Source organism: Vidua macroura, chromosome Z (genome assembly GCF_024509145.1).
Source record: "Vidua macroura isolate BioBank_ID:100142 chromosome Z, ASM2450914v1, whole genome shotgun sequence".
NCBI lineage: Eukaryota > Metazoa > Chordata > Aves > Passeriformes > Viduidae > Vidua > Vidua macroura.
Window position 1 is genome coordinate 1,767,652 of NC_071611.1, and position 285,749 is coordinate 2,053,400.

The following is a 285,749-nucleotide window of genomic DNA, read 5'->3' on the forward strand; positions in this document are numbered from 1 at the left end:
TGCCACTCTGCTCCATGTATTGGCTTTCCCTTTATCCCCATGCTAGGGTTTGTCCATCTGGAATCATCAAACAGCGTGGGACATGACAAGCCGGGCCATGGGAACCTCTGAGGTTTAACAAGCCCAAGAGCTGAAGCAGCACTTGAGGCGAGGTGACCCGTGGGATCAATCCAGGCTGGCGATAAAAAGCAGCTCTGGGAGAAGGACTTGAGGATGCTGGTGGTGAGGGCCTGGCACAGGCTTCCCAGAGAAATTGCGACTGCCCCATCCCTGAAGTGTCCAGGGCCAGAACGGACGAGGCTTGGAGCAAGCTGGTCCAGTGGAAGGTGCTCCTGCCCATGTCAGGAGGTGGGAGTGGACGATCTCTCGGGCCCATTCCCACCCGGGCCATTCCCCGTCTCTGCGATCCCAGCCCCGCACCCTGAGGGCAGCGGGCGGCGCTCTGACCCGGGAGGGGAGGGGGCGGAGCCTCCGCCGCGCTCCCCTCAGGCGGTCCCGCCCCCCGCGCGCTCCCATTGGCTGATCCTCCCCGCCGCGCGCTCCCATTGGCCGCGCCGCCCGCCCGTCCGCCGCGGTTTGTTTGGTCGCGTGGACCTGTCAAACCCGGCGGGGGTGGGGGGGGCGGGGGTGGGGGGACCGGAGAGGGGAGGCGGGAGGGTTGAGACAGAGAGCGAGAAGGGAGGGGCGCCCCCCCCCCCCCCCGGCGGTCCCACGTGGCAGCGCCCGGCGCCCCGACGGGGCGGGCGGGAACCCCCGCGGCCCCCCCCCCCCCCCCGCCGCCCGCGGCCCGTGTGGCCCCCCCGGCGCGGGGCCAGCGACATCCGGGCCCTTGGCTCGCCGCCGCCGCCGCCGAGCCGCCCGCAGCCGCGGGCCAGCGCCGCCGGACGGGGCGGGCGGTGCCGCGGTCCCCGGCGCGGTGCCGCGTCCGCCGCCACCCGCCGCCGCTGCCCGCTCGAGGTGCGCCGAGCTGCCCCGCCCCCCAGCCCCGTCCCGTGCGGTCCCCGTCCCGCGGCGGGGGCGATGCTCGCCCCGCTGCGCTGCCCGCGGATCCCTCCCTGCTGATTCGTTTTGGACGGTAAGTTATTTATTTATTTATTTATTTATTTATTTATTTATTTATTTATTTATTTATTTATTTTCTGTTTTGTTTGCTCTTTAAAAATAACGCTCTGTTTCCTCCCTGCCGGAATTGCCGGGCGGGAGCCGCTGCCTTCGCGGTGAACCGAGGGGGTCCCTCCATCCCCAACCCCCCCCCCCCACCCGCCCCCCCCCCTTCATCTGCCCTCCCCTCCCGTCCCTCCCTCCGTCCCTCCCGGTGCCAGGGGACCGTGCCCGGTCCTCCCGCTGGGTCCCCGAGCTGCGGCAGCATCACGCAGAGGCTGTCACCCGGCGCTCCTGGCTCCCAGGTCGGACATTCCCCCGTTCTTCTTCTCCAATTTTTATTGACTAATTGTTATTATTTTAAACACCCCCCCCCCCCCCCCCCGATTAATCGCTACTCGTAATTTTTATCATTATCCCCTGGATCGTGGCAAAACTTTCGCCCGACTTGCTGCTGCTGCCTGCGGGGGCTCGCGGTGCAGCCGGTGCGGTCCCACTCCGCGAAGCGCTCCCTGACGTTCAGGATCAACTTACAGGATCGGCTTTTCCTTGCAGTGAAGGACGGGATGCGCGGGGTGATCCCGTCCCGTCCCGTCCTACCTCATCCCATCCTTTCTCCTCTGCCCCTCGCAGGGACCTGACGGCTCGGGATCCCCTCCCGCTGCTGGGAAGCCCTCTGTGGGTTTTTAGCCCGGCTTTTACCCAGCTGCTGCCCGTGCCTGTGAGAACTGGGAGGCGGCTGTGGCTCCTGTCCAGGGTGACACCTCGGGCGAGGCGCTGTCCCCGCTGATGCTGGAGAGCCTCACGCCGTGTCACCGTGCCTCTTAGGTTTGCCTGGCGCAGGATCATCCCCCGGACAGCCCCGCATCCCGGCGGCAGCACCGAGACTCGGCGATGCGGTACGTCTGCTGCTGCGGGCAGCAGCGGCGCTTCCCGGAGCGCGGGGGTGTGGGGGGAGGCTGTCCGTGTGCCCCGGGCTGTGGGGCTCAGGGACAGGTGGGCCTGGAGGGGAGCGTCCCTGGGATGGGCACAGTCCGGGTGTGGGGAGTGTGGGGTGAGCATCCCGGGGATGGGCATGGTGTGGGGCGAGCATCTCTGGGATATGCTAAACCCAGATTCGGGGAGTGTGGGGTGATCATTTCTGGGATACGCTCAGTGCGGGGTGTTCATCCTTGGGATGTGCCCGGTGTGGGGCGGCCGTCCGTGGGATATGCTCAGTCCCGGTGTGGGGAGTGTGATAATTTCTGGGATGTGCTCAGCGTGGGGTGATGATCCCTGGGATATGCTCAGTGTGGGGTGATGATCCCTGGGATGTGCTCAGGGTGGGGTGGGGAGTGTGGGGTGATGATCCCTGGGATGTGCTCAGCGTGGGGTGAGTGTGGGGTGATGGTCCCTGGGCTGTCCCTGGTGTGCTGCGAGCGTCCCTGGGATGTGCTCAGTCCCGTCAGGCGTGGAGCGAGCATCCCAGCTGGCGTGGGTGCTTTTCCAGCTCCCTTGCCGTGGCGGCAGCCGTGTGGCATCCACAGATGTCCCCGCTGTCCCCTGGCTGCACGCGGTTGTGCAGCGGGAGAGGGAGCTCACACCCAGCGGGCTGAACGGGAGGGGGACAGGGTCCCTGCACGGGGTCCTGGGAGCCCCCCTGCCTGCTGAGGGAGGGGAACCCCCTTCCTCCGAGCCCCCCTTTCCGCCAGCCCTCGCCGCAGCTCCGGCGCTGAATTTCCTCCGAGCCCTCCTGCCCATATTGTGCTATTGATTGCTGAGCTGAACTTCCTCCCGAAATCATTAAAGCTTAAAAAATTGATGGCACAATAGAGCCCTTTATTAGCCACATAACTTTTCTTGCTTTCTTCCTTTCTTCTTAGGGCTGAGGTTTTTTTTTTTTTTTTTTAATCAACACAAAAGGGCAGAGCCTGAGCTCAGATTTGTGTCCTGTGTCCCTGTGAGAGCTGGGCAGCGTGCCCTCCTCCACCCCAGCTACCCATCAGCACGGCCGTGCCAGGCTATTTATTAGGAAAAATGGCAAAGATGGAATCGATGCGTGCAGGTCTTTTTTTCTTTTCTCCTTTAATCCCAGCCTCCTCTCTTTGCAGCCTACAGATAGGTCTATTTATTTGTGCTCTTGTAAATGAAAATATTTGAATGGGGACTGTAATATTTTATTCCCTGTCATGTCTATCCTTCGGTCTAATGACGGCTGAGTTCTTGCTTGGTATTAACTTACCATTTTAGTAACAGTTGAGTTTTCCTGAAGGAAATCCCTCTGGGCTGGCCATTACTGTGTCATTGTATAACACAGCAGAAAGATGGATTACCTGGATGGATCTCCTCCAGCGTGACTTCACCAAGTGACAGGCTTCAGCTAATTTATCCCCGCTCCCGTTGCAATTGTTGGGATGGGGTTTATAGCTTCTAGGAAATATTTGCAGAGTCTCCGGGCGTACAATTGTAAATACAGGCACTGATTTGCCAGGTGGGACTGCTGGCAGCATCCTGCTTCACTGTGAAGCCTCAGCTCCTGGAGTCAAGTTAACCCCTATGAGTTCTCCTTTTGTGGGGAAATACAAAGTTTTTACTTTTTCTGGTTATTCAGAGAGGTTTTAAGATGTGCTTGGGTGCATCTGAGTAGAGGCAAGAGAAAAAGGCAGGAAAAAAAAGTACATTTCTATGTGTAAGCGTGTTCAGGTGTAAAATAAATCTCACGATTTCGAAGCCAATATAGCATTTTGTTGAAGGATCCCTCAGCAGTCCTGTGCTGGAGCGGGGATTGAAAGTCATGTAGAGGGGACACTGCCTGGCTGCGTGGCCTTGGGCCAGTCATTTATCTTCTCTGCTGCAGTGTCAGTATCTCAGGAGCATGGCTGCCTGTGCTGGCCCATTTTCTGCTAGCCCTGTCTCAGTGCTGCACACTGTCCCTCTCCTCCTCACCACAGCTTTCATGAGGCACCCTGTTACTTTTAATGCACTGCATCAGGCTGGAGACCCCTGAATGCGAAGTAAACCCCCCCAAAATGCTTCCCTGCTAGGACAGGAGCAATGGGTGTATCCCTCTGTGCTGCCTGCTTGCCAGAAAGAAATCAGATTTGTTCTGGGTAATGCCATCCACTCTGTGTGCCCCTAGTTTGTCATCCCTGCAGTATACGGCATGCTGCTGCCGAAAATGATGGAGCTGTCGAACAAGAATAGCTCAGAGGGGTTTGTATTTGCAGATGACACCGAGCTGAGTGTGGTTGACGTGCCTGAGTGATGGAATGCCATCCAGAGGGACCTGGACAAGCTTGAGAAGTGGGCCCAAGGGAGCTTCATGAGCAGGGCCATCTTCAACTACACCTGGTTACTCCAAGGCCCATCTATCCTGTCCTTGAACACTTCCAGGGATCCAGGGGCAGCCACAGCTGCTCTGGGCAACCTCCCCACCCTCCCAGCCAGCAATTCCCAGTTCCCAATCTCCCACCTGTGCCTGCCCTCTGGCAGTGGAAGCCATTGCCTGTGTGCTGTCCCTGCATGCCTTGTCCCCAGCCCCTGTGCAGCTCTCCTGGAGCCCCTTGAGGCCCTGGCAGGGGCTCTGAGCTCTCCCTGGAGCCTTCTCTTGTGCAGCTGAACAGCCCCAGCTGTGCCAGGCTGGCTCCAGAGCAGAGGGGCTCCAGCCCTGGCAGCAGCTCCGGGGCCTCCTATGGACTGGCTCCAGCAGCTCTACATCCTTCATATGCTGAGGATTCCCAAGCTTGACTCCAGGAGGGGTCTCACCAGAGAGGGGAAGATGCAATTAAAATTTGCAAAAATGAAAAAAAAATTGAAAAAAAAATTGAAAAAAAAATTGAAAAGGTCTGAGAGTTCCTAGAATGGGGCTTTGCAGTTATCAAAATCAGGTGCCTGAAGACAAATTTTGGATCTAAGTCTGTGTGAAACCCTTCCCCTTCCTGGCTTGCCCAGGGCATCCCTGTAGTCCCAGCCTCGGTCCCATTGCAGTGGCACATTCTCCTCAGCAGTGAGGACTTTCTGTTCTCCTCTCTTCTCTTCTCTTGCCATGCTCCAGAAGCTTATACAATTTTTTTGGCGCTTTTCCCTGAAGTCATTATTCTGGGTAACATGGCTTGTTTGTTTATGCTTTTTGGTTTTAATCATACTTCTTTTTTTTTTTTTATATAATTTATTTATTGTGTCTGAAAAGCTTCAGGGCTTCCTTTCTACTCCCCCACTCCCAGATGGTTGCCTATTAAAAAAACCAAGGAAATATTAGAATAAAAAAGGAAATAGTTTGGTTCTGTTATGAATGAAGTTTGGCTTTTCCAGAGCGGGTATGGGAGAGAAAAAGAAGGGCAGAGAAGGAAGTATTGGGTGTGTTTGGAGGGAAAAGTGTGTCCTGCCCTGTATTTTCAGCTCAGCTGAGTCTGTGCCACTCATTTTACAGCACTCCTATGAAAAGGGATCCGGGTCTTGCTCTGCCTTTTATCTCACCACAACCAGCTCAAAGAAACAACAGTCACTCTTCTCATTAATCTGTTTCATTTATTTACTGAGACATTAGTTTCTCCATTACTGTCACTGCAAGATGCCTTGCTTATTTACGTAACCTGGTTGGTTGAAAAGTCTTTGCGTGGGTTTTTTTTGGAGGAACAAGGAGCAGGCGGGTGGGGCATGGTGGTCCTTGCCAGGCTGCTGCCTCCTTCTCCAGCAGCTCTCCAGCACCAAAGGGTGATGCTCCAAGAGCAGGGCTCAGAAGAAAGAGCTGAAAGGGCGGGGTGGCACTGCCTGTCCAGGTGGCAAGGGCAGCCAGGAGCCACCTCTGCTGCTGTTGCAGTCTGTGGTACAATTCCTAGGGAGCAGCACTGGGATGTTGGCAGACGTTCATGCCTTGGAGGTCCTGCCCACCCTGGTGACACTTTCTCAGGTGTGGCAGCAGCTTGGTGGATGTCCACATGCAGGTGCTTCATGGGATGAACATCTGGCACGGACACAGGAGGTGGCACAGTGGCTGGCATGAGCTAGCCTACATCCCCAGGGGTGCTGGTGGACCACGTCAGCCTGCTTCTGGACATTGTGCTGGCTTCATCAGGGCCACACCTTGCCAGGCCAGAGCTGGGGTATTGCAAATGCAGCTGCTGCACTGCTCCCCAGCAGCAGGGCTTGCACGCTGCCTCGGGGTGCTTTTGGAGCAAAGGAGAGCTGTGGGCTGATAGCATCTCATCCTGCTGGTCCATACAAACCAGCACTGGGGCATGTGTTTATTGCTCCTGTAGGAAGGCAGGTCTCCAGCGCAGCTGGGGAGGCTGTCACAGCTAGGACAAGCCACAGGGACAAGATGAGATGGCCTCGAGTTCCATCAGGGCAGTTTAGATTCCATATTAGTGAAAATTTCTCCATGGAAAGTATTGGCAAATGTTGACATGGTCTGCCCAGGGCAGTGGTGGAGTCCCCATCCCTGGAGGGATTTACAAGCCATGTGGATGTGGCACCTGGAGACAATGGGTTAGAGGGCGTGCCAGTGCTGGGGAAACAGAAGGACTCAATTTTAGAGAGCTTTTCCAGTCTTAAAAAAGGAATTCTGTGGTTCTTTGATCTGGGACTGGCTTTGCAGAGGCCTGAGCTGCTGGCTTGTAGTTCCTCGTGGTCTAGGTGTTTTGGTGGCACACACCTCCATTTGAAAGAGGACATGGTGGCCCCGTGTTATGCCACAGATGGGGCCTATATGCCTCTTCTGGTTGAACACTTAGACAGGTGCTCTGTGCCTCAGAGTTCCGTTTGCTTTGCTGGGGTTTCCCTTGGGATATGAGGACATTCTCTGCCTTTACAACCACCAACACCAGGCAGGATGCTTCCTGTTCTCCTGTCTGATCTGTAGAGCTGCTGTTGTCTCTTGCTGCTGCTGTCAGGCTGCATATTGATGGTACAGCCTCAGTCATGGTTGGCACCTGAATGAATTACAGCAATACAAATAAATAAGAGAAGAAATAGTATTTGCGAGAGCAATGGGTTGAAGAGCTAACATTTATGCAGCGCCATTCATCAGAAATGACACACAAATGCTCTGTAAACTCTCACATGCACATAAAATGCTGCACTCAGGCTTCAGGGTAGTGTCAGCTGTTTAATAACAAAGCTGCACCATGGTTCAGGACCCTAAATGCAAAATTCTTCTGCTTGTAGCTGCAGGGAAATTTTGGGTCCACAGATAGCGTGAACCCTATCAGAAACTATTGGATACCCTGATGGACATAATGTGGACATTTTATTTATGTCTTTCAGTGGGCAAAATCAGCAGCTCTGTGGTTTGTCTGAAAGCTGTTGCCTTTGCCAGCCAAGAGAAATGGTCTCCTTTGGGTTCTGGGGTGCATGATGCTCTAGAAGTTTTTAGAATGGTTTGGGCTGGAAGGGACCTTAAAGGTCATCCAATCCCATCTCCTGCCATGGGCAAGGACACCTTCCACTGTCCCAGGCTGCTCCAAGCCCTGTCCCCCCTGGCCTTGGACACTTTCAGGGATCCAGGGGCAGCCACAGCTGCTCTGGGCACCCTGTGCCAGGGCCTGCCCACCCTCCCAGCCAGCAATTCCCAGTTCCCAATCTCCCATCTGTGCCTGCCCTCTGGCACTGGAAGCCATTGCCTGTGTGCTGTCCCTGCATGCCTTGTCCCCAGTCCCTGTGCAGCTCTCCTGGAGCCTCTTGAGGCCCTGGCAGGGGCTCTGAGCTCTCCCTGGAGCCTTCTCTTGTGCAGCTGAACAGCCCCAGCTGTGCCAGGCTGGCTCCAGAGCAGAGGGGCTCCAGCCCTGGCAGCAGCTCCGGGGCCTCCTCTGGGCTGGCTCCAGCAGCTCCACGTCCTTCCTATGTTGGGGACCCCAGTGCTGGGGACAGCTCTGCAGGTGGGGAATTACCTGAGCAGAGTAGAAAGGGTAGAATTTTCCCCCTTGACCTGCCAGTCAAGACCTAAGTAGCCTTATGAGTTACTGATTTTGAGAAAAAAACTGAAGAAAACTGCAAAGTGAAGCCTTTCAACCTGCTGTTGCTGCTTTTTGCAGACCTTCTCTCTAGTGGGCACAATATCTACCAGTCTGCAAGGTGGCCTTTGTGCTGTGGGACCTCTTGGACTCTGTTCCTGGTGGCAGGAGCCTTTCCAGTGCTGTGGGAGCCCTCTCAGTGCATTGTGTTTAAGAGCACACATCAGAGGAGGAGGTTGGGAGGAAGGAGAAAAGTTTACTTCTTACCACACCCCCACTTTTTTTTTTCCCATTTTAATAAAGAAATCCTATTTTTACATATTTATCTGCTCCAGCCTTCTCCTTTCTCCAGGCTTTGTCTAGTGTGAGACCTGAAAATTTGCATGCTTGATCAACTCTGATGTCAGTAACCAAATCAGCATTAGCAAATGTAGGGACCTCAAGCTAACTGGCAAGAGATGAACTCCATGACTGCCACGGAGATGAGCCCTTCTGTAGAGCCTGTTGTGCCTTGGCACAGGGGCACGAGTCAGAAGCCACTGGCAAGTTTGAAATATGGATCCCTTTGGGGCCTTTGTTTTTAGGTTGCCTTGCTCTGTGGTGAGCCTGTGATCAAAGGGAAGCCGAGAAAAGGGTGGGCAGGAGCATGGTGACCTCCGCCAGCTCAGCAGGCTGAAGTCCAGAAGATGTGAGAGAACATACTCGGGGTATTCACTGTCGCTTCTGAGCATCTTGGTTATGAATTGAACAGGGGAGAAGAGAAGCGTGATTGCTGGTAGTCAGTGGGGCTTCTCAGCAGGGATTTGTGGCCAGTGCTGTTACTGGTCAGCCTGGCCTTTGTGAACTGTCCTCTTCTTTGGATGTTTCCACTTTGGAGTTTCTTTCTGGAGCTGGAATTCCATGCTAAGGACCTTGATCTCCTCTCCAACCAAAAGGCACCAGGTACTGTGATCATTTGGGCTGTCCTGTGCAGGGCCTGGACTGGGGCTTTGATGGTCCTTGTCTGTCAGGTCAGGGTTTTTATTCTGTTCTTCTATGATTGGTGCAGAGCTGGTGCTGGCTGGTGCCCTGGATTATTTAAGTTAATATCTGATATGCAGTTGTTTGTTTTCCCCACAAGAAGATAAACACTTCTTGGTCAGCCTGATCAGAAGCACAGAGTTGCCATGCGAATTGTAAGCAGGACACAGGCAGCAGGGTTTCCTTCAACTGTTTCAAACTTTATTAGGCTGTAAAATGAGTCCTTGCATAACATGTAATTAATACTGCAGTGCGCTAATTTCCCGTGTTCAGGTTTTAAGGTTAAAGTGACCCAGGATAGACAGGCTTCACTAAACAAACACGGACATGTAAATTAATGGTATCAGGTTAGAAATGACCCATTTTAGGATTCCTCTTCAAAATATGAAAAAGAGTCTTAACTTAAATTTTTGTGATGCTGATGCAACTTGAGTATCTCATGTAAGTAGATTTGTCTCTACATGTATGTACGGACTCCTGTAGCACAGTCTGTGTTATGTTTTGATCCCTTTTTTAATGTCTTCTATAGAATGGTTTGGGTTGGCAGGATTCTCAAAGCTCATCCAGGACACCTTCCACTATCCCAGGTTGCTCCAAGCCCTGTCCAGCCTGGTCTTGGAAATTTCCAGGAATAGGGCAGCCACAGCTTCTCTGGGAAACCTATGCCAGGGCCTCTCCACCCTCACAGGGAAGGATTTCTTTGTAACATCTAATCTAAATTTAAAACTCTGACTTTAAAACTTATCACTACGTGCCCATGTGAAAAGTCCCTTTCCATCTTTTTTGTAAGCTCCCTTTAAATATTGAAAGGAACATATCTGTGGGTCTTCAGGAGGAACAGAGAAGCAGATCATTTTACCTCATCTAAAATAGTCTAAAAATGGGGTGCTATGTGTAGCAGAGCTGAAAGTAGTGATTTTTTTTTTTTTTTTGGGTCACCTCGATTGGGAGCCCGGTATGCTTGAAAACTATAAAATAAAAAGTTCTCCAAATTTTCCACAAGTGCAATTCCCCCGTGTTATTTTCACATGTTGCAACAATTTGTACTTTAAAGGCACCATTTTAGTAAAGCTTAATATTGCCTCTCCTGCGTTTTAGACTTGCATAGTTGTGCAAGAGATAATTGCCTGTTTGGGAGACAAAAAAGCTAATTTTGCCTCAGGCCCTGTACTTTTTCATAACAAAGTTGGTCCTTGTTGGGAAGCAGCTTGCAAGTGGTGAGAGTCTGGATGAGTCTGGAGGGGCACAAATGGGTGGATGAAGTGCAGGTGTGGTTTAAATAAAAAAAAAAACCCAACCCACAAACCATTTTTTTCTGCCACACTGAATACTGCTGAACACCTTTTCCCCTCACCTTCTGCCTCATCTGATGCTGCCCCATGAGCTCGTGGGGATGGGGACATCCTTGGGGGTTTTGGCAGCCACCCTGGTGGGTTCGGCGTGGGCTGTGCACCCTTGGTGTATTTGCAGTTGTGTGTTTCCATCTCTTTTGCTCTGACGCTATTTTTATTGGTATCAGGGGGTGTTTTTAAGTGGTTTCCAATATGCAGACGTTCAGACAGTGTGCCCTGAGGCTGGTGGCTCCTTTCAGTGCTTCCCCAGGGCTCCCCACACTGCACTGGCCCCAGGGCTGGTGGTGCCAGGGGGGTGGCTGGGCTGACTAAGAAATGTCTGGTGACTCATGTCCTGGGGACACCCAGGTGACTGAGATGACCCAGAGGGGTAAATCTTCCTCCCTATTGCCATCCTTCATGCTGAGGGTTGTCCTCTCCTGCTCCCCCATCTCCGGTGTCTCCATCACTCTGATCTTGTGCTGTGGGTCTTCCTCTGAGTCCATCGCCGGGATGATCCTTTCCCCACCTTCCCATGGGCTCTCTTCCTCCCTCCCCAGAGGCAGAGCTCACTGTCCATCCCCATCCAGGTCAGGTCCTTCATCAGCTGAGCAAGGGGAGGCTCTGCTGCAGGCATGGCAGGTTGGCTGGCCAGCCACAGCTATAGGTTATCAATAGTAATTAATTAAGAATGTAACAAGGTCGTGTATCTGCATGGAGCAGCTTTTCTCTGTGGATGAGGGACGGGTGCTGATGAGGAGATTGTGATAGGTGGCTGCTGCATGGTTGGGCTTGGGAAGGGGCTGTGCTGGTGCTGCCACTGTTTTCCATGGTCAGGTTTTTCTCTTCCTCGGAGCTGGAGGTGCTCGAGATGAGTCTTCATGGAGGGTAAAGAGAATCTTCCTCAGCCCAGACTGAGCACTGCAGAACCCCATGGGTGAGGTTTGCAGCCCTTCTTGTTCAAGATTGAATCCATGTAGCAGTGGCAGATCTTCAGTCTTTTCTTAGGGTGTTCCTCAGCAAGGTGACCTCGTGCTGGCTGGTGTGATGTCAGCTGAGACACCTGCACCATTTCTGACCCTCTTCTGGCTCTAGTTTTTGTTTGCAAAAGGGCTGTTGCTCACTGGGGCTCACTCAGACCTGACACTGAAATCCAGGAGCCATGTGCTTTCTCCCTGTCCATCCTTCTCTTTGCTGGTGGCAGTGATGGGATTGCACATAAACCCTACAAGAATGAATTTAATGGGGAAAAGCCAGACTATTTCCATCAACCACCTCACTGTCCAGCTTTGCAAGGCCCACTGTCCTCCACCTGATATTAAACTAATTATGGGGGTGAAGGGCTGGTTTGTTTTTTATTGTTTTGACTTTAAAGCTTGGAAATTGTTAGTTGAAAGAGGAATAAAAGGGGAAGCACTGAGTTTTTACTTAAAGAGGAAGAAACTCTGGCATGCAGAAGAAGAGAAATATGACCTGGATATGCCTGCTGCAATAGCTAATTTTGGGGTCTTTTTGTTGTTTACAGCTTCTAGCACTGAGGGCCCCAGCCAGCTGTGGTATGGACAGAAAATTTTATAGCTCATGTAGTCAAAATACGTCCTGGTGTCTCTAAGAATGAGAGCTGGGCTGAAGGGCTGCTGTGATGATTTGTACCAGCTGAAGGTGGAGGTAACCTCATGGACAGGGACTCCTTCCACTGTCCCAGGGTGCTCCAAGCCCCATCCAGCCTGGCGTGGGACATTTCCAGGGATCCAGGGGCAGCCACAGCTGCTCTGGGCACCCTGTGCCAGGGCCTGCCCACCCTCACAGGGAGGAATTTCTTCCTAGTATTGACCTTTTGATGTGCTCATGCGATGCAGGAGGATAATTTGTGTCTGTGGACAGTTGTATAGTTTGGGTTCCTCTGGGGTTTTTGTTTTTAATGAGATGCACCATCAGTATGGGTGTGTACAATAAGATTTTTGTCCCTTTCGAGGTGGGCTTCTTAGTTTTTCTGAAAATGGATTTGTGCCTTGCTTGTTTTCATTATGCTTGAAGTGAAGAGTGAGAGGTGGCCCAGATACAGAGAGAGTTTTGGCTGAGTAATAAAGTGTCAGTTGTGATCCTTTTACAAGGGGAGACACAATAGGTGAGTTATCGAAACACTGGGAAAAGGAGAAGAGATTGGAAAAAAACATGTGATATGGTGGGGTGAAGCTTCAGAAGTTGTTTGGGCATTTGGGAGACAATTCATGGGCTGCAGGTGAAGGATCTGACCTGGGACAAGCCTCAGTTTTGTGGAACGAGGAGACAAGCCCTTGGGGACAGGATTTTCCCAGTGATGGATGCTGGGGAAATCCCACAGCTCTTGTGAAGGAGGGACCACTGATATGGGAGCAGGAGAGGTGAGAGTGGAGGGGCTGGAAAGCACCCAAGTTTTGAGCTTAATCTTGGAAAAACGAGGCAAAAACGTTTTTAAGTCTTTATTTTTCCAGAGGGTGCAGCCAGAGCCACAGCCCTTTGGGAAACAGGGTTTGGGGAGGCCACCAGCGTGGGCACCTTGGCTGGTGTGTGCTGGGTGTCACCTTGCACACAGGCAGGGCTGGGGGACACTGCCTGTCCCCCCCTGCCCATGGCATTTCCCTGGCAGCTCCGGTGGGATCAGCGGAGCGGGGTGTTCCTGCACCTGGGCTCTGCTGCCCAGCCAGACCCAGCAATGGGTGGCCTTGTGGCCATGATTCCTAATTAAAAAGCAGGGAGAAACCCGAGGAGCATGAAAGTATAAGCCCGATGCTAAAGCAGACCAGATGCTGCTCAGATCACGATGCCCCACGGTCCACTGGAGCAAGGATGGGGAGGCCTGTCACCTGTAGCCTGCTTGGGGGTGGCAGGGGGGCGAGGGGAGGGAGAGCACAAGGCAGAATAATCCCTTTTTGGTTTTTCTTTTTCCTCTGGAGTGTTTTGGTCTCGCCCCTGGACAAAAGCAGGATAGTGTGGTGTGTCATTTCCTCCCCCGACAGCCATTCAGCCTGGCACCATGTGGGCTCTGCCACCCCCTCCCCTGCCCCGGGCACAGATTGCTCCTTGTTCCAGTTGTCTGTACCACCCAGGGCTTCCTTTCCAAGTTTTCTCACACCCTTTTATAGCTGTGCAGAAGAAAGCTTTAAAGCCACACAAAGGAGGAACCAAGCAGGCAGGAGGGATATCTTTAAAAACCAGACGTGTTTCTCCGCAGAGCCATGGTGGTGGAGAAAAGCTGGGTGAGCTCTGGCGATGCCCAGCACGAAGAACAGGTTCAGCCCTTGTCTCACAGCCAGGGGGGCAGCTGGCCACGTGTGCTCTGTATCCCTGACTCTTCAAATGTGAAGTCAGCTCTTCACACCCCAGGTTTTTTTTTTTGTTTTCAGGTCCCAGTGAAGGTGCAGTGACAGGCTGGGAGGACCAGGTCCTGAGCAGGGTGAATCTGAGCTGGGGAGCACTGGATGCCCTTGCTGAAGACCTGGTTGGGTGCAGTGGCCCTGATGCTCTTGGTGAAAGCATCAGCTACAGCTGTGTCTTGTACGTTTTGGGGATGAGGGAGAAGACCAGCTTCCCTGTTCCTCATGCACGGAAAGAGCATGAGGCTGTTCTGCTTTCTGTTTCTCATGTTTCTCTTGATCAGCAGCTCACTTCACCGAGGACCTGCCCCAGAGGCAGGACCTTTCACCCTGACCAGTTTGCTTAGGTGGCAGTCAAACAAATGACCTGAAGGCAAGCAGCAATTCATTACAGCCCTCATTTAGCATGCAATAAAATGTGCCGTATACCTTGTCTTCTGATCAATAAGTTGTATATTATACACGAGTCAATGTGTTTACATCACAAGGAGGCTTCTCGCTGCCTCCTTTCTGCTGGGCTCTCTTGGCCTGGGATGATGGATCGACGCTGGGATGATGGGGAGGGATATTGTTAAACAGTAATTGGTTACTGAATTATTTAGCTGCACAATCCCTGTAGCAGCAACACCGCCATTCAGCGCTTAACTTGCAACTGTCTCAGCTGAGGAACAAATACAAGGCCCTGCAAGTGCAATGGAGCCGAGGCAGAATAATTCTGTAAGACTGTGCTTTAAAGAAGAGGTTTTCAGTTATTTTGACAATGGTAGTCCTATGCAGTGGGAAGTGTATGCTAATTGCTTACAGGCTGCAGCCTTTTCGTTTGTAAGCTGGATTCTGCTGCTTTGATAAGGAAAAAGTGATGTTGATCCATTGCAGTTCCCCAAATTAAAGGTGAGCATTTCCGTGTGCCCTCTGACTCCAGTGGTGTTAGCTGGAGGTGCAGCTGATGTTGTATCTCTTGGGTTCCTGTCCTGGGTCGCTGCAAGAAATGGGCTGATTCACAAAACAGCCTGATTTGGCGGGCAGAAAACCCAACCCAAATCAAATGCTGTTCTTCTCAAAACCTTATTGCAGGGCTGTGCATCTGGTTGAACACCACCAGCCCATTCCACGCCTGGTTCCAGGTCAGTAGTGATGCTTTCCTTGCACTAACCTGCATCAGAGCCTTACCACACATGGTTTCCTCCTGAATTTTCAGGTTGGCAATTGCTGGAAGTCCTCTACCTCTGAGATGCAGTGAGAAAATCTTCCAGCAGATTCTGCTCCAGCACAAATCCTGCTCTTGGTTTGTGTTTCCCTGCATATTGCAGGCAGCGGAGCCAGGAAGGAGGCACTGCACACTGACACCTCTTTGTACCAAGTCCCCTGTGAGTGCAGCCCTTCACTTGAAGCTGTTCCAGTTCCTCCCCTGCCAGGCAGTTCCTTTTGTCCCTTTGGTGTCTGTGTGTGTAGGAGTGGGTAAGAACGATCTGGTGAGTCTTCAGGATTTGGTTGGAACTGGCCTGAGATCTGGTGGCTTAAACTTATTTCTTCCTTGTAGGTGCTGCACATGTTCTCAATGTGGATGGCAAGACCCTGACTTGATGCTCTTTTTTAATTAAAGCCCAAAGCTTTTATTTTGCTCCTGTGGGTGGATGACAACCTGGGAGGGGTGGGGGGGAAGGAGGTTCAAGCTGTTTGCAGGGGGTTGTTCTCAAGCTGGTTGTCCCAGCAGCACCTGGTGTTTGCCCTGGGATGGGCCTCACTGCTTTGTTTGCCATGGGATGGCCCTCACTGCTTTTTGTTTGAATTAATTTAGCACTGAGGAATAGGAGGCTCCCGTGATTTAGGAGTGAGGAATGTCATCCACAGCACACTCCAGAGCAGAAGAGGGTCTCCCTGAACATCACCAGAGACCTGCAGCTAAAACTTTTCCATCCATCACGTAGGCAAGGCCACTGTTGACTTTTCCAAGCACAATTTGGTTATTGCTGTTCATTTTACTAACTTGCTCCAGTGCCTGGCATATCCAGCACTGGGGCAGGGCTCTGCTTTGCTGCACAGGGCATAAATATTCTGCTCAAAAATCCCAAATGCCCTTGTCCAGTCCCACAGCAGGAGGCTTGATGCTCGCCAGCCCAGCTTTGTTTTTCCTCCCCTTCTTGCAATTCTTGTAGCGCCGCGTAACCAAGAGCAGGATCCAGCCCTGTGATTCAGACCTTCCCAAAGACACATCTCGGGGAAGATTAATCTCCCTAATGGAAGCTGGGCTAGCGACAGCTTCGACTTTCAAACCCTGGTCCCAAATAAACCAGGGAGATTCGGGAAGCTTGTAACTTTCTGAGCAAGTGATGTATAAAGCTAAATAGTTACAATTAACTTCAAAGCATGAAATGGTCCAAGCAAAGACAGTTCAAGCCAAAAAAAAAAAAAAAAAAAAAACCAACCAGGAAATATTCCTTCCTAGATTTGTGTTAAAGATGAGTTGACTTTTGTGTCAAATAAGCTGTGCCTTTAATATAAAGAAGATTTTTAAAAAATTCTGAATTGTAATGGGTAACTGATAATGAAGTTCTCTCTTTCCTTGGAGTAGTGTGGTTCTGTCACTGGAGGGAGCTGCCTGAAGCTGGTATGTTAGGAAACAGGGTTATTTTTGTGTAAATCAGTGTGAGGTCACTTAATTAAACACAGCCAGGGCCTTGTGGGTCTCTGAGGACCGCACTGGAGTGGTGGCCAAAGCAGAGGGGGTGGCAGGGCTGGTGCAGAGGATGGGGACAGAGCCTTTGGCACAATCCCTCTAGACCTGTACGTGATCTGCCTTGTAGCTGGTGGAATCGAGCATGGATGGATGGATGGAGAGCATGGGAAGACCACAGGGAGCTTTAAACTTTGCCCACCTCCCCGTGTGGGTTTTTTTTGGGGTGCTGCCTGGACCCTGTGCGTGCACCCCCAGCCTGAAAGATCTGGCTGGTGCTTCCCAGGCACCCTCCAGCAGCCCTGGCTGTGCAGCCCCACTGTCTCCTTCCTGCACGGAAATGCCGGGTGAGTTTCTTCCGAAACAAACTCCACGTTGGCAAGGCAGCCCCGTCTCTGTTTCATGCATCCTTGCCTTCACTGTGGGGCTGGAGCTTGCATCCCAGGAAAATAATACATGTCCAGGAGGCCAAGACAAACACTGTCTGCCTGCTTTTTTTACGACCTCCTGTTGCTCCTCCCAGCCGTCACCACTATTCCCTTAATAAGGGACTTTTTGATCTCCAGAGGGAACTTCCTCACTTCTCAGGGTTAAAACCAAGGTGGTTGGCAAAGGGAAGCCCTGGAGAAACAGGGGACTCCTGCTCCCTGCAGCCCTTTGCATGGCAGTGTTTTGATTTAGAACCTCATTCTGGTTCAGAACTGGGGATGATCAGGTTTTTAACTGCCAGAGGGCAGAGTTAAGATGGAATATTGGGAAGAAATTAGTCTTTGGGTGGTGAGGCTCTGGCACAGGTTTCCCATAGCAGCTGTGGTTCCCCTTGGATCCCTGGAAGTGCCCGAGGCCAGGAGGGGCTTGGAGCAACCTGGACTAGTGGAAGGTGTCCCTGCTGATGGTTGAAGTGGTGTGTAAGGTCCCTTCCAACCCAAACCAAGCTGTGGTCCTGTGGAAAGGACTGTTAGGTTTTAGTGGAAATGCAGACAGTACATTTTGATGAGAGGTGAGATCCTCTAGCTGCCAGCCATCTCCCCCAGGACTATGCCAGCAGCAAGTCTCATGCTGGTGACTTCAAGCACAGACGGTGGCCCCAAAACCCCCAGGGCCCTGTGAAAACCGTACCAGGAACATTGGGTAAATGCAAATGATTCAGCCCAAATCTCGGGACTGCAGCATCAACATTCTACTTGAAGCCCCAGCTTCTGGTATCAGATGATGGAGTGGGCTGTCTACTGTGGTCACTGGACTGAAGGGGAGAGCAGGATGAACTTCTGTCTTTGTGGTTTGGAGTAGAAGCTCAGAATCTTGTCTGCCATTCAGACTTAGAGGCAAAGAAGTAATTTGTTTAAGCCATGGGAATTTTTTTCGTTTGGAAACTGCCAGGGGGGTTTTGAACCTCCAGGGCTTGCAGTTCCAAGTGTGACAATTAAAAGTTTGGGGGTATTTAGTGAACTCTGCATAGCTGTTTTTCCTCTTTCATAGCTCCATCATACCTTCTAATTAATTCCCTTTAATTGCTTTTAATTTCCTTTCCTCCTTATTTCTCCTTCCATATAACTAGTGCTGTCATCCTTTTAGTTTGCCTTTCATGTTAGAGACTCTCTATTTGATTTCGTTTCATCCACATTGTGTCTTGCAGCTATTTCATTCCTGGAAAGCTCCAGCTCCAGAGATAAAATCTAAGTGGATTCAGAGTACCTGAAAGGATCGCATGCTTCATGGCTTTCCCTTCAGTAATATGGGAGATAAACAGGATGCAATAAAGGATCCATCCCTCCTTGGAAAAGGGCCATTTCCCGTCACCTGTATTTTTGTGGTACCGTCATGCCAGGGATGCTCTTAGTCACTGGTGACAAGATAAAGAGCCTGCTGGTCCCTGGTGCTGGCGGGTGTCTGAGGCTGGAACGGGCCCCTGGGATGACACACTGTCTCTTGATTTAGCATCCCTGCTCTACCCAGCAGCATTCCCACTGCTGGGACATGGCCTGGCAGCCTGCTGGCAGCCCTGGTCCCTGCCCGGATGGAGGGGACACAGGGAGGGTGGCAGTGCGCTGTTTTTGGCCAGATAAGGTCAAGTTATTAAAATCTTGACATTTATCTTTGAGAACTTTTGGTTTTAATGTGCACCGAGGGTGCTGTGTGTTCTGGCTGAGGTGCTTTCCAGCCCAGTCAAAAATAAAAAATAAAAGCGAGCAAAACCTCCTTTTTATGCTCAGAAGAGTCCTGAGGGGTTGGATGTATAGGTGACTATCAGAAGAGCTCCATGTAATTTGGTCAATATTCACCATCTGAAGAGCTCCATGGAAGCTGGTCAATATTCACCTTTTGAAGAGCTGGCTGCGGGGTGGGAATTGTAGATCAAAGTTTTTCTTGAATGGGAACCAAATTGCTTTGTCTAATCTAGCAGTTTTTTTGCTGCTGCTTCTCCATTCATAATGGTATTTTAACATGGTCTGCCTTGATGTTTTTCACCCAACAGAGCTAAGTGGGGGCTTCCTCTCTTTCTTTTCCTTGGAAAAAATGACCAGCAGCATCTAGTTCTGTCTGGAGCTGGCCCAGTTGCCTGCTTTATGTTGTAATGCTGGTAAAACCCTGGAGGAGTTAACACTGGGATCATGAGGAATGTGGCTGGAACTGTCAGCTGGGGACTTTGGTGGTGGGGAAAGTTCCAGTACTCTGGCTGGGGAGCAGAAGGTAGCATGGAGCACCAAGAGCTGTCCTGCTGTGAGCTGGGGGCATGCACCTCTGCTAGGCTGGGGTTGTGGGGCAGTTCTTTAGAGCCTGGTGAAGAAACTTTGGGCTAACCAGGCTGCTGGAAGGAAGGAAACAGCTGAATTTGTGTGGAAATTGGTAGTAGAGGAAGCTGTGGGAGGAACGTGATCCCAGGACTTTGAGGTGCCAAGAAGAGCAGAGCTATAGACAAACAACTTCTGCCACCAAAAAGACTGACTCACGCTGCCTTGGAAGTTTGTAATGGATTATTGGTGTTATTTTACTGGCAGTGGGAATGGTAGTAGAAGCAGTTGAGCCTTGGAGGGTCCCCAGGCAGCCCTCCCTGAGTCAGTAGCCTGTTATGGTGAGTGTCTGTCATGGTGAATGGGTGCAGCAGAAGGCGTGGGAGATATTCAGGGCTGGTCAGTGAGCTGTAGGGTCTGTTTTTTCAGATTCTAGCAGCCTGAACTCCCCTTTTAGGAGGATACAGGACTTATGAGGTTTTAGTGAAGTATCCCTTTCTGATAGGGGAGGACTCCCACATCTCTCTGTCCTGGTGGGACCAAGCTGTGGGCAGGAGCTGGTGGCCTCCAGGTTAGCCCTGGGGCTGTCCCCGCTGTCTGGGAGCCTGGGACTGAAGTGGCTCTGGGCCAGGCAGTCACCAGGATGTACTATTTTGCAATAAACTGATCTGAGCACTTTGTGCCTTTGCATTTGAGTGTGAATCATCCTGGTGAGAACTGAGAGTGAGCAATCTCTGGAGCTGGCAGGTTGTTGGCAGCCCCAGGCCGGGTGGTAGTTATGGGGGAGCCTCCTTGTCCCCATCCTGTCTGGGCATGTCCTTGTGGCTGAATCTGGGGACAGCAGCTGCATGCAGACTTGGCCTCTGGTCCTGAGAGCAGCATCTTCTTGGATCCTTGGTGGAATTAGGGAATAATTGAATAGTTAGGGTTGGAAGATCATCATCTCCAACCTACTGCAATGAGGAGAGATGTCTAGAAAAAGATCAGGTTGCTCAGAGCCCCACCCAGCCTGACTTTGAACACTTCTAGGGATGGAGCAGCCGCAACTTCTCTGGGCAACTTGTGCCAGGGTCTCACCATCCTCAGTGTAAAAATTCCATCCTTCTACCTAGTCAAAACCTACCTTCTCTAAATTTAAAATCATCATTGCGATAGGCCCTGCTACAACATTTGTCCCTATCTTTCTTAGAAACCTCTTTTAGCTACTGGCAGGTGCTCTAAAGGGTCTCCCTTCTCCAGGTGAACACCCCCAGCTCTCCCAGCCTGGCTCCAGAGCAGAGGGGCTCCAGCCCTTGGAGCATCTCTGTGGCTTCCTCCAGTAGGTCCAAGCAGCAGGAGTTAGAAATCCTTCTCCAGGGTGTGATGAGGAGATGCATGTCTCCTCTTTGGCATAAAAAGCCACCGCAAAAAAAGTTTTGGGGAGCCAGCCTTGGGCTACTGCCCCACCCTGGGAGCTTGGCAGACCCTGCATCCCCCCGAGCCAGACAGGATGCTTTATTTCCTCGGCAGCCGGGCTCCCGGCCGAGCATCCCTCGGCACTGTGCTCCCGACTCTTCCCGCTCCCATCTTAATAACCGTAAAGATCGGGGTTGCCAAGGTCTTCCCGTTGCTATAGTGAGATTAGATAGGGCAAAGTGCTGCATTCCCTCTGCTGAGGGGAGAAATCACTCCCATCCCTTCCCTGGGCTTCACCAGCCGGGTTTTTTTTCCCTCCGCCAGCAGCTACTAATTGCACCTGAAAGACACGCCATGTATTTCACTGCAATTAATACTTCATAGCTTAAAAAAAAAAAAAAAAAAAAAAAGGAAATTAAAAAAAATAAAAATTTAATTATTGAGGCATTTTCTCCTGGAACCAACTTAAAGAGACTCTCCGGCTGGAATGAGTTTACAGTGCTAAACTGTGAAGTTAAAATATTTATCTTCATAAACACGTCACTTGAGCCGTGTTACTCCTCGCAGGGTCATTAGCAAGAGGCACGTTAGTCCAATCAGGAGGTGCCTGGGAGACAGAGATTTGCCTTTTGCTTCTGGGCGGGGTTAGGAGATGATTTATTAAACGAATTTGAGAGCTGTGAGTCTGGCCAGACCTCTGAGTCAAACCGCTGTAGGAAAAAAAAAAAAAAAAAAATCCCACCAGCTGGAGTTTTGCAGGCAGAAGATGGGGTGCAGTCATTTCGGTGCTGTTGGTTTGCTGATGTGGAGGTGTTCTACGCAAAAACTCCCGAGGACGTACAGCAGCTGATCCAGGGAGCCGTCATATTGCAGGAGGTAGTTTGCATTTTAATTTTCTTAGGTTTAATTCTAGTTTCCTCAGGTTTTATTTTCACTTTCTCAGTTTTTGTTTTAATTTCCTTGGTGCACCTGCGGGGCTTGGGGTGGGTTTATGTAAGAATTCAGGTGATATTTCCTTGAGTGCAAGAGCACACAGCTTAGGGCATGGCATGTTGTCACGCCCCTCCACCTCCTCTTTTGGGTTTAGAATGTTGATTTTGAGGCCATAAAGTTTAACCCCTATGACCCAGTACCAGACATGCCCTGGAGAGTGATGCCTGTGATCTGCTCAGTGTGTGGGGAGAAGACGGAAGGTTTAGGTAATAGTGTGTTTTTTGGACTTGAGGTTGCATTTTGTGCATGTTGGGTGCTGGCATGCCAGGATGTGGAGTGGGGTGAAGGACATGGGTCTTTTGGATGTGTGGTGCACTTCTCAAAACTAATTTGTTTTCTGGGGAGACAGAGGTGTTTGTGTCTGTAAACCTCCCAGCTCCTGAGAGTGGGGAGGAACATGCAAGGGAAGAGCTCGTGGTGGCCCCATATCCTGGGAGAGGGTCCTTGGCTGGTGACAGTGGCAGAGCCTGGTAAAGATTACTCAAGCTGTAGATCTGTCACTGGGTTTTCCTCCTCTGAAATCCCCTTCTACTCCTTGGGTCCCCATCAATTTATGTATACAAATTGCCCACACGGGCAACGTCACAGGGCCTGACCAAGATTGTTTTAGGGTCTTGCACCCCAGTTGATGCACGGAGCTCACCCCTTGCTAAAGCTTGGGTAGGGGGGAGAGGAGTTGAAGAAGTGTGTGATACCTGCCAGGTAGCACAAGTTCAGAATGGAGAAAGGCAAGGAGCAAGATGGTGTTGGTGGTGTGGGAAGGCTCTTGTGTCCCATCCTCTGAACAGAGGGATGTAGCCTGAGCACGGGCAGAGATACATCAGTCTTCCGTCCCAGCAGCAAACCTCGATTTTGAGTAAAATTTTTGGAAACAGATCTCCTGAGCAGCACTTGGAGCTGTCTTCACAAAGAGGACTGTTGCTAGAGACCCTGTTTTCTGTAGGAAACCAGTTCTTGCAGACATTTTCCAGTAGGTCCCAGTTTGTGCCATCTGCCCTCCTCTCTCCCACTCGCTGTCTGCCAGCCTTCCCTGGATGTGCTGAGTCTCACAGCCTGAGGTGTCTGTCAGGTGGGCTTTTCCTTTCTTTGCTGGCAGACTTGCAGTAGGAAACTTCACTTGATGTTGACTGTCTGATCTACTCTGCTTCAGCAACCTCAAATCTTGATTCTTTCCTTGCTCCCACCGCTGGTCTTGGCTTGAGGTCAGACTGGGAAGCACCCAGTGCTCTCCAGGTGCTCTGTTCACATGGTTTTTTTTGGTAGGTCTGTAATGATTTCACTTGATCCTCTTCCAGCAGTGATGGCATGGGGTGTGCTCAGCACTAGTCACTTAAAAGAGGTGTATTTAATGGTTACACCCTGCTGGTAAATGAAGAGCTGATAATTCTGTGATCGGGGAGAGCCCTCCTGCCAGACAAATGCAGATCTTTTGGCTGCAGCAGGACCTAACCACCATTTCTAGGGAGTTCTATTGGCTGCCCTTTTTCAGCAGAAGGTTCCTGCTGCTTGCAGCTGCCACAACGAGCATCCTTGGCTTACAGGAACCTTTTGAAGGAGCTTCTGCTTCACCATGGTGGGGCCGAGTGTGGCATTGTAGCTGGTGTCCCAGGCAGGTGGACCTGGATGATTTCTGGGCTCAGTCCTGTGCCTTTTTGATATAAAACAATGGAGGGAGTCCCTGGTATGTGCTCCCAGTTTGGCTTCTGTGCCAGTGGAGTTGTGACTCTGCATGGGGAAGGGACCTGGTAGAACCTTGGCCCTGGAATGAAACCCACCTCTGGGTGTCCAGGAAGTCTCTTTCTGGAAAGCCACATAAGCTAAAGGGCATGGTTCTCCTTGGTGGAGTGAGTTTATTACAGTTTTGGGGAGAAGAGTGTTTTGGGATCGTGTAGAACTTGCTATAAGATGCCCTAGGTGTTCTCCAGGATGTCTAAAACTTACTGGGATTTTTAGGGAAGAACCAAGAGTATAGGAAATGAGGGATCAGAGAGCTGGGGAAGAATACATAAGGGAAAATAAAGGGAAAAGCAGAATAAAACCAGCTTCCCTTCATGTGGGGATACGGATGGGGATGTCATCCCAAAGCTGTGGTGAGGGATGGAACTTGATGTCTAGGGGTGTGTACTGGATGCTGGATGGCAGGAAGGTGTCTGGGCTGATGATAATGAAGTCAGTGGTGGATTGGTAGGGGGAATGGGAAGGAAAGTAGCATCAACAGGCTGTAAGGGAGCAATTCCATAGAGTGTTGTGAAACTACCAGGGACTTATGAGTGCGGGGCATGTCATGCCTGGAAAAGTGAGTGGTGCTTACAGCTGATAAACTATTCAGCTGGCTTTTCCCATACTCAGTGAGAGAGGGGGTGATGTGTTTGAGCAGTATGCTCAGCCCTCATCCAGGCTGAGAAGCAGCAGATACCCACGAGCAGGTAGGTACCAGCTACAGTGAAATCATCTGTGTGGGAATATGGGGAAAAAGCTGGGAGCAGAGAGGGAGGTGAGCCTTTTGGCTGTCACAGGGCACTTGGAGCTGTTCTGTGGGTTTTGGGGTGTCCAGTTCTCCGGCACTGTGGCTGGTGCTGCCAGCTGTGGTGCTCATCTCCTGCTCCCTGAGCCGTGCCAGAGGACATGCATTATGCATGGCCACTCAAACTCTCACCCTGTTGCTTCTGATTACAGGGAAATTACGGGTTACTGGGCCAGACTGTGCAGCCGGTGACGTCTGTGGGGCTTTGATGCCCCGAGCAGAATTCGGTCAATGATGCATTGCTAAGTGCAGGTGCTCGGCAGCAGCCTGACCTCAGCCCTGGAGCTCTTCGTTATCCCAAGCCTGGATTTCACAGGGAATTTGAAAGCTCTGAGACTTGCTCCAAATAGTTTGTATGGTTTTTAAATTTTTATTTTATTTTTTTACAGTCTTGCAAAGCTTTGGCAAAGAATCTGTTCCGGGTGCTGTTTCCCGTGACTCAGAGGGTAAATAGCAGTTGCTGTGCTCACCTGGTTTGCTTGCTAAAAATGAACCTGGAGCAGTTCAGGGGCTTGTTTCCTTCTTGTTTCCTTCTATTTCAGGCGAGTTCATCTCTGATTATGGGCTGTCAAACCTCAGAAATTCCTAGCCGCCTGTCCACTCTCTAATTTTTTATTTTATTTTAAATGAAACAGAAAAGGAACATAGCCCTCTTCCAGTGGAAAGTCATAAATACTCCTAGGAGCAGGTGGATTTTTTGCCCCTGTTGTGCAGCAGATGAGGGTGCACGCCTGGGTAGAGGTGCAAGCATGGGGAGCAGCCCAATTTTTTGGCAGTTGACACTAAGTACCAAGAAGCTTTATCATGAGCACATCAAAATATTTACATCCAGCTCCACAAATTTCCCTTGGGCCATTTGTTGTGACATGTTATACTGGGAATGTTATGAAGAGGAGGGCTGTCTTTCTCTGCTACTTTTAAGACCGACCAAACTGTAATTATAGTCATTATTTCAAGGCTGTTTCCCATTTTGTGGCAGGCAGAAGGACAGGGCTGAGTGATGAAGGCGTTGGAGTTGGTGTGGATTTACATCCTGTCAGGCCTGTGCTTGGTGTTGGAGGAGATGGGGAGGTGCTGGTGTGACCCTGGGAGGAGGTGGCTGCCCAGTCTGTGCTCTCACAATCACTAAGGCACACACAAGCACCACTGCACACACTTTTATATTCATGTTGGACCACTGCCCCGTGTGGTGTGGGACCACCATGTGTCCCTCTGCCACATGCTGGAGCTTGCTGAAATCACCTTGGCTTGCAGGGGGCTGGGGTAAGGTGGAGCATCTCTGCCATGGGAGAAAAGCTGGGAGAGCTGGGAGTGTTCAGCCTCTCTCCAGGGAGACTTTAGAGCCCCTTCCAGTTCCTGAAGGGTCTACGTGGAAGATGGAGACAGAGTCCTTAGCAGGGGCTGTTGCAAGAGGACAAGAGATAACAGTTTTAAACTAAAAGGGAGTTTGTTTAAAGTGGGTAAAATGGTGAAGGCTCTTAAAATGAGGCTGGTGAAACACTGGAACAGGTTGCCCAGAAAAGTAATGCATGTAACATCCCTGGAAGCATTCAAGGCCAGATTGAATGGGGCTCTGAGCAACAAGGTCTCGTTGAAGATGTCATGGCATTGAATTAGATGACCTTTAAGTGTCCCTTCCAACTCTAACCTGTCTATGATTCCTCCTGGATCCTGCCATCAGTCAGCTCTGACTTGCAGCTGGGAATGCTGCTGATGTCCACAATTGCTGCAGAACAGGTAACTACAGAGAGGTTGACTTGTGGGCGGAAGAAAGCTGAGGACAAATGGCAAAAAGCTGATGTTGAGGGAGGGCTGTAATTCATCCAAGGAGGTGAGAGCTCCCTGGGGGGACACTGGGGTGTTTCCCTCCTTTGGCCACTACCTGCCTGTGTGACCACAACAGGTTTTGTGTTTCCATTGCCTTGCTTGTGGAGCATCTCTCTCCTTTTCCAGGGCAGGGATTGTTTTTGATGTTGCAAGTGAGGCAGTAGTAGCTGGCCTAACATGATAATACGCCCTCCTGGCAAGGTCTGTGGACCTCTCTGTAATATGGTCAGGGAATTGTAAGGATACAACATTCAGGCAATGCCCAAAGCCAGTAGCTGTGGTTCTTCTAATGTCTCTGTCCTTAAGGAGGTGGAGGATGTTAAGATCTGCAGTGAAATGATCCTAACTTACACTAATTACCCAGACTTTTAGATAGCTGCCTCATAAAACTTGCACAAAATGCCAAATTCAAAATAACAAATAGCTTGGATTTTCCGCTTTATTTTCAAATACAAGGAGCCCCAAGGTTTGTTACTTTGATTCTTGAAAATTTTATAGAAGTCAGCGATGGATTGGCATGGCTGGGACAATCACCTGGAAGGGAAGAGGTAAATGAAGGAGTTTTTGGGCAGTTAAAAGGAAATGGGGAGCCTTGGACAGCTGGTCATCCAGTTAACCTAACTAGAGCCAAGGAGTGTCCATTTTCATGAAAAGGGTGGTCAGACATTGGAAGGGGCTGCCCAGGGAGGTGTTGGACTCCCCATCCCTGGAGGATGTCTGGAGTGCCTGGATATGGCACTCACTGCTCTGCTGACAAGATGGGTGTCAGGCACAGGTTGGACTTGATGCTCTGTGAGCTCTTTTCCAACCTGAATTCTTCTGGGATTCTGTGATCCCGCTGGGATGTGGTATCACCACTGTGTACAGTGTGGGAGGTGGGAATGGCTCCAGAAGGAGAAGACTTGGGCTATGGAATTGGCAGCCAAGGCAGGAGCACACAGCTCAGTCCATTCTGACAGGAGGCTGGAGCTGAATGTTGTGCTGGGGCTCAGTTCTGCTGATGAGCAAAGGGCAAGCCTTAGGTCCAGCTGCTCCATGGATGGGTTGGTGCTTCGGGACAGAACAGGCTTGGGTTAATGCAAAGTAATTCAGAATTGGGAAGGAGAGTGCTTTTATTCTCCCTTTAAAATCTTCTTCGGGTTCTTCACAATTAATTTCTGCTCAGGCTCCATGCATGACCTTGACCAAGCCACTCTAGGCTGAGTTACATGAAACTGATTTTGGTGGCTACCTAAATAAAGAGCTGGAATCTCTTGTTTACCTGGTCCTCAGCTGTGAAGCCCAGAAGTTAATTCCATGTGGGAGACTCAAGCACACAGGCTTGAGCATTCTTTCATGCTAATTGAATTCCTGAGCTCTTATTTCTACCTGGGGAAGGAAGAGACAATACTTTTCTCCCAAGCTCTGGGAGGCGTATTGAACACATGGGAATATGGGGCTGCAAGGGCATTGAACTTTTCAGAAAAAATAGAGGGGAATTGGCCAAGATACTCCTTGTGATTGAGATTTGTAAAACCAGCTGATGCCCATGATCATGGACTGCCGAGGGTGGATCTTCCAGGTCTCTGCTGCTCCAGCTCTTTTCTCGTCTGTGGGTGGAGGTGGCTGGAATTTCAGGCCACAAATCCCCAGGAGACTATCTGAGCAAGTTTATTTTGCTGTAGTTTTTTGCTTCTAGTCAAAGGGCCTCCTCCCTTCCCCTTCAAACCCTTCCTTTGCCCTGTATTTCCTCCTCTGAAATCCTGTTTCCTTCTTCCCACCAGGATTCCCTCCCTACCAAGAAAATCCAAGCTGCTTATTTTAATGTTTGAGATAGATACAACACACGATTGGAGGTCTGTGCACCTTCATTTCAAAATGACTGCAGTGCCTCTGGTTTTTCCAAAGAGCTACTGCCTGCAGTTACTGGCCTGGAGGAGGCTGGCATCTTTGGAGAAAGGTTTTTTGAAGGAGGTGGCTCTGTGCTGGGATTCAGAGAGTGATGAAATGCATGCTGGTGATTCCCTTCTGAGGGCTTTCCAAGCCCTTATTCCCACCTCCACATACCCAGGGAGCAGTCTGGAGGAGTACCAGCTCTCGTTTCTCCGCATTTTGCTCTCATTTAGAAGGGTGCAGCTCTGGTCGGTGCTGCTGAGAGCGTTGCCCCTGCGTGGTAAGTCAGGAGGAGTAACTCAGGGATTTTAATCACTTATTCCAAGTGTAATTCCCAGGCTGTTCTGAGTCACGTCAGGAGCTGCAGAACAAGGCACCCCCATCCCTGACGCTGGCAGACGATGACATCGGTGAGGAAGAGCACTCCCATGCCCTGGCTCTGCACACACAGCCTGGGAAAAACGAGGGCCCTGTCGGGTAGGAAAAAGAAACGCAAGGGGTAAAACGCAAGGCAGAGGCTGATTTGCCACAGCGACAGTAAGTGTGGCTCTTGAAAGTTGTCTCGGGGTCGTGTTGCAGGTCCAAGGTGTGGTGGAGAGCACACACATGAGCACGGCAAGACACGTGGCAGTCAGGGGAGGTGGTGCATCTCAGGAGGAGGCCGTGGTTCAGGAGGTGCCTTCTCCCTGCAGCACAGGGTGCTTAAGCAGTGCAAGGATGTGGCTGTTGGAGGAGGAGGAAGAGGGATGCAGTGGTGCCTCCCGAGGCTGCCTGGAGAAGTGGTGGATGCCCCATCCTTGGAAATATTCAAGACCAATTCAGGCAGGACTCTGAGCCTGATGTAGCTGAAGATGTCCCTGCGCATGGCAGGGATGCTGGACTAGACTTTTAAAGATCCCTTCCAACCTGAAATTCTAGGATTCTGTGATTCCCAGGAGCTCTGTGTTTCCCATAAAGCTGATTTGGGTGAAAGCCAGAGAAATATCAAGCTAGGACTGTTTGCCCAGATATGCTCAGTGAGGAGAAGCAGTCTCCTAGGAGAAGGATGAGGTTTTTGGGAAGGAAACATCCCATCTCCCTCAGCCCAGCAGGCTGGGAGAGATTGGGTTTAACATCTCATTATTGCAGTTGCACTCAGGAGATGAGGCAGTTTTACTTGATTTTGATATTAAAGACATTCTTTAAAGAAGTGTCAGCCCATAGACTGCCACTTTTATAGTTAAAAAAATGTAGCTGCTTGCCTGGGGTGTATTTGAGAACAGCAAGGAAGAGGCTGTATTAGATTAATAAGTGAAGGTTTAATTAATTGTCATTATTTGCATAATAGTGTCCTCTAATTAATAGGTAATGGGTATCCTCTGAATTAATGCACAAGTGGGATCTCCAGTGATCCCATCAGAGAAGGGGTTTTATTGCTGGGAAATGCAGTTTTGCTTAGTCTTTTTAGTAAATTTAGTAACTGTGAGAGCCAAAGGGTGTCTGTGACAGTGTATGCTGTGCCTGGAGTGGTGGGGTCTTTTAGGGACAGCACACATCTTCCCTAAATGCATCAGGCCTGGAATGCAACCAGGGTTTTGCTCAAGTCTTTTGCTGGCCTCCTGCAAGCAGAAGCCAGAAAAGAAGCTGGTTTTGTGTTTTATTCTGTCTTCAGTAGCTTGGAAAGTGGTTCCTTGTATTGTGGCCATGGTTTTCCTCTCTTTTTTGTTCTTAAAAATCCCTCATGCTGTCATTTTGGTGTCCCTTCTTCAGCTGGTGGGTCCTTTTCTGCTGGTCTACAGGCTTATGAATGGTTGCTGTCACAGATATGTGCTGGAGGGGATCTTTCTCTCCATTTCTATTCCTCCCTTATTTTTTATGCTTTGATTATGACAGTGTTTGTGGTAAGTGGAATGGGATGACGTGGAATGACTTAAGATAGAGATCTTGGTGTAAAGGAAAGCCTGGTGTTCAGTTTGGGGATGGAAAGGAGATAGAAGATGGGGGGCCAGCCTTTTCTGTGTAGGTAAGTCCTGGCAGTAGATGGGATTCCAGGCTGAGAGAATGCAGGATGCTATCAGCATCCTGGAGAGTTCACCATGTGAGAGGAGACAGGCAGAGGGATGCAGATGTTTGAGAGCACTGGGGAAGCAAGGGGGAAGAGATCCAGCATAGCTGTTTCTTCATTTTCCTATCAAACCACCCTAGACCTGTTCCACCTCAATTTTAAAGTATATTTTGTCCCTTGTCAGCCTAGCAATTAAAGCAGTCTTCCCTGCATCCTAATATGCACTTAGACATTGGCATGGGCTTCCCACAGGAGCTGTGGCTGCTCCTGGATCCCTGGAAGTGTCCAAATCCAGGTTGGATGGGGCTTGGAGCGCCCTGGGACAGTGGAAGGTGTCCCTGCCCATGGCAGGGAGTGGAGTGGATGAGCTTTAAGGTCCTTGCAACCCAAACCATTCTGTGATGTTATTTCCTGCAGTGACAATCCTGCTGCTTTCAGAGAGATGGGTGTGGACATGGATTTGTCTCTGTTGGAATTTGCACCTGCTCATACCAGCAGAGAGCTGAGACCTTAGTGCTGATTTAATTTTCTTTCAGTTAATCCACCCCCTATCCTCAAAAGAAAACTTCAGTTGTGTACCCAGGGAGTTTTTCCTCTCGTTTTCCACTGAACTCTTGTGAGATGCCGTGATCTTTGAGTGATGGTTATAGGCTCTGTCAGAGGAGAAGCATCATGCTGACAGACAGCAGGTATTTTGGAAATAAATGACAAAAAAAAAAAACAAAAACCAAAAAAGACCAGGTTGTGGAAGTAAAGAACGTGTATTTTTGTTGCTTCTGTGGCTGCGAACAATCTCTCCTTACCAAAGGCATCTCTTCAAGAGAGGAAGCACAATTTGGCTAAAATTGCTTGAATGAGGTCATAAAATTATACTCCATGAATGGTCCTGTTATTCACAAAGGACAGTTGTTTGGATGGAAATTGCTGAAGACCTTTCACTGGTACAGTGGGGAAAAGAGAGAGATTTCATGAGCCTCCCACAATTTAGCTGCTGAGGGGATTAATACTGCTGTAACAGCCAAAATACTCTGTTAGAGACCATTTGTCCTCTACTGCACTCCAGGGGCTGTTGCTCCTTGCATGTGATCTTGAGCAGAGCACATCAGATACTGCTTGCGAGAAAGTACATTTGTGTCATTCCTTAAATGTCAAAACGTGTATCCAGCACCCCCTTTTCCAAAGCCTGGAGCTCTTCCTTGCCATTGCTCCTTTAGCTGAGCCACTGCTCACGCATGGGGTGTTTCTGGATGTGGGAGAAATCCCCTCATGCAGTAGGATGCAGGTGGATACTCCACTCACCTGGAATGACAGAGAACTTCTACACGAGCAAAAATAGTTACTGAAATTATCTGCTGTGCCAATCAGCAAGGCCAGGGCTTCTTCTTTGCAGAAGAGAGTCAAGGAACCTTTAGTGCATCTTGCTTGGAAGACTGTATGTGTACCTTAGTGCAGTGTACTAACACAGTCCAGTACTGACACACCTGGAGTGCTTAAGAGGATTTCCTTCGTGCACTTGGTTTTCAGCTGGAGGATTCAAGTTGGTGAAAAGCCCAGATCTCAATTCATACCAAAGGTTTTTTTTTTTAGTTTAGGAGTCCAGAGGAAAGGAGCAGCCTCCTTAGGAATATTAAACTGACAGAGGACAGGTTCACATTAGATATTGGGAAGGAATTATTGACTGTGAGGGTGGGGAGGCCTTGGCACAGGGTTCCCAGAGAAGCTGTGGCTGTCCCTGGATCCCTGGAAGCATCCAAGGCCAGGGTGGACAAGGCTTGGAGCAACCTGGGGTAGTGGAAGGTGTCCCTGACCATGGCATGGGATAGAACTGGATGAGCTTTGAGGTCCCTTCTGACACAAATCATTTTAGGATTCCCAGAAGCCCTGTATTTCTCATAAGATTGCTTTTTAATTTTTTTTTTTAATTTTTTTTTTTTGTAGTTCAGCAGATGAAGAGCCACCTTCATCTAATAAGGGATGTTGGCTGAGCTTCAGGGCATGGATTAAATACAGCAGTGTGTGGGGAATGGAGAAAAGGCTGAATGTGAAGAGTTCTGTCCCTAACCTCAAAAAAAAGCAGGAGGTAAAGGGATCCAGAGAAAGGACAACAGGAGAGAAAAGCAAAATATAGATATTTCTGTTTTCTTTTTTGCCTTTTTTCTTTTTCTCTATTGCATTAGTTCTTTTTTCTGCAGGTGTCTTACAAAAGCAGTGTTTTGTCATCTTCTGTATTTCATACCTCCTGTGTCCGTGCCAGGATACCTGCTTTTATATGGTGGACAATGGGAGTGCAGCTGGCACTGAGCTGAAGCCTGAGCTGTTCTGCACCTCATGTGGATTTGAGTTCAAATAAATAGTTTGACTCACTCAAGGAGTGAATCAGAAGAAGGAACTCAAGCCTCTAGCCTACAAGCACCGTGCTGTGCAAGGAAGGTGTATAAACATGTACATTTTTCTTAAGTGTGCAGTTCAATGTGAAGCTTGTGCTGGAGCAGAGTCGGCATTTCAGACCCACCACAGCCTTCCTCAGGAGAGTGCAAGGATATTTTGGTTTAGACCTGATATTATAGACATCCAGGAGAGTGGAAGTTTGTTGACTGTCCCGTTCTCAGATCTGTCTTTGGTGCTAAGTGCTTTCAGTATGAGTAAACTGCAGTGTTAAAAAGTAAAAACAGGGGAGAGCATCCCCACAGCTGATTCTGTGTTCTGATTTCTTGCTTTTGGAAAAAGTTGGTGCCTTGCTGGTGGTGGCTGGGGGCAGGTTCTCCTGGCCTAGACTGGCTTTGTTCCCTCAGTCACCCAGCGAGGTCACACCAGCACAGTGATGGATTTAGGCCTAGTGGTGCAAGTTTCTCTCAGCCATTGCCTATCCAAGCTGGATTGGAACCACTGAGTGTGACCAGGGGGAGTGGTTCTAGTTTTAGACTAAAAGAGGAGAGGTTTAGAGTAGGTATTGGGAAGGAATTCTTGGCTGTGAGGATGCTGAGGCCCTGGTACAGGTTTCCCATAGAAGCTGTGGCTGCTCCATCCCTGGAAGGATTCAAAGCCAGCTGGGTGAGGCCTGGAGCAACCTGACCTACTGGATATCTTTCCTATGGTGGCTGGCATGGGAATGAAATGATCTTTAAAGACCCTTTCAGCCCAAACCCTTCTGTGATTCTGTGTAACATCTTCTGGAAACACAGCTGTAGGACAGCTCCACCAGGTTGGACAGCCCAGGTTCCTGCTCTGGGGTCCCTGCTGGGTCCCACCAGCTTTCCTCTTGGAAAGCCAGAAGGGGTGTGACCACTCTGGTGTCCCCAGAAGTCTTCTCCAAGGCCTCAGGCTGATGGATGTGCTTATCTGCATGAGTATTACTCATCTGAGGAGGGGCTGTGAGACGATACCCTTGGTTGTCATTGCTGGCTGGTTTTGTCAAGCCTCCAAAGCCTTGCAAATCACTCAAGGCATGACATGGTCGTCTGTGCATGAGAGGTGAGATCTACTCTGAAATTGTTTTTATTATGTGTTGGTGATAGCAGATAAATAATGTTCCCTCTGGCTTGCGCATGAGGGGATGGTTTTCTCCTGTGCCTTCAAACGAGGTGATTAATAACAACCATTAATCCCCATGAATGACAGCAGTATATTAGGAGCAAAACACATGTTAAAATAATTTGAGAGGCTGTTGTTGGGTCATAGGCTAACTCATTCTCTTCATATATAATATTTTCATAAGGTGTAAATATTTCTAGGCTTGAGATGTTGGCTGGAGATCAAGTTTTGGGTATCAGCGTCACTGTCTGGACCAAAACTGAACCAAACTTCCAGTGGAATTTAATTGAAGTAGATTTAGACTGGATATTAGGAAGAAATTTCATAATGTGAGTGTGGTGAAGCCCTGGCACAGGTTGCCCAGAGCAGCTGTGGCTGCGTCTGGATCCCTGGCAGTGCCCAAGGCCAGGTTGGAAGAGCTTGGAGCAACCTGGGACAGTGGAAGGTGCCCCTGCCCATGGCAGGGGATGGGATGGGATGAGCTTTAAGGCTTATTACAATCTAAACCATTCTGGGATTCTGTGAATTCAAAAGTTGGATTTCAGAAAGCCTGGACTATTCATAAGCTTAAATTGAATTTGGCAACTGGATATGTTGAAAATCCCCAGGGGGAGCTAATTTATTTTTAATGTCCAGGCATTTCAAGTGAAATGTCAGAATGAAATGTGTCATTTTGGAAATGCCAAAACATTTTCTTTTTGACAGCTTCTCAATGAAGCTTTTTAACTTTTTGTTTAGGAGTTACAGTTAACAGTTAGAAGGAGGAAAGATTAAACAAGTCTTGGTAGTTTTCATTCAACCAAAACGTGGAGGGGTGGCAAGCTTTTATTTTTTTTCTGTGTCGCCGAACCTCTTTCACTTCCCCCCAGATCTGTTTCTCATTACTCAAGATAGTCTTCTCATACTTTTAATACAATTAGGATATGTCATTAGATTTTAAAAAATAATAATTATTCACCTCTTCCAGCTCCGGAAATGCCCTGGTTTGGAATTTGTGAAAATTGACTGAGGCAAAACTCGTGCAGGAATAAACCCATTACGTGTGGTGATCCTAAATTCAGAATTTCATGGCAAAGCTGTAGGGTTGCCCATGGTGCCGAGGGCAGCATCCCAGCCCTCGCTGGCCATCCTGGGCTCCACAGTTAAAGCAGGTGAGGCCCTGATGAATCCACTGGCAGGAGTTTCTCAGGCATCATCCCAGGGCTGGAGGAGGTGGTGAGGCACCTTGGGGAGGTGGCACCACAGCTTAGGGAGCATTGTTCTGACTGCACCCACCAAGCACAGCGAAGTGGTGGATTCCCCATCCGTGGAAGTGTCCAAGGCCAGGTTGGATGGGGCTTGGAGCAGCCTCATCAGCAGATAGTGGAAGGTGTCCCTGCCCATGGCAGGGGGTGGCACTGCGTGGTCCCTTCCGACCCAAACTGTGCTATGATTGTACTGTCCAGGGCTGCTGCGCTGCCCATTCTCTCTCAGCGCCATCTTCCCACCCTCCTAAAAGCAAAGTCGGTGATTTTTTCAGGTCAATGCCCCTTTTTATTTTGGAGGGTAAGCTCAACAGACATCTATCTCGGTGATGCAGGATGTTTTCCTCTGTGGGGCTCGTTACCACGCGTCTGGAGGTGGAGTGACATCATTCTCACGCTGGGGTCTGCAGTGAGCCATTGATCTTGATGTACCCTCTTTGCAGGCAGTAATGTGTGTTCTTTCCTTAGCATTTTGGGCAGGAGATGCATCACGCTGCCTGCTGGAGCCCAGGGAGGAGCATCATCAAAATGAAGGATGCCAGAGGCTTAATTGGTCTTTGAGGATCAGCCCCCAGCTCGTTTTTGTCTTCAGCTCCTTTCCACTGTAGTCGTTCCCCTGGGTCTGAAGAATTGGTATGAAAAAAGAGTTTCCCATCGCAGTGAGTCTCAACTAATTTTATTATGTGTTCTGGAGGAAACTGTGCAATATTCAGTAGGCAGGAAACAGATAAAACTGGTGGGGGGGGGGGGGGGGGGGGGAAAGAAACCACAGGGTTATTCAGAAATCAGTCTGAAAAAGCTGCTGGTTTTTCAGACCAGAGCATGAAATCCTTTGCACCTTGCTCCCCTATTTGAACCATCCCTCAGCAGTCTGGGGGCTGTAATTCTCTGCTGTGTTACCATTTGCTCCCACGAGGCAGAGAGCAGCCCTGTCCTGCCCAAACACTGGCAGGCTTTTTGCAAGGGCAGCACCACCAAACAGAGGAGCTGAGGACACTGGAGGTCAGGGCTGGAGACGCTGACTTCCTTTACCCTAATTAACAGGCTAAGATTCCAAATGCAGCCCAAAAGCAAGTGTGTGGTGGTGGGGGAGGCAGAGAGAGTTGGGACGTGTGGAGGGGTGAGTGATCCCTCTGGAATTGCTGGAGAATTCCCGTGCCCACTGGCGACTGGGAGCTGTCAACGCCGCGGCGGGCGAGGTAGAGGTCTCAAACCTCTGGAGAAACATTTTGCACAGTGTGGATCCAGTAGCTCTCATCCACATCCGAGGTTTGGGAAGAGCTGTGTGCAGGGGGATGGCAGCAGCCTCGTAGCTTTTGTTTCTTTAATTGCTAACAGCAAGGCACTGCTGTTCTCTGGAGGAGAGGGGAGACGCTCGGGTTTACATTTCTCTTCTCCCGTTACTTTTACCTGGCTTGCTTCAGTCTCTGCTGCTGAGCTGTGAAGGATTTTCATGCTGTTAAAATAAAATTAGCCAGCACCAAAGCAAGGGATTTTTTTTTTTCAAAGCTTATTTAACTGCAAGACAGCAATGGGGAAATGTCACCAAACATTTGTTTGGTTCTGCCGTCAGGTTGGTGTAGCAGGGCTTTCAGATGGTTGCCCATATGTGGGGAAAACACATTTTCTGTTACTCATACTGCAAGCAGCTGTGTCTGGAAAAGGCAACCTGCAGCTCTCTTTGCTACAGGGTGCAAGGCAAAATTCATTTTCTGTGGCAGTGGCAAACTTTGGATGGGCTCTAGAAGTGTTTTGGGTAGCTGATGGTGTAAAAATATTCCTGCTCTGCATGATGGCTGTTGTTTTGCTTTAGCTGCTGTGGCCCTAATGCTAAAACAAGGCTGAATTGTCACCCTTGGGCTATTTTGTGCAGGTCCCTCCTGCACCAGGGTTTGCAGCTGATTGTTGGTGGACATGTCCCCACTTTGCACAGTGGGGAGAGACATCAGAGAACCCTAGAATTATTTAGATTGGAAGGGATCCAGAGCTTAAAGCCCATCTTGTCCCATCTCCTGCCATGGGCAGGGACACCTTCCACTGTCCCAGGCTGCTCCAAGCCCCATCCAACTTGGCCCTGGACACTGCCAGGGATCCAGGGGCAGCCACAGCTGCTCTGGGCACCCTGTGCCAGGGCCTGCCCACCCTCCCAGCCAGCAATTCCCAGTTCCCAATCTCCCACCTGTGCCTGCCCTCTGGCAGTGGAAGCCATTGCCTGTGTGCTGTCCCTGCATGCCTTGTCCCCAGTCCCTGTGCAGCTCTCCTGGAGCCCCTTGAGGCCCTGGCAGGGGCTCTGAGCTCTCCCTGGAGCCTTCTCTTGTGCAGCTGAACAGCCCCAGCTGTGCCAGGCTGGCTCCAGAGCAGAGGGGCTCCAGCCCTGGCAGCAGCTCCGGGGCCTCCTCTGGGCTGGCTCCAGCAGGTCCATGTCTTTCCAGTGCTGAGGAGCCCAGAGCTGCATGTGGGACTCCAGATGGGGTCGTGCCAGAGCAGAGGGACAAGTCCTCTCCCTTGACCTGGCAATATCTCTTCAGATATCCTCTGGTGTAGTGGGTTGACCCTAGCTGGATTTCAGGCACCCATCAAAGCAGCTCTCTCACTCCCCTCCACAGCTGGATTGGGCAGAGAAAATATTGTGAAGAATTCATGAGTTGAGATAAGACCCGTGAGAAATCCCTCACCAAATACCATAGTGGGCAAAACAGATTCAGCTTGGGAATATTACTCAAATTGATTAACAACAAAATCAGAGCAGGATAATGAGAAGTAAAAACAGACCTTAAAACACTTTCCTTCCACCCCTCCCTCCTCCCACCGTAGCACAAGGAGATAGGGAATGAGGGTTATGGTCAGCTCATCACATGATGGTCCTGCTGCTGCTCTGGGAGAGGAGTTGGAGTCCTTCCCTGCCCCATCATGTGCTCCCCTCTCCACAGGCTTCCCACAGGCTCACAGCCTCTCTCTCTCAGGCATCCCCCTTGCTCTGGCATGGGCTCCTCCAGGGGCTGCAGGTGCATCTCTGCATCCCCATGCCCTCCATGGGCTGCAGGGGAATCTCAGCTCTGGCACCTGGAGCAGCTCCTGCCCCTCCTTCTCTACTGCTCTTTGTGTCTGCAGAGTTGTTCCTCTCACTTGTTCTCACCCTGCTCTTCTGTGGCCACAATTAAAACTGGGCAGCAACATCTTTCTTCTTAAATCTCTTATCACAGAGGCATCAACATCAATCCTGATGGGCTTGGCCTTGGGGTCTGTCCTGGAGCTGGCTCTGCTGGACATGGGGGAAGCTCCTGGCAGCTTCTTGCAGAAACCACCCCTGCAACTACCAGAGCCTGGCCAGGCAAACCAAATAAATCTGGTTAAGAGCATTTTCCACCCACACACCCATAGGCAGGTGTGAAGCCCTCATGGATCCTGATATCTCCCATCCATCAACTTGTGCACTGAGCAGTGTCTTCAGGATGGTCACGGCTTGCTCTTGCAACCTGTGCCACAGTTACCCTTCTCCAAACCCAGCAGGATCTGTGCCAAAGGAGAACATGCTTGTCTGGCTGAAGGAAAAAAAAAAATAGCCAACCCATCCTAGGGCCTGTTTAGGGTGCCTGTGATTTATTTTTTTTCTTTACACAGTGCAAATGGTGAGTGCCTGTGTGGCAATACAAAGCAGGAAGAGAAATGCTGCTTAGTGCTGATTATGTCTTCATGTGGGCACAGCAAGGGTTCACTCATAGGTCTGGGGAGAATGGTGTTTTTGTGATTCTGCAAATGGCTGCACTCAAAGGTGGTAATTTGAATTTCTCTAGTCCTTAATATATATATCACATATATGTTTTATATATATATAGATAGATTAGCCTACAGAGATCCAGTGGTGAGGCTTTGTCTCACCCACCCCCCATCCCTTGTTAGCAGGATGCTTCTGCTATCTTTTGAGATGAAAGGTGCCCCAGAAATGTAAACCACCGATGAACTGTGCTCCTTTTAATGTAAAATAGTAATAATAAATACTGTCCTGCTGTTCCCCTCATCCCTTGTCATCACAAAGCACTCCATAAATTGCACTCCAGCCTCTTGCATTCCAGCTGTTGCTCGTACCGAGACACAGCCGTGCGTGGGAATAAAAGAAATACTACCTTTGGGGTCACTGCTGATGTTACCCACAGGTTAATGCGAGTGGTTTGTATTTCCCTTCACTCCCCCTTAATCCAGTCTCTGATCCATGTTGATCTGGAGGCTGAGTTCAGCCTGCAGCAGTTTGTGCCTTTATCTCAGTTGAGTCCTAATACCAGCTGGCACGCTGGCTGTCTTGCATCCCTCTGGCCTGGGCAGAGTCAGTGACCTGCTCTCTGCTCACCAGGCAGTAGATTGAGGCTCAGTGGAATCCTGGGTGTTCACCTGTCCTAAAAACGGGACAGGGTTGTGTTTTTGACGGCCTTGCTTTGCTGCCTTTCCCCATGGATTTAAAACTGCCGCGTGGCACGATGCGATGCTCAGGTTTCCCTTTGGCAGGCACTGCTCCTCTCCTCCTGGGCTTGGGTCTTTGCTCATGGAGGAGAGTCTCAGTCATTCCTGTATCATGTTTTCCTTCTGTCAGCCGCACCTCCTTCCCATCCAGCATCCACTCAAAGGGTGAGTGTTTTGGAAGGAGGGGTGAGTGTGCCTGAGCTCTGCAATGTCTCCACGGGGAGCTCCTGGCTCCTCAGAACATCCTCCAGCTCCCCAATTGTCCTTCCTTCCTCATCCTCATGCTTTTGGCCCGGGAGAGAACATCAGCCAGGAAGTCAGATGCTGTCCCGGCCCACGCACAACAGTTGAAATTCCCCAAGTGAAATTCATTTTTTAATTTCATTAGACATCCAAAACTCTTTCCTAGCACTGAGCTAAATTTATATTTTGGAATAATAAAATGGTTTTGTTTCTGAAGGCCATCTAGTCTGCTTGTAATGGGCAGGAACCTATTCCATTAGACGACGATGGTCAGAGCCCCATCCCACCAGGACTTGAATGTTTCAGCCACCTTCTTTGGGGTCTTCTTTGTCCTCCAAAACTGGAAGGCTAAAGATTTAGTCGATGCTCAGCTGCAAACTGGCCTCCACACTCATTTGCTAGGGCTCAGGCATATCCAAATCACCCAAATTCAGTCCGGGCTCCCGTGATCTGGCCACAGCCTGGGGGACGATAACCTCCATCATAAAGGTCCAATCCAGCAGCCTGGGTTATTTTAAAGTAGGTAAGTGGAAGAGCCCACTGAGATAAATGCTCAGGTAATCACACAGGTCCAAACTGTGAAACCACCTTATGTCATCAAAGCAATTTGAAAATCAATTTGATGTCTGGCAGGGAGGCAGACATGTCGGGTCCCTTCGGCGTTCATTAGCATTCAGGTGGCAGCGCTCTGCCAAAGCTGCTTTTTCTGAGAAAGCTATTGAAAAAAAATTAAAGGAGAGGGAAAAATTAAAATTAGGCATTAACCATAATTTCCTCTCATTAAAGGTAACAACAGCCCCAGCACCAATCTGGAATGGGGCTGGTTGATGGGTTTTCAAGATGGGGAAACAGAGTGCACACCACAGAAGTGAAGTGATGATCAAATAAGAAAGCAAATGAGGCTCCCCCCTCGTTTTTAACAAAGGCAGGAGCGGGGCCAGTGGCAGAGTGGTTTAACTGAGCAGTTAGAAAATTGGAGGTCAAAGCCTGACATGGCTATTGATGAATTGAGGGTGTTGGAAGAAGAGTAGCAGACATCACGAGTGGGCTGTAGAGACTGAAACATGAAGCAAGATTAAAAGAAGTTAAGTACCTGGAGGTGGTGTGGCTGTGCAGCAGTGAGGTGAACCATAATTACAGTCACCACATGCTGCAGACTGGAGAGAGACCAAGGGAGAGAGGATCAGAGTGGGGTAAGGCAGAGGAAGGGGGGGAAGATTCAGGGTTGAATCTCTTTGTTCCAGATGTGTTTGGGCAGGTTGTGTGGTGCAACACCTGCTGGTCACCTCTTTTTTGCCATCTCCTCCTGACTTTATTCTAGTTCATACCCTGATGCTTCCCATGCAGCCTCAGGTCATTAATGAAAGGCTGGATTGTGCTCTGCTGGCTGAAGATGAGACTGGGGCAACCTCCTGTGGACATGGGGTTCAGTGCTTGAAGGAGCAAATCCTTTGAAGCTCTGGCCTGGTGATTTGTACCATGTTGGACATAGTGGCCAGGGTGCTGGGATGGAGTTGACTTAGGGCTGGCAGCAGCTCTCAGGAAGGGGTTCCTGCCTGGTATTGTCAGGTGTCAGGCTCCTATTGCAGCTTTTCCTGCAGTGGTGTCACTTAGTTGCTCTCACTTGATGAGGTCTCTTATTTTCATGCAGACTTTATGAGCTTCATATATTCCTATCATCATGCCTCCCTTTGAAACTAGAGTGGAGATGATGCCCTGGGCAGGTGATGTACTGAAAATTGTAGGTGCAGAGACTTGCATGCATTTTTTTTATTAAGCTTTCTGGTTTACAAAGGCAAGCTCTAAATGAATCCCTAACGACTGTGACTGCAAAATTATCTCCATGAATCCAAGCGTAGCAGCACCTCCCCGAGTCTGCAGGTAGCCTGAGACAGTAAAATAATGGGTGAGCACTTCTGCCTCTTACCAGATGCTTCGGGGAGCTCAGCTTGGTGACTTCGCCTTGATTGGACTCGACTAACTTTTCCCCTGGTGATTATTTTGGTGCCTTAAGTGACCAAGGGAATGGACTAAAGGGTGGCATGGGGGTTGTTATCTTTAAGGTTCCCTCCAACCCAGACAATCCTCTGATTCTATGGTTCTAAATCTCTCAAAGCCTCCTAGCACCATACTTTTCCATGTTTGCACTGATTGCATGATCAATGAATTGATTGAAGCCATGTTTGCATGTAACATTTTTCATCTGGCTTCTCAAGGAAACAAATCTGAGACCTGGCTCTTCCTCTGTCCCATCAGTCATTCTTGAACCATGAAGTGGGTAAGGGTCAGGTTTGTTGGAGGACTAGGAATAATTAGAAGTGCCTAAATTTCTTCAGAACAAATATCTTGCCAGAGACCCTAATGACCTGAGTGAGGAAACATCTGCAGTGATACGAGACACACCAGTGATGGTAGAGCCACGCCATGCGGTTGCCACCCAGCTGCAGATGGGGTGGAAGCTTTTAAACAAATTAATCCTGAGGGTGCCTGCGATCTCTGTGCAGCCAGACACTCCTGGGATAAATCCTGGACCTAATTCCGAGCTGTCTGGCATCTCATGTAGTCATCCAGCTTCCTCAGAGCAGGGACAGGGAGCAGCCCCTCTGGTGTTTCACTGCGAGGCACTGAGGGACTGGACCTTTTGCATGTGTCTGAGCCGGGCAGACGCGAGTCTTGGATCCAATTAAAAAACACAGCAACTTGTGAGTTCGTTAGACATGACTAAGGGCTGCTTGGGTTAATGGAAAAGTTGAGCGGAGCTTAATTGTTCCTGCATAAAGAGCACATGGAGGAGCTGTGGAGGCGGTCAGAGGGGACGTGTGTAAGGTGTAGCTTCGGTGCTTGTAGGGTGGGAGGGAGTAGATAAGCCAGCATCCCTTTAGGAAAAATATAAAACTAGGACTCAGAAGCTCTTATTGTGAGGGCTGTTGGTGCCAGAGCAGCTGCAGCAGAGAGCTGGCCTGGGGTGCTGTGGTTAAAATCTTTTTTTTTTTTTTTTTTTTTTTTTTTTTTAACGCTTTTTCTTTATATGGGGGGACTTTGTGCCAAATGAGATGCCATGTGCTGGTGACAATCTTGCTGTGTGCCGTGTGGCTGGCACGGAGCCCATGTGTAAGTGCTGAGGGGTGGGAGTTTGTCTGTGTGCCTGCAGACCCCTGTCAGCTGCTGGACACGTGGGCTGAGCCACAGGTCCCCGGGGCTGCCATGGAAGTTGGGCAGTGACACGGAGAGGGTCAAGAACTTCCTCCCTGCAGCAGTTTCCCAGTGTCTTCTCCAGCCATTCTAGAATCCTACAATAGTTTCTGTTGGGAAGGTTCATAAGGATTACTTAGTTCCATGCCCCTGCCATGGATAGGGATACCTACCACTAGACCAGGTTGCAGTGACAGAGCCCAGGGGTAGAAGGTGAATGGTTGGCAGCCTTCAAAACTCTCAACAAAGCCTCCTCCCTCCTCCCCAACCACTCCATCCCATGGAAAGGTATGTTTGTGCCTCCCACCTTACTAATACTTAAACCCCAGGTCTCCATGACCAGCCCCACCTCTTTGCTTGCACATCACTTGCTGATTTGTTTTACAGCTATTTGGGAAGGTGAGAGAATAGGCAAAGAAGAGAGAAGGGGTTGGGAAAGGCATCACAGTTGTTGGAGTTTGTGGTCAGATCCCTGTTGTTGCCCCAAGGGGAGACAGGGACACCAGGCTGAGTGTGGGGAGCACCCACATCCCTCCATCACAGCAGTGAGGAGTCAGGGAGAGTTTAGTAAGTGTTGCATCAGCACAGAAAAACGTACCTGATGCAGAAACATCATGACGTGAAATAAAAATTAAATACGTCTTTTCTTTTTCTTTCTCCCTCTTTTACGCCTTGGTAGCACACACTGAAGCTGTCTGGGTGGATCTGGTCTCTGCACTCGGGTCATTTTATGACTGTTCTTGCTGTTTTCATGGGAGTCAAGTGATTTATGTGCATCTTTGCAGATCTGGGCCTTTAGCTAATATCGAAGTGCACACCCACGCATGCCACTATGGCAACATCTAATAACCCCAGTGTAGAAAAATATTTCCTTTTCATTGTAGCAGTTAAGCTGGAATTTCTGAGAGGACTGATGGCATGAAGTGCCGAACTCCCACCCAGGTAAATAAGAGTTGAGCATGTTATTCTTTCCAGTTCCCTTTTTGACGAACTCCTTGGAGCGTGTCTCTGCTGATGGTAGATTGTGTGGGGAGAGGAGGCAGCTGGAGCCTGGGTGGCTTCCTCACAGCCATTCTTGATGGTACTTTGGAGCATTTAGGCACCACCCCAGAGCTCATGTGCTGGGAAAAGCCATCTTGCCAGTGCTTTGCAGAGCAAGGTGTGCTGGATGAGGAGGATTCTGAGATCTGTCTCCAGCTTTCCTCAATAACTGACTCACCTCAGTGTGACTGCAGGACATGAACTCTGTTTTGGCAGCTCTGGCTCCTAACCCTGCTGCCTTCAAGGGCTACATCTTCCCTAGAAGAGATTTGCACTGTGGTGATGATGGTGAGATCCCTTCTGGCCCTAGGCTGGGCTCCTGGTCCTCAGCAATCACATGCCAAACGCTCAGTGTGCTCCAACACAATGTGCTAGTTTGGTACCAGGATTTAGGATCCAGCAGAAGCATTTGGCACCAGAATGTTGCCTCTCCCTGGGTCACGCTGAGGGATGTTATGTGTGGGTACCTGGGGGAGATACCTGAAGGTGTTTTGAAGCTGGGGATAGAGAGGGGAGGAATTAAATAAAAATAAGAGAATGTTTGTCCCCGCCATAGCCAGCAAAGTGGGATTAATGAAATTCTGCAGAGGGCAGAGAGAGGGCAAGGACACAGTCAGCAAAAATGGATCTGGATGGCCGTAACATAAATAGGGAGGGGGTGGAGGAAGCTGGAGGCACTGCAGAATTAGCTGGACACTGACTATATTTGAAGCCCCTGCTGGCCTCAAAGGCCTTCATTCAGTACCCACTTTGTTTCAACGAGTAGAAAGACGAAAGAGCATCTGTCATGCAAATTGTATGGTAGGACAGATGCCCAGTGTGAGGTCCTGCACTGGCAACCAGTGGTTCAAAACAAACAAACAAAAAATGTCCTTTTGAGTCAAGAGATCTGCTGTTGGGTTGTCTCCAAATGCCTGTACATTGACAGGGTGAGGTTTTTTCCTCAGGGTGCCCCTTCAGAGCTGGGCTGTGCAGCGAGAAAAGCTGCTCTGCTGTGTGCATCATGAGTTAATTACCAACTTCTAATCGCATCTGGTGTGGCTGTCTCACAGGCCATGTCCTGTTGTCACTGTGACATGGTGAAACCTGGTGAAAAATCTCATTGCTCTGGGTTTTCCAGAGCAGCTGTGGCTGCCCCTTTCCTGGAAGTGTCCAGGGCTAGGTTGGACGGGGCTTGGAGCAACCTGAGACAGTGGAAGATGTCCCTGCCCATGGCAGGGGGTTGGACTGGATCATCCTTAAGGTCCCTCCCATCCCAAACCATTCCATGATCATCTGTTAAGGAACTCATGCAAACAGTTCTGCAGTGCTTTGGAGAAGAGTCATGGAACAGTTTGGATTGGAGGAAATCTTCACGACCATCTGGTTTCAATCCCCCTGACATGGGCAGGGACATCTTTAACAACATCAGGTTGCTCAGATGCCCATCCAACCTGGCTTTGAGTGTTTCCAGGGTGGGATGTGAACCATTTCTCTGGGCAGCTTGTTCCTGAGGATGGGTTGGGCAGCAGAATTCCAAAGGCTGATCTGACACCGTTAAGTCCATGATGATGCTCCTTCTTTGCCACTGGATAAACGTCAGCTCCTGTTACAGAGTGCACGAGAAGAAAAGATCCCAGATGGCCTCTCGGTTTGAAATGTCAGATGTATAGGAAAAATGGCTTTTCACTCCTACCTACTGATCTCATGCAGGGATTGATGCATTTGGGGGTAAAGCCACAAAATAAAGGCAGAGCCTTTATTCAGGGCACCTCCCTGTCCCCCAGTGAGAGGGGTGGGAAGGATGGCAGTTCCTGCTCACAAGAGGGCCTGAGGAGAAATATTTTCCAAATTTTCTTAAGATACATGGTAAAAACAGACTTTGGGGTCAATGCTGCTGAAGTGAGAGCGCTGCTGGAAGTGGAAGCAGGATTTCATGGTAGAGCGTGGGATTGGTGGATGCTTTCATGTTGTAGTCCAAGGCAGGGTAGACCCACTGGTGGCTCCCATTTGGAGCATGTGAATCCTCATGGAGGGGCTTGTGGGTTGTCCTCCTCTCAGAGGTTAGGATTGCTGAGGGGAACAACCCTTCTGGTGGAGTAAAGAGAAAATGAGGAGATGAGTCTCCAAACAAGTTCTGTAGGCACTTGCTTGGAAAGCAAAAGATTGATTCCTCCTCTTGAGGGTTTTCAGATGCTCCTCTGTGTTTAGCTTTGCTGGACGGTTTAAAGGAAAATGCTGAGGAGGATGAAATTTCCTATCCAGTCCTCTCAGTTAATTCCCTGAAGCTCGAGGAAGGCTCCCTGGAAGGTCAGTGCCAGCTCCTGCAGTAGCGTGATGGACTCATTTCCCTTTCCCCCACCGCGTCCCCGCAGACAGCCCCGTCTCCAGGCCCTGCTGTCACGGTGCAGCTGTGCGAGTGGCAGAGTGCAGATGCTCATTTTTTTTTTTTTTTTTTTTACGAGCTGGCCGAGCCTTCTGCCGTCCCCCAGCTTTGGCAGAGGAGGCTGCAGCTCCACGCACGGCATCTGCTGGAGCGCCCGGGGGGCTGGCAGGGTATGAAAGGGAGCTGCGGGGCCAAGCGGGAGGCACTGGGGTGGCTCGGGATGGATGTGGCCTCGGGAGGGGTTGGGAGCAGATCCCGTTTTTTTTTTCCCTTCTTCCCCCGTGTCTGTTTGTGTTGGATGTCCCGGCAAATTGTGCCCTCTGCAGATGGGCTTTGACCTTGGCTGCCACCCAGGCTTGCTCTGCCGGGGCAGGTAGAGATGGGATGGATTCACAGCCTTTGAGACCGCCACTCTGCCCGTGGAGCATTTTCTAAATATGAGGTCTGATTTATGCCTGGTAACTACCTTTTTCCACTGTAAGGAAAAAAAAAAAAAAAATTGGTAATTTATTTTCCCAGGGTTGTGGGAAACTGCACTTACTTGAGCTTGAGGTAACTTCAGCTGAGCTTGTTGCAATCTCTGATCCATCCCAAGGCTCCTGAGTTCAGAAAATAAAAATAAAACAGTGATTACAATCCCAATGTGCCCCATGAAAGACAGAATGGGGCAAATAGCAGGAGTTCGGGGAGTTTTTTATCTTGTACATGAATGTGCTTGATGAAAAATAAATGCACTACAACTTTAAGGCTTTGCCTGCAGCTAAATATAAGGGTGTGCTGGCTCCACCCTGCTGCTCTGTTAGGGATACAGGCATTTATTTTTCTGGGGTGGGTTTTTTGCTTCATTTTTTCCCTCCTATTTTTTTTTTTTTTTTGGGTGAATCTCCACCATGAAATAACCAACAGTTTAAGCGAGTGGTCCTGGAGCGTGCAGGAGAGGTACCTCCTAACATTCTCCCCATGGAAAGTTAAAGGATTGGGACTTGACCAAATTTCAACTTTCATGTAAGTGCTGTGCGCTGTTGTCCGATGGGGAGATGAGGATGGCAGGGACGAAGTCTTAAGACAGCAATCTACTGTTTTAACCTGACTTTCCCGAGTTCCCAGCCTGCTTGGTGTTAAGCCAGCAGCCAGGCTAGCCTGGGGAAGCTGAGCTTTGCGGCTTGGGGATGTTCAGCCCTGAGGGGATGATTATTCTTTTCCTAATTTTTTTTTTTTTTTTAATTTTAGGTGAAAACTCTGTTGCTGTTGTTAAGACTCAGAGAGGTGGTGGCAGGCTGTGTTTTCAGTCAGCATTTACTCCGTCTAAACTTATTTTTTTCCGACTTTCTCTTTTTGAAAGAGAAGCCAGTTTCATCTCCCATTTTCTATAATCATCTGCTTATTTTATTAGCTTTTTCCAAAAGGCTGTATTTCCCCCGATGCCCGGCCACCTGTTTTCTATGAGCTGCTGAAGGTCTGAGCTCTTGCTCCGCGTGTGCCGAGCAGATTTCTTTCAACAAGCCAAAAGAAACGACACAGCTATAGACTAAAAAGGGCAAAAAACCCCACATGCTGTGCTATTTTGGTAGTAGCAAATTATGCGTCCTACAAATTACCATTGGTTATGAACATTGTCCGTCTGTCTGGATGACAATGTCCTGCTTTCAGACCACTGCTAATACATTTAGAATTAGGATAATACTCATTGAACTCCAAAGCGGCTCCTCTTTTCTTAGCCCTGATTTATTCCTACCAGCAAATGTCACATGCAAGTGGAAGTTTTATGGCTGGATAATTCACAGCCTGTTGGGCATCTTATTAGGAAGGGCTCAGACTTTTAAAAAAAGTGACTTGAGGTTGTTCTTTTAGTGTTGGGAAAGTCGATTCTCTATATTGTCTTGCTTGCTGACTTTATTTTTTAATTTGTTTTCTTTTCTTAACCTCACCCTTTTTTGTTTACTTTTTGTTCTCCCTTTCTCTTTGCCTCTCTGTTTCTCGTCCCTTTTTCTTTTCCTCCCTTTCTTTTCCCCAATTTTCTTTCCCCCTTTTCTTGTCTCCTCTTTTCTTTCACACATTTTCTTTTTCCCCTTTCCCTCTTTTCTTTCCCCTTTCCTTCCCACTTTTTGTTTCCCTTCCTTCCTCTTTTTTTTTTTCTTTTTTCTTTTTTCTTTTTTCTTTTTTCTTTTTTCTTTTTTCTTTTTTCTTTTTTCTTTTTTCTTTTTTCTTTTTTCTTTTTTCTTTTTTCTTTTTTCTTTTTTCTTTTTTTCTTTTTTCTTTTTTTCTTTTTCTTTCTTTCTTTTTTTCTTTCTTTCTTTCTTTCTTTCTTTCTTTCTTTCTTTCTTTCTTTCTTTCTTTCTCTTCTCTTCTCTTCTCTTCTCTTCTCTTCTCTTCTCTTCTCTTCTCTTCTCTTCTCTTCTCTTCTCTTCTCTTCTCTTCTCTTCTCTTCTCTTCTCTTCTCTTCTTTTTTTTTCTTTCTTTTTCCTCTTTCTTTCCTCTCTTTCTCTCTCTCTTTCTCTCCTTCTCTCCCTCTTTCTTCCCATCCTTCTCTTTCCCTCTCTTTCTCTCTCTTTCTCTCCTGTTTTTTTTTTCAATTTTCCCTTTGATTTGCTTCCTATTTTTTTATTTATCTTATTTTCTCTATTCTTTCCCTTTCATTCTTTCCAGTGAAGCACCTGTTGAACTGAGGGCTTGCTCACCTTTCCATCTGAGCTTCATGAGCATCAGCTCTGAGCTATGACTCCAAATCCACAGTGAGGACTGTGGTACTGTAAAAAATAGATGTAACACTGTAAGAAATAGATGAGGATTCCAAATAAGAATTTCCCCACTACAGCATCAGAAGCACATTTACCTTTTGATATGCCTTTCACAGGGGGTTCATGCCCACGTCTTGACCTGTGTCTGGTCTTTTTGGGCAGTGTAGAGTGAATACCCTAAGCATATATTTCCAGATGGGACATTACATGGGGGTTCATGGGCAGGGATGGGAGCAGGGTGAAGCTCAGTGATGGGGTGTCTGTGTCTGCTGGGTGAATCCCAGCACAGGAAACCCAGCAGGCAGCTTTGTCCTCTCCTGCAAGTCCTCCCTGGACCAGAGTGTCCCCTGCAGCCACGCCAAGGGCGGGTTATGCCCTTTCCAGCTGCGAGGCTTGAGAACAGATGGCGTCTTGTTCCACTTTCACACCACCCCTGGCTTCCTTTCCAATTTTCCTGAGTCACCTTTTTCACAAAAGGGATTGAAAGGAAGAGGCTGGCACGTCCATGGGAGCAGGTAGCTTTTTCCCTCCCGTGCTGCCTGGCACATTGCTGTTGGAGAGTGTCTGGTCGGTGTTTCTGCAGCGTCTCTCTGCCATAACGCGTCTGTGCTTCTCCTCTCCGGTGTTTTCCGTGCCGGTTTTCTGTGCCAAGCAGGAGACAGGAGGTGAGCTGCTTTACTGACTGTCTGGGCGGGGGGAAAACAGTGCTGTGGCCTCATTTTGTGTCAGATGGATTCAGGCATTGCTCCACAATGAATTCAAAGACTACTTCCTTCCTTCTCTTCCTCCCCCTTCTTCTTCCTCTCCTTCTCTTCATCCTCCTCTGCTTCCTCTCCTTTGGTGCTTCCTTTCCTTCTCCTCCTTTTTTTCCTTCTCACCTGCTGCCTTCTGCCTTCTCCACCCCGTCCTTCCTCTCCACCTTTTCCTTCTTTCCCCTCCTTTCTTCCCCTCTTTCCTTCCTTTCCTTCCTCTCCTTCTCCTGCCTTTCTCTCGTTCTTTTCTCTCCTTCCTCCTACTCCACCTCTGTCACAACCACTACCACGTGCTGGTGCTGCTGCAGGATCCAGATGCTGCACAAACCCAGAGCAACATTCCCAGCTCTGACTGGCATGTCCACAGCCCTTATCCCATGCCAGACCTCTTTCTCCCTTGCACTGCAGTGGCAGCTTTTGCAGAAAGGAGACCCCAGAGCATCCCAGCAGAGGGTTGGTGGTGTGGGACCCCCCAAGTGCGCTTTTGAAGGCTCCTCCCTTCAGGTTCCAGGGGTGTTTGTTGCCAGGATCAGTCCCACTGTCACCCTTCAGTTGCTGCTGGGGTGTCTCAGGGCTTTGGGTGGCCAAACAGGACAGCAGCCTTGTGTCTCCTGGTTTACACCCATGGGTACAAGAAAGGTGTGAAACCCCATAATTGTGAAGGTGCTTTCAGAGGGCTCCTTGCACAGGGACCCATTTTCAATAGGGTGAAAACTATCCACCGTAAGGTGAGTGCAGGGCTGGCTGGGCTGTATCCTCAGATGTTCAGGAGCTGCTTTGGGTGGTGTTTCAGGTCATAAAACCCAAGTTCTGTGCCTGGAAAGACAGGTTGCTGCCACAGCATAAATAAATATATAGAGCCTGGACAGGCAGCAAATTCACCATGTGCAATGTGTGTGTCTATCCACCCCTCTTGTGCTTTCCTGTCCAAACTGAGAGTGGCTTGGGCATTGAGGGAAAGTCCTGCGGGGAGTGGCTGAAGGAGCTGGGGGGCTCAGCCTGGAGAAAAGGAGGCTCAGGGGGACCTTGTGGCTCTGTACAGCTCCTGACAGGAGGAGACAGCTTGACGGGGGGGGGGAGTGTGGTTGGGCTTTCCTCCCAGGGAACAGGGACAGGAGGAGAGGACATAGGCTGCACCAGGGAATGTTCAGGTTGGACATGAGGAATTTTTTCACACAAAGGGTGATTAAGAAATTGGAATGGGCTTCCCAGGGAAATGTTGGAGTCCCCATCCCTGGAGGTGTCCAAGGAAGGCCTGGACATGGCACTGAGTGCTCTGGGCTGGTGACAATGTGGGGATCAGGCACAACTTGGACTTGATGATGTTGGAGCTCTTTCTCAACCAAGATGATTCTGTGATTCTCTGATTGCTGCCCTCTCGAGAGGGAGGGAGGTGATGTGTATAGGTGGCAAGGTACCTGTTACTTAAAATGAGCCCCCCATGGGTCCCACGGAGCTGGGACTGGCATGAGTTGACACTAAAGCTTTGTCAGAGCCTTTGTCATTCCATCTGCGTCAAACCCCTGGAGCAGGAGTGAATCTCCTGTCCTCCAGGTGATTTTGGAGGAACTGTGTAATGATTGTTGGAATGTGGATGTCCAGATCCCTCCTTACAGGTCCCTGAACTAGTGGCAGTGGGTAGGAATTAAAGGCTGTTCCTGTTGAAGGATTGATGAGCTGTGGCTGATGCTGCTCTTTTATACACCTTTTCCATCCCCTAATGGGTAGGGTGCAGTGGCCACTGGCAAACTGAGCAAAAGCTCTGCAGAGCACCTGGAAAGGGCTGTGTCTGTGTGTGTATGGGCTGCAGAGGGGAAATGCACACCCACCTGGGGGTTAGCAGTGCTTAGAAATGGAGGTTCTCCTTTGGAAGCCTGTGTGAGCACCATTTCCCGGGAGCTGCCTAATTTAAATCATCTTTGCTCTGTTTTGTCCTATCCATTATTTTCAGCTGTCAACATTAAGTGCCACAAAGACCCTGTAATAGGCTTCTTTCTGCTTCCCTCTAATAATCCCAGAAACAGTCACTGGGCCCTTTGTCTGGGGCTCTGTGATGACTCTCAGTGTTCAATTTACTGGAGAGGAACCACTTTGTGGAACAGTAGGACAATCAGTGAGGCAGTGGCTCAAGTGCTGCCATCCTCCCTTTGAAGAGGCAGGAGAGGAGCGAGATGGAATTGTGTTTTGCCCATCATGGTTAATGACTTCTAAGAAAAGCTTCAGTGGCAGCTCAACAAAAGCGATCCTGGCTTACAAAAATAGATGCATTTAATTTGCCCCAGAATTTATTGGGGTTTAGAGTGATCCTTGGAGCTGAGTGAGAACAGTGAGACCTGGTGTTCAGGTCTGGGTTAGGACTCGGAGTCTGTGTCCAGCAGGAGGGACCAAGCCTTGTGTGTCAAGGCCAGGATGAAATCCAGCAGAGATGAGTGTTGCCAGATTTTCTTGGCTTTTTTAAGGCATTGGTAGGATCCGGTGAAAGATCTTTACACTGATACCAGGTCCACTAAAGAGGAGGTGAAAGGTGAGACAGCAGGGTCCTGTCAATGCTGTGGATCCCTCTTTGGCAGTCCTGAACTACACAGACATTTCTTACATGTCCTCAGGGATGCCTGGTTTGGGCTGGGGATGAACCAGGACGCTTCTTGAGGGCTCTTTCAGTATTTGGGTGCTGCAGACTTTATGTCTTCCGTGGGGCTGTGTAAGTAAGTAAGGCAGCCCGTGCCTAACTCAGAATAGATTGAGGAAACTTTACCCTGGTTTCTTATTCCTCATCTTTTACTGAAGTGGAGGAACAGCAAATGCCTCCATTGCATGAAATGTCTCAAAACATCCAGCATTCCATGTGATTCCATATGGATTTTGTGCTAAGTTTTCCTTATCTTACTTGTGCTGCTGACCTCAGCTGTGCCCATCTCCTGCCCCTTCTGCCATCAGTTCTTGCTCCAGGTCTGCCCTCCCAGTCTGATGCCAGTCTGCTTCAAAAATTCCCCTTGTCAAGGGATCAGCTCAAGGCAGCTAAAAGTACCCGAATTACAGCTAAAAGCACCCTAACAGTGCTGCACTGGGCATTAAAAGGCTGTTTGTCTTCACTGGTCAAGAATGGCTCAGCAAAACCTTCTGTAGAGATTTTAGGGAGAGTAAAGGTGTGAAGATGGAGCTTGGTGTGATTTTGAGGAGCTCCTCCATGCACTACCTGTCATACTTTTCTCGTTCAGCCCTCTTGGTCCTGGATGTGAAAGGTACCAAGATGGAGGGAGTCAGGGATGACTCAGAAAACAGGTGAAGAAGACTAATAATTCAGCTTTTCTATAAGTGCATAAACAAGCTATTATGGTGGGAGCGTAAATAATGAGGAGGAAAAGAACTTTCCAAGTAAGTGTTGCAAGGAGAAGTAACTTTGATTTTTAAATTCGAGCTGTGCATGCAGAGGCACAGGATGGTTGCTTCTGAGTCTATTTATCCTGAAACTTAATTCTTACAGGGACCACTGTCAAGGCTTTTTTTTTTTTTTTTTTTTTTTTTTTTTGCATTGGTTTTATGTTGACTGGTGCTACATTTAATCTGCCACCACTCTGCTCAGACCCTTTGCCTGCTGCTTGGCTTTCTTGAGTCCTGCTGGAGTGTCTGATGGGTTTTTATGGCCTCAAAGCCTTATTCCACTCCGTGCTAAGACAGCAGCCTTAGGAATGAAAAACGAGTTTAAAAATGCTATTAAAGAAAAGCTGTTGGTGTAACATGATTTTTGCTCAGTCCCATATGGCTTGGGGGTCCTAGGCTCATTAAAAAAACCCACTTAAAGTGTGCTCTGCCTCACAAATGTCCCACAAATATCCCCTTGATGTTAGCATGGCCCACGGCTACACCTGGGTGCTTTCCATGAAGTCCCAGGTCTGCAGTTGGCTGGAAAGCTAAAAATCTAAGGAGAACTGTCATGACAAAATCCAGGCTTGTTTTAGCCCATTTAGTTGTGGAAAGAAAAGTTGCAAACTGGACCTCTGAGCAATCCCAAGGGAAAAGAAAAACAATGTGTTAGAAGAAGGGAAAAAAAAAAAAAAAAAGACAGAGCTGGAAGTGTTGAAGGCAGTTTCATGGGTTTGGGATGGTGTGAGCACTCAGCTCTGGCAGTAAAGCTGAAGCTGTGGTTGAGGAGAGAACTCACCCTTGGGCTCTTCCTTGGAGTCAAGGAAGGTGGATTGTTTTCCAGCGATGAAATTTCCTATTGAAAAATTGAATGCTTCCCTCTCTCCCTTGTGAATGGGACGCCTGGGAAGTGAAGCACGCTGCTTCCAATTACCAGCACAGCCAGCCCAGGTGCTGCAGTCAGTCAGGAATTTATACCTTTTCCTACGTTCTAGAAAAGATAAAAACTTTTTTTATTACTATTATTTTTTATTTTTCCTTTTTCAATGTACATAATGAATTGAAAGCAGGAGCCCAGCCAGACTGCTTTTGATTTGTTTCCATATTAATGTTTTATGTCTGAATATGTGCCTGGTCACTCAAATTAGTCAAACTTGCTACTGCAGCTGAGCCCAAAAAAATGGTCCTAATCAATGCAGGCTCATTGATAGGGCTGGAGCACCTCTCCTGTGCAGATAGTCTGGGAGAGCTGGAATTGTTCAGCCTGGAGAAGAGAAGGCTCTGGACAGACCTTACTGTGGCCTTTCAGTACTTAAAGGGGGCTTGCAAGAAAAAAAAAAAAAAAAAGATTTTTTAGAGCCTGTTGTGATAGAACAAAGGGTGATGGTTTTAAACTGAAGAAGGGGAGATTCAGAACAGATATAAGGAAGAAATTTTTTTGCTGTGGGGATGGTGAGGCACTGGCACAGGTTGCCCAGAGGAGTGGTGGGTGCCCCATCCCTGTAAGTGTCTGAGATTAGGCTGGACGAGGCTTGGAGCAACCTGGGATGGTGGAAGATGTCTGGAATCCCTTCTCCCCAGACCTTTCCTTGCCTGCATGGGCAGGGTGGATGGCCTGATTTACAGGCAGTGCTGGCTGGAACTGGTGTGAGCTGTGACTGCAGATGGGCCCGTAGGCTCCAGCTTTGCATGATGCCTTCTGCAGATACCTGGCAGAGCACAAAGACCTTGTTAAGGCAGCCAGTTTGACTACAAGTGCACACCCCTTCCAGAGCACAATTGGCTAAGTGGTGCTCCAGGACCAGGCTATTGCACCCCCACGTTCCAGTTGATATTTAAAATAAGAGCATACATCTCTGGTATTGTTTCCATCCAGGGTTGCCTACAGCTCTTCAGGCAGGATCCCCACTTTCCTGCAGGGTTACACAAAGCCTCGACAGAGGCAAAACTTGCCCTGCAGTCTGAGACAAGGGGCAGCAGGCAGATCGTGGAATCACAGAATCCTTTGCAATGGAAAAGGCCTCTAAGATCATTGAGTCCAACCATTCCCCCAGCTCTGCCAAGGCCATCACTGACCCGTATCTTGAAACGGTTTTTAAATCCCTCCAGGGATGGGGATTCCACCACTGCCATGAGCAGCCTGTGTCAGGGTTGGGAAACACTTTTCATTAAGAAATTTTCCCCAGTACCATTTAAACCCGCCCTAGTGCAATTTGAGGCCTTTCCCTCATCCTGACCCTTGTTCTCTGGGAGCTGGGCCCAACCCTACCATGGCTGCACCCTCCTGTCAGGGAGTTGTGGGGAGAGAGAAGGTCTGTCTCCTCTCAGACATCTTTTCTCCAGGAGTAATTAGTTGGAGGAAAATGAAAAAATACACAAAGCAGCTTACAGTGTATGGAAATGTTGCATATACATGTGTGTGATTGCAGAAGATTCCCGTTGTACGGTTGTGTTACTGGGTCATTAGGAGTGAGCTGGAGTGGGAACACCTGGGGGGCCAGAGTTAAGGGTGATTATTCAGCCCAGCCCTGGCTTTTCTTCACTTTGGAGAGCTGCACAGCATAGTTTCATTCTGGATTTATATACACCTAATTGGCATGTAGTTTGATATGCAAATAAAACCATATAAATATCAAGAGCAAGACTAAAAGCTGTGCTTTCCACTGTCATGCTACAATCCTTGCTTTTCTGGTCAGTCAAATCTATTCGATTGCTCCTTTCATCATCTTGTGTTTTGAAGGCATGATATCTCTTTCAAAGAACATCTGTCAGACGTATATTAATTAGTTAATTTTTCTGCATGGAATGTAAACACGAGGGTGGAGAACCCAAAGCCCTGAGGATCCAATGAGGTGTGTGGCCAAGTAATTATTTTGGGGTAATGCAGAGAATGTGGCCTGTGCTTAGTCTATAAAGGCAAGAAACAGGTTTCCTACCAGATATAGTCAGTTTATGCTAAAGAATGAAGTGAAGTTTTCTTGATGTGGGCACTAGAGCCTGTGTCATAGACACACCATAGAGTTGGCATTTCCAAACTGAGCTTTCTAAGCCAAAGATGCTACTGGCAGTGGTGCTGAAGTATGTTTAAATTCAGTTTTTAATTAAGAATATTAAGTTTAAGTAGTTCAAGAATGGAAGAAAGCATGGAGAGAGCAAATATTTTTATGTTGAAGGAATATTTAAGGTGTAAATTTGTTAGTTGGTAGCACCAAGTTTCACTCCTGACTTGGGGCTGCCTGGATGCTTCTCATGTGGCTCACACTGAGAGCCAGATTTATTGGGATTTTTGTGTTTTGATCTTGGTTGAATGTCTTTTGCTGTGAGTCATCAATCAGATGTATCTTGTGTGATAACAAGAAATAGGTTTTTGTGTGAGGGGGCTGTGACGTGGTGTACATGCACAGCAGTTGGGCTGGGGAAGAGCTTGGTGTGCACTTTTGGGACCAAATCCAGTGCTGGCAGTAGTACAGAGGGGTGAATTGAAGCAGGGCCATGCACCACAGGCAGGTGCAGTACAGGAATTCCCAGAGGGTTCCCCAATCCCAGAGCACATCACTGGCACTGCAGCATGTCTTGCCATTTGGGACATTCAGAAATCCTGCTAAGGCAGGGTCCTCTCTGTCAAATCCCTCCTTGGCCCCTCCGGCTCTCTGGGCTGAGGTGTCCCCAGGCTCACTGGTGGTCACTGAGCTGAGTTCCCATTTCTGACCTCATGTTGGACAGCTGCCCCTCTATCCTTGACAACAAGGCTCCTCCCTTTGGCAAGAAACAAAATGCAGTGTCCTCTTAGCAGAATGCATTTGGGATTTCTGCAGGTTCCACCAAAGCAGTGTTCAACTTCTACCATCTGTCTTTACCACTTCTGCCTTTTTTTTTTTTTTTTTTTTTTTTTTTTTTTTTTTTTAATTTTTTTTATTTGCTTCCTGGCAACCCTACTTATGTTTTCCTTTTGGAGTAAGGTTAGGGAATATCCCTTAGCCCTTCTTTTTGTTCATCCCAATTTTTTTTGTTTTTTTTTTTTCTAGTTTCCATCCTTTTCCTTCAGAGCTGAACTCCACTGATTCATGAGTTTTTTGCAGGAGCAGAGAAGCCTGAAGGCTGCAAGCTGGTCTGGTTTCTAGGTGCTGTGTTTTTTTCGCAGGTCCCTTGGGGTGGGAGGAGGCCTGGAAGTTGACTACTTTTATGTTTTGTTTTGGTTTGGTTTGGCTTTTTTTCTTTTTGTTTGTATGTTTTTTTGTTTTTTGGTTGGTGGATGTTTCATGGGCTGCATGCAACACTGGGGAGCTGCTGGAGCCAGCCCAGAGGAGGCCCCGGAGCTGCTGCCAGGGCTGGAGCCCCTCTGCTCTGGAGCCAGCCTGGCAGAGCTGGGGCTGTTCAGCTGCACAAGAGAAGGCTCCAGGGAGAGCTCAGAGCCCCTGCCAGGGCCTCAAGGGGCTCCAGGAGAGCTGCACAGGGACTGGGGACAAGGCATGCAGGGACAGCACACAGGCAATGGCTTCCAGTGCCAGAGGGCAGGGACAGGTGGGATATTGGGAACTGGGAATTGCTGGCTGGGAGGGTGGGCAGGCCCTGGCACAGGGTGCCCAGAGCAGCTGTGGCTGCCCCTGGATCCCTGGAAGTGTCCAAGGCCAGGTTGGATGGGGCTTGGAGCACCCTGGGACAGTGGAAGGTGTCTCTGCCTGTGGCCCTTCCAACCCACACCATTCTGTGATTCTGTGAGCTGTGTAATTATGCAGTAGAGTGCAGATCAGTACTGAGGGCTTTTTTTTTTTTTTTTAAACAAGCATTGTTTTGCCATACCTGTCCAGCCAGATAATCACAAAAATGCCTCAAGGAGAAAGAGAGATGGCATTCACCATCAGCTGGGCATCTGTAAATTGCCATGTATCATGAGGTTGTTGGTGAAGCCACGACACTGGCAAAGCTAGGCAGAGGATTTTTTGCTGGGGCTCGTGGTTTCCTTGCCTTGCTAGATAAAATAAAACCTGCCAAAGCAGTGGCAGTGAGCTCCCATCTATCTGTTCTCATACTCCCAGCCGCTTCTGCCTGAATTATTCATGCTCCGTAAGTGATCTGCAAACAGCTCCTGTGATCTCCCTGTGATCTGTGGGTATGCCAGACTCACCCCTGCTTAGGTCAGGGCATTTTCTTGTTTCCTTCCCCGCGGCAGGGAGTCTGTGGGAATCTCCAGATTCCTCACCGCCTCTTTCTGATTAACCCAGACGTGTATTTATTATTTACGTGGCAGGATTTGTTCAGCTGTCCCAGGCACACGGTATTATCAGTGGATAAGCAGGAAGACTCACTGCAAACATCTGTAGTTGTTGCTTGACAAATCCTGTTTGTATAAATAATATTAAGGAGCTGCAGAGGCTGTTGTAGAGTAAATACCCTCGTGACTGAAGGCAGCACTGCCAGCGTTTCACCTGCATGTGCATCTCAATAGAGATTCACTGGGCTGTTTTACACACACACGTATATACATATAAAATACTTCAGTTTATTTTTTTTAGTTTAAAGGTCCCTTCCAAACCAAATTATTCTGCGATTCCAATGTATATATGTTTTACGTATTTGCTTTTTTTCCACAAGCTCTTCCCCTGTATTTATTTCAGCTTTTAGTTTTTTTCCTACTGATTTGGACATGGAAATAGGTTGGCAAAACCAGTGAGAAGGGCAGTTTATGGGCAGGTTGTTGGCAGGTATTTTGCGTGCTCTGCTGTCCATATAATTTATGAAATGGGCTGTAGGCCACCACACCCACCCCAGATCCATCTTGGATCTACGTCTCCTGTATCATCTACTTCAACCACTCTTTATTTTGGGATGAGGACCGGGATGCTTCTGGAAGCCACTGCCAGTGGAGCTGCAGCTAATGCTCTGAGCAAGGGACGTGGAACCCCCTGGTCCCCTTCTCCAGCTGAGGGAGTAATTTGGGATGAAAAGAGCTCCATTTAGGCTACCTGCTTTTTTTTGCTAACCCATAGGAGGACCTGTGCCTCGCTTAGGATATCCCTCACCTACGACATAACCGGGATACAGTGAGTTTGTTAAAATGTCCTGTCTCTCTGCATTCTGGAAAGAGGATTTTCTATTAAACCTTAGGGAAATTACTGGCCTTGTTAACTAGTGTGGAAGTAATGAACCACAGCAGGGTGACTCGGGAGATTTGGGCCCTCGCTTTGTAAGACTGCATTGTTTCTTCAAATGAGAGAAATAATTTAAGCAAACAAACGAACAAAGAATTTCTGGAAATTAAAGTACGGTACAAATGGGATGATTTGCTCATCCTCTCTTTAATAGGAGCAGAGCAGTGAACAATTGTGTGGTCGACCTCAGAAATCTATCCATGGTAACTAGTCACAGGAGAGAAAAATAGACAGCCTGCCACCAACTTGGTATTAAAGTTCTATTTTCCCTTTTTTCCACGGTTGCGGGCCAGTCAGGGACTTTCCATGAGCAATCAGCACAGCAGAAATCCCCTTCTGCTCCCTAGCAGCCATCCCTGCTCAACAATCAAAGGTGCTTTTTGTACTGGTTTTGGCTTAAGTGGGGTTTGGTCCCAGTTTTCAGTGGGATCAGGCTGGGGCAGACCCTTCCTGCCAAATGCATCCTGCTGAAACAGGGCTGTTATAGAATCACAGAATGGTTTGGGCTGAAAGGCACCTCTCAACCATCCAATCCCACCTCCTGCCAACACCTTCCACCTGACTGGGTTGTTCCAACCTGGCCTTGCCCCTTCTACCCCAAATCCGAGACGTGTTCGTCATGGGGTCTGGTGAAGGAGCCTTGCCTTTGGTTTTGTCACCTGTACCACGTGCTGGGTGTTAAATTCCTGCTGGGGTTTGAGGTGTGTGCAAGCCCTGCATGACCCCAGTGGCTTTGGGCAGGTCCTGAAAGAGCCCAGAGGAAGGACAGAAAGATGCTGCCAGGCTGGAGTTCAAAAATAAATACAGCAGAAATACTGGGCCTTCAGGCTCGATGGTCTGTTCCTCAAAAGACAATTTTGGAAGGGATCGCTGAGCTTTTGTTCTTCCATTAGGCAGCTGAGGAGAGAGCATTGTTTTCCTCCCCTCATCCGTTCCCCTTGTAGGGGAAGAAGGAGGACTTGGCCACCCTGAGCCGAGCATCCCAGGGGACCTCCCAAAACAAAGGGCTGCGTGGAGGAGGATTCCGTCATCCTGTCCCCGTCATCCCCTTCCCTCCCTTCACCCTGCCCTTGGCACGGCCGTACCCGCCCGCGTCTGGGGAGCACGGGGAGGGGAATGTTCCTCGTCTTCTTCCCTGGAAACACAGCTAACTTCTCTTACCTCCACGTTTACTGTAGCCTTGGTGAGGCAACCCCAAGGGGTTGTCCTCTACCAGGAAGGTGTGTGAGCCCTGGGATGGTGTGGCAATGTGGCATATCCAGGTGCGGTGGCTTGGGTAACACATTCCTGAGGAATGTCGTGTGGGTGTTCCTGGATGTGGATTGAAGCTCTGTGGACACGTCCCAGTGTAATTTCTCTCCTGTGTGCTGCAGGCATCCATCCTGATCTGCAGAGAAGGCCTGTGGGTTGGAGAGCATCTCCTCAGCCATGCTCTGCATGACCCTTGAGTTAATTCCCCACACAGGAAAATGTGGCTGGCCTGGTTTTGGGTTTATTTTTTTTAAATTATAGGTTGTGTAGGTTTATTTACAAATAACTGGACTAACACCAACCTATCTTGTTTTGCCCAGGCTCCAAGACTGACCTTGCTGAGAGCCCCTGAGATACTGAACTCTATGAGCGGAGACCACTTGACTGCACTCAACACCTTTCAGGATCAGGCTCTAGGTAATTATTCTAATTCTTTGCCTGGATGATGGGGGAAAATTGCTGTTCTGGGCTATACAGACCATCTGAAATGACCTTTCTAGTCGTTCGTCCTATGAACTTGTGGATTTTTTTTTTTTTCCTGCTGAAGTTTGTCACTCTAGATCAATGGCTGGGCACTAAATAAAACGACTGATCCCTCAAACATAAAGCAAAATAACAGCCTTGCTTCCAGAGGGTGAATCATAGAATGGTTTGTGTTGAAGGAACCCTAAAGACCATCTAATCCAAGCCCCTTGTAATGGGACATATTCAACTAGACCAGGTTCCTCACAGTCCCATCCAACTTAACTTGAATATTTCCAGGGCTGAGGCATCCTGGAGTTGCTGGATCACCACTCTGGTAATGGTCACCAGCTCTTATGCTTGGGAAGTTCTCCTGAAGTTAACTTGCAGAGAGCTGTAAAAACAAGCAGTCAATATCAAAAAAAGATATTCACTACCATCAAAAGCAGTCAAAGGCTTAAAATATGAATATTTGTTGGCAAGGATGCTTGTTCAGATCAGGCTTTTAAGAATTGCTCAAAACCTACAGCTGCAGGAGCCTTCTTTTTAGAATAAACTCAGCATCTTATTTGTCTGGGTTTACAGTAGCTTCATTCTCTCCTCCAGACCTGACCTCACTATTGTGCCTTTGAGGAACTTTAAATCCTTGCTCCAAGGTGGATAGATGGAAATCAAAGAGCCTGGGGCCTGGCATTGTCCTGCTCTGCATCTTCATGGAGATGAATATGGTAGTTTGCCTGGGGAGCGTGGGCAGAATTAGACCCAAGATTTGTGCTTTTATCCCAGCAAGGCCAGCTCAAACACAGAGCACGAGCTGGAGGGGTGAGGATCTCAGAGTTGGGTTTTAAGGGGAGTAAAGAAGGAAGCAGGATGCTGTGGATATTACTCTGAAGCACTAAAGATGAAGGATTTCCTGTAGGATTGACTTCCTCAGTGAGATGACATTGCATACAAAATTCTCCACGCTGATAGAAGTATCAGTCAATAGAGGGTTATAATTTTTAACCTGATTTGCTGAGTTTTTCCCCAAGTCAATAAAAACCAGCTCCACACTGATTTCAGTAGAGGCTAAAGCCCAGCTCTCAGATCAGAGTGGCATGAGGGCAGAGGGTCTTGCTGCCCACTCTCCATGCAGGAACAGAGGGCTTTTTTCCATCCCTTGCAGCTCTGTGTGGTGACATTTTGAGGACTCAGGCAGGAGGACGTTGACTGGGTTGTTTCCTGTTTTGACAATCTCCATTTCAAACCCTCTGTAACGCAGCCTTGTGCAGGGAATTCAAACACCACATCCCATGTCCTCCTCTCTTTAATATTGCATTGGAGAGCTAAGCTCATGTTTCCAGTGGGGAGGGAGAATGCACAGGTCATGAAACAGGCTCAGAAAGTGAAAGAGAGGAAAATGAAGAAAGAAGGAAGAAGAAGGAAGGAATACATTCACCATCAGGGCTGCAGTGGGATGTTTTTCTGTGTTCACGCAGAATTTGTGGGAACGGGGTGCTACCTCAGTGCCAAAAGTCTTGTGCTTTGTGTTTCAGCTGCCGCTGTCAAAGCTTGGAGAATAACTAAAACAAAAAGGTCACAGGTCAAGTGGATGTTTTCCAATTGACAGGACCTCGGTATAAATCCTGGGGAAGGAAATAACCCAACAAACATCCACCAGCCCTGTGTCTCTGTCCCCTGCTCAGGTGCTGGCTGCTGGTGGCAGGTCCTACTGGGACATGCCACAGGCAGGCAGCTGCTGCCTCAGCATCCTGAAACGGTCCTCAGGCAGCATCCCCTCCCCAGTAAATTTTTGTGCAAGAGTTGGTTTCAGATTTGACCTAGGTCAGCAATTAGGAGGGTCAAGAGATTGCTTCAGGTGAGCATGGAAGGTGAGAAAACACCAGCCTGTGGGCTGGAGGCTCATCCTAAGACCCTGCAACACATCTTCCGCTGAGGACTGGTGTTTGCTGCTTTAAATTCAGCAGTTTTGGGTAGGCAAGGCTTCGGGGAAGAATCAAGGCAAATGTGTCTCTGCCACCACTGCACATTGCCCCTTGCAAAGCTCCCCCCTGAGGTTTTGGTGTGGCCAATTGCTCTTCCCTGAGTTGTAGCTTGAAAATAGGGACAGATAAAGGCAAAGTGTTCTGGGAGCCATGCCAAGCCACGGCACCGAGTTGTTAAGAGATCTATATCTCAATAACAGATTTTTTTTTGGTCTTTATCAGCTTTTAAGAGAAAATACGGTGTTTGCAAGAGCAGATTGGGATCATCCTAAGGAATGGAGCTCTCCTTTTAAAATTGTATTGCTTTTATTACTATTATTTTAATAATAATAATAATAATAATAATAATAATAATAATAATAATAATATTTCTGCAGTGAAGCCATATATGAGAATGTTATTTGTGTAGGAACTGGAAATGAACCTGAAATGATCAGCGTATTTTTTAAAGGCACTTTACAAGTCATTTGGCATTGGAAAAGGTGCAACTATCCATCAAAGCAGGGCTTGGGGATAAAATAATTAGAAATCACACAACCATAGCAAAGGAAGATTAGTGCTAAAATTAGAAGCCATAAAGTTGTTTTTAGATTAGGCTGGAATCTGGGCAGGCTGCTTTATTGTAGCCTGTTACTTTAAAAAATGTAAGGTGAGAGGTGTGAATTGTCTGCATTTGGCCATGTCCCAGTGGAAATGCTGTTGTAAATGTTAGGTGGGGTGATCTGTGAGGTGAATTTCAGGGAAATCCTTAGGGGATAGAAGCACAGTCCCATGTGAAAGGTGACCCAGCTGCTAAAGGAGCTGGGTTCAGTGCTGAGCTCTTCTCCACAAGGGTTTACCCAGAAGTTTGGTTTGCTCCTAGTTTTGTTTCAGGGTTGTAGTGGCCAAATACCCACATTGCATCCAGAAAAGGTGGTGGGATGGCTGGAATTGGGAATTTAGATTGGAATTTCCACCCACAGGTGGGGTGGGCATGAGTTGGAGCTGCTGTGGTCCCCAGACCTTGAGCTGTGCCCTTGGGTCCAGACAATGACATCAGGTGGGCACAACTCATGGAGCTTCATCACTTTGTTTTTCTCCTCAGGCATGAATAGGAACGAATTATCTATCAGAGACAAACAGAAAATTGGTCAGAGGACAGACCAGGAGAGCTTGGGGTGCTCATTCTGCACAAGAGAAGGCTCCAGGGAAGGCTCAGAGCCCCTGCCAGGGCCTCAAGGGGCTCCAGGAGAGCTGCAGAGGGACTGGGGACAAGGCATGTAGGGACAGGACAAAAGGGAATAGTTTTACAGCAGAAGGAGAGATCCAGACTAGATAGAAGGAAGAAATTTTTTGTGAAAAAAAGGGTGAGGCCCTGGTACAGGCTGCCCAGAGAAGTGGATGCTCCATATATAAATCCCTCCAGGAAAAAGGGTCTTGGTACTAAAGCCCTTCTGGTATAGCTGGAAAGGTGTAACATGAGCAAGAGGTTGGAGGACAAGGTCAGGCACATCCAGGTGTTTTCACCGAGGAAGATGTCCAGTAGAGATCCCTTCACCCAGAGAAAGGAGACTTCTTCAGGGCTGATGCCTTTAGATTTGGAGTGGAGTTTTGGAATGGAAACCCGAACTTTATGGGATGTGCTGCCTAAATACGGACACAATTAGGTGTACCTCTTCCCCTGGTCCCAGCAGAGGTACCAAATGAAAGGGTCTCAGGTTCCCTGCTGGCTGGGAAGCACCAGCCCTGTTGTGACCACCCACAGCATCTTTCCTGCACGTGCATTTCCCAGTGCCTGCAGGGGAAAAGTGGAGTTGAGCAGACTGCCTGCTCCCCCCAGCACGCTCCCTGCTGTGCCTCCAGCTCAGTGAAAGCAGGACAACTCCTCATCCACTCTTTGTAGCCCAAGAACAGAGCCTTGGAAAAGTCCAGCAGCGGGAACTTTACTAATTCCAACTAATGACTCCGAAATACTGACTGAGGGGAACAATTGCACATCATCAAAAGTCGCAGACAAAAGAAATGCACTGCATTGTAATAGCAAACGAAGCTGAATCTGATCTGATGGAGCACCTTTCATATTCCAAGCGTTTCAAAGCCCTTGGCAGAGTAATGAGCTGCATGCTGACAGCAGGGCCACTGGACTGGGCTTTATGTGACCAACAATAGCCAGCACAGTTGTTGGCAGAGGACTGCTCGTGGTGGGAGAGGGGATGGATGGTGGCTGGCATGTTGGGGCTGTCCTGTGCTTTCCTGGGTTTTTTAGTGCTGTTGGATCTCTGGCTAGCGTTTGGATGGGCGCTGGAGGTGACGAGGCAAGATATGTTGGTCTTTCTTAAAGGTGGCTTAGAAGAAAGATGTAGACAGAGTTTTTAGTAGGGCCTACAGCGAGAGGACAAGGGTTGATGGTTTTAAATTAAAAGCAGAGAGATTCAGACTTGATATGATGAAGAAAGTCATTATGATGAGGGTGGTGACGCCCTGGCACAGGGTGCTCAGAGCAGCTGTGGCTGCCCCTGGATCCCTGGAAGTGTCCAAGGCCAGGCTGGATGGGGCTTGGAGCAACTTGGGATAGTGGAAGGCATCCCTGGCCCTGCCAAGGGGTTGGAACTGAGTGTTAAGGTCCCCTCAATCCAAACCATTTCAGGATTCTTATTTAAGAGGGGTGGAGAAACACGTTCTGACACACATGAGGATCCCTTGGCGCAGCTGAGAATAGACCTCGGCCTCCCAGGTCAGCATCCGGCCCTCTAATCTTGCGGTCCCCATGACAGTTTCATGAAGGCCCACGTACAACTTCAGGTCTTTAATTTTAGCCAAGCCAGAATAGCATTGGTGCAGCTGTGGGAACAGATATCCTAGTCCTCAAACTATTTCTGTGGCAGGGTAGTTTCTTGCCAGTTGTGAGGAGAGGAAAAGGTTAATTGCATATTTTTTTCCTTTTTTCTTTCCTTTTTTTTTTTTTTTTTTTTTCCAAAAAGGAAATAAATGTACCTACCCCACCCTAAGGGGACAGCACAAATCTGTCAGCCCTTGTTGGGTGGGGGCAGGCAGCTGGGATGTGTTAAGGAAGTCACCCTGGGGAGGGAGAGGGTTTGTGGCATGGGTGGGGGGCCTTGGCTGCCTGCCCTGAGCTGCAGGCAGAGAGGGGGCTATGGTCCTGAGCTGCATTAGACAAGGCTCTAATGCTGTCTGCAGAGCCCTAGAATCACATAATTCTTTGTGTTGAAGGGCCCTTAAAGACCATCCAGTCCCACCCCCTGCCATGGGCAAGGACACCTTCCACTGTCCCAGGCTGCTCCAAGCCCCGTCCAACCTGGCCTTGGGCACTTCCAGGGATCCAGGGGCAGCCACAGCTGCTCTGGGCACCCTGTGCCAGGGCCTGCCCACCCTCCCAGCCAGCAATTCCCAGTTCCCAATATCCCATCAGTGCCTGCCCTCTGGCAGTGGAAGCCATTGCCTGTGTGCTGTCCCTGCATGCCTTGTCCCCAGTCCCTGTGCAGCTCTCCTGGAGCCCCTTGAGGCCCTGGCAGGGGCTCTGAGCTCTCCCTGGAGCCATGGGACTTCTAAGGAGTTAATCTCACCCAGGGTTGCAATAGAAGATCTGTGCCTAAGCCTGGTTTGGAGTTAGAAAATATGCTGAGGGGTGAAGGAGATCTCAGACCTTGTCCTGTGTGACCCAGGTCCTTCACTAACTCCTTCCTTCAGCTCCCTGCTAGACAAGACAACCAGATTCCAGCAGCTTCACGGCTTTCCTGGAGGAGCATGTGGGTTGGTACTGGGTTTGCTGCATCACCCCCATCCCAGCAGACAAGGGAGGGTGGGAAGCTAAGCTGCTTTGGAAGCCTGGATCCTCCTCACTCCATCTGTGTTTCTGTGCACTCCAACTGGGTCGGGCTGATGCCATGGGCAAGACTTCCTCTTGCAGACAGCAGTCTTGCATGCTGTCATCCTGCAGCAGGGGCTTGATGGTGTGCAGATGGATTTGCTTTCCTGTTTCCCTTCCTGTCAGCCTCGTGCTGAGCCTGGCCAGCCCTGCTTCCCAAGCAGGAATATCTCAAGAGGCCGGCTCACCATCTCCATCGTGACCCAACCTCGTGTAGGTGTTCTGTTTCCACTTCTGAGTCAATGCCCAAAGGAATATATAAAGAACCAACATTTTAAGTTTCTCAGGGAGCTGATTGCAATAAAAAAATACACAGAGCCTATCCAAACCTTTCTTTTTGTGGTTTTATACAGGCAGGGCTGTGGTGAGCAACCTGTGCTCATCGTCTTCTGAGCAGAGTAGGAGGAAAATCAGCTCTGGGGGCTCAGAGGAGACTGTGCTCAGAGGAGGAGCAAGGGGAGGTGGAGTTGATGTTGATCCTGGTGGCGTGTTTGAGGTGGATCCTTCCATTTCTCCAGAGGGATGCTTTGCCTATGGTTCTCACTTCAGCTGAATGTTGTGGTAGGGACAGGAGGGAAGAGGTTGGGAAGGGAAATGTTGAATTTATAATTCCGAGCTGGCACTGTTTGATCCAGGAGAGCATCAATGGAGCCTGGGTGCTGCTTCCCAGAGGATGGTTGGATCTGCTGAGGCTGTGCATCCCCCGTGGGGCTGTGGGGCAATGCTGTGCTCAAAGGTGAGCCACAGCCCTGGGGCAGAGGGGACTCTCACTGCCCTCTTTGGCACAGCTCCAGGGCAAGGGGCTCATCTGGATTCTGCCAAATAGGTTTTCCTTGCCTCCTGTCTGGGAGTCACCATGTGTCTGAGCTTTTAATATCACTTCACTCTCCCTCCCTACATCCCATGCCCCTGTCCCAGATGTATTTGTTTAAGTGGCTTTAATTAACTTACATTTTCCTGTGCGTGACAGCTCCTTGAGGCTTTGGTAGCTGTTTTCTGTCCTTCCACAGTTGTCACTGACATGTAGCACTTTCCCTGCAGACCAGCTTTCAAGCCTACCGTGTTTTTCCCTTTCTCTGCGGAATTATTTTAGCATACTGAGGGAAATGGTTTCCATGTGAGCATAGTTGCACACTCTCAGTTGATTATTAGGTGTGATTGTTCTGATCCCTGCTGGTATCTACGTGGATTTTGAGCAAGGAAGCCAGAGTGGCGTAGGATGATGGCTCAGGTCAGATAGATTTATCTTCACGAGTGACAAGACTGATAACTCTGGAGTGGCATGGCTACAGGTGTTATCATTTGGGTGTCTCCTCAAGAGTGAAGGTTAATGTCTTGCCACTACTGATCCATCACAGTGTTATCTGCAGGATTTGCAGGTCTTCTCATGCCTTTCCAGCAGCAGCAGGTCCAGTTTTCTGGAGCTCTCAGCTGTTTACTTGCTCCCTGCTTCCAGCAGCCAGAGGGATCACGTCTTGCTCTCATGGATTTGTTTGAACTCAAAGTCAGGGATAATTCCTGCTTGTCACTGCCCAGTTTTATGCTTCCCCAGTGGGATGGACTGGGGCAAGCCCAGGGGTTCAGTGCTCTGCCAAGGGAAGGCATCACAGGATGGATTAGGGTTGGAAGGGACCTCAGAGCTGATCTCGTTCCACCCCCTGCCATGGGCAGGGACACCTCCCACTATCCCAGGTTGTTTAAAGGCATCAGGCAGATGAAGGCAAGACAAGCCTTGATCCTGCCTTCCTGAGGATCACCCAGGAAATCTGACCAGGAGGATGGAAAAGAGCAAGGAAGGACTCAGATCTGAAGTAAAATCTCCTGGGTGAAAAGGAAAAAAAAAGGAAAGAGCAATAAATCCAGCAAATTAAAATGAAAAGGCAGCTAACATGAGTGACAATTGTACAGCATCAGATAATGCTGCATCCTGAATTCCAGTGGGATAGGAAATATGAAGCAAAAATCACTCAGGTGCTTCTAGATAGCGATAAGGAAAGCAATTCCCATTTACCGGTAGAAATAAAATAAGAGGTCGTGATAAACCCTCCATGACTAGACTGGATTAGGGCTCTGGCTGTGAAAATTCATTACAGGCATGCAAAAGAACGTGTATGGTGCCAGCTAAACTGACTACAAACACCATTTATTTGGAGAAGAGACGATTCAGTCAGAATAAATAGATTTCTTTCAAAGGGAAGGGAGGGTGATCTGACACAAATCTATATTCCTGCCTTGTCATTTATTATGCAAATAAGCCTCACACCTCTCTAAGAAATGAGGGATGAGTTTATCTTGGAGTTTTATGTTGGAAGAATAATCTTAAACTGCTCCAAGGACTCCAGGGCCAGGCTGGGGTTTCTTGCACACAGTGGCAGGAGATGCTGATGTCAGGAGGCATTCTGATGGCAGTGAGGGTCATACAGCTTGGTCAGATGTTTCCAGAGTTCCCATAAATAAATCCATTCCTTCACATTTTTTCCTACTGCTTGTGGTGCTTTACTTAGAATTATCTTATTTTATTTTTTATTTTTATTTTTGCTTTGTTCTGTTCTATTCTATTCTATTCTATTCTATTCTATTCTATTCTATTCTATTCTATTCTAGAGTCATAGAATCACAGAATGGTTTGGAATGGGAGAGACCTTAAAGATCTTCTAATTCCACCCCCCTGCCATGGGCAGGACATCTTCTACTATCCCAGGTTGCTCCAAACCCCATCCAGCCTGGCCTTGGACACTTCCAGGGATGGGGCAGTCACAGCTTATGTGGGAAATACCTTTTCTTGTATTTTCTATTATTTTATTCTACTTTATTTGCCCCTTCTCTGTAGGAATGACTATATATGGGGGTCATGTGCAGATGGGAGCTTGTGGCTTTTTTTTTTTTTTTTTGGGCATGAGCTCCTATTAAAGCTGCATCACTCTGCTGGGCTCAGTGGAGCAGGACACGTTTGAGGTTCAGACTCTGAGGTGGTTGTAGGTGGCAGCAGAAGCACTTAGCCTGATGTGCAGGGACCGAAACGTGACCTAACACCTCCTGTTCTAGCAATTACATCTCTCAGGATGCTAATTTTAGAAAGAGAATTGAGCTGGCAGGGGCCACAAACAGTGGATGAAGCCCTGATGTTCCGTTCAGTGGAGAGAGGGCTGAAGCCAGTGTTAAAAGAACGAAAAGCAACAACAAAAATGAAACAGAGAAGTATCTCTAGAAGGTTTATTTTTTTTCCCCTGATGAGGACGTTGTAATTTTTGTAGTTTTGTTTTGGAAAAACTCCTGATGAATCGTGTGGTCCTGAATTATATATGTGTGAACAAAGCTCTGGGGGGGAATCCTGACTCACAAATCCACCAAGCTCCCATCTCCGAGATGGACTCTGAGCGTGACTCAGGACACCTGGGTCTTCTCTCTAAGGCAGCATGGAAGTCAGGGAGGTGCTTGGGGAGTAGAGGGATCTAGGTGAGACACTGTGCAGTTGTAGGACACCCAGAGAACCTGGGTTGTAGCAAAAACACTCTTGAAGGACTTCCCTAAATGCTTGATCCCAGATCCTTCTCCATCACAGCCAGTCAAGGTATTTGCATGGACTTCTGTTTCTGGTGATCTTAGGAGAAGATAGATGGGAAATAGATGGCTTATGACGGGAGTAAAGGGACAGGGATGAGCAGGAAGGACTGAGCACACAGCTTCTGCTGCAGGCAAGGAGGAGGACAGTGCACGTTGGTGTCTTACTTCTCCAGGGATATTTTACACTTGAGTTTTGCCCTCAGCATTTCTCTGTTGCTGGGCTGGCCGGGCTCTTGCAGCACTGTGGAGAGATTCTGCTAATGGGATCTGACCTGATGGCTTTGCATGTTTTAAGTAAATTAAACACAGCTGCTAGGAAAATCCAGTAACAGCACCACGGCTCCGTTGTCTGCATTGTAATTACAGTGGCAACCACTGGGAAGTTCTACTTTCTGGTTTATTTTAAAATAACTTCTGAGCCACCCTTTGATCAACTACTTCATCCCCAAGTCCTGCCCATCCTCCCCCAAGGTTTAACCCTTGCTGAATCTTTAAGCATCTGTCTGATCGCACTTTCGGTCAGCCACAAAGGCAAGCAGCTGATTGCAAAAACTACATTTCTCCCCAAATATATCCTGTAATTTAGAGCTGAGGGAGAATTTTAAGCCAGAGCTTACAGGGTGCATACAGACTGCAGACACTGAGTGGAGTTTTATGGCTCCTGGGGAAGGGCAACTTGAAATATGCATATTTTTATTATGCTTTAGCCAAAATCCTTTGTGCCCCTGCAGAGAAATGGGTTTTCTGTCATAGTGACAACAGCGAAAGGACTTAGATTTATGTAGGAAGCAAAATTAGGAGCTTAATTAGTTTTTCCCTTGTCAACCCTTGAGTACAACCCATGCCTGCAAAATCAAGTGGTCAGCTTATGGCACGGGCATAGCTGCATGCTTCTTCCCCGCATTAAAAACTCACACCATCTTCTCCATAGGAGCTGCATGGGCTTAAATTTCTGAAGGACACCCAGGATTAGGGAAATGGCTCGGGGTATTCCATCAGAGCCTGCAAGAGGGCATAAACCAGCTATGTTTTAAGCATGTCCCATTGCAAGGAGGTTGGCTCAGCATCACGGGGTGCCGGTGCCACCTCGACGGCAGCGTGTTCAGGGCACCAGAGCTGCTGCACCTGAGGTCATGTTGTATTTGATTATATAATCATAGTTTGGTTTGGGTTGGAAGGGACCTTTAGAGGCCATCTGGCTCCATCCCGCTGCCATGGGCAGGGACATCTTCCTGGATGCAACCCCAGGTTGCTCCAAACCCTGTCCATCCTGGCTTTGGACACTTCTAGGGATGGGGCAGCCACAGCTGCTCTGGGCACCCTGGGCCAGGGCCTCAGCACCTTCATCATAAATTGTGGTTCTGGCTACTCTTCATCCTTCTGGATATGGGATGAGCTGTCTCACAGAGATCTGAGGGTGCATTTTCCAGCTTGTTCTCCGACCTGATTCCTTCTCTTTGCATCCAGGCTACCCAGGACAGGCAGATCCCAGATGTGGTGCCCTGCTCTGCTCTCCCATCTGCTGCCAGCAGCATGTTGATGTGTGTCTGCCTTGGAGAGCAAAGCGGGTGCCTGTGCATGTGATTTGGGTGAGTGTGATTGAGGTTGTAAAGTTTATGAGATGCTGCATTTTATGGTAAATTTTAAATTGACACTGCAATCAGGAGCATTAGGGTCTGTAAAGGAAAGTCGGTGTGATGTGTTGCAGAGCACAAGGTGGTAATTTCCTCTCTTATATTGATCCTATCAACAGCAAAGAATGAAACAGCTGCTTCTTGGAGGATTGTTTTTTTAATGCGTTCATTTTATGTAATTTGTAGAGTATTATTTATTATGAGGGGTTTTCCCCCCTTTGCTGCCTTTCCCTCTCCCCCTATTTCTAGAAGGGTGTGGCGCTGTCTTACCTACCTGTCTCACCTGTAGATTTCAAAAGCCCTTTCCAGCCGCAGCCGATGCTGTTGTTTCCATTTTCACACAGGAAGGGGAAAAAACTGAGCATTGGAGATTGGAAAGGATGTCAGCCCAAAGATGCAGCCAGGTCACTCCTTCTGAGCACAATCCACACACTCAGTTCTTTCTGAGCTGGGAGGGATGATCTGTCTCAGGGCAGGTTTTTTTTTTTTTGCTGGAAGAAACAGTCCCTGGCAGTAAAAAAAAAAAAAAAAAACAGCAGTAATCATCTCAAACACTCTCCTAGGCAATGAAATGTCCATGTGTGCCAGGGCATGCTAGAAATGCCTTTTCAGAGTATGTTTTCCATGTGGGATTTTCTGCAGGGGTGTGGGTGACTTGGCTCCCATGATTCTAGAGGGCATCTCCAGGGCACTGCCCTCTTTGAGGCAACACAGGCTTTCAGTGAAGCTCAGGAGTCTGAGGAAGTCAAAGACTCCTTAGAGCATACAAAGGGAATGGTCAGAGGCCTCTGGGAGGAATTTGAGTCTCACCTGGTTATGAAAAAAGATGTGAGATGAGCTCTTCCCCAGGCTTAGACCCATTACAGCTGAATCACAGCAAAGTTTTTTTTTTTAATGATGTTTGGTTTTCACATATGCCAAGAAGATTTAAAAAGAACTGATTGCAAAAGTCATGGGCATTTAAAAGTAACATTTAATGGGGATTTCTTCAAGATGCTGTAATACAGCCTACTGTAGGAGCATCTGCTTTCCAGATTAACAGAGGGTTTGCAAACAGCACTTGGGAAGCAACCTCCAAGTTTATTTCAAAACTGCAGAACAGATTTGGTGAATGATTTATGACATGGATTTGCATATCAGCTGCTCTTTCTCCTTTCTTTGTCAAATTTACTTGTTCCATTCCTATTATGCACAAGCACTGGAACCGTCCTGGAAGTGTGGATGTGCCAGGATTGTGCTGCTCATCACAGCACGGACCCGAGAGTGCAGAGCTGCAGGGCATCCCCATCCCATGCACATGGGTTTTATTTTGGAGCTGTTGAAACTTAGATCAGGAGCTGGAGGTAGGCTGCAGTGGCAGACAAAAATACTAACTTGGTGCCCAATCTCCTTTCAGGGTCATTGGATGTTTGGCCAGTGGAGTCTGGAGGGTGTTTCACACCCCAAAAGAGATACTGAAGTTTCACACCCCAAAAGAGATACTGAAGTTTGAGTAACTTAGTGGCTCATCAAACACCCAAAATGGTGCCAACTGCATCCCCATGGGCTGCAGGAAGAGCTGGGGCAGCCACCACACATGTAATCACAATTCAGCTGCTGGCCATAGGTGTCCATTATTACCCTAGGACACATTGCTTAGTCTCCATCTGTCAGTCAGGAGGGATGCAGGTCCAGGGTTTTGCCTGGCAAAGCCAGGCATGGATCTGGGATAGCTCAGGGAGTCCAGTGTAGCAATGAGAACCTGCATTAAGGCAACTAAAGCCAGGATCTGTGTGAGCACCTCCCTGAAATGCCTTAGGTGGGGCTGAATCCTACCTGGTGTGCCAAGGACTGGTGTAGGTTTATCAGGCTGCCCCTGGGAGTCACCTCCAGGCCTGGACACTGGGGAGGGCATTGCCCATGGTCTGTGCTGGTTCTCAGTCCAGGGCAATCCTGTGCTTCAGGTGACCTAAATTCCTACTGCTGGCTGGCTGGTCAGGGCTGGAGCATGGATGGCAGCCTTGGAAGTCCACCGGAAATATATCAGTGCTTGTTCTGTTGAGGACAGGGCTGTTCCCTGGAGAAATCTCTGGTGTCCTCAGCATGGACGTGGACCTGTTGGAATGTCCAGAGATGCTGCAGAGGCTGGAGCCCCTCTGCTCTGGAGCCAGCCTGGCAGAGCTGGGGCTGTTCAGCTGCACAAGAGAAGGCTCCAGGGAGAGCTCAGAGCCCCTGCCAGGGCCTAAAGAAGGCTTAGAAGAAAGATGAGGACAAACTTAACTGGGTATGTTGCAGTAGGACAAGGGGTGATGGTTTTAAGCTTTGATGGTTTTAAGGGGAATCAATTTAGATCAGCTGTTAGGAAGAAGTTTTTTACAGTGAGTGTAGTAAAATACTGGCACAGGCTGTCCCGAGAAACTGTGGATGTCCCAGTCCTGGAAACATTCAAGGTCAGGCTGGACAGGGTTCTGAACCACCTGGTTTAGTTGGAGATGTCCCTGCTCATGGCAGAGGGGTTGAACTAGATGGCCTGTGAAGGTCCCTTCCAAACCAAACTGCCCTGTGATTCTGTGATTAAAGGCTATTTCTTCACGTGGGCTTGACCTCAAGGGCAGGACAAGCATTCCACATCACCAGTTTATTTGGGAATCATCTTTCCCAGCCCAGCAGCTCAAGCCCAGCCAGGTGGTGGGGATGTCAGTGTGATGAAGAGGGGCAGAAGCTCCACTGCTGGCAACACGTGGTGAGAGGAGCAGCCCTGTGAGTGAGCTGATGTGGCAGGTCAGTGATGTGTTCAGGGAGGGTAATTAGAAATCCGAATGTCATCTGCAGGAGGGCGTGTTCGAGTCATTCTGCAAACCACCCCAAGAAGCTAAAAGGGACTTTGTGGCTGAAGGGGAAGCCACAGGCAAGCCTGGTTGATTTGTAGCTTCTCATTGCACGTGTGTTTTGGGAATGGGAGACTGCAGCCTGGGCTGCCCTCAGCAATGCCCATCCTATTTTGGAAACTGCTGCAAGAGCACCAGGGCATCTTCTGGTTCAGGGGGTTGATCATGAGTGTGTTTATTCACAGCCACTCTTCTTGGAGGTTTGATGAAACTGTGATTCAGGTGCAGCCTTTTATTGGCCCAGGAGCTCCCATTTATTGCCTCATGAGAATTTTTCTGTGCCTCAAACAATGATTTGTTTTGGGTGGAATCACAGAATCGCAAAATCATTTAGGTTGGAAAAATCCTCCAAGACTGTTGAGTCCAACCATGCCCCCAGCTCTGCCAAGGCCGCCACTGACCCATGTCCTCAGGTGCCACGTGCACGTGAGTTTTAAATCCCTCCAGGGATGAGGACTCCACCACTGCCCTGGGCAACCTGTGCCATGGCTGGACAGCCCATTCTTTGAAGAAATCTCTCCTCATATCCCATCTCAACCTGCCCTGGCTCACTTTGAGGCCGTTCCCTCTTGTCCTACTGCTTGTGAGAAGACACCAACCCCATCTGCCTACAGCAAGGTGTCGAATTGCAGGCTGAGCTCCCCTTGCTCTGGGGAGCAGCTGCAGTGAAGGACCTGTGGAGAGAAGGAGGCTTTAGGCAGAAGTTAGAGCTGAAACCCAACACTTCCCATGGGAAGCGTGGTGCCAGGCCCTGCCCTGGTGCCGGGGGGAGGTTGTGTGTCAACCCAAGCAGGGCTCATGAGCTCTGCCATGAAGCCAGGATCCATTGCAGGATTCTTGCAGCCTACCCTGTAAATTTTGCCCTAGACAAAGATGATGGTGCTGGCCCAGTGTCGTCATGTTGACAGTGGCCTGCATTAAGCTCTTCGCCCGTTGTTGATCATTTTTGGTTGTTGAGTGGCAAACAAGCCATTAGCCCAGCACAGTGGTGGCTCCTTGTGAGTTAATGAACTGAACAGGGCCCTGGCTAAGGAAGGAGGTCGTGCTGGAGGGTCCCAGCAGCTGGATGCTCTTGAAAGCACATGGACTCACTGGCTGCAGGGAAGTCCCATTCTCGGGGCTGATCGTGGCCCTGGGGCCGGTCTGCAGCCACTTCATGCTGCACCACTCACATGTGCTCCATGCATTGCCTCCTGCCTGGATGTCCTCAAGACTGCCTAAATGTCCTCAGGCTGGTGGTTGTAGACACGTGAGAAGGAGAATTAGAGGCCATCACAAAGGTTGCCATACATGGTTTTGCTCTGTTCCTTGAGTGTATGTGCAGAGGAGTAATTTACCAGTGTCACAGATTGGGTAGGGTGATCAGAGCCTGTTGGCTTCTCCATCCTGACATCCAGGTGTCAGCCCGACTTGGAAAATACTGTTGACACTTTCCCATGAAAATAATGAGAATGAGAATCTCATAAAGGCTGAATCAAGATCATTGGCTCTTACTAAAAGCTGGGAGAGGAATCCCATTTGCTTTCTTGTGTCATGAGTGATGGGAAATAGTGCTGGTGGACCCTGCACTTGCAAACCCATTCAAGGGCTGCCTGGAGAAGAAAAGGAGATGATTCAGTCAGAAATCTCTTGGAGAACCGGGAAAGAGAAGGCAGTGTCTCCATCTCCAGCTGCCCCACGATAACAAATGTGTCCTTGCCCAGTGGAGAGACTGCACACAGTGAGATCCTTGCTTTGCACACCACTAAGCCTTGGCAGAGAGATCCTCTTTCATTTGCAGCTTCCATGAGTAGGAGGGAACCTCTTGACCCTGGCCAGGACTCAGGTACAAACCCAGGTTCAAGGACAGGTGTGAGCTGGTGGTATTTTCCCATTTTAGGGAAAATACCCCAGATTACGGCTTCTTTGGCATGCAAACAGTGCATTTCCATCTGACTGCTGAGCCACAGGAGCATTTTCCAGCTGAGCACTACTGCATCATATGTTCCCAGTGTTGTAATAGCCACAATGGTCTTCCTCTTAGTCCTCACCCAGGAGAAGGCCTGGGCCAGTCCCCCAGATTGTCCTAGGGGTCCTTGTTGATATGGTGGCTACCTGCTGGTGGGGGTCTCACACCTTGAGATTGTTCTGAAGTGGAGTTAAGCACCCCAGAACATCCTTCTGCTGATCTCCTTCATCAGCCCTGAGTCCAGCCAAGCTGCTGGGCCTCCCGCATGGAGGTGTCAGTTTCTGGAAATGCAAACCCCCTGCCTCCATCATTTGGAAGTGCGAATGGTGGCCAGGAGCTTCAGTAGAGCTCCATTACTCCAAGAAGTTTTCCCAAGCTAAGAGGGGCAGGGAACTTTTATTGGCAGAGTTGGGAGTATGCTCTTCATACACCTTCCATCTCTGTATCCTAGCAGTTGTGGAATGTGGATTTGTTGTGGATTTGCACTGCAGATTCTACTGAGCTGCTACTGATGACTGAACTGTGGATGTAGGAATAAGGTGATAATCCTGAGGGGCCAAAGTGTAATGTTTATCTGGGGGAGGGATGGGTGAAGCAGCCCAGAGCTGCTCCATTCCTGGGGTGTTCATCTCCCAGCTGTCACTGGAGATGTGATACAGGGGGAGGATGGGGTGGGCTTGCACCTTCCTGGCGTGGTGTTGCTAGGTGATGTTGTGGTACAGGGCAGGGTGATGAGCAGAGGAGCTGACCCTGGGGACATGTGTGGTGGGAGAGCAGGAGCAGGCCTGGCTCTGTGTTTTCTCATTGTCCCAGTAGAGGCTTCTCCAGAGCTGGCTCTTCTTAACCACATAATCAGTCCTGGATCTGATGAGGGTTTTTTTTTTTTTTTTTTTTTGTGTGTTTTTCTCTCTGTTTTTCCTTAGGAAATGGTGAGAGGAGCGAAAGGAGCATCACCATTTTGAAACAAAACCAAGGGTACTGGTGAGTACACACCGGGATGGGCTTTGTGGGGAAAGCTGGCAAGCAGGTTGCAGACTGGGGAGAGCTATGTGGTTGTCCTGATACCTTTCTGGGGTCTTGGGGTTCTGATCTGCCCTTCAGTTATTGAGATTTCCTGTGGGAGAGGAGGTAGTTTGCTGTGTTAATGGATAAGCACAAATCATCTTTACCACCACCACCACGATTCTCTGCTGTCGTCAACAACCAAACCTCTAATTGCTCTTCCTGTAAATCCGTGGAAGATGCTCTCATCAATATGTGCGTTCTCACTGCTGAGTTCTGGAAGGAGCAGGCAGCAGATACACTGGCAGCTGCACAGGAGTGCACCAAACAACAATATTTGTTAATGCTTGGAGTGGTTTTGGCTGTTGTTGTGCTTGGCCCTTTCCAGGCCCCGTCACGGGGCTGCGATCTGGGTGGCATTTCAAGGTCCTCTCCTCTTTTCTGCAGCTGTCACACGGGAGGATGTCACTTGGATGTTTGCCTAGAGGTCTTGAACAGGAAGAAAGGAGAATCCTTTTTTTATCATCTGAGTTATGCCAGAGCCAGACCCTGAGCTGATGTTTTTGAACTGAGATATTTTGCATTGTGTCAGGTGGGAGGCTGGGTTTTCACCATCTTCTCGTGAGCAGCTTCCTGGTTTACACTGGCCAAACTCTCAACAGAGCCATGCTGTAAGCCCCCGCAGGTTCCCATCCCTCAGGGACCAAATTCCCACGTCTTTCCTCTGTGCATGTGTGATGGATGCTGAGGAGCATCTTGGTGCTGGGCTATCACAGAATTGTAGAACTGTGGTTTGGGTTGGAAGGGGCTTTTAAAGCTCGTCCCATCCCACCCCCTGCCATGGGCAGGGACACCTTCCACTATCCCAGCTTGCTCCAAGCCCCATCCAGCCTGCCCTTGGGCACTTCCAGGGATCCAGGGGCAGCCACAGCTGCCCTGGGCACCCCGTGCCAGGGCATCACCACCCTCATCATAAAAAATTCCTTCCTTACACCTATTCTTGTATCTCTGCTGTATCCTGGACTACAGGAGCAGTGCTAGTGGAGGTTGGATCATGGGGAAAGGCAGATTTTTAAGACACACCTCAGCTCCTGTAGTACAGTTTGAGTGTAGATGAAGGGAGAAACTTACACAGTGTGGTTTCAGGAAGCAATCTTCAGACATATAAAAATGTAGGGGCTGTTTATAGTTAGTGGAGATGTTTCTATCCCATTTCTCATCTGATCTAGTTTGGGCAGCATGCGAGAATGAACAGAAGTCTGTCTCTCTTTTCTGGCTGCAAGAGCAGCCCAGGTAAGGGGATGGTGTGCCTGCAGGATCACCTCCTGACAAGGCAGCCAGGGAGGGTGCTGAGACCCTGTTTTCCCCCAACACCCCTGCCAGCAGAAGAGCTTGAGAAGGGGTGCTTTGTTCACAGGAATCATCCCTGACTCCAGAACAGGTTCTAATCAGTGCCTGGAGCACAGACTAAGCTCCTTTCTGTCTCCCACACCTCCTACAGCTTCCCTGCTGCCTCTCTGCAATCAGCTAGAAGAAAAACTCAGACTGTTCCTGAGAACAGCAACCCCTTCTCCTGTAAACAGGGCAACCAGCTCTGCCTGCAGAGCTGAGTGCTGTCAGCCTGGGGTGGTGAGCGTGCTTCCTCACCCCAGGGACCTCTTGCACCCATCTGCTCCCAAATTCCAGCTGTGTTTCCCCTCCATGCCCCCCAGTCTCCTGGCAGAGATGGTGATGACTGGGAGGGCCTGTGTGTATGTGAAGCACTGGGTATTTCATCATGCTGGCTTTCCAGACTTACACCAGTGGGGGTTTGGCCCCTTGAGCTCCAACAATCCTGAAGTGATCCAGCTTATTAAACATCCGTTTGCGCTGTCTTCAGCATTAAATAATTGGTTCCTCAGCATATTTGAGTTGGAGGGTATCTGATAATCCTCTGAACTACCCATCAGGCTCCATTATCATCTCTGCACTCCTGTGCCAGATGCCTTGTGTCAACTCTGCCTGGGGTTTACAAATAGATTTTGTTTCTCCTGCAGTTTTGCCTCTTTTCTTCTGTCTCCCTCTCTCAAAAGAGCTGTTTCAGGCTCCTTAAAAATTTGTGCAGACACCCCAGTCAGCATCTTTCTGCTGACTGCTGAGTGATGGGTCCCATCCTTGTGCTGCCTTCTGCTCCTGATGGGGTCCCCAAGCAAAAACTCTTCATTTACCTCAAAAGAAATAGAATTGTTGCTTCGACTGAAAGGATTTCCACCTGCAAACCGATAAATCTTCACATTGTTTGGGTTTTCTTACTGGCTCAGAGGATTTGTAGCATGCACAACAATGACTTGTCAGCTGCCCTCTGGCAGACCAGCACTGCACCACGCACACGTGGGGCACAGACCATGTGTGTCCTGATGGTGTTTTAGTAAGGATGCTTCAGAGGGCTCCTAAAAAGCCTCATAGCCAGGTGGGTAGTGTGAGAGCTGAGAATAGAATAGAATAGAATAGAATAGAATAGAATAGAATAGAATAGAATAGAATAGAATAGAATAGAATAGGTTTGGGTCAGAAGGGACCTTTAGAAGACATCTTGTCCAACCCCCCTGCAATAAGCAGGGACATCTTCAACTACACCAGGTAGCTCAAAGCCCTGTCCAGTCTTTATCATATTATTTTTGTTACCTGTTGCTGCTACTGCCATGCCAGCTGTGAGAGGGATGCTCAGCATCCTTCAAAAATCAGGCTTGTGCTCTCCAGGCCTGCAGCATCCTGGAGGAGGTGGATGGCTTGGGAGATTATAACCTTGTGGATCTATTTGCTTTTAGAACTAATCCTAAAATCACACACACCAGGACCAGGGCCTGCAAGATGCATATATTCCCATTTTACAGGAGGTGCTGCTGGATGTGTTGCCAGTATCAGGAAAGACACAGCTGGGTTTTACTCATGCAAGATGAACTTCTTCCTTTTTATATAGCTTAAGAAATGCTTTTCCCCATTGAAATGTTTGGGTTATCAAGGCTGGTCTCAGGCTGACAGGGTGGGATTGCAGGTCATACCAGGGTGTAGCACTGGGGCAGGCAAGAGGAGTCAGAAAAACAGGGCTTCTCTCTTTTACAAACATCTTCCCATATAGTCTGAACACTTGTTTGTTCTAGAGGCATCTTTTGCTCCTAGGGTAGAAAACATGCAAGGCAAATTCCAGCATCTTCAGCTCATTTAGGAACTCTCCAGCTTGTGCATTAAATTTTACCCTTGCCTTTTCAGATTGCCTTTTAAAAATTTTTTCTTAATTCTAGCCTGTCAAGAGGAGATTGATAAGAGGAGATTAATATCCTAAAATAGCCACCTGGTACTTCTGTAAAAACATGTTGGTGCGATGGTCTAAAGGACAAAAACATGGTATTTTGTACCGAAATATATTTGCTTTTGCAATAATAAGTTCCACTTTGCATCCCTGCCCTGGGTCCAGTGTATTGTTGGACAGGGGCTATCTCTTAAGTGAGCTTGCAGTATATAGAGGAAAGAACAGGGTGAAAAAAAAAAAAACAAACTATAAACAGGGTAAATTGTTGTGGAACAAAGAGGTATTAATTCTGGTTAGCACATGGAGGAGACTGATGCTGGGTGGTGTAAAGTGGCCCAGCAAAGCCCACATGCCTTCAGCAGAGGCAGAGACCTGCTTTTCTAAGATATTTGCAGTGTTTTAAAGCCTACAAATTCTGCTTGTCCAGAAGACGTGACAGCGCTCCGGTGTCGCTGTAAGACAAAAACCTCCCTGATTCCTGCGCCTGTGCCCTAATGTCATTACTTTCCTCCTTTTGCAGATCCGCATAATGACATTCATGGTCACACACGCACACAAAAATACTTTATATAAAGAAAATGAATCTGGCTTCAGCCGGCTCTCGCCTTCTGGCTGCGCTTACCTCCAGACCCCGGCTCGCCCAGGGTGAAATGAAAAGGGGAGTTAATGTGGCGGGGTCATTTCTCACTGCTGAATTGGTCAGCCGTCTACGGAGCCAATTTCTGCAGCTTTTCAGTGGCGTGGCAGACCCCTGGGTAATATTTGCCTGAATAGAGCCCTAAGTGTTTAAGCTGTATTGCTAGGAATGGCTGTTTTATCCTATGCATCTGAGATTTCGACTCATCAGACATGAAGCAGGTCAAGACTCTCATGCCATTGTGTGCATTATAGCGAACAGAACAGAATATGCTTGATAAAAGGGAGGACTTAAAAGAAATGCTTCTTTAGACCTGAAACTTTCAAGTCCCACAATGCATCAAAGACCCCTCGTATAGACTTTGAAAGGGGTGAAAGGCATTACCTAATATTTGGAGGAAATGAATAATAAAGCATCCCAAGTGCCTGGAAACTAATTTAGGAGTGCACGCTGCACTGTATTGCCTCTGCTGGATTTGCTCCCCAGAAGAGTTGCTAACAAAAGGCTTAAAAAATAAAATAAAATGACGTTTGGTGACCAACTTTTCTGCCTTGAAATGCCCCCTTTTTTGTAATGTTTCCTGGTAAGAGTTACTTATGAAAAGATGAAATACAGCCTGTGCTGCAAACACCAGGTCTCAAATGAATCTTGGGAGCCCGCAAGGTTTCCCACCATTCTCCTCCCCACCGCAGCCTTTTGTTCCTTCATGTTGAAAGCACTGCTTGCAGGATGCTTGCAGGATGTCCAGGCACTACCTGCTCCTGGAGTTTAGTCATATCTCAGGAAAAAGAGGGGAAAAAAATCAACCTATTTCTGTGGCCTTTGCTTTTGTTCCAGCAAAACCACCTTTGTGTAAAGCTGGGGCTGCTCTGTTGGTGACCTGTGGCTCCTTGCAGCTGAACTGGGAGCTGGGTACCCTGCTGAAGGTACCAGTTGTGTTTCTGGTATCCCCACGGATGCTGGAGGTGCTGTTTGGAGCCAGAGATATTTATTGGAGAGTCACAGAATGGTTTAGTTTGGAAAGGACCTTAAAGCTTGTCTAGTCACAAACCATCTGCCATGGGCAGGGACACCTTCCACCAGACCAGGTTGCTCCAAGTCTCCATCCAGCCTGGCCCTTCCAGAGGTTTCCTTCCATCGCTGTTTCTGAGATTCACTGACTCCTAATGCAGTGGTCTTCAAGGCTCCCATGGGATTTGGGAGCTGCAGAGCTTGTGTGGGCTCAACCTCTGCCTTGTGTCATGAGTGGCTGGTGGGGACGTCCACCCCACTGGGACTGGTGGGAGAGGCCTGATGGCTCTGGGATTCAGCAGAGGGGAGGTTGTGCTTGCAAAGATAACCTGCTTCAGAGCAGAGAATCGAACCTTGTGGCATACAAAGTTTCCTCAAATCTCATGAAGCGTTGGGAGATGAGGACAGCAGGGCAAGGATGTTTGGGCCTGAGGGGCTCTGCTGTCCTGCTTGCCCTGCCCTTGCCCATCCCCTCTGCCCGTGCTTGTCTCACTGAGCTCTGTTTTCACCATCTGTGGAGATCAGTTAAATCTGAGTGCTTTCTTACCTGCTTCTCCCCCAGGCCATGATTAATTGAGGGCAGGAGGGCAGGCAGGAGTGCTCAGGCAATATTTACAAGAAGAAGAGGATGTTAATGGACCAGCAGGGCTGGACTAGTGGGGGATGGAGATGATGGGCAGTGGTGGTGGGGGCAGTGAGTTTCCCACTTTTTTTTTCCCCCCCAGTTATCAGAGGTGATTAAAACCTCATCTTTGTGTCCAAAAGAGTTAAATCTGGACTTCTACCCCTATAAAATTTCCGATGCTGGGGCTGCTGTTTCAGTGGGACCTTCTGTAGTGAGGAAACAATGGGATATTGGGATGGGGAAGGATGCCTGTGAGTTACCAGTCATTGCAAGATTGGGGGAAGGAGAACTTCCAACAAAATAGTGTTTTCTTTTATCAGAGCTCAACCCAGCAGCCTTGTTAGGCTGGGGGCAGTTATTTTAGTTACCAGTTATCAGAGAGGCAGTGGATGCCCCATCTGTGGCCATGTTGGACAGGACTGGGAGCACTTATGTTCTAGTGGAAGGTGACCCTGCCCATGGGCAGGGGGCTGGACTAGACGGCCTTTAATAGTTCCTTTTCAGCCCTAAACATTCCATGGTTCTGTGGATCTGTTTAGTGTATCTCCATGGCATCCTTCCTGACCAGGGTGTGTGCAGCTGGTTGGTTCAAGGCACTGGTGGTCTCAGCCACAAAGCTCAGTGTGTGGGTGAGGCACAAGAAGTGGTGTACAGGGTGACACACAAGTCCCAAGCCTTTCCACCACCTTTTTTCCTTAACACTTGAGAGCCAGGTGATGAAAGCCTGACCCATCTTTGGCAAAACAATAATCAGAAACCAGGATAGGTTGGAGCTCTTGGAAAGGAAACCTGGCAGTGCTGTGAGGGGAGTTTCATGCCCTGTCTTAACGATACATCAGTGTCCGGGGACTTTTTAGTCTTGTGCTTGGGTTTTATGACCCATATTACTTCTCTTTTAATTTTTATTGCTTGGCTTTAGTTTTTGATACAGTGCTGGAAGCACCTCGGTGGGCAGGGATGGCTCCCTTAGCACTGGCTGTCACCTGTGGCTTGACCCACATTTCAGGGAGGAGCAGAGGGGCCGGACGTGGGCTCGACAGCCCTTCATGTGGTGACACTCCTGCCTGTGTCAGCTGAGAGGTTGGCCTTGCTGATCACCCCCCTGGGCTGTGCTGCTTTCTCCTGGGCTTCAAGTGTGTCAGCACATGATCTTTTGCCCTGCAGAACATCTCATTCAGGGGGGGTCTGTGACCTGTGATCATGTTCCTAGGACATTGTTGAGCCAGGAAAACCAGATAAGGCATTGGTGCTGGCTGGCCCTGGTTTCTTCCTCCCAGCAGATCAGGTGAGGTTTGCTTCTCTTCCGTGTGGGCCATCCTTGCTTGTAGTTTTGCTTCTGGTTTGCTACACACTGCAGAGAGAAATAAAATCTTCTCTAAGATCATTCTGATAGGTAAAGGTAGTAAATTGTGGAAAACTATGAGGTTTGTCTGGGAAACTTTTAACTCTTCAGGAGCATGAGGGATCAGCCATGCTGTCCTGAGCTGGACCCTCAAACACAACTCTCCCAGGTCTGCTGGTGGCTCTTGTCTCAGAATAGCTCTGGATAAGATGTGCTGTCAGGGGAAGCAAAGGGAAGGGATTTATTTAGCCTGACTGGGAAGCTGGCATTGCCCAGGCTTTGTGGTGTTGGGGTGACTTATGTTAAGGGGATATTTGGGCTGCACTGGTTGGAAACTCATTGTGAAGGGACACCTGCTCTGGCTGTCCCCTGGGGCTCCCTCCGTGCTGGCTGATAAACCATGCCATTTAGGAGAGGTTTCACTCCTTGCTGCTTGGCATTTCTGCTCACTGCTCCAGGACAGATCCAAACCCCACCGGCATCAGGGAAGATTTTCTCTGACTTCAGCTGGCTCTGTCCTCCCAGAGAGAAGACGTGACACAACTTCTGCATCGCAGTTTATTCCTGGTGACAAGTGCACCTTCCCCAGTGACCTTTCACACCCTTGAATGCAGGGGATGGGATGCTGGTCCCCTCCCATGAGCAGGGCTGTCAGAGACAGGGAGCTTGCATGCTGTTGAGAGAAACTCTCCCCTCAGTACCCAAGGGACCTGAGTGCTGGTTCAAAAGGTTGCCAGGCACTGTCAGCTCCTGTTTTGGGCTGCTGTGCTGAAGGGAAATCCTGCCAAGGAGGTCACAGGCTGAATTTGAAGTGATTGTGGTTTAAAATGATCTTCCAGGTTTGTCAGCCCTCTCAGAATTCAGCTCATGTAAGAGTGGCCAGAGGTTTGGGGTGCATGGGGCTGGGAACCACCCCAGGGAGGGGTATCCTTGCAGGTGGCACAGCTGGGCCCTGGGCCTTCCCCAGCAAGGCAGTGCCCCAGTTCATCTGCAGCAGGTGATAAAATGCAGGTGGCCACAGGAAAGGAAGGAGCGATGACATCAACCTCAGCATCGAGTCTGCCACGGTGCTGAAGTCCTTCTGACAGCAGCAGTGTGGTCAGGATCCACCCATCCACCCATCCCTCCATCCATCCATCCATCCATCCATCCATCCATCCATCCATCCATCCATCCACTCACATAGATTTCAGACTATGGGTATGCTTCCCTGTGTATGTGGCTACATCCCTTTCCCTCTTCCCCCAATCAGATCTGACATTTGCTCATGTCCACAGTGGAGACTCCACTGATTTTTGCAGCTCAGGGTGAAGCTTGCTGTGCTTGTCTTCCACCAGCATTTCATTTGAAATCCAACCTGCTCATGAATGCTCTTGCTCCAGGTTTCTTTACTGAAACACTTCGTAAATAAAATTAGGTTATCAAAGCAGTAGAGCCTGGCAAAAAGTAAGTAGGAATGTGTCTTGGCATGGAAAAATATCCTCAACCAAGAAAAAGCCTAATTTATTCTGGGGAAGCAGAGAGAATTCAGCAACCCCACTTTTGTTGTGCAGTTCACATGTATTGCTGTATTCACACCTGAAATCTTTTGCTGAAAGTTTGGCATCATTTCTTCCCCTTTTGCTCAGAGAACTGCTAGATTCGAAGTGGCTTCCTCCTTTCTGGCTCTGTAAGAGCTGATTCCCACAGAACCCACAGCCACCACAGAGGAAAGGACTCGTTGGGCTGGGAGCTGCAGCCTGCATTTCATCACCTACCAGGAGTCCCATCTGTCAGTGGGAGCTGCACTGCTAACAAAATTATTTATTTTGTCCCGTCATTAAGGATATTCATGCAGCAGAAATGGGAATGATCTCTGCTTTGTGAGTTTTAGAAGCCCATTTTGTATTTGTCTTGGTGGTAGAAGAGCAGTAAAGAGCTCTGTGATCTCGCCTGTTACTATAAGTGAGTTTTGGAAGAGGTTTTCTGTCTGATACTCTGTCTAAAAGCGTGGGGAAATGCCATTCTAAAGGCTGTTAAAACACAATTGCTCACTGATTTACACCATCAAGGACTGCCTCTTTACTGGGAGATGTACACTGAATAAAAGCAGTTCAAGTGGTGCTTTTAATAAATAGATAATGGAACAGCATTTTATCTTCTGCTTTAATCCGTTATGTTAGCATAGGACAGTGTGTCCCTCTGATAGATTTGGAGATAGCAGAACCTGCGAGTCAAGCCACTTTTCCTTCTGAGTCTTTGAAGAGAAATTGCACACTGCTGAAAGGTACTGGATTCTCAGTGGACTGGGATCTTTCTCCCATGGATGGGTTCAGCTGGGTCCCAGTGGGTTTGGGTTCAGGGCACTGATCTTAAAATCATGAGTATCATGGAATGTCTTGGGGTCCAGGGAAGGGAATGGAGCTGGGGAAGGGGCTGGAGCATCAAGAGCAGCACGGGGAGTTGGGAAAGGGGCTCGGCCTGGAGAAAAGGAGGCTCAGGGAGGACCTTGTGGCTCCTGACAGGAGGAGCAGCCCGGGGTGGGGTTTAGATTGCATTAGAGAAAATTCCTTCATGGAAAGGGTTGTCCAGACCTACTGGCACAGCTGCCCAGGGCACTGGTGGAGAGGTTTAAAAGCTGTGTGGCTTTGGCACTTGGGGTCATGGGTCAGTGGCCTTGGCAGTGCTGGGTAATGGTTGGACTCCGTGGTCTTAAAGGGCTTTTCCAATATAAACAATTCTGTGATTCTAAATTGGAAGGAACCCATAAGGACCACTGAGTCCAGCTTCCCTACTCCTTGCAGGACTGTCTAAACATAAGAGCATCATCCAAATGCTCCTTGAACTCTGTCAGGCTTGGGGCCATGACCTGGGGAACCTGTTCTGGTGCCTGACCACCCTCTGGGTGAAGAGCCTGTTCCTGATTTCCAGCCTGAAACTTCTGTGAAGTAGCTTCATTCCATGATGCCTTGGCTTTGGCCATGAGACTGTTGCCTCGCTGGGTAGCATCACCCATGCTTCACATCCCAAATGCCATGTGGAGTCCTGTGTAGCCCCCAGCTCCCATGGTTTTGAGTGGGAAGGGTGTGGAGCCACAGGGAAATAAGTTCCTCTGTGGAAAGCTCCTTGCTAAACCCTTGGACTTCTCTAGAGGCACCAGGTCGCTGGGGCTGAGTGCCTTGAAGCTAAATGAGCTGTTGGCTGCTTGGTTAGGAAAGAAACAGGACACTTTGGGAGGCAGGAAAAAGGTCATTTATCCTGTTGCTGCTCATCCTTGTTAATTCATTGTTTCCGTTGAAAACCCTGCACTTAGCTGCTTCATGAATGAACCCAGTGTCTGCGCCTCCAAAAACAACTTGGCTGGGTGAAAAATAAGACCTCCTTTCACCTCCTCTCTGCTCTGCCGTGTTTTTTCCCACCTTGTTTTCTTCCACTCACATCCATCCTGCCTGGGTGGCAGTCCCAGTTTGTCCCTGTGGAGCGGGGCTGGAGCCCAGGGGCTGGATTTACAGAATGGTTTGGAAAGGGCCTTAAAGATCATCTCATTCCACCTCCTGCCAGGGGCAGGGACACCTTCCACTATCCCAGGTTGCTCCAAGCCCCATCCAGCCTGGCCTTGGACACTTGGAATCCAGGGGCAGCCACAGCTGCTCTGGGCACCCTGTGCTGGTGTTTTGTCACCCTCAGCATACAGGATTTTACCCCAGGGGCTGTTCCCCTGTGTGGGAGAGGTTTGCTGGGACCCTGCAGGGGTGCTCCCAAGCCAAAGGGGATGGAAAAGCTTGAAGGAAAGGTCTGGAGACGGGGAAGTGACTCAGCTGCATGGCAGGAGAGACTGTCAAGGAGGAAGGGTGGGTAGGGAGACTGAGATAGAATGTGGAGGCTTAGTGTGGGGGGCAGAGGGGCTGGAGGGTGACCTGGGTGCTGGGATGGGGCTGAGACCATGCCCAGCTGTGGCAGCTGTGGTGAGCAAAGCCTTTTCTGGCGATTGCCTAGGTGTGGAAGGGCAGCTGGAGCAGAGGAGAGATCTCTGTCCAGTGGTAGCTGGTCTCCCAATGCCCTTCAGCAGCTGGAATGGAGCAGAGCTGGCACCACATCAGCAGTGAGCTCTCTGAGGACCATCTGTGAGCCAAGGGCAATGAGAACAATTACCAGCCAGAGGAAAAAATCACCAAGAGAGAGGCTGGAAAAAGCTGTGGGGTAGGCTTAGAGCCAAGCAGAGGCAGAGAAAAGGGGATCTCTAAGCTAATGAGTGGGCAGAGAAAGTACACTGTCTGGTCTCCCTATCTCATAACACAGGGTCTGTTTAAGGAAACAGCTGTGTCCATGAGAAAATGCTTTCCCCTTGGGTTGAGCCTGTGAAAGTGGCTGGCATGGGATGCCTCCAAAGCTGGGAATTTAACACTCAGATAAGGCTTGGATGTTGTTTGGGAATGGTAACGAAAACAAGAGCTATGAATGAGACCTGGAAGAGTGATTACTCTTTATTCAGGGGTTTAAAACAATCATGAACTTGTCAGAGTTGGGAGGGCACCTTCTTGAAAGCACAGCTGGGGTTTGGTGTATCAGCCTGTGGGTGCTGGGCTGTTTAGGGCAATTGGTAAAGCCTGGATGGGACCTAAAACCATAATGCCACTCTGCTTGGACACAGGGAGATGGCGAGGTCAGCCTGGAGAAGGCTCCAGGGAGACCTTCTACCCCCTTCCAGTGCCTAAAGGAGCTCCAGGAGAGCAGGAGAGGGACTTGGGACAAAGGATGGAGGGACGGGACACAGGGAATGGCTTCCACTGCCAGAGGGTAGGATTAATGTTGAAATTGGCAATGAATTCTTCCCTGTGAGGGTGGTGGGCCCCTGGCCCAGTTTTCCCAGAGAAGCTGTGGCTGCCCCTGGATCCCTGAGAGTGTCCAAGGCCAGGCTGGACGGGGCTTGCAGCAGCCTGGGATAGTGGAAGGTGTCCCTGCCCATGGCAGTAGGGTGGAACTGGATGAGCTTTAAGGTCTGTTCCAACCCAAACCATTCTGGGACTCTGAGATTGCTGGCCTTGTCCACAGAGCTTTTCTTTGAGGAATCCTGCCAGCAGGGAGAGCAGCTTTGAAGCTTTTCCCAGGGTAGGGAAGAAACCAAGAGAAGAGTAGATATTTCCTAAGAGTAATCTGGCTGGTCCATCTGGTACTCCCAAAAAGGCCGGTGAGATGGCACAGCACAGGGGGAAGGCTGTGAAAGATTGGAGGCATCAAAGGAGAAGGTGATTAGAACCCAAGCAGAATAGCAGCAAGGATGGTCCCCAGGGAGGGAGAAAGCCTGGCAGGGTTCCATCAGGGAGGGTTAGCAAAGGGAGTCAGGAAATTAAAGCAGGGCAGTAATGAAGGTCAAGCTGCTATCTCCAAGGCTTTGGAAGCAGGAGTTTCACTGACTCTGAGCTGCAGAGCCTGCTACTCCAGGGAAGGGGGATGGGAGGGACACATTAATTTGTTAAATGGGTAGAAATAAATTAGTGTGTAAACCTGTAACATTTGTTTCCCCGGTCTGGAGGGGAGAGCTGTGCTGAGACTGGTTAGGCTGATGTTTTAACCAGGTTTGCTGAGGTTTTAGCACTTAGGTTTTGTAGGCTTTTAAGCCAAACCTCCCTTTTGGATAGTCTTGATTATAAAATCCTCTCCATCCTGTCTCCCAGTGAAACTGTGTGGATTGGAAATGCTGCTTTTCTGACCCCTCTCTTAAGTGTTTGGCGGCTCTTTTCTCCCACAGCCCTGGAGTGCTGGGGAGGGAGCCTGAAAGGGAGTGGAGCAGTTGGGTCACCTTGTCCTAGATGTCACCCCAACCCTAACCTGGCTTAGGCTGCAAGCCCCTCCAGAGCCTGTTACCTTTCCAGGGCTCTTTCCTGGCCTGAAAGGGTCAGAATTCTGCATCACCCACGCACATCCCACCCAGCTGCAGAACTAAGTCCTCCCTGTTAACAAGACTCGTTAGGCTCACATGGGGGAGTGGATATGTGGGGCCCCCACCATCTCTCATTCTCTCCTCCTGAGTGTGCATCTCTCACTCCCTCCTCCTGACTGTTTCAGCCATCTCTGCTCCATCCTTCAGCTGGGACAGGGCCTGCTCTGGCACTTGGGGTGCCACTGTCCCCACCATGAGCAGGAGCCCATGGTGATGGGGTTCAGAAGTGGGCAAGGGAAGATGCTGCCACAGCATTTGGTTCTATTTTGCAGAGCTTTGTTGAGTTTTTCACAGCCACCCACTGCACCTTCTAGCTCAAGGAACCTCCAGGAGTAGGTGGTGGAAGCATTGCTTAGTGTTAGGATGGGTCAGAAGTTGTGTTGAAGTAGCCTGAAGTGCCCTCACCCCGAGCTGTGTTGTGGCTGATGGAGGGCAGTTCTGGCCCACACAGGTTTGCTATAGGATCAGAGCCTCACTGCCCTTCCCCAGGGACCCTCCACAGACAGGCAGGACCACCACCTTGGCCTGGAGCAGCTGGAATTTGGCGGCAAATTACCCCAGCTAACCTGGCCCGGCCACCCCACCGCCAGCACGGGGGTGCAAGGTCTGGGCTGCCACCACTGCCACAACAAGCTGAGTGTGACCCAAATGGAGGAACCTTTAGCAAGACCGAGCTCTGCTAAATAGCTTTCTGATGTAGAGCACATCTCTCATGACTGCACTCCCCAAAGCGACTTCTTCTCGTGTACGGAATCGTGACCTCAAGACCTGCCCCAGCAGGAGGAGAACAGGTGGAAATCATGGGGCTCCCCTGCTTCTGTAAAGATCCTGATTGCCTTTTTGTTTCTTTGCCAACTTTCTCTGTTCCCATTATCTCATGTTGAGGCAGTTTTTTAAATGAGCATCTTTGGGAACAGCAAGGCCATGGAGATAAGAGCTGAGACAACTCCTGCACTCAGAGATTCATTACCTGCTCCCATGTAAAGCCAGGAGGGAAGCAAGCCTGCTTTCCTTTTTCTTTTTGTTAACAAAAATATTGCAGTGGAAATTTTTGAAAATCAAATTAAAGCACAGAAGGACCTGAGAAAGTGTGGGGGCTACAAACTACTGCTGGAGCAAAAGGGCTCATTAGAATATGAATTATTTAGGAGGACAAACTGGAATGCCATTATATAAAGTGTCACTGACTGAGTCCAGCTTAGTGTTTGGCTGCACTTGATAAATGAGTCCATTCTACTACTCCTCCTCTTGTTTTTTTTTTTGTTTTTTTTGTTTGTTTTTGGTGTTTTTTTTTTTAATATAGGGGAGAAAAATATGCAATTACAAGTTCAACCTATTGAAAAAGTCACATCCTGCTGGAGCAGTCAGACCCAAACCCTTCGGGTCTTACACATCTCCCTAAATATGAAATCCTGGGTTTTACCCAGCTGCTAAAATCTGGGTGCCTGGGTGAGCACTGGGGGTCCCTGCTGCTGAATTTGGGAGGGGGTGCTGCATTGGGGTTCCCAGAGGAGCCCCAGCACAGCCCCTGCCTACGCAGCATCACCTGAGCACGGTGCCAACCTGCCTGGTGTGCTGGCTGAGTACGGGCTTTGAGACAAGAAGCCTTTGTCTTCTGTGGTTATTTAATTTTACTTTTTTTTTCCCCCTTCTCTTCTAAGTAATTTACTCTGGCTGCACCCTCCCTCGGGCTTGAGTGGAGCGGGGTGGGGGGGATGTTCTGCCTCGTCAAGCATTGGTTGTGGCGGAGGAAAAACATGCTGTCCCAGGGACCTGAGCTGGAGGCGAGGAGGAAGGTGGGAGTGGAGGCAATACCTTTTTTGGAGGGATTGGAGCACTTGTGGTTGTGCTCTGCTCCTCAGCCTGGCTGTGCTTGGGTGCAGAGCTGGGGAGGAGGAGAAGGGTGGAGGCCGGCAAGGCAGTGGGGTATTCCCTGGCAGGGCTCTCACCTGCTGAGGGCTTTGTGCCAGGCACAGATACTTAAAGGCATGCTCAGGAGTGGTGCTGTGGAGATCCTATCTCCCCTTTAGTGCATGGAATCACAGGATCCCAGAATGGTTTGGGTTGGAAAGGACCTTAAAGCTCGTCTCATTCCAGCACCTTGCACCGGAACAGGTTGCTCGAGGCCAAATCAAACCTGACCTTGAGTGTTTCTGGAGATGAGGCAAACACATTCAGGTGAGATAGAAGAGGCCATCAAAATTAGTGACTCTTCAGGGAGATGAAGTTTCTTGTGAGCTCCTGACAGTTTGGGTAGTGGAAGCCACAACAGGGAAGATGATCCTGCATCTAACATCTTTCATTGGTTCCTGCTGCATCTTCCTAGTGGCATTTACAGGTGAGACCCCAGATGGTTTTCTTTTTTTTTCTTTTTTTTTTTTTTTTGGATGGGCACTTATTTTTTACCTTGCATCTGGTCATGTTCTTGAAGAAGTCTTTACCTTTGGTTTGGATCACCTCACCAAAACCCTGTTGGTTGGCATTCAGTGATTTTAAGACAAACTGGCTTATTTTTTTTTTTTCCCCTTTTGGCAAAGGTTGAGCTATTTTGTAATGTCTAGCATTAGGTAAGACTTGTGATTTAATGCCTCATCCCTTCAATTCACCTTCAGCAATAACAATGTATTCTAATCCACTGCTCAGGTGTTGATGGATGGGGCCTGTTTGGGTTAAACATTTGGAATTTGAGTTGTTGACCTCATTCTGTCCCTGGAACAGGAGCAGTCAGAGGAGCCCTTGAGGAACATCGTGAGCAGCAGGCTCTCCATCACCAGTTAGTGGCAGAGTCAAATGGAAATGTGAGGCCAGCCTGGCCCTTAGCCAGATTTCATCTCCAGTTCCCATGGGAAACTGAATGTTTAGGACAAGAAGCCTTCTGCAAATCCTGACAAAAAAAAAATAGACTGGAAGCTAAATTTTTCCTTGAATTAGATTCAGGAGGATGGAAAGACGTAAGATCAAAAAAAAATCCATCTTTTCTATGTGGCTGTTTCACAGGGACCACTGCCCACCTTTGCTCTGTTGGTGCATGTGGAAGTGAGCAGTCTTTGAGCTTGGTTCAGGCTGGGATCGGGGAACAAACATCCCACATCACTCCCCAGGAGAAATGCTGCAGTGCCAGTCCAATGTGAGACCCTCCTCCCCATCCCTGCTGCTCTGGGACCTCCATGAGGTCCAGTGAGGGTGCCTAACCTTGATGTGGTCATGACATTGGTCAGGGCTTTCTTGGCTCTTGAGATGAGGAGGTTTCCTCTCATCTTTGGCATGACTGAGCAGGTCTGGTCCCTTCCAAGGAAACTGCAGAAGCAGCAGGAAGAAGAGCAGGTACCAGAGTGTCCATCCAGACCCAGAGGAAGACACAAGTGAAGGCTGGGCAAGAAACTGCTCCTGTGGCCTGGCTTGGTGTGTCCAAATCACCTCCTTGCTCCTGTGATACTCTGAAGACCAAAGACATGAACCTGCCCCAGGACTGAGAGTGAGGAGCACACATGAGCTGGTGGGCATGCACCCTTCTCTATCCCCTCTTCTGCTCTGAACCCAGGGAAATGCACTCTCACCTGAATTTCCTGAGCCACACATCTCTCCAAAACCTACCCAAGCAAGAGATAGATGTTGGCTGGCCACAGCCAGGAGGAGTGAGCAGCTTTTCCTAAACATGATGAGCCCCATGTGAATATGAGTAACCACTTTGGTTTTCGAGGATGGAAGAGTAGAAGTAAACCAAAATAAAATTGAATTGAATTGATGATGCTTCAAGGAAAAAAATAAAAAAAGAGATGTTGCTGAAGAGAGTGCTAAGGGTAGTTTAAATGATTCTGGTGTAACCGTGATGCAGAAAAGCTGCTTCTCATAGGGTTGTTTGAGCATTTAGGTTTGCTAAAGGTTTCTCAGAACATTTTCTTTCAGCTAGAGTTAGGAGTCTGGAGTCTGGGGCAGCAGACAAGGCCCAGGTGTCTGTGTGTTCAGGCTGCTCATAAGGATGTCATTCCATGCCTGTTACCTCTGCACTTCCCTTCGGGGTGTCACTGAGGTGTCCGCCCATGGGTTGAGTGTTTTCCCAAGGGACGGATAAAGCTCAGGGATGGGAAAGGCCAAATGGGATATTCCTGTTAGAAAAAGCTGATTCCAGCTTTAGTTGATTTCCTCAGGGTCACTGAGGTCGGTGTCAGAATGAAGTGTGGAAAGGGCTGGTCTGGGTCATGCATCCCTTCCTAGGCAATATCCAACCCCAGATGCAAAGTCCTGCAGTAGGGAGTCATTCATCCTGACCTCTCTCATCCCAGGCTCTGATTTATCTTCTAAAACCCACTCCAAGAAGTTTTCCCTAGGGATGTGTGACATCCAGCCTTCTTTCTGCCTTCCTGCTCAGCCTGGGGTCTGCATCTCCCTGGGAGTTTGTGGTTTCCCCCACCACCACCTGCTACGGCATCACTGCCCCAGTTCTGAGCATCCTCCCTCTGCTTTTCCTTGACTGTCCCCTTCTTCTTACCTTCTGAAGGGCAGTGATGACCCCAGCCAGACGCTGAGCTGTCATCATCTCAGCTCTGCTCAGATGGCTTGGCCTCTCCTGTTTGTCTAGTACATAGCTGATTTATCAGCAGCGATGTTGTATTTGCTTCCAGATAAGAAAATGCTGAATCTTAGAGGTGGGATTGAGCCTTGTGAAATCCCCCTAGAAACAGCCTGATTCCCCTCTGACAGCTATTTGCTGGGATCCCCTCTGAATCCCCTGCAGATGTGCTTTATTCCCGTAATGCAGTGCTCATTTTGTAGCCAACCTGCCACGCCCTAGTAAATCGAATTCTGTACAAAAGCATATGTATATTATCTCTAAGCAATTATCTTTATTAACCAAACTTGTAATCTACTCAGAGAACGAAATCAGCTTTGTTTGACATGGTGTGTTGACCGCAGAACCTTTCTGACAAACATGAGCTGTATTTCCATCCTTTAATTCCTCCTCTGGGTGACTCTTGGGAGGATTCCCATTATTTTACCCATGACTGATGGCAGGCAAGCCAACCTGTTCCTCAGACCATCCCACTTGCCCCTTTAGCAGATCAGTGCGCTATTTGCATGCTTCCATCCATCTGGATCTTCCCTGGTATTCCAAGATTTATTAAAAATTAACATCAGCAGGCCAGGGAGCTTCTCAGCCAGCTGTTGGAGGGCTCTTGGGAGCAAGTTATCCAGGCCTGCTGATTCAAAATTGTTTCCCACTGGTAGATGCTGTTTAACAACCTCCTTGGTTACTAATGGACTGGAAAGTGCTTCATCCTCTTCATGTGATACAAGCACCTCATCCTTCCAGATGCGGAGCAGAAATATTGATTGAACATTTCTTGCCTTTTCTGCATCATTACTTTTCTCCTCATCTGAGGCTGCGCTGCTGATTTATGCAGAGGCATTATAATATTGCCCCGATTGTTGGCCGTCCCTTCCCATATGCAGCTGAGCACTGCATGGGTGCTTTGCTCTGTGACCCCGCACAGAGAAGTCTCTGCTGTTTTGACTCCATTTCTGGGAGGGCCATTCTTTGGTTTGACACAGTGTAGGACTGTGGAAGAGGCCTGAGGACCAGAAAATTCCTCTTTCTGCCCTCAATCACTTTTCATTCATTAAGGAGGAGTTATGAATTTGCAGAGCCACCTCCAAGAGCTCCAAAACCATCAGCCCTGCCAGAAAAGATGAGATTTGCCCCCAAAACTTCTGAGATTCTTTTAAGTGGTGACCATTCTGTCAACCTGTCAACCCCCTGCTGTCATCTCAACCTGTCATCTCCATGCTGCCATGCTGATTTTAGGTTAATCATCTCAAGATCTGCAAGCTCTCATCTCTCCTAGCATTTTGTGGCAGCTTGCTCTCTCCCCTGACCTAAGACAGAGCTGCTGTCTTCTTCTCCCATCTTTCCTTTTCTCCTGTTTCCCCAGCTGTGGGTTGTTGCAGTAATAAATTCCACATCTTATGTTGGACTCGATGATCTTGAAGGTCTTGTACAACCTTGTGATTCTGTGATCTTGTGGCAGGAGGGGCAGATGCACTCAGTGGTGGGGCAGAGGTCTTCCAGGGCCTTCTTCTACTTCCCTCTGGTGAGATCCCACCTGGAGTCCTGTGTCCAGCTCTGGGACCCCCAACATAAGGAGAATGTGGACCTCGTGGAATGAACCTGGAGGAGATCATGAAGCATCCAAGAGTTGGAGCCCCTCTGCTCTGGAGCCAGCCTGGCAGAGCTGGGGCTGTTCAGCTGCACAAGAGAAGGCTCCAGGGAGAGCTCAGAGCCCCTGCCAGGGCCTCAAGGGGCTCCAGGAGAGCTGCACAGGGACTGGGGACAAGGCATGCAGGGACAGCACACAGGCAATGGCTTCCACTGCCAGAGGGCAGGCACAGATGGGATATTGGGAACTGGGAATTGCTGGCTGGGAGGGTGGGCAGGCCCTGGCCCAGGGTGCCCAGAGCAGCAGTGGCTGTCCCTGGATCCCTGGAAGTGTCCCAGGCCAGGTTGGAGCATCCTGGGATAGTGGGAGGTGTCCCTGCCCATGGCAGGAGGTGGAATGGGATGAGCTTTAAGGTCCTTTCCAACCCAAACCATTCTGGGATTCTGTTGTGAGATACTGTGGGAGATGCTCACAGCTCTCATACTTACTCACAGGATTGTAGCCTTCAAATCTCCACTTTGGGAAGAGAGTCAAAACGTTTTAGCAGAAAAATGGTTGGTGTGATGAGATGCTCAGAAAGAAGAGTTAAATGTGTCCAGGCAAAAAAAAAAAAGAACGAAAATAAGTGCAAATTTTTTATATAATGAGACTAATAAACTTCTAGAGGCAGTTGCCAAAGGATCGGGGCAAGCCCCCTTGATTTGAAATCTTTCAGCCAAGATTTTCTCTGCTTCTAAATGCTGGAGGGCAGGCAGGAATGAGAGCCTTGCTGCAGAAATTACTGGGTGAAGTATTTTATTTTGTATGAAGCTGGAGGGCAAAATACATGATCATAACGGTCCCTGTTGCTTGAAAATACTGATACGAAATAAACCTTTGTTTTGTAGCCTAAACTTCTGTGTGGTCTGAAATCCATGAGTAGATTTAACATGGATGTCAAAACCTTGAGTAATGGAGTGACGGATGTTAAAATCTTGAATAATGGGGAAAAAAAAAAAAAAGTTATGCTGTAAAGTTTGGGATGGCAAGGGATGAGGATGCTTGGGGAGCAAAGATGGGAGCTGTGCAGGAAAATCCTCCTGCACCCACTGAAGGGGGATTGAGCAGCCGTGTTCAATATTGTGTGTAGCTCAGTTCCTCCCTCCCGAGTACAGCGTGGAAGCAGTGGAAATAAAAGCTTGGCTTTTGCTAAGGAAAAGAATGACCCATAATGTCATTTTTTTTTTTTTTTTTAATGTGGGAAGAAGGGCTGAATTCAATGTTTTCCTTTCTCGCTCCATCCTGCTGCAACGCTTCGCTGTGCGGCCAGGCAGGCTGGCGAGCAGATAATGAATCTGCCGAAATGTGGTTATTGATATAGCTGAGATCATTATACCTGAGGGTCTTGTGAGCTTTCCCATCTAAAGGGGCATTTTTCAGAAGGTTGTGGTCATGACATAAACAGTCTCATTCCGTCTGAAATCTCAGCTGGCAAAGTCCTTAGCCCGGGAACATTTTTTTTAAATACATTATCAGGAAGGTAAATCAGGTCAGCTGCATTTTTATTTTTTCTTTCAGCTAGGAGAAGTAAAATGGTTCATTTGCCTCTCACTATTAACGTGATGCTCTGCAAGGAGCTGTGGCCTGATCCACAGCTTTTGAAAGCAAAAGAGATTTGTTTCCACCTACATCAGGGAGCTTCTGTGGAATTTGCTATTCCCGGTTAAGGATAACTTTCCAGTTTGGGAAGGAAAGCAAGTGATATGTGCAGAGGGTTATCAACACTTGGAGGCTGAAATGGTGACTATGATGGGCTGTTGTCTTGGTTGTCCTTAGCCCATGCACGTGTGGGATGGCGTGAGTGGACCCAGTGAGGAGCTGTGGCTCATTTTGTGTCAGAGCAAAGGAAAAATAACCTGCCGAGAAATTACGAGGCAGAGAAAGCATTTCAAAATTGCAGCTGGGACTGTGAATTGCACAGGGAAGTTTAAAGTGATTGCAGTGGAGGTCAGGCTGCTCTCTGTAACATCAGTAGCATCTGAGTCTTTGCAGATGCTCTCCCTTCCACCCTGCAGCAGACTGTATTTGAGTTTTTGCCACCTGTCTCAAATTTGGTCTGAGGTGCTGGGGAAGTTTTTTGGCACTGGGGATGGTGACAGATGTAAGGTGAATGTTCAGAAGCTCTGTGTGATCAGAACCTCCTTGGGGGTTTTCATCTCGCCCAGCTTCAGCTGCCCTGGGTCGTGAGAGGTGTCCCTGATAAAATTATGCGTCAAGCCATCAAGCCCTGAAAAGAGGGTCTTTGATCCATGTCATGCCTTTTATTGTTAACATCCATTTTGTGTTTAAATTTCATTTTATCACCATTTATTCTTAGTTGCCCTCACCCAGTCCCAGTCCTGCACCAACATAAACTGAAGCAGACTCAAAAGTCTTTCTCAGTGAAGGGGAAGGGAGGACTGAAGCATTAAAAGCAGTAAAGTGACCTGTTCTAGTGGAAGGCGTCCCTCCCAATGACAGGGGGATTGGAAATACATGGTCTTGCAAGTCCCTCCCTCCAAGCCATTCTGAGATTTTTTTTGACCAGGATGTTGCCTTCAGGCATGTGTCATTTAGCCAAATACAGGTTTAATGGGAAGTTTGTGCAGAAGTTTTGCCATGTTCTTGCTAACATGAGATCTTCCTCATACCCTGAAGCTGCACAGGACCAAGAAAGGCTGGGAACTGTGGATCATGAAATATTTGGGAGCTCTGGGGGACCAGAGGCGGCTGCATTTCCAGGTCGGGGAGGCAGTCAGGGATGGTCAGTGGGACAGTTCTTTCCAGAGTTTCTCAGTGAAGCCATATGATGTATGAAGATCCTTCCATGTGGTTGCACCTATATTTTGTAAATATATATATTCATACACCTGTTCAGTATCACCTTGGCTCCATCCAGCCTTGTTTCTTGAAAGAAATCCAGCTGTGCTTCCTTTCCTTGAGAAAGACTCTGGGTAGAATAATTGACTGTCCCTCTGCTGGAGACAATGGAGCCTCATTGACTTCTGCTTTCCGTAACAAAACACTGGGGATCCCGCAGGATCAATCTGGATTACAACCATTAAGGTTTCAAATATGAAAACACTGAGGCTCTTTAGGGAAAGCACTTCATCAGCATTGGTTTTCACTGATTTCCTGTAGAGCTTTTCAGTTTTTTTGGATCAGGGTATTGTGGCAGCAGAAGCTTTGTATACGGACACATCCTGGACCAGCGAATCTGCCCAGTCTGTGGCATGGGGTAACTGGTAATTCAGCCTCTTGCTGGAAACTGCTCCTCGTCTGCAGGGTGTGGGACTACTAGCAAGGAAATACCTACCCATTCATGCTTTCCTAAGGTCCACATTTCTCTTTAAAGATGGAAAAACAGCAGCTCATCTCTGCGCCACGGGCACAGAGACCTTAAACAAGTTGTGTGGTGTCCGCATCCTACTCCCTTCTGCCCTGCTGGTGCCCCAGTGAGGAAGGTGTTTATCAGGATTGTGGGCTCACATCTCTTCCTTCCCCATACTCTTTAAAATAAGGCCAGCATTTGGAAGCACTTAGGGCAGGTTTAACTTTATTGCCACGTTGGAGTTCATGGGGACACGCACCGCTGCAAATGGAAACACGTGCGAGTGTGTGGGATGGACACCTTGGAGGAAACCTCCCCAGGCTTTTCCAAGTTTCCCATTTCCAAGCATCTCCAGTGAGATTTAGTGAGGGGAAATATTCTTATGGGCTCCATTTCTTAGCAAAATCAACCTGTAAAAAAAAAAAAAAAAAAAAAAAGGTGGTTTTTTTTAACCACTGCAGTTTGGCAATGAAATAGGGACGTTTGAGGAGGAAAATTATTTTCCTTTGAAAAATGTGACTGATGCAGCAAGTCTCGTTGCAAAAAATATCTTCCTCTAGCTCTCAGAGAGCTGTATTCACTGATGTTGATTATTGGGCTCCAGCTAGAAAGTTTAAAATCAGCCTGGAAAACTGAAGTACAAAAGGAAAGTATTGAAGTATTGTATAAATTCACAAAACAAAACAAAACAAAAAAAAAAAAACAAAAAACCAACAACAACAACAAAAAAAACCCCCAAAACCAAAATAACCAACAAAAAACCCCTCAAAACTGTGTCAAAATATATTTTGCCCATGAAAATCTTTATATTTGATGATAATTTCTTTATTTTTCTGATTAGACAAGCTTCCTTCAAGTACTCTTCTGGAAGGTTTTCAATCCAATATACTTGAAATTAGAGTTTTCCTTACCTGTGGTAAGCATTCATTGCAACCTTTTCTGTTATATTTTTACTATGTGTTTCCTGTTGTCCTTGTAAATCAAGGTGGGGTCTGGCACAACCTTTTCTTCTTTTTCTCCTGCTGTTCTTACTTCACACCTTCTTGGAAGTACTTTATTTTCTCCTCATTTTAGTGTAGGAGACCTGTTCAACCTTCCATTAACAGTGATAAAAAAAAAAAAAAAAAAAAAAAAGGGGGAGCTAATTTCATATGGAAAAGGGCAAATAATTTCCAGGGTTCAGTGGAACCCTTAATTGGTGTGCAGTGGTTTTGGACTCAAAGTTATCACTGACATGTTTCAATTGTCACAGTCCACACCCAGGTATTTTTCTGTATTAAAGTACTGGGTTTGGCTTGCAAGAATTTGGGGTTGGAGTAGTTTAGGCTAGAAGAGCCCTCCAGTCCAACCATTCCCCCAGCACTGCAAAGGCCACCACTAATCCGTATCCCCACGTCCATACTACTTTGAAACCCCTTCAGGGATGGGGACTCCACCACTGCCCTGAGCAGCCTGTAGCGTAGGACAATGCTTCCAACGAAGAAGTTTTCCCCAGTATCAAATTTAAACCTCTCCTAGTGCAACTGGAAGACATTTCCTCTTGTCCTGTCCCTGTTCCCTGGGAGCAGAGCCTGACCCCCCCCAGCTGTCCCCTCCTGTCAGGGAGTTGTGCAGAGCTACAAGGTCCCCCCCGAGCCTCCTTTTCTCCAGGCTGAGCCCCTTTCCAGCTCCCTCAGCCTCTCCTGGGGCTCCAGTCCCTTCCCCAGCTCCATTCCCTTCCCTGGACATGCTCTGACACCTCCATGGTGCTGAGGACATTTTCGTACACCCTGATTCTAAACCATCTTGAGAAGCAGCACCTTGAGCAACGTGCTTTTCTACCACGGGAGAGATGTAATTTTTTCTTCAACACACTGGCTTTGGTGAATTGATGCAGGCAAATCCTTTTGGTGGAGGGGGGGAGTGGAGATTAGGTTTTGTGGGAAGTGAAGTGTTGCATGGTTTTGTGCTTGAGGAGCCTGGGTGGGTGGTTGCACGGGTGCTCCCATCCCACAGGGGATACCAGCTACGGGAGCACCAGGAAAAGCAGTGGGTGGCAATTGGTGTTCCTCTTCCATGCCGACTTTGACAGTCACTGGATGCTGCCCAAGTTTTTCTCTGCCCTTATCTGGGGCCAGACACATTGTTCACTCCGACTTCACGTACTGATTTACCCAGACACTCCTTAGAAACCCAGTAGTCAGAGGAGCTGCAGATAGTGCTTTGGGTGTGGGGATGGAAACAGCATTAATGTTTTTTTTCCTACAGACTGAGAAAGCGTGTAATAAAAGTTTCAAAAGTAACCGTGCGCTGAGCACGGAGCTCTTCCAAGCCCTGTCTGGGAGTGCCAGGTTGCCCCAGGCTATCTTACACTTGATTTTGCCTTGTGCTTCAGAAAGATTTCCCTTGTATAAACAATTTTGGTTGTGATTTGTTTTTATTTTTTTTAATGTGCCTCTTTGGAGGAAAACCATCAGAAAGGCATGTAACGTGGAGCTCGGTGTCCAGCTGCTGTCATCGAATTTATTGTATTAACAAAAAAAAAAATCTATTTCCTTGTTGTTATTATACCTGTGCCAGAAAGTAACTAGCATTTTATGAAATGCAGTGTTTTACTCAGTGTGACTGCTTAAACTGGGGCAGAATCTCAAGAACGAGCTGTTCCCTGGGGCACCCAGTGAGGAGGAGAGGAGGGAGCCCAGTTATTTATCACTCAACACGATGGCCAACCCTTTGGGGTTGTGTGCACGCCAGCGAGCTGGTCTTAGCCAGGTGAGGCTGCTCATGGCTGCTGAGACAGGCTCCCGAGGGGTGAATCATCCTCTGGGGACATCCTTGTGGCCAGGGGCCACAGGAGGTGCGTGCAGGATGGGATTGTTGGCCGTCTGGTGCAGCTGAGGTGGCCAGGAGTTGTCTTCCAAACCTCAGTGCTGGGGGTGGGGCTTGGAAACCCCACACTGGGCACTCTTTTGGGAAGGTTTTTCAGTCACTCCTTCCTTGGATTGGACACCCGAGTTGGGGTCTTGTCACCAGGACAACTCAGTGACTAGGGACTTGAGTAACCAACTTCCCTGTCTGAAGATAACTTTGCCTCTATCTTCTTGCTTGTTTGAGTCATTCAAGTGCATTTTATTAAAACCTGATTTTTTTAGTTGAATTGCAGCCAGTTATTTTTTCAAAGGAGGTGGTTTTCACCCCCCTCCCCACATTTGCCCAACTCAGATGGCTGCAGTTTGCAGGGGAAGTGGAGCAGATCGTATGAGAGTCAACCACAGAGTGACCTCTGTGGGGGCAAATCAGGGGTCACCAGTTAGACCAGGGAGAGGATTGTCTCACTGAGCAAGAGAACAAAAAGAATGAGATAAACCTGCTTTAAGAAAAATGAGATTTTAAAAAATCTTAAAAAAAAAAAAAAACCCGCAACAAACACCCCAGTTTTTTCTTTCTGAAGAACTTTGTGTGCTGGTTTAAAAAAGGAAACTTGAACAGATCCGGTAAATAATTAGTCCATGTCCCGTGTGTTGCTTAGACCTTAATAGTACAGGTGGACGAGGAGGGCTTGGTGCCAAATACTTTTGGTTTAGAGGGAGTGGTGGGAGTGAATTCTCCCAACCGCTCCTAGAAAGGCTTAACTTTCTGCACACAAATCAATGACAATCTCCGCTTGGCTGCAGACACCCGGGGAGCGACGCTGCCGGATTCCCCGCGCAGCCACGGCAGCCGAGGGGAGCACGAGGGTCGGCACCTGGAGAGGGAAGGTGGGTCAGATGCTGTATTTTTGGCTTCTGAAATATGTGACTTTTTAGTTTTTAAACCCTCTCCCCACCCCCTCTCCCCAGCTTTTAGGGGTTTTGCAGGATATTGAGGGGAGGGGAAGGCGCTTGAATTTATTGCTCGGAGGCTAATCGTGCTCGTGTTGGAAATCTTTGGCGCGTCGTAGAGATCCTCTGTACTAATCTATCGCCATTTACATGCGTTCTTAATTGCTGTTTGAACTCAAACCCGTGGATCTCTGTCTGATTTCCTTCCTTGGTATCTTGAATCTTTACCAAGCTTGGAGATTTTGGCTGTACATCAACACCTGTACCATACAACCTCTCAATTTACGCGGCTTTTTTTTTTTTTTTTTTTTTTTTTTTTTTTTTTTTTTTTAAGTATAGCTTAGTTATTTGTTTATTTGCTTTAGATAGGAAATACCAGTGCAAAAACAGATCTGCCAGTACGTCCAGCTGTGTAGGCAGAAAAGATCTCATGAGGCAGTTGATTAATATTTAAAATAGAATAGAATAGAATAGAATAGAATAGAATAGAATAGAATAGAGTAGAACAGGAATATATATTAATATAAATATTTCAGTAGATGGAAATATATAACAGATAGAAATATAAGTCTATAATTAGACAAGATAATATATATTCTATTATATATTTTTAATACTCATTTGTTAGTATTTGTGTTGAAGAAGTTTTTGTTTCAGTTGTTCATTGCAGAAAACTTGCGAGAAAAAAAATCCCATTCTTGTCTTGAGCAGTTAAAATGTCTTGGAAGGTTTAATGCTGGCAGAAAAATTGTGATTAAGGACATGCTGTGAAGCGTGGTCGGGAGGAGGTTGATGCTTGATGCAGGGTTAAGCCCAGCTCAAGCTGACCTGCTCCACACTGCCCATGCTGCAAGCAAGGTTTGCATGGGGGAGCCACAGCTCCTTTATCTGGAGACCCCATGTCTGGAGACTGGGTGTAAATCTCAGTCGATCTTGGGAACTTTTTGCTTCTTCACTGGCAAACGGGATGCAGCAGGGCATGCTAAGCACTTACATTTTCACCAGCGCCTTCTGGGGATGAAACTCAGTTTCAGCAGCACAAATCCCCTCTCCAGCTCCCCTGACCCCATGTAGGCAATTCCCAGATCCGCACCGCGGATAAAAACAGCAGCGGTGGTTTTGTTTAAGGTTGGGCTGAATGAAAACAGGAGGGGAGGAATGTGCTCGGCGGAGGAGGAACCGGCGCTCGGCCATCCCGGCGCTGCTTCCCAGAGCGCGCCGGGTGGACGGGAACACTCAGCGCGGCCGTGCGGGGACCTGCAGCTTCTTCTGCCCCCAAGAAAGGGGATGTGGAACCCCCTTCCATTTCACTCAGGTGCAATATTTGGGGGAATGAAGCTGAATAGAACTTTCTCCTTCCCTCTGCTTGGTGGAAGTGGAATCAGAGAGGGGTTTCTCCTCCTGGAAGGATTTTGACGTTGCTGGGTCCTTCCGAGAGCTGTTTGCAGGGAGTGGTACCATGGGCATGGCCAGCCCTTTATGCCTTCAGCATCTCTAGCGCCCCACATCAGAGAAGAAATCTTTTGCGTGCTTCTCAGCCCATATCCCGATGTATCTACACCAGGACAGCCCAGCAAGACTCCTGGGAAGGTAAAGGAGATGCTCTGTGGTCTCTCCCTGGTCTTGCAATGCCTTCCATCACTCCCAGCAAGGACTTTCCAAACCCCTTTCCAGAACAGGCAGTATTTAACACTGACTTTTTGCCTGTGCTTGACACTGTTCACTTCAGGTGCCAGGCAGCGAGGAGTCAGAGCCGGCGTGTTTGAGCACTGAGCAAGCATTAGCTGGAGAAACCTGGGATTTTCCAGCAAGCCTGGGGCTGTCCAGCACCTAACTCCCGTATCCTCCTTTGAAATTCCTCCTCTAATTAATAAATAAGTAGCAAGTTTCACTGACATAATTTCAAAGCTATTGCTCTTAATTAAATAACAAGCTATTAAAATAGTTTCAAAACTGGAGTCTTCCCTGCCCAGTTCATAGTCCTGCTCTTTTTCCCATTAAGTGTCCCTGGTGGAATGCTTTTATACACTGGGAAGAAATTAGAAAAGGTGAAGGATCTCAGACCACAGAGAAACATGATATTATTGAATGTGTGTGGATAATCTTGGAAAAGCAGGCAGTGATGGGAGGACCCATCCCTGCCCCTGGCAGTGCCCCTGCCTTCCTGGCAGGATGGAGATGGGAATGTGAAATCAAGATGGGTCTCATCTGCATGTTGTTATTCCCCTTCATATTTGTATATATATATATATATATATATATATATATATATATAATTTTTATATAAACATAATATGTAATATATTTATAAATATATAAACCAGTACAATGTATCTTTTTGAGTATAATGCATACTGTAGATTTACATACAATATAAAAATTAATATAATGTACATATATGCTATTACATTGTCATTTAATGTTGGAGAAGGGGCAGCCAGCACCCAGCTGCACCCTGCTGCAGGCCAGGTCAGTGAGGTAGCTGCACGGTTTATTTTCCTTTGCCTGAGAAAGCTTTAGTGATGAATAGAGGGAGGGGATCTGAGGCTGGGATGCTTCTGCCAAGAATGATTTGGAGGCCTCTTTATATTAGTCAGAGCTTTTTTATTCCTTACTGGAAGCCTGAGAGGAGCTGCGTGCCTGATGGCAACTTTGCTCACAGGTCTGCATAAGTCTCAAGTATCTCTCATGTGAGGGGCTTGCCTTAATTACAGATTTATTTCTCGCTACTCTAGGATTGCCTTCTTCCCTATTCCTCAGAAAGATGTCCTTGCACCTGAGGAATGGGTGTGTGGTGGTCCTGAGTGATTTTTTTTTTGAGGTGGGAGAAAGGCCGCCATATCCCAGCTGTCAGTTTTGCAAGGGACTTGATGTTCTTGGCAGCTGCAGAGGAGGAGGAGGAGGAGGGAATGTCCACACCATGAAATCTCTGCGCTGTCTCCATGTGGATTCAGGCGGATGTTGGGACCATCAAATGACTTCCACCTCCCAGGCAGAGGCAGCAGCCCAGCACTGCTGTCCCCCACCCTGCCCTGCCTAGCAGGAAACCAGTTTGGGAAGTGCCTCCGTGTTGCCCGCGGATGAGCCAGCCCAGGAGGAGGAAGGAGACCACTTTGGATTGAGGTCCTGGCACTGCTGGGAGGAGGCAGGGTGGAGGGATGGAGACCAGCCAGCTTCCTAACTATGCAAACAACCCACACCCATGTTCAGTGTTTATCCCTGCCGAGCCCGTCACCATGGTATCTGGGCACCTTTTGCCAAGGTGAGTTGAAGCTGATGGAGCAGATCCTCAGCCAAACCCCAGGCTCTCTAGGCATGTGCCTGGGAGGTCTTCTAGATCAGCTGGATCTTCCAGAGCCACTGCTGCTGGGATAATCCCAATCATTTTGCTGCTGCCTTTGGACCCCCTGTTGCTGCCTGCCCGGTCCCTGGCTGACTCCTGTTGCCATGAGCTTCTCCAAGCAGGTGCATCCTCACCTCTGCCATGGAATTTCTTCATGTGCCACACCACAGTGCCAGGTGGGTGGCTGGAGAGGTGGATCCACAGGCCCCTATGCTGGCACTGCTGCCTTCATGCAAAATGCAGGCCCTTTCTCCAGCATGTGGCTCTGGGAGGGAAGAGGAAGAGGAAGAGAAGAGAAAGAGGAGAGAAAAGAAAAAATGGGAAAACAGCAGAGAGGGAGGAAAAACAAGAGCATATGCTTTTCTGCAAGTCTGTTTAGCTCAAAAAAACCCAAGAGTTTCTTGTTATGGATGTTGAGCAATTCCAAAACGGGAGATGTCCCCTCCTGCCTTAGCAGCAAGTCACTGTCCCAGCCCCTCACTGGGTGTGTGGGAGGAGATGAGACACATTGGCTCATCCCTGCCTCCTGTCTCCAGTGTCCCTCCAGATCTTCTCCCCAGCCATGCAGGGATGCAGACTTCCAGTGCAGCTGCCTTCCCTCCGCAGAAATAATCGTTCAGGGGATGACACTCAAGGCAGCTGTGGGTGGATTTGGTGGCTTCTCATTTCCAAGTGGCTGCCCAGCAATTACATTATGGCTGCTGTTGCAGTCTGTGCTGATGGGCAGAGTGCCGGCTGGGATGGGGGCTCTGGAAGCCCACCTCAGCTGGGATTAGCACCTCCATGCCACAGCTGGATGCTAAAAAGGAATGGACTGTGAAAGAACGGATCAGGTTTGCTTTCCTTTGTTGTAGAATGATTTTGGTTGGAAGTGACTTTAAAGATCGTCTATTCCACACACCAGAAGTGGGCAGGGACACCTTGCACTATCCCAGGTTGCTCCAAGCCCCGTCCAGCCTGGCCTTGGACACTTCCAGGGATGGGACACCATCACTTCTAACTCTCACTGTCTGTCTTTAGGGAGATCTTTTGCTCCATGTCCAATTTATGGATGAGGCAACCCCCTCGGTGGACGGGAGGCAGATCCCAGCCTCTTCAAGGTGCTGGGTGGCTTTGGGAGCTGCAAGGGAACATGAGAACCTCTGAGTGTTGCAGGGCTGTGATTTACATCCATGACAGGGCCTGGTTTACTTTTGGCAATTTATACCCTTTTAGTCACATCTGAAGAGAAATTAAAGAGATTAACTCCTCTGAGCCTTAATTTCCCTGGATGTAAAGTAAGCAAGTAGTTGCATTCCATGAGTCTGGCTTTGAGAGGTCTTGGAGATCCTCTGTATACAAGGCGGTAAAGTGAATGCTAAGTTTTGTATGGAAAGAGGATGACAGATTTTATGCTTATGGCTGCAACAGAGGAGTCAGGTTGCAATATTCCAGCCCTTCCACTGTGCACATGCACTTTCCAAACAGTTTTGTTGCAATTAATTACAGTGCAATTAAAGCAGAACGACAGTGCTAACTAAGGGCAAAATCTTGTGAAACAAATGGTGTTTGGGCTGATTTTGTAATTGCTCCAGGTTCCCCAGATACAAATTACAGTGTCAGGGCTCCTGATTTATGGCAGAGCAATATACACACAGATAACTCAGGGCAAGAGCTGCCTGTGTGGGCTGCAGATGCAGAGGTCCATGTCCCATCAGTTCTCCTTGTTGTTGACCCGTGAAGGGTGGGTTCTCTTTGAACTATCCCTTGGCCAGCAGGACACAGGTGGCACCATCTGTCCCTCTCTGCCTCATCCCCAAGGCTTCTCATGAGGTTTCCTCACCAGGGAGGTGTGGGTGCCGTTCTGGGTGCAGGACCATTCTGGGCAGAGGGATTTACAGCTGTGAATGGGGATGTGGTGGGCAGAGGGATCCCATCCATCCATGCTCCAGCTATGGAGAACATGGCTGATGATGCAGAACCACATCCTAGGAAGGGCAGTGGGGGTCAGGCAGTGTCTGGAGCACAAGTCTGATGAGGAGCAGCTGAGGGAGCTGGAAAGGGGCTCAGCCTGGAGAAAAGGAGGCTCAGGGGGGACCTGGTGCTCTGCACAACTCCCTGACAGGAGGGGACAGCCGGGGGGGGTCAGGCTCTGCTCCCAGGGAACAGGGACAGGAGGAGAGGAAACCACTTCAAGTTGTGCCAGGGGATGGTTTAGGTTGGAAATTAGAGAGAATTTCTTCATGGAATGGGTGGTCAGGGATTGGCACAGCTGCCCAGGGCAGTGGTGGCATCCCCATCCCTGGAGAGAATTTAAAAGCCATGTGGCTGTGGCACTTGGGAACATGGGTCAGTGATGGGCTGGGCAGTGCTGGGAGAAGGAATGGTTGGACTCAGCAGGATTTTCCAGCCTGAATGGTTCTGTGATTCTACTGAGTTGTTTAGCCCTTGGGTCCCAAACTTTAGGTGCTCGCAGAAGGTCCCTGTGAGGGTGAGCAGGCGAGGCTTGGCACTGCTGAATCACAGACCAGCCCTGCTGCTCAATCCCTATCCGTCTGTCTGGTGGGGCTGGAGTAAACCACGATGGATCACAGTGACTCAGCTGGGGAAGGTCACCTGCAGAGGGAATGCAAAGAGGTTGTACCCCTCATCTGCTTGTCCGATGGGTACCAGGCATTTTGTTTCATGGATTGGTTCCCTGTGCTCCTCTTTCCAGCCGTGCTGGGAATATCATGCTTTGTTTTCGTGTGGGAAGTCCCTTTCCAGATTAAAGAGCTGGAGTGGGTGTTTTATCACCTGTAATTAAAAGGACGGAACCTGTGACTTTTTAGCAGAGAAATCCTGTGTTGTGAGTGTTTAGAGGTTGTTAGAGTTAAAGCATTTCATGAATCCAAACAAAACCCAGATAATTCAGATATCACTATCTGGAGTTTAAAAATAAGTGAGGCAAATCTCTGAAAACATAATGAGATCAAGCAAAAAATGAGATGAGCTTAAAACATCACTTTTTGTAATTAAGCCCTTCATTTTTTACCCATGGACAGTGGGTTTGGGCTCTGAGTTGATGTTCCAGTGCTGCCATGAACCTACTTGGACACACCAATGGCTCCCCACAGGGTCATAAAATTGAATCATACACACAGAGAACAGTTGTTTGGAAGGGACCTTCAAAATTACCTAGATCCAACCTCCCCCAGGACAGGGGCACAGACAGATTCCACTGTCCCAGATTGCTCCAAGCTCTGTCCAGCCTGGCTTTGGGCACTTCCAGGGATCCAGGGGCAGTCACAGCTGCTCTGGGCACCCTGTGCCAGGGCCTGCCCACCCTCCCAGCCAGCAATTCCCAGTTCCCAATATCCCATCTGTGCCTGCCCTCTGGCAGTGGAAGCCATTGCCTGTGTGCTGTCCCTGCAGGCCTTGTCCCCAGTCCCTGTGCAGCTCTCCTGGAGCCCCTTGAGGCCCTGGCAGGAGCTCTGAGCTCTCCCTGGAGCCTTCTCTTGTGCAGCTGAACAGCCCCAGCTCTGCCAGCCTATCCTCTTAGGAGAATTTTCAGCCATGGACTGCTAATCCGTTCACCAGCCACCACAGAGTCCTGTGGTGCTCACGAACATCCTTTGCTGTGGGTCTCAGGTGCACCTGGAAAACCAAGGTGGTTCTCAGCACCACCCCAGCTGTGGATTGGAGATGAGCACCTTCCCCCAGCCGGTTCTGGTGTTGGGTACCAATGCTTCCTGCACACATCCCAGCTATCAGCTGGACTCCTGCTCTGAATACTAAATCCTGAGACAGAGAGAAGAAGCCCGAACACTGATTAATTTGAGCCTGCGCTGCTCTTATCCTGGTTTCAAAGTAATTGTCTCTCTTGTCCACAATTTTCTCTCCTTACATTTCGCTGCATATTTATTAGGTTTTTGTGAGGCTATCTGCAGCCACATTAAACCAATTTACTTCTTGAAATGTCTGACCTTTGATCTTCCAGCCACTGCCTTTCGGAGCCAGAAAAAGAGCCTTTAATAACGTGTCACATGAAAGGCTGGCTGCAGAGCCTGTCACTTCCACATCCCAACTCCAGTTAATAAACTATCGGATGAATCAATTATTGCCTCATAATTGTTACCTATATTTTTGTGCTAAACAGGAAGAATATTTCCCCCCGCCCCCCTCCTCCCAGTGGCTTTGTAAGGCGAGTGTGTGCAAACAGCTACAGCTAATATTTCTCAAAAAACATCCTCAATCTTTGCAGCCAGTTCTGATCTTGGCAGACGCGTGTCGGGGCGGGGGGTGGTTGCAGAGACATTAGACTATCTGTGGGCATCTTATTTTAGGAGTGCCTGCAGCATCCCTCTGTGCTGTGTCTCCTGAGCCCCTCCAGCTGCCCTCTGCAGCGGGTGCAGGAGAGGAGAGGGGTGTTAGTGCGTTGCAGAGTGTTTTGCTGGGGGTATTTTGGCTTTTTGCAGGCAGCAGCAATGAGACAGGGGTGTGCCTGGACTTCTCCATCACAACAAGGTTGGAAGCTGCCACCCCAATGACTGCACTCCTCACCATCACCTCCTAGCCCCTCCTGGTGTCCTTGTGCATCAGGGCTGGATGCTTCTGTGTCATTGCTGAGGCACAGGCATCCTGCTCCAGGGGTGATGCCTCACCTCCTAGCCCATGGGAAGGACAGATTGGGGACAGGACCCCTTTCAGTGGACTGCTGGCACTACTGGCACAGCCGGCTCTCCGTGTTATGAGTCAGGGCACCTCACACCATGGTCTTGGCTGCATCCAGCCACACCACATACCTTTTATTTTGCATTCCAGTTATGTAGTTGGAGTGTCAAATATGTTATCTCTTACTGCTCTTACAGAGCCATTGAGCTCTTGGGGGGTTGCTGTGAAAAACAGAGGCAGATGTGGCCAAGCTGCTGTTCAAGTAAGGACTTGGGGATGGGGCTGGTGGGATGCAGTGTAGCTCCCAGTGGTCCCTGCAGCCTCTGCACGCAAGACACTGCTGCCCTGAACCCCAGGAAGACACTGGGTCTAAGATCCCTTTTTTTCCAGGCTGATGGCTCTCTGCACCTGGTTTGGGCTGCTGTCGGGGAAGATGAAGAATGTTGCTCAGGTCCTCATGGAAACCAGAACATCCACGAGGCCCCAGGGGTACAAGGAGCCCTCTGCTCAGGCAGCAGAACTTTGCTCAGGCTTTGGGGAGAGGTATCCCTACCAGCTGCCCTGGTAGGGACACATGCCTCCCTCTTCTGCTGAGATCAGCAGCAAAGCTGGGTTTCACAGGGGTGGACTGGGCCAGTGAAGTTTAAGCACAGCAATTACAGTTTCTGTCACCTGCAAGGTTTTCTGATGCATCACTCTGGAACAGCGTCTTGCCCAGGATCTCCATTTCACTCCCAGTGACGTCTCTCCAGGGCAGGAGCAGGCAGCTGTCCAGAGGGTACAGATCCATCCTGGAGGTGGCCTTGGCAACACACTTCAACATCTATGTATTATTTATTTCCCCTGACTCTTCTCATCTCTTACATAGTTGCTTAACAGCACCGGCCTTTCACAAAGGGATGGAGAAGGGCTGAAAAATGCAGAAGGCAACCCAGGTCTTCTCTCTCTGCTTTAATCTTCCCAGGGTGACTTCTCGCTTGCCATCTGGGGAAGGGTCCTGACATCCCCAGTCTGCAGAACACCACAGCACTGAGCAGAAGCAGTCTCAGGTTTCAGGGGAAGGAAAAACTGACTGCATTGCTCTCTGGCACATCTGTGCTGATTTGGCTCTGTGTGGACATGATTTCAAGCTTGTAGGATTCAGCCTCTTCAGAAAGGCTGGGATTAATTGCTGAAATGAGAAAGGCTAAAAGCTGTGTGAAGAAGAGGTGGAGAGAAAGATGGAAGAATGGAAATACTCTGGGTTGATAATTCTTTGTGTCAGTCTTGATTTTATTGGCATTCATAGTTAAGATTGTTCTGTAGGAGATCATCTGCTGGGCTTTGCCTGCCATGGAAGCTGGGGGAGGTAGAAGTGAGCCTCACTGGGGAATCATAGAAACATGGAGTTGTTCAAGTTGGAAAAGCCCTCCAAGACCTTCAAGTCCAACCATGCCCCCAGTGCAGCCAAGGCCACTACTAACCCATGTCCCCAAATGCCACATCCACACAGCTTTTAAATCCCTCCAGGGATGGAGACTCCATCGCTGTCCTGGGCAGCCCATGGAATGACTGGACAGCACTTTCCATGAAGAAATTCTCCCTAATTTCCAACCTAAACCACCCCCTGGCACAACTTGAGGCGGCTTCCTCTCCTCCTGTCCCTGTTTCCTGGAGCAGAGCCCGACCCCCCCGGCTGTCCCCTCCTGTCAGGAGCTGTGCAGAGCCACAAGGTCCCCCCTGAGCCTCCTTTTCTCCAGGCTGAGCCCCTTCCCAGCTCCCTCAGCCTCTCCTTATCAGATTTGTGCTCCAGACCTCTACTTTATACATTTCAAAGCAAATCTCAAATTTGAGATAAGATTCAGATAAGGCACGGAAGACCTTAATAAACTCCCATTAAAAAAATAAATGTGCCAAACCTTGCTCTATTCATTGTTGATTGCATTTTGGATAGAGGCATTTAATCTAGTTCCCAGCTTTTATCCTGACTCACACCTTGCTACCTGCCTTCTGAGGCAGGTAAGATTGGGCACACACTTCATTCAGGACTGTTTCCGAGTTGAGCTTCATAGAGGAAGTTAGCCTGGAGTAAGACAGGGATGGGGAGACATACCTGTGTTAGTTCTTACTGTGGAAAGCCACATGATCACATTGACGTGGAAGTCCAGGAAACTCCTGCAGAGACTTCCACCTTTTCCTTGGGTGTCTCAGAAATCAGCACTTTGCTTTCAGGTATTCCAGCAAAGAGAGCCCTGGCACTGTGGGTTGATTCTCCTTAAAATGATGCTGTCACTTCTGCCTCTTTTGCATTTAACATCCTGTGTTACCCTGGCAGGACCATCCCAGCTGAGGTGCTCTGCATTATTTTCCAGCCCTAAATCCATGAATGCTCAGCTTGTGGCCCCCATCAGACCTCATCCAGGTGGGCAAGGAGAAACTCAAGCCTTTCTGACCTTCAGCTTTCCTCCTTGGGAGATGAAATTAATACTCCCTGCCATACCTTGGAGGGATGCTGCTGGGATTAATTAGTTAATAGAACAACTCTCACTCGCCTGCCTCTGTGAGGGCAACTATCATGTGGCTGAGTCTAACATTCACCTTTCCAATGACCACAGGGGACCTTGGGTCTCTGTGGCTGGGATTTTGCCACGACTTGGGCGGGAGCATCCTGTGGACCCTGCCAGGACCCACCCCTTGGGTGGCAGAGGGCTGAGGCTGTTGCAGAGATGCCGCGGATGCCTCCCTGCAGCCCCACACCGCATAATTCCAGGCTCGCAGTGCTGCCTCTGCAAAGGTAGATTTGGTTTCTATTAATAAGGGGATAATGGCACGGGAAACCTGGCTGCAGGATGGCCCGTGCCCAATTACTGCGGTCGCTGGGCTACAGCAGCCGCTTCCCTGCAATTATCCCACCGCGCGCCAGCACAGCACAGCCCTCTGCGTTTTATTCTTAGCAACAGAGCCCCGGGCAAGGTCAGGGGGGTCCCTGCAGCGAAAGTCTCTGGCTGGGGGATGCTGGAGTTGAGATGGGGGATGGCAGAGCCACCTCAGTGTCACCTGCTGGAGACGGGGCCGGTGGGGACGACAGTGGTGCGCCCCTTGCCCTGGAATATGCAGTGATGAGGTTAGCAGCAAAGCAAGGCCCTGCTTTGTCCTTGTCCCCAGCCAGGCAGTGCCAGGGGAGTCCTGGTAACTCCCAAGGGGCAAATGGGCCCCTTTGGGGTCATAGCAATCGGCCTCATTTTTTGGGGAGGCACAAAAATCCCAATCCAGGCAAAATGCAGGAGTGGCCTTGGCCACGCTGGGTTAACACTTAGACCTGATGATCTTAAAGGGCTTTTCCATCCTAAACAATTCTGCAATTCTATGATTTAAGGCTGGATGTGATGCTTGGTCTTGGTCCCAGTACATTGTATGGAAGCTCTGCTGGTTTGCACCCACTTAGCAAACCCATAGTGGAATTAGGGGTAGGAAGGGCAGGGGATAGTCTGGGGATTGAGATTTGGGAAACCCAGGGTGATTTTCTCTTCCAGCACATTCCCCAGGCATCTCTGGGAAGTCACTTTACTTCTTCATCTCTCAGGTGGGTATCCATAAACACAGTTAATAGCCTGGCAAGAGGGATACAGGGAGAAGAGGTGCATTCCAGACAGGGAGATGCTCAAAGCCAAGCCACCCAAATCACTCTAAAAAGGCGGAAGGCCCTTAAACTTGTGTTGGCTATGGGAAAAAGATGAATGAAAAATATGTGTCAAGGATACAAAGTGATGCTTAAAGGGCAGGAGTAAAGCCTTTCTGTGAGAAAAGTCCAGCTCGAGCCTGTGCTGTTTCAAATTAAGTTTTTGGCTTCCTAGAGGCAGCAGACAATGGTTCACTCAATTCTCTCCTCACTGTCATTAAAACTCGAGTGTGTTGTCTGGATATAGTATTTTGCCCTACCTTAAGAGCTCTAATCTTTTTAGGACCATTTCTTGCTGCTATCTGCAGACACTCGAAAGCCTTCTCAACCGCGGAGTGAAATACAATCCCTGTCTTGGGGAGCTTTCCCTCCCCTTTGTCTTCTGCACAGACAGAGGGAAAATTACCACTTAACAAATCTGCCAGGTCTGAAATTTTCTCCCCCTCCTCCTTCACCCCTTTTGCAGCTATCATTTGTCGGGGGTTGCTTTCTCCCAGTGCCATCTGCCTTTTGCAGGGAGATGGCGAGGAGCGTTTTATTGTTTGCTGAACAATTCCCTGCAATTTGCTGTTCGCTATTTCTTTTGGGCTCCTTTAATCCCTTTTTTCACTTTCTGCTGCTTATTTTTAGCTTGCACGCCATTTGTGTTTGTTCCCCAAAACTGTTTATATTTTTTAAAGCCTCACTTTGCTGGTACTTTTTTTTTTTTTGAGTATCCCTGCTTGCATGCAAAACCCTCCCTGCCCTGCCCTGCCCTTTCCCCAGCACCCTGCCAGGCTGGGTGGTAGATGGAACAAGCTGTCATTCCCAGCTTCTCTGACTATTCCTGTTTTTCCCTGGAATCCCACTGTTCCTTCATTCCCACATCATTTTGGTTTTATCCAGTGGAAATCCCAGCCGAACTGTGGAGGTGCTGGGTGATGCCACTGGCACAAACCTTGCCAATCCCAGCTCCCTTTGGGTCATTTACTCTGTCCTGGTGCACTGGAACACCCTCTGGCTTTGCCAGGCACCAAAACATCCAGTGATGGGCTGAGCCACCTGGTTGCTGGGCTGGTGCCACCAACCAGGGTTGTGGGCTCGAGGTTCAGCGCATGGCAACCACCTGGCATATGGGATTCACTCAGTGGTTTGGGCTGGGAGAACCTTAAAGGCCCTGCCATGGGCAGGGACACCTTCCACTATCCTATGTTGCTCCAATCCCTGCCCAACCTGGCCTTGAAGACTTCCAGGGATCCAGGGGCAGCCACAGCTGCTCTGGGCACCCTGTGCCAGGGTGTCACCATCCTCAGTTATGGAAAACCCCCTCATACCTAATCTAAATCTCCTTTTCTTTAGTTTAAAACCCTAATCCCTTGTCCTATCACAGCACCCCTGCTAAGAAAAGTTTGTCCCCATCAGAACCCATGGGATGGCTCTGACCTGAAGACCCTCTGAGCTTTAGGCCTCCTCTATCCTTGAATAAAGCTGAGCCTCAGATGAGAGCTAGTTCAGGCTGGTAGTTTAGACAGAGGGCTGAGTTGGGATTTGTAAAAGCTAACATCAAATTTGGCTCTGCCAAGGGCTTAATCCATGGCCTTTGCAAATCATCAAGTCTCTCTGTTCCTCTTCCGCACAAAATAGGCAATCTCTTTTTTTCTCCCACTGTTTCTTTGGACCACAAGCATTTAGGAATGGATTATTCCTTCCTTGGTCTCACTTACACAGTGCCTTTAAGGGAATGAGCATCCAACTTGTAGCTGTAAGACATTGGTGCAGTTTAAATGGTCACTCCAATTAATAGCAAGAGTAATAATAACAGTAATTGTCATAGTAGTAGTAGTAGTAATAGTAATAATAATAATGATAATAAAACCTTGCCCAGTAGAAACTTAGTCAGATCTGAACATGCTCTGAGCCATCATCAGTAAACAATAATATTGGATATTTTTATTTCTTTGCTTGTGTGTACACCAGTAGGGCTATGCCTCACTCCTGTTATTCAGTGCTGCAGCTGGAGAATTAAAATCCATATTTTCTCCAGCCCCCTCTCAGGATTCAGAAATTGGAGCAGGAGTTTTATTATCTGTACAAACATCTCCTGATCTGCCCCAGTTGGCTGCCCTGAGGGCAAGTAGCCACATCCAGCATGACCCCCTTGTTCCTGAGCTACCCGAACTGTGTCTGCTGTGCCAGCCAGAAATATATATTTCATTTGTCCCTGGTGGTCCCATCTTCTCCCTCATTAGTAATGCAACAACCATTCCTCCCTGGGAACACCACCTGGCCCCAGGAAAGCTTTGAGCCTCCCTTTTTTAGGCAGGTACACAGTAACTCTACTAGCTTTATCCTTCCTACAGGCTCAAAGCCACTGCCTTTTTCCTGGGTTTGCTCAGAAAGCAGATTTATTGCAATCATCATCTCTTCTTATTTTTTCTTTCTTTTTTTTTTTTTTTTTTTTTTTTTTTAATGATTAGGTGTATTTATGTTGGGAAACATAACTTAAATTATATTGGAAAAACAACTTGAATTTCCTGACTTCAGAAATTATTAGGCATAGGTCTGGAGACACTTCCATTTTGCTGCTTTTTTTGCTTTTCCTGGAGGTGCAACCCCAGAGCTGCATCTTTAATTGCTGTTTTTGTGAGCATCACAGCAAATGCACTGTGGTTTAGAGGGAAAAAAAAAAGTGGGATCTCTGTTAATAACCAACACATCTTGCTGCTGATATCTCAGACCAACAGAACAGTGTTATTTCTCCTCTCTCCTAATAACAAACTGATTTTTTCTGTTGTCTTTCAACATCTGATGAGTTCTTGCTCCCATTTCCCTTTAATAAGTGCTATTTTGTTTCCATTATTACTCAATAGTAAAATCTTTTCCCGGCAACTTTACCAGAAGTAGATTTACAGCTGTGAAAATAAGCTTGGGTGTGATGAGATCTTGTCGTTTTATTATCTATTAAGTGCCTCTCATGACTTTGTTGTTATCAAAATGTAATTATGCATTTAAATAGTCCCATCATCTCTGTTTGTTTGTTTGTTTGTTGGTTTGGATTTTTTTTTTTCCCCTTTAGAAGGGAAACTATGAAAAAAACTCCAAAATTGGTGCTGAATATAACTCAAATTATGAACGCCACTGACTTTGCTGGCCTCTTCTAGGGGAAGGGCAGAAAATACGGGGCGCAGCGGCGGCGCGGATCTGCCTGGGGTGGCGTTCATGTTAAGACACATCTTTGGTTTGGCTTCTTTTCCCTCCATGCACATGGAAAAAGCCGTCGTTTCCTGGTTTGAGATACGGTATTTACCGATCCCTGCGCGGTGCTGGACGTGAATTGTCGTCGGAGGCTCTGGGCGTGGGCGAATCATTGTATAATGCCCACACCCTTGGGGTGGCTTAGGGTGTGGCGTTGTCTTTGCCTCACCGTGCAGTTTCTAAGATGTATTATTACCCAAAAGCAACACGCCCTTCCGTGCCTCTTTTGTTTTTATTAGGGATCGCTCTGAACCAGCGCTCCCAGCACCTGGCAGAGCCGCCGCTGGATGTAACTTAGGCTTGCCCGGGCTTCCCGCTGGGATTCCCTGCGGAGCAGCTCTCACCGACGGTGCTTTGGGGCAGGAGCAGGCCAACTGGGGCACCTCCACGGGCTTGATGGCTTCTAGCCAAAGGTGTCTGGCGTGGCTGAAGACCACCAGGGACTTGGGCTGGTCTTACCTAGGCTGAGCTCCCAGACAGTGCTCACCTAGACAAAGCTTCCCGTGATGAGTAGGGGTGGGAGATGGAGAGGTGGGAAAGTATTTCTGTCAGAAGTGGACAGGGCAGGAGAGGATTACCCCTTTGCAGTGGACCTGCAGCCTGATCCCTGTTTTGGGCACTTTGGCTGGAGATGCCCCGTGCGAGGGCTTTTGAATCAGTGAGCTGCTCCACCTCAGTTTCCCAACCTCCTGGCAGCTGCCCAGCCGCTTCTCCTACCCGGTGCAGGTCCTGAAGGTGGCCAACACAACCAATTCTTTCTTCAAATGGAGCCAATTCTTTCGAACTGTTTAGGAAAGAAGTGTCACAGTTGAGAGCCCACTTGATCCATCCCCATGTGGCCTTTTGCAGAAGCACACCCCACAGATGCCACATCTTCTCCACCCTGGCGCAGCCACTGTGGTGGCCCTTCCACCGTCTCCACCTGGACAGCTCTCAGGAGCATCCCTGGGGTCAGTGGTGATGCCCATCAGTGCTGACTCCTTTGCTCACCTTTAGGTTGCTGCCACTTCTCCAACCACCCAGCTTTCCTTTTGTGAAGAGTTTTATTACTTTTTCTTGCCTGAAGCAGGGGGCCGTATTTAAATGAAACACATCCAAGGCAAACTTGCAGAGAAGTCTCACCTTTCCTGTGCTGCATGATTGAATAGGGGGGCAAAGATGCAACCCCCTTATTAAAGTAATATAATTTTCCATCTCAAATAGGAACCAGGGATGTTTTAATGATTGGGCTCATTAGGTGGACTTTCCACTTAAAGTGTCTGTCTGGCAATTAAGTCTGGGAAAAGCATGACTGATGACCACACCTTCTGTGACTTAATGGGGAGTCTGAAGGCTGATCTTATTATCACACTGATACAGTCTGTGATAAAAAAGAATTTAAGATACTCTCCAGAGATTTATTTGCCCATTAGGAAACTGCCAGGAGAAGGTTAGGGGAACTCGTAAGGTCAAAGCTGAACAGAGGAAAGTACTAAACACTTGGGATACAGGTGGGCAAAAACAGGAGGACAAGATGAGGAGGACTAAACTCTTGGCTCCTCTAATGACCTGCCTCATGGCCTTCACCAAGTCACTTTCTTCCTGTGTCTTCTCTGGTGTGAGTGGTTACCACCTTGTTGGGCCCTGTGGTGGCCCTGCAAATACTTGATTTAGCAGCACCATGTCTTTGCCTCAGTGACACAAGTCCCTGCTGCCATCCACCGCCGGATGAGCACGTGGAAAAAGTTGTGTGGAGTGGAAGGAAGCACAGGCAGTCAGTAGGAAAGTGGTGGTGATTAGGGCAGGGAGATGAAAAAGCCGAAGTTTCTCCTCCAAGAGGATCCTCATGGGCCCTGGGTGATTTCCTCACCTATTCTGCCTGCTTTAAAACATGACCTGCTGTAATATTTTACTTAAGCATGGTGTTTGAAGGACTGGAACTTATTGTAGAGCTCACTGTGCTGGCTTCAAACCTCCTGTTGGGTACCATTTTACTGACATTAGCTTGCCATAGCTTGTCAGTGATTTTAACTCTGCCAATGGGTTGAACGCCCCAGGATAGAGGAGCTGACTCTTCTGGCTTTGTACTTCACTTTAGCTTCCTTAAGTACAGTGGGGAGAGATAATTCAGCTAAATACGTTTCAGTACAAAGTGAAGGTTTTGATGACAAAAGAACTGCTCTGTGTCTGGGTCAGTTTTGTCAGATTAATGGTGGAATTGTGAAAAAATGGAAGCGTTTCATTTCAGCATCTACAAAGTGAGAGTCTTGACTCTCACAGGCAGCATGATTTGTTTAACTCAACGTTTGCTGTGTTTTTGATTAAACAGATGCCTGGAATTTAGGAAAACATTTTGTTTCAGACTGAGCTAGTCAATTTTTAACATTTTTCAGTTCCAGAAAGAATAAGTCATGCTCACTCCCATCGTTCTTCTCCTGAAAAGCCTCCTCCACTTCACTCTGTATCTTTTGCAAGGGGGTCTTGCCAACTCCAGCCCTGTCTTGTCCATTAGAAAAACAGAGTCCCAGACTTCTCTTATCATCCTTCCACTTTGTCTTCTCTCTGTGCCAAATAGAGTGTTGGGAGGCAATCCCCCCACCCCCCCCCATATACTATTTAGATTTGTGTGGAAACTAAATAATTTAATATAAAGGCATTTGCTCTGTGTCTTTAAGGAATCCCTTTGAAGTTGACCCTTTTGACCTTCAAGGCCCTGCATAATTTTTTCCTTCTCCATTTTCCTCCTCTTTGTTGTTCCCTGCGCTCCTGTAATCTTCTCTCCTGCCTGCTTCCTTCACCTCCTCCCACCCTGCTCCATGACTCCATGTGTTATCTGCTGCCCGTGTTTGAAGCACGCAGTGGCTGGTGCAGCCAGCATCCTCCTCTGCCCCACAAGCCTTCGTCTCGCCCCTCTCTGTGAGGAGCCTCTCCTGCCCACCCTGTTCTCTCCAGATGATGTTTTACCTGCGCTCTTTCCACCCCTCGAATTGCTTTTTTTTATCTCCCTCCCATTGGGAAATGTTCAATTAGGGGACCTGCCTTAATCTTCTGGCTGGCCAAGTGCAATACGTCCACCCACAGCTTTCAGCAGGGGATGGGCTCCCTTCCCTCTCTCTGGACAGAAGTAGGGCTCCACCCTCCCGTGCTTATGGCCTTGTAACTGTGTGAGCTTCCTGAGCTGAGTCCACACCGTGTCCATCCCCCGTGAGTTCTCTGCTGGCCTCGTGGTCTCCCTGCAGGTGGTTGTAGGGTTGTATGTTCCCACACTGCCCAGCACGCAGTGGGGTCCTGCATCCCCTGACCAGACTCTGCAATTCACAGAGTTAGGAGTGGTTCAGTTAAAGAGGTTTCAGACAGTGAAAAAAACCCCAAATGTTTAGGTAATGTGTAGGAATTGCTAGAGAGTCTCAGTTTTACAACTTCAGGGAATGTTTTTCTCTGTTTTGCCAGGAGTTGCAGCATTCCTGGGGTGAACAGGAGGACTCAGCTGACGTATCACAGAATCTTAGATTGGTTTGAAAGGGACTTTTAAAGCTCATCTAGTCCAACCCCCCCTGCCATGGTCAGGGACACCTTCCCCTATCCTAGGCTGCTTCAAACCCTGTCCAACTTGGCCTTGAGCTTTTTTTTTCGAGGGATGGGGCAGCCACAGCTCCTCTGGGGAAACCTGTGCCAGGGCCTCACCAGCCTCAGTGTAAAGAATTTCTTCCTTCTTTCTGGCTTCAATGGGACAAGCAGTCTTCTCGCTAAAGAGTAAATATAGCTCTGAATAGAGGATGTGTACACATGCACACACACATATTTCATGGAGATATTTAGGCATGGGAGTGCTGGTACTGGAGGTGAAGCAAAGCTCTCACCCTGCATTTATCTGGGCAAGGTCTTCCTGCTTATTCACCGGGAGGGAGGAATATGGATTTACTCCTGGTGGAGGTAAATATTCACAGTGATTTCACGAGGACGTGCGAGCTGAGAAAGGGCAGCAGGGGTAAGCTTCACGAGGAGCTGCTCCCCCTCCTCGCCAGGGTGCAGAGTTCATTTTTCCACTGACGCATCCCTGACAAACGCCCAAGGAGAGCTGGCATGGGCAGCCAAGTGATTGTGGTGTCACGGCAAAGACTAGTGGAAGAAGAGCAAGATTTACATCGTGGCTGCTCAGAGGGTTGGAGAGAAATGGCCCAATGCCAGGAGTCATGCAGGCATGGCTGATACTGTCTTCAGCCTTCTGCCAAGTGTGGGCTGGACGGTGGCTGATGTGAAATGGGATGCACAGTCCTGGTCCAAGTCTTGGTGGGCATGGTTCCACATCACAGAAGCCAGCCATGCAGTTGACGCTTTCTCTGACAGTCTTAGCAGAAAGATGAGTTGCTGAATTGGCCCTGAAGTTGAAAAAAAAAATTAAAAATCCAAGGAATTTTGCAGCAGGAGAAGCTCAGCCTTCTACCAGGGAAGCAGATGACCCCAGAAAACCCAGCACACACAGACATGACTGTGGTGATGGGTTTAATATGTTCAAAAGCAGTGAGGGTAGGGCTTCAGGTTGCTCTGTGGAGATGTGGCCTTAGGTGCAGGTTGCCTGCATACCTGTGGTTGTGTTATTTCATCTGCTCTGTGCCTTGGCTCCCTGTCTGCACAAGTGGAGCACAGGGTCAGGGAATGGTTTTGGTGGAAAGAGCCTTTGAAAACTCCTGATCCAACTTCCACCTCTCAGTCAGGCTCATGCTTTTGTGTGGTTGAGTTTTGAGCATCTCCAGGGATACAAATCCCAGCATTTCTCTGGCTTCATGGTTCAAGGTTTGACCAGCCTCTTACTAAGAAATGTTTTTCTTATGTCTGATATAAACTTGCTTTGCTGAAACTTATGCCCCTGACTTCTCATGCTCTGAGGACAGTCTGACTCCTTCTTCTCTATAGTTTTGCTTTAGGTAGGTAGATGAAAAAAAAATGAGATTCCCCCTTCACACCCTCTTCTCTGGGCTGAACAAAACTCTCTCCTCTCACGTCGTGTGCTCCAGCTCCCTGACCACCTTGGTGCCCCCACAATGGCAGTGTCTCCCTGGAGACTCCAAAGTGGACACAGTCCTCCAGCTGTGGTCTCACAAGTGATGAATGGAACGGAAGGTTCACTTCCCTCGACCCCTGGGCACCACTTTTGTTCATTCAGCTGAGTGTGTGCCTGGCCATCTTCAGTGCAGGGACGTGCCACTGAGTTCTGGGCACCTTCTTGGCCACCAGGTCTTTGTCTGCAAGGTGTCTCTCTACGCAAACGTGGGTGGTAGTTGCTTCCTCTGAGGTGGGGTGAGCGGGAAATGCCAGGGTCTTGGCAGAGTTTGGCAGGTTGTCCATAAAAATGCAGGGTCAGGGGGATCAGATGGGGCAAGAGCTTGGCCATGTCATGCTCCCATCTGCATCAAGAACCGAGCAAGGCTCAAATTTCTTCTTTGAAAGACTGAAGCCTGCTAACTGCAGAGAGGTGAGGGAGCTGTAGGAGCTGGAAAGCACTGTAGAAAAGATGAGGGCACACAGAAACACTTTTTCTTTGGTCTCAGGCTTGTTCAGAGGAGGTGCAGCTCATGTAGCCACTGTGGCTGCTGATTCAGTACCTGCCCTGTGAATATAATAGGAAGATTTCTGTCTCCACCGCTGCCCATCCATCACCTTTCACAAGCCTAGGAGCAAAAGGAAGAATAAGAGGAATAACAAGAAAATAAAGGAACACTGCAGCCAGAAAGCTATCCTCTGTGTTTCACAATTCTATAAATTATGCCCTTTCCTTCCTCTTTAATCGCCAGGCATATAAAATATGCTTGCAGTAGAATCATATCCTTCCATTAAAGTTTCAGAAGAGAAATACAGGTCCCATCTGCCTGTTTAGCAAAGCAGGGCAGTGCACAACCATTTCTTTCCTTCCCGCCCTCCCCTCAAAATCTACTTTATGGCAGGAGTTTTCTCTTTTAGGACTGCCTGTTTATTTCATTTTCTAATTTCAGCACGCGTTTCCTGAAGCAGTCTCCTCTTTGTTCTTCCTCCATGGGTCTTCCTCCAATGCCTTCACACTCAAATGCACCTGAAGAGCAGAGGTCCAGTCTGCCCTTGGTGAAGGTCAAAGGAGAAAGAAGGTCTTCTAGGACTTGAGCAGGGTTCTTGGGGGTGGGTTTCTGCTCTGCAGACAGGGCAGACACTGTCTGAACAGCAGGAGTTGGCAATAGTGAAAATTATTAAACTGGACTGTGGAGGCAGACATGAGCTTTGCTGCCCATCCCTGTTGGCTCCCAAGGATATTAATTTTTATTTGTGTTGTTCTGGAGTCAGGATGGGCATAAGATCTTAGGGCTGTGTTGCCTGCGTGACAGAGGAGTGAGTGTGGCATTGTCCCCATTCACATGGGAGCTGTCCCCATGACCCTCCTGTGCAAAGGGCAGGGAGAGGAGGCTGCTTTGGGGTGCATTCTCCCTCTGGTGTGGAATGGGCACATCCTGGGGCACATGTGACACAACCCATGCCTGGTTGTGCATGTGAACACGGCTGGCTTGCAGTTTTGGGAAGTAGTGATGGATGAGAGGGCGCAACAGCCTCCAATTCTAGTTCAACCCACTGGGTCTCCATGGAATCAAACAGTGGTTTGGGTTGGAAGGGGCTTTTAAAGGCCATCCAGTGCCACCCCTGCCATGGGCAGGGACACCTTCCACTGTCCCAGGTTGCTCCAAACCCCGTCCAACCAGATCCTGGACACTTCCAGGGATCCAAGGACAGCCACAGCTGCTCTGGGCACCCTGTGCCAGGGCCTGCCCACCCTCCCAGCCAGCAATTCCCAGTTCCCAATCTCCCACCTGTCCCTGCCCTCTGGCAGTGGAAGCCATTGCCTGTGTGCTGTCCCTGCATGCCTTGTCCCCAGTCCCTGTGCAGCTCTCCTGGAGCCCCTTGAGGCCCTGGCAGGGGCTCTGAGCTCTCCCTGGAGCCTTCTCTTGTGCAGCTGAACAGCCCCAGCTCTGCCAGGCTGGCTCCAGAGCAGAGGGGCTCCATCCTCCTGATAATTTTTGTGGTGTTCTCAATACCTGTTCAGTGTCTCATCATGGGCTGCACGAGACACGTGCAAAACTGGCTTGAACCATTATTTATAGCACTGCACCCTTAGAAATCTCTCCTATCCAGCAGAAGGACATGTGCCTCTTTTTTTTTTACCATAAAGCCTCATTTTTATTCAGTGGCATTCGGAGCAGAGTGGATCCAGAGGGCTGGGGCTGTGTGTCTGATTTTTCCGTGCCTGGAGATTTACACCCGCACTCCTGCTGCCATTAAAGGTGCCCTGCTCCAAGTATAAATCAGACTGTGCTCCAGTAGATGTTTTATGTGTTTCCCAGAAGTCGTGTGCAGAGGTAGGAAGGACCCACTGCAAATTCTGCACTAGCTTTTGGGGGTTTTTTGAATGCTGCTGGGGGAAAACAACCACAGGGGGATTTATATTCCCTTTTCCTGAAGGGTTCACCATAGAAGAGGCTTTGCATTTTTTTCTTTTTTTTACCACCTTGGGCAAGAAACTGTTTGGTTTGATTTAGGTTCAAATTTTATTTTTAAGCAAAATATGAGAAACACAGGAGAGGAAACCGCACTCTGTTCCTTAAAATTAGTGGCAGAAAAGACAGGGCTACAAAAATATTCTCTGATGCATGCATTTGATGAGCGTGTACCTTGGCTAACGCAGCATTGAGGAGCTCTGGGTGTCCAACAGGATTGCACCTTTTCATCTAAAGGTGGTTTGGTTTTTATTTTTTTGTAATAAGGATTCAGCTCCTGGGCTTACAATGTCCTGTAGTCCCTCTCTTGTGTGTAAAATGTCAGCAGCTCACATTGGGCGCTGATTCTGCAGTACCATTTGGAAAAGGGAGTTGAAACCAAACCCATCTCAGACCTCAGCCTTCCACTGCTTACAGGGAGATGACAAAAAGGGATGGAAGGCAACTTTTCACGTGGGCAGATAGTGATAGGACAAGGAGGAGCGGCTAAAAAATGCCAGGGAGGGCAGGATTAGATTGGACTTTGGGACGAAATCCTTTCCTTTGAGGGTGGTGGAGCCCTGGCACAGGACTCCCAGAGAAGCTGTGGCTGCCTCATCCCTGGAAGTGTCCGAGGCCAGGTTGCACAGGACTGGGAGCAACCTGGGCTAGTGGAAGGTGTCCCGGCCCATGGCAGGGGGTGGCACTTGGTGATCTTTAATGTTCCTTCCATCCCAGACCACTCTGTGAGTCTCATGACCTACCTGAGGGAGCCTGTGTTCAAGGCCATGACTCGGGGAAAGAGGAAAGAGAAAAGCTGTGGTTAATTTGGCCATCCACCTCCCTTTAATCCCCTTTCTTTTGCTCCTGACCCGGTGAGACAAGAATCTCTCCCGGATTTTTAACTTTCCTTGCTTCACCTCCCTTGACTCAGTGCTCAGACTTCAGCAACCACGGAGGAAGACTCCAAATCCCCCTTTTTGACCCTCCACAAAAGCTGGACCCACCAGCAACCACCTGGGCAGGGGGAGCAGCCCAGCTCTTGGCCGCGTCTGCGCTGCGCTCGCACACACGCCCACAGCACCATTACCTTGTAATTAAATCTCTTTTTTCCCCCCGACTGGAAGGATCCTGCTATAAACAAGGGTTTTCTCTGACCATAATTGCGCCCGGCGGAGGGCACAGCTCTGCAATAACTCAGGGCTTTGTTCTGACAGCGGGGAGCCAGTCCCTCTGCCTGTCCTCAGGTATGCCAGCAATGCCAGCGGAACTCCCCGCGACCTGACACGAGTCCCAGGGCAGGGTTTGCAAACACAGGCAGTGGTCAAAACGGGGCTTAAGTGCCTTTATAAATATTTTGAAGAGCTGGCTTGGAAAAGGAAAGTCCCCGGCGTGCTGCGGTGCTGGTGTTTCATCCAGCGCTGGTGCGCGGCTTTGAAGTGTGGTGTGAGCAAGCTGCTGGGCTCCTGCCCATCCCTGGGAAGGACTGGGTGAACAAAAATATACATATCTGTACACTTAAAACCATGCAAGAGGTTGTTTCCACGCCCCTTTTGGTCGTGTGTCTTCGTGGACAAACAGGGGAGGGTAGAAATGAATGTGCTGCGAGGGGTATTCCATTCGTGTGATGGATATATGGAACATCATGTAGGTTAGAGAGATCCACAGGTGGGAGGTGGGGTGGGTGAAGGGGGAGGTAGATGCTTCCAAGTGTCTGGTTTTATTGTGGCCCCTTACCTGAGGAGTTTTCCTCTCCTAGAGAGTAACCACTGCAATATATTTAACCAGGGGCTGTCGTATTTGTGCTGTGGAGGGAGATGCAAAGCACAGACAGTGAGATGGCAGGCAAAGCAGGGTGAAAAGCTGGTGATTTCCCACCCAGGACAAAAAGTAGGTCCTAGGATAGTGTGATTGGTTCCACATGTGTGCTGTTGCTCTTCAGAACATTGCCCAACCACAAACGTCCTCCAGTCCTTTGCTCAGGAGGTGAATCAAACCTGCACCCTGGGAAGAGTACAAAGAAGCAGCCATGTGTTCCCCACGCACGTGCAGTGCCCTTTTCCAGCCCACACGTCCTTGGTGTTGGTCTTCTGTTAGACGTCTGGTTGTTTTGGGTTTTTTTGTTTCATCTTTTTGGTGTAAGAAAGCAAGAGCAAAGCAGCTGCTCCATAAGATAATCTGTATAGGAGCTGAGAGCCAAAACATCCAGAGGTGTGGGTATCACTGAAGAATTTGGGTGGGAAATGTTGATTCTACCCCCCCTGCCATGTGCTTATGTCCACCATCCCAGGCTGCTCCAAGCCCTGTCCAGCCTGGCCTTGGACACTTCCAGGGACGCAGGGGCAGCCACAGCTGCTCTGGGCACCCTGTGCCAGGGCCTGCCCACCCTCCCAGCCAGCAATTCCCAGTTCCCAATCTCCCATCTGTGCCTGCCCTCTGGCAGGGGAAGCCATTGCCTGTGTGCTGTCCCTGCATGCCTTGTCCCCAGTCCCTGTGCAGCTCTCCTGGAGCCCCTTGAGGCCCTGGCAGGGGCTCTGAGCTCTCCCTGGAGCCTTCTCTTCTCCAGGCCAAACATCCCCAGCTCTCTCAGTCTGTCTCAATGTGTCACAATGCACTGCAAGGTTGATCTGTAGCATCCTGTTGGTTTCTCTGGAAGCTGTAGCACTTTAACTGGACCAGCCTAGTCAGACTTGTACCATTTCCCCCTAAGCAGATGCAGTCAGCGCTGTACAGATGTTGCCTTATGCACCCAGCTGTGCCACAGGAAGATATGCCTCTCTTCTGGAGTTTGATGCTGGAACCATACTCCAGGAGCACCAGCCAAGTTCTCTTCACCTAGCTGCCCGTAGCAGGTTGGAAGAAAGCTGATTGCTGTTTTTTGCCTAGCAGAAATTGGGATTTTCTTAACACCTTAAAGGCTGAGCCTTGTGGAGCAGTTACCTCTGGCCTAGTAGTGGATGACAAGCTGGGGTTCCTTTCTTATGGCTCTAGCACATGTTGGATCAGAAGAGAGCATCTCTCCTCAGTCTTGAAGTGCTCTGTAGGGGGCTTATGTGTGAAAGGGGATAATGTGCCTTGATAAAAGATGGTTTTTCAGTGGTGTAGCTATCTTCATTCTGCACGTCCATATCCCATCCCTGGAAGTGGTCCAGATCATGTTGGATGGCCCCTGGAGCAACCTGGTCTAGGGGAAGGTGTCCGTGCCCATGGTAGGGCTTGGAACTGGATGAGCTTTAAGGTCCCTCCAAACCATTCTAGGATTTGTGACCTTCACAGCGGCTTCAGCACAGAATCCCAGTGAAATTCAGATTACTCTGCAAGTCTGTCCTGCAGACCACTGTAACATCCTCATCCTCTTTGTGCTGGTGCAAATCCAGAACAACATCAGTTAAATCCCTGGAGTCAAGCCAGAATTACACCCGGATAAATAGGAATACATTTTACCCAGAAAAGCCCCCCAAAAAATGTTCAATTCAGTTCCAGCAAGGCCAAGTTAAGGCTGTAGGCAGTGCCCTGTAATTCAGTGACTCCTTTGGACATCCCCTTTGAGTTGAGGCACGTGAGCAGCTTCCCTCTTCCCTTGAAGCTGTTTCCTTGTAAAGCCTCTGTGAACTTGTGCATGTGTCGATGTTATGGTTATCACACATGTAATTTCATCTGACATTGTAATGACAGCATGGGGAGTTCAAAATGTAACAGTAAATATAGTTGTTAGGGGAAAAAAAAATACCAACATCCTAGCCCATCATCCTGAATGCCTCTTCACGTCATGGGAGGGATGCAGACAGACTCCAAACACCATCAGCATTTCTGGGCTCCAGTTGGAAACTGCCTGGAGTTCAGTATAGGCCAACACAAACAGGCAAGACTGTCTCTCTCCACATGTCAGGGCTGCATTTTCTCCTCCTTTCCCCTATTTTGTTTGTTTTTTTTTTTTTTTTGTTGTTGTTGTTGTTTTGTTGTTGTTTTGGAAGCGTCACCCCTCTAAAGCGGGGAGAGGCTGGGAGTTCTCCCTGCTTTCTTGGGGTCTTTGGTAGCCTGTGGCATGCTGCATCCGAGATCCTGCACTCACCCTTGGCAGAGAGCTGAGTCCCGACTCGACCCCTGGTTATTTTTGAGTGCTGTCGGTTTGTGATGCTGTATTGAAGGGTCATTTGCCAATTCCATTATAAGCCTCATTTACAACTCAGCTGGTTTAAATCAGATCAGACTGTGAGCTGGCATGTGCAAAGAGTCAGCTGGGACATAGGACTTGCCTGCTGAGGGACCTGATCCCGCAGACCCCCCTCTTGCTTGCAGAAGTGTCGGTTAAAAAAATTAATCCCATTGATTGTCAGTATTTTTTTTTTTTTTCCATATGTTTGAGCAAAACATCTAAGCAGTGGATATTTTTCTTTTTCTTCTTCCAGGGAGAGTTCAAATGTTTTTTCTTCTGTTGGTTCTCTACCAGCTTTGACTATATTTACCAAGCTGGGCATGGGTGGGCCCGCCAGATCGCACGGATTGCTCAGGCGGGTGAGGCTTTGCAGGAGCTGAGGACTGAGCTGAGGACTCAGCTGCTGTTTAGCTTGCAACCAGGTTGGCAGAGAAACCAGGGACTTGGCACACAGAAGGAGCTGAGATAAAAATGAAATCTGAATCTGACCCCAGATCTTCAGTTAAATTGCTCTGTAACCTTGAGAGCTGGATTAAATCATCCCTGGAAGACAGGGAGTTACCTCTGGATATCTGGTGCTTGGGCCATGCTATAAGGTTAAGCTCATATATTATCTGTGTGGTCTTCAGAGAGCTCATTAGATGGTTGGTTTACATATAAAAAGTCTGGATGAAAGTCTCATCTCCTTTCCCTGACCATCCTGTGCTGAAACCTGGCAGTATTTCCACTAGAAATGCCCAGCTCAAGAGTTAGGGATGTGATGCATCTCACTGGGGCTTCAGCGTGGCCAGGACAATGTTGGCTTGCATAAAAAATGGTCATAGGACCACAGAATCATCAGATGGCTTGGGTTAGAAATGACTTTTGAAGGTCATCTCGTTCCAGCCCCCTGCCCTGGGCAGGGACATCTTCCACTAAACTGGGTTGCTCCAAGTCCAAATGTTTCCAGGGATGAGGCATCCACAGCTTCCCTGGGCAACCTGTGCCCATGTTTTACCAACCTCATCATAAGACTTTCTTCCTCCTAGCTAGTCTGAATCTCCACTCTTTCCATTTAAAGCCGTCGCTTCTTGTTTCCGTGGATTGGAGCATCTTGTGAAGCTCCTCTTCAGGGCAGCAAAGGATGGGGAGATGCAATATTCACCCACTCTGCCTGACTCCCCCCTCCAATGGGGCAGGGCCTGTAGGTGACTCAGAGGAGACACTCACAGGTAACATCTGTGCCTGTTTGGTCTCTTCTCTGAACCACGGCCCTGAATTTTCACCCTGCGTTTGGTTTGACTTTGACACCACCATACAAGCCCAGGACTATCGTTCTGCCCATGGTTCAGATGATGGGGTGGTGGCGCTGGAGGGGCTGTGTCTTTGCAAGCTGTATTGCCATCTGCAGAGGCACCTTCCATGAACACGCCTCTCCAAAATCCACCTCATGTCTATGTGGGAACTCTTCCGGCCCAGCCACAGCACGGGAGCTCGTGTGTTTAGAGCTCCAGGACTGAAATGGCAATTACAAACCAATGAGGCTGCAAGGGCTCTCATGAGAGCCAAGCAGGAATAGAATATTTTGAGTTATGCCAGAGTTAAGTAGACCAATCTGAGATACCTTTCTCCTAAATACCTGTGGGATTTATGAGCCTAATGAACGGCAACACGGTGTCAGCAGCACAGGGCACAGTGGGAGCTGAAAGGAGAAGCCGAGCTCGTGTTATGGGGCTTGGCCCAAAGCAAGCAGGACTTTAAGAGAGGTGCTGAGCTGCTGAGGTTGTCCTCCTGAGAGAGAGGACAAAGCTCCTGCCTCTGCCTTGCTGTGAGTCTGGAGACACCCCAGGCCTGGCAGCGTCTCGGCCAGCTCATGGGGATGACTGGGTGCTCCTCCTGGAGGGTTGATACTGGGACATCAGCAAGAAACCCCCCCCAAAAAGGGATGTGTGCCACTGGGGATGCCCAGTGATGCTGCCAGGGAGCCTGGGCAGGGTCTGGAGGAGCAGTCCTGCCCCGGCAGGGGGATGGGGCGCAGCTGCTGCCGATGCCACAGCGGAGCCGAGCTTCCCACCCCACCACTGCTGGAGCCTGCCTGTACCTGCTCCCAAGCCGATATTAAGCCTGCTCAAACACTGCACCGCCTTCTCCTCACATTGTTTTCTGTACCCCACACCCAGCACCAAAATAGCGATAACCCCCCCTTCCCCACCCTCCCGCGGTGACTCAGGCTGGCGAGCAGGCACACATCTGCTTCTGATTTAATGTGCGAGCGCTCTGACCCTTTTATTTTTATTCCCAAAGTCCTCCCGTTCGTTGGTGGCTTTCTCTCTGGGGGTGAGGTCGGGGCGGGGGGGGGGAGAAAAGAAGGGGAAGCCGGATCCCCATCCTTCGCGCTCTGCTTTTTCGGAGCCCTCAAAAAAATGTATTTATTTTGGAGCTGTGTTTTCATGCAGGCTGGTGACAGCCTCACCCGGCTCCGAGTCCAAGTCCCTCGCAATCCTGTCCACTCCGGAGGGACGCCAGCCAAACCAGTTTTCCATGGTTAAGCTGGGCACATTTTTCCGCTGTGGTTGGTTGGTTGGTTTTTCTTTTTTTTTTTTTTTTAGGCTTTTTTTTTTTTTTTTTTTTGGTCAGGAAGCAAACCCACCCAGTGTGTGCAGGCCATTCAATAGGAGCCTTTTTTAAAAATTTCTTTTCCTTTTTCTGGCTCTGAAGAAGAACAGGACGAGAGAGAGTGAAGGGGCTGGCGTGTTTTCCCAGGAGGGTTCAGAATGGGAGGAAATGGCTTTTTTGGCTATTTTTAAGGCCATGCTGGAAGGAGGTACCTACCACTGATGTGCTCATTGGATTGTAATGTTGTGTGTTAATAGGGATGTATCCTATATATATGTGTATATATATCCTATGTCACTCCCTGTAGCAGGGTCTGGGTGCAATGGGAAGGTGTTGGAGGAGAGTGCCTGCACACACATGGGCAGAAATGCCACCAGCAATGTCACATACCTCATGGACCTTCATCTGTCTCATGCCAGAGCTGCTGGGCAGACCAGCAACCTGATGTTCAGCCAGACCCTGAATGGGCATGCCTCTGGTGGGGATTTTCCTCTTGCTCTCTCTTTTCTTCCTCATTTTGTTGGTGTGGGAGGGGGAGCGTGTCACTTGAGGTGTGAATGAGTTTCCAGGAGAGTGGGGTGGCTGCAGAGGATGCCTGGAAAGTCTCCTGTTTCACTTAGCATATTCCCCCCTCCCACACATGTTTGGAGTGTGTGCATATAGATTTGGGTGGGGGGGAGACACTCACCCAGCATCATTGCCTGTACCAGCAACATCGTACTGAGCATGGCCAGGACACCATCAAGGCTGCACAGAGCTGTGTAGACAGGGCCCACTAAGGGTTTCAAGGAAAATAAAAAAGGATCTTGAGCATCTTCAGCCTTGCAGCACCTTCTGAAGCCTCAGCAGAGGGGAGCAGTAGGAAGATGATGCCTAGAGCACCATCCCCTCAAGCTCCAGACCTCCAAGGAAATGCTTGAATGGTGGGACAAGGCTGCAAGAAAAGACTGTGATGTCAGATGTGACCACTCTATAAAAGTCTTCTCTCTGGTACCTGCCTAGATGCTGTGGTTAATTAATTTGCCCCTGCTCTGTGTGTGGATGAAGCCCTCAAAACACCATCTGGAGCCAGGTGGTGCCTTTGATGTAGCTCCACTAATTGTTTATGTTTATTTGACCATTTATCACTAGGATGCCCCTTTGCCAAGGCCTGCATGGCACATCAGATGGCATTTGTCATGTAGCATGCCGACTTCATCAAGCTGCCACACAGAAGTGACCTGGAGCTCCTGATTTTGGAGCTTTATAGAAATTCTGAAACTGGGCAGTGTGACAGGCAATTTAAAGAAGCCGGGAAAGGGAAACCAAAGTGAAAACATGGCCCTCCAATTACAGCGGGCACTGAATTCTATTCTGGCCCTGACAGGGCTCGTGTTGGTGTTTATCTGGGGCTGAGAATTGGTTCCAGGGAAACGGGAGAGGCCTGGGACTTGGTGATGTGATCATAGAATCACAGAATGGTTTGGGTTGGAAGGGACCTTAAAGATCAGGTGGTTCCAGCGCCTTGCCATGAGCTCAACCTGTTCATCACCATGTGCCACCCAAGAGCTCAACTTGAGCCACAAGTTCCTCCCCAGAGAGGAACTGAGGACAGAAAATCGAGCGTAATATGGACCGGGATCAGGTCCTGGTGGCCATGGAGCAGCAGCAAATTCCCATTACAACCAGCAGCACCCAACTGTTCAGCACGCTGAGGGGTGATTTGATTCATAATTTGCAATTTTGCCAGATCATATCTGTATGTAAACAAAGTTGATGAAGTACAGAATACTCCACGTAGGCTCTGGGTAGCTGGAGTCAACCTGCAGGGATGGATTTGTTCACAGGTGTATATTTGCTGTGGTGTGTAGGGAGTGTTTAAAAATTCCCTGGGAGGGATTCACACAGGGCACAGAAGCTGCTTTGGCCTCCACATCCTGGTGAGCAAGTGAGTGGCACCTGTCACCACCTTCCTAAGCAAACAGTCCCCGTGGAGCTTCCCAAGTGATGTTGTACCAGAGATATCCAGCAGATCTCCAGTACTGATGTGCCTCAGATCTGCTTGGTTGGATAAACTCCTGCATGGATTTTGGAAACTGGGGAGAGAAAGGGTTGTTCTCGGGATCACTGGAAACTCTGGAGATGTTTCTAAAGCACCTTTTATTTTGGACTCCTTGATGAGACTTCAGTGAATATGGCTTTTTTTTTTTTTTGTGGGCTACTTATAGGAAACTGGTAGTTCCAGCTGAAAAAAAGGTCAGTTTTATATAGTGTGTGCAAATATAAATAGTTCACATGGGCTCAACTTGCCAGCCAGATGTTGGTAAGGATGAATCCTTGTATGCCCAAGGATTTTGTTCAGAGATTAGTCTGAATTCTGACAAGTCTGGTAAGTAATGAAGAAATACCAGGGTGAAGGTCACTCCTGTGATTTCACTCCCTGAAGCCTAACCACTTTAATTATGTGATCAAACCATGCTCGACTTAGGGGGCTTTTCCATCTCATGTATCCTGTGGAGGGCTGTGCTCCTTGGCCACTGTTCTCCTGGCATCAGAGGGAGGTCTCCATCCGTGTCAGCATCGTGGGGACTCTGCTGGACTCTGTGTCCCACAGAGTATCCCTTTAAACTGTGCTGACCTGTTCCATTTGCAGAGCTGCTCCTTTGTCGGGAGACCTGTGGGGTGATGCCACCTCTGCACCCACCCACGGGGCTTCCTCCCCATCCGTGCTGCCAGCGAGCTTCTTCCAAGGAGAATGCCACCTTCTGTGCATCCTTCCTTGCCAAACCATCGCTTTGGAAACATCTTCCCTCTTCTTCTCTGTCCAGATACAAGCAAAAGCCATGAGTTTTCGGCGAGACCTTCATTTCTGTGTGGATAAACTCAATTAAAAGCTGAACACCCCAACCTTTCCCAGCTAAACCCCATGTCTCCCAGACTGGTTGCAGTTCCCAGAGTAGTAAAACTCTGGTGGTGTTGCTGTGAGGTGGTTCCCTCACACAGAACCACCTTTGGGTCTGCAGAGGGGGTGGTGTCCCTCAGAACCCCGGTGATTTCCCTCACACAGAACCACCTCTGGGTCTGTGTGGTTGCAGAGGGGGTGGTGTCCCTCAGAACCGTGGTGATTTCCTTGCAAGGGAGGCAGAGGTTGATGTCGCCACGTTTTCCTCATCGTTCCAGGCATCCCAGGGAAGTGATTGAAAGGCAAGGAGCTCTCTGCCCCACCTTCCTGCTGGAGGGCAGAAACGCTTGCTGCTGGGGTGGGTGGTTTAATAACATGTTCTTCTGGAGACAAGATGTTCAGAGGGGAGGTGTGCCCCCATAGTAAGGAATAAATATAAAGGCAATATTTACCCTTTTTAGGTTTTTCACCTTCCTTATTTTTCAAACTAAAAGGAAATCCTACCTCTCCGCTTGCCTTCAAATAGGCATTTGGGGATCCCAAGTCTTTCTTGGTCATCCCAATTGGAGTGAAGTGCTTGGCCAGGGCAGTTGTCCCTGTGGGGCTGGCTGTGAATGGGGTGTCAGTGTGGGTGGCTTTGCACAGGGACATTTGCACAAGGGACTTGCTCAAGGTTGTGGATGCAGGAACAGAGCCTCAGCATCCCTATGCCACCAGAATAGAATCAGAGTTTGGTTTGGGTTTGAAGTGACCATTGTGTCCAAGACCCATGCCATGGGCAGGGACACCTGCCACTATCCCAGGTTGCCCCAAGCCCTGTCCAACCTGGCCCTGGGCACTCCCAAGGATCCAGGGGCAGCCACAGCTGCTCTGGGCACCCTGTGCCAGTGTTTTTCCACCAAGTAACAGTAGCAGGAGTGATCAATCACTGCCCAGCATACCCCAGTGAAAGTAGCTGTAATATTTTGACAGATTACGGTGATCTCACATGCACATCTTAATTGCCTCATTATGAAGAGACACAAATAAAACTGGGGGGGAAAAAAAAATAAATAACCCACGTATATTTATGGGCTGATGGATGCAGCAGGCAGGTCTGCACAGACGAGGCCATGGGTGGATGCAGAGTGAGAGCAGCCAGCCCACCCTGGCTGCTGCCTCCACTCCTGCAGCCTGGAGCAGGGATTGGGAAAGAGGTGCAGGTAGCAGAGCAGCGGAGCCAAAGCATCTGAGCCTCGGGGTGCTGAGTGCCCCAGGCCGGGGAGGTGGTGCTAGAAAATAAATCAGGGTGAGGAAAGGTGTTGAGATCTGCTGACTCTCCCGTCCTTAGAAGCGTTCAGGGCCAGGTTAGACAGGGCTTGGAGCAGCCTGGGAGAGTGGAAGGTGTCCCTGCCTGTGGCAGGGGGTGGAAGGAGATGAGCTTTAAAGTCCCTTCCAGCCCAAACCATTCTGAGATTCATTCTGTGGTTCTCTGACTCCCTCTCCTGACAGGGTCAGCAGCCTGGGGTGGCCTGGCATGCTCAGCACCCCAAAGCCTGGTTCTGACACCTCTGGGATGCTTTGCTGGGTGGTCTCATGCTTCAGGGGAAAAGCTGGAATTCCTCCAGGGGTTTTGTGTCAGCGAGGACCGAGGGATGTTCAGGAGTGGGGGGCCAGTAGCTGGTGGGGATGGGGGAGCAGTGGTCAGGGATGTTCAACCCCAAGCTTTGCCCCTGGCCTTGCACCCTGAATCCCTCTACACACACAGGCTGGGTGAAGGGAAGAACTGGAGACACCTTGTTTTGCCTGGAAAAATGACATTTTGACACCAGGAGCAGGCAGAGATCAGCCAGAGCCTGAGGCTCCTTCCTCCACTGTGCTGAATGCAGAATGAGCCTGGCATGGGGGGGCAGCTGCTTTGCATCCCCTGCTTGCCCTGGGGCACCCCCATATCTTGGGGGGGGTGCTCCCACAGAGAGTCACTGTAGGCACAGAAAAAAGAAACACAGTCAGGAGCCAGCACTTTCCTGAGGGAAAATCATAGCAAAGAGAAGGCCAAGCAGTGCACATTTTAAAGGGAGATGCTCAGAAAAATCTCAATGCAAATAATCAAAATACAAAATAAAACCACATAAAATATGAATATATACAATATTAATGCAAAATTATAAATATCTAAAATATACAAATAATAAAATATTAATGTACCAGAATATTAATATATTAAAATATTAGAGTATTAAAATATTGAAACGCTGCGTGCTACAGCAATTACTTTGCGTGCCAACATACAATTAAAAGCCAAAATTGCCATCTCCCAGCCAGGACTCAGGGTGTGAAGCGCTGTCCCCGTGGACGGGAAGGGGACGTCCCCCGTCCCTGACACAGCCCTGAACCAGCAGCCACACGTTGCACAAGCCTGGGCTCTCCCTGGCAGCCTTTATCTCCTCCAAGGGCTCGGCTTTTCAGGGCGTTGCCACCGGGGGTGAGGAGGGAGATGGGAAAGGGAAGTGCTGGTGAAGAGCCCTCACAGGTCACACGTCTCTTGCTCCTGCCACTGAGCCACGCTGAGACCCAGGGGCAGGACCCTGTCCCTCCCCAGGGCTGGCACATCCTTCCAGGGCTGCTCCGAGCTGTGCCAGTGCTCCATTTCCACCCCTACAAACAAGCAGAGGCAATACAAGTTTGCTTTATCTATTTTCTGTGCATACGTCTTCATGATCTATTGAGTGTACTTCTGGTTTTTACTTACCGCGGGTGCTAAAATCTGCACTTCGCCTCTCTCTGATATTTCAGTTTTACGTTGCTGGTTTGGAGATGCTGAGATCCTTCAGGATTATAGTGAAGGAGGTTGGAGAAAAACAAAAAAGATTATTAAAAAAAAATAAATGAATAAAAGGAGGTTTTGACCAGCAGAGTGCTTGGATGAGCTTTGGGTCACCCAGGCAGTGCACATTGCAGGTGGTTTATGGTATTGCTATAGTCCCTGGCTTGTGTCTGGTATTTTTCACCCAAAAAGGGGACAAAGCTTAGCTCCCCCAATCCCTCTTTTTTTCCTGTTGCAGCTTCATGTGTCTAAATCTGTTGGCAGAACGTGGGGGAAGCAGTTCAGTATCCCACCATCATTTTTTTTATAAGTGGGGCTTTTCCTGGCAAGAAAGTAATGAATGAGTTTTAAGTATGACCATAAATGCAATGTTTCACAACGTCATCTGCAGAATACGTTTATTTTAGGTGCCCTCCACCCTTTCCACCATCTCCCTCCAGTTTATTTTAACAATGCTGTAATTTTCTGTTATAAAATGGGATTTTGCTGCTTAACTCCGTGTCGTCTGCTCAGCATTTGCCTGTGTGTGTGTGTGTGTGTGTGTCTGTGTGTGTGTGCATGCACTGGTGACATTTGTCACCATCAGATGCTATTTTTAAGCCTGTTATTATTGAGGACCCCACCCTTGGCTTGGGGATGGGAAGGGGGGAGTGCAGGCGGAGGGAGAGGAGGGAGGGGAAGGAAGGAAAACGTCAGCCTCAGCACACTTCCAGCCTCTGGCCATCAACCTCCCCGGGGGCATGGGAACCATAAGGTCATTTCTCAAGCTCGCTGAGCTCCAGAGCTGTCAAACCACCCTGAGAGTTTAAAAAATGCAAATGCATGCAAATGAATGGGCTGTTTCTCTCCCTCTCCCCCCTCACCCCCGGTTTAAATGACATGAATCACCTTCAATTTTGCCAGCATCCTGTAAAGTTATCGGCTGGCCTAAATGCTGCAGTTAACAGAACCACATCTCAGGAGGACCAGGGAGGGATAAGAAAGGAAAAATAGCTTAATTTCCACTAAAGCCCCGTAATTTTAAAAATATATTCTATGCATATAAATTATATGTAACTACGTATATAATCACACCCCAATCTCCCAATTCTAATTTTTCTTGCTGTTGAGTAAATTATCCACTAATTAGGGAGAATAAAGCTTAGTGTCCAGAAAAAACCCTCTATAAAAACATTTCTCAGGGTAGTTTAATATTCTGCTGTTCTGATTTTTGCCACTTAGGGTGATCTGGCAGTGAAAGATGAAAATGGGAAGACACGTTCCTTCATGCAAGAAGCTCCTTTAACACTCAGGCTCCTTCCAAACAAAAATAAACGAGTAGATGATAAAAACAGCAATAGAAATTTAATTGCTCACGCTTATTATTCGAGATACAAAGCCCTAGAAAGGAAGCTGTCTTTTCTTCCCTGGCTCAGGGGTTATTTATTATCTTACACTCCACTTGGAGAAGGTATTAGATTTACTGTCATTTATCGGTGATTTTCAAGGAGGATTTGATACAGAGCTGGTCGGGATCGCAGAGGAGCGTTGCTGGTTAACATGGTTAAGCACAGCACACTGTAATGAATCAATTTGTTTCAGACAACAGACGTAATTAGCGTGGAGGTAATGGGCACACCATGGGATGCAGGGCTGGAGCATCCTCCCTCCACTGAAAACGTCGGTGGCTGGAGCTGGGTGTAATTCCTGCCCAGCTCTGGGCTAGGGGAGCTGGCTGGAGAGGGCTTCCCGTGGCTGGGGCTGCCCTCCAGCCCCTGTGAGGCTTCACTGAGCATGGACAGCTGTCCCCCATCCCTGTGCTCCCCACAGGCCTGTGGACCATCACCTCCCTCTAGGCTGCGCCATCCCCCGAGACCTTCACTCTCTGGCTCCCACACACCCGTTTCTGGCAGTGCTGGTTATGTGTGGAGGAGATACCTGCAAGGTCTCCCTGGGGAGGGAGGAAAAGGGAGACAGCGTTCCTTTTCCCACGGGAATGTTTCCTGCAGAGTCTGATCCCCTCTACAGCCCCCCCCCCAGGCTTCCCCAAGGGTTGCTGGCCGAGGTGAAGCACAGGTTTTCATGGACAGCCTCTATCAGACCAGGCTCTTTCCATCCCTGAGGCAGCTGGGAGGGTAGGAGCCAGCTGAAGTAAACCAGGTCCCCCGCTGGTGGTTTTGAAGGAGGTTTGGAATCAGCAGAGCCAGAAACTGAGCAGGGAAGGATAGCCAGGACATGGCAGTGGATCCCAGGAGAGCTGCAGAGGTGGCATGGTGTGGAACTGGGGAACCTGCCTGATGGTGTCAGCCTTGCAGAAGGGATGGAGTGGGGCTGCAGTTTTGCTTTCACGTGCCCTGAGTTCTCCGGGAGATTAACTGCTCTGTCCCTTGGCTGTGAACCAAGTGTCTACCTGCAGCAGGGCCGGGGCTGGTGGAGGTGACACTGCATGAACACATGCTCTGTGTCCTGGGGGTTTCCAAGGGTTAGTGTATTCAAAGTTATTCTGTCTGTTTGATGTATTCTGTCTGAAAGGAGATTAATGTATTCGTCACCTGCTGGAGGAAATAGCTTTCCTTTCCTGGGATTTCTCATGTGGAAGGGCTGCTGGAGCCATGTGAAAGAGGAAACATCTTACAGATTAAAAAATGGCCCCCCAAAAAAAAAAAAAAAAATCAGGTTTTCCTCTTGGGTGTGGGTTTTTTGCTTCCGAGTTTTCCTTTGAAGCTAAAGCTGCTCTAGCAGGGTAAGATGTCTGCCAGATGCACAGGGCATTTTTGATACCGTGCTGACAAGTCCAAGCAGGATTGGGAATGGAGAGAGCTCAGCTCATGGGAAGAGATAGCAGACAACAATCTGTGTCATGAAGGTGGTCAGGTCCTTGCTACCTGGTGGTCTTCCTCTGAGTGTTTAGGCATACACCGTGACACGAATCCTTGCTTTCCTCCCCATTCCCAGATCCCTCAGGGAGACATTCCTACGTGGCTTATCCCCATGTGAGGTGATATGTCATAGCTTCCAGGCATGGAGTAGAACTGAAGATCCGTAAGGATCGCTCTCCTGCTGCAGCAGGAAGCCGTGACCCTCCCAGGTGTACCAGCCCCAAAACCAATCACATGGATGAGATGGGCACTCCCTGGCTCATCTCGTTCAAGCAGTGTAGGTGTTGGCTCTTGGCAGTGTGAAGCAATACAGCATCACACTTTCCCCACGTAGCTCCTGGCAGGGCAAATCCAACATGTGCCTGGAACAGTGCTGGCTCCAGGAGGATGTAGAAGAAATGTGATGGGGAGGGAGTCATTGCACAAGGTTCCTGGGGGAGGGGTGTGAAAGAGAAGAGGGAGCTTGTGGTGATTGTGAAAAGGTGAACAGGGTGGGAATTGAGGAGGATGAGGACAAAGAAGGAGATGAAAAGGTGGGGAGAGAAGCAGAGGTTCAATCACAGAGGATCTGGAAGGAGCTGAAGATGGCCTAGAGACGCACTGAGACGGTGCAGGCAGGAGGTGATGGCAGGTGAGGTAGAGGAGGGAAGGACCCCGGGAGAAGGCGGCATCGTTTTGGCATTATCAGTTGGGAAATCCCCTGCTAACGCTGTGCTGTTGGTGCTTTGTCCTAGGGCACTAAATGAGAATATGGCCAATGGCATTGAAGATCTTATCGGGATCCCATTCCCGAACCACAGCAGCGAGGTCCTGTGTGGTTTAAACGAGCAGCGGCACGACGGGCTCCTCTGCGATGTCATCCTCATCGTCCAGGACCAGGAGTACCGCACCCACCGCTCCGTCCTGGCTGCCTGCAGCAAGTACTTCAAAAAACTCTTCACTACCGGCACTTTAACAGACCAGCCCTATGTTTACGAGATTGACTTTGTCAAGCCTGAAGCACTTTCTGCCATCCTCGAGTTCGCCTACACCTCAACCCTCACCATCACCACCTCAAACGTCAAGCACATCCTCAGCGCCGCCAAGATGCTGGAGATCCAGAGCATCATCAATGTATGCCTTGAAATTATGGAGCCCGACAGAGAGGCCGAGGAGGAGGATGACAAAGAGGACGACGATGACGATGAAGACGAAGATGAAGATGAGGAGGAAGAGGAGGAGGAGGAAGTGGAAGATTTTGTCAATCAGGAGAACCTAGGTGATGTACAAGAAGTAAGCTGCCACCAAAGCCCTTCTGAGTCCGATCTTACTGAAGAAGCTTATACAGAAGCACCTAAAGATTTTCCAAATCACTTCCCAGCCAGTAACTCCTCTGGACACTTGGGCATGATACGAGACTTCTCCATAGAGTCCTTGCTGAGTGAAAACTTGTACCCTAAGGCAAACATCCCAGAACGGAGGCCAGCTCTGTCTCCTTTCGCCCCCAGCTTCTTCCCCCACCTGTGGAACGGCGACTTTAACTCCTTCTCCCAGCTTGAGGAGCCACAAGTAGACAACGGCCCCTTGGATCTGGTGATCAAAAAGAGGAAGATCAAGGAAGAGGAGGAGAAGGAAGACCTGCCTCCACCTCCTTTCCCTAATGACTTCTTCAAGGACATGTTTGCCAACGCCCCAGCAGCTCCCTTAGGGCATATTAAGGCAGAGACTGACTATAGCGCTTATCTCAATTTCCTAAGTGCTACCCAGTTTGGAGGAGTTTTTCCCCCGTGGCCCCTGGAGGAAGAGAGGAAAATAAAGCCCAAGGCATCCCAGCAGTGTCCCATCTGTAACAAAGTCATCATGGGAGCTGGCAAGCTGCCCAGGCACATGAGGACCCACACGGGGGAGAAGCCTTATATGTGCAATATCTGTGAAGTTCGCTTTACCAGGTGTGTGCTGGTCAGCTCTGCCGTGTGTGGGGAGTGGGGTGGTGGCTGGAGGGGCCACATCATAACCCATGACTGATTTCTCAGCTGCTCATCAGAGAAAACTCACCAGAGTTTTTGTCCCAAAATAAAAGTAGGGAAGAAAGCAGGGCATGATCTCTGTCCCTTCGGAAAAAAAAAAAAAAAAAAAAAAAAAAAAAAGGGAGGAAGGGAGGGTGGAGGAAGAAAAAGAAACTACTGATTTTTGTGGGTTGTGGATGACATCCACAGCTCAGTGGATCCATCCCCTCGCTGGACAAAATCTTAAATAAGTAACAGGATATTTTCAACCCCACCATAGTTCACCACAGTGGGACCAGAGTGAGCTGGAAAAACAGATGGTCAAACAGCCAAGGACGCTTCATCTCTAATGTGCTGAGAGATGCACGGAGTTGGGAGGGCCATTTAGCCACAGGATGTAATTAGTTTGGGTTTGCACATTTTGGCATCAGTGTAGACCATAACCAAGTTGCACACGTTTGGACTTGACAGTATCTGGGCTTTCTGGGCTTTCTGGGGCTGGAGTGGCCCTAATTATTGTGTCTTAGTAGTGCAGTTGGGGTCTCAGTCTCTTCTCCAAAGTAAAAAATGACAGGATAAGGGGAAACATCCTCAAGATTGGATATTAGGAGCAATTTCTTCATGCAAAAGCACTGTAGCAGTCTGTCCAGGGCAGTGGAGATGTCCCCATCCCTGAAGGGATTTAAAAGATGTGTAGATGTGACACCTGGTTCATGATTTGGTGGACTGAGGGAGCAGTTGGACTCACAGAATCATGGAATGGTTTTGGTTGGAAATTACTTTAGAGTTCATTCAGTTCCACCCCCTGCCGTGAGCAGGGACACCATCCACTATCCCAGGTTGCTCCCATCACTGTCCAGCCTAGCCTGGGACACTTCCAGAGATGGGGCAGCTGTAACTTCTCTTGCCAAGTTGTATTTAGCTGTGCAAATCTAATGTTCCAGCCTGAAACCGTGCTCTGCAAAGCTGGGCAAATTTAATCGGTGAGTGGAGACAAATAGATTCCTGGACCTGCTCATGCTGAGTATAATTAATATCTAATGAGAACAATCTTTACCATAATAATAAAGCTTTCTGACAAGAGCATGGAATTTCAGCTCCTGGCTGCATGTGAGAGAGAGAGAGCCCTATTAAGCTGGGGTGAGAAAACCAGAGGAAAATAATCTGCACAGTAGGCAGAGGCGAGCTCCTGACAATGGCCAGACACCTGGGGTGCTCCTGCATTCAGCCTGTCTTTTCTTCTCCTGTCCCTATGATAATATTCGAATGGAAGATATGCAGATGATGAGAGTTTGACCTGAAAATAAATTTCCATGCTCCCCTCCATTAACACAGCAGACACCATATTATAATGCGGGGAGCATCGTGCCTCGGGCGGGCGTATGCAGCGTGTGCCAGCTCACCCCGGTATTTGCAGGGGAAAGGCCACTGCATGGTGATAATTCCTGCCTGCAGGAATTTGGATCTGGCTCCTGCTGGTGCTGCATCCCCAGGTTAGCACTGGGCTGTTGTCTCTGTGGGGTGGGTTCAGCCCCGTGGGTGTGGTGGCCTCTCGGACTGGAGGGACGGCCTGGCCAGCCCCATCCTGTGGTCCCTGTCGCTCTCTTGCGTGCGCTGCTGCGGGTGCTAATTTTTGATGAGGAAACAGCCTGGCTAGATCCATCACTGACATCTTCCCTGGAACAGGAATAACAGAGCTGAGCCCTCCCAGAGGGCTCCCGAAGTCCTTTACAGGCAAGGGCAGCATTGTTCACTTAGTTCAGGGAAACTGAGGCACAACGCCTAATCCAGACAGGTTATATCAGCGTGGTAGAGGATAAAAACTCCACAACAGAGCTGGTCTAGCATGACCCATTACTAATACAGGGACTAAACCTGATAGTTTTGACATCCCCCATGTGCTCAGCAGCTTCTAAATAAAGGGCACAGGGGTAGGGGGACTTCATTCAAGGGGGAAAATAAAAATTTAAAAAATGGGACTCACCCAACAGTGCAGTCCCCCAACACCACTGATGAAAACTGGTCTTGTGGACCACCCCATGCAGAGCTGGGTGCTGGAGGGTCTTTTCCTTCTTTAACACCCTGAGCAAGGCAGATACATTAAAATATTGATTTGTTTTTAAATGTGTTTGGAAAGATTTTGAATAGCATGCAGTTAATTGGTTTTGTTGGGGGTGGGGTTTTCTTAGCCGTTTCCATCATTACTGTGGTGTAAGAGCTCTCTTTTAGGAAAAAGTATAGTTTTAAGCAAAAAAAGTTGGAGTTTTTTTTTGCTTAAAACGTGGAGTGATTGAGATGTAGAAGGACATTTCTACTGGGATTTCCTGAGTGCTGCCACTTACTTGCATTATGTGTTTTGGTCTCAGAGGGGAGGAATCCCATGCTTTCTGAAAGCATTGGGCTTGCACCCACAGTGCCTTCACTGGGGAGATGCAGGCTCAGATGGTCCCTTTTGGGGTCCCCTGGGAGTGAGGGTGCAGGGAAGCAGAGGTTCCCAAATGGAATTTCAGTATGAGTCGGTCCTTTGCGTTATTTCTGCATTTAAGGCACTGTGGAGGTGAAAATCTGCTGGGGGAATGGAGAAGATATATTTCCCTGGGTAAGGAGTGCCCCAACCTCCCCAGAAGATCCCTCCCCCACATCAGTGGGATCTCACATCCCCCAGCAAGGACCCTCCATGCACCTGGACCTGCCACTCCTGCTGCCCACGGACATCTGATGGCAGGAAGCAGGACTTCATTTAATGGCTCATTAATTATTTTTTCCTTAAACAAAGGCCTCTCAGCTTCTAGTCTGCTGTTCCACCCTGCTAGAACGCCGGAGAAAGCTGCAAATATTTCAGCTTTTCCACCAAGACAACCCCAGAGTGCTCAAGGAGATACTGTTCCAGCTGGAAAGGTTAACATTATTTGTTCCTATTATTTGTGTTGTGACAGCTCGCAGAGCCCTAATCGCTCTCCTAATGCAATTGCATTAAGGTTATTCACACACACAGAGTGTGGATCTCCGTCGGAGCGAGCCTCCAGCACAGCTCCCAGCTCGCAAACCCCGTGTTCCCCGTGCCACATCCCCTCCGGGGTGCTTCACCACCGAGCACCTCACCCCCGCCAGCCTCTGAGCAGCTCCAGGTGGAGCCACAAACCTCCCTTGCATTCCCCGGAGATGCTGCCGGGGCGGGGAGGATTGGGTTTCCCCCCCCCCCGTCTGCTGCCGGAGGTGGGTAATAGCCTGAAAAGAGCTTTGCCGGTGTTTACATTATACAGTCCCGGCACGCAGCGTGTTTATTAGGAAAAGCGATCCTGCTAGGTTAAACATTACCTACAGAGGTTTAAATTAAATTATAGGTGGGCTCGGCAGCTCTGCTTTTTATTAACATTTCCCCCAGCTTTGCAGTACGAGCCCCCGCGCTCATCCGCGCGCAACTTCGCCGTTCGGGGTGAAATTCTCCCCGCTGCTGCTTTGTCTGCTGCTGAGCACTGATTCCAGCCCTTCCAGAGAAAATGCACCCTTGCGAAAACCTTGGGGTAACACCAGCTTTAAAAATGCCACAGTGGGAAGTTGCCCTGAGCTTGGCACAGAGACTGAGAGATGACTTTTTTCATGTGTCCCTAAAAAAAAAAAATCTGTCGGTGCAGGACCAGTCTCCCAAGAGCAATAAAGCATCATCTGGTGAAGAAGTCACTCTCCTGCTAGGGATACTCCTGTGCATCCTTGAACCTGAGGGACTGGTGGGCAGGGATGCCCAGCCCAGAGCTGCACTCCTCGTGGTGTGGCCGACACCTCTGTCCTGCTGGGCATGTCACCAAAAAACTGTTTAACTATGCACACATGGGCTGGGTGGCAAAAACTAGTTCAGAGGCAGCACCTTGCAAGTTTTGAGTGCTTGACCTGCCAGAAGAAACAGATTTTTTGTGTGGTTTTTATGTTACATAAATGAAATCATCGTCATATATACCTACATGATGTAATTTATAATATAATTCTATTTTAAGACAATAATAAATTGTATATTCTTTACTGTTTATATTAAAATATGCCATATAGTTTTATATGGCATACCTCTAATGTATAATAGATATTTTGTATCTAATAGTGACATGATTCCACATGTTCTACATATTTTTGGCTTCAATACCAGCATGTTGGAGGGTTCATACTGAAATAATTCTGGAAAACAATATGAATTTTCCCTCTTTGCTCTTTACTTGAACTCCACTAGTGCAACCTAGGAAGCAGTGTTCAGCTCAATTGAGCCATCATCAGCTTCACTTTTTTTAGCTGTGATTTTGGTTTTTTTCAGTTTTTGGCTGCAGAAGGAAACATTTATTTTTTGGGGAAGAAAGTCGTGATTGGACTGCCCGTATGGGAAGATATTCTTGCTTTCAGATGTTCCCCTTAAAAAACGCCTATATAAATATTTGTAAATAAGTGCCATTGGGATGGGTATTACGCTATTCCATGGCTGGACTTAAGAAACTTCTCCAGACTGCGTGGGTTGTTGGATGTGTGCTGGCCTTGGAGACCCTGGCAGGGAAGGACAGAGTGCCTGGGTGCTGCACCTCTGGCAGCATCACCCTCTGTGATGCTCCTGCTCCAAAAGAAAGCTCCTGAGACACCATGTGGTCAGTGCAAGAATAAAAGGAGAGGAAAGTCGGCTCCAAGAGGGACTGAATTTAAGCAGTACTGTCCTGCAATGCCAGGCCCTCAAATCCCAACTGATTTCCTTATTTATGGGTCGGAATAGGGCTGTATTTATTTAATAATCTCAGATTTAGCTATATATAGATATATTCCCATATTTAGAATCTTGCTCCTTACAAGTACATGGAAGGAGGATGTAGCCTAGTGGGGGTCAGGCTCTTCTCCCAGGGAACAAGGGACAGAACAAGAGGGAACAGCCTCAAGTTGTGCCGAAGAAGGTTCAGCTTGGAAAATCAGGAAAAATATCTTCCCTGAAAGGGCTGTCCAGCCCTGGCACAGCTGCCCAAGGCAGTAGTGAAATCTCCATCCCTGGAGGGCTTTAAAAGCCATCTGGAAGTGGCACTTGGGGACATGGGTTAGTGGTGACCTTGACTGGCAGTTATGGTTGGACTTGATGATCTTAGGTCTTCTTCAGCATTAATGATTCTGGGATTTTTTGGGCTTATTCCAGGGATTTTTTTTTTTTTCCCTCCAATTTAAGTTTCAAACTGTCTAGGATGGGTTGCAAACTCCTGACATGGAGGGCTCTTCTGTGTATGATGTTTTAGTGCCCAGGAAGGAGGAGGCGGATGCAAACATCAGCCTGCAAGACCATCCATACATTGGGAGAGGCCCCATGATGAGCTCCCCACCTTCCCATCAACTCCTCCCCTGATCCCAACCAGGGAGCCAGCCCCAAAAAGAGCAATCCCAACCACACCCCTTCCGGCCCACACCGCCTGACCAAGCGCCTTTTCTTTTGCAGGCAGGACAAGCTCAAAATCCACATGCGGAAGCACACGGGGGAGCGGCCGTACCTGTGCATCCACTGCAACGCCAAGTTCGTGCACAACTACGACCTGAAGAACCACATGCGCATCCACACGGGCATCCGGCCCTACCAGTGCGAGTTCTGCTACAAGAGCTTCACCCGCTCCGACCACCTGCACCGCCACATCAAGCGCCAGAGCTGCCGCATCGCGCGGCCCCGGCGCGGCCGCAAGCCGGCGGCGTGGCGGGCGGCCGGCCTGCTCTTCGCCCCCGGGGCCCCGCCCGTGGAGAACAGCTTCGTGATGCCGCCCACGCTGGAGGAGATGAGCAGCCACCTCAGCAGCACGGCCATGTGCCTTCCCGGCCCCAGCCCCAAACACTTCCTGAGCGGGGCCAAGACCCCCTTCAGCCTGCAGGAGCTGGAGAGCCAAATCGAAGAAACCCAGATGAAGCTCTTCAGGCGGGCCCAGATGGACATGGAGAGGAACGCGGGCATCTTCGCCTTCGCCCTGGGCCACAATGAAAACCTCGCTGCCCAACCCTTCTTCCCTCTCCCTGACCCTTGGAGCACAGGCTTCAGTGGCTTGGCGGGGCTTGGCCACGTGGCTCCCATCTCAGAGGCCAGCAACTAAACCCGCGCCCGGTCCCACCATGCGTCTGCTCCCATCCCAACAAGGCAGCCCGCTCCCCTGGGCTCCCACCTGCCCTTCTGCATCATCAGGTTGCTGGGAAGCTCTTAGTCCTCTCACTGCCATGGCCTGCCACGGGGCTTGGGGCACGGGGCCATCCCTGGGGCGAGCAGGGCATGGGCAGGTGCTGTGCCCCGTGGCCACCGGCACTTTAGACTCTGCACTTGGCTTTGGGGCCGTCAGGCACTCACTGTCCCATCCCTCCACTCACAGCTCCATCTGGGAAGGCCAGGCCAGGACTGCTGCTCTCTTCAACACCCCCGAAAATGTCACTTGCCTTAGTCCAGGGCTCGGCCATCACCATGAGATGGCTTTTCTGTGGGAAATGTTCCCCATTTTCCCACACACGGAGCTCACTGGACACTGACAAGCCGTCCAGACTTGGGTTTGTTATGTTGCATTCCTTAGCCCTTTTGGTCAAAAGGACTTTTCTGTTTTCTTTCTGTTCTTGTTTTCTTTTCTTCTTAATTAATTCCCATGTCTGGCAACAATATTTATTCTACAAGGGATAAAGGGGAGGTCTAGCAGCCTTGCTGGGAGAGGGAGAGAGGGAAAATACTTGCCACTGCCTTTCTCAGCAGTGTATCAGATTTACAGGGCTGGTAAAAGCCTGCAGCATGAGTTGGGACTTTAAAAATATTTAAAAAAAAAAAAAAAAAAAAAAAAAAAAAAAAAAGGAGATCGAACACCTAGCGCAAAGCTGGGTGGAAAAGGGGGATTTTGCTTATTTTGGTTCTTTAGCTATTTCAAAGTTTCAAAAGGAGAACCAAAGCCTATTTTGAGTATTTTAACTTCAGTTGCTTGAAAAGGTGAAGGAAAAGTTTTGGAAGAATCAGTAATGTTTCGATACTGAGCTTTTACTAAACCCTTGCTTTAAAAAAATGAACCAGTGGGAATTTTGAAATGAAAAAGTCGTTTCAAACCAAAGAGTCAGAATTCGCTGCCGCTGACCATTCTGAAATGTCTGGGGTTCTGTCCTTAATTCCCTCTAATTCTTATGTGATAGTGATGAGAAAAATGTACAAAACACTCATGTGTCCCCAAATCTGCAGTGTTGGTGGGAAAAAACATCGGGTGTGAAAATATCCCTGCTGCTTGTCTCAAGGGATCTTTGTGGAAAAGGAGTTCACTACCAGTGTCTTGATGGTGATATCTTCTACTTGGCAGCAAGTAGAAGTGCTGTAGCAGGTTCAAAAGAGAAGGTGGTGACATATGACAGGGTACTCCTAGCTGGAGGTCACCCATGGTGGCCAGCGGGTTTGGGGTGACTCCCCAGCATCCCTGCAGACCCCATCTTGGCCACCCCATCTGGTGATTCTTTCGGGGCACAAAAAGTGGCCGATTGGCTGGAGTCTCCCTGTCCACCTCCTTCAGCCCCAAATCCACGAGCTGCTCTGAAGGACAAAGGCTTTTGGTGGCCATCTGCCTCTGATGGCTCCTCCTGGATGAGCCGTGGGAGGCAGACATGGTGGGATCTCCCAGTTCCACCACTGGCTGAGGTGGGTTGCAGTGGTGGTTTTACACGAAACCAACACCTGGAAATGTAAATGTTACAAACTGGGGCTTTTTATTTCTCTTTTTACTATGACCTTTCAACGTCAGCAAAATCGAAGGGAATGCGAGGACCGCGGGTTCGTGAGGTTTTTGGTTTTTCCATCAGTGACGCGGTGGCTGGGTGAGAATCGGCCCACCAGAGGCAAGGAAGGGGACACAGGGAGGTCAAGGGTTCCACAGCCCTCAGGAGGGTTGAGGGGCTTCTGCTCTGAGACCACCCGTAGCAGAATGCTCCCAAGGAACTGCCCAACACTTGGCTTCCTCCTCCCAAAAGAAATCCATAAAGACTCCACGTGCAACAAAAGTCAATGGAGAGAAAAAAAAAAGAAAGTAAGAAGAAAAAGAAATCTTCTTAAAACTGCATCAAACTTTTTCTTTTTAATCCTCATCAACTTCTTAAACAAGCGACATTTTGCAGATGATTGGTTCCTTCAGGTGTTTTTTTGTCTACGATTTGGAGTTGTTGTAAAATATCCAAAGATGCTGAGTACTGTATGATCTGCAAGGACTTGAAGCAAGGTGTTTTTTCTGTCTCGGTTTGTTTGTTAGGTCGGTTGGGTTCTATTTTTTTTTTTTTTTCCTATATGTCTAAGTGGGGATAAACCTTTGCAATTTTTCTATTTATAACTATTTTTATGTGATTGCTTTATGTACAAAACAATGGAAAAAAAATCAAAACAAAAAAGTAGAGAGGAACACACACGTACACAAACAAATTTGCCTTAGTTACTCACGGGACAATCACCCTTAACTTTGATTGATGCTAAAATGCGGATGGAAAAAAAAGAGACTAGATAATTTTATGTATTTATTAAACTGTATTAATTGATGCTTTTAAATTATTAGCAGGACTTGATTCTCTTGCCTGTGGCCATGGTGAGAAGGCAAAGCCACCACGGTTGTTGAGCTGCCAGCGCAGCCATCAGTGTGGCCTCAGCTCTGTGGATGTTTGCCTGACACCTTTTGGAAAGCTAGAATAATCACTTATTAATTAAAGATTGAGCTGGTATGGGCTCCAGCCCGAGGGGCTGTTGGCGTTGCGATGCTGATGACGATTATGGAGTTAAGGTTGATTTTCCCGCGTTGGCGCTGGGTTGGGTAGGGCTGGAGGGAGCTGAGTGCTGGCAGTGATCATCTTTTGGGGTGTAGAGGGATGGTTAGAGAAAACCCTGTTTCTTCCCGTTTTGGTGTTGTGTGGTGAGTCCAGGCCACAGGTATCCGCATGGGAGCCCAGCTGAGTGTGAAGGTGCCTTCCTGGGGATCCGCTCCCGTTTCCCAACCAGGACGGGTGTAATGAGCGCCAAACCTCAGCCTGGAGGGACACGGGTTCTGTCCCAGCTCACGGTGTGGTGGCTTCTGGTTCATCTCACCCTGGCTCCTACGGCCTGGTTGCAGCAGGGGCAGCAGGGCAGGGGGGATTCTGCCCCTCTGCCCCTGTGCTCAGCTGAGAGCCCACCTGCAGAGCTGCCCCAGCCCTGGCTCCAACAGCACAAGGACGTGGAGCTGCTGGAGCCAGCCCAGAGGAGGCCCCGGAGCTGCTGCCAGGGCTGGAGCCCCTCTGCTCTGGAGCCAGCCTGGCACAGCTGGGGCTGTTCAGCTGCACAAGAGAAGGCTCCAGGGAGAGCTCAGAGCCTCTGTCAGGGCCTAAAGGCATTTTAGGAAAAAGATGGGGCAAACATATTAGCAGGGCCTATTGTGATAGAGCAAGAAGAGATGTTTTAAACTGAGAGAGGAGATTTGGTCTAGATAGAAGGAAGAACTTTTTTACAGTGAAGGTGGCAAAACACTGAAACAAGGTGCCCAAAGAGATGGTGGCTGCCCCTGGATCCCTGGCAGTGTCCAAGGCCAGGCTGGACAGGGCTTGATGCAACCTGGGTTAGTGGAAGGTGTCCCAGCCCATGGCAGGGGGTGGATCTGGACAACCCTTAAAGGAGACTTCCAACTCAAATCTTCTGATGATTCTATGATTATATGAACACAGGTGACACAAACACGAGCACTGCAATTCACGTGGCTGCTCAATAACTGCAGAATTCCTTTGTTGTTTTTGAATGAGGCGCAAAAGCCTGGAAGATAAGCTCCTGCTAGGAACGGTGGGACTCATTCCACATTGTTCAGCCATTTGGAGGTGAAGTAAACAGGTACCCTGTGCCTGTTGAGACACCTACGTGTTGTCCTGCAACCTGCAACGTGGTTTTCCAGCCCGCCTCTGAAGCCATCCTGGCTCTGGTGGGAGGCAGGTTCTGATGGAGGGTGATTCACCCCACCCACGCTGGACCTCCCAGGGGTGGGATGAATCACCTTCGGGCACCTCTCTGCTACCTACCAGCGTGCTGTGCTTTCCCATAGCTCACTGAGATAAGGCCAACCACGGGGAGGGATGTTCCCACCAGCACCGCTCCCTCCTCTCCGCTCAGCTCATGGGACAGTCCCTGGAAAAACCTTTCCCAAGAGGATGGGATGCTGGTACAGCCCGGGCACCCAGGTCAGGCAGCTTGATTACTTCCCAGTCTGTTTTAACTGGGAACACTGTGGGAAATAAAGGTCCGTGTCAAGCATCCCAAGCCTGGGGACCAGGGATTCAGGCTCATGGGTCGTACACCCTGCTGCAATCCCAGTAAAAATTCCCAAGGTCATACAGCCACAGGTCATTTTCCTTCCTTTACACTTCAGAGAAGGACTCCACAGCATCAGGTGCTCAGGCAAGGGTCCAGATCTGCAGGCAGAATCCAGAAATGTGACTTGGGAACAAAGAAATACCGGTCCCCTTCCCAGGGCAGGTGGTTGATTGGTTGATTGTTGAGCAGCTCCTCTGTGCTTGGAGCCTGCAGGACTGTGTCAGGGTCAGCCCATAAACTGTGTTTCTGAGCACAAAAATACCCACAAAATTAAAATAGTGTGAATTACTTTTTAGCTATTTAAATACACCTATAACTTCTTTTTTTCAGCTCCTGTGGCTTTTAACCCCATTTTATGCTCACATTCTGGTTTGCTTGTAATGCCACAGCAACAACGAGAACAACAAAAAAAGATTTGTAAGGGGAGGGTGAAAAAAGAAATCTAAAAATCGCTCGGAGGAGCTGTGCATTAATCAGACACATGGGAATCACAGGAAGAAACCAGCTTCAGTAAATGCTTGTTAGCAGCAACATATGGCTACATGCTTGCTCCTGAACAGCTGCTGTTATCTGCTGGAGCACCCAGGCTGCGGAGGGGGAACGGCACCGGGGTGATGCTGCGCACGCAGCGTTTGCTTGGACCAGGTGTTGATGCCACAGGAGCATCTCCTGGCACGAGTGGCAGGGAGCTGGATGGGCAAACCCTTCCCCTGGGCTCGAAACCCTTTTTCTGAGCATTGCAAGAGCCTCTTCCTGCCGTTGTGCGGAAGGAAATTGCATACAGAAAAAGGTATTTGTGTTTTAAGAGGGGAAGAAGGAGCCTGCAGTTTGGGAAGTGAGAGGCTTTTCCATTTGGCAGTCACCTGCAGGAAAAAAAAGGGAGTAATTTCGCAAAGTACAGCCTAAAATGTTTTAGACTTGAATGTGTCAGCAGGACTCCTGGCAGCACCAGTGAGGCTGCAGATTCTGCCCAGTCTCTGCTCCACTCGTGCTCTGCCTGCAGCCCCCTGGGACCTGCTATGCCCCCCTTCCTTTTTTGGAAGGGATTAGTGCTTTATTTACAGTCTCAGTGCCCTGAAGCTGGACTATTGTGTGGTTGCAGAGGAACTTTTAAGGTTAAGAGAGTACATGAAGCAAGACCCCAACCATCTCGTTTTAAGAAAATGCTGCGTTTGACAGCAGGTCACCCGTGGCTGGGTTTTTAAGATCTGCCATTGCCTTTTGGTACCTCTGACTGTGTGCACCTGTGTTTCTTTCCAAGCCAAAAACAAAAAAGGGAAGAACTGAGAAAAATGCCTTCTTGTAGAAGATACACTCTATATAGTCTGAGCCCGAGTGAACTCATCCCCGTCCCACCTCCCAGCTCCACCTCTCCAGCAGAGGGAGAGAAAATACCTGTGGCTTGGAAATACCTTTTTTTCCCCCCTGTGTTTTCCTATGTTGAACCAATGTTTCACATGACTTGCACTATTTGCTGTAGGGCAGGATACTGTTTAGGTTTCTTTGTTCCAGTCTCTTGTTCGGTTGCGACTCCTCTTGGCGGTCCTGTACACGTACCTGCTGCACATCTTACACCCCTGGAGAAAATAAACTGTTACCTGAAGCAGTGAGCCTCTCGTGTGTCCTTAGCGCTGCTCTGGGGCTGGGGAATTCGTATTTCAGCGTCAGATTCGTGGTTGGACTTGGTGATCTCGGGGGGCCTTTTCCGACATAAATGATTCCTGCCATCACATGATGACGAGCGGGGTGATGCAGCATTTTGCGGTGGCCCTCCAAATGACCCTTCACGTGGCATCTGGGCTGTCACCACGAGGGTGCAGGGGCTGAGAAGCAGCCTCTGGTGGTGACCGAATGAAATTTTGTGCGGGGCAAATAAACACTCTATATGTAGGTACAGCCGGTGGGGTTTTGTTTCTCCCCGTTTCGGCAGCTCTGCTTGCTCAGCTCCCTGCACACTCGAACTTGGTCTGCCCTCGTGTGGTGGCCTGGAAGCAGCTCGGCCACCGGGGCGACGCCGGGGACAGCAGAGGGCTGGGACCCACACCTGGAGCTGTTTTGGGGATCCCAGCAGCACCAGGACATGCAGGACCCTCCATCACCTCCCGTCTCACCCAGCCATGTCTACTTGCCAGGAAGAGGAAATAAAAACCTCAGCCACATCCAGAGGGAGTTTAATGGTTGGACTTGATGATTTTAAAGGTCTTTTCCAACCTAAATGATTCAGCAATTCTTAGGAATTTTTTTACACCTCAATTAACCACCAAGTAGTAAGGCCAGTGAGGCTGGGAACATGCCAGAAGTGTTGGTGGCCTCATAGGAACCCTGATTTTTTAGGGAATTATTCCTGCAGGGTAAGCCAGGACTGGACCCTCTGATGCCCAGTGTGGCCTCAGCTGATATTTCCCACTTCCCATCATGGTACCACTAATAATTTTACTCAGTTCAGGCAAGCAGGGGTTTCAAATCTAAATATTATGCAATTATATAAAGCTCATTTCCTTAGGAACTGAGACTGAAAACCATAAATGCAAATACCAAGGAAGAGCCAAACAGCAGTGCTGAGCTGCACCCCCCCAAAGTTTCATTTTATTTCCTTCTTTCTGCAGAGATGACACTGACTGAGATGTCACAAATCCAATCGGGCTTCCTAATAGTTCATGCAGTGCCTCGAGCCTCAGGGGTCATCTGAAATTCAGGCAGCCAATTTGCAGGCAAGAGATGCAAAGCCAGACCAGGCAGGGGCTGAGGTTTTTAAGGACAGACCCTGTCTGTCAGCTAAAACCTTCCTCTGCTCTTGGGTAACCTCTGGCAAATCCTTACAGGGATGGCTGTAAACCTGCCTGTCTCTAAGGTGTAGCTGTTAACTCAGTTTCCATAGTGAACAGGACAGGGTTGTCTCGGTGGGACCAACTTCTGCAATGTTGGCTGGAGTTTAGAATCGTTGGGGAAATACTTAAGGCTTCACCTTTGAGTTCTCAGAAATGGGGTTCTCATTTAGGCAGCTTTTGCGATATTTTTCTGGAGGTCTTGATGATATATTCATTGAAAAATCAGTTGGAAATACAAACCTTTCTGAGACAAGGTCCCTGGATCTAAAGGGAAGGTGAGCAGTGATTTGCTCTGGGTGTTTCTGCAGGGGTGTGAGCCAGGCTGTGACACCCCAAAATTTAAAACACAGGAGCTGGATGAGAAAAGTGAAGAGTGAACAGAAGCTCTGTGGGAGGTGGAAGAAAATCTCCCATGGAGAGGCTGTGGGGCCACACCTCCAGTGCTGGGGACAGCTCTGGGCGCTCAGGACAAGAGAGACACTGAGGGGCTGGAGCGTGTCCAGGGCAGGGAACGGAGCTGGGAAGGGGCTGGAGCCCCAGGAGAGGCTGAGGGAGCTGGGAAGGGGCTCAGCCTGGAGAAAAGGAAGCTCAGGGGGGACCTTGTGGCTCTGCACAGCTCCTGACAGGAGGGGACAGCCAGGGCGGGGTCAGCTCCCAAGTGACAAGAGAAACAGCCTCAAATTGTGCCAAGGCAGATTTAGGTTGGATATGAGAAGAATTCCTTCGTGAAAGGGCTGTGTTGCCCTGGCACAGCTGCCCAGGGCATTGGTGGAGTCCCCATCCCTGGGATTTAAAGGAGACTTGAAAGATGTCTAGATGTGGCACCAGGGGACAGGGGTTTGGTGGACTTGGCAGTGCGGGGGGAATGGTTGGCTCTGATGATCTTAGTGGCTCTTCCCACCTAAATAATTCTGCGATTCTGTGAGCTAGGGGCAATCATCACTGCTGCAGCAGCAGTCCAGATGCAGATGAGCTCCTCATGCAGCTGCCCAGTGCCCTTTATGTTCAATCAGCTCAGCCTATGACAGAGATTTGCAGCTCCAAGCACTTGGGACACTTTTTCCCTGGAGTGGAAACAGCCAAGCTGGATAATATATATACACATATACGTGTATTGTGTGCGTGTGTGTATATATATATACTTTCAGATGGATTCAACAACCCTAATATATGTATGAACGTGCTAATATAATAATATAATATAGCCCTATATAGTCTGTGAATAACCCCTATAACCCTATAGTCTGTGGATGCATTCAAAGACTTACATACATCTAATATGCATCAGCTGTTAACCCTGACCAGATTTTATATAGAAGACAACAGAACTTCTTCTTTGGGAGGGGAAACTGAGGCATGGGGAGGCACAGAGATTTATTCACAGCGTCCTTGCAGCACGCTGTATCTGTGTGTGGGCTGCTAGCTGACCCTTTACACAGGTGCAAATCATCCCTGGGGAGTGCTGGGCCTTGGCAATGGCTCTATCAGCCCGTTAAATTAAATGTTAGGAAGGAGTATTCCCAGGAAACCCCCATCTCCTTGTCTCCAGCATCCCTGTCTGATTCAGCAGGCCACACTGCACAAATCACCATCCAGCTGCCGAGGATGAAATTTGGAGCAAGAGGGAAAAGGAAAGTAACCAAGAGAGGGCGTTTTTTAACCGAGAGGAGCCCATGCCAAGATGAGCTGGTGAGAGCAGAAGGGGACACGCACGGCTGCGGCTGGCTCAGGACATCTGAGATAAAGGTTTGCCTCCGAGGGTGGAGGAGTCTCTGCCAACAGCCCACCCCTGAAAAAATCCCACCACCAGAGGTAAATGCCCACGTCCCTGGTGATGCTCTGAAGCAACTGTGCGACAGTGAGGGAAAAACGAAACACAAGGGTCATTCCGAATGGCCGTGAGGAAGGAAACTCCTTCCCCGGCGTCCCTAGAGGCAGCATCAGAGTAAATCCCAGCAGCGGGGAGGGGCTGCAGACACTGCCACCAACCCCACACCTCGGGCAAGGATGTCCAGAGCAGGGGATGTGGCCATGTCACACAGGTGGGTTCCTTGTTTGCAGCCCAGGCGGGCGAAATCCTCTGCCAGCTGCTGCATTAACGCCCCATATGCCCGGCCATATGCTCCATCCACGCAGGGGGGGGGTGCTGGGTGGGCCTCCAGGGGAGGAAAAGGGACATCCCAGCACGAGGGAGCAGCTAGGGTTTAGACAGGCCCCTCGGGGACCAGAGGTGTGGGAAGGATGCCTGGCGATTGTGAGATGGCATGGGGTGAATGTCTCTGTGCCTAGCAGCAGCACAAGGGGACAGGGGCGTGTTGAAGGGCACCAGAGACCTTTTGAAATTAGCCCCTGGCATAAATCAGCTAAAATCTGGGCAGGAGGATGCCAACAGGGTTGTAGGAGGGCACCACTGACACTTTGCAATGTGCTGCTCCAAAGCAGTTCGGCCGCAGGTTGCGCTTACAAAATTTATTATGAAGTGGATTTTCAGGACACGAACACGCTTGGAGAAACGTCACGGTGGAAATCAGAGGGTGCTGGGTGTGTTGCTGCACTTTGGGAGCATAGCCTGCCTGGCAGCAGCAGGGTGGATGGAGGAAAGGGTTTCAGCTGACGCAGGTCAGGCACTCACAGAGGTGTTCACTGGTGTTCCAGCTCCTCCTACAGTTAAGGGGAGAGCAATCCAGCTAAACACCTGGAATGGGTCACATAACCACACTTTTGAAATGCTGCTTGCACTCCAGTGGCAGGAGGGGAATATGTCCCTTCTCATGCCCTGTGCACTTTGCCTATCAGCCTCCTGGCCCCTTGCACCCAGCATTCAAAGCTTTCACCAATCACCACTGAATATCCCAGCACATTTAAACAGCCAGCGTGGTACTACAGGACACATTCTCTGTATGGAGCAGCAGGTCAGAGAGGCAGGAGGCTGTGGATGCACCCAGAGCTCTCATGTGCTGGATGAAGGGCTAATAAAGGGACACCACCAGCTGAAGATCCACAGGTTCAGCCCAAATAGCTTGGGGTTGTTTGGCTGTGCTGTTAATCCCACAGCACAGGGAGAGAGGAGGGTGGGATCTGCACCATCTTCAAGCCGTACTGTGGGGTGAATGTGCTTTTCCTGCATTCCTGGTAGCTCAGACAGCTACAGGTGAGAGAGAGCCGATACCAACATGATGCAAGAGGCTGGTGAAAATGCTTGAAAAGACACTTTTTGCTCTGAAAATTCAATTTATCTGGACAAATTAGGGTATTGGCTTCAAACAAAACTGGGGACCAAAGCCTCATTACATTTAATAAACTATCATGTGTTCTCTCCCATCAGCCTGTACCAGGCTCTCCGTGATTTACAGCCCAGCGCTGTAACCTGAGCCATCTCCCTGCTTGGAGAGAAACTCATTTAATTCGAGTCCAGGTCTGAGGCTCCTTGAGGGAAGGCAGCTAATCTTTCTGCCTTAGCTCCTCTATTTGTAAAATGAAAATGGTGACTTTATCCATCGTTGTGGGCTGCGATGGGGCTTATCACTTAATCTGAGACTCTGCTGTGCCTTGATCAGGGAGCCCGGTGTGAGAGGCTGCATTAGCTGTGCTGTTTGGGATGCTGGTTCCTGTTATGGCTCCGAGAATGTGCAGGGATTTGTGAGGGGAGGAGGGGAGGGAGGCACTGGGGAGCTGATTTCAGTGTCAGGAGAGCAGGTACGGGCTCATCCCTGGTGAAAAGTAAGGAGCTGCTTGCTCAGGAAGAGATGGGGAATATTGAGTATAAGGAGAAGTGAGTCTTGCTGTGGCCTCAAACCCATTGGGGTCAGTCCAGAGGAGCTGCTGCCAGGGCTGGAGCCCCTCTGCTCTGGAGCCAGCCTGGCACAGCTGGGGCTGTTCAGCTGCACAAGAGAAGGCTCCAGGGAGAGCTCAGAGCCCCTGCCAGGGCCTCAAGGGGCTCCAGGAGAGCTGCACAGGGACTGGGGACAAGGCATGCAGGGACAGCACACAGGCAATGGCTTCCACTGCCAGAGGGCAGGGACAGATGGGAGATTGGGAACTGGGAATTGCTGGCTGGGAGGGTGGGCAGGCCCTGGCACAGGGTGCCCAGAGCAGCTGTGGCTGCCCCTGGATCCTTGACAGTGTCCAAGGCCAGGCTGGACAGGGCTTGGAGCAGCCTGGGACAGTGGAAGGTGTCCCTGCCTGCCCATGCAAGCCTTGAGCTCAGTCAAGGCAAGAGGACAGAGCTGTTGTTGTCTCTGCTGGTGCAGGACCAAAGCCTGAGAGGATCTGGATCTGCATGTTGTCTTCCAGTGTCTTTATAATTCATGATGGTCTGTCTGAAAGAAGCTTCTGGCAATGTGTTTTTGTTACTGGTCTTAAAATAGGATGCAGAAGAAAGGTTTCTGGGACATAATTCATTTTATTGGCTCTTCTGCACCAGAATTAATTACAGCCATGTTTATTTCTCCAGCAAGTAGAGATGAGTTAGATAAGGGAATTACTTTGTTTAGGACAATGAATAATTTATGTCGCAAATTCACCAGAACTTTGAAATTTGAACGTCCAGGTTTGCTTCCTTCCATGTCCAGGGAGAAAGATTGAGTCATAATCCTTGTTTGTGACAAACATTTAATGATTTTTCCGTCATTGTAATCATGTTTTCAAACTCTTGTAACACAAAACACGGAATTTCTCTGTGTAGGGTGCCTTGGCATCCAGGTTACTTCTGTGCGTGGTGGTGAGAGGTTTGCCCAAGGAATAACCCATTCTGTCCTAGGACAAATATCTAATGCACAATAAAACACACAACTGACTGCAGAAGGAGTTTTGATAGCTTTGGTGGCTCATCAAATCCTTTGCCAAGACACGGGTTCTGTGTCAAACCCACAACTCCTAGCTGAGCTGGAGGAGAAGGTTTTAGAAAGACACCCTGAGCATCAGGGACTAAAAACCTCCCAAACTTTACTAGAAAATTGCAGTTTCTTTCCAAAAGTGACTTTTCCCCAGGCTGTGGGCTTCTGAATGAATATTTGAATCACAGAATATCCTGAGGTAGAAGGGACCCACAGGGATGATCAGGTCGAACTCTTGGAATATTATTAGTATTTGTGCCCCAGGGAAAAAAAAAAAAAAAATCTAATTTTTCCAAAGAGGATAGAGCTGTTGGTGAGACTTATTCTGTCCCTGGGGTGGGCACAGCTGCCTGCCCACCTCCCTGAGAGCCTGCACAGCTGTGGGCTGTGCCCCGGGATGGGAGCTGGGTGAGTCTGAGAGCCTTTTCCTTGGAGGTGGATGGTGCATATCGGTTTATCAGTCTGGTCTGCCTGTGTTCTGGAGCAGAGCTGGAGGGCTCTCAGTCAAGCACACACTGGTGTCCCTTGGATGATCCCTCACTTCAGAATGAGGAGGGTAGGTAGGAGGGAGAGACAGCGAAAGTCAGAAACTGTAACTTCAAAGATAAGCTGGGATGGGAGCCCGTCAGCTTCTGAGAGGAAAAACAGGGATGGTTTTCATTAGTGAGAAGGTAAAACACATGGCTAGACAAATAGCAATGCCCTTGCATAGCTCTATTCTAGTCCAGGAAAGGACAGTTGTGGGGGACACTGGCACCCTCAGTGGAAACTGTTATGTCTTGGGAGAAGAATATATTTATTTTAACCAGTTGAGAAATAGGCTTCAGCCTTGGAGTAGCCCCCTTTTTGTGGCACCAGTGTTGCTGCTTCTGCAGAACAGAGGACTCTGATACCGAACCAAGGCTAAAAGAAGGGACTGAGAGAGGGGAGAAGGACATCTCTGAGGCCTAATCTGCCTCTGCAGGAGCTAACACTGCTCTAAAGAATGCGAGTTGAAGGCTGGGTATCCAGACCCAGTCTGAAGGGATGTCACCAGCACATCCCAGCTGCAGTAGAGTGCCCTCTGTACCACCCAACGTGGGCAGAAGTCCTTTCAGAGCACACAGAGCAGGTGAGTGGGCAATTGCAGGGAATACATGTATTTTTTCAGAGTCACTAAAAGCAGAATGCAGCAGCAGGATCGTGGTGTGGAGTGAGCAGGCCACGGGATGGCAGAAGAAACCCAAGCTAGATAAAGCACAAGTGCTGAGTGTGGAGGGGGCAGTGGGGAATGATGGCACTGTGGTGACTTGGGCGGTTTGGCCAGAGTCTGACAGATGATGACAAACACCAACGCTGGCTGAAAATTAATACTTAGGGCTTGGATTTTGGATGTGGATGCCTAAAATGGGATTCAGCTGCCTGATTTGGCAATGCTCTGGTAGCTCCAAGTGTGGCCTCTGTGTTTGCTGCTGTGTGATGCCTGTGCTCTGGTCAAGGCTGAGCTGTGTCCTGAAGCCCTCCAAGGTCCCTGCTTCTAACACCCATCCTCACACCAAGATACAGCTGAAGCAAAACACAAATAACAGTGGGGAAAAGGAATCTCACTGTTTTCTAAATTTTTTTTTCTCTCTTCAATTGCAAGTATGCTGGTGTTGCTTTCCTTCTTTACAGGTACAAGGAAGGAGCAAGCGTGTTGGACCAGCTCCCCCCAAAGCATTTTCTCAAATTTGCAGGTCAGCATTCATCCAGCAGCTGAATTTTTGTCTCCTGCAAAGGCAGAGAGGAGGAAAAAAGGTATGATAGCAAAAAAAGCACCTGTGGATCAGTCACAAGCAGACAGAGCTGGAGGCTCCTGGGGAAGCACTTTTCACTGGCAGAAGAGACCGAAGTGGGCAGCTTTTTCCCTTGCTTGGTGTTGAGAGTTATCAGGCAGCTTGTGAGATGGTCTCTGTGCTGGAAATTTCCATGACAGGAGAGGTAATTTAGCAGCTGCTGAAGTGTGTGGGCCCTCAGCTTCTCCTGCCCTCCTGGACGTGGCCTTAAAAGCCATCTTGTGTGTGTGGGAAGATTGGAACACTCCTGGCTCCTCCAGGAGGATACGCTGGTGTCCTGGTGAAGCAGCTTTGAGGCAAAAATTTGGCATGTGTCAGAGCCCCAACACCAAACTTTTACCTGTGCCATCTCCCAGATCTGCTAACCTCATCCATGCTGTTTGCCTCCCCTGCCTCAGTTTTTCCTCCAGTATTTTCAATTCCCATTTACTCTAGCCTTCAAAACTTACCCCGAGGGGTCAGGTTGGAGGGCATGGGGAGAAGTGGATCATCACAGGGAAGAGAATGAGCACTTCTCTGTTTTTTTTTTTTTGTCTGAGCAGGCTGTGGTTTGGACAGAGGCTTCAGGCTTGGGCGAGGGTGAGTGTGCCAGCTTACTGCAGGACTAGCTTTTGGTGCAGGGGCACTTTTTACAAAAGCCATGTAGTGACAGGACAAGGGGAAATTCTTGCCAGCTGACAGAGGGTGGGGTAAGATTAGATATTAGAAAGAAATTCCTCCCTGTGAGGGTGGTGAGGGCCTGGCACAGGGTGCCCAGAGAAGCTGTAGCTGCCCCATTCCTGGAAGTGTTCAAAGCCGGTTTGGGTGGGGCTCTGAGTAACTCGGTCTGCTGGAAGGTTACCCTGCCCATGGCAGGGGGTTGGAATGGGATCATCTTTAAGGTCCCTTCCAATCCAAGCCATTCCATGATTCCCCAGCAGCTGTTGGCCATAGGAGGCACCATGCCACAGGCACAGCCCTTGAGTCGCCACTCCTTGGGGTTATGGTTTTTTTTTCTTTATTCCCTAACACTGAAATCACTTCTGAGACAAACCACAGCATAAACCAGAATGCAGTGAGTGCACACTCAGGCTGCTGCCCTCCCTAGCAAGGCTCAGATCAGTGTTGTGATGTATTTGCAAGGGTTAGGCCACAGTGTGCACCAGCCAGCCTGCTTCCAAGTTTGTTACCAAAGCCTCAGGAATTCGTCAAAGCTATTAGAACATAAATTGTGCTAAATTAAGAAAGAAGAAGCTAAGAAACCGAATACCAACAGAATACAGAAGACTGTGAAACACCTAGTCTATAACCAATCACAGATGCTAAGAAACGGAAGCAGAAAATGAGAGAGCAAAACAAAAGCACCAATCAAGAAGTGTATAATTAGTAATTTATAGAATCTATAAATATGTGTGTAATGTAAACAATAAACGGCTTCTACTTGATCATATTAGTCAGTTATTCAAAAGTCCTACGTTCCCCACCATAGACCAGTGTCTTTCTGATCACTCCGCCACGGGGAAGCTCCACAGATGCTTCCACTTGCCCACATCCATCCAAGGCTCTGCAAGACCCTTTAGGGGACAGCAAGAGGGCTGAGCCCATCCGTGCTGTGGGACGGCACTGAGGCAGAGGCAGAGCTGCAGCCCCTGACACCACTGGCCGACAAGGTGCCACATTGTGCTGGTGGGCTGCAGCAGCACCCCGTATGAGCCCCTCTCCACAGGATCACAGCGTGGTTTGGCTGGAAGGGACCTTGGAGATCATCTCATTCCACGCTCCTGCCATGGGCAGGGACATGTTCCACTACCCCAGGTTGCTCCAAGCCCCTGTCCTACCTAGCCTGGAGCACTTCCAGGGAAGGGGCATCTTCAGATAAGCCCTGATTCCCCTTCTTCTGATGACTCCAGAACTTAGTCTGCCTTTGTGCCCAGGCATAAGCAAGCTCAGCCTTGTGCTTAGCCACTAGCAAAGCATCTTCCACTTTCACTGTCTTGTCTTGGTTCTCAGGTGGAATTTCCAAGTGCTGCCTTGTTGAAATGGCTTTAGCAGCATCTTTGGACTGTGTAAGATGAGACTTCAAGGTGTCCCTCAGAAAGGCAGCTGCTGCAGCCTCTACCATGACAGATCTGTGTTCTTTCAAAACCCAATTCCTACCTGGAATTCCCTGAAGCAGCCGTTGGCAAATTTGCAGACAGAGGTCTAGTAAAGGAACAGCTGGGGTTACATTAGCACCAGGCTGTACAGTGCAGTTTTTTTCAACACTAAAAACCAAAAACAGGGAGAAAGTTTGGTTTCAGTCAACCAGGAAAACAGATTTAAAATTCAATATTTAAAATCACTGCAATGTAAAGTAACGCTCCAATGAAAGCTCATGAAATATATTTATTCTGAATGATATGAAGGAAAAAGGGGAGTAATTACTTAGCCAAGCTATAATTTCATTCATTATTATTAGGTGGATTTAGATTACTTGCTCACTCGAGATTAGAGATTTGAAATACATGGCTGAAATCCTCTTTCTAATCCAGAATTGCTAAATCCTTGGGTATTTCTCCACGATCATGCTTTGATTTGCATCTGTGTTGATGTTCAGGACATAATTTCAATTCTCTGCCAAATATTTGTTCCTTTCTTCTCCCCTAAACACAGTCCCTGGTTTTCCTGATAACAAACACTGTAGACAAACCAACAGCACCAAGGTTCCACAAGGCTCCCAGTGTTTCAGATCTCAGCATGGTGTTATAATTATAAGCTAAAAGCAAAAGAGAAGTAACTTTATTGAAACAAAAGTGCCAGCAATGTGAAACCACTTGAAAATGTGGTTTTCTTTTTTAATTTTAGCAGATCTGCATAAGCATAGACTGGGTTGAGCTGGAAGGGACCTAAAAGATCATCTCATTCCAAATGGACAGGACAGCTCCCACTATCCCAGGCTGCTCCAAGCCCTGTCCAGCCTGGCCTTGGACACTGTCAAGGATCCAGGGGCAGCCACAGCTGCTCTGGGCACCCTGGGCCAGGGCCTGCCCACCCTCCCAGCCAGCAATTCCCAGTTCCCAATATCCCACCTGTCCCTGCCCTCTGGCAGTGGAAGCCATTGCCTGTGTGCTGTCCCTGCATGCCTTGTCCCCAGTCCCTGTGCAGCTCTCCTGGAGCCCCTTGAGGCCCTGGCAGGGGCTCTGAGCTCTCCCTGGAGCCTTCTCTTGTGCAGCTGAACAGCCCCAGCTCTGCCAGGCTGGCTCCAGAGCAGAGGGGCTCCAGCCCTGGCAGCAGCTCCGGGGCCTCCTCTGGGCTGGCTCCAGCAGCTCCACGTCCTTGTGCTGTTGCAGTACACAGCAAGTACACAAACTTGACAAACCTTCTTTCTTGGACTGCAGCTACCAGAGATGAATTCTAACCCATGCCCCCAGCTGCTGGGTCCCTTTGCTCTGCCTGCCCACGAGCTGTTGCTGGGTCTGGGAATGTGTCAAAGCAAGGAGAAAGCAGACAGAGCTGGTGCTCCAAGAAAGAGGAGCTAAACCTCAGCTGGATAACTGAGGTGGCTCCCATAGTGCTAATAGGATTATGCCAACTCATCGTAGGGAAGGTTTTTTTTGGGTCCTTCATCTTTTTGGAAGGGGGTTTCTAGACCCTACTGATTCTCACTTAGCCATTTCTCTTGGTGTTGATGAACTCCACGAGGTGCTGCCTGTCTGCCCTTGTGTTTGTTAGGGGAAGAGGTGATTGTTTCTGGGTGCCTGTGTGACGTGAATCCTCGGTAAGGTGGAGTAGATTGTGATTTCAGGTTGCACAGTCAAAGGAGAAAGGAATCCTATCCTGTGACTCTGCTCACTGAAGTTTCACCCATGGAAACTTCAGCTTCAGAAAGTGTCCCACAGCAGGATGTCACTTTGTGTTCACTGCCACATCCGAGCAACTGAACCTCACATCAAGAGAGGGAGCAAGGAGTGGTGCTCAGGGACCAGCTCTGAGTGTTTAGGCAGCTTCTGAATTGTGGCACTCAGCAGCCTGCTCATTAGTATGACTGGAAAAGGCATCCATGTTTTCCTATGTAAAGTAAAATAAAACCAAGAATTGAATGAGGAGTGAGAAAAAAACCAACCACATTTTGTCAAAAAAAAAAAAACAAACAAAAAAAAAAAAACCAAACAAAAAAAAAAAAAAAAAAAAACAAAAAAAAACAAAAAAAAACCCACCAAACCAAACCAAAACCCCAACAGAATAAAAAACATCAGAAAACGAGTCTGGTGGAGCTCTACCTCCAGCCCTTTTGGTTTTTCTTCAGCCTAAACAAATGCTCAGGGGGCGAGTTTGGGTGCTGCCCAGAGCTGTAACCACACCAGCTGATGTTTCAGTCACGTCTGGTTTCTAGCTGCTACCTGCTCTCACTCAACTGATTTTTAACTCGCTCGGCATTTACCGTGCATGCAAGATGTTTGATTAGATCCCTTATGTTGCGTGTGTGGAAATAAAAGGCCAGCCAGGAACAGACAACTGATTAGGCATTAGGTGAGGTATAATCCTCCCTAATCACATTTCTAAACGTGGTAGCTGGAGGTGGGATTAGAGTTATTAACATGCGGACAATAAAGCATATAATTTATTTAACAGTTACTGGCTCTTTGTGAAGGGGGGTTTACATGAGATGTAACCACACACCAGCTCCTTCATCCTGTGAAGGATGGAGCTGCTGTCAGTGACAAAGCTGGCAGATAGGGATGGCTGTCCACTGACACGAAGGGCAGCAAAATAATCAGAAATTCATTCACAGGACCCCTACAAGAGAACATCTGACATCTAGATATTAAACTGTACAAAAACACAAAAAGAAAAAAAAAAAGAAAACCAAAAGGTGAAAGAAATTTTACTGGAGTTTCCTAGTCTTCTCTTCCTGAACACACTGAAATGCAAATGTACAATAATCTAAAAAGCTGTTTAAAAACTTGTAGGATGAAGAGCAGGAGGCAAAGGCAACAGCTGGCAAACAGTGATGTTGTGCAAGATCAGCAAGGAAGGAAATTCCAGAGCTCCCAGATCAATCCCTGTCCTGACCTTGTCATACAGCTATGATGGGCACTATGGTGTTACACCAGAGATTTACACGCCAGGTAGAAATTCTGGTAGTCAACAGATTTGTATTTTAATTCTTGAGTTTGTCATGCCTGCCTTTGGAGAACTGAGGCTTCATCTTGTGCTTGTGTTGAGGACGCTTGAGACAGCAAGGTTTTTTCCTCAGTACATTAAAAAAACCCAAACAAAACAAAAGTCCCAAACCTGACAAACAGACTAAGTTTTAAACCTTTAGAAACACCAAAACCCCCAACTCTGCACCCCAACCTAGTATAGGTATAGGTATTACCCTGCTGAAGGGTAATTCCAAGTGGCTCCAAGAAGGATGTCAGGTCTGCTGTGCAGCAGGACAGGATGCCAATGCCCGGGGCATCTCAGCCTGATCCCAGCACCAAGCAGATGCAGATGAGAAAGCCCAGCACACAGAGCTCTGCTGTCCATGCTCTCTGATTGCTGCATTCCTGGAAATGGCTGGACCCTGGGCCAGATGCTCTTTGCAGACAAGTTTTGGGCATGGTTTGGGATGTAGGTCAGGCCAGGGACCATTTGCAGCAACGTTTTCCACATGCCTGCCCTGTTTGGAAAGCGGAAAGTCTGGCCCTGTCTGGGTGTTGCTGGTTCCACGCCGGCTGCATCTCTGGCTGTGATACCTACACCATGCTCTGCTGATCTGCTCACAGTGCTGCAGGAGGGGGAAAATGAGACTGCTGTGGCCAGCCTCAGACCTGGTTCCAGGTTTAGACCCTGCAGGTTTAGACCCTTCATGCTCTGCTGTGTATCTGGAGCCAGGCTTGCAGACTTGAAGCAGCCTGAGGTATCTAAAAGTTAAGAGGCTACATTTATAGTCAGAGCAGAAAAATACAGGGAATTCCTATTATTACTCATCTCACCCTAAAACAATCTCTGAAACAGGCCAGATGAACTGTCCTCTAGGAACTTTAGGATGAGTAACTTAGACTTTGATGTCTAACTTCTAACATTCGGTGAAGTGCATCCAACCATCTGTCTGCTAGGATTTGGTGTTGGAGATAGCCTCAAGGCACTCTCAAAAGCCAGCACAGGCCTAACCCGTAAATCCCACAAATGCCCTTTTTCTTTTTTTGGTATATATTATACAGCAAAACTATGTTACAAATATTGTTGCACGGGAATGAGGTTGGCCCTGTTCCCCTAATCTTCCTCCTCAAGGCTTTGTTCTTTGCCACAGACAACCGGCCGTGCAATGCAGCTCCTGGCTCGGAGCACAGAGATCTTCCACGTAAAGCATTCTGTGAGAGACCTGGCAGCCTCACCAACAGCTGAGGCTGTAGTTGGGTCATGTCACAGACTTGAGCCATATCAGATGCCAGCAAGTCTTTGTGCTCAGAAAAGGGCAAAAAGACAGGAGAGGAGAATGGCAGGATTCGTTCATGGGGACAATCCTATCTATCTGGATCTGGGATAATGGTGCTGGGATAATTCTCTCATGCTGCTCCTCACCCTTTTGCTGGGAAGCAAGCTAAGAAGAGATACTGATGTTCTGTTAAAAAAAGAAAGATTTTTTTTCCAAGCCACTAGCCTTAATTTTTAAATGTACTCCCAGTGTAAATTATCACGGATTTTCTTCTGGCTTTATCTAGCAGCAGGAGACCACTATCTACTGACATTAGCTGTTAAATAAGTGCAAACTACCTGTAACTGCAGCATTGCGTGTGCCTGGGGAATTTGTGTAAGCCTGAACTGATGACAGGGATGGACTTTGGGAAAAATAAAACACCAAACCCTTAAACGTCTTAAAGAGGCAGAGTTGATTCATTGAATTGTGTCTTCATCTGAAAATGTTGTACTTGCCACTGACACAAATAACCTCTGAGATCATGACTGAAAGAGGATTCACGGGGAAAATATTCTCCCCTATCACTTTGTTACCTTTGTGCATTTGACAGCACATCAGTGTGTCTAGACAGTTCCACGGGTAGGCTGACAATCAGCTGTCTGGCACTGACACGTGGCAGGTGAGACACTGCAGGTGCTTCTCCTCCGGATCAGCTACAGGAGAAATAGCAGGAACATCAGCTGAAGGATGAGAAGACAGCATCCAGGAATGAAGGCCAAGTGTCTGGCTGTCACTTCTCCAAGCATTGTCAGGACGGGGCAGTTCTCACACGGAGCACTGTGGCTGTCAGTGCCCATCAGTGGAGTCATTAGGGCTTGTGCTGGGCACTTTCCTTGGGCAGAATGACTGCTGGACTCAAACCTGCTCCAGGCATGTCTCCATGGTGTTTCTTAAGAATGGACAGAGTTCAGACTGACATTCCCTGACTCTCTTCCTCCCCCAAGAGTGTAATCACCTGCCAAGTTTGGTGCATTGCAAAATCCACAAGGGCCTGGGTAGCCAGCCAGCCCTGAACTCCACACTGTGCTGGTTACAGCACTCACAGACCCTGAGATACTGAGCTCCATCAAGAACTTTTCAACTCTCATTAAAGTATAGATGAATACTGGAAAAGCTTTCCAGATGATTCTTCTGTTTTCTTTAACTTCTAAGGGACTTTTTTCTTGCTGGTGGGCCAGAGTTCAGCTGAGCTTCATACATGAAATTGAACAATTTCACCCAATTCAAGGTCCTCCAAAGCATTGTACTGTGATAAAATCACCCACCAGGTGCCTGGGCCAAAATTCTTAGCCTCTGCCCTGCAAACCACAAACATCTATCCCCTTTCTTATCTAAGGACAAGCCTGTGGTTACACTGAACACAATTAATATCAAAACTACACACAGAGGACAATGTGGGTCCTTGAGTCCAAAATAAAAATCTTGCTTTAACATCTTTACCTAAATCTTAAATTTAGCTTTTAAGTTTGTGAAAGATACTTGCATTCTTTCTGCAAAGAAGACATAATGTCCTTGGAACATGTCCCATATAATGTCTTAATAGTGCTTGAGGTGCAAACTGGTTTTTTTTTTTTTGTTTTGGTTGGTTGGTTGGATTTTTTTGCTTTAATCTTCAAGCCAGTGGATGAGAGCAAGATGCTCCTTCTTACTGTTACTGTTTTTCTTCTGTTGCTGTAGACTCCAAACTGCTGCAGATTGCTCTTTCTGCAGGCTTGGAAAGCAATATATCTTGGAATGAACACATAAAGCAGGATCATTGAATATTAGCCTCTTCCTTTGTTTCTTGCCCTTTGCAGACCACTGACTCTATTTCAGACGCTGCTCCTTTTTATTGTCCATGGTGTCATCTCCCATGTTTTTCAAGTTTTCATCTTTTGTAGCTCATTTTTGCCCTGCTCTCTGCCATGACACATATCAACACGCTGATTAATTCTGAATCTGACTTTTGCAGCCTGTATGAGGTGATTTCCTTATCTCTGCTTTGTAAAACGGTATGATCTGTAATCTGCTTGCCTGCAGCCCTGTCAAACTTGCATGAAGCAGCTGACTCTGCCAGACTGCAGTTTCAGGTTTGGTTTGGTCACATCTACCAGAAGACATACCTCTCCATTTCCATACCACTCTAAAGCATTTAAGTTCTCATTTTTGTCTGACCTTTCCTCACCTGTAAGCGTGGAGATCTGAAAAATCAAAAGCTGTCCTTGCCTGTGGCTGGAGGCTGGTAGTCTTTTCTTACTGCCATGTTTCATAAATATTGACAAATTACTTTTACACACCAATCTGCACAGTGCAGTTAAGTGTAGTCACTCAGAACTGGTGTTTTTAAGACAGCTGTCTGAAGGAATCAGGGGTGCACATCTCAACATGAAGAGTAGGGACTGCGTTTGGGAAAGCAGTGGCTTTAAAAAGAATTTACAGGTCACTGTATCTATTCCTAGTTTTACACAGCAGCCCAGACTGGAAAGGGGGCCTTTGAATGCATACAGATGACAACTGAACAAAGGCAGAGAACTGTTGTACCACTGTAAATTAATTAAAGGACTGTTCATGGTTCCAATGGCCATACTTTAAAAAGAAAACTGAAGAGGTAAAGAGGGTTTGGGGTAAATGTGGAAGTTTGGAAATCCTCCTAGCAGGGAAAGACCAAAGAAACTTGGTTCAGAGTGTTTACTTAAGATAAAAAAAAACACTGAGGTGTCCCACTCCCAGTAGTCAAATATTTACATGGGATAAAGATTTGTATGTGAAGACATCACTGTGACAAAACAAAACCAACAAAAAGGTATAATGAGATTTGATGGCATGAAGATAAAAGAGAAAGGCCCCCATTTTCACCATGCCAGCCGACCAGGCAGACAAGGGATCCTTCTCAACCCAAGTTTGTCATCAGAGCCGAGCTGCCTTTCCTTCAACAGCTCACAGCTGCAAAGGTTGTGGACCCAAAAAGGGATCCTTTGGGGGAAATTATTTGGTCTTTGACATGAACAAAATACCATAATGGTTGTAATGATCCATCTTAGTCATAAATTTGTAGACTCTGGTAAAATGTTAATTTTTAACCTCTTGATGTCTTGCAGGCAGAACACGGCATGAGGACAATGACTGCCCACATATTGGTGAGATCTGGTCTGGTGTTGCCAGCAAGGCATTTCCTACATGTAAAACAGGGCAAAACTTACTTACAGAGTGGAGTTTGCCGTGCTGAGAGAGGACAGGTGCCCAGCACCAGCTTGATCCTAAACCGGGGGAGGACACAGCCCCCAGGCTGACTCTTACACCAGCCAGCAGTGCCGGGGATAACTCCTCGTGTTCTCCCCAGCTCCTCGCAAACACAGCGGCTGTCACAGCATCGCTCCAGGGCTGTCCGGAGCAAACAGCTCCTTCTCCTGTCACCCCAGACAAGGAAGCCAGCCCCTGGTAATGCAGAATGCCAGCGATGGAGGCTCTGACAGAGCCTCCTGGGGATTACACAGAAAAACTATCAGTTGGCTGCAAGCACTGTGAGAAGGATAGACATTTTTATTTTGCATCAGTTATTCAACATGATACATGCCAAGAGCTAAAATAAACAACATGACAGCTTCGTAGTGATAAAGTCCCACTATATTTTTAAGGCCTAATTTTTTTTATAGCAACATTTTTATTTTGTGTTATCTTCACCTGCTTAACAGTAATATATGTTTTATATCTCTAAATGAATCTAAGCAAGAAAGGATTTGTCAGGTCCTTTAAAGTCTTGCTTGATTTATTTGGTCCATCAGAATAAATCTTTTAAGATGATAACTTTTAATAAAAACTTTTAAATTGATACTGTAATAAATCACTAGTTTCTGAAAACACAATAAGAATGGCCAAAATCCCTAAATAAAGGTTTGTTAGACCAATAATGACAAAAAGAAAACTTCTACCACAAAGTGTTCTAAACACTTCTTCAACTAGTATAGACAATCTATACAGAGATCACTCCATATACTACCAATCTTGCACAGATGGCGTAGAAAACTGGGGTAAATCTCATTGAGACTAATCTATACAAACATATGCTTAATTAGCATAGTGCATCTTACACAGTGTAAAACAGAAACAGACGGTATTGCAATAACTGATCACGGCATAAATTGGTTTATTTTGATCCTTTCTACAGAGGCACAAACTATTTGTTCTTGATTATTTTGCAGATTGCAGTGTAATGAATTAATGTCAGCTTCCTGGAAAAAGTAAAAGAAAAAAGAAATGAAGATGATAAAAAAATTAATCATACCAGGTTTGCATTTATGCTGAATTTTGTTTCTATGACTGGTCCCACTGGCTTATTCCCTGCATAGATTTAAACATGTACTCAAATCCTTCCTGGACCAAGGCATACCATTAATTCAGAAACAAAGCTATTGTCCCCCAGGCCTACTCACAAATTACACTTGTTTATTTAAGTCAATAGAGATAAACTTGTGTAAATCTCTTTGTAAACAAGGCTATTTCACTTTAATAATGGCTTATTTGGGGTTACCACAAATGTGTTTCTAATCAACTAATCCAAAATAAAGGATGTAGGCAGATGAATGGTGCAGTATTTGGAAGAATAAAAAAGGACAAAGGAATAATCTGAGGAAAAACAGAAATGCTGGCAACATGAAAAGTTTCTAAGCAATAAAAAACAATTGGGGAAGGAAAAGCCAGTTTCGGTGCATGGAAGTTTCCTGTCAATTTCAGCACAAAATCAATCAAGACAATGCAGCAAAGGAATTAAAATTTTGAGTGTCTGATTCCGCCCAAGTTGTCTGTCAATTCATTATGCTTTTGGTTACTCAGGGCAATTGGGTTTAAGTGCACAAAGGCAATAGGAATTAAGGCAAGTTAAGGCAGTTAAATCATTTCCTCATCAAAATCATACCGTGTAAATTGAGAACAGATATATAGGTCTTCTCATTGTGCTATGAATGTCTCAAGGGGGATGTCACTTCTAAGGATTATGTCTAACTCCACTCAATCTGATGAAAGCACTGTACCTTATACCACAAACACCAACCAGTTTGTGCAATGATGGGTCACAAAGGCAGAACTTTGCTTTTAGCCTATTATTTTGAATAGTGATTATTTCTTAAGTCTGCTTTGCCAAGGGGATAGGAGAGACACAGCAGGCTTACATCAAGAGCTGTCAAGTTTTATTTTTTGTCAATATTTTTTTCACTGTGGAACTGATTCCCTTTTTTTTTTTTTTTTTTTTGTGCTTTGTTTTGAAATCTTCCAACAGCCCAGTCTGAAGTGACAGTGATTTGTGTAATATTGGAAACATACTTCAGCATTTTGCATTTCAGAAGAGGTAGTAAACAGTTTTGTGTTTCAAGGCTTCAGAAGTTATTACTCTCATTACTGAAATGATGAATAATTTCATTATTGGAAAGATAAGAATAACAGAAATATGCAATGCCTTTTTTATGTATTTTGCTGTTATTCCCAGCCCTAGTTAGCAGCATTTTATTTTAAGTTCGAGAAGTTTTGTAAGTATTTGATTTATGCTGGTATGACTGGGTAAAGTTGCTGTTTATTTTGGAGATTTTTGTCCCTCGTGCAATGGCTTTATTTAAATTTATGATGCTAAAGCTCTTCTCTAGTCACTTTAATGCAATGCCCGTTTTGATGGTATGCCAGACATTACTTGTCTTGAAAATCAACTGACATGCTCCTCACGATGCGATGGGGAAAGCAGAGTGTGGTTTTCTCTTTAACCCTCTTTGCGCAGCCAGAAGAACTGGTACAGCGTGAAGCTGTGTGCAAGCTTGATGAGATACAAGGAAAAGGGGTTTAATCCATATTTAACCCTCAGAGGGAGACACAGTCTCAGCCCTCCGGAAGCTTTTCATGCTGGTACCAACAATAGGGATGTTTTTTGTTGTACTGTGTCCCCCACGGCAGGCAGTCCTGCAATGGCGTGGACAGGCTGTTTCCATGTTTGGCCGTGAAGTAACGCAGACCGAAAGGGGATCTGCCCCTTTCACGGCTTCCAGACTCAGCGCCATTCCCTCTTTCATAATCGTCTGCAGATTTGTGCAAGGGGAAAGTTACTTCCACGTACGTTTGGAGAGAAAATAATGTGCTTGGATGGCATTTAGAGAAAGCAGGGAAGCAGCACTGCAGCCAGTGATGCAAGAGACGAAGCACCTATTGAAGTACAGAATAGTTCTTCAACAGAATGAGCTAAGAAATCTAGGAACATTTAACAGTGGTTTTCCATGGATTTGTGGTTGTTTTTATACACAGAAGTAAACAGTATACCCTGACTTGGATGGGAACCACAAGGACCATGAGTCCAATCTCTGGCCCTGCACAGACAGCCCAACAATCCCACCCTGGGCACCCCTGGCAGCGCTGTCCAAAGGCTCCTGGAGCTCCGGCAGCCTCGGGGCCGTGCCCATTCCCTGGGGAGCCTGGGCAGTGCCAGCACCCTCTGGGGGAAGAGCCTTTCCCTGATACCCAACCCAAACCTCCCCTGACACAGCTCCAGCCATTCCCTGGGTCCTGTCCAGGCCACAGGGAGAAAAGGTCAGCTCCCCTCATGAGGAAGCTGCAGACCATGGTGAGGATTCCCCCAGTCATACATTTTTACCTGTCTTGAACTGATCTTTTTGTATCATAACTCTGCTCAAAGCTCTTAATTTTTTTTTTCAGTTTAACACATCATTTTGACATGTTGGTAATAATGACTTCAACACAAAAACTATCTACGCTGCCTCCAAGACCTGTCTTCCTGGCACTGCACTTTGCACTTGTCTCTACCTCCACGCAGGAATATCTGCTATTGTTGGGCCATTCAGAAATCCTAGATGTCTTTGAAGTTACCTGATATTGATGTTGCATTTCCTTTGGTCACAGGCTTTGGGACGTCAACGTGTATCCTCTATAGCACAGCACAGCCAGCTACTGCTTCAGCTCCTAGGTTTATTTCATACAATCACAGAACGGTTTGGGTTCAAAGGGACCTTGCAGATCATCTTGTTCCACAGGCAGGACACCTTCCACTAGACCAAGTTGCTCAGCCTCCTTTTTTCTTTTTAGCAGACAGATGACAGACACCACTGAGCTGTTGCTGTCTCTGCACATGAAGATCCTTTGAGAGGATGTTGAACCCCTCACACACACATTCAGAGAGACCTTAAGAGAGATGCTCATGCTCTTGCACTGCAGCCTCAAATCCAAATGGGACTGACAGCCTTTTGTACCTAACTGCTAATGTCCAAAATGTGCTGAGCTATGTGGTTTGAGAAACATGTGGACCTGGAGTGAATCCAGAGGAGGCCCCGGAGCTGCTGCCAGGGCTGGAGCCCCTCTGCTCTGGAGCCAGCCTGGCAGAGCTGGGGGTGCTCACCTGGAGAAGGGAAGGCTCCAGAGAGACCTCACTGAGGGCTTTCAGTACCTAAAGGGATCTTATAAAAAAGATGGAGAGCAACTTTTTACACAGCAGATAGTGAAAGGACAAGTGGAAATGGTTTTAAACTACAAAAAGGAAAGACTTAGGAAAGATTTTAGGCAGAAATCCTTGCCTTTAGGGTGAGACCCTGGCACAGGGTGCCCAGAGAAGCTGTGGCTGCCCCTGCATCCCTGGAAGTGTCCAAGGCCAGGTTGGATGGGGCTTGGAGCAATCTGGGAGAGTGGAAGGTGTCCTTGCCCATGGCAGGGGGAGTGGAATGAGATGAACTTCCAGCCTTCCAGCCCAAACACTCTTGATTTCTGTGATTAATTAATAAGACATAGCAATATCCAGCTTTGGTGTGGGTGATCGAGTTTTGCAATTTGTTTTACTAAATCAAGTATTATTTCATGGAATTATAAAATAGTTTGGATTTGGATGAGACCTTTAAAGGTCATCCAGTCTAACTCCCCTGCCAAAGACAGGGATATCTTCAATGAGATCAGGTGTCTGAAAGCCCTGTCAAAGCTGACCTTGAGTGTTTCAAGGGATGCAGCATCCACCAGTTCTCTGGCCAACCTGTGCCAGTGCTTCAAAAAAAACTTCTTTCTAATACCCAATCTAAATCAATGCTCTTCCTGGAGGTGCAGGCGTGCAGCTGGGAGCTCTTTCTAGAGCACATGCACATCCTGCCTGCCTGCCTTCTCCACAGCCACCCTGCTCCTGAAGTAACTTCTGGGCTCTGGGATTTGCAGCCGTGATGCTGCCTTCTTCCATTGGCTTTCTTCCTGCTGCTGCTTGCAACTTCATTTCCTGGAGAAAGGTTTATGCAAATGTTGGTTTTGTGTGTGTGTGTGTGTGTGTGTATGTTAGAATCCCCCAGCATAAGCTGGCCAGCCTTTTGACTGATTTCAACCACACCTGAAAGAGAAGTAGAGCTTCTGGAAACACAAAGTCTGTCAAGCTTCATGGCAAACAGCGGGTGTATTAGAGAAGACACATTTTGTTAAGTGCTCTGCTGGGGAGAAAGGCAGGGAGAGCTCAGCCCTTATCAGCACTGCTTGGCTTCCTTGGCAGTAGATAAGGGGCAGGCAGCTGGCCAGGCAGAGCGCACACATCCCTGAACCAGGCACAGCTTGTGCTGCCCCAGACAGAAGGCCAACACAAGTAGGCTGGGGACACAGAAGGGAGATTTGGATGTATCAGGAATCAGCCTTGGAGATAGGAGGAGAAGGAGCCATGAATCTGTGGCAGAGAAGAGGTGAAGGGAATGTCTGACGCAAATCCATATGAAAAGTGAGCTTAATTAAATTTACTCTTCATAGAAAAAAAAAAAAAATCTCTCTGAATGCAGTGAAACCTTCACAAAGCAAGTGCAGTGCTGGCTGAATAGTCTGTATATGTTTCCAGGCACAACATGACTGGAACACCTTATCTTTCAAAAACACGATGGCAACCTCTCAGATGCTCTGCTTTGTCTGCAGAGGGGATCTTCTCCATTTCACTCCGCTGCTAATTTCATGACCAGCTGGAATCTCAAACATTTGGAGCTGGCTGAAAATGCTACCAAAAAATTAAGCCATGTGTCTGCTTGAAGCTGGGAAAATCCAGGCACAGAAGAGGCAAGAGGGATATTTCTGTGAGTCCACATTCTGTAGAAGGGCTAAATATTGTAAGGTGTCTCACCTTGCTCCTGGGAATACTGGCCTTGTGGAGACAGGACGTGTGCCCAAGACACTGAATCACAACACCTACATCACTGAGGGCAGAAACCCTTTCAGTCTAGAAGATGAGCATGACTCTGGAGAGACAACTGCTACGTTAGGGACATGTGACCTCAGGTGTAAAGGACTGAAGTATCAAAAAGGCAAAAGCAAAAAAAACAGAGTATCTCCAGCAGACTTACAGCGAATCCGGAACTGACCTTCTCACCCCAAAAAAACCCATTAAACTCCCGCCTTGTGGCTTCCCACTCATAGAATCATAGAGTGTTAAGGGGTTGGAAGTAACCTTAGAGTTCATCTAGTCCTGCCATGCGCAGGAACACCTTCCACTAGACAGGTTGCCCCAAGCCCCATCCAACCTGGCTTTGAGCACTTCCAGGGTTGGAGAATCCACGACCTCCTTGGACAACACGTCCCAGTGCCTCTCCACCCTCTCAGCAAAGAATTTATTTCTAAGATCTAGCCTAAAGATCCCCTCTTTCAATTTCTACCCATTCCCAGTGACTCTGTCACTGCAGTTCCTGGCAGAGAGTCCCTCTCTGGCTTTCTGGTGGGTCCTTTGGGATACTGGAAGATGCTGTGAGGTCTCCATGCAAACGTCTCTTTCCCAGGCTGAACAGCCCCAGGGAACCTGCTGGGCATCACTGCGAGGGTCTCTGCAGACTCAACAAAGGACCATGGTTTTCACAGACAGGTCCCCAAACATGCACTGCCAGGCAACAGGCTCTGATTTCCTTATGGAGACCCTGGGCCCCTGCTGGGGCACAGGAATTTGGTTACCTTTCACCATTACCTCAACACAAGTGGTTAAAGCTTTTCAAAGACTAAAAAAAACCCAACACATGGGGGGAAGCCGCTGTGTTAGGAGTTACGGATTTAGGGTGCAGGCAGCAGAGGGAGGCTGGGCAGGCTCCAGGGCTGCTTTGTGTCCGTGTCACACGTCGGGACCGCCGCCCTGGAGCTGTTGTGCCATTGTGGGACGTGGAGCTGTGGGCAGTTCGAATCTACCTAGAACCACAAAATCGTTTAGGCTGGAGAGGCCCACCGAGACCACTGAGTCCAACTGCGACACCAGCACTGCCAAGGCCACCACTGCCCCATGTCCCCAAGTGCCACATCCACACAGCTTTTAAAGCCCTCCCAGGGACGGGGACTCAGCACTGCCCCGGGCAGCTGTGCCAGGGCAACACAACTCTTTCCATGAAGGTATTTTCCCAATATCCAGCCTCAACTTCACCTGAGGCCGTTCCCTCTCCTCCTGTCCCTGTTCCCTGGAGCAGAGCCCGACCCCCCCCCGGCTGTCCCCTCCTGTCAGGAGCTGTGCAGAGCCACAAGGTCCCCCCTGAGCCTCCTTTTCTCCAGGCTGAGCCCCTTCCCAGCTCCCTCAGCCTCTCCTGGGGCTCCAGCCTCTGCCCAGCTCCGTTCCCTGCCCTGGACACGCTCCAGCCCCTCAGTGTCTCTCTTGTCCTGAGGGCCCAGAGCTGTCCCCAGCACTGGAGGCGCCTCAGCAGTGCCGGCACAGGGGGGCGGTCGCTGCCCCTGTCCGTGGTGTCACACTATTGCCGCTGGAAGCCAGGTGCAACTGCCCACCCGTGCAGAGCCCGGCTGGAGCTCAGCGGCAATTCCCGCCGGGAATCGATGCACTCTTTCTCAGCTCCCACCGTGCCCGCCGCCGCGGAAGGATACGGAGCGGGGGTGCCGCACTGCGGCTGCGCTGCTGCGGCTCAGCCAAACCTCCGACGGGCCCCGATCAGCCTCCCGCGGCGGGCGCGCGCGCTGTGACTGACAGCCGAACCAACCAATGAGCGCTGCGACCTCGACCCGCCTCCCTTCGCCTCACGCCTGCTTCTTCCACTCCCCTTCCCTTGTCTTTTTTTTTTTTAACGCTGCGGGCACTTCATTGGCTGTCCTGACTGCCAATTAGATCTCTGAACCAATCGCAGTGCGGCTCCTTAAAGAGAGGAGAAATGCGGCCAATGGGCGGCCTCCCCGCCCAGCGGCGGGGGCGGGGCGGCTTGGGGGGCGGGGCCTCAGAGGAGGTAACGCTGAGGGAAGAGGCGGCGGCCGCACAGCACTCGGGGAGACGGAGGAGGATAAGGAAGGGGAGAGGAGGAAGAAGGAGGGGAAGGAGCGGTGGCTCTCGGCGGATCCTGGTGGCTCCCGGTAGGTGCTGGTGGGTGCCGGGTCCGGGGTCCTTTCCCCATGGGCAGGGTCGCCTCGCTGGCGCTGCGCGGGCCGTGAAGAACCGTCCGGGCCTGGTCCCGGCGGGGCCGGGGGCGCCTCCCTACGCCCTCGCCCTTTTTGTCGTGGTGGGACCCGGGCTAGGTTATCCCGCTCCCGCCGGCATTACCCCCGGGCTGTGGTGGGAGGGCCGCGCTGTTCCGTGTGTGTGTGTGTGTGTGTGTGTGTGTGGGTGAGGGGAGGGAGGAATAAAGAAGTTGTGGCGCTCCTTCTCTCCCCCGCTGCCTCCTTTCGTGCCCGGTGTGTTTTCCTTGCAGGGTTCCGCCGAATATCCCGAGCTGGAAGGGACCCGCGAGGATCGTCGCGTCCAGCTCTTAGCGCTGCACAGGACACCCCTGTGTGCCTCCTGGACGTGCAGGCAGGGTCAGGTGTGCGGAACTCCGTGGAGTTTTGGAGCAGAAAGCTGGGAGCGGTGTGGGGTGGAGGAGTTGTGTTTGGCGCTAGGAGTTTGTCTTTGGGATTGCGAGGCTTCACCTCACCCTTTTGTCCGTCCCCTCTCCTTGTCTGCAGAGCCGCGGGTGTAAAATACACACAGCCCACGTGAGACAGGACTTGAGAACGCTGTTTTTATTCATGCCTTTAACGCTGCAGCAAGCTGTGTGTTGTCAGAGGGCAGGGGTAGGTGGGATGCTGGGGAGAAATTCCTCCCTGAGAGGTTAGTGAGGCGCTGACACAGGAGGTTGCCCAGAGGAGCTGTGGCAGCTCCATCCCTGGGTGTTGTTTGTAAACAAACACAACCTGGTAATGTCTCATCTGTCTCGATAAGTGCACGGAGGAAGCTGTGTCGTGATAAGGGTAAGTGGTTGGTGTTGTTGCTGCAGAGTTATGGAGTTCCTGTTTGTAGGGGGGGTTTTTTTTTTGAGTTTTTTTTTTTTTTTCCCATTTTGTGGAGAGTGGAGGGGAAGAGAAGTGCAATACATCGTGGTCTTTTAGTGTTCACTCTGGGGAAATAAAAGAAAGGAGAAAAGCGTGTGAATGAATGAAGAGCTCTTGTGATGATTTTGGAGAGCTGTTGAGCAGCTGGGATTCAGGCTGCAGGCTGGTCTTGTGTCTCTTTGGCTGTCCGTCGCAGTTTCTGACTGAGGAAAAAACCCAACACATGTGTTGTGCTCTTTTCAAATGCTTGTGAGTGGGATAGCGTTAGGAAAAAGTTTATTTACTGGGTTTACCAAAGTGAGCGTCTCCAAAAGCCTGTGTGTATTGTGTGTGGAGCTCGTGCTATCACAGTCCAGGGGTATAAACGGGTTAGATTCCATCGGTAGCGAGGGGTTTATAATGACAGCTTGTTAGGAGACCACAGGTAGCAGCAGGTTTGTCTTTTCTCAAGTGTTCTGTCTTAGCCTGGAGAGCTGTACTTTCAAACTGATTCATGACATTACTTCTGTGGGGCCTGGCCTCTGCAGAGAGGGACTGATTAGTGTTGCTCTGTTCTCCAGGCTGGAAAAGAAACACCCTCTGGTTGAGGTGAGAGGCCAGCAGAGCGAGGTTGCTTGTTTAGATTTTCTCATGCTTTGTCGAGGTGTTGGTGCGTGAGTGGGTTGTTTGTGTGCTCGTTCTGAGGCACAGCTTTCAAACTTCTAAGGTTTACAAGCTCTGGTGAATTCCGGGGGGATGAGAGTGTGAGTAAAGGAGGTGTTTGTGAAGTCCCTTTGCTTAGCACTATCATGATGAAAGATAACATTAGTTACAAATGCCTTTAAGAAGTGGAAGGGGAGGGTCTTGTTTAAGGTGGTTTCCACTTAAAGACGAGTCTGAGCATATGTTGAACAGCATATTGGGGTGTTGAAAAGAGCAGCCTCGCAGCTGATTGTTGTTCTGCAGTTGTATGGGTCAGGTACGCAGACAGTCAACAAAAGGAGTGTGTTTGAAGAGCCAGTTTTCTTTACTGAAGAGGTTGGATATGCGTGATAGAACCTTGGAGAAGAATTCATCAGCTGTCCTGAGGTTCTGTTTGACAGTAAAATAAACAGAACAAGTGAAACAATTGAAAGAATGAGGTTAAAGAATTGGTTTCTGAACTGTTCTCTTGTTTCCTTCCACCCAGCAGCTAGATTCACCAAAATCAAATACCCTGGAATTGCACAGTGAATCTCCAAATGAAGGGTTCTCCCTGGTTCCTCCTCCATCTTCCGGTTCCACTTGATCTTTCAGAAGTCTTGAGCACCAGTTGATACAATTGAGTTTTTTTGAGCTCAAAAAACCCTCGCTGCTACTGAGGGCAACTTTAAAAAACAAACCTTGTTTCCATCTCTCTAATCCCTTTCCCACAAAAGTACTGGGAGAACAGGCTTAGATGTATGTTCTGGGTAACAATGAATCTGAGCTCTGCTTGAGACTGAAGCAAATTCCTAAGTTTTGTTTGTATAAAGAACAGTACGCAAAGTTTTAATTATTATAAAAAGTATTCCAGAATTTTCAAATGTATTCCGTGCTGCCTTAATGGTTGTGCATGTAAATGCCCTGTAATTGAAAGCATCCATTTATGGGGCTGACTTGCTAAGTGAGCTGTAAATTCTGCTTTTCAGATTGGATTTAATGACTTTTATCATAAAGCCATAAACTGGTTGTGAACTGTGCCGAGAGGCAAACAATACCTAAGCTTACTTTGCCAAAATATTTGTAATTGTTGATTTGTTAAACTGAATTGCTGCAGGTCATGCGATGGGATTAGGTTTTTGTAATAGAATGGAGAGTACAGGCAGCCCTGTACTCGATACTCTCTGGGCTAGAAGAAATTGGCTACTGCAGAAAACCTTCCTAAACATTCCTCTCCACTTCCAGTAATAGAAGCTCCATTGCAAACTGTAAGCCTTCATTCCAGATGACCTTTTACTCTGATTATGTGTTTGACAGCCACAGTGTGAAGGAAGACCAAGAGGGGAGCTCCTGAGTCTCCCAGCAGTTTAGTCTGGGGCTCGAGCTTGGTTTAAAACCCTAGAGCAATAGGACATTAAGATCAGATGCATAACATAATGGAACCCTGCTTATCAGGGGGGTGGAGGGCTGGGTTGTCCGAGGAACACTAGGCCTCTACTGAAAGTGAACTCGCATTAACTAATTGTTAAATGCAATTGTTTGGGCTTTAACAAAGTGGAGGAGCTGGTAAGCTATAAACTGAAACAGGTACCTAGGTAACTGATAGCAGCTCTGTGAATATTCCTGTCAAATTTAGCCCAGGAGTATTTATTTTCTAAAATAACGAAGCTGACACTTGCCTGTTGCACATGGAAAATTTTAGTTAAAATTTTAGTTAAAATTAAACTGCTGTGTTTTGCTTAGTCACTGCTTTTCTGGGGCTGTTAATGTCCTTTGAGTTTTAAGAAGCACTACTCTGATGTTGTTCATAACATTAAATAAGTGGAAGAATTTTGCGGCTTTGTGGAGATAGGCGGTTTGGCCAACTACAGTTGTGATAGTTTTCCTCTTTTCAATTTTAGGAGAGTTGCTAAAATACATTGGGCCCTCCAGTAGTTTAATCAAAGGTCAATAAAATTAGCAACTCTTCCTTCTCATGTCTCCTGTTGCAGGCAATTTTAGTATGCTGTGAGTGCATGAGTTAGATGGAGTGCTAATTTTTTAATAGCAATACACCTTTTCATTACTGCATTGGCTACAATTTCAGGTAGCCCTTAGTAATTGAAGAAAAATAGTGTTCCCTTGTCCTTTCCACTGAGTGATTTAAGCCAGAGTGTATTCTGTCTGAAATGTAAAAGACTGACTTTGATTTTTAGTTTGAAGTTCATACTGAATTCAGGTGCACACTGTGCGCTTGGTGAAATTGATAAAGAATCTTTTCCAGATTCCAGGATTAATGAAAAAAACATTGCCTTTTAAAAAATCCCAAAAATGGGACTAAAATAGGGAGGAAATGAGCTTGTAGACTTTCTCTCAAATACCACAAATTATTTTCCTCGATCTTCTTTCCTCAGGAGCTTAACTTCTGTCCTCTTTATTCCAGAAGAGCTCTCACAAATGAAATTCTTCTAAGCCAGAATACTTCTAGTAAAACCAGGAGAGATCAGGTTTCTTTATTTCACGTTTAAGATGAATAAGCAGACTGATATGAAATATGTTGCATAAGGCTTTAGAATAAATTAGCCAGAAATCACTTGATATTTTTGGTAGCACCAGTGTGTTTATAGTATGTTCCAGACACTCAGGAAAGGAAAATTTCCCTTGAAGATTTTAGTCTGCTAGCATGCTGCCCTTAAGGTTTTCTTCATCTTTTATGCTTAGTTATTGCTGGGATCATGGGCTTAATATTTAATACTTGTTCCAGAGAACCACAGTAGAATGGAATAATAGTAGACATGACTCAAACTTTGACTTTAGAAGTTGCCAACTATGACAGTGTTTGACCAACTATAGAAACATGTGTGCATCAGGGAGCAGAGATATGCTGCGGGGGCAGAGATGAAACAAATACCACCAAAGTTAGGCAATTTGTAGCTCTTCCAGTCTTAATCTGTTGGGAGTAACACCACATGCTCTCTGTGTTCCAGCAATCTAAAGGAACTTTTGTACCTTTCTGGGTAACAGTGAGTACTCCCTTGAGTATCCATAGCTGCAGTTTGAAGGCACAGTCCAGAGATGGACTTGGGATGGGAAGGGCTGAGGTGGAAGTTTGCTGCTGTGGAACACACTGCTGACTTGGTACTACTAGTTCAACTACAGTTGAGCTTGGAAAGGGCTCTTGAAAATCTCCCTACAGTTACTCACAGAGTCCCTGAATCTTGATGTGTTGTAGTGGATATTGGAAGTAGTACACAGGAAGGAAAAAAAGATCAGATTTGGGCCATGCCATTGGGCCTCAGCACAAGAGAGCAAAGGAGTCATGGTGAAGTACATCTGAGCTCCTTTTAAAAGCAAAGGTTGTGAGTACTCAGTTTTTTTGAGGAGGTTGGCTGTAAACTACAAGGGAATCACAAAAAAACCACTTCAGGTAAGAGGGCATGTTACATATTCAGCATGTAGTTAATCTGAGACCATTTTAGCAATGTGGAAACGTTTCTTGCAGCATTGGTAAAGATTGTGTTCTGTGTGCATTTGGGGGAAGAACATGTTTTATTATTTTTTTTTTTTTTAGTGGATGAAGAATGTGTACCAGGCAAAAATCTAGAGGAATATTTTTAGCAAGAGGCAAGCGTCAGCAGTGGCAGTGTATGCAATTATTATTCTTTAAGAGATCAAAGCTTCTTCTATTACTGTATCCATTTGAATGTAAAAGTTATAATTGATGAATAGAAATGGGATTTGTTCAAAAATGAGCTTTAACAGGGATTCTTAAACCCACTGGTGTAAACAAGGTGTTTCTGAATCCATCTGGGTGGGTACAGTTAGAACCCAATGCAGGTCTAAGGATCCTTATGTTTATTTGAGCAGATGTTCTGCAGCAGACGTGTGCACCTGCCTTCTATGGCCAGTCCCTCATGAGGTGTGAATTTCTGTCTTTGTACTTTAAATTATAATGTTGGGAGCTTTGGGATAATCTGACCAAAGGGATAAGATAACCTTAAGCTGATACAATTTTTTTCTGTGGTCCTTAGGTAAGTCCTTATACTTAGTGTCTTCAAGCATTTGTATTTAATTTAATGGAAGAAGTAAAGCTTTCAGGCTTGGCCTCTGTCCAGGGGAACATCCCAAACTGTGTGAGCTGTCTTCAGATAGTTTCTTTGTGATGAGAGGCTGAGAGCCCTATTATTTGAGGGAGGGATGTGATTCAAGTGTACACAGCATTTTGAAGCTTGCAGACCAGGTGAATGCAAGTAGTTCTTCAGCAAAGTTTTCAGTGGTAGACCAAGAGTGACTTTCTGAAACTAGGAAGGGAATAAATTAAATTACTAAAAGTAGTTCTTTTGAAAGTGGACACTTAAATACTAGTGCAGTCTGCCACAAGAGGTTGTGAAGGCATGTTCAAAAGGTGGTTAGGTGGATTTGTGGACAGCAAGCCCATAAATTGCTTCTGATGGGAGTAAATAGCAATGTAGCCTTTAATTTCGTAACAGTTTAAATTGCTGAAGGATTATGAGGAGAGTGGACTGCAGAATACAGCCAGGTTCACATGCTTCCTTGAGTAGCATGTCCTTTTGCCACCTTTGGACCCATTGGAGCACTAGGCGGGATGCACCATGGCTGCATTTTCATTACAACATCTTCATTTATCCAAATTGCTCATAATTCAGCCCACTCATGCCTTCCAGTTTGCACTATCTTCTCCAGTCTTGGAGCAGAGTGGCTTTTTTTTCATAAATTAAGCTGGCTGAAATACTCTCATGTGAGTACTCATCACAATCGGCTGAAGTATTAAGCTGAATGAAGTCCTGTCCTACTTGTGTCACATTCTCTCTGCTCACCCTTTGAAAGATACAGGGTCACTACTGGAATAACTTCCTGAAATTCTTATTGATAACTCTTGGCAAATCACTGACATGGCAAAACAATAGCTAGAAGGAAGAAGTTAGTTTAAGCCTCCCAGACTCCTAGTCTGCAGTTGTGATGTGTGTTGTGTTTTCGTTAAATAGCTGCTAAGCTGCAAAAATAATTGTTAGAAAGGGCTCTTTAAATGTGTCTCTTGGTGTTTTGCGGTTTTTTACAGCTTATTTTCGTGGAGGTAACATGTCAGTTTGTGCTGACATCTTCTGCAGAAGCTGGATGAGCACACATCTGTAAGGCAACTGTATAAAATTAAGTATAGTGTCTGGAAATTTCTGATTAGTTAGGTCTGAACCTACAGTCATTTGGAAATGTGAAAACAGATTTTTTAAAAATTTGTTTTCCTCTGAGTATGTCAAAATAATGAGAGTTCAAATATAGAGAAAAATTGAAATGTATGGAATTTCTAAATTCTTTCATGCTCCAAGGCTTTAAGTTACTCAATGTGCATTTGAAACAGAAAGGCAAATATTTATTAAAGAAAAAACAAACCACGAGAGAATACAGAAAATTCTATTTCCTTATTAGGGGAGAGAATACTACAAAATTGAGCACCTCATCACAGGAAGTATTAAAAGCTGAAAAATTGCATAAAAACATTGAGAATGTTTGGAGGGCCTGGAAGAATAGGCTCCGAAAGAGGCTATTTCCCACCCTGGTGGTAAATGAGACCTTTCTGAAGTCTGTGTTTTATAAGGCTGACAGTCAAAGGAGTATTCTGTGGCACTGAAAGGTGTCAAATTTGAAGATAAAGACCAGAAAATATTCAGATAAGGTAAAGAATTGGTGTGTGGATCAGCAATGATAGTGGTGCTTGATTGCCTACATCTGTCAGCACCGAATTTTATGTTCAGATACCATCAATTGCTGCTCTTTGAAACAAAAGGCAAAGAGGTTGTCTCCTTCAGTTCAGTTCACAAGAATTTCTTGTGTGTGCCTTGAAGCACCCAATGCTGGCCTTGTTCAAAGGCTGAAGTATTTTTATAAAGCTCCCAGTGTCTGCTGCTCCCTCCTTTAGAAACTGAGTGTGTTTCTTCAACCAGTGGAGGCCATGCAAGCCTGTCTGTTTAATCTCTGGAGCTGTGTGTACTCATTAGGGGTCTAGTATGTCTCACTGCCAGGCCCTCAAATGGTTCAGAGCATGTGAGGCTTCTTAATTTGGCTTTGTCACCAGAAGAAATGATTTAAATTAAAGCACATTTCCAGCTATGCAGTCGCTGCTAGTGCTGCAGTTGAAGTCTGGGGCTAGAGTTCTCTTCCACACTCCTGTAATTCATCTGACATCACTTGTAGTACATCAGTAACATGTGTGAGAAGCTTTTCAGCTTGAAAGAGAACTATCTTGGCAAAAACCCAAGAAAACTGATGGGTTTTTACTCTTACCTAGCTGAATTTTTGTGGAAGAGCATTAGCACTGGTGCCGAGGTGATGGTGCCACAGGAAGGAAAGGAAGGAGAACTGGGCTTCCTGTGGCAAGAAGCTGCTGTGTTGGCTTGACTCTTTATGATACTGTACCTTGAGTGTCTGAGTCAGTGTTTCATTAAAATATATTGTCTATTCAGTTTTATTTTTCTTGTTTGCTGTAGCCAGGACTCCAATGCAATTCTCAGCAAAACCTGCAGTTGGAATTATAGGGGACAATTCTGCAATAATTTAATGTTGCTGGAAGAAGGAAATTTCTTTATAGCCTTGTGAATGAATGTTTTATCTTTTTACCAGGGCCTCTACAGACAAAAAATGTGCAACAGTTTAAAACTTAGAGAGGGTTGACCTGGATTGGGTATAAGGAAGAAATTCTTTCCTCTGAAGGCGGTTAGGTCCTGGCACAGGTTGCCCAGAGAAATTGTGGCTGCCCCATCCCTGAAAGTGTTGCAGGCCAGGTTGGATGGAGCTCTGAGCAGCCTGGGATAGTGGAAGGTGTCCCTGGCCGTGGCAGAAGGTGCAACAAGACGATTTTTAACAGTCCCTTCCCAAACCGCTCAGTGATTCTGTGATTTAGGATGGAGTATTTTCAATGGCTTGCATAAAATTATCAGTGTTGATCTTCCTGTTAATTAGAACCTCCTTGACCCCAGAAAACTGCATTGCTTGCTTCAGTCATATTTTTGGGTGCTCTGAGAAGCTGGTTTATGGAGGTGTAATTTATTTGAAACTGAAATGTCATGCCTACTGAATGTACTGTTTTGTGGAAGTTCCAAGTTATGACTTAAATTACCTGTAGAATATAATCTAGTATTTGTTGACTTGGCCCTCACTGAAACTGCAGAAATGTGGCAAGGCATAAATTAGAATGAATGCTGTAGCCTGAAGTACCTTGGATCATGCTGTTGTGCAGGTGGGAGACTTTGGTAAGACGAAGTTGGTATATTTTGGATAGATGTGAGGAGTGTGCCTGTACAGGTTGGAGAGGCACGTAAGCTGCCTTCAAAGCTCCAATAAAGTAGCCTGAAGGTAGTGTTAGCTTTTAGCTAAAAAAAAAGGTGTTTTTAGCTGACTGAACTAACTTACACGGCTTGGGAATATGGGAACTTTCTGGAGTTCAAATACCCATTTGTTGCCTGGAAATAGGATCATTTTTTGCTTCAAAGCTATGCTTCCATCCATAGGACCATTAATGTCCTTGAGAAATTTCTAACAGCTGTCTGCCTGTTGATTTCAGGTATTTTATTTTAATGCCTCAAACCAGCCTAATGGAAGCTGCAAAAGCAAGATGCTTTTTTTCTAAGTGGCTATCATTTCTCTCTTAAATGATTTGAAGTGCGTATTGCAGTGAATGCTAAACATAGCTCCAGTTACAGCATCCCTTTTAATATTTCATTTTATATTAATATCCTGATCAGGTAGTTATACTGAATGAAAGGCTTTTAAAAATGAAAACAGACAATTCTACTACCCTGATGCCTGCAAACTAAGAGTTTAACTGTTCCTTTAGTGAATTTTGAAAGACGTGATTTTAAGGGCTGCCATTTTAGAGGATTTATTATCTGTAGGCCATTGAATTTTAGAGGGGAATAGGGTTATTACTAGACTTGGTGAAAATTTGAAATTGGTGTCCCCCCAGGGAAAAAAAATAGGTAGTTATCTAAAACATGACAAAATGAGGAAAGGTTTGTGAAATGGCTGGCTGTTGGAAGGTTTCTATCAAGCCATAATGACTAAATCACCTTCCAAACACAATTTCACCTGATAAATTAATTTGGAGATGGGCAGCACATGCATATATGTGTATGCAGTTTGTCCATCAGTGTGAAAAATATTAATAAATTACTTAAACCAGCTAGCCTAGGTACAAAGCTAGACTCAAGTTACCTTCTGTATTTGCTGAAGTTTGCTTCAGTCAGGAAAGACTTGAGAAAAATTTGATTTTCTGTTCCAATAGTAATCTTGGTCTGTGATAGCTGTTTAAGAGTCTATAGCAGACCTGATCTTTATTGATGAAGTACATAACTGTGATAAAGACTACTTCTGAGCTATTTAAATGTTTGGGGGTTTTTTTTGTTTTGTTTTGTTTTGTTTTTTTTTTTTTTGTTTGGTTTTTTTTTTTTTTTTTTTTTTTTGGGGGGGGTTTGGGTTTTTTTGGTTTTTTTTGTTTGTTTTTTTTTTTTTTTGTTTTTGTTTTTTTTCTGTTTTGTTTTGTTTTTGTTTTTTTTTTTTTTGTTTTTGTTTTTTTGTTTTTGTTTTATGCAGTGTCCTGTGAAATTTGGCAGTGAAAGGTCCTAAGGCAGGCAGGTATTTGTTTCATGTGAAACCTCAGTGCTAATGTGTCTCTTGTTTTGGTTTGTGTCTTTAGGGATCAGACGGGAATCTCCAATTCATTGCTTGCTGAGTGTCTTGTCTGGTGAAAGTCATGTCCATATTGCCGTTCACTCCACCGGTTGTGAAGAGACTTCTGGGGTGGAAAAAATCCGCTGGTGGCACTGCAGGGGCTGGTGGTGGTGAGCAGAATGGTCAGGAGGAGAAGTGGTGTGAGAAAGCAGTGAAAAGCTTGGTCAAGAAGCTAAAGAAAACAGGACAGCTGGATGAGCTTGAGAAGGCAATTACCACTCAGAACTGCAATACAAAATGTGTGACAATACCAAGGTAAGTGCTATTGTATTTGAAATTGTTACAGCCACTTAGGAAATTACTAAATGGATGCTCAGACCTTCTGTGAACAAATGACTAAAAAGCAGCTGCATGCTTTTGATTCTTCAAAATTATTTAAATCCTGTATTGGATTAATACAGTGCTTGCTTATAACAGAATCACATGCTCTGTGAAGTCACAATTTTGTTACATTTCAGTTTTCATTGATATGTAGGGTCCTGTTTGTGTGTATTCTGATGATGTTTAACATTGCTCTTAGTTTGTAGCGCTGCTTCATGCTTTTATTTAATAACCCTGTAAATTCTTGGGGAGGGGGGCATGCTTGAGCAAACACTTTTATGTGAAAAAATACCAGAAGACTAGTTTTTCCTTGGTCAACACTTCAGTAATCTAATTATTTTCAGTTATATCTGCTAGTTTAAATTGTACAAGCTGCCTCCATTCTCCCTTTTGAAGGGAAATTTTATCTTTGGAGGCAGGTTGTCTGAAGACCAGTTTATTTACTGTAATTATTGTCATTGTTTAATGAAAACACTTTTTGCTTAAGAACTTGGTAAATTTCTAGAATTGCTCTTCTGATCTGTATAAAGATTTAGATGAACAACTTGCATTCTACCCCTTTGACTTTCCCAGCTTAATTCATAGCAACTGCTGTGCAAGAGCAAGGGTTATGTTTGTAAGTATAATGCAGTCTGCTCTTGATTCATGTTGCACTGAAATCCCACTGGGGTGCCTGGGCAAGCTCATTGTGTGTGACAGAAGTATCAAATCACTTCACATGTGTGTTTTTCCCTGAAAAAGTTAGAGGATTTCACTTTTCCGGGCACTTAAGTCACTTGATACTAAAATTATTTATAGGGGAGAGGAACTACATCTGGTTTATGAACTTCATTTCTGTATTAGCACATTCAGCCTAGCTACTTTTAAACTTTGTATTAATCATAGCGCAAACTAGATCTGACTGGTGTCACTAATGATTCCATATATTGAATGTGTTGTAGCTGTTATCTGATAATGGTTTCAGCATTCTGTTTTCGATTTGACACAGCTGTCTGTGAAAGTCATGAGTATGCCCTGATTGAATGACTATTTTAATTCTTATTTATCTATTTTCTGTTCATCTTTTGTTTCTAATGCTGCCCTCTGCTTGTATTTTCTTCCCTAGAATATACCCAAAAAATTCTGGTTTTCCCTTCTGCTTTCTTCCTTTTGCCAGATGGAAACAATAGATTAAAAAATATTAGCGCTTTCTTGTCTTAGAGTATTATCAGCAGACTAAGATTGGAACCTGTAAGGTTATATATTTCTTGAGATGACTTTGTGTGTTTAGCAAATCTTTACTGAGACTGAGCTGAAGTGCATAACTGGAAGTTGTTTCATACAACGCAAGTTATATAACACACTTGATGTAAATATCAAGTGTACCTAGGTTCTAGAGCTCTTGGATTTTATAGAGCCCTCCTGCAGGGATACTGGAGCAGTAGATGTTGCTATTTCAGAAAAAATACATGTCTACAATGAATTTTGTTAGAAGATACAAACAGTATTCTAATACATCATTATTTTTGAGTAGACTCTGGTCTACTCATAGTAGAGTATGCTTGCATAACCTTTTGTGCTAAATTAGACATAATAAACAATTCTTTTAAATGGAATACAAATATTCTGTGAGCTGCAGTTCTTGCTGTTCTCTGTCCTCCACTCAGCTGTAAAAAGAACTGGATCTGGATTTTACTCCTCTTGAATACTTTAGGAGTAAGCCAGGAAGAGTTCTTCAGGTGGTGTTGGCTATTATACAGGGTTTAATTTTAAATTAAAGAATTATTTTGGCATTAAGGGGCAGGGTGATATCAGGGCTGCCAGCAGTGCCATACAGAAGTTTTTAATTTCATAGCTGGGTTTTGTTGATATTACTTCACTTTGATAGCAGTAGTTTGGGTTCCCAAGAAATAACGAATGTCAACTCAGTACTGTAATGACTTCTTGGAGATTCTGTTCTTGGATTTAGTAAATTAATGAAACCACTGCTTGAGACCCACTTTAATGAATGTCTTAAAGATCTGCCGATCAGCAGGGATAAATAATAAAATGCTGAATTTGAAACTTTTTTCCTTACTAGTCAGCAGGAAGTTTGTGGTGCCAAGCTGCTGAGATGCAGTTCTGATGTGACAGCTGGGCTAGCTTTCCAAATGTTGTTCTGCTTGTGGAGGGTTTTTGTGAGTGTTGGTTTTTTTAGCTAGCTTTAGTTTTACTTACTACTGCTTTTTAATTTGGTGTAGATATGGACAACTGTTGTGGGATGCTTCTGTTTGTCACTGTTGCATTATTCCCTAAGAAAAAGTTTCAGTTGCAGTTTCACAAGTTTTGGTCTCCTGGGAGATTTCCAGAGGGTTTGATACAGTGTTTAACTCTAGTATACTTTTTCATTATTTAAAGCTAAAGGATCCAAACTCCCACAGACTTTTCACGAAACTGAGAAGCAGCTTGAACAAAAGTTGTATTAAATCACTTACTCAAAAATCTGCATTTCTTACTGTGTGTCATTGATAATTGTGCTGAATCAGGTTTATTCTGCTCCTGTGCTGTTTGTCAAGGTGACTGCACGCTAAGGGAGGCTGATCCTGTGTGTACTACACGAAAGCTGCTCATGTGGTAATTAAAACAACTTCTTATGAGACTAATGGAGGTTCTGAGAAAGCAGAAGCAAACAGATGGAGTGGGTGTTGGCATTGCACAGCAGGACTGCTTAGCTCTTCATAAGTGGGTCAGTAATCTAGAGCAGAGGCTAAATAAGTACAGAAGTCCTTTTGACACTAGCCCTCTAAGTAATTTGTAGTTATCTTGCTGAATCCTCCCAGCAAGCCAGTGGGATTCTAATCACATAATCTGTGTGTATTCTGAAACTAAATATTGGCACGTGAGTTCACTTTTCTAAAATACATAATGAATTTGGTGGCATTTAAGAACTTGTCTTCATGCTCTCTCATGCAGTTTTGACATGCGCAGAAGATGCAGTCAGTGGAGAAACAGGGTGAGCATCCTTCTTCTTATGGAGCAGTTTTGTCCTTCCTAGCCTGGATTATTCTTTTGAATCTCAGAATCCTAGATTAGTTTGGGTTGAAGGGAACCTTAAAGATGATCTGGCTTCAACTCCTCTGCCATGGCCATGTGCAGAGGCATCTTCCAAGGAGACTTGGTTCCTCAACACCCAGTCCATAAATGCTTTGTAACTAGTGGTGGCTGAAATCCAAGCATTTAACAAACCAAACCGTGCCATGTAGTGCATAATCAACTGGTATATTGACAGTCTTATCTTTGTTATTTAAAAAGTTGCTTCAGTGGTAACAGCACAGAGAATTGGAATCCAAAGTATGAAAACACAACTAGTTTCAGCATCCCAGTATTTTTGTGTGATCAGCTGAGTTGTTTTTCTGTCTTAAGAAGAGTACAGATATGCTTATGCCTTATTTTTGCTTCTTTTAAATGAGACCAAAAAACAGTTGCTTTTGTAAAGCACCTTATAATGTACAACTAATAAAACGGGTTTGGTTGGGTCAGGTTTGGGATAATACTGACCTAGATTGTTGTAGTTCCCTTATTTTCAAAATTGGAAATAAATAAAAAAAAAAAAAAAACCAAAAAAAACTAAGGGAAGGGAAGCATTGAATTTGAACAAATTTTTGTAGCAGTAGTCATATTACAGTTATTATATATATAGTTGGTTTTGATACTGTATGTGGAATGGTAGTTAACACTTGAATCTCAGCTTTAATTGGGGGCCTCAATTCCTGCACAGGAGGTAAATTTTACTGCTTTATACTAAATTGCTCCACAAAAGCAGAGCAATGTTAAATGTTGATGGAAAGCACTCTGACAGATTTTTGGCTGAAGTAAGGTTTAAAAACCAACTTTCTGAAATAGCAGCTCAGAGACTTTCTGCATGGTGCTGGTACCCATGCAGGTGCTGCAGAGTCTCAGGTGAAACGCAGCAGTTGCTTCCAGAGCAGAGCAAGGGCTCTTCCTCTTGTCACACTCTTGGTTTTCAGCCTGCTTTGCAATTTCAGTGTTATCTGGTCTTACATGTGCTTTCTGTCCTTCTTGTTTAACATGAGAAGAGCTGCTCTGTGCCATGGTTTTTAGAAGCTTCTTTTTGCTTGTTTTTCTTCAGCTTCCCAATTTTGACTTAGAGAGTGAGAGTAAGAATGTAGATGATCTGTGGACTTTACAGTCCATAGTTAGATTTCTAAAGCACCTGGCTTCTGCTTCCCATATGAGCTGAATTCTGAATTTTTGTGCCATTCAGAATCAAAAGAAAACCTTACAATGGGTCCCGTGGTTTTGGGAATGTGGATGATTGCGAGGGAGTGTTGGGAATGTGAAGCAGACAGCTACAGATGAAGTGATTGGTTGGAATTACTGATCAACTTTATTAACATTGATGGTGCTTTGAGTATTTTTAGGAGGAAGCAGTAATATTTCAAATATTTTAGAGCCATATTTGTATGACTTTCACTTCATCCGGTAGTGAAGGCTGGTAATTTTTTTAACTGCTCCCATGGAATTGGTCACACCCTGATTGTTCTGGTGAAATAAGGTGTTGTTATTTAAACATTGCATTCAGAATACCTTTCTGATATTCTTTCCTAAAAAATGTAAAAATACAGTAGCATACATTGATTGCATCTGAAGGCCGTAGTGTTTTTGGGTTTGGTTGTTGTTTGGTTAGGGCTTTTTTTGTGAAGTAAATACCCATGTGACTTCTGAGCCTGAAAGACTGCTCTTGATGCTGAAGTGAATAATACTATTGACACAACTTCTCTTAGGCTTGCTTCAAGTTTCCAAGAAATAAATCCAGTATATCTTAATTTTGCTGTATTTCTGATGTATTCTGCAGTGCCTCAGTAATTAAAACTGCAGAATCTGATGAAAATTTATCAAACACGTGTAAACAAGGCGATTTGTCATAATCAAAATCCTTTGAAGAAACTGTGTTCCTCTATCATATTAGTGTTATTCCTTTGGTTGCTTGCCCCCCAGCCCTTTCCTCATTCCCTGCAGTGAGTTAACACTGTGAATAAGACAAGGGGCCTAGGCATGGCTTATGGCACATGTTGAAATTGTTTTCTGGAGGTTGGCTGTCTCTATTAGTTACTCTGACTCCAAACATGGAACTTACAGGTGCAGATCACAGTCTCTACACAAGAGTTAACAGCAGGAGTACACTGGGCAAATAAATGCCCTGTTCAAAGATGGGGAAACTGACTTGGAACTGCTGTTTGAAAACCAGCAAATCTTTTTAAATTACGATTTTTGATGCCTTTTTCTTCACATAACTGAGTAAAAAGTAAATTTAGGTGTAAAGAGCACAGTTTTTATTGAAGAAAACAAACCTTCTACCAGTTAGCATGTTTTCTTGAATTTCTTGGGGATATTTGTCAGGATGGGTGATCACATAGCTGCATGCAGTAACCTAGTTTTAGGAACGCTTTTGATCACTAATAGAGCAGAGTTGTCAAGCTGATGTGGCTTCTAGAATAGATTGTTTTCAGGCTTTAATACCTTTCCCCAAAATAGGTTACTTAAGAGGAGAGCGGTACAGATACTCCTTTGTTCCTTCTCAGGTTAAAGCCATAGGACATGGGTGATTTCAGCAATTAAACTGGGAAGCAGGGAAAGTTTCTCTGGGAACTGTTCTAGGAGAGTTCCCAACATCTGCTAAGCTATGGGCAAGTTGGCAAAGAGGACACTGGTAGGCACTAGAGTTGGTATAGTAGAGCCTAAAATAACCTTGCAATCCAGGCAGAGGTGAAGCCTGTTTTCCCAGAAACAAAACTTGGCACTTTCTGATAGTTTGTAGGAGAGATGGGATAATTCACTATTCAAGCTGGGGATGGACAGTTATTCTTAATCATAGTTTAATACATAAAAAATGTCCTCAAACCATGTAATGTTTCTCAGTCTGGATGCATTCAGTTAAATGTAAGTGAAAATGCATGAAAACTATAGTTGAACATCTTAAGCTTTCAAAAAATATGTATAGATATTTAAGACAATGCTTCAAAGTTCACTAAAGTACTATTTTTATTGCTGAGATTACAGGAATAATATGTTTGTAAATAGTTTTTGATAAACTGACTCCCTTTTCTCATTACAGGATTATTGAGGATGAAGTAGAGCCTCCTCTGCTTTTCTCTTGTTCAAATTTCAATAAAAAATTTCTTTAGAACAAAGCTAAATAAATCTTTTCTGGAAGTATGGCAAGAAACAGCTGAGATTTTGGAGAGTATTGGCCAAGATTAGCTTCATAATCTTGTGCTCCTCCTTATGATAACTGGTGCTGTGAATACCTTGGATGTGTTCATTGGAAAGGTGCAGCAGGAGAATCAAACTGCCCTTACTCTGCAGTCCCATAATTATGGTGGAACTTAAATATTGTTCTCTGTAAAAGACTAAAGGATGTGGTTATAGACAAAAGGTTTCTGCCCTAGTTATGTAAAATGACATGTTTAAACTCTAGGATGCAAAACACCTTTAGGCTGCGTGGACATACAATGGGAAATAAAAATTCACATGAGATTTGTCTCCAAGGTTCCCTGAAACTTAATGTCTAAACTAGACTTTAGCAATTAATATGGCAATGTTGGTAATGTTATCATGTTAAATACTGTTATTCCTTCTTTTATTAACCCTTTCAATATAATTCCCACATTATAGTCTAAAAGCAAATTTTGTTGCTTTTCTCCTATTTGATTAATGATGTTGCTATATTTCATGTGTGGAGTAGTATGCAGGATTGGTATGAGCACAAGGTAATGTTTTTTTTTTCTCTAATAGCTTTGTTTTCCTCTATTGCCACTTCCTACTGGAACAGTCTCTCTTCAGGGATACCTTAGAGCTTCTTCAGATACCTTAAAAGGACTAAAAGAGAGGGACTTTGGACAGGGGCCTGGAGCAACAGGACACAGGGAATGGCTTCCCAGTGCCAGAGGGCAGGGTTTGATGCAATATTGAGAAGGAATTGTTCCCTGTGAGGGTGGTGAGGCTCTGGCACAGGTTTCTCAGAGAAGCTGTGGCTGCCCCTGGATCCCTGGAAGTGTCCAAGGCCAGGTTGGACAGGGCTTGGAGAAACCTGGGCTAGTGGAAGCTGTCTCTGCCCATAGCACAGGGTGGAACGGGATTAACTTTTTACTGAAATTAAGAATAGCAATTGTGTTCAAGTGTAATTGGGTGAGGTTTAATTACAAATACTAAAACATAACTGTTAACTTGTTTTGTGGCACAGCTGTGGCTGGTGGTGAGGACTGAATTGCTCTAGCTGAGGTTAAGCTTTAGTGTAGGCATAGCTCAGGTTACAGCATCTTAGAATGATGTCATCCTGAAAAAGGAAGTCTTAGAGTATTAAACAAAGATACTCAGGGCTGCCAGTTTTAAGCTCGTGCAATTCAGGAAGCCATGTGACTTACCCACATAATTTGTTAGAGTTGGTGTGCCAAGCAGAGAGTATTGGCATGTCATTTGAGCTAGGTCAATGTGTAAAAATACAGCTGTGAATGATACTTAGCAAGTAGCAAAATGCTGTATAGGTCAAAGGAGCTTGTGTTTAGAGTCAGAAGGAAGAAATGTTGAATTTTAAAGATTACATTGTATACTAACTGGAATTCTGCATAAAGGCTGGGGGAATGTGGATTCTGACCTTGGATTTCCTGCCTTTTCCCAGGTAACTTAAGTTTCTAATTTGCTGTTATTTTTCTGTCTATGAATGGAATATATATTTTTAAGGATTGTAATAATGCCACCTTCACTGCTATAAGGTGTATTAATTGTTTAGAGAGTAAGCTTAAAGTACTTTTTACTATTGCAGTATCAGTGATGTGAAAGCAAATTGGGGGGGGGTGTGAAAATCTGAGTAGTTAGGATTTGTGAAAGTTCTTTGTTAATACTGCTCTTCATTAGGATTACCTTAATGGCAAGAAGCAGGAAAAATCTGAATCAAAAATAAGTGTTAAAGGTTGCGTTGTTTTTTTTTTGTTTTTTTGTTTTTTTTTTTAATATGCAGTTAATTGTCAGGTTAACAACTGATGCTGAGGCTACTTGCGTTTACTTTAGCAACTTACCTGCACAGTAGGTTCTGGTAGAAAGCTCTGACTGTCAGTAGTAATACCTGCATCTTGACAGTTCATGCTGCCATTAAGAAGACGTATTAGTCACGCAAAAAAAAAAATGTTGACTGTGCTTTATTGTCAATACTGAGCCCAAAATTATCTCATAAGTAGTTGTGGTTTTTTGGTTGGTTTTTTTTTTTTTTTTTTTTCAGTCTTTACCTAGTCTATGCTAAACTGTTCCCTCGCTTGCTGTGGTAACTCATGCCTTTATAGCTGGCCAGCTATTCAGTGTGGTGAAGATTCCTCTTCTTATTATATTCTTCTTCTCTAGAAGTCAGCCATTTTAGTTTTCTTGGTACTGTAACAAAACACCTGAATGCTGTTTTTACTAGTGTGAATGTTTTATGACAACCCACCCAATTTTACAGGAAAAACTTCCCAAATATGTTGCTCAGGCTGTTAGGCTAGGAGGAATTTATAGGCTAAACAAGATACTGCAGTTCCTTTTCTGCTGCAGCTTTGAACACGAATAGCTGGTTAATAGGCTCCCTACTGATTTAACCCCACTTGTAATGTACACCTGCTAATTTAATAAAAGTAATTTCCCATGTCTTGTTTACTACTTGGGTTTTTGTTTTTTTTCCCCACTTACTCTGACTCAGTTGCACTCCTGATTGGTGGAAAGCTTCTAAAATTTACTCTGTACAATGCTGTAGTCTCATCATGAACAGCTTTCTTTGGCTTCTGTTGTGTTGCATTGTTTGAATTCGACTGGCAGGATACAAGAGAACAATCAGGAGCTGGAGTGAGTTCACATCTCGCTGCATATGCTTTAAAATTGGCAGAAGAACAATGAGGTTGGGGAAATCCCCTTGAACAAGTGCTGCACAGTAATCTGACTTCAGCATTTGTGCAGAAAAGATCCTCCAAACTGTGACTTTGCATTACAAAATGTACAAGCAGGTCTTAGAACTAGAGTTGAAAATTTTTACTTGGAATCTTTGTTCATCATTGTAGGTAAACAGGCCCCTTTTTCAGTGCTTGCTTTGTTCTTTTCTTGAGTACTGGATAAAGAAAAGCCTGGTGCAAACGAAGCATACTCAGTTTAGGTTCAATGCAGAATTTCAAAGTTACTCTTTAGTTCAGTAAGTGAGTTACCTCCCAGAACTGGTCTTTACTTCCCCTTAGTTTTGTGGAAGGCTTCAAGTTGAGTTCCTCTGATACTTGAAATAATCTCAACTCATTTTGAAGGTTTTGAAGGTTTGAACATGAAGAAACGCTTATACCAACTGATGTGGAATCTTGCAGCTTTGTGACACAGAAAGTTGTGTTTTGAAATGGTTTTTGACTCAGGTATTTGGCTGAAAAAGCCTTGTCTCTAATAGACTACTCAAATGTTCCTCTCATGGTCTCCAACTGCATTTTTCAGGAGTGGCTTCTGAACCTTGCAGTGTTTGCATAACCTGCAGCAGCACAGCCTCCAGTCACCCAAGCTCATTGATAATTCTTTACTCACTTTATGTCATAAATATCCCTTTCTGCTACAGTGGGGGGAACTTGAATATAAACTGAACAGCCATACCAGGGAAGGGAATTCACATGTGCCCATAACCATGAATTCCACAAAACCAATAACAAAAATGCTTTTTCAGTTCTTTAGCATTTTAATTTTGAATGTTCTGTTTGTCCCATGTACCTGTCTTGCAGATTGATGCCTTGTCTAAACACAGTTAGTACCCAAAAATTTGCTGTCCACTGTATGTCTCAATTAGATGAATATAGGAGGGAAACAGAAAGACTCTACCTAGTGCAAGCTGCATCAATGGCAGTCATTTAAAAATTTCTGAAATTTTGTTTGCTGATTGGAAGGCATTTTTTACTGGAGTTGAGTGCTGATGTGTTTGTTGATCCTCTGGGAACCCCTCAATATTTTGGCCAACAACCACAGACATTCCAAGAAGGATTTAAGCAGCTTTCCTTCCAGCAAAATCCATGTATTTGTTAACTTAAATGTTAGTGTTCCTTAAGCCTTTGAAACTGTCATCTTCTTGGTTGCCATAGGACAGAGAGAGAGAGAGAGAGAGAGAGAGAGTGGGGCAACTGCCACTTCAGCAGAGGACAGGTGGTGGTAGATCAGGGCTGACTTCTGGGAGGTGGAGTGAGGAAAAGAAACTGTTGGATGTCCTGGGAAAAAGTGCTTTACCTGTTAAGCAACTGGATGTGAAGCAAGAGCACTTGTGGGCACGGTCTTCAGATGCATGTTGTGGGTGTGGATCATGAGCAAGATGTCGAAGACTTCAGGACTGGGCCAAGGTCTTGACACATCTTTTCTGCCTAAGCTCTAGTCAGCAAAGCTCAGGAAGTAACTTCGGTTCTTATTGTAGAGGTGTCTCCTACATATTCCAATTTTCTGATGACAGTATCTGCTGTAGGGTCCCATGTTCTCTTCTAGGCCTGAGGAGACCAGAGGCTTGTAGTTAGGCACCTTGACTATTACCTTCTTGATTTTGTCTTAAAAAAAACATATAAAGTAATATAATATCTAAGCAAACATGCAAAGTGCATTTTTAAAATAATATACTGCTTTATTCTATTTGAACAGTGCAACTCTACAAGACCTTTTATGGCTTCCTTGCTATTTGTGAGTTTTCTTTATTTTCATCATGAAATACTGGCATTGTCAGTGTTGGTGAGGGCATTGTCAGACATAATTTTGTATTTTTTTGGCAAAAAGTGATGTCAAAGTACCATTCAGTTCTCAGCCTCAGTGTGTTGCTTGGGGAAACTTTCTCTAAGGCTCAAACTTTAATTTCATGTGAAATTCCTTATAGGAATCACTTATAATTTAGCTTTATAATAGTTGGTATTTCTTTATGTTTTCATACAGACATAAAGTCTGTTGTTTGGGATATGGATCAAGGTCAGTGTATTCTCTGCTTCACCAGTTTTCTGCCAGGTGTGCATAGCTTGGGCTGCAGCAGGGATTGTGGTGGCCTCCCTGCATTGAGCACTTCATAGCATATAACCTCTGTTTTTCTTCTTGGGTTTCTTGAGTTTGGTGTGTAATTTGTAGGGGCTGTCCAGAGGAAAGTTCAGTTTGAAATGAGGTATTTAAAGATCCTGTAACTTGTTCCAAGAGTATTCTTTTTGTCAAGGTAACATACTTTTTGAGCACTGTGGACAATTAACTTGAAGGGCTAATCTCTCCCCTTCACTACCCCAAATACACAGCAGATTGAGAAGGGTAATCAAAGCATCTCATGTTTTCTCAGCTGTATATCAGTTGCAAAACGGCCCATGCAGGTGGTAGCATCAGCCACTCACCCACTTGGAGGATGATGGACTCCTCAAGAAAAATTACTTGAATTGGCCCTTGCTTGGTAGCTCTACCTTTTAGCTTGTGGGGAAAGCTTTCATCACACCTACTGTGACTAACACTGGTTAGAGAACTTGAGATAAGGGTCATTTTTTAATGTCTGTTGGAAATATTAACGTCTGTGAGATTTGACTGCTATTAACAAACCAATTTGTTTGGATATATCAACCAATATTGTGATGGATAGGTGTTCAGATACATGTACTTTGTCCTTGGATATTTCTGATTTTCAGGTCTGTAAAGAGTGATACAGCATTAACCTGTGAAAATGTACTGGGTGTCATCTTAACCCACTGCCTGATGTTATCATAGAGTAGTTTAGGTTTCTAAAGATGTGAAACTGAAGCAGTTAGAAAACCTTTACTGGTTATATATAGTGTAACAATGGTGTAACAAATGAAAGCAGTGCGGGAATTCCAAGTTACCATTTCAAGAATGCCATCTTAAAGCATAGATATCCACGTCCTCAGTGCTGTGGGTTTCACATAGGTTTTTCTTTATTGTTGGTTTTGTTGTGTGGTTTGTGTTTTTTTTTTTTTTGTTTTGTTTTGTTTTTTTGTGGTTTTTTGTTGGTTTTGTTTTTGGGTTTTTTTTTGAGTGTTTTGTTTTGGTTTTTTTTTTGTTGGGTTCCCTCCACCCCTTGGTTAGTCTTTAGAGAGCTGCCATTGTGAATGCTCTTGTACACTTGTCATCTTCACTAGATACAGGGCATCTAGGAGTGATTGCTTTTGATGGCTGTTTTGGGACATGTGACTGGGGGCAGTTTTTCCATGCTTAGGTTCTTCTCATCTCCAGTTAGTCTGCTTCAGTGTTTGTGAGGTGCAGAGCTGCTGAAAGCTGTGGTGTTTGGTTGGGAGTAGACAACTGCAGGGCAAGTTTCCCGGCAAAGCTGTTAGCTCATGATTTCCGTGGGCTGCTTTTGGAAGCTCCACATCTTTGGTCTGAGCATAAGACTTGTGGCCAGCTCCCTGCTGAGTCTTGAAGGAGGCTGAGCTTCACTGCATGCCTTTTGTTTCTCAGTCCTGACACCACCTCTGTGTTGCTTGACCTTGTTGTCATTTAGAAGTTTTCAGGCTCTACTCCCCGCCTGCCTTTGAGCAGAGAGTAGAAGAAACTCCTTGATCAGATCTGTGTCTGAACAGACCATATGGACAATGAGAAAAGAAAGGAATATTTTACTTCAGCTTGGTTTCCATGGCACCCTGGGAAAATTGCTCTTGAACTTTAAGGTGCTATCCTTCCAGGATCTCCTCGCATTGAGAGAAAAATGAAGGTAGCACTGATTGTTGTTGACTGCTTTATTCTGTCTGACAGCAGTGGGCTAGCATGTCAAGATTTGGGAGAAGGGAGGATAATAAAGTGCTTTGAAGAGCCTTATATCTGTATTTCTGCCTATGTAGGCAGTTTGTTGCGCATGTGACCAGGAAGAAGTGTGCCTTTAGAAAAGGCACCAGAAGCATATACTGTTAATCAAGATCACTTGTTGGCCTGGCACTCAGCATAACTAGAGAAAACCAGTTACTGGCCCTGGAACAAGCACTGGGCAGCTCAAATGCTGGGCTCTAACAGTATCTTTTGTACATCACGTTCCACTTTCGTGTCCCCTGTGGACATCCTTGAAGGTTTAATCTGAAGTAAATGGGAGTTATTCAATGACTTTTTTTCTTTTCCCACAGTGTTAGAGAGGTTAATTGCATCCTGTGCCTCCTGCTTTTCTGGCTATTTTGATGTGTTAATTTTTTTAGCATACATCTATTTATAAGGAAGGTTATTAAGTCATTTTCCTCGGTTCAGATGCTGCATTTTGTATTTGATGTAATGGTTTTGAATATACTTTATAAAGTTCTATGTAAACTTTATTCGTAAAAGCATTCTGAAAGATGAGAGGTTGTGTAATGGTTCCTGATATATATTCACTAAATATGCACATACACAAATATATCTTTCTTGGCTACATGTAGGGTGTCTTGAACGTGCCTGTGGGGTGGGGGGAGGGAGGGAGATAAGGTAGTGTTACAGTTTTCAGCAAGTAATCTGTGTCTTTTGCTGGAAGCATAAAGGTCTGCTTTTGGATTCTGGGGAAGGAGGAAAAGCGATTTTAAAGAAAAATTTTTTTTTTTAGTAACTATATAAGGCCCGTTGCTTAAATAAGTAAATCTAAGGGGTTAGAGACACTTGAGGAAGCACTCCTAGTTGTAGATGATCAGTGACCAGCACACACTTTTACTCTTGTTTTGCTGAGTTTGTGCTGAGAGAGAAATCTGTGCTTTCAGTTCTGCAAGAAGATTCAGTCCAGGGCTTTGTAAGACATTACTTGGTATCCTTTCCTAGACTTGCCAGGCTCTGTTTCTCCTTTGAAGAATGGAAGATTCTGATGGCAAACTACCTATAACTACCTAAACTATCCACCTATGGTTATGTGTAAATACATATAGATATTAATTTACTCTGGTTGTTAGTACAGCGCTTTAACAGAACTTTTCTAGGGGCCGGCTTTTCTACCCCAGCTTCTATCACAGAATCATCTCCATAGAAGAACCTTTGTCCAGCTTCTCTAAAGGGCAAGTGCCACCACGGAGCGGTGTAGATAATTTTCAGAAAGAATTCATACCTGTGGATTTTGTTTGGCGTTTGTTAACTTACTAGGTCATCCCTCTAGCAGGTGATTGGAAGAGAAAGCATTATTTCATACTGAATTACTGAATCTTTACATGTTCTGTTGCAAAATAATGAGATCAGGACCTCTTGTAACTTGATGTCATTGACAAGCAGGAATGAACTGCTGTAGTTTTGAGTCATTCCATTTGATGAATGTGTGTGCCTGGTTCTGTGCATTTAAGTGAGCAGATGGCATTATGTCACTGTAATATGGAATGCTGGAGATGCAAGTGAAAACATTGATCAGTTCTGCAGGCATGCAAAATAATTTGAAGGAGGAGTATGGTAGATATGTCATGAAAGGGACTTAGCAATCATGTCCTTATTGCAGGTTGTTTTAGTGTTTCCTAAGTCAGCATAGTGCAAGTAACCTTTCCCCTGTCACCTCCAGCATGGGGAAAAGAAAGAAAAGCAACATGCATTTCAGTAGTTGAGGCATTTAGGTCAACTAGACTGCATTTTAGAGTGTGTTTGTTCAGGCACTTGGCAATGCAGCTAGCTAAGGTGCTACTTGGAGAGACAGGTAATATAGCTAGCATTGCTCCTCTCTGGTTTGTAGGCATTTCAGGCTGTAATAGGGAAAAGTGCTAATTGTCAGTATACAGAAAGGACTATCAAATCAGAATGTAAATGCAGCTACACATATTTTCATTTGAAACCCAGAATTAAGGAAACCGTGATCAAGCAGGTTTGATAGGAGCTGTCTGTGCTTGAGTACAATACTCAAGTGCACATGTATGTATGTAAGCTAGTGAATGTTTTTAATTGCTGATTTAGTTTAATTTCTGTTACACCTAAGCATTTCAATTCAGTCTTGCCTTTTACTGGAGACTTTTAGACCATTTCTGAACTAGCTCCAAAGGCTTGGTATATCTCCTCAGCTGTTCTTGAATCTCAATTGCATCAGGAAGAATGTAACTGGTATGAGAGGAAGGATTCTGTTCTTCCATACATCACTTCACTGGTCCTTTTCTCAAAGGTAGAATCAGTGATGTGTAATGGGCACTGTATTCTCAGGAGTGCAGCTTCAGTGTAGCCACAACAGTGATCAATTGGAGACCAAGTCAGTATTGTCATTCTCCTGCCTCGGTTTCCTGCTCACTACATTGCTCTGGAGTCTTGGATCTAAGACATTACATAGCAAGATTGATTTATTTCTGTAAAAACAAAGGCCCGGATCTTGTATATGAGGTACAGATCTGGAGTTTGCAGACTTCAACCTGTTTTCTCAGGTAAATTTTACAGAAGCAGCCATGAGCACTGCTAGAGCACTGGCATTGCCCATTTGTTACAAGAAAATGGGACTCCATAAGTCTGATGGCCATTTCTTACTGCTCTAACTACCATTTGGATAGCTTGGTGTAGCTCTTGAAGCAAATTTTTTGCCTCTTTTCTGCCTGCTTGGCAAAATAACAGTTAAAGTTGTAAGCCTAGTAAGTGTTAGGGTGGTATAAAGGTGCCTGCGTGCTTGTATAAGTAACTTCTCTAATTCAAGTGAAAAATCTGATCATTTTTGTTGTTGTATTTTTTCTTGTTTAGTCTTTGAGTAAAAACAGTGAAAACCAACATCAGGCTCATTTCTGTAGGGAAGACTTTGCATGAGAATTCTAGAATTGGAAAACTGACTTTGATTCCCATCTCCCATTTTAAAAGAGATAAATGGAGTACTGTCACAGATTGCTGAAATTATTTTTCATTTGAGCCACAGCTCCAGCGCTACAAATGCCTCAGAAAATGTACGGGCAGACAAATTAGATTCAGTGGGAGAAAGGCTCATGATTATAAGATGCAGGAGAAAGGCAAATGGAGAAGATTGCCTTGAACATGAACTTGGCAGACTTGTTAGTGGCTGCAGATTCTGAAAGATGTGAAAGATTCAGGAAGGATATTAGGGGCTCGGTGTAATACTTCACAAATAAGCAAATTAAATGTCCAAGACTATTTCTATAATGTTTTTTGTATAATGTGTGCTTTGACTAGCACAGTGCTATTTGCATTTCAGGTTTTATTTGTCATATTTCTAGTGCTACCACTTCAGGTAAAGAGGAGGCTGCTGACTGAAATCAGTGCCTTTCAGCTCCTTTAGAGCTGTTCTACCTTGCAAGACTTTGAAGAAAAAATGCGTATCTACAGTTACATATGAATTGTGACAATATTTTACAATTTCTTTATAGAGTTTCTGGTACTTCATACGTAAATATCTTTGAAGTGGTTCTGCCTGCTTTAATCTGATGTTATACTTGTTGCAAGCACTTAATTTAGTGCAAAAAGTACCTTGAGCACACAGAGTTGCCAGCACTGTAAATCGTGGTAGGGTAGTTATTTGTTCATTCTGTTTCTCAGTAAAAATTGGTAACAAATTCATAGTAGCAGCAACCTACCTGTAATATACCTAGGTCAGCCCAAACACTGTGTGTGATGGTTTTGGTGCACACCAAAACTATCACATGCAGGATACTGATTAAAACTCTGCTGGCTTCAGGTTTTTCAGGTACAGCCTCAAATGAAACAACATCTCTGTAAAAATGAGTATTGTTGACAAGATCTATCACCTTTATCCCTGTTTGTATCTCCTACTTTGCAAGTGCTCTTGGAGAAGGTGCAGGGATGTCTTGGAGGATGTGCAGTGCTATATGTAGACCTGAGCTTGTTGATGCTGTGGCCATGAATATCTGGTCAATACTTGCACATACTTGCTTGGATCTGCAGATCAGTGCATCTGGCTTTTAACTGCGTTGAGAAACTGATCCTAATTAAGCAGCCTATGCTGAGTACCAGTAGGCTTTAATAGCTGGCATCTGGACATGAGTGAGGGGATTGTGGATTGATCTGTGTATATACATCTCCAACTGCTGATGTTTCTAGTTACAATTACTGCTGCCACAAGCCAAGATGCAAATGTCTTTCTATATTCACTGAGGTGAGGTTGTGCTGTCAAAGGTCATCTTATCCTGTTCAGTGTTCTGCAGTGTCCTTTACCACCTAAACATATCAAATATAAGAACTTGGTTTTGGGCAGCGTGTTCTAGTTGATATGAGGTTCATGTGTATTTTTGGACTCATGAAGATCAGTACAGTGCATTTCTTTAAACTATTTCATTCATGTAGGATTTTTTTGGTTGTTACGGATTTTGATAGGGACATTATTCCTCTGGTTGAGATACACTGTAATAAAACAATTTTATTGCTTACTCATGAGTGTAGCACAAACTGTTTTCTATGTTCATTTGTTCTGGGTAGATCAATAATTTATTTGTATTTGTACCAAGACTTGATAGTTCAGTTTTTGTAGTAGACTTACAGTTAACTGTTATCCCACTAAAGTAGTGGAATAATGACTGGAAACATCATCTGTGCCATGTAGATAAGGCAATACAAACACTTGCAGATTGTCTTCAATAGTTGGAGTTGTCCCGTGTCCACATTTTTCTTGTGTATATCAGTGTTTTCTGTCTTACTGAATAAAGACAGTCAGTTTTTGGCATTTTCTGTGAAAATTGTGAAGCCTTTCTACAGCTCATTGCAGTGTAGGTAATTTCTTGCCCAGAGTACAGGTTTTTTGGAACTCAGATTTTCCTGTTAAAGGAAATGATGAAATGGAAGAAGTGAAGGCATACTGTGTACTATTGTGTGCTGATAGCCACATGCCACATTAAAGATTCTTCTTGCCAGAATTGCACAGTATCATATGAGATGATGCTCCTTATAAGCAGATAAAAAGTCAAGTTGAAACGCCAGCTCTTACAACCCTTTCCATTCAAGGAAGCATTCTGACAGAAGCAGCTTTGATTCCACCATGGATAGACTTAACTGATCCTTTCTTTACCACATCAGTCTTCTGGTCAGTCCTAAGGAGTCTCAAACCCCAGTTGTCCCAGGTTTAGTGTGTAGCAGCTTAACCACATACCTGCTAGATTTGGTTTCCCTAAAAGTACCTGGGTCTCAAAGAGCAGTTCTTATTCCTTGCAAATATTTTTTCAGCATTTCTCCTTTCTCTAGGATATAGTTTTCTCTTGTTAGACCTCCACATCACCTGGGAAACTGAGCCAAATTGGTGTTTTGTATTCCTGAAGTCCCTTATAATAAATTCACTTACTTGTGGGAATGGCAAAAGTAGCAATCTTCTGTTCAAGCATGGAGTGCTAAAGGCCACAGAACATGGTGATTTGCTGTTGGGAGCTACTGTTGAAAAGTGTTGAAAAGTTAAAAATTAGCTTTTGTATTGTTGACCAAATGTTCACTTGTTTCTGTCAACAAATTGTTTTGAGAACAGCAGTGAAAATGCTCTTTGGAATGAAAGTGTCGCTCTTTGGAATGAAAGTGTCCAGGAGAGAAGAAGTACATTACCTTTGAATTTGTGTTTTGGAGTATATTTAGACACTGTCTGCACAGGAAAGATTTAGGTACAGTGACACAGAAGCCAAATTATATTTTGAAAATGATGATGGCTTACCAGTGATACAGTGTACAGCGAGTTCAAAACCAAACCCCCTTGTTTGGTAAAATACAAAGCCTGAAGTGTGCTTCCTGGCTTCAGCTTGAGTGCTTACTGAACGTGAAATGGTGATATGTCTGGCTGCCTCCCTCCTAATAAATTAAACACGCCTGGGAACATTCCCAGGCACCGTCCAATTGGCTCAGGACTGCCTTGTCCATTCTCTTCAGCCCTTAGCTAGCAGAGCAGGGGAGCTGCATCTGAATTGTCCAGTGTGACTGGGTCCCGATGTTGTGCGGCTCACAAACCTGGGAATTGTGTGGGAGAACAATAATTGGCACAGCCTGGTGCTGGGGGATGTCCTAGCTGCTTTCTGGCATACATGATCATGTTCCAGGGCCTGGGAATATTTCCAGACAAGGCTTGACTTATGAGTACATATGTTAGTACTTGATTCTCCTGAAACCTTTATGGACTAAGGCATGAAAAGGACTCATCACACAAGATTTTGGATGCTTCAGAAAGGTAGATTTAGGAGTGAGTGATTCCTGTTTATTTTGAGGCAGTAATTCTGCACTGTGAAAAATCTGTACCTCCTGTCTTACTTTCAGATGGTTTTACTGGTGGTTAAAACGTCTTTCAGAATTCAGTCACCTTTCCAGCACCACCTTTCAGGGATGAGTAGACATGCCTGCCCTCTGTCAGGCGATGGCTTGTGTATGAATGAACATACTGTGGCCTTTCATGGAAGTACTGTGTATGAAGTATGGTTTTTAGGGTTGTGAAGAATTTAGTTTTGATCTGGTGTGCGTGTGTGTGAATTTTAAGAGTCTTGATTTATTGCCTGGGTGATGTGGTGAGGGGACGGTCTTGCACCTTGTAGGCAATGGATCTTTTATGTCAGCAGGAAGTAGAGAAACCTCTTGATTTCTTTAGCTATTTCTTCCAGCAAACAGTAAAAGCTTTGTTGAGCTGACTTCATTGATCATATGGAATGATTTCCTGCAGGCTCTTTCTTCTGTGTTTGATTGTGCATTACTGGAGTTTAAGTATAGTCCTGGTGTAGATGAAACAGTAAAACACAAATACTAATCCCAGCTCTAAAGCAGATGTCCATCCCAGAGGATAGCATGTCACGTAAACCAATGACTTTGGAGCAGTTTTGCTGCTCTGACTGATCACTTTTCTGTGCCTCTTGGCCTATCCTCCCCTCATGGTGTTTTGAGCTTCATTCCAAACTGTGGCTCTGTCACACAGTCCACTTCAGGATACTGTTTGTCTTTCTGTAGATTGTGGAATATGCTGTCAACTTTAAATATTAATAGGGAGAAGAGGTTAGCAATATAAAATACGGTTCCTGTTCATCTTGTTTTGTCAAGGGCTATGAAATTTTACTTTTGCATGTGCTGCATTAAAAGCCTTGTGAACCAAGTGCATGGCATGTCATGCTTACACCAGCGATGCACCCCACAATTTTGGGAACGTGTAATCTGTGTGACAGCTCCACAGTTCTGGAGCACTGCTTTGTATGAAGGATCCATTGCTCGAATGTAGTGAGCTGTCAGAGCTCACTGTGTCAATTAATATGCAGCAGGCTTTGTGTCTGCTGATTGTTCTTCTAATTGCATGTAAAGATGATCTGTCTTAGCAGCAGTAGTGGTGCATATTTAAGGACACAGTGCAGAGATGCTCCCTGGTGTCTGTGTGTCTTCAGGACAACTACTTCAATCCTTGCAAAGCTTCTGGCAGCCCACAGTTCTGACTGCATCTTAGGAATGTGGAAGAGAGGCTGCAGGCCCTGCTGATGCAGCCATGGGCAGGATCCCTCTTTGTCCACTCGGTCAGGAGAGCTGTGATGCTGCTTGAGTCTGACTTGGATGCAGCTTGTTCAGGATGGTTGGCTTTTCTGCAGAGCTGGATCTGTGCCAGAGAATGGGCCTTCATCTCTGGCTCTCTGCTGCTCTCTACTAGGCAAACTCATCTAGTACAAGATTTTACTTTACTTGTACCTATAACCAGTAATATATCAAAAGGCCTTATTTTATTTAACATATTTATTCGCTATAAAAGCAGGCTGTTGCCACCCACAGTTACACTCTCCTTCTTTGTAGTGCTCATATGAACTACATTGAAGAGAAGTGACCTGACTGAAAAGTAACTCAAAACATGTATTTTCAGCCATGTTTGTTCTCTGGTCAAATAGCCAGTTTATTGATTTGGGTTGCTTCTCACTGGCATGCACATTTCAGCCTAACTGGGATGGCATTAGAAATGAGGTATGTATAGTAGAGGCAAGAAGGAAGCAAAACCCATGATTGCCTTCACCAGTTGCCAAGACTTAGGTTTTATTAAAAGTCGCCGTGGAATTGAGGTGGTTGTCAGCCCTAAAAGTGGTCTCAAGTCCAATGAAGTGCTGTCTGCTCTTTTGTTTTGTAACACTAATGAATTTTCCCTGTGTAATGAGAAGAAATAAAAACACCATCCTCACATTTCTTTTCTTAAGCACTCAATCTAAACTTGAGTGTATTGGCTAAACTTTCAGTTACAACACTTATATTTAAAATCAGAAGTTTGGTGACCTTGGATCTTTCCTGTTGCAACTTTTTGGAGGCTGTTAATTTTAAAAGTAATATAGCAGCCAGCCAGGCTTCAGGCTGCATAATTAGGAAGCAGAGATTCAAGCTGGATGTGAAACAAATTCTCTTCATTTCTGAAATGAGAAGTTTAGTTGTATGTTACTTATATAAAATAAACTGTCTCTTTTCAGTGGTCACTGAGCAAGTATGTTATAGAACTGAGCTTCATTTATGCTTCTGAAAGTCTGCTACCTGTTTACAATCCTATGCTGTTTTCTTGCTTTGTTTAAATTTGCCTCTGCTTTAGTTTGTGTCTGTGACTGAATGTTCCTTTATCTTTCCCATTGTGATCTGCTCCTTGAACCAGTTTGGTAAAGGCTTAGTTGTCTTTCATTTTCTCCTGCTTGATTTAGCAATTAAAATTATATGATAGTTGAATCTTAAGGTACTACACTGTAAAACATTCTGTTTTGTATACTGTGTGAAAGAATATTTAGGTGTTTAATCAAAGAGAGTACAGAAAACAGCTAAATATGAGCTCTAATGTGTTTTTCTTCAGAGTCTGAATTTCCGTTTTTTACAATAGCAACAAATTAGTGTGTGCATGGAAAATGAGATTAATGCTGAAGTGGTGATACTTGAACTTTAGATTGTGATGTTCAGTTTTGGATACACATGGCCTTTGTTGGAAGTCTTAGGGCAGTTTATGTTTAGAAACAAACAAAAACAAAAAAAGCCAAACCCAGAATCTACCTTTCAAAATTGAATTTTGTAAAGAACTAGGCTGAGGAAGTTTTGCCTGTTTTAAGGAACATTGCAACTGTATCAATTACTTAAAAAATGAGAACTTGTTCACCTTAAAAACATTTATCATTTACCTTGAATCACTTGTTCCATTTTGATAGCCTCCTTCATATAGAAAATATAGCATGAGATGTCAGTTTAAATGCCAGTCTAACAGTGCTCTATCTTCTATGTGAAAGGAAGTATTCTGTACATTTTTCCATGTTTGACATCATGGTGTTTTGAATAACCATGTTCCATATTCATATCAATTTTTTGTTTTTGTTTTCAATTTATGCACAGCACTTGCTCTGAAATTTGGGGACTGAGTACACCAAACACGATAGATCAGTGGGATACAGCAGGCCTTTACAGCTTCTCTGAACAAACCAGGTGAATATTCTGCCCTCTCTCGCATCATAAAAATCTTGTGGGAGGGATTGGCTTTGGAGGGTCTGTAATGGGATGCTTTAGCTATAAAATAGACTAAAATGATTCCTAGGCCTCTCATAATACAGCATTTTGAAGTATTTCCTTGCCAGTGTAGAAATCAGTGTGTTCACAGCTGATGTTTTGACCAATGAAACTCTTTAATTCTACTATTACTCCTTTTTTATGCCAGTGCTATTGAAAGAATGGGAAGACTTGTTAAATGCAAGCTCTAATGTGATTTGGTATTTTTATTAACAAAACTGGAAAACTTAATTCTTTAGACCTAATCTTACAAAGTGTTTAAACTGCTTTGTATGCCACAAGCTTTGAGTTAAATCTTGCTAATTGGCTCAGATACGAGCTACTAAAGAATTGTTTGTAAATTCTTCAGTACTTAATGGTGGGCAAATTCTAAACAGGGTCTTTATTTTTTCATGTCACATTACTTGATTTGTGTATTGAGGTTTGTCTCCCATCCCATAACAATCATAAACATCTGCATTTGTGTAAGCATATGCAGTCTGTCTTAAAACTAGCAAAACATTTTCAGCTGGTAGCAAGGCAGATGAAGTGAAGAAGATAAACTGTACAGCCCTTACAAGATGTGCATTCATGTGTTTTGCATTGCAGTTATACTGCCATGTGGATCACTTGGGCAGCTGACTGCTTATAGGCTTATTTGCAGTCCTGTGGGAGTTCTTATGCTTAAAACCATAAAGCATCCATGCCACAGCAAAGCCTTGAGGTACCTTTAGCAGTGGAACGGACCATTAAGTGTGTGATTTTATTTTTAACTGTCTTCTGCATTAAAAAAAAAGTATATGAAGCAATCATTCTAAATACTTGGTTGGATGTAAGGGGCTTTTAATGAACTCTAAATTCACTGGCAATAATTTGAGCAGCTCAGAAATGAGTTGACGTTGCTTGATACGATCATTTTCATTGCATTTGAAGCCTTTTAATTAGAGTATAGCTGTCACTAGCAGAGTCAGCGCACTGAATTCTGAGAATGAGCTACCCATGTGTGTACTCTGTTGCTGGAGTGATGGAGGCAGCACGCAGTCTGTAAATGCTTCTCCACATCTTTCCCCTGCAGATCTCTCGATGGCCGTCTGCAGGTGTCTCACCGCAAGGGATTGCCACATGTCATTTACTGCCGCCTGTGGCGCTGGCCAGACCTTCACAGCCACCATGAACTTAAGGCAATTGAAAACTGTGAATATGCTTTTAATCTTAAAAAGGATGAAGTATGTGTAAACCCTTACCACTACCAGAGAGTGGAGACACCAGGTAGGAGAACTTCTTCTGACTTCCTGTGGCAGAATCTGTTTGTGTTTGTTCAGCGTAATGTTTTAAATGAAAAACAAGAGAAGGGTGATGTCCTCTCTTGGTAGAAGTACAAGATTCTTTTTGAGATCATATCCCTGAAAGTTTTAAATAGTAAAGTTACTGAAAAATCTTTACAAATGTGTTTATAAACACTTCCAGGACTGCTAGCAATTTCCAGCTGGCCAGGTGCAATCCAGACTGGATAGGACAAAAAAGTTGATTTACCTTTGCTAATGTGGAATAGTCTTATTTAAGGCACCTCAGGAGTCCCATCTCTTCCAGTAACTAGCTGTGCAAATGTAGCATTAGCAGTGCTGAGTTTCAGAAGATTTCAAAGCATCTGAAGAAACTCTTAGATGTTTTTAGATTTATTGTTTTTTCCTTTTAGCTCACAAAATTGTGTATTTTGATTACCAGTGATTTTTTGAATTTTGCCTTTCCAGTCTTGCCTCCCGTGCTCGTGCCGCGGCACACTGAGATCCTAACGGAGCTGCCACCTCTGGATGACTATACCCATTCCATCCCTGAGAACACTAACTTTCCAGCTGGGATTGAACCACAGAGCAATTACATACCAGGTATTTTCTTAACTCCCACTGTAGACAGCGTGTTCTGACATTGTGCCACTGGAACAAAGATGGTAATTTCATCCTTGAAAGTGATCAAATTAATTGAAATAAGCACCACTAAACTAGATTTAGTTGATTTCGTGTATTAATTCCAGTGGAAATACCTAAACACTGTTGTTTGCAGAACATGATCCTGCATGAAACCATATTGCTGTCATTTCACAATACCTGACTTGGTTTCAGTAGCTTGATTGAGATTCAGAATGCTAATAAATCCAAAGTAGATCTTCACCTTCTGCTTTAAGCTTCTTTCACAAACATGCAGGGGTTGCCAAATGCTGCACATCTGAGATTGAGTAATAAACTGATGCTCAATCTCATCCTATCTAGTATGTGGGGAAAACTTTTAAGTTACAAAACAATGACTTTAAAAGTGTCTTGATCTGTAGTTCACATCAATAGTGCTCTGCTTTAGCTTTTTGTTACTATTGTGTGCATACTGTTTTATCTTTCTAGTATGAAAGAACAACCTACAGATATTGAACTGTTAAAGAATTTCTCCTCCCTCTCTTTTCCCCTTTTTGCACCCCAAACAAACAACAATGCTAATCTGCTGCACTGAAACCCTGTTACCCTCATTGAAACATAAAATCAATGACCTTTTTTTCCTGCCCCAACTTCCTGTTTCCTATCTCTTCAGGAAGTCGCTTGGAGCGTAAAACCAAGTAAAGCTGAAGTTTGCTCATAAATGTTTAATGCGTTCATGTTACGAATAAGCTGAAAATTCACATCTGGAATTTCTGAAAGAATGAGATGACTGCTCCAAAACTCAAATATGTGCAATGTACAAGTTGTACATACAGGTCTTAAGCAGAATGTTCCTTGTGTTTTCATAAAATATATCCAAGAATTGAAATGGCATTAAACAATCAATTTCACCTTTCTGTTTAATTTTGGCCACATCTGTTTCCACCTTTATAGAACAATTTAAGGTGCTAGAAGTTGGTGTTACTTTCTTAACTTGAGTATAGTTTTTTAACTCAAACTGAGGGCTTTTGGTAAGATTTGCAAACAGCTTACTGGAAAGCCACTTGCTGCAAACCCAGTGCTATGGAAATGAGCTAAAGTAGTTATTTGCAGGAAGTTTGCTCAAGGTGATTGTAGGAACTCACATGATCTTCAAATGTTTATGCAGGTAACCACACCTCCTTGTCTTTGTCACTGACACCCTCCTCCTGTGCTCATATTGTGGTATCTTACTTTATTTGACCTTGCTGACTTAATCTAGAATGCCTGTCTGGGTTCTGATAAGCCCTGTGTGCCTTGACAGCCTTCTTCAGGGAACTGTTTTCTTCAGCGGTAGGGCAGGCTCACGTCTGCTAGCTTTGTACCCCAGACCTGTCTCAATACTTGATCTGCAAGATAACCTGGTGGTACTGAACGTGCAGGGTGGCCTTTGGGAGCTGCATGTTCCAGTTCAGGTTCTGGATGGGCTGAGCCGCATCATCCACACTTCTGGCAGCATTCAAGCTCTACGACAGATTTTTGGTGCCCCACCTGAGTGTTCATTTCCAGCTGTGTGGTGCGCAACCTCTGACCTTAAACTGTTAATAGTACTAGGTAGACTAAATCTGCTCTGTTTGGGCAGAGACTAGAATGGAAAATAATCTGTGCCAAAGAGCCTACATTAGCAACTGGAAACAGGAGTCATGGGTTGGATTGGAAATGTGTATTGACCTTTTGCCACAGCTATGGGCTTAAGCAATGGCTAATGATTTGGAGAAGGGTGGAGTCCCCTGTATCACAATGACTGCTGTAAAAACCTTCAAAATGGATGTGATTTTTGTTATCATATTTTTTACTAGTGAAGATTTCCTTTAATTGTCCTTTTGAAGTCTCACTTGAATTCTGTCATGTCTATATTTAGCACACAGAATGAATCAAAGATAAAATTCTCTCAGTTAATTTTAATTTAATCAACTGACTTAATCTAGTTTCCTCTCACTGGTTTCCTTCTGATCTTACAATATTGCAGTATATCTCAGACATGATGCTTGTTATAATTTTATTTTATTTCTTAAGCAAAAAGGCTTTATCTTTAAATTTCTGCTGTTTGATAATAATATAATTAAAGGAGTATAACCCCTGGAAGTTTCAGAGACAATTCTAAGGTGATTGTAAAGATATTTAGCTTCAAACACTTTCACTAAAGAAGCACAGGTTTTGCCTGTAATATGTAGGAAAGGACATTTGCCCAGTTCAAAGAAACATATTTCCTGAAAGGCAGTTGGTTAACTCGTTATCTGGATTATGAAGAACATTCTGAAAGGAGAAGATGAACATGCATACTCTCCTGGGTTTTGAAGATATTCCTGAGGAATTAAACACAGTTTCTGATGTCAGAACACCTCAAAGTTGGTACTGAATTTACTTTGGTCTGTGAAATTCTGTCTTTAAAGAAAGGTAGTTAAAAGAGTAGATGATAGTTTTAATAGAGCTTAGAAGTATTAGTAGCAATAATATAACTTGTGCAGTGTTCTAAGTTAATACAGTTATAAATGAGTGAAATCAGCTGTTGTGTATGGAAGAAGTACATATTTGGGGACTGAACTGAAAAACAACCTTTAAATCTAACAACTTCAGTAAGGTGTGGGAGGGTATCTGATCTGGTGGTTATCCTACATAAAGACAGCTCACGTTATTTTTTTGTGGAAATCACCAGATGGTTTTTTTCATTTGTAATTCTACTAAATATGAAAGCTGTTGATCACAATTACAAAATTGTTACTCATTGTAGTGACAGCATCTTGTTTTAAATGGAACAAGGATTCTGGTACTTATATAACATATTTCAGCAACTGACTGGCATACAAAAGAAGATACATTTTACATACCAATAAGGCAGGTAACATGTTTGAAGTCCTACTTGAAGGAAAAAAGGGACAGTAAAATGACATTCAGATTCAGTGTTCAGGTAGGTGTAACAGAGCTCATGAAGATGTCATTACAAAATGCACAAGACTTAGATCTTATAGAAGTTTGCCTAGTCATTTTACAAATTTTCTTTTTTTTTTTTTTTTATAAGAAACACCTCCTCCAGGATATATCAGTGAAGATGGAGAAACAAGTGACCAGCAGCTGAACCAAAGCATGGATACAGGTAACATTTTTTTTCTGGTCACTTTCAAGGCTTTGTATTACTAGCTGTGATCCCTCTGCATAGGAGCATGAATTCAGCCCAAATGATGGTGGCAGTTTTCCTCTGCAAAACCTGGTGTTTTATGCCTAAAATACCACTTTCAGTCTTTAATGAACAAAACAATTTTTTGCCAGGGAAATGCTGCTAAAACATTCTGTGACATATTAAGTATATTATATTTGTTCTGTAACAGAAGCATGCAAGTCTAATTAAGACTCTACCAGAAACCCTTAAAATAGATTTTAATAGCTAATTGGTTTCAGCCATTCCCCGGAAAACAGGTTCATTGAAGCACAATGTCTGTTCGCCTAAACAAGGTACAGACAATCTATGTTCTGAGAACCTGTCTCAAACTCTGACAGACTTACAACTTCTGCCATGTTTCAAATTACTTCTTGTGTGGAAGGTTCTGTGGCAAAAGTAACAGCATTTGTGCCATTTGTATGTAAGGGTTTCTCAAGAATGTGGTTGACCTTAGACTTGGACAAAGCACAGTTAACGTGCTGGGTAAGAACCTCCTGCTGTGTGTTGGCAGACTTGAGTGAGCTTGGTTAGCTAATGTTAGCAACCATTTTCAGTAAGTTAGGATCAGCTGCTCCAGTTTCTGTAAGAGCTGCAATATTTTCCCACTATGTGACAATAAATACCTTAATTAAAACAGCCTGACATCAGCAGTCACTGTAGGAATGTTTCCGTGAATGACTTTCTGTATTTTGCCACCTTGTGTGCAGATCGTGTTGGAGAGTTCATTTAAATTCCTCCTTCTGGGAAAGAATTATTTCCTCAAATGAGGAAATCTAGCTTGCTCTTTTCTGGCGATCATAGAATCATAAATTATAGAATGATTTGGGATAAAAGGGACCTTAGAGACCATCTCTTTCCACCAGGGACACCTTCCACTACCCCATGTTGCTCCCAGCCCTGTCCAGCCTGGCCTTGGACACTTCCAGGTATGGGGCAGCCACAGCTTCTCTGGGAAACCTGTGCCAGGGCCTCACCGTCTTCAGCATAAATTTTTTTTTTCCCAATATCTAATCTAAATCTCTCCTCTTTCAGTTTGAACCCTTTCTCTCTTGTCCTGTCATTACCTGCTCTTGTAAACAGTCCCTTTCCAGCTTTCTTGAAGGCTCCCTTCAGATGCTGGATAAACCTTTTCCTTTGAGAACAGAGAGGCAATGTCTTGCTTGTCTCATCCATTCTTACCTGTTTTTTTTACTGAATTTGGGAAGTCACTACCTTCTCACTGGAGAAGTGCTTAAATAACATTGAGAGTGTGCATGAAGCAGCAGAGTTCTGCCAAATACAATGCTAAGTTAATTGAGTCTTTACAAGGAGGGGTGGGTACCCAGAAGTCTGGAAAATTGAATGAAATTTTAATTCAGAGTCAATGTGTGATATTCCAGAAAACTGAGGTTTCTTACTCTGAAAAACTTCAATGTAAACCCACTGTGGATAATGGTTATGCCTACTGATCTGAAATAACAAAAAACATTTGCTCTGAAACTTGTCTGTCTTGCTTCAACAGGATCTCCAGCAGAGCTGTCTCCTAGTACTCTTTCTCCAGTTAATCATAGCCTGGGTAAGCTAGAAATACTTAAAATTATTTTTCCATGTGCAGTGACTCTTCATTATACATGTAATTACTTTAAAAGTGAAAATGTGCTGTAAGAAATTAGGAGCTATGTTAGGAGGTCACTGTTTTGTTGGCTTCCTGATGTTAAACATAATGGGCGTGGGTTAATCACTTGTTAAGAATTACTCTATTTCTGTACCTGTTGAGCTCGTAGCAAAGAGAAGGAGTGACATCTTTGTGTGTGCAGGAATAGCATTTATAAAATGAATAGTTTAAAAGGATGCTTGCCTCTCCGTAATGCTGCCCAGACTTGCTGTCTCCCTTGTGTGTGTGTTCTGCTGCTCTTCTCATGTACTGTTTCACCTGTAACCACAGCACAGTTGTTGCTCCCACATTAGTAGCCCACCTGCTTTGATCCAGTGCTATTGCTGTGTGTCTGTGTAAGTGCCACAGGAAGATCAGATTGCCGTTGGTTTGTTTAAGGAGTGGTGACGGGATGTGACAGGAAAATGCAGAACACTGAGTAAGTAATTAGGGTAGGTAAAAAGGTGAAGAAAATAACCTGAAGATACACAGGGAAGATTCTCTGGTAGGGGACAATAAAGTAGCTTAGAACTACCTTCATCTACAGAGACAGTGTAATACAAAAGAACATGATTTTCATATTATTTTTCTTTCCTTTTTGTTGTTCAGTGTTTGAGAGTTTAATCTTTTCTTTAATGCTGCCAAAATGTTTGCAAGCTACAGAAAAGGCAACAGGAATGTCCCAACGTCTGGCGCTCAGAGCACCATTAGCTTAATCATTTTGCCGAGCAAAATGCAAGTACTGAACTAAATGAGCTGTGGTCAGATTAGATCATCCCTCCTTCCCCTCCTCCTTGCCTTGTGTGGAAGATTGAATTCCATTCTATTTACTGAAGTAGGTAAAAAGGACAGCAAGCAAAATATAGTTTGAGTAGTTTGAGGAGACTACTGCTGTCGTTTCTGGGAGAGACAAATAGCAGGGTAGACAAATAGCAGCCTCAAAATCTGTGTTAAGCTTGGTTTTTAAAATTTTTTTTTAGACTTGCAACCAGTTACTTACTCGGAGCCTGCGTTTTGGTGTTCAATAGCATATTATGAATTGAATCAAAGAGTGGGAGAAACCTTCCATGCGTCTCAGCCTTCCCTGACTGTAGATGGCTTTACAGATCCATCAAATTCAGAGCGATTTTGTCTAGGTCTGCTTTCCAATGTAAACAGAAATGCTACAGTGGAAATGACAAGGCGACATATAGGTAAAGATCTCTGATCTTTTAACTATTTAATTTAATTTTGTTGGCTAAATTATCTGGAATGACCCAGGTAGGATGTGTGTTGGGTTCCTTTCATCCTTGTGCAGCCAGCCATCAGCCATATCTCTCAGGGCTTGTCAAGGATAGTTTGGTCTCTCTGGCTGAGAACAGAAGTGGAAAGACACAGAGTCACTGCTTCTGAAATTAGGGAGAAACGTAGCAGCTTCCGCTGCTGAAGCCCATTTGAACTGGGAAGAGATGTAGCGATGGCTGGAGCTGAAAGGAGCTGCCTTTCCTCACTCCGTAGCCCCATAGCTGGTGGCAGCTGCAGTCACACAGCTGTCTCGCTCAGAGCAGCACAGGAGAAAGCCACTCTAGTGTGTGGCACTCCTGTACTCACATTGCTGTTCTTGCCTTCTGGAAAATGATGGTGCACCAAAGCATCCCGGGGGCAGGTTCGTGGCTCCCAGCATCCTCAATGGTCCACTCTGCCCTAGGCAGCATTTTTATTCAGAATTGCTTGTAATTGAAATTTAAGCTTTCATTACAAAATATTCCCATGTTGCTTAGTTTATTGTAGTTTATAAAATGCAGAATGGACACTGATAGAATGAAATTCTGAATTCTTTTCTGAAATGGGAAAAGCTGCTATTGAGAACCCATTGTTTTGACATGATTAAAGATTTCTTTGTAATGGTTAGTCAAGAATTTTGTTTTCCACAATGCAGTGACTTGACTTCGGGTTCTTCAGTAAGCTACCTTAATTCTTTTTTTTTTCCCTGAATACTTTCATTAGCAGCATTTACGAGATCTTTTTGATTGTTGTTGTTTTTACTTGCAGTAAAATTTCAACCTTTTCTGTAGAACCGACTCCTTTTATGCCAAGTCCAAATGCCAAATCCAAATGCTTGTCTAATAAAGTTTTAGATGTACAGAAACCCAGGCTATGCCTGTGCTGACTGGTCAAAATGATCAATGATGAGGAAAAGCAAAAATCTCATGAGCCCTTACTCTGTAATAGAGGGAGCTCACATTTTGTTTGAAAAATTGTTTTAACGAAAGAGGCGAATGGAAACTATGGCCTCTAAAGTATCTGTTAATTATAAATAATTCTCTCTGGGAGATCAATTGCTCATTATTTACTTTCTGCTAGAAATAAACCATGCAGATTTATTTTCCACTCAGAGGGACAGAACAAAATAACAACTTAAAGGTTGAAAATTCAGATTTTTTTTCACAGATTTTTTTTTTTGTAATAAGGCTAAATGAAATCATGTTGTTTTTCTTAAAGCAGTACAGGGTTGTGCAGTGGGTTGTGAAATGGTGTTGGGTGCATGTAAGCAGAGAGTGTTGTGGTAGTGATCTTGTGTTTTCTCTTTTGACCATAGTGGCCTGTGCTGCTTCACATACAGTGCTTTAATATTAGCACAAGTTTTAATTCTGTTTTTATGAACGCTGCTTCTAAGTTTGGATTTGGTTACAAGCCATTATATGGCTGGAAAAGGCTTTTTCACTTTTGGTCAAAAATTATTCTGCTTTTCCTTCGTCTATTGTGCATTTGTGGGAGAAAAATGCAATTTAATTGTGTTCTGCTCCTGCTACAGCTCTCGGCACAGCAGTGAGGTTGTGTAGATAATTGATTTCTGTTTCTGTTGTAAAGAAAAACCTTGGCCTTCTCTGAAAAATAAACTCGCTTGTTCCCTAATCTGCTTGTGTCATACCATAAGTAGAGTTCCTTTGGATTTTACTACAGGCAGGGGAGTGCGTCTGTATTACATTGGCGGAGAAGTTTTTGCCGAGTGCCTGAGTGACAGCGCGATCTTCGTTCAGAGCCCCAACTGTAATCAAAGATACGGCTGGCATCCTGCAACTGTGTGCAAAATTCCTCCAGGTCAGTAGCCTACCAAAGGTCTCTTGTGACAATACCCAGTGGAGGTATTCACTGAATGACACTTGCTTTCCTTTTTTGTGATTTCTTCATAGATTCAGGCTTCTGTGTAGCAAATGCAAGTGTATTCACTGACTGTACCTTTTTGACTCTTTACAGGATGCAATCTAAAAATCTTTAATAACCAAGAATTTGCTGCTCTTCTGGCTCAATCTGTGAATCAGGGCTTTGAAGCAGTTTATCAGCTTACTAGAATGTGTACCATAAGAATGAGCTTTGTTAAAGGATGGGGGGCTGAATACAGGTAAGAAAAAAAAAAAACTTTGCTCTTAAATTTAGAGTTAATAGTTTTTGTTCTTTCACTAGTATACAATTTCTATCTGTCTTGAAAGCCATACATACACACTTCTTGCTGCTATTGTGGTTATGCTATCTGCAAATTGAACCCATATTTTCCTTTTCCCCCCCACCTCAGCTATGAACTGCTAATTTACAAAGTCCATAAACTGATTTTAGTGTTGCATTGAAGCCAACTGTTGAGCAAGGAATGTCATCAAAGTTCCATTCCCTCTCTCAGTCCTGCTGGCTTGCGTGTTGTGAAATCCGCGCCATCACCTTGAAGTTCCACAGTTTGTGCTGTGAGGTTATTTGCTGTGTGTTAGGCTTGCAGTCATTCAGTCATTCTAGTCATTCAGGTCTCTGTCCTGTTCTGCATGTAGCATGAGTTCCTTAGGCTGTGCTGCAGGATGGGCTTGGTGGTACCCAGCGGGGAGACTTGCAGTGCCTCTTGCAGAATGAAATAGCTGGAGAGCGTGCATCTAAGGGATGGCAAGTATTTTGGAACTTGCTGTGGAAAAAGCTTTGCCGAGTAAGATGACTGTGTTTATGTAGTAAAACTTCTAAAAACAGTTATTTGAGTGGAAAAAAATAGCATTCTATCTGCTTTTGAATAGATTCCAATTGTGTTCTTTATTAGCACAAAAGAAAAGTGGTAGTTGAGGACAGTGCCTGTTTTTAATGCAGTACAGAAATTCAAGAATAAAAGGAATTGACTTCTAACTGAGCAGTTCTAAAGATTTCATTATTTTGGAGAGCTAGACCTGTGGTTTTACACAAATCTCTTAAACTTCTCTAGAAATTGTCCACAGAAAAAATGAAGACTGACATGTCAATACCCTAATGCAATAATGATTTTTTTTAAAGCCATATAATTTCTGAAGTTAAATACTGGTATGTAGGCTCCACTTGGGTTGATTCATTTATCTGCTCTTGAAATACATACATGTAAATAGCAGTGTCAGTATGTGGGGGAGGTTTCTCAGCTAGATGAAGCCAATTTTGTAGTAGTATAATGAGATGAAATGAGAAATTTGAGTAATGGAATAAATTGGTACCTCTTTGTTAGGAAGAGGTACGCAAGAAAAAAATCTGGCTCAGGTTTAAAGAGCTATTGGATTTGGCTCTGAAGGAGTATGTATACACTTGGGGATAATTAAATACAACATTCAAATCTGAGCAGAATAAAGGCTTAATCAGTCAGATTATATAGAGGCATCTTGAAGTGAGTGTAAGTGCTGGTTTAAAACTGTGGGGAGGCTTTTGTTAAAGTTACTTCTGAGTGGGAAAATGTTGGTGATTGGTCTATAAACTGTTTGTAGACCATAGGATTTAAAAAGCTGCAGTGGTAGCACTGTCAAAACAGCACAAAAAACTGGTTACTAACTCATGCTGAACTAATTTCTTTGCACCTCTCTTTAAGATGATGCTAATAAATTACTGATACACAGAACTTGTAAATATGCTGCAGTTGGGATTAGGGCAAGAAGAGGTGGCTCCAATGACACAACCTTTAATTTAAATTAATGTAGCCTGACTTGTTGAAATGGATCAGGAAACACTGTAAACCCCATCACTCTTGTTAAAACATCTGTGCTTCATTATTATGTGAAAAAAACATTTCTCATAGAACAGGCTTAGGCAAAGGCAAAGCATTACTTGCATTTTAAGCATATGTGCATAAATGTGCAGGTACAGCAAGGTGATATGTTTTATAGGCTTGATAGACACAATACCTGACAAAGCTTTTTGCTTTGCTACATATTGGCCCAAACTGGGGATGGCATAAGTTCAGATCACCAGTCAGATGTTCGTGTTAGCACAGGAACTATCCAGGCCCAGGATCATCTTCTAAAGAAAGTTCAGCAGAGGTAATTAGTGATCTTTGAATTGGAAATCTTTGGGTTGAAGAAACTGAGTTTTTAGCTTTAATATGGTTGCTCAGTGACTGTCACTATTTTACCAATTTTTACCAGCGTGGTGCAAAGGGAGGATTGTTGAAGAGAGCCAGTTGTAAAATTTTGAGGAATTGTGTTGTGAAACACATTGTAGGAGAGTCGACAGTGGTAGGATAATGAACTTCCTTCTTTGGGAGAGGATTCAAGAGTAAATGGAACTATATTTCCTGTGTTTTAGATTTGTTTTTCTGTTGTATCACTTTGTTCTGGCATAGCATTTGGGGCTAAGATGACTGTTTTGTAGAGTGCTGAAAGAGCACAGACCCCAGCTGCTATCTTCTCCTAGAAAATGTGAAACTTTTGAAATCAATCTTCACTGTCTTAATCTTTCTGCCTTTTCAGTTCCTCTGTTTATATAAACAGATTTCCTTAAAGCAAAGGGCTGCAGTGCCGACACTAAAAATGAAGGAGCTCGGTTTGTGTCTGACTAATCTGCTGCCTTTGAATCTTAGGATAGCTGGAATTACTATGAAAAACTGGCTTAGCAACCATAGTCTTGCCAGTCTTGTTACGGAAAACTCCCATGCCTAGAGTGGTTACAGTGAAATAGGATTTCTCAGGCAGGCTTTGTTTTGTCCAGTACTGATTTCTTTACCTTGGAGATGAGAAGGAAGATGTTTGAATAACAGATCTGTGAAACAAAGGTATATGGGAGAGAGAATGAAGCTTTTATGGTTGTCAGTCCTTCAACTTTACTGAAATTTGCTATATGGTGTTTAAATAAGGGCTTCTATTGTGGAAAATTATAGGCAAGTTAGTATAAAGGACAAGGGAAACACAATTTCTACTTCAGTTATTTGTGTGAGGATGTTATAGGACAAAACACATGTAGAAGTGTAACATTACAGGAAATCAGAGATAAAGTTTGGTGTTCCTTTGAGATACCATCAGTTAGCACAGTATAACCACACACCGTGTTTTGATACAGTGTTTCTGACAACATCTACCAATTTCCTTGTACATTTATCATGTAGTCTACTCCAAAAAGCCAGAGCTTATCACCATAGCATTGTGCTGTTGGCCACGCTGACAGTGCAGAGCCAAAGGTTTCTATTCCGTATTTCTCAGTAGTTGTCTACAAAATTCAAATCCAGTTACGCATGCAGACTCTTGAAAAATTGAGATACAGCTGCACAGAGTTGTTTGTGGTGTGAACCCTGCATCCGTTAGACAGCCTTCACTTCTGAATTTCTTTTTAGAAGTAAGGATCTTCACTTCTGAATTTCTTTTTAGAAGTAAGGATCTTGGTGTGGCACTTGAAGGAAATACTTGTGTTATTATTCTCCAGGGTGAAATATTCTTCATGTATTATGGACAAGCATGTAATTATTGATTTGTCTTACATATGTGAAGTGCTTTGGAGTTCTGGGACTTTTTTTTTTGGGGGAAAAGTTTAGTAACAGTTATGGTAATTGTTACAGATTTTTATCTCTGTGTACTGGATATGTATGGAAACATATTTAATCATATGATGCAGAATTTTGTGGCAGCTGAACCTGCCACAGTGGGTTGACTCTGGCTGGATTCCAGGCAGCCACCAAAGTAGCTCTTTCACTCCTGTCCACAGCTGGACTGGGGAGAGAAATACAGCAAAAGGGTCATGAGATAAGGACTAGGAGAGACCCTCACCAAATACCATTTGGGAAAACAGGCTTGAATCGGAGTAATTGAATTAATTTATAGCTAACATAACCAGAGCAAGATAATGAGAAGTAAAATAAGAACTAAAACACCTTCACCCCTTGCCAGCTCTACCTTCTCTCCCAGCTACAGAAGGAGGTAGGAATGCATGTCATTGTCAGTTTTTCAGGTGTTGCTCCTGCCACTGCTCAGGGAGAGAACTCGGAGTCCTTCCCTTGCCCCATTGTGGGGTCCCTCCCACAGGAGACAGTTTTACATGAACTTCCTGTGGGAGTCCATCCCATGGGCAACAACTCTCCATGAACTGCTGCAACATGGATCACACTTCATGGGGTGCAGTCCTTCAAGGACAGGCTGCTCCATAATGGGCTCCCCTCTCCACAGGCCTCCCACGGCCTCTCTCAGGCATCCCCCTGCTCTGGCGTGTGCTCCTCCAGGGGCTGCAGGTGCATCTCTGCATCCCCATGCCTTCCATGGGCTGCAGGGCACAGCTGCCTCTCCATGGGCTGCCCCACGGGCTGCAGGGGAATCTCAGCTCTGGCACCTGGAACAGCTGCCCTGCCCCTCCTTCTCCACTGCCCTTTGTGTCTGCAGAGTTGTTCCTCTCACTTGTTCTCACCCTGCTCTTCTGTGGCAATTAAAACTGGGCAACAACCTAATTTTTTTTCTTTAATCGTTATCCCAGAGGCATCACCATTCCTAACTGGCCCAGCCTTGACCAGCAGCATGTCCATCTTCAGAGCTGCCAAAGGGTATCTCTGCCAGACATGAAGGAGGCTTGTGGCAGCTTCTGGCAGAAGCCTCCCCTGCTACCAAAACCTGGTGACACCAACCCAGTGGAGTGACTTTTCCCTATTCTTTGTTTTCTAGGCGGCAGACGGTAACAAGCACTCCTTGCTGGATTGAGCTTCACCTGAACGGGCCTCTACAGTGGCTGGACAAAGTATTGACTCAGATGGGCTCCCCTTCAGTTCGCTGCTCCAGCATGTCCTAAAACTCTCCTCTGTCACCAGTGGGCTAAGAATCAAGTCCAGTCAACAGACTTAATATAACAGCTCGTCTGTCGTAGTATTTGTGTGTGGTCCCCATGAACTGTTTACTATCTAAAAAGGTTTTTTAAAAAGAAAAAAAAAAAAAAAGAAAAAAGAAAAAGAAAAGAAAAAAGAAAAAACAGCACTTGAGGTCTCATCAGTTAAAGCACCTTGTGGATTCTGTTTCCTATACTCTGATACTAGATGAAATTTAGTGTATAGAAAAGCCTTCTTCAGAAAGAAGGGACAGTTCTAAAGACTCTTTAATGGTGTTTTTTATTGGGTATATAATTGAGTGTCCTAATGGTTATCAATAACATGAATAGCTAAGTATATATATACAGATAATGTATCATGATCTCAAATATCACAGTATTGTGCTGTTCTACATTTTAGTTCCCATAAATAGTAATTTTCATTTTTTGATTGGGGCAAGTATCTCATGAAATTCCAAGACTTTGCTCCCTTATTCTTTTATATTTTTTTAATATAAGCAGGTTTTCAAGTTGTCCTAAACATAAAAAGACTTTCCTTATATAAAAGCTGAATTTTTGCTGCGTTCTTAAAGAGAAAGTCCCTCCATTGGAAGGGAAAGAAATGTCTTGAGATTGATCTGTGAAGTCTTAAGACACTTTATATACTTAATGGGGCCTAAAATGAATTCATATTATAAACTCTGAGTGTCCATCACACTAGCAGTCTACTTTTTGATACCCATTTGAGTTGATGCATCTGTTGCCAGCAGTATTGCTGGCAGTGGTGTAATTTGGGACTTTTTTGTACCTTGGATCATTGAAATGAATTATTTTTTCTCATGGACTGAGAATTTACCATGGTTTTAGATATTGGATTAAGTGCACAAGGTTATTGGCTTACCCCTTACATCTGTATTTGTTTTTTTCATTTAATAAGTCTTACCCCTTATCATCTGTATTTTTTTCATTTTTTCATATGTCACTAAAAATAACGGGGTTTAGTTTTCAGAGCTGTATACCTTGAAAAATTATTTCCTGGGGTAAGCTAGACTCTTTGTTTAGGTTTTAAATAGATGCAGCTTCTTAACATATTTCAGTAACAATTTAAATTTCTTATCTGAGTCGCTTTTATAGTTTACTTACACACCAGATCATATGCATTCATTATGTCATAATGGGCCTTGTTATTAAAAGTAGTTGCTTCTGCAAAACCTCTAGAATAGTGGTTGCTGAGGTATGACCAGCGAAGGAGGACTTCCAGGTCCTTCATGACAGTGCATGTTATTGTGAACCCTTGGACACTACAGCTGCACCCTATTAAAAATATTCTGAAATATATTCTACAAATAAGTCTGGGTTGGGGCTGGGTTGGGAAACTGTATAGAAGGGTTATTCTGACTTGAAAAATACACATCTTACTAACAATCTTGTGATCTAGCTGTCTGTCATTCTTTTGTTATTGTGGCAGTAGCAGGATTGCCTTTGTCTGTTTTTTTCCATTGTTTCATCAATTACACTAGTTCTGTACTTTGTAAGTACAGCTAGTGATAACTTAGCTTTGAGAACAAAAACGTGGCCAGTGTTACAGCTTTTAATCACTTGACTGAATTGATGATAGTGATGGATATTTTTATGCCATAATGACTAGGGCATAGAAGCAATACCAAAAATCAAGCCTTGAGAAAATGGGCCAGACACCTTTAAAAAATTGGCAAAGCAGTTACCAGTTTGTGCTAGTTTTACCAGTAGACTAATGTATTGGTAGAACTTGTGGACCTAAGAGATAAGCTTCATGCGTGTTGCATTTGCCTAATATGTGAATACACTAATAAAAGTTTTAATTCTCAAAATGGCCGTTTGTTTGGTTTTTTTTTTTTTAATTAATTGCTGTGTATATATTTTTTTTCGTTGCTGTAATCCACCTAGTTAAATGGTACAAGTGTCCTGCATGTGGTGGATGGAAAGGTAGAGTTTAGAGATCTTAATACCACTTTCCATGCAGCTGTTGTGGAGGCTCTGGAGCTGTGTGTGTTTGGTGGTACAGACTCCTACTCCTGATGGAGTTTATTAAAGCAGTTGTTTTTTCCCTGCCACAATCAAATTGCATCCTGCTATCTCAGATGTTTACTTTCACCTGTGAGACAGATAAGAGCAACTTGTCTGGGTCAGACTCACATTTTTGAGCAGGTTGCAGCTTGAATAAGGTGGGTGGCCTAATTCTGTGGCCTCCTTGCAGTGATTTCTGAATGTGCCTTCCACCTGTGGCAGTTGTTAGTTGCTTTGCCTTGAACACTGTAGTAACCTTGACTCTGCATCTTCTCAGAGTGGGCTCTTCCAAGGAGAGTGCCAGGGCCCTGCAGACTTTGCCTGTGGTGCTGCCTGGGTGCAGGACTGTTCTGGTCTGTGTTGAAGTCACTGTTTTTGACTTCTGCTGCTACCACTGCAATGTTCTGCCATTGCTGTTCCAGCTTAGAGGCACAAGGGAGCTTATCTGTGTTTGTAATGTTCACTCATCTGTGTTTCATTTCAGTGCCTATGGCAGTTCTTGACTAACTTTGACCTACCCCTGTTTCTCAATCCAGTACCTTTCTGACACTGCTGTTCTGCTCTTCTTCAAAGTCATGCAGATGGCTGCAGCATCTTAATGCAGAATGCCTGTGGTACATAAGGAATGTGACTTCCTCCCTCTCCTCTTCTGCCAGTCAAAGTACTGATGTCCAAAATACAAATAAAAAGTGATTTTTTTTTTAAATGAGGCTATTTTGCAAAATAAAACACCTAGCAAGCAGGGAGTACAGAAGCAGAGATGTTTTCAGTAAAGTATGGGAAGCCAGCTGCTTACCTGTATCACTGAGCTGAAGAAACTCTGTACAGACTTCGTGTAGCATTGACTTTAATTCCATGAGCAGGGGTTCTGATCTCTCTTGTCACTAGCCCTGCCTGAGCTTGATTTTCATAGTACTGCCAAAGCCAAGTAATCCAACACCAGCTGGTTGGTGTAAACATCCAAACCTAAAAAAACATTTTTGAGTTGCCTTTTGTCAGCTTGGAGGCACAGAGTTGACTTTTCAGAACCCTTCCTCCGACGAAAAACCTGATTTCATTTATAAGTTGTCTCAGGGCTGAGGCTTTGAGAACCATGTCGAATGCTTAGACTTTTGCAGCTTTGAACTGTGAGAATTGATAGTAGAGTGTCATCACCTCTGCATGTTTCCCCCTTCTTTTTGCACCTTCCTAGGTGGAAAGATCCCTACAATAGGCAGTTCCTACTCATATTTCAGCATTTTGTGTGGAGTCCTTTGATTTCAGGTGGTGTTAGTTACACAAATCTGGAACACCGTGAGAGCTGTGGTGTTCTCCTGTTTTTATTCAGGACATTGTGTTTTAACCAGATATAACTTCCTTGAGACCAATTTCAGGCAAGAAGAGTAAATAATTTAACTTAAGACTCCATATAAAATTGACAGGGAGAGCTAAAATCTGAATTTGGCTGTCTGGTACCATAAGCTGTTGACAGAGGAGCCTGTTTTAAGTGCATAATATAAATATCTGCCTTAAGAGGTTCTCCAGTGCTATCAAAGTAGTGAGCTAAGGTATTTAAGAATAAAAGGTTTAAACTAATTAACACACAGCTAGAAATCACAACTGCTATACTTCATCAAGCTCTTTGTTTCCGTGTGTCCAACATTTTTCATGTTGAAGTGGGAGGGTGTGAAATTTGGGGGTTTGATAATCATCTGCAGCTCTGAATAGCTGGCACAATGAACTGTGTTTTGTTTTAGCCTTGAAACTTGTCACACTTCATTGTGGTTACAGTTTTGTGTTTTTTTAGCATTGCAAGCTGAAATTTTACTGCAGCTGGGTTTTGAGTTAAAATATTGTGAAATACACTCCGCCCACACAGTGTTTTAGTTTAGTTGAGTATGAAGCACTGTTCTTTTTACCAAAACACGTTTGGCTAACCTAATTTTGGGGATGCTGAAGCTTCAGTGCTAGCTCTGAAGCATCAGTGAGTTACTGGCTTTGTTCAAAAAAATTATAAAAATAGCAAAAAACATACCAGCTGCATTAGCAACTGCTTCTGTGAGGAAGAGAGGAAGTTCCACAAAGTCAAATCCTGTGATCCCCCTGTCACGCCAGCAATAGAAACAGGTTCTGCCCCCACATGTCTTCATGGAATTAATGTGCCCTGCGCACCAGTGTTGACCAAGGCCTCATATTTTTGTGGTTTTCATGTGCCAGGCCAACGAATCCACACAGTCCAAAAGATATGGTTTTCCCTTGCCTCTGCCTGGCTAGAGGCAGGGCCCCTCCCTTGTTATCTGTCTTTCCCTGGGCATATGTCTTGGAGGTTCCTTCCAGGGGATTGGACATATCATCATCATCATCATCATCATACCTGGCAGTTTGGCTCTGGGCAACTTTCCTTTTGGTGGAACTTTGCTTTCCTTTTGGTGGAACTTCCTCTCTTGAGTCTTGCCTTCCTTCAGTTCACGCACCCGTTGTGCCAGAGCAGCAGTAGATTTTCCATCCCATCTCCTCATGTTTTCTCCGCAGTCGCGCAGGAAGAACCTCAGCTCGTGGGGTGTACCTTCTCTCCCCATCTGGGGAACTTCTGCATTGGGTGCCAGAACCTCTGATCTGCACTGCTGAGATTTGGAGGAGGTCCACTTTAATCTCCTCCGTGAATTTCTTGTGATTCTCCTCTATCTTGTCCTCCAATTTCTGCAGACGTATTTCCACCACTGCGACTCTGTCATGTGTTGGGCCGTGTACAGCATCTGCAAATGCTCGGAGTTTCTTTGCCATATTGAGTACAGTCTCATCCCTCTCATCCCGTTTCATTATTGCTAAAGCAGAAGCGTATTCATGTGGCCCAAGCCGTACAAGTTTTCACCACATCACAGATGTACATGGTACCATGTCTGGATTCCTAGTTGTTATTTCATCTGAGAAGATAATCTCTGCCACTGCCATTTCTCTCAGGAGTTGGATCCCTTGTTCTATGGTCTTCCACTGGGTTTGCTGCATACAGAGATCATCTGCACACAGGTATCTTTGTGCTACACTTTCCAGGACCCGTGCCCAGAGGCTGTGAGGATTAGCCCCCTCATCATTCCTTGGTCAATGACAGGATCCTGTGACAGGGATCCCAAATGCCTCGCTTCGGTGCCACCCAGAATTGTAGCTTCACCTGCAGCATCCCAAAGACGGAGCAACCAACTAATTACAGACTCATCAGGTCATTGGGTGCAATCCTTTCTTAGGCCATGAAGGTCCTTCAGGGAAAAAGACTCAATAGTGGCTTGATCTTGAGTCAGTTGCTGGCCTTGAGGTTCCTTCCCCTGCATCTTCATCACTCACTGGGCAATTGGTTTTGGTTTTGTGTTCCATGCCTCTCATGGTAGGAGCAACAGCCACTGGTTTAGGCTCACTGTCTGGTTTGGCTACAACCTGAGTAGCTGGGCTGTTGGCTGCAGCCTGAGTGACTGGGGTAGCTGCTGGTTTATCTCCCTGCCCCCCTTCCTCTGTCTGCTGCCCTACAGGATCTAGCAATATCTGCAATGATCTTTTTCTCCTTAGAGTCATCATGGCACTTCTCTTCCAGGTATTTCCCCACCTCGTCTGGGTTCTGAATTAGTTCACGGGGAAATTCCCAGGTTATTGGATCATAAAATTCCTTCAGGATCCAGCCTGCTCTTTCCCATTCCTCACACCACTCAGAATTTTCCACAACTGGGTCCATGCCTGGGTCAGGTGTCTCATCAACCCCTCAGGGCATCTTGGCCCTCATTCTAGGCAAGCTGCAAACCATGCAGAGAAAGCCTACCAGATGAAATACCAGAAGGGTCATATCCTTGGCATCCAGGGGAAACTGAACATTCTCAAAAAGTGACATAACAGATTTAAAGGAAAACGAGGAAAGGAAAGGCTGGGAAGCCTCACCCCTGCTCCACCTCTAACAAACTGGGTGCAATTACAAATAAACCCCCAGAACTACTGGAACTAGGACACAGGGTACAAAAAACCCATAAACGACTCATATTTCTAAAAAATCCCAGTACCTTTGTTAAATCCTTATAAATCATTATCAGCACACCCAGTGAAATAGCAAGCCGAATCCGTGCCCCTCTATGTGCCAGGGACAATACTGGAGCTATCTGTGGATAGGAAAATAAACTTAGGGACCAGAAAGGTATTAACACCTCAAACAGCCCCAGGGGCCAGAGAAACATCAAGGCCTCCACCCAGAGACATTATAAAGTCAAACAACATGGTGGGTACCGAGTGCTTAATTCCAAGACAAAGTAAGTGAAACCAAAATGCAATCAGTTCAGGTTTTTTTCCACCTCCTTGAGCCTCACGTTGGGCGCCAAAACATTTGTCCTAGTTTGGGACAGATTTGAGAGGAAACTTCCCAAAGGGGTCTCCTCTAAAAAACTAATTCCAGCAGCCCCTCCACCAACCGGTTCAGGAGAAAAATCTCCTTGGAGAAGAGTGGAAAAAACCTGTTTATTTCAGAAGCAAAGTACTCACAAACATTGAAAAAAAAAAAAAAAAAAAAAATAATGAAACGTCTTGTTGCTCTGAAGAGATGGCAAATTCAGAGTCCTCCTGTGAGTGTGGCTCAGTCTCTCCAGGGCTTGGCCTGGCATCCAGGCTCAGTGTGCAGCTTTGGAGGGGGAGCCCGGGAGATTGTCCTGGTGTCCCAGACTGGAGGAAAACTGAACAGTTCCAGAGGGGGGAAAAACCCCACAGTCCTGGGAAAACTTTTCTTGCCTTGGCTAATGAGGAAAACCAGTGAAAAAAGCGAAGAACAACTCCTGGTCTATCTCTCACTCTGCATGGCTTTGAGCTCGGAGAGAACAGAACTCTTACCTCTGTGTTTTGAATACAAGCCTCAAAAAAATTCCACCACTCCCCCTGCCCCTCTCTCTCTGTCTGGGCCTAGCTCAAAGCCACAGGACCATTTCTGGGGACACAGCAGATCAGGCAATAGGGGATACACTGCATCATTAAGACACCCCAGGACACCTGCTTAGGGAGTTAATTTGCAACTGGCCTGAAGCTTTATCACTACTGAGAAAATATGAATGGCGAGTGAATAACCATCATAAGCCATATTAAAGAAGGCCTTTTAAAAAACTCTTTTGTCATGCTGGTCCTCTTTTCCATCTCTCTTGGGCAAAAAGTACTCCTAAGTAAGGCTGACTTCTCTTGGGAAAGCAGTGTATGGAGCAAGGTTCTTGTCCTGCACTGTCACAGCTACAAGAGCTAGAAACAAGGCTTCAAAGCTCAGAGCAGTCTTTGATGTTGCGTTAGCTGTTGTTTCATTAACTGTAATCAGGATTAAATCTAGTTAGCTGGCAGAAGAAAAATGAATGACAATGGATATGAAGAGATGTCAGACCTCGGTGCTCTTGATCCTTCTCCCCCGTGTAGAAGATCCAGTCAGAATGGATTCGATAAAGCCCAGTTGCTTGTCCTGTTTCTTTTGGAATGGGATCCAAAGTGTCTATGGGCATAGACATTCTGGCCCTACTGTTTTCCCAGCAGGGGAAGGTTAAACAAAGCAAGCTTTTGACACTCTTGACTTTTCTGTTAGCAGCAGCAGTTTTGCTCTATTTGCTTGCCTAAAACTATAGCAAGGTATCATAAAAAATGTATGCCTCATGAATTAATTGAGCTTATGAGCAATGTGTACCTGAGGCTGCAAATTTAGTTTGATCTTAAAACTTACCTGCTTTAAAGTCTACTTTGCTTGCCTTTTCATTTTGAAGTTAAATTCCAAGAACAGCTGTTGTGCACTTAACATGGAGGATTATTAGACGTAGATAGCCAGGAGTTGCAGTTTGTCTTTGGGTAAAAAGTTGGATGTTCTCCATGGGTTCGTATTTAGTCTTGGGGAGGAGTTGTTAGAAGATGGTCACCTTCGATCAAGGAATAACTACACAGGGAGACCAGAGCCTCAAATATGCACCCAACTTCTGAGGACACTGGAGTAGAGGCAGGTCAAAGAGTAGAGCCAAGTCCTGGACCAGGGAACTGCAGTTACCTGCCACACACTCAGAACTCTTCAGAGATACCAGACAGTTGGACAGATACACTGGAATTGTCTAGGTGCGCGAATTGCTTTGAAATTACACCAATGCATAACGAATTTAGAAACACTTCAGAAGACCTGTCTCTTCCGCTTGTGTTGCATGTCCTTGGTGGGCGGATCTGCAGAATTCGCAAAGTGAAGCTGAGAAAAATATGTGTGCGTGTGAGAGCTGGTGAGATTCATGTGGGGGTTACTCAGCATGGATTCCCCAGGGCTTTCACACCTGTGTGTTGGTGTATTTCTTTTTCCCCTGTGGGATCACTGGTGGAGTCTGTGGCTAAAAACAAAACACCCCAGGCAGCAGAGGTGAGCTTCTTGGGAGAGGGGCAGGACTTGATTGCAGTGAAGCTCTGGGAAGAATTGCACTGGTCTTGCTGAGGGGAGATTTGTGAGCTGCAGGAAGAATTACCCTGCTAGGTAACACCATGTGAAGGACAGCGTGCTGCCACCACAGGGGGTGTTGGTTCAGGTACAGGCCCAGGTGAAATTTCTCACGGGCCTCAGCCAAGGTGTTCACAAATAGTTGTGCTGTGTGCCTGTGCTGTGCTTCGTCGTGCTTGGAGCCAAAGTTGGCAAAGGCAGAGGGACCCTGGGCTGGTCTCCCCTGCAGGCATAAATGGATGAAGATCAGCAAGGTCCACTTGAGGGCTGAATGAATAATCCCTACCCAGGCTGCTGCCTAACAGTGGAAAAAGAGCTTTTGCCTTATGTTTTCGTAAGTGGTCTGATGAATAGCAAAGGGCATTAAGTCTGGAAGGGGAGGTTCTGGAAGACAAAAAATAATTGTAGTGAGGAGCAAATGAAAATATCTTTTGGATGAAGAGCTGCCAGGCACCTGAGGAGCTCAGAAGCCTGGCAGGACTGTCAGGCACTGAGGGAGGCTGTGGTTGCTCTGGAGAGTGTCTGCCTCCAGACTGGACATTCCTAACAGGATCCTGGTTTGCACAGGAGATGCATCTCCATCACAGAAGTGTACATTCATAACCCAGCATCTCTTTTAGTACTTAGGCCTGGAAAATGGTAGCATTAATTTAGAAACAGTAATCTCCTTCTAGACAAGTACACTTATCTTTTCTTCTACAGCTTCAGAAGTCTGAGAGTCCAATGGGAAGAAAAACCACAGCAATTAGCAACGGTGCTGTTAGTACTGATGGGAGGGAAAATGTCTTCATAATGTATGCAGACTTTGAGGTTTGTGCAGCATATGAAATTAAAATGGGCAAAGAGCCAGGGCTGAGAAATATTAAGGTTTAGTAAAACAGGAAAAGTGGTGGAGCTGAAAAAAAGCATGAGAGGGTGGCTGGTGCTCAGCTTCAGCAGTGATAGTGGTCACAAAGGCACCCTGAAAGCAGCTATCTGAACGCTCGTGATATGCATCTGCTAGTTAAAGATCACAAAACTCATTTTCCTTTTGTTTCAGCACTGAAGGAGTTGTTGGAGCACAGAAGCGGGTTCAATGGAAATGGGGCCGAGGAGCACAAATCCAGTTTTCTATCTCTTGTTGCCAAAGCTGAGGCTCAGCATGGTCTCTTCTGGAGCAACTTGAGTTCAAGATTGAAGAGCCAACAGGACTTGCCCTGTCTCCTAGTGGTTACCTGACCATGAGGATAAGCAGTCTTACAAATAAATAGTAATAAATAGCCCACAACCTCTGTGGGAAGAGGTCTGCTGTAACATCTGCATGAATTTTTGTTCTGAAGAAGACATTTTTTGCTTTCTCTTTAGTGCTTGGACAGTTCTTGGGAGTGTTCAAGTGCTCCTTGGCAAATAGTACATCTCATCCTGTAGCATGAAGGTGTTTTGTGGTGGGGTTTTGGGAGGGAGGGCTTTGGTTTTGAGGAATTTAGAAGAGAGTCTGACTTACTGAAAGTCTGCAAGACTTTTTTGTCTCCTGATTCTGTTCTTAAAACACGTAAATCCAAAGTTAGTGCAGTTTTGCGTGACAGCAGCCACACTTGTAAAATGTGGGGAAAACGCTATGCTCTTCTGAGGCCCTGAGGAAGAATATTAAAGAGGAAATTTTTCAGAATGCTTATTTGCCAATAGCAGGAAGTCCTATTAAAAAGGGGGAGGAAAAAACCAGCTTCAAAGTTTTCTGCTTTAAAACAGGGCGGGGGAAGTGGGAATGGAATTAGCGTGCAAATAACAGTCTAAATATTTTAATTGTGTTTGGATTGCACTGGGTTGAAACTTGCCTGGCTGATGGACCAAAGCCTTGATGAAGTGAAGCTTGAGGAGACTTAATTTCAAGCATAGAACACTTTGTCATAAATGTGCATTATATTTTTAGCTTGCTGTGTCAACAGACACCCTTGCTCTGTGCAGTTTCACTTGGCTGACAAAAGCAGTGTGACAAAGGTGTTCTCTCTTCGCTGAAGACACTTGGAAACAGGTCAGCCACTGGCTGAATTACTGATTTTGTGTGATGTCAGAAACTAACCTGGTGCCTCTGGGAAGGCAGCTCTGATCTCTGTAGCATCCCAAGGACACAAACTCAAGGTTGGTATTCCCGTTTCCCATGTGCACGTTCACACATACCCTCTTGGACCTTACTTCTGATCATCTTGTTGGAATCGAGGGGGTCTAACAGAGGTTTGATGCAGTAATGCCATAATTGCATGATAATGACCACAATTTCTGTGCTTTCTATGAGCTCCACCCACTCCCCATGAGTTTACTCAAGTGGAACCTTGGGAGTCAAAACCCTTCAGCTCATCGAAAAGATGACTGTAAAATTTCGGGATCTGTTTGTACCAAGTGCTTCCCCCAGGCATGCTCCGAGGGCTGAGGTGCTTATGTGAGCAGAAAAAATGATTTATCCTGACTTTGGGATGATGAGCAGAGCTTTGGGAAGTTGTATCTCTGGCATGGGATAAGCAGAGATTCCCCTATCTGCCCCCAGTCGCCGGGTCTGGTGCTGTCAAAAGATCTGGGCAGGTTTAGAAGAACTAATGTCCTGTTTAATTAGCACTGCAGCAGGTGGCACTGGTCATACCAATCGCTAACGAGCGGCCTGTTGTGTTTGACTGCGTGTCTAACAAAAAATAAAGGCAGATTAATTTCTGGCTGTGGCCCAAGGAGCTCAGTGCCCTTGCAGAGGGTGCTGCTAGCCTGAATTTGCCATGACCCTGTCAAAATCCAGCCTCATGGGTGAGCCAGCTTTTGAAAAGCATTTATATTTTCTTTGATATTAGGCCAAATCATTGAAAGTAATCTAATGAAGGAAAAAGTCATCTAGTTAAGGAAGTGATTAAAAAAGGGAGTAATTTGTGGATTTCTTCCCATGGCATGGGGTGTTTTTGTAGCAGATCCAGTTCAACCCCAAATTCATGTATAGGATGCTAACACTGGTGTGCCTACATCCATGGGGACTTCTCAGCTGTGATTGAGCCAATTCTGAAGCTGATGATTTGCAAGATGTGCCTTTTGAGGCATACAGCAGGTGTTCCCCCTTATTTTAGATTCCTCTACTGCCCTGTGCTCTGGCTGGCTTTGGTGAAACCTTGCCTTTCACTGAGTAGTATGGGATTTTTAAAATTTTGTATTGTTGTTATCTATGTGGTCAAGAAAATGTCAACTCAGTGACAAGCCAGAGTCTTGAACCTCCTCCCTACAGAAAATAACTGATTAAGCATGCAAATTAAAAAGGAGTTAAATACTCATACTGAACGTGATTGAGGTAATACCATAATTTCAGAAGTTCAAAAAAGAGATCTCTTTTCTCAGCCTCACTCCCTTAAAAGGTGTTTGTAGGGTTGTTTAATCCAGGAGAGGCGTCAGATTCTCTCCGCGAGGGTGTCAAACCTCCACAGCCACGGGAGGGAAAGTGATCAGCTAAAAGTTTGTGTGGAGGAGTGCCAAGGGAGGCAGACTGAGATGAGCAGTGTCTGTGTACAGATGGAAAGCAGATAAGAGCAGTCAGTGGGAAGTGTTTTATGCCCTTGTTTTGCTGGAGTCCTCGGGTACTTCTCGTCTGTGTCAGCCCTGCGTGCTTTCAAATAAGGTTAAACTCCTGGGGAGTTTCTCTGTTGCCATTACCCCGGGATGCATCTGCAGCAGCAGAATTTAAACCCACGTCTTCCTGCCTCCCAGCCTCAGGCTGGTTTCACGAAGCCACGGTATTTTTCTGACGGGGTACCACTGCTGGCAGCCTGTAGCTCTGAGTCATGGAAACTCTGAAGTGAATTTTGAATGGCCACGGGGTTGTTTTGCTTCGTGTCCCCCGCTCCTTTGGCTTGTGGAGCTGGTTTGGTTTGAGCCCAGTGAGACCCATCAGGGTCTCTCTCTTGTCCTCAGTTAATGAGACAGTGGTGGAGATGCTGTGGCCAGAAAGTAGCTCAGGAGGGGGGTTGGCTTTCTGACCAGCTGAAATGGGGAAGTGTCTTCTTCAAAGAGGCAAAATAATGAGAAACAGGTGTTGATGTTTGTGGAACTGGTTGTACAGCAGTTGACCAACTGTTTTTTGTTCCAGGTAGTCTTGGAATTGGCAGAGGTGACAGCACTACAAGCAGCCCTTGCCGGGAGGGTAAAGCTGCTTTGCACAAGGCCCGAGGACCTTCACTGACCCCGATTCCTTATGTAAGAGAAGCTCATTTGACCTTGGGCAATAACCCAACACGTGCTTCCAAAGATATCCAGTAAGCAATCAGTGCGCTCCTCACCTCACAGAGAAGGTGGGTGAGGATGGGCAGTGACACAGCAGGGTTTTAAATATAGCCTGGTGGTTGTAACAGTGGAGAAGTTTGAGGCTACAAGAGCAAATTCCCACGCTGGCTTTCGTGTTGCGTTGAGAATAACTCACTTCTTCGAAAATTGTTACTCTTTAAAAAAAATAATGAGGGTACCTTTGTTGATTAAAAATGTTTTAAGAAAATTAAAATATCAATAAAGCCTTTATTGAAGAGTGCTAGGTGATAGTTTTCAGTTCACACAAGAGAAACAAACAGATTTTGTTATATTTGGATTAAAAATAGGGGGGAAAGAAAGCACCAAGCACTTTTGACAAGAGTTGAAATATTACATGGGGAAGTGTTGATTATGTGGGACTGTTGAATAAAAGCAAAGCAGACAATTTGGTCCCTTGGCCATCATTACAGACAGGCAGCCTCCCTGAGCTGATGTCACCCCATGTGTCTCCAGATATTTCAAAATTAAATTTTTCTGACAATCCTTCTGCTGAATATTTCTCTCTTTGAATTTTCCTTTCCCGTATCACATGGAAATGATCTCTTTCCACCTAGGGTGGGCATTCACAGGGTGGGTTGTTTATATCACAGAAACACGTTCCAAATAATGTTGTATGAATTCAGGCTGCTTCTAAACCCCCTGTCCCTGCCTCCTAATAACAGGACTGCCTTGTCCTCCAAAAATTGTCTGTGCTGTGTTGTTCTTTATCTCTCCAACCTCATTCTTTTACCACTTGGGGAAGCAATCTTTTGATCTGTGTCATTGACAGGTGACATCTTCCCTGCTCAAGATGGTTTACCCAAAACCCTAGGTCTCACCGAGCCTAGGACAGCTAGAATTTGGGGGAAAAAAAAAACCACAAAACCACGATTTTAAGGCATCCTAAAGCGATTGCATTTAAGCTGGTGCAACCTCAGGAAGGTGCCAAAGTTTGATTGGAATAATGCATTACTGTGGGGATGGAGTTTGTTAGAGCATCTTGTGACTCTCTAGCGAGGCACTTGACTTCCTGTTGGGCATGGTTTCCCCTCTGACATCCCAGGCAGCCCCGTGGTCAGACGGTGTCTGTCGCTCGAGGGCACAAATCCTCTGTTCCTCGCTCGAGGTTCCACCCGTGAGCTTTGCTCCAGGTGCTCCCAGCTGGAGCTGTGCTCTCTCTGCTCTCTCTGCCGGAGTTTCCCACAACAACCTGGTCACCGTTCTTGCCGTGGCAGGACCGGCTGGGTGGCTGGGAATGAAAGCCTGGCTCTCCCCGGGTTAGTGTTAGCAAACACCATCTTTTCTGGTCGGAGTAGCTCGTGCAGGCAACTTCAGTGGCCTTGGCATGGTCTTGGGAGACACAGAAATTTCACATTCGTGCCCTAAAGCTCTGGGCTGTTTTAAAAGGCATTCATGCAAAGCTTTCTGGTCTGTCAACCACAGTTTGCTATATCAAAAAGTATTACCTTTTCCTGTCAGGCAGTCCTGATTTCCCTATGGGTTTGGGGTAAAGACAACAGGATTTCCTGGTCTCAACAGCTCCCCTCCTGCTTGTCCTTGAGTGCTCTTGGAGATGAACTGAGTGGAGTTTTGCCTTTTTTTCCTGCCAGGTAGGGGATTATTTTGAAATTATTTCAAAGGCATGTGGGGTTAGCCCAATGTAAATAAACCCAGCCTGCTCATTTCCCATGTGATCAGCAAAGGTGGATGCCTCTGCTTCTGAGTAGGTTCATGCCCAGGATCTGTCTGAGATGTTTTGGATGGCACAGCTGAACTTGCCTGGAGTTTCTCAGGGACAGACAGTGATAGGAGCTGAGAGAATGGATGGGGTTTTGTCAGAGGGGGTTAGGTTGGACATCAGGGAAAGCGCTCTTCCCTGGGAATGGGCATGGCCCCGAGGCTGCCAGAGCTCCAGGAGTGTTTGAACACCATTCCAGGGATGCCCAGGGTGGGATTGTTGAGGTGTGTGTGCAGGGCCAGCAGCTGGACTGGATGGAACTGGTGGGTTCCTTCCAGCCCAGGATATTCTGTGATTCTGTGATTTCTGAGCTTTGCTGTTGTTTGTGCACCTCTGAAGAAGTCACAAGGATGGCCTGATGATTCTGGCCAGTGGAGCAGTTTGGAGCCAGATTTCAATGTCTGTCCCTGTGTGCAGGCAGGGTCAGAGCAGGGCCCAGGCTCTGCTCCAGGGCCCAGCAATGGCACCAGAGGAATGGGCAGGGACTGAGCCCAGCAGTTCCTGGATATGAGGTAAAACTTCTGCCCTGGGCAGTGACCGAGCAATGGACAGGCTGCCCAGAGAGTGTGGACACACTCCCAGAGAGTGTGGAGTTTGCCTCACTGGGCATATTCCAGAACCATCAGGATGAAATCCTGTGTCCTGTGCTCTCTGGGATGGCCCTGCTGGAGAAAGGAGATGGGACCAGCACTCACTGTGGTCCCTTCCAGTCTGACCCATTCTGAGATTCTGTGATTTATATTGCCCTCTTCATGTGGCAGTCTGCTAAAGACTGATGTCCCTGAAATCTCTGTGGGATAATCCCTGACTTCCTGAGCCAGAGATTTGCCCACTTGGTTCATCCTGAGTCTAAAATTCTGTACCTCACAGCTGGGATGTCCTCCTGGGATGTTTGCTTGCTCCTCTTCCCCTGTAGTACCAGAGGTCAGAGGTAAGGACAGGGGGTCTCCCAGGAGCAGCTTTCCCCTCTTCCTCTTACAGCATCTGAGTACTTTGGGACAACCAGTAGAGCCAGCAGTTTGTGCATTCCCTCTGACTCTTTTAGGATCCCCTGTCCTGGCTGTGGCTTGGGAATCTGTGTCCTTCATTTGTCATGAGGGGATGGAGGAAACCAGACTGCTCATGGCTGACACAGCTCAGCTCTCAGGGAAGGAGCATTCCCTCAGAGTCTTCCCTCTAAGCCTGTGTCTAATTTAGCCAAGGGATTGATCCTGTCATCTTCCACACCTTCTCCAAGCAGAGTCCCCTCACTGAAGCGCTGAAGGCACCAGCAGTGCTGGGCTGAGCAGCTCCATGGCTGCGTTTTGGCATGGAGGGCTGACCCTCTGCCCTTGGAATTCGTGGCATATGGGAGCTGATGGGATTGGGTGGGGATAGCATCACGCATTGGTGAAAAGCAGCTGTGAAAAAAACGCTGGTTGGTGTTCCCACCTGCGTGTGTGCAGTCTGCTGCAGCTGGATTTCTGTATCTGAAAGGAAAATTAAAGAGGTGTGATGGACCTTCATCTGCCCGGGCACTGAGCTGTGGGTGCTGGTCCAGGCTCTGCAGAGGACATCTCACCCTTTCTGTGTCTCCAGAGCTGTGCTGGGGTGGCTGCAGGAGGATAGAGAGCAAACCCCCTGCTCAGCCCATGAATAAAGCTGTGAAAACATTGAAAATAACATAATTTTTACCGCTTAATGACATAGAAGGAAGATGGGGTTTTCATACACTGAGGGTGGGGACACCCTGGCACAGGGTGCCCAAAGAAGCTGTGGCTGCCTCTGGATCCCTGGAAGTGTCCAAGGCCAGGTTGGACAGGGCTTGGAGCAACCTGGGACAGGGCAAGGTGTCCCTGCCCATGGCAGGAGGTGGGACTGGAAGAGCTTTAATGTCCCTTCCGACCCAAACCATTCTGTGATTTTGTGAGGTCATTCAGCTAAATGGTAATGGAGGGGCGGGGGGGGAAAGGAAGTAGTGAAAACTTTTTTGAATTATGCAGTACCAGTGGTCACTGCATGCACTAGGAACTTATGGAAATGATGCACACACAAAAAAAAAAAAAAAAAAAAAAAAAAAAAAAAAAAAACCAAAAAAAAAAAAACAAACTCTAGAAAAGGGATCTGAGTCATGTTTGGTTTTTATATTCTGATTATAGCCAACTGTTCTTGGAATTTTAATCACATTTTATGGGGAGAAAAATTTGTGGTAGCCCCAAGCCATGAAAATTCAGATTTCAGTTTATTTTTTAAGAAAAGAAAGCACACAGCAAAAGTTGAAATGAAAAAGCTAATGAAACCCATATCCCACTGAGCACTTGTACTGAAACTTTATAAACATGAAAGAAAATATTCTTAAGTAAGCTAATGCTCCTTGAATAAGGAGGACTTTCTGTGATCCACTCTGGTAGGGTTTGAACCATGCTGTATTTCAGGCAGTCACGAAAATAATGAGGTTTTTATGTCAAATAATATTTTTCATATATTTTACTTAAAGCAATTCATTCCAGACTGATTTCTGAGTCGCCACATCTGTTTTATAATGTGCATCATTTTTATACTAGCTGTAAGGATCCAGATTTCAAAATTTTTAGGGTTGGTTTGTTTTTTGCACAGATAAATGTTAATCTAACACATAAATGTTAATCTAACAGCAAAAGGAAGGGCCTTCATTTCAAGTGGAAGGGTAAATATATATATATGAAGATTTCCCAGGAAATTTAATACGCCGCTAGCTTTAAAAAAAAAAAAAAAAAAGAAGGATGAAACCTCAAAAATGCAGATGGGCATTATCAATGTAATGTCATGGATGGGGGAAGCCACCAAGCATTGGATGAGTGCTGGTTGGGAGAAATAATTTTTAGAATTCCTGTCAGCTGGGACGAAGTTACGTGTCTGAGCTCCCCGTGGCCTCGCGAAGCCGCAGAGAGACGTACGTGTGGCAGAGAGCATCAAGGCAGCCCGGCTCTGACGGCGGGGAAAGCAAATTAAGGGAGCAGGTTTGATCATAAACCTCCTGGAAAATATGAGGGCACTAAAGCCGGCTGGATAATTAGCATAATTACATCATGGCGAATGCAAAGGAGATCGTCTTAAGGGGTGTTGTGTTGTGGGAGCTCGGCTTCGACTGGTAGTGCATGTTGAACGACAGACTAATAGACTGCTCCAGGGAACGGAGCAGTAAAATCTTGTTATGAATTTGTTTATCGAGAATGCAGAGATAGGGAGGAACAGCGGTGGCAGTTAGCTGGCTGAATTATTGCTTTTTTAACCTTGCTTTCTGCTGATAGTCTTTTGTCAACACCTGGGCTTCCTATTTCCTTTAGGGGCAGAGGGAAAAACAGGAGCTGGCAGAGAGCCTTGGGTCACGAGCAGTCTGTGCACCTGCAAAGCAGGAGACAGGTTTTGTGGCTGTTTCTTTCTCTCTCTCTCCTGTTGCCTTTGCCACACTCTGCTTCTGGCTCTCCTGGTGCTTCAGGAACTGGATCTGGCTCCTGCACCAGTGTTGATTTGTCTTCATAGAATCACAGAGACTTTTGGGTTGGGAGGGGACTTAAAATTTCATCCAGTGCCAACCCCTACCACGGACAGGGACACCTTCCACTATCCCAGGTTGCTCCAAGCCCTGTCCAACCTGGCCTTGGGCACTTCCAGGGATGGAACAGCACAGCTGCTCTGGGCACCCTGTGCCAGCTCCTCTTTTCACCAAGGTGGGAAGAGGAGCGCTTCACAACTTGCAGGTGATAAGAATCTACTGGGAAAATATAAGATTCTTTCTTCAATGTCCTGATTTGCTTCTTTGGAGGTTTTCTAAGTAGCTTGAGAGTGTCCCCTGTGTTTTTTTTGAGTAAGTATAATTGTATTTGCACTGTTGTCAGGCAGTTGATGCTCCCTTCCCAGAGCATCCCTGGGCATCTTGAACCCACTCACCAATTTAGGCCATGTTTAACAGAGGATCGATCTTGTCCGGTCTCCTAGGGCCACCTCAAGGAAGATCCATACCTCTTACCCTGCCCCAGTGTGAGCTTGATGTTTCTCTTCTGTTTGGTCTGCCACTGGTGGGCCAGTAACTTCTGGCCAGCCAGGAACCGGGGGTTCAGCCTGGCATGGGGGATGTGATCACTGGGAAAACTCTCCCTGGTGGCTTCCCCAGCTGTGGAAGGGGTCAAAATGCAATGGAAGATCTGGGAATAAATCACCAGGGGTGGATGCTCGGAGGGATAACAATGCATTAGCCTGGGTTATGGGTGGTCACATCCCACTGCAGCTAACACCAAACCTCTTGTCAGGGCCCTGGGTCTCAGCAGGATCAGCTTGGTTGGCTCCTCCATCGAATACCGAAGTTTTTCTGCACAAGCATGTTCTGTCTGAATTTCAGTGCCGGGATCATACTTTGAGCTCTTGGTGATGCTGCTGCTGTGGCATGAAAAATACTGATTTACATCTTTTAAATTAGCTACTGCTGTCTAAAGGAGTGCAAAACAATTCCAAAATCCTTTGCAAATGCTGAAGTTCCAAGCAATCTTTGCAATTCTTTGCCTCACTGTGGTGAGGCCCCATCTGGAGTTCTGCACCCAGCTCTGAGGTCCTCAAAGCTCTGGAGCTGCTGGACCAAGTCCAGAGGAGACCATGGAGATGCTGCAAGGGCTGACCACCTCTGCTATGGAGACAGGCTGGGAGAACTGGGGGTGTTCTCCTGGAGAAAGGTCTGAGGACACCTTATTGCAGACTTTCAGTACCTAATGGAGTTTTGGAAGAATAATGGACACAGACTTTTTTTAGCAGGGCCTGATGTGACAGAGCAAGGGGTGATGGCTTTAAACTGAAGGAGTGTCAGTTTAAAGGACATGTAAGGAAAAAGATTTTTAATGCTGAGAGTGCTGAGGCCCTGGCACAGGGTGCCCAGAGCAGCTGTGGCTGCCCCTGGATCCCTGGCAGTGTCCAAGGCCAGGTTGGACAGGGCTTGGAGCAACCTGGGATAGTGGAAGGTGTCCCTGCCCCTGGCAGGGGGTGGAATAAGATGAGCTTTAAGGTCCCTTCCAAACCAAATCATTCTGGGGATCTATTTCATTATTCTAAGTCATGTGGCATGCTGAGAAGGAGGTGCACTTGTGATATTAGATAGGACCAGTTCTTGTCTGGGAAGCTTCTTGGTGCTTAGTGGGAAATTAAGATGTGCATTTCTTTTCTTTCTCTGCCAGCAGCTCCACTTCCAGTGCATTTAGCACCAGGAGATGTTCCAAACACTCTGGTTCCCTGCTGAACACGAATCCTGCCCTGAGTTTTCTTTGGCATTTTTGCTGGAGACTGCCAGGTCCTGAAAAAAACACATGTGCAGGAAACCTTCTGGTGCTGGTGTTATGCCAAGGTGGGTGCTAGTGCTGAATCCTGACACTGCCTAAAACTTTCCCTCTCCTGGGGTGGGGTTTGCACGGGAGATGCTGGCTGAGGGGAGCAATAAATGATGCTGCTCTCCCAGGTGGGATGAGATCCCAGACTTAAGAGAGCAGAACAAGACCTAATAACTAATTGTTGAGTCTCGGCAGCCTTCTGTGGTGTCCAGCTTTTTCCTGCGAGGGGGGAGAACATCAGGGAGCTTTCCATGTCTTCGGGCTCCCGCGGCTTCGCCCGTGTGACCAAAGGCCAGGCAATCAGCTGCCCGTGGGCAAGATGGTTAAACCCAGGGAAAACGCACTCGGATCTCGCAGCTTTTAGCTGAACAAAATGAAATATCCACCTGATGGCAGCAGAGAACGGGGAATGAGAGAGCCCGGGCTGGGTGAGTGGTCACCAGCCCCGCTGGCTGCTCAGTTCCCGAAGCGCGTCGGGGGATTCCCAAAACCTGGAGCGTGCTTTGGTGATGTGGCTCTTCCATGGCGATAGCCGATGTCCCCTGTCCCTGGGAGAGCCCACTCACATAATTTCTCTGCCCTTCTGGAGAGGAAAAGGCCCTGCGGGGTTCAGGTACCACTTTTTTGGGGGGTGGCAGGGCACGGTGAGCAGCATGAGGTGCCTTAGTGCGGCTGGAGGACGGCTTCTGCCCGGCAGCAGCATCTCCAAAATCCGCGTGCAGAGGGCTGTGATGGCACAGCTGCAGGCTGGGTGGCCACGGTGGCCCCTGCCAGTGGCGCTGGCCCCGGACGCTGTCCCTTCAGCCGTGGGCATGATCCTGGTGGTGGCTGTCGGCGCCAGGGGGGGCGGGAGAATGGGACATGGGTGGAGTAGCAGGGAATTTGGGAGCTTCCCGTGAGGGCAAAAGAGCCCTCAAAGCAAAAAGCGGGGAGCTGTTTTAGAAGGGACAGAGGAACTGAAAAGCAGGAGGAGGGTTGGTACTAAAACATGTCCTGGGGAAAAGGGTGAGACCAGTGACCACGCCTTGGAGCAGGCACCTCACTGCAGAGCACAAATGGCTTTTTCTGGCCATGCCACCAGCATCTTTCCAGGATTTGCTGGAAAAGGCAAGGATGTGGGTCTTCCCATGTGCCACAGAGTCATGGCAGCCATCTGTAGCACACTGCACTAAAGATAACTGTTTTTCCTCTTAACTGAAATCCTTGTTGAGGAATAATCCTAATGCTGTGATTTTTAACTTCTGTTCTGACAAACTGTTTGGGTCAGGGGAGGGGGATTTAAGAGAATGTCTCAAAAGAACACTTTTTAAGCAAAATAACTTTTTGTATTTGAAATATTTTCCATTTTGCATTAGATTCTGTTGGGAAGAAATGTTCTTTTAAGTGCTCCATTTGAAAAATTGTGCAAAGCCTCTCCTGCATCTTCCCTCCCCAAACCCTGTTAGGATGTCCCCACCATTGCATCAGCTCAGGTCTCCAGCCAGGAGAGAGGATCATTTGCTGCCATAAAAACGTGGTGCTGCTTCATCCCAAAGCCCCTTCCAAAACCAGCCAGTGGAAGCTTGTTGCCAAAGATAAATCTTATGCCTATCCCTAGGCTCTTGTTCTCACGTGTTTCAAGGGACAAAAGGAAAAAAAAAACAAAACCAAAACTGAAACCAAACAAAATAAAAACCAAAAAACCCCCCAAAAAACAAAAACCAAAACAAAACAACAACAACAAAAAAAAAAAAAAAAAAAAACAACCCACAAAAACAACCCAAGGAACAAATCCCAGTGTAATTGATGGAAAACTGTTGGAAACTACTAGGAAAAATTTCTTCATGGAAAGGGCTGTCCAGACCTGGCACAGCTGCCCAGGGCAGAGGTGGAGTCCCCATCCCTGGAGAGGTGTAAAAGCCATGTGGATGTGGCACGAGGGGACATGGGTCAGTGGTGGCAGTGCTGGGGGAATGGTTGGACTCCATGATCCTGGAGGGCTTTTCCAGCCCGGATAATTCTGTGATTCTGTGCTGGCAGAGTAACACAGATGTTGTATGAGCTTGAAAAAAACAAACACGGAAGGTCACTGCTGCTGTTGTTAGCTTTGGGGAGCTGGCTGGTCTTTGTGTGATTACTGGCCCATTGGTGGGAATAATTGGAAAACAGCGTTTTTATCCATATGACCTTGCAGTGACCAAGTAATCAGAGCAACAGCACGTCATTGATTTGGTGGCGGGTGAGGACCAGTTGGGAGCACGCAGTGGCGGGCGGGAGGGCAGCCTTGTTTGAAGACCAAGGAAAGCTGAACAAGTCGATTTCAAAGACAAGTCTCATTCTGCATTCAAAGCGGACCTTTAGCTAGTAATATTAAATGCTAACAAAGGAGACTCTGGTCAGTTGTGGGTAATAAACTATTAATTGGAGCTTTGTCAGAAACGACTCTTGACCTTTGAGACAAGACAATAAGCAATTGGGGGTCCTTTGTTCCCATGCTCTTGACTCCAGCAGTGTCAAGTGTTGGATACAGGTGAGTTATGTTGTTCTTCCCCTTGGGGAAAGGTGATGCCCGGTAATTTGAGGATATTCAGCAACTTAGGAACTAATTAGTTTAAAATTAAATTTTCCACTCTGCCAGGCCAAGCACAATAAGACAAGGCCTTAAGACACAGGAGAGCACTTTAGAAAGGAGTGAAGGGTGACTGGGCACATGGAAGATCCCAGCATGCCTTTCAGGCAGACCCAGCCACCCTAATTAGGTGGAACACAAAACTGTCCCCTGGCTGCTGCAGACCTGAGCTGCTGCCGGTGCCTGTGGGATCCCAGAGCCCTGAAAGCTGCCAGGGAAGGAGGAAGTCCCTCTGATGTCCCCAGATCCTCCCCATGCACCACTTTGTCATGGGATGGTCTCTGCCCACCTGTACTTTCAGTTTGTTTTCACTCTCCTCCCTTGTGCTGTGCGCAGCAAACTGGGAGGATAAAATAAGCTCAGCCGCCCAACTGAAGACCATTTAAAAAGTTTTAAAAATTAGTTAAATTAATTGTGGGCAGAAATGATGGGCTTGCAAGGCACCACTGGGCCTGTTACATCCCACTGCTGATCTAGCTGAAATCTGAAGGGTGGAGACCCAAATCCCATCTCATCCCTCACACTTGCATTTCCCTCATTGTGCCTCTTGCCCTCAAAGCCCCACTCTGGTTAAAATTAATGCTCCCCATTCCCAAGTTCCTGGTACAGCCCCAGATTTCTGAGAGGGTGTTTGTGGGCTCCTTCCCACCCCATGGTCATCCCAGAGCTGAGGACAGTTGCTAACCAAAGGGGCCAGGGCCGTATCTTTCCTTCTTGGCCAAACACATGGTCACTGTGGGATGTGCTCAGTGTGCCCAGCTGGACACAAACTTGTCTGTGATGAGGAGGGTGAGCTTTTCTCATGGGATGTGCTTCACTGTCTGAAACCTGTCCACTGCAGCAAAACTCTGCAAGTATTTTTAGGATTGGGCTCTAATGGAGTAAAGCCTGCTAGGGAGGAATCTCCTCTTGAGTGTTGTCGGGTTATAATTAATTTGGGTTGCTACAGAAAAGGTGTTTTTTTTAAAAAAACAAAGCAAAACAAAACCCAACAAAAACCAAACAAAAAGCCACAAGCAAAAAGAACCCCCCCATGAAACCACCACCAAACAAACAAACAAACAAACAAAACCCCACCAAAAACCAAAACAAAAACTAAAAACCAAACCAACAGAAAATCAACCAAAGCAAGAAGATCTTTCTGAATGTCCTCAAACTACTTTTTGAAATACAAACAAACCCCAGGAAGGGTTATGTTAATAATGCTAAAAGCTGTTCCCCGAGCCCCCAGAAGCCCCAAGCTCCTACTCCAAGCCAGCCCTGCACCATCATCCTCTTATCTTGTGGTTAACATCGCTGAACGCTGGAGAAACTGTAATTGTTCATAAGCAAAGTAGCACTTCCCAAAGTACAGTATTTGTTTAATGGATCGTTAAACCAATATAAATAATGCTGAAGCAAGCATGGAAGCAATGAGGATTTAAACGTAATTACACAGGGAAACTTGGAGTGTGACTGTCCGCTCTCAGAGGCTGTGGTGGGGAAGGGAGGGGATTAAACCGAGCTCAGGAGAGGTTTAACTCTCCAAAACACCCTTTTAGGTCTTTGCATTTCTTTTCCTCTTAAAGAGAAAATTCTGGGGACGGGCTCTGACCTTTTTACCTTGTTCCTGGAATGATTTCCTCTCTAATGATTTCATCAAGATCAGTGAAATTAAATTAAAAAGGAAAAAAAAAAAAAAAAAAAAAAAAAAAAAAAAGATCATTGCTTCTACAGCTGTGGGAGTTGTTGGCAGCAAAATGAATGAAAAAACCATGCCACTTCTGGAGAAGATTTTGGAGTTGTCCTAGTGTATCTGACATCCCTAGATTCAACTTCCAGAGGGGGAACTCAGTGACCATTTTAGCTGACCTGCCAGAGAATTTGCTGCAGTTTTGACTTGCTCAGGTATGTAGTTTGGTAATTCACTGCAGGGCTTCTTGGTCTGCAGCTAATTTATCTTTTCTTTTTTTTTTTTTTTTTTTTTTTTTTTCGTTTCTTTTTGAGAAAGAAGATCTCAACATTGCAGGTGGAGGAAAACAGTGTGGTTGGGCTAAAGCCTCATCTGTGCACTGGTCATCTCCAATCACTCTGACCTTTCCTGCATGGGGAGATAATTTAGTGCTCTGAAAATGCTAGCTATCAGCCCTAGTGCAGCTTCACTGACTGGTGCAGACATACAATCAATGGAAGTTTGTTATTCTGCTCATTATTACTTAAGCTAACATAAACACATTTGCCAATATACAAAAACATTGCACAGGAGAGCGTCGTTGCACCAATAATTTCCATGCTCTGTATACAGCATGGAGGAGCACTTGGGGGCTCATAATATCTAAAACCAAACTCTAATCTGAGCAGTGGAACACACAGCATCTTCAGGGTCCTCATCTCCAGGACCATGAGTTTTAAAAGAAACTTTTGGGAGCCCCTCGCAGAGGAAAGGCTCATTCAGTCATAGAACCCTCATAAAATGGTTTGGGTTGGAAGAGACTTTTATTATCGTCTCATCCCAGCCCTTCTGCCAGTGTCAGGGAGGTCACCCACTAAGTCAGGTTGCTCAGGGCCTCATCCAGCCCTTACATGCCTGCTGGGTGCAGTGTGAGGACATGAGGTCTTCATGGACCTCTGCTCCAGGCACCCCATGCATTGTAGAGGAGTTAATATTCCTCTTTTTGCATCAAGAGCTGAGTTCTGGGCTCTCTGCTGCGTCTTGGTATCTAAGAGCTCTGGATTTTATCCCTCCTGTGGGTCAATGTGATGTGGGGAGAGGGTGATCCCCACAGAGGGATGCTCCTCTCCAGCTCCTGCTCAAAGCCCTACCATGCTATAAACAACATTTAGGAGACCCTGACCTGCCTGGTGTGTCCAGACCACCAAGCTCTATTATTTTTTTCGACATCCAGAGGGACCTACCAACTCCCCTTGTAGGTCCCCACTCCTCCCCGCTCTAATCTCAGCTCTGGAGCTCAGTGCTACGTTTTCTGGAGCCAGCAACATCCAGGGGATGCAATCAGAGTAGGCTGTGACCCCCAAGGGTGTCCAGTGTGTGGGATTTCCCCGTCTTTCCATGGGGAGTGAGAGGTGACAGCTCTCCCACCTCCCTGGACCTGGAGAGGGCAGCAGAGAAAAGCGGAGCGTCCTTGGCTGCGAGCGCCTGGATGGAGCAGGAGCAGCTGCGTTGCAGTATCCAAACACACTTCTCTGTGAGGAGGGTAATTTAGAGCAATTACACCGATTATTATTGCTTTTCTAATTAGTGCTTTTCCTACAGAATTAGCTGAGTGTTTATTAGGAGCCGCTTGTTGCCAATAGCTTAACTGCTTCAGTACCAGTTTTTATCAAACATTAGAGTGGCTTAATTTTATTATTTTTTTTTTCCCCCCTCTGTGTGTAACTGGTTTTGTTATCTGGTTTCACATAAAAGCCCCAATTAAATATTCATTTTGCTTTGTTACATATGGCATTAAATTTTCATGAGCTGTATGTTCTCCTTGAATTTTGGGGGGGCGGTGGGCAGGGAGGAGAAGGGGCGAAGTAACCCTCGTTCTTTTAAAGGTAGGGATGCACACGTGTTTTTTGCTTTAGTGGAAGTGAGAGAACGGGGAAAAACAAAAGAAAAAAGGAAAAAAAAATCAACAGAAAAAGCCTTTTCTCACGTACAGTAGAGATCCAGTAAACCCACCAGCTTATAGGGAAAAAAAATTGTAAGGCAGGTGGAGTTTTGGTGTCCCTCTCTGCACTGAAGAACGAGGTTGCGGCATCAAGGCTGATCCCGGGGAAAAAAAGGCTCCTTGGGGGCAGAGAAGGAGATTTTTCCCTCTCAGCCCCTTCCCCCCCATCTTTTTAAGTGTCTTTGAGCAAGTTTTGTGGGTCTGCAGCCCACAAAATCCTTCCTCTGTTCAGTCAGGGTGTGAACTTGTATTCCTGAGAAGGGGTTACGTCTTAGCAATGCAGAGGGGAATGGCTGAGATCAATGGTGGCTTGATCAGGGGATTAACAAAATTTGCAACAATTAAATCCTTACCCTCCTCTCTGATGAGGGGCCAAGGATTTAAAGAGCAAAATTCTGACCTTTTATTTTTTTTTTTTTGAGCCATGAAATTTAAATCATAACAGCAAAGATAAAACTGCATTTGAAGCAAATTCTTTTGATATATCCCATAAAAATCCAATTAAATACTTTCTCTAGAATAATACTTGTTCTTAAGACACCTTAGAGGTTTTTTGTTTGGCTTCTTTTCCTTTTTTTTTTTTTTTTTTTTTTTTTGATTATGTGTTCACTGTCAAGGGTAAAGTGTGGCTTTGTTTAATTTTTTGACCAATTCTCTTTGGTCATTTCTTAAGTAGTGTCATGACTTTATATGAAATTTAAGCACCCCTGTCTTTATCCTTAGACAACAGTAATGCTTCCCATCTGTATTTGAATTGAAAAGAGAAACAAAAATGGCAAAATAAGGAAAAAGTATTATTCTCAATTTTTCTTCCTCTTCCCTTGCTTTCAGGAGGCAGACGGGGGTGATGGGACTTGGAGAGCCAGGAAAAAGCTGTCACCTTTTTTTCCTCCTATTACCCTCAAAACAAGACAAAATAACTCAGTTGTTTTCAAAATCTTGTAGTTTGAATATTTTTTTATGACTTTTAGTAGCGACACAGTGGTTTTTAACACAGGATACAGGGGAATTCCCATGTCCTGGGAATGAGCATGTGGGCTTCAGGTCTCAATAAAAGGATTGAAATTATTATCCGTAATAAAAAAGTTTCTAACTGGTGACGTTTCTGCCAATTCTGAGTGTCACAGCCATGCCTGACTGCTTATTGTGAGCTTGAAGAGCTGCCTTGAGCAAGGAAACACATTTTTTCCCATTTGAGGGTAAAATAGGTTCAAAGTATTTGTCCAGCAAGCCGAATGTCCTCGGTGTTTCTGGATGTGATCTGTTTTTGTGTATTATAATTAAACAATAAAATGTAACGTGATTTAAGTAAAATTTTATGTATTTGAGTCTGTCTTATATTACATATATGTACTTATTTAAGAACATATTTCTCCACACAATATCGGGGCTCGCGGAATAACTACTTGGCAAAACATTGACCAGAATATCAAATCCTCCGAATTATGTCCTACTTATGGGTTTCCAAAAGCGAGCTTTAGAATAAATTCCAGGGGATAAGTAGGATGGGAAATACACAGGCTAATATGTGTACACGCATCGCGAGCGGCGCCGCTGCAACGGCTCGAGCCGGGGAAGGCGGGAAGATAAATGAAATTCATAGTCAATACATCATTTCTTATCCCCCTCTTGGGGCAAAGGGTTCAGGTTTTGTTTGGTTTGGATTTCTTTTTTTTTTTTTTTTTTTTTTTTTTTTTGCCTGTGTTCATCTGTGACTTCTTTGCAGCTATCCCTGTATGTAAGAAGAGGAGCGGGGAGACCTCGGGGTACCTGGTGGGACCATCCCAACCTTCCCAGGGTCTTCAGGCAGGTCCCTGATACTTGGGGATGTGCCCCTCGTCAGGCACCAGCCTCGTCAGGCACCAGCAAAATTTCCTGATTTTGGAAAATGTCATATATTTCTTTTTCTTAATTATTTTTTTTTAAAAATCAGCTTCAATTAATAGTGCCTTTCTTTGCTTTAAATAGCAAATTTTAAACCAAGCATAGCACCAAAGAACCTATGGAGTGTATTAGACGTGAATGAAAGCTGGAGGAGAAGACAAATCATTCTCATGTCAAAAGGTGAACAAACTCACTAAATAGCATTTACTAAATTACATCAAATCAAACAGATTTTTTTCTAGAAACAAAATGCTCAAAAAATTTAGAGGCAAAGCATCATTTTAAGTAAACTAAATGGCATATTTAAATTTATAAATAGTGTTTTGAAATGATCCACAATTACTTGGAAAATGTGAAGCCTTTGTCACCACTGCCATCTTTGAAAAAAAAATTAAGTGAAACAAGTAGGATCAAATTAAACAACCTTTTAAAATAATTTATCGCATCTTTAAAGCAAAACCAAAAACCCTTTGCTTATGGGTTTAAATGCTGCTTATCTCCCAGTTTTTTCAGGGGCTAGAAAATAAGGGAGAACATTTTAATTTGATTGCTAAAACAGTGGATGGTCAGTGGGGAGGACATGGCTGCTCTGGTCAGGATGGACATTTAAGTGGCTCCACCAGCATCCAGGGCAAAGGGGTTTTTCCTGCCCTGACTTTGCCTCCCTGATAGTTTAAATATTGTTTTTTTTCATAGGTAGCATAGATAGGTTTGGCATTCAAATTCTTGTCTCCTATCACATCCATCCAACCTGGCCTGGGACACTTCCAGGGATGCAGGGGCAGCCACAGCTGCTCTGGGCACCCTGTGCCAGGGCCTGCCCACCCTCCCAGCCAGCAATTCCCAGTTCCCAATATCCCATCTGTCCCTGCCCTCTGGCAGTGGGAAGCCATTCCCCCTTCTCCCATTGCCACATGCCCTCATACAAAATCCTCTGTCTTTCTTGTAGGATGAGATAAAGGACTTCAGGAGAACAAAACCTCCTCATATTTGCAACAACAGGAGAAAAGCTGAGGGCATTTGCATGATGAAGTGCCCAGAATTACTTTTTGAAAATGTTATTCACCTATTGAATTGTTGCCCAGACAGGCTGTGGCTGCCCCATCCCTGGAAATGCTCAAGGCGAGATTGGATGGGGCTTGGAGCAGCCTGGGATAGTGGAAGGTGTCCCTGCTCATTGCAGGGGAGTAGAATGACACATCTTGAAGGTCCCTTCCAGCCCAACCATTCCTGGAGTCTGTGATCTTGTCTTCTCACAAGTCTAAAGACGGGAAGAGGAAAGGACAAAAGACTACATTCAACCTGGGAAAAGCAAAAACCCCACAACTACATTTCATTCCTGAAAAGTGTGCGTGGATTAGACTTGAAAAAAATAAATTAAAATATCATATATCAAAAGAAAAAAAAAATTCTTTGTCGTCCAGCAAAGTTTGCAGAGCTAACCAAAATTTCTCAAAGTTACAAATTCAAGGAAAGACTTCTTGTTTAGACCAAAGCCTTAAAAGCACAACTCTGCGCTCTGTATTTCCAGTGAGTTTGTCTCTTTCCTAAGCATGAGGGTGAGGAGGCTGCTGTGTATCCTGGGAATGGGATCATATGTAGGGGTCTCCAGAAGCCAGACCTTAATGAGAATTTGGGAAATAAACGGAATCGAGAAATACACAGCCTATTACACACAGGGTCAGCAAAGCTGCTCTCCTAAAAGTTTAAACAGAGCGAGGCAGCCAGGGATGAACTTTGATGGCTGCAAGTTTGATCGCTGCAGGTCCATCTCCATCTGGGAGTTGTAGCTGAGCTGCTGCCGTGGCCAGTGCCGCTGGAATGACCAGGCCTGCCAGTGCTTTTTGGTGGCCAGACAGACACCAAGCAGGGGTTTGCTGGTGGGTGGGGTAAATGAGCCCAGCGAGGTGGGGCTGGGACAGTGCTGGTGCCACAGGGGTCAGCTAAGGAGGGCTGTGCCTCCTGGGAAATTATGGAATCATGGAATGGTTTGGCTTGGAAGGGAACTTAAAGATGATGGCATCCCAGCTCTCTGCAGGGTCACCTTCACTGGCCCAAGTTCCTCCAAGCCACGTCCAACCTGGACTTGGACACTGCCAGGGATGAAGCAAATGAACATGTGGAATCTGTGGGTTTTTGGAGAAACTGACGAATTTGAGATAGACATCACTGATTTTCCGGCCACAAGCCAGCGAAACAATGGCTAGCAAATAGTGCTGTGCGTGCAGAATTCTACTCTTCCACGCCAAATTTGACTGAGCAGCAGTCAAATTCAGGTCAACTCTGTTTTCACCTTGAGGCTGACGAGAGAGTTTCTGGCGGAGTTCATTTTTCTGATTCCTCTAAACCGTGTTTCCCCACTTGCAAGTTCACCCCTCACTTGGGAAGAGCCATGACACCTTCTTTCCCTCAGGTGGCAGCCACCCCTCAGGCAAGCCAGGCATAAGGAGCACCTGGAAAACCTCAATTCTGGAGGCTGACGAGCAATAACCCAAGGTGGGAAACACCCAGGGATGGTGAGAGATCCCTAAAAACCAGCATGGGTCACCTTTAGGTGTGCAAGGCAAGGCACAGAACCTCTCCCCTCCAGCATGAAGACTAGACTGTGTCCCCACAGGGTTTTGGTTGGAGGCTGGAAATGAAGCTGAGTTCCGTGGCCCGTGGCTCAGTGGCATGGAAACAGAAATGCCCCAGCAGGTTAACAACTGTCTCTTCCACCTAAAGGATGGAAAGAAGGGGGAGAAAAAGCAAGAGAGAGAAAGAGCTGCTGCCATTGAATAATTGATGAGTTTCAGACCAATCAATGCGACAGCAGAGCAGGGCTAATTAAAGGTTTCTGAGGAATCCCTGTAGTAATTTACTTGAATGTAAGAAGTTCATATTCTCTCTCCCTTTTTTTCTCCTCCCTGTTCCCAGGAATTCCAGTTTTAGGCTTCGGCGGTCTCTAACCACCGCTCACTTTTTCCCTCCAGGGGGATGTTTGCTATGGAAATATGCAATTAATATTGCAGCGATCGTAATTGCTAATTATTAAAACAATGCTACCCCCTTTTTCATGGCCTACTTTCTTGCTCAAAATGATTTAAATAACAGGGAAAAAAAAAAAAAAAAAAGAAGCAGAGACAAGGTGGCTGGGGCTCAGCTGAGCCAGGATTAAGTGCTGAGCATGGCTGGGTTTGGCTGTAATTTGGTGAATTCCCATATCTGCTTGAAAACTAAGGGCAAAGTGATGGCTGTCAGTGAGTGGCCCTTGCCATAACCCTGAGCCATGCCAAAAGACCACTGTGCAATGCCAGAACAACCTCATTTAGTGATGAGGGTATCTGGATGGTCTGCCCGTGTTTCTGAAGCAGCTGTCGTGGTGCTGTCCTGGTGCTGCCATGAAATATTAATAGTCAGTGATGAGGAATTAACTGTCAGAGGTGTAGGCTGTCAAGGGAAAGGTGAATCAGGCAGGGGAGATGCGCTCAGTGCCAGAGATCTGGTCTGGGGAGAGGATGAAATCCTCTCCCACACTCGGCCAGGACTTGCCATCCTGCAAAAAAAAAAAAAAAAAAAAAAAAATTGGGCTTTTTGGGTTGGGGATCCTGGGGGAGCAGAGCAGCGTACAGCCAGCTCAGGGTGCTTCCCACAGGACTTGAACCCCCAAGGCCAGGCTTTAAGGAAACGGCCTCAGTCTGTGCCAGGGCAGGTTTTGATTGGATAGTAGGAAAATTCCTTCATGGAAGCGGCTCCCAAGTGCTGGCACAGCTGCTCAGAGCAGTGGTGGAGTCCCCATCTCTGGAGGGATTTCAAAGCCACATGGATGTGGCACCTGGGGACATGGGTCACTGGTGGCCTTGGCGGTGCTGGGGGAATGCCTGGACTCGATGAGGCTTTTCCCACCTCAGTGATTACTGTGACTCTCTGATGGTCAAGACTCGAGATGTTGTGGGGCTGAGTTGCTTCCCATGCTCTGCATCCCAAACCATTTCCTAACCCACCGCTTGAGCCACTGGCAGGGAAACTGGACTCGGCTGGGGCAGGATGGAAGGGAGCTCAGACGCGGCATCACAGGAGGAGGCTGCACGGATTTTAGACCTGAGCGAGAGGCCACGGTGGGAGCTGCCAGCACCCGGGGCACTTGTGGAGCTCCTTGGAGCGCCTCCTCCGTGCCGTGGCAGCTGCTGCCATTGAGGGCAGGGCTCTTCAATAACAGCCTGCACCTAACAGCAGCGTGAGGAAGAACGCCGGGGTGGTTCCGTCACCCGCGCGAACGCGGAGGGAGAAAGATGAAAACCCTGCTGCTGAGGGTGCTGGGGTTGTGCTCAGCCATTCATGCACTGACAGCAGACTGCAGGGACCCGGGGGTGGGGGGGAACCTGCTGGGGGTTTCTGGAAGCAATGTATGTGGAAATAAGGCTTTAAAAAGTCCCTCTGTCTGTTGAGGCTAGCGACAGAGCTGTTTTCTCCCACACATAAATGAAAGTAAAAAATTGTCAGGGTTATAATAAAACATGAAAGGCTTATGTATAAGCTAGGAAGCAAGGCTTTGAATGGGTTCCTGGTGGTCTCAGGTGGTGAAAGGTGTAGCTATAATACAGCGAGCAATTAGAAACAGGTTTGCTATTAACTGGCTTACTTTCCTGGCTGCTTTGATGGAGCTGACCTTTCCCTCCCAGCCCGTCCTGGAGCAGGTGACAGGTTGGAGAGTGCCTGGCCCTCACCCCTCCCTGTTAAGTACAGGTTTCGGTCCCACGTATCATATCTTTTCCTGCCAGAGGGGTAGGCTTTGTTGTGTGTAGAGCTGATGGAGTGATGGTTGAGCCCTGGCTCTAATTGCAGCGTGTAGGCAGTGCAAACCTGTGGTGGGGAAGGCAGAAGGAATGGGCTAAGCTCCTTGTTGCTCCTTCAAGAACAAAAAAAAAAAAAAAAAAAAAAAAACCAAAAACAAACAAACAAAAAAAAAAAACCCAAAAAAACCTCTTGTGCATCTAGGATGTTTGAGGAACTTTTTTTCCCTCTCTCTCATTACACAGGGATGCCTCTAAAAATCCCTATGTGTTTTGTAGCACTGTCAAAAGTTCATTAGTGATGTTACTGGCTGATGTGCCTGGAATTTCTCATATTTATCCTAAGAGTGAATGGGCAGCTCTGTTAAGAGACCAAATTTTTCCTGATTTTTTTTTTTGTTTTTAAAGGACTTGAACTAAGTAACCTTTTCCTGCAGCTCGCAAAGCTGCCTGGAAGTTACCTGATCTAGTTTCAAATCCACCACTGATCCTGCTGGGATTTGAACCAGTAATTTGAAAAAAAAGCTTTCTGCTGCTTTTCTTAGGTGTGCTCTGCTTTCCACCACCAGGCACCTTGTTGGGTGACTCATGATGAAGAGGCAGAATGGGCAGGGTGTGGTTGGTTTCTGCAAAGGAAGAAAGGGAATTGCTGCCAGTTCCAGTGGGTAAGGAACAATTGGTTTTGGGCTGGGCATGGCAGAGGTGGAAGAGCTGCTGCTGTTACAGCTCCAGCCAGGTGTCTCCTGTCTCCATTTTGATGTCCACCACACCTGAAGCTGCACTGTCCTGTCCACAATAAATGCCTGGTTAAGGGTAAGGTGTCCCTGTCCATAGCGGGGGTGGAGTGAGGTGAGAATTAAAGTCCCTGCCAACCCAAACCATTCTAGGATTCTGTGAAATGGAAAACACAGCTACAGAAGCAACTGAGAGGAGTACTCAAGGCTGCTGTTAAGTCAGGCAGGTAGCAGAGTCTGCTACAGACCTTTTCTTAACCTTGTGCTAGTCAGAGCTTTAACCACCACATCTTCCAAATCTGCTCCCCTCACTTGGTACGTTCCTCACTTCCATCACACCAGTAACACCTCTCTGTTGGAGTTTTGGGGAAGATCTGCTGACAATTATTTAAGAAAATTGCCACTGCTGGTTCTTGCAGACCTGAGCACCCCTCTGAAATGCTGCCAAGACCCACAGGCTTGGCAGGCTCCCAGTGCCTTCCCAAATGGAATGATTGCATCTTCACCCAGAGCTGGTAGATGAGCAGTTCAGATCTGCCCCTAAATTCTGAGGGTCTTAGAGCCCATCACTGGGTTTTGGGAGGAAATCAAAACACCCTCCTGTCCAGCAGGTGTGGGCCACCAGGCTGATGGAACCACGTGTGCCAGGATCCTTATCTGCTCCTGGACAGCAGCAAATAATCGAACAAACTTGACCGTTAATCCAGCAGAATTACGGCAACAAGTTTGAGGATGTTTGCATTCAAATTTAGCCAGCGATGAGGCTGCTTGCTAATTAAAAGGTGAGGAGAGGCAAAACCAGAGAAGGGGTGACCGTGCCCAAATGCCAGCTGTATTTTCACCTCGTGTAATGGGGTTCACAGGGAGGAGAGGCGGCGGTGAAAGAGCGGTTCTGCTTTCCACTCACCCTGGCACGGAGGGAGCGTCCCCGGAGGAGAGGAACTGGTTAAAGCCGCGGCCGGGGTGTAGCAGCAGGATCCTGTGCGCGGGCGGTGAAGGATTGGTGGGCTGTAATGATGCGCTCGGGCTGTATGGAAATGCCCACCCGCCCTCGGCAGCGGCGGCGGCCGCGGCGCAGACGGGGGGACGCGGCTCCGGGAGGCAGAGGGAGCGTTATTGATGCGCTCGCCTCGGGGAGGGAAGCGGATAATGGATGTGGGATGTTGGCCGTGCTTTGTCATCAAACGAGGGGCCTGAAAGATGGTGCACTGGAATATTATCAGTCATTCCTTGATCAAGATGTAATGCTCTCGGGGTCCTTTTCTTTCTCGCTTTCTCCCCCACCTCAGTGGAGAACGCTTCCATTTCTCCCTCTTTGACCTTTTGGCTCCGGTGTTTGGGATGCTTGGATCCATTCTGCTTTTAAGCAAGAGAGCATTTCCCTCCCCTGTTCCCTTCCCCCAAGCCTGAAGATACTGGTGTGAACTCGAGGAAATCTTATTTCCTGGTCTGTGTGGCTTCATCTTGAAAAAACCTCTTGCTTTTCATTCCCCCCCACCCCGCCATACTGTTAATAGATTATGTTTATGCAGACAAATACTTAAGTTTTATTTCTACGGTACTATAGGTAAGAATAGTGCTTCCTAAACAAATAAAAAGGTCAGTCCCTGCTTTGGGATTGCCATAACACAGCAAGAGATGGCAAATAAGGGGTTTTATTGCATCTCACCTGTATTTAGGCAAATCAAACAATTGCATTTTTTACAACCCTGCGTAATGGCCTGATGCAACCAAATGAGACCTCTCTCCCGGGGAGTTTAAGCAGCATATTAGCTTTATCACTTGATGACCCATAAAATGGTTATGCACCCCTTAGTGATTACCTGGCTTACTCAGCACAGCTTGGCAGGGAGGATATTTAAACATTTTTTGCATTATCGGTTTCGCAATGTCATCCTTCTAGTCGTCAGCTTTTCAAAGGAGGTGGCTTTCCTTTTCATCTTTATATGGGGTATTAGACCAAGGAAAAGGGGGTTTGGAAGAGAAAAATTAGGTTTCTCTCTATCTTGGAGGCGGAACTAGAATTTGGGGCATCTTCTCTTCCCCCTCGTGTCTCCTCTGATGGCATTTCATTGTGCGAATAAGTTTGTAGTTGTGAACTTCGTGGAGTTGATGCAAAGGATAAAAGGAGAAATATTTCCTCTCCCACAAAGTGGCAGCAATTTGGAACGTGCTGCAGAGTGTTGCTAAGATGCACAAGAGAACAGAGGTGGGAAGAAATGCTGCACATCATCTCTGCAGGCTGCACCTGGCAGGAGAGCCCCAGCTCCTGGGCTGGTTTTTTGGGCTGCAGAGTTCTCCATCCACCTTTGCACGCTGCAGACAGTTTTTGTTGTGTTTATCATCACCTCTTCACTAATTATCTCTTAGCACATGGTGCCACAACACCATGTTCGTGTCCTTTGGTATCTTGACTGGGGTTCATCTGCAGAAATGCCATGTTTGGGGCTGCTCCCACGTAAAGGCTGTCCGCAGCAGGAGCAGATGCTGAGCAAACCCTCACTAGCATCCCACTGAGTCACCTCTCATGAAAAAATGAGAACTGTTGCTTTTCCACAGCTGACAAAGAAATTTGCAGTTAGAGAAACTCACTGGGCTGGCATTGGAAGGAGCATTTCAAAGCACTTATGGTCAAGCTTCTTCTCCACTCCATCTGAGTTTTCTCCTTCCTTGTGGATAACTCTCAAATAAAGGGTGTAAGTGATGACAGCACCAGTGTTTGCCTGTAATTCCCCCACACTACATCTGGAAATGTAGGAAAAAGTGATGCAGAAGGAAAGTGCTCCAGAGTTTATGAGAGAACAACAATAACCTTGGAGGAATGAGATCCAAAAACTGGGCCTTGGGACAAGAACTTTTAATGACAATGCTTTTGAGCATCTCAGTTTTGGGCAGTTGCTTTGTGTGTAAAGCAGGTTAGAGAAAAGATTTTTTTTATTTTAATTTTGTTGAAAACATAAATGTTTCAGAATTCACATTTTGCCAAATTTAAATAAAAAAAAATTGGATATAAGCAAATATTTGATACCTTTTAAGAAAAGCTCAGCTGATTATTTAATTGAAAAAAATCTCCTAAATTTAAATCTGCTGAAGACCTGAAAAGAAGTATGACTTGAGATGAAATAAAGTTTATTGAAACGAGATATGTCAGTATTTTAAGATGTTTTTCTATTTCATTATTAAAAAATTTGTTGCAATCAGTGTGACAAATATTTTGTGTTTACTAAAAGTGCACTGCTCCTGGGAAATCTAAGGATAAACTTATGGACCACTCTGCTTTTTAGGAAGGAACCCAGGGAGTTATTTACTCTTGCTTTGGGTTCTTAAAGGTAATTTGTGGCCCAGAGTTCCCCCACAGTCTGACCCAGTCACCCCATGGACCACAGCTGGGCTGCAACCTGGGGTGATGACTTCAATCCGCCAGCCCCTTCGGGGTGTTCTGGGTAGCCCTGAGGCATCTGGATACCTGTGTTTGGGAATTTCATTCCCATCTGCTTTGCAATTTGGCTTTGTACATCCTCTCTTGGTTGGAGGGTGCGCTGAGGCTCATTGAGCTCCACCCAGCTGAGCTCCACCGTCAGAGAGTGGATGAGATGTCTGAGCAGCAAGGCTACTCACAGCTCCTGCAGCACGTTGCCAATGGGCACAAATATCACCAAAAATCTCCAAACTTGTAGCTGACCCCAAAATTGCACCATCTTTGGGCTGCAAAGGAGGTTAATAGTGGAATCTCTGCTGCTGGCCTCACTCACAGTGTCTCCGCCTGAGGAACACCCGAGAGTGATCTTCCAGCCTCTGTGGAAAATTTTGAGGCGATGAGGTGAGATATCTTAAATAATTCTGAAACAGCACAGACCTCTCTATTCCTACTGATCCTGTTTCATCAATCACATTGAACCTTCACTGGTCTCTGTGGGAATTCAGTAAGCAGATATCACAAAGGGTTCACATGGTACAGTGATAGATCTTCTCTCCTGAAGTATGCACACCGAGCAAACCAGTAGTAGGGTTTACTCCCAAGGGATAGACCCCAGGCCTTAGTTATAGGCCCCTGTCCTATTCATTACCTTGTCACAGGTTCCTGCACTGGTTTGATCTCTGATGGCTGTGCAGGGAGCAGAGCTTAGGAACCAGAGCAGGAGAGCGCTTTGAGGTTCTGTCTCCAACTAGGTGGAGTCACCTCGGGCAAGACACTTTGCTCCTGGATGACCAAAACCACATAGTCTCTTCAAACTTGTTGACACAGATGGGAGATTGTGGGATTTTTGAAGGATTTTGACTCTTTGCTTATGTCACGTTAGTCAGGGTGGGCTTCCCTTGCAGCCCCTGAGGATCAGCGGACTGGAGAGAGAGGAGGTGGAAAGGCTGCAGGGTTTCAGCCTTTGGGAGAAGCTGTCACTTTGTGGTACCTACGGGGGCATTGGGATTCTTCTGCCTGTTGGAGCAACGTGTCTGGGTGCAGCTGTGGGAAATGGACCTGTACTAAAAGGATTGTTGGCAAGTACATGATGGGGAGTTCCATTTTACCGGGAGGTGTCCTGCAGATCAGAAGGAGGGGAGATGTCAGCTGCTACTTCCATTTCTAGTGGCTGGTTTCTCAAAATCCTCCCTGATGAACAAGAAAGTCACCTTTTTTTCTAACTTTATTTGGTAGACAGCTGGACCAGATGATCACTGTAGGTTCCTTCCAAATGACCTATTAATGAGCTGTAGTGGCAGAGTCACCACTGCTGGGGATGATCAAGGAAGAACTGGACAGGGCACTTGTCTGGTTGACAAGGGGGTGATCAGTCAGAGACTGAACTCAGTGATACTGAAGGTCTTTTCCAGCCTAAATGATTTGGTGGTTCTACTACTTTTAGATTTGACCCTATCTCTCATTTATTATCTGCTAAATTAATGCTAAGCAAGCCCATCAAGCCATCCTAAATTTACCTTCTCTGGAAAAAAAGGGATGAAGGCTGCTGTCTGTGAGTCACCAACTGGAAAATAATCATGGACTGTACTGAGCTGAAATGGGCCCATCAGGCTCATTGAGTCCAACTCCTGTCCCTGTACAGACACCCCACCAATCCCTGTGCTGAGAGTGTTGCCCAAATGCTCCTGGAGCTCTGGCAGCCTTGGGGCTGTGATCATTCCCTACAGAGGTAGATGGTGTTGACCCATTTCAAATTTGTTTACAATATTCTCTTCTCCTATGCACCAAAGGCTGAAGCTTCTGTGTCTTTTTCCATTTATTGTGCTGCTCCACCAGAAATGACTATCACCTTAGAAATTTCTTACATAATTTTTTCAGCTTGCTTTTGGATGTCAAACCAAGCAACGGTCCAGGAATCCAAAATAAATGTGTCAGTTTAAGAAATTTTTTTTTGTTAGTCTTTGTATTACAACTTCACCCAAATGCTTCCTAGATCAGGACTCTGCTTTGGATTTGACAATTCTTTGATAATTTCTGAGGCTTGGAGCAAGTATTGCAGCTGGCTGCTGAGGGGCTCTGGTGTGGGGGCTAGTTTGTGGAAATAAATTCCTAACTATTCTGGTCTATAAATCCTGAGCCTATCACCATGAGACTTTCATCAGTGATTTCATTCCCAGCATATTGTCATTTTAAGTTTTTGACAATCCCATTTAACCATCTATATTGATTGCAGGTTTGGGTATGTACAAAGGAGCCTTTTTCAGGGGGAATTTGAATTCCATTGGAGTAGAAGGAAAGCCCCAGATCACGTCAACGTACTTTGATACTTAATTGGCAATCCTGGGATAGTGTAACTTCAATTAAAGTGAAGTCATCCCGCATACCTGTCTACTGACCTGAGCTCCTGCATGAACATGATGGTGTTTGGGCATGGAGGGCAACACCCAAGGCCATGAAGTGTCCCTAAGGCATGAGGTATCAAGTCTCCTCAAGGCACCCTTTCCTTTTTTTTTTTTTTTTTTTAATTACTTCTTCCCCCCTGTAGTGGCTTTACCCACCTGTAATTTCAATAGAAGGAGGGAGCCAGGAGATATTTCTTTGCAGACGAGACAGTGGTTGTGTTATTATGGTGTATTATGTTACTTTCCATTAGACCAAAAACTTTTCATCTCTAACCCTAGGAGGTGACCTACAGTAAATACAGTGTCGTATTTAGCTTTTGTAAATAGCTTAGCTCTCATGAATGTTTTATAGTGGGGTAAATATCACATTCTCTCCACTTATTTACATCCGCACAGCATCACAGAAGACTTGTTGGTATTAAATATTAATTGTAAGCTTTAGTGAATCTATGCTTTTTGTCAAGAGTGCACTGGGCCACACATCTTTTTTGGCCTCACACATTGAGAAACCGCATGATCTTCCGAAGAAAGAGCTGGAGGTGCATTATCAGTGTTTTTAACCAAACTGGCCCCAGCTTGATGGCTGCAGCTCCCATTCCTTTCACCCTGCAGCCAGGAGGAGGGGGAGAAGCCACGGGCAAAGGTGTACACTGCTGACCCAACACCTTGGCCTTAGTCTCTGTATCTCTCACGTCTCAGGGAAAGTCCCTCTGGAAGGATTTTGGAGATTTATGAAGGCCAGAAGGGATCAGCCAGTCTGGCTACCTCTGTATATCAGTCCGGTGACCTTCTTGATTGAGCCAACAGCTTGTGTCTGCCTGAAGTATATCTCACTGGGAAGCAACCACATTTTTGGCTGGAAGACTTCAATCAGCGGTGAATCCACCATGTCCCCTGGTGCACTGTTATTACTTGATGTATTGTAATTAATTTTAGAACTACCAATGATTTCTAATGCCATGCTCCGATTTTCCTGGGTTTTTTTTTTTGCTTCTAGATATGAACTTTTGTTGTGCCTTTCCTGGTAGATTTTCAGATCTTGTCTCATATCTTGTAATTCCTCCTGGGAAGGGCAAGTTCTTGCTGTCCTGATTGAGGGTAAGAATTCCTCTCTCACTCTCACTATAATGCATGGAGCTCTTGCTTTCTGTCTGTTTCAAATTGTCCATGGCAATTTTTGTATCTCAGTCAATTCTTGCATCTCATCTGATCTAGGGCTGAGGGATGTACTCAATATTCCAGGATCAGCCTCTCCCTTGTGCATAGAAGCTGCTTTTCCAGCACTGAGTCTTCCTCCAGAATGACCGTGACCCATTACAAGTTTTGTTTTCAAAGCTTTTTAACCCAACCCAGACTTTTTCATAGATAAAATTTTGAGAAACTGCTCCAGAGTGAGACCTACTTTTGAGTATGAACAACACTCTGAGATGTGCTATTTTTACTGTCTATGAACACAGCTTATGTTTCCTCCTCAGACTTCAGACTGGCTTTTCTCAGGTAGCAGCTGTGGGTTACTGAGGACCCACGTGCTCTACACACCCAAATAATTTTGCACCAAGGCATCATTTCAGACGTGTATGTAGGAACAGACATGTCAGCATCTGTGTTATTGGTTGACTTCAGTAGCACCTCACCAACTGATGGATTTCATGTTCACCCATATTGGTGTGTCTCTGTTGCTTCCCCCTGAGTCTCTGCTGAATTACACTAATGTGGGAGAGCAGAAAACAGGAAAATTGGTTAAATATCAGCAGAGGAGACAAGGGTTAATATCTTTGACATACTAGTTTTTAAATATACTTCCAGAATGTTTCATCTGCAGGATGAATTATTTCTTTTTTTCTGCCTATTGCTGGTGCTGGTTGGGGTCACTGTTTATGTTCTGGCTGGTATTGGAAACGTGGTTACTTAGACATGGGTGGAAGATAGGGTAATGGAATTTAACAGCATTGATTTTACACGGAAGGCTCATTCTGCACTTAAACCCCTCCTTTCCCCATGAATACCTTATTTAAATGGTTGGCACATAATTTTTTAATGAGATGTTCCCTAATCCATCCGACCAAAGACTAGGAAAACTTAAGACTACACAACAGGGACAAAAAGCTTCTGGTTTTGTTAACTGCCTGATTTTCTAATTTGTTGATTTTGGGGGCCATTCCTTTGGCAAGAAATGCCTTTTCTGCCCTGCCTGCCCCCAACCCATTAAAATGATTGGAGGAACCAGAGCGGTTGCTGGTGCATGCTGGAGTTTATCAAGTGACTCTTCACCCAGAGTACCAGCCTCATTATTTTTAACCAATTCAAATCAAGTTTTGAAGCATCCATTATGCCCTGGTCTAGGGGCAAACTAAACTACATTACAAAACACTTAAGCCCTGCAAAAAAATTTCCTGACCTCTGAAATCTCTTATGACCTAGTTGCAGCTTCACAATGTCTAGCACTAATCTCTCCATTAAAGCCTTTTCACCTATTTCCTAAACTGCTGTACAATGTATGTATTTAGACAAAAGCAGCAGCTTTCAGAGCCATTAAAGGCTCAAGCCAAAAGTAAAGATGATTTTCTTATGGCTGAGGATGTCTGACAGCCTCAGGGGGTTGGACGACACCATGTTCTTCTGCTGACCCTTATTTAAGACAACCTGTGAGTGTCAGGATTACGATGCTAAGATTACTGTGGTATTTAAATATTATGTTATTAGTCAAATACTGGCATGTATAAACCCAAGATAATTTGGGGGGAGAGAGGATTGGGGAAGGGGGGAATTCATTGTCAAGGCTCAGATTTAAGCTGTTAGATTCAGCTCATAACTGAGTCTTTAAAAATATGTTTTTCCCCACTAAACTGCTATTTATATTTACTGCAACTTAAATCATTCCTCTCAAGTTTGGTGACCCTGCTCTCTTTTAATTTACTGATTACCTTTCTAATGGAATCAAGTGTGTTGCATTGGTGGGAAAGTGTGTTAAATCCTCCTCTGCACCTGGAGGGAAGGAGAACCTGAAATCTCTGTTACTCTCCACCGTTTTTAAATTCCTGAAACTCTCAGAACTCTTACAAATAACAGTCAAGAGCAGTCAGTCCTGAGGAAGAGCACACCTGTCAGCTGAGCAGAGGGTTTGCATTGCTGTGAATGAGTAGGAAGAAAACCAAATTAAGAGTCTCTTCCAGACTCACCCTGATCCTTTAGCCTTTCCACAGGTAGAGCAAGGACCCCTAGGAGGTCAGAGGAGCTGCCCTCATGATTTTGTTTTTCCCCATCAGGTGGGCAGAGAGATAGGTCCAGCTCCCAGCAGCCCAGTCATCGATGTCTGAATGTAGATGGGATGATTTCCACCTTGACACAGGTATGGATCACCTGCTTTGCAAAGTAACTTTGCAAGAAATCATGATCCCGCTTGTTCTGCAGGTTCATGAGGCAACGAGCCTGTGGGGAAGGGAGCCTGCTGTGTCTGCACCACCCAAACCCTTCGCCTGCCTCATTTCAGTTCTTTTACTTTTGAAACCTCCCTTAGGGGTGACCCTAGCTTAGGTGCATCATCTCTGCAAAATAAGAATTCAGAGCCCCTCAAGACATGGTGCAAATGCAAGGACCAGAGCAAGTGGTATTGGAGCAGCAAATGGACAGAAATGAGTTTTCAGGAATGCCACTGGCACAGCCTGAGGTTGTGCCATTCGCCTTCCCCTGTTCTCCCACTTTTTATTGGAGTTATTTTGGTTGTCATTCTTCACAGTGCTGTGGTCTCAGGATCCAGTTAAGCAAAACCCACATTATCCACACTACCTAACAGTGTGACATCTGTGAATGGCTTTCTAATTACTCAAATAAATCAGCATGATTGGAAATTCTTGAGATTTTATTGGGAAGGAAATTTATAGTAATTAAACCAAATTAATTTTGGATTTCTGTTAATCCAAAGAAGGTTTTGGAAGCTTTAGGTTAGACCTGCATTTTCTCCCGCAAGTTATGTGGGTGAAAGAATGAGAAATTAATTGTTTTTGGACAATAAGATGTTGATAATAGGAGAATCTTTCAAATGAGCTTGCTATACATCTTTCATCAATTGCAGAGTGTCTTTTCTGGCATCTAAAAATATCGTTCAGGGCTTTTACTAAAGATTCAAACAGACTGAAAGGAATCTTTTTTAATCAAAATAAAGAACCCTTTTTAATTACTCAGACTCCTTCACAGTTGGAGGTAATAATTGTCTTACATTCTTAAGTAGTGCTGTTATTAGCCTGCCCTGGGGCTCTTCTATTTTCCAGAAGTTGGCATCGCTCTCTGTTGAATGCCAGGATAGAGCGTGCATCAGCTTAAATATTTCTGTGTCCTTGATGCTGGGAGTGATGCAGGTTGAGCTCAGCCTCCCCCTTTCAGTGCTGCCAGTCCCAAAATGCCTACACATGCCAACAGGACCCAGCCCTAATCACCAAGGGGTGGTAAACACATGTTCTGCAGGAAATTATGTTTTCAGGTCCACCTGTAAGACCATCCTCTTTGTTTTTTTCGTAAGCACTTTATAAATTCTTTTTTTTTTTTTTGGGGGGGTTTTCTTTTGGTTTGGGGGTGGGGAGGTTTGGAATATAAGTGCCAGTCAAGTGAACAAATATGTTTTGTCTCTGTCTTTTGCTAAACCTTCCCTCCAAGACGGATGGAGGGGGAAGGAGAGCATACAGGCAGTGCCATATCCCTCGTCTGTAGCTGCACAGGTGGAGATTTGCAGACTGTTCTGCAGGATTATCAGGATGGGAGTATACATTTTTGGGGGGAAAAACAGGATTTATGGCACCAGGGCTTGCTGTTTTTCATGAAGACCTCCTCAATGTCATCTAGAAATCCAACTGTTAATAACTGGCGTAAAATTAACTGCTCTGGGTAGAGTATTGCAGACCCTGAGAAAGGATTTTGAATATTTATGCAGGTTTTTGTGTCTTCTTCATACTCTTGGCCATGGATGCTGCTTCTGGGTCTCTTTACTTTTTGCCAAAAACACTTTTCAAATGGATACTTTTGTCGCCCCTTTTTTGTGGCTTCTTCCAATGCTGAGCAGCATTGTGTTTTCAATTGCAATTGATGTTAGTGAGATCAGAATCAGCCAGAAAAGCCTCTTCACTTACCACACACACCAAAACACAGAATAGAGGTGTAATATTGGTGGACTCAGTTTCTGTCACTTCAGCAGCTGTAATCTTTTTATTCACCAGTATTCTTAATCAAGCACACTGTCCTTTTCCTCCTTAGGTATAAAGGTGAAACAAAACAAGGCTCATCCTAAACTGCTGAGAGAAGAGGCTGGATGTAGAACCAAGGCATCCTGAGCCCCATGTTACCACTTTCACCCCACCAGATGTTCAGTTCAGCACATCCTGCCTGATTCAGCCTCTCTCCTTTACACTATCTTAAAATTACACAATAATTTTGGTTGGAAGGAACTCAGTGTGTTTAATTGCTGTGAGAGGGGAAGAACACAAGTCCAGAAAAATAAGTAATTCACCACACAGAGCAAGACCCATCATATAAGGAAGTCTACAGAGAGAGGGAAAGAGAAAAGAAAGAAGGAAGGGCATGAAGATGATCCCTCTGTGCCTGCAGAAGCCATGTGTTTTGGCCTGTTATTCAGCAAGGGGCTGTGCTAAAAAGGCACTAAATCAGCTGCATCAGAGCATCTTCTGAGGCCATGGCACCGGAGATGGGTTTGGTGGAGCCAGTTCCTCCAAATTAACAATTGTTGACTGTCTTTGATGGGGAGCTGCTGGCCCTGACAGGATGAAATTGTGATGACTCCATGTTTCACATCAAAATCTGAGGAAAGCCTTGTTCCATAATAGTGGAAATAAGAAACTGGTTTGGGTATTTTGGTTTGGGAGACATCCTAAACTTGATGTACACCAGGAGCTGGTGTAACTGCTTCATCACAAACCCTCGGCACAGCCAAGCAAAAAACTTTCCACTGAGTCAACTTTATGGGCTTGAAATACTTTCAGTAAATCAAGGCAAGGTCTGGGTGAAAATGCAGGAGGCAAAGAGTTAAGCTGCTTTCATGTTCCAGGTACTTTCCACTAAAGAAGCCCCACATCAGAGTGCTATATCTTTCTGAATGTGAGTTTAGACTGCTTTTGTGCTAATGCATTTATATTGTGATTGTGAAAAGCTTTTTTTTTTAAAGAGAAAGATAAATCTTACCCAAATCTGATAATCATTTTTAAAAATCTCTGCTCTGAGATTTATGTTGCTTTTTTTTCCCCCTCCCCCTGGCTAAAAAAAATAAAAAAAGAAAAAAAAAGAAAAAAAAAAAAAGAAATATAAAGGAAAAACAACAACCCTACTGCATCAAAGACAGAAATAATGGCTCGTAAGTACTTAAAAGCTTATGGATAGGAAACTTAAAAAACTGGTCGGATTCAAAACCAAATCCTATCAGATTTTCTTGGTTCTCATAAACCTTTAATCAGCTCCCATGGGGCATTTTTACTAACCATAAAACATGTGATTAGAAGATACATGAACTACTGGAATTATGACAGCGAGATGGGCTTTGACTTTAGCCTGACTTAAGGACGGCAGCGATCTGCCCCAGGAGGGGACACACCACACTGCCATCTCGAGAAGCCAGGCTGGTGACAGGACCCTCCCTCACCGTGTCTCAGCCCTGGGAGGGGCTTTCAGAGCCCAGGCATCCTCCTGGGTTGAACCTTGGTGCTCTTTGAGTTGCTGTTAGCCTGCTTCTGTGAGTGGGTCACAGGGATGGGGTGACCCACAAAGGACAACAGCGGAGGGCTGGGATGGTCCCCACGGCAGGATGGAAAATGTGGCGCTTTTAACCAGCCCTTTCTGTAAGGTGATATCTGGCTGGCAAGTGCAAAGTGTGAGCCAGGGTTCCTGGGGGTATCCTGCCCCACCCAGGTCCAGCCTGTCAGCTTGACCCAGCCTCATTCCCTCTCAGGGTTTGTTTGGTTTAAAATACCCATTTTCTGAATTCCCTCATGCAAGTCAAGGCTTTGGAGATGAGTGCAATTTAGTTGGGATCTCTGGGTGTTTTTGTCTGGTTTATATCTGCAGGGGCACACTCACTGAGACAGAAGAGATTTTTAATTTGAATCAAAGAATCACAGAATGGTTAGGGTTGAAAGGATCTTGAAGCTCGTCACATTCCAAACACTCTGCCATGGGCAGGGACACATTCTACTAGACCAAGTGACTCAAATTAGGCTGCAAATGGCTCCTTGGCCACTTTATGGGGGAAGATAAATATTTTATTTGTAAAGGTCCCATGCATCTGTAGGATAGAAATATGCTGTAAACAGCATAGAAATCATCAGTATGGTAGATATAATTTGGCATTCCTCTGTCTTAGGTATTACTGATAAATGTGAGAATTTCTATTTCTGTCATTTAAAAGCAGTCTTATTTGGAAAAAAAAAAAAAAAAAAACCAGTGTCTAGAGGTGAACAGGTCTTTTTAGGATATTAGTATATAGGCAAAGTTCCACGTCCTGTCTTTTTACCCAGGTGAATATGCAAGGGTGGCATTTTAAAGGAGAAATAGGTTTAGTATGTACAGAATGTCTGGTTGGGTAATTTCAGATTAGGGAACACTGCTGATCTTTTAACTGACACCACTGCACAGTAAGCATCACCCCACAAAGCACATTTACTCTTTGTATGTTGATATGGTAAAGATTCCACTTAAATAAAAAGAGCCAACGTTATATCTCTGTTAGGATAAAAGCAAGCAACTTGAGCATACTACTAAAACCCAACTTACCATAATCACTTGAGCACACCATGCAAAAAAGAATTCCGGGAATCCTGGATATGCGACACTATTTTACTAAGCTGCTGGGGGACTGCATACATAACTTAGTTCATCTGCTCTGGTCTTCTCCAAATTCTGCAGGAATTTTCTTGAGTGTACCTGGGAGGACTATAACAGTTTATGTTACACCAGCTACTGCAACACTCTTTGCTGCTAAGACAAATTTTCAATTCCTAATGCTGTAATGTCTGCAGGAGGATTATTGTGTGTTAATGTGATTGGACTTTATAGTGGCTGGAACAATATGGAAATGATGGAAGAGCCTGACACTGTGAATTACAAAACACAGAATCACTGGTGCAAGTGGACTCCTGGTACAACGTCAAACTCTACAAGTGTAACTCAGAGGAAAGGTAAAACTGGAAGCACAAGGTTCATACCCAGAATAAGGTTCAGCTTAAAATCCTCCCTGTATTGGCTTCTGGGACTGTGGTTTGGCCAGGTAGAGGGGGCATTGTGGCCATCAGCTGGGTCCCGTTGCCCTGAGAGGGAGTGGACACCCCATCCCTGGAAAACATTCAAAATCAGGTGGATGGGGCCCTGAGCAACCTGCTCTAGTGGAAGATGTTGTAGGGGGTTTGAAATAAATGACCTCTAAGGTTCTCTTACAGCCCAAACCATTCCATGATTCCATCAACAGGCAGAGTTTGGGAGGTGCTGGCACCCTTCCTGTCATGGGACTCTTTGAGGTCCTGGATCTGAGACCCTCTTGAGTGGAAGGTGGCACAGCAATGTAAAGAACAGCCTTCTGCTCTGGGCAACCCACTGTGCACACCAAGAGACAGCAGGCTGGCTCTCACCAGCCCCTCGCACCATGTGTGGCCCTGCTTTCACCACGGGGACGTGAGACATGGGACATCAGTCTGAGCGGCTCTGTGAGACCTGGGGTCAATCCTCAGCCTTCCCTCTATTGTTTTCCCCCCTCCCTGTTTCTGCAGACATTTCTTTGCAGTGCTGATCTCTTATCCCTGCACAGGAACCATCTGAGGAGGTGGAAGCAGTGGCCATTTGTTCACCGTCCAGGTCACTGGAGAACGTGCCACTCTCTGTCCGGGGTGAGGGACTGCCTTCAACCTGACATCACTTTGGAGAGCTGCTTGGACATGGTCCCATCTATCCAGGCAGGTAAGAGTGGGGCTGCACTGCTGGCATCCTCTGTAGAGGTGCTGTGGCCAGGCTGGAGCATGGCCATAGCATCCCAGGAGTATCCACGGATGTTTCAGGAAACGTGCTGCGGCAGCGTGCCCTGCTGTTCCCAGGAAAATTCGGGGCATGCCCAGAAAATGCAGCCCAGCTCTACAGGAGCCTCCCAGGTAAGAAACAGGTCTTCCACTGTGACCCCAAAATGAAAGTGCTTACACATTTTTCTGGGAAATTGGGATAAAAAAAGACCCATTCCAATGTATTCCTGTGCAGCCACGTGGCGATTGCTGACGTGGAAATACTGACATGGAAAATACTTGGGTCACTTGGACTGGAGTCTTCAACACACAACGACTTTTAACAGGCAACATCTGACAGTACCAAAGCCCTTTGCAGCCCTGGGTGAAATTATGATAACAAGAGAAAAAAGCTATTACTGCCACCATGCTTTCATTATGCAAATGATATTAAGATAGGCTGTGCAGATCGCCTGTGGCTATGCTATAATCTCCATGCAGTGATTATAATGTGTCAAACTTAGTCATTTTGATTATGACATGTTAATTACATGCCATCCTCATGCAGACATGAATATTACTCGCAGTCAAACAAAACACAAATTGGGGGCATTGGTTTTTTTTTTTGTTGTTGTTGTTGTTGTTTCGTAGTCTTTTTTTTTTTTTTTTTTTTTTTTCAGTTCTTGTTTTTGCTAGAAATTTTGATGGTTAAATGGATTAAAAGATAAAGAGATATGTAACATTGCAAACTCATGAAACATTGGCCAAGCCATCCCTGGCTGCCTGGGTGGAGTGGGGGGCTTCTATCACAAAAAGAGTCTGCAGCTTTATTATTGTTTTTTTGGGTTTTTTGGGGGTTTTTTTGGGGGGGGTTTTCTTTGTTTTTTGTTTTTGTTTTTTTTGTTTGTTTGTTTGTATTTCTGGGGTTTTTTTGTGGTTTTTTGGTTTGCTTTTTTTTTTGTCCCAGCAGGGTCGGTGTTTAAAAAAATATATATTTTATAAACTGTAGGGCTATGTGAGGTTGAAGAACAATTGAGTTTTTAACTCTTCATGGGACTTATAAGAAGAGGGTACAGATGGCCAGGGTACCTCCATTTCCACCATGGTGCAATGTCCATGGGTCACCTTACTGTGGATGCTTCCCATGATCAGCCTCAATTATCTTAATTTCAGAGGAATCTTTCTTTTTTAATTAAATAATGTTCCAAAGTTTTCTGAGGACAAGCCCTTTTTTTTTTCCTCTGACAGATCCCGCTCCTTGAGGAAAAACACTTTTTTTTTCCCCCTTATATTTTCCAGCAAAAAAAAAAAAACACATTTTAAAATGTTGCTATTTTGAATGTAGCTCACTGTAAAAAAAAAATAGTTTCAGGGGAGATAGTTGAGCAAAATATTCCCCCATGATGAAATATGCCATTAAATATAGAAACAGATCAGATATCAGATCTTCCCACCGAGATTCCCCTGGATGAGGTATCTAGGTAAGAGGCTGAATAACTGAGACACCTCAGTACCTATGGAAGGGAAGGAAAAAAGAAAAGGCACCTCACAAGGGAGCAACACTTAACTAGACTTATAAATAGCTGGGATTGCAACTTGCCTGATTAATTTGGGGAAATAAACCTCACTGAAAGCTTTTTGCAAATTCATCAGATTTCCTGACTTTAGGCCTCGCTAATGTTTAAAAATAAAATATTGACATCAAAGCTAAGGCTTTATTTTAGGTAATTAAATGCTTTAAGTTACTGGTTCATTAAGAGGTATCTCTCCTTGTACTCTGTTTCCTCTGAGTTAAAAAAAAATAGAAGAAAAAGGAAAAAAAAAAAAGAGATGATAGAAACCAAATAAAAATGTGCACAATGGACTATTTTTAGCTAAAATTTGTGTGATGGCAGGTGGGACAAAATTGAGAAGAGGGAAGGAGCCAAAGGGCATTCAAACATCAAGGGACAAGCTTAAAATTTAGAATTGCTTCACCCCAAAATCAAATTCCATCTAAATTCCTTGGAGAAAAGTAATACTAAAACTGTTTTTTTCTGTTTTTTTCTGGAGGGACCACCATCACTTGAGAGATCTGTCATGGGTGTGATGAGCACAGCAGGGCTGATCTTGATTTTGGATGCATTTTGGAGCATCTGCGGTGTAGATTCTGATCAATTACTGCGATCAATAATTTTTGACTTCATGCCACAGTCACCATTTTGGCAGCTCTGAGGTGAATTGGCTCTTTGCTTTTTTAAAAAGTGTAAAATAAATTTTAAATAAAATAAAAGGCATCCCCCCTAAACATTGTGCTTTTACAGAGGGACATTTCAAGGCAAGTTTTACACAGGTTCTGCCCAGAGGGAAATTAAACTCTACATGTAAATGGAGATTACACACAAAGGAATCTATTACTTTCAATATTTCTCAGCAGGAGGGTTCAGAGTTATTTAAATAAGTTTAGATATTAAACCTAAAGTAGCCATTAAAGAAATGTGGATTTGTTTGCCTAGTTTTTATAGAAATCTTTTTTCCTTTTCCAGATGACTGAAAAATCCATTGCTTGCATGATGGTGAATATTTTTAATGCATAAAAAAAATCAAAGAACTTTCAATATGACACTTCCTTTGAATTTTTAAGCACCAAATTACAGGATACTTATTATAGTAAAATGTCTTCTTTAGGAGAGATTAAACTGCAAACATTTTCTTTACTTTTTTTCCCCTTTTTCCATCTATTCTTTAGAAGAGAGCTAATATAAACACTGACATTAAACCATATTGGCTATGTAAGGCACTTTGATTGTCATTGAGATTATTTTAAAAGTTATTTAGGTCCCCACGTTACATCTTTGCAACTGCATGGAAAATGTTTCACCATGTTTCTCTTTGCAATATTTCTTTGGGGATTCATAAATATTGATTGTACCGTAAAAAATTGATGGAATCTTGAAACAGACTGCAGTCTTGGTAGCTGGGGAATTTACTCAATTTTTCTCAATAGCTGCAGTCTATAAAAAGAGGAGATTTTGCAAATTGTTTCTCACCTTGTCTTTTTAGTATTTAATAGCTCTCAATTCTGCAGCCTCCTGAACCATGCACCGGGTGCATTTTCCATCAAAGCTGTATCAGGCCTATTCAAAAGGAATTAAAAGGCGAGGTGTGACCAAGGGGTTAAACTGCCTTCATGGCTGGCAAGCCTAACTTTCATTACTGGTGGCAGTGTAGAGCCATCCTACTGCTCCTTGTGCTAAAACTTTCGTTAAAAAAAGAATCCTTCAATATTAATGGCTGCATGCAGAAGAAAAACAAAACAAACAGACAAAGAAACCCAAACAAACAAACAAAAAACCACAACACCCCCCCAACAAAATAAAGACATCATGACCGAAACCTTCCAGGAATTTGTCTCAGTTAAAAGCAAGCAAGCAAACAAACAAACAAACAAAACCTAAAAACCTAGGCATTTCCCTGAATGCCAAGGAATCCCTCAGCATCTTATTTTTAAACATGGGATATTCTCCTTTTGATGTGGAAGAGTTTTAGTTCCATTCACCCAGGATTAGGCACAAAGAAGATGTCTTTGGCAAAGCCCTGGGATGGAACCTGTGCCTAAACCCCAGCATCCATCATCCCACTGTACCACATCCAGGCCATCTTTGCTGGGTCTCCTTTGGCCAACACCTGGAATATTTTGGTAAATGCTGGGAGAGTTTGGTAGATGCTGTAAAAGTGATCTGTTTATTTCCCTCTTAAGTCTCTGGTGGGACTTTCTGTGCTCCTCTGTGACCCATGGTCACTGTCAAACTTGGAGGCAGCAATGACTTCTTCTTGGCTGGGTCCTGGCTGTGCTGCATGATGGTGATTCCCTCTTCCCCAGCTGTAAATACAGACTTCCCTTTGGATTATTTTGCTCTTCCAAGGAGAACACCAACAGCAGCACTGGGCAGGTAGGACTGTGCACAGGCAGCAGTACCTTTGCTTTGCTCCTCATTCAATTAATGGCCATCCCAGGAACAAACAGGAATAAAAGGGACAGGTCTCTGTAGCACTGGTGGGCTTTGCTTTCCTTCAGCCAGGCTGGAAGTGGCCATGAGATTTTTTTGCAAGGTGTACAGCTGACATGTATTTTGCTGGAAAGCTGCTATGAAGGTCTGCCTGGGGTCAGATTTTTCAAGGGTGACAAGAAATGGGCTCAGTTGCAGGACCACGAGCCATCCTGTCCTCCTGTATCACTTCATCAGGTCAAACCTGAGATCAGTGTGAGATCTAGAGAATAGATCACCAAAGGCAGACAGAAAAAAGTCACTCTGGTGAGTGGGCAAGAGTAGAGTAGAAATAACCAGTTATTGGAAAATAACCATGTTGGAAAAAATAACTTAGAGAACCATTTTCTGGGCACGAACTTCTCCCCTCATATATTTAATTATATATATATATATATGTGTGTGTAATATTCTTATATATCATATATAAGAAATCTCCAACTTCTGCTTCGAGAAAGCACTGCAGTTATTCAAGAAGATCGTAAGTGTCTCTTTTTTAAGTAGGCCTCGAGGTAGTATCCACAGGAATGATCTGCAATCTGTCCATCAGGAGTCCATCCAGGTGTTCAGAGCAAAGGTCCTCAAGAAGCCCAGCAGGGACATCTGGAGAAAACACTGGCAGAAGACACGCTAATTATTTAAGAAGCCTGTAAAACTTTATTTTCTTTAAGTATGCCTCCAGGTGTCCAGAAAATAAGATCCACAAGGTGTATGTGAGGAGTCCATCCAAGTGTCCAGAAGAGATAATCTCAAGGACCAGTGGATTTCCATGTACCTGGATTCCACCCCACTGCTACTCACTGCCTCCAACTTTGAGCCAGTGCAACAAAACAAACATTTCCCACGTGACAACAGATGATTTTCCTCTTGGCTTTAAAACCCACTGGCCTCAATTAGCAAGGCCTGAAGAGATTTTGATACGCTTAAGCCAGGACATGTTCTGTAAAGAAAGTGGCCCTGCTAAATGGGTCTCTGCTCCTGGGGGCTCTTTGCTGCTGCTTTTGGAGTGTAACAGCCACTCACATTAACATTAATGGGGGCTCAGTGTGCACAGGAGCTGCAGAAAAAGCCTGCATCAAAGCTGGGCATGCTGCAGTAATGAGGCCCGGTTTATGTCCTCTGTACTTTAAGGTTTCATTCTCCCAAACTGGAGTAGGAAGCCCAAAGAGCTTAGATGAGCTGCTGGTTGCTTCAGCGTGAGCGGGGTTTGCCGTGGGACTGTAATTATGAGGCCAGGTGTGGCCCGTGGCCAGCAAGGGCTCACCTGTGCACAGCTGGACCCCATTTGTGGCCTCCCCATCTACTGCTCCTCTCCTGCTGGCCTGGCACCTGATGCACAGCCTCTTTGCAAAGCCATAAATGGAACCCCAGGGTGGTTTGGATGGGAAGGGACCTTAAAGCTCATCTCATTCCAAGCCCCTGTGCCACGGGCAGGGTCACCTTCTGATGGATCAGGCTGGTCACGGTCCCTGAGCAAGACACAGCAATGTCTTCGCAGGAAGTTCTGGCTTTAAATCTGCTCAGGCTTTGCTGCTTTTAAACAGCAAAGGCAGCTGAAAGTCTGAAATTTAAGGCCAGGGGTTTGATATAATCAAGAAGTGAAGGTGCAATGTTAGTGGGACAAGAGGGAGGGGATGTTACTGCAGGGGTGTGTAGCCCCTGTGTTTGACCTCAAGGTTTAACAAGGAGTTCGTCCATCCTTGAGCCGTGGGCTTGGCTGTGTCAGGGCATGAGGGGTGGCACAGTCCCAAGTGCCAGCTAGCCCAAGCAGGCAGGGGATAGCCTGTTGATGGGCTGTGACTGTCTGCTGTGCCTGCAAAACCCCAAGGCAGAAGAACCAGAGCCTGAAAATGAGGTTGTCCATGAACCATCACAGCAGAGAGTGTGCAAGAGCACTTCATTGACTCCAAACCTGGCAGCAACCAACTTCCCCAGAACAGGTATTTTATCAGCAAACAGCTGCAGCAATGACCAGAAGAAATCCCACCCCAAAAACATTCACATCTGGTAAGAAATGGAGAACATGATGCCCCAAAAAGATGCAGAGCATGGACACACAAGGTATCAGAGAACTGGGAACAGGTTACCTACAGTTACCTTAAAGAACCAACTCAAACTCCAGGAGAAATGGCTAAAATGCTGTGTTATTTTTGTAACTCTTGTTTTCCTTGCAGAAATATTTGTTGACATTATTCATATTATATTATTATTTCATATATTATGTTGTTATTTATATACATTATTAATATTTTGGATGAGAGGACCTAGCCTCAGGCTGTACTAGGGGAGGTTCAGGCTGGACATCAGAAGGAATTTCTCCACAGAAAATATGATTACACAGGGAAAAGGGCTGCCCAGGAAGGTGGAGGTGTCCCCTCCCATGGAGGTGTTCAAGGAATGGCTGGACATGCCACTGGATGTGGCACTCAATGCTCTGGTGACAAGGTGGGGATTGGCATGCAAAAGTTGTGCTGCCAAAACCACTGCGAGGTGATGGGAATCACAGCAGTGATGTTGCTGTGGGGCAGCTCACCTTAATGGAGAAGATGGAAAAAAAAAAGGGAAAGAGTGTGAATATGGGCATCAGAAGAGGAAAATATTCACTGAGGCCTCCACAGGAATCTCCCCCAAATACAGATTAAACAGGTTGACACTGGGGAATTGGATAATTCCAGCAACTCAGGGAGGCACTAATGCAGGATGAGTCATGAAGAGCAGGCATGATAGTCCCCAAGGAGAACCCAAACTCATTGCTCCAGCCTTCCCATCCAGACTCAAGCCTCTTTCCAAGCTCTGATGAAACCCCAGTAATCACTTCCTTCTCCACCCTCTCTTCTGCCAGGATTGGAGCAGAGATGCTGTTTTTGCGTGGCACAGCATCATGGTTTGATCTCCAGTTTTATGGTGATAGGCACAAGCAAGAACTCTTCCTCCATTGTATCCACCCCACTCTCTCAAGCTCAGTGATGAGGGCAATCCTCAGCATTTAACATTATGCTAATCCTTGCCTCACTTGGAACTTGGCCAGTTCATTTTCATGCTACACTGCTCATTTCCAGCTTCTAACGTAGTTTTAAAGTTGCATTAAATAAAGAATGGATGTAAAAATCAAATTAATTACTGGACACTCCATGCTACTTAATTTTAAAGCTCCCATTCCACCAGTATTTCTTGTAATCACAACAAGCTGTGGAGTGCCAGGATGGCCATATTGCTCTTAAATATGTTGATTAGAGAAAAAATATGAAATGGAGATAAGTGTTGGAGCATTGATTTACAATATTGTCTCAGCAGCTCTTATTTTCACTTTGCAGTTTGCGTCTGAGGGAGCTGGGAAGGGGCTCAGCCTGGAGAAAAGGAGGCTCAGGGGGGACCTTGTGGCTCTGCACAGCTCCTGACAGGAGGGGACAGCCGGGGGGGTCGGGCTCTGCTCCAGGGAACAGGGACAGGAGGAGAGGGAACGGCCTCAGGCTGGGCCAGGGCAGGCTTGGTGGGATATTGGGGAAAATTTCTCCATGGAAAGGGCTGTCCAGCTCTGGCAGAGCTTCCTGGAGCAGTGGTGAGTCCCCATCCCTGGAGGGATTTCAAAACCATGTGGATGTGGCATTTGGGGACATGGGTCAGTGTTGGCCTTGGCAGTGCTGGGGAAATGGTTGGATTTGATGGAATCTTAATGGTTCTGTGATTCTATGATATCACTGTTAGGAGACAAAACAAAATCATCTTGGATGGCAGGTCCTAGGATTCAAAACATACTCTATGTAAAACTGAGAGTTTCTCTGACTGTTAAGCTGGAATGAATTGTAACACTCAAGCTCCTTCAGACAGACAGGTGCCCTGGCATATTTTTTCAAGAACTTTTGTTTTAAAATTATGTTTTATTTTCTATGTTGCATACTTAATCATTACAAAATTCTAGTACTGTATTATTAAAGGTAGGCAGGCAGTCAGAATTTGCCAAAAATTGAATTTGTTTTACTATATATGTAACTTTCAAGGATGAGTGCTTTTTTTTGTTGGGTGAAGAGCCATAGATGATGTTGCTTGCCATGTCATAACCTTTTTTTGTTTCCATTTAGCTGTGTTCTATAGCTAAATCTGGACAACAGTACTGAGACCTTCCCTTCTACTCTTATAGAACACCTTGGTTTTTGCGTTTTCTATTTGAGTTACTTTAATCCTTGCACTCCTATATGACAATTTTTTTTTTTAATTGCTGGGTTTGCACTGAGCATCTTTCTGCAGACCCTGCTGCCCACAGAGGTACAGCCACAGAAGGTTTGTCCTTCTGAAAATGGTATTTTTATGTTCCATGGGCTTACCACACTTTTTTGGGGTGTGTAGGGACTGATCCTGCATCTGTAATCTTCTGTAAATAAAAAGCAGTTTGGTAATCCCAAAACCTGCTCTCTTACAAACACCAAACAGGGGGAGGATGCTTCAGTATTTCAAAGGAACCTGAGAGCAGAGCATTGAACCAGGGCCTTTGAAACTAATGCAAGCTTATCTTTATCATTATGTTGCTATTTTATAATTTGTTAAAATGTATTATTTAATCTATTTTCCTCGCAAGAAGGGAAAGTATCTGGAATTCAGGTTCTGATGGTTAAAAAGCACGAAGCAATGGCACAGAAGGGGTTACACTTGCACAGCCATTCTTCATGGTGCAACTTCTTCCAGGACCCACACAAAAACTTATTAAGCGGCTGCCTGTCACCTCTCCTTAATAAATAAGAATCTCTTTTCAGCCTCTTTGTCTCCTTCACCTCTGGGGCTGGCGTCCTGTAAACACACTGCCAATTAAACCTCACGTCTAGCAAGGCCACAACTAATGAAAAGCAATAGAGAATTCACTGCCTTTTAATGAGGAAAACATTGCTTTTTACAGGGAACAATTTATTGGGCCAATTCCCCCCGTCCATCACCCTGGGGAACTGCTGCCTTTTTTACCCCCTGTTTGTTACTTTGTCAAGCGCGTGTAAAATTGCACGCTGAACACAGA

General features: G+C 46.4%; 2 protein-coding genes and 2 long non-coding RNA genes across 11 annotated transcripts; 3 read left to right on the plus strand and 1 right to left on the minus strand.

The window, feature by feature from the left end:
* Window positions 1-942: 942 nt before the first annotated feature.
* On the plus strand, window positions 943-149,960 carry ZBTB7C (zinc finger and BTB domain containing 7C). 5 transcript variants are annotated; one of them, XM_054003218.1, is made up of 6 exons: window positions 943-1,075; window positions 1,930-2,000; window positions 60,443-60,539; window positions 77,371-77,428; window positions 141,947-143,140; window positions 148,644-149,960. In XM_054003218.1, the coding sequence occupies exons 3-6, from the start codon at window positions 60,488-60,490 to the stop codon at window positions 149,278-149,280; spliced, it is 1,941 nt and encodes a 646-aa protein (XP_053859193.1). In that variant the 5' UTR covers window positions 943-1,075; window positions 1,930-2,000; window positions 60,443-60,487; the 3' UTR covers window positions 149,281-149,960. The 5 variants fall into 5 exon arrangements, 4 of the variants coding, with proteins under 4 accessions (XP_053859193.1, XP_053859195.1, XP_053859196.1 ...); XM_054003220.1 differs by lacking the exon at window positions 943-1,075 and adding an exon at window positions 1,361-1,406; XM_054003221.1 differs by lacking the exon at window positions 943-1,075 and adding an exon at window positions 1,804-1,822.
* LOC128821854 (uncharacterized) lies at window positions 122,221-123,447 on the minus strand. The gene is made up of 2 exons (XR_008441254.1): window positions 123,008-123,447; window positions 122,221-122,802 (listed from the first exon to the last, which is right to left on the minus strand). It is a non-coding gene; the product is annotated as an uncharacterized LOC128821854 (long non-coding RNA).
* LOC128821853 (uncharacterized) lies at window positions 123,647-124,158 on the plus strand. Its single transcript, XR_008441253.1, has 2 exons — window positions 123,647-123,896; window positions 123,973-124,158. It is a non-coding gene; the product is annotated as an uncharacterized LOC128821853 (long non-coding RNA).
* Window positions 149,961-180,574: 30,614 nt separating the features above from the next.
* Window positions 180,575-230,283, plus strand: SMAD2 (SMAD family member 2). 4 transcript variants are annotated; one of them, XM_054003430.1, is made up of 12 exons: window positions 180,575-180,702; window positions 181,038-181,148; window positions 191,003-191,292; window positions 213,532-213,621; window positions 214,757-214,950; window positions 215,433-215,567; window positions 218,644-218,718; window positions 220,283-220,336; window positions 221,395-221,607; window positions 223,358-223,495; window positions 223,652-223,796; window positions 228,298-230,283. In XM_054003430.1, exons 3-12 carry the CDS (start codon window positions 191,060-191,062, stop codon window positions 228,419-228,421), a joined length of 1,401 nt encoding a protein of 466 aa, XP_053859405.1. In that variant the 5' UTR covers window positions 180,575-180,702; window positions 181,038-181,148; window positions 191,003-191,059; the 3' UTR covers window positions 228,422-230,283. The 4 variants fall into 4 exon arrangements, with proteins under 4 accessions (XP_053859405.1, XP_053859404.1, XP_053859407.1 ...); XM_054003429.1 differs by lacking the exon at window positions 181,038-181,148; XM_054003432.1 differs by lacking the exons at window positions 181,038-181,148; window positions 221,395-221,607.
* Window positions 230,284-285,749: the final 55,466 nt, after the last annotated feature.

What these genes read in the sequence shown, in the direction of transcription:
- ZBTB7C (XM_054003218.1), top strand. Translation starts at nt 60,488, where the DNA reads ATGAGCGGAGACCACTTGACTGCACTCAACACCTTTCAGGATCAGGCT. An exon ending in AAACAAAACCAAGGGTACTG is followed by an intron (nt 77,429 to 141,946) that starts GTGAGTACACAC and finishes GCTTTGTCCTAG; the next exon opens with GGCACTAAATGAGAATATGG. An exon ending in TGTGAAGTTCGCTTTACCAG is followed by an intron (nt 143,141 to 148,643) that starts GTGTGTGCTGGT and finishes TTTCTTTTGCAG; the next exon opens with GCAGGACAAGCTCAAAATCC.
- SMAD2 (XM_054003430.1), top strand. Translation starts at nt 191,060, where the DNA reads ATGTCCATATTGCCGTTCACTCCACCGGTTGTGAAGAGACTTCTGGGG. An exon ending in ACAGAGCAATTACATACCAG is followed by an intron (nt 215,568 to 218,643) that starts GTATTTTCTTAA and finishes TTTTTTTATAAG; the next exon opens with AAACACCTCCTCCAGGATAT. An exon ending in GAACCAAAGCATGGATACAG is followed by an intron (nt 218,719 to 220,282) that starts GTAACATTTTTT and finishes TTGCTTCAACAG; the next exon opens with GATCTCCAGCAGAGCTGTCT.